At 46.8% G+C, this 248,273-nt stretch overlaps 4 protein-coding genes across 9 annotated transcripts; 2 read left to right on the top strand and 2 right to left on the bottom strand.

Moving 5' to 3' along the window:
* Positions 1-2,509: 2,509 nt before the first annotated feature.
* GALE (UDP-galactose-4-epimerase) lies at positions 2,510-18,121 on the bottom strand. Its single transcript, XM_077337579.1, has 11 exons — positions 17,972-18,121; positions 12,098-12,224; positions 10,431-10,546; positions 9,503-9,616; positions 8,300-8,476; positions 8,066-8,179; positions 7,916-7,982; positions 5,123-5,208; positions 4,674-4,751; positions 3,789-3,903; positions 2,510-3,156 (listed from the first exon to the last, which is right to left on the bottom strand). The coding sequence occupies exons 2-11, from the start codon at positions 12,216-12,218 to the stop codon at positions 3,101-3,103; spliced, it is 1,044 nt and encodes a 347-aa protein (XP_077193694.1). The 5' UTR covers positions 12,219-12,224; positions 17,972-18,121; the 3' UTR covers positions 2,510-3,100.
* A 47,100-nt stretch (positions 18,122-65,221) lies between these two features.
* On the bottom strand, positions 65,222-128,617 carry KIAA0319L (KIAA0319 like). 3 transcript variants are annotated; one of them, XM_077337575.1, is made up of 21 exons: positions 128,302-128,617; positions 121,163-121,329; positions 101,702-102,387; positions 95,968-96,259; positions 93,760-93,861; positions 93,279-93,376; positions 92,719-92,806; positions 90,055-90,147; positions 88,644-88,776; positions 84,885-85,113; positions 81,659-81,782; positions 79,063-79,195; positions 78,465-78,613; positions 77,884-78,035; positions 75,230-75,368; positions 74,351-74,510; positions 72,531-72,673; positions 70,432-70,554; positions 70,158-70,248; positions 68,397-68,488; positions 65,222-67,206 (listed from the first exon to the last, which is right to left on the bottom strand). In XM_077337575.1, the coding sequence occupies exons 2-21, from the start codon at positions 121,302-121,304 to the stop codon at positions 67,019-67,021; spliced, it is 3,357 nt and encodes a 1,118-aa protein (XP_077193690.1). In that variant the 5' UTR covers positions 121,305-121,329; positions 128,302-128,617; the 3' UTR covers positions 65,222-67,018. The 3 variants fall into 3 exon arrangements, with proteins under 3 accessions (XP_077193690.1, XP_077193689.1, XP_077193691.1); XM_077337574.1 differs by lacking the exon at positions 128,302-128,617 and adding an exon at positions 121,730-122,101; XM_077337576.1 differs by lacking the exon at positions 121,163-121,329 and having other exon boundaries at positions 128,302-128,616.
* On the top strand, positions 128,604-139,887 carry NCDN (neurochondrin). 2 transcript variants are annotated; one of them, XM_077337578.1, is made up of 7 exons: positions 128,604-128,741; positions 130,914-131,053; positions 132,014-132,991; positions 134,156-134,385; positions 135,296-135,520; positions 137,382-137,524; positions 138,323-139,887. In XM_077337578.1, the coding sequence occupies exons 2-7, from the start codon at positions 130,928-130,930 to the stop codon at positions 138,757-138,759; spliced, it is 2,139 nt and encodes a 712-aa protein (XP_077193693.1). In that variant the 5' UTR covers positions 128,604-128,741; positions 130,914-130,927; the 3' UTR covers positions 138,760-139,887. The 2 variants fall into 2 exon arrangements, with proteins under 2 accessions (XP_077193693.1, XP_077193692.1); XM_077337577.1 differs by lacking the exon at positions 128,604-128,741 and adding an exon at positions 128,771-129,158.
* A 7,878-nt stretch (positions 139,888-147,765) lies between these two features.
* Positions 147,766-235,324, top strand: TFAP2E (transcription factor AP-2 epsilon). Of its 3 annotated transcripts, XM_077337570.1 has the most exons (8): positions 155,086-155,417; positions 156,376-156,840; positions 159,630-159,681; positions 192,490-192,603; positions 222,755-222,983; positions 224,828-224,946; positions 231,857-231,998; positions 233,814-235,324. In XM_077337570.1, the coding sequence occupies exons 1-8, from the start codon at positions 155,391-155,393 to the stop codon at positions 234,100-234,102; spliced, it is 1,437 nt and encodes a 478-aa protein (XP_077193685.1). In that variant the 5' UTR covers positions 155,086-155,390; the 3' UTR covers positions 234,103-235,324. The 3 variants fall into 3 exon arrangements, with proteins under 3 accessions (XP_077193686.1, XP_077193685.1, XP_077193687.1); XM_077337571.1 differs by lacking the exons at positions 155,086-155,417; positions 192,490-192,603 and adding an exon at positions 147,766-147,985; XM_077337572.1 differs by lacking the exon at positions 192,490-192,603.
* The last annotated feature ends 12,949 nt before the right edge of the window (positions 235,325-248,273 follow it).

Raw genomic sequence — 248,273 nt, 5'->3', positions numbered from 1 at the left:
CACTCCTCCTTCACGTGCAGCCAGCTGGGTGACCTTCAGCCAGTCACTGTTTTCTTAGGGCTGTTCTCTCAGAGCTCTCTCAGCCCCTCCTACTCACAGGGTGTCTGCTGTGGGGAGAGGAAGGGAAAGGTGTTTGTAAGCCACCTCGGGACTCCTCCAGGCAGTGAAAAGTGGGGTATTCAAAACCCAGCTCTTCTGTTTCAAATTGAGGTCTTTCACATTGCAACCTGCTGCTTTTAACTGTAGCCGCCCGGGGTGGAGCTGGGGACCTTCTGTATGCCAAGCTGCGGCCGTAGCACTGAGCCACAGTTGCTGGTACAGTAAAAGCAGGTGGAATGAGAGCCTCGTCCTCATCCGTTACTCATGTCGCTTGCAGTAGGGTAGAGACAAAGGTATAACATTGCCTGCTTGAATGGCACGTTTATTCTATCTTAGAAGAATCATGGAATCATAGAAGACTTGCTGATACCTTTTGGAAAGGGCTGAAACTTTGGTTTTGGATTTGTGCAGGCAGGGGGTGGGGTTGGTGGGGTGGGGAGAAGCAGCCATGGGAGCCATTGACGACTGAGCCACTGCGCTGCACCATGCACGCCTGTTCGCTTTCTTCCCTTCCTGTCTCACCGGAAGCAGAACGAGTGCATGGCAGCTGCTGGTAGCACTGGTTTTAATCATGATTAGAGCTGAAACCAGTCTCTTCTGTCCATCCTCCCCCAAGGTGAGGCCCCTCTTAACGGGCAGCTTTTGCAAACCAGCATGGCTGCTGTGAAATCAGGTCTCAGCTTCAGGTGGGAGTTTCTTACTACCAGGCAGAGCTGTGGGCAAGGGGAGAGTCCCGGGGAGGGGGGTGCCTGCAGAAAATGTTGTAATAAAAAAGGAGTCCTAGTCCTGCATCTGCACAAACATGGCAACCTCCGAGCTGTCCGGTAGAGGCACACTATCTGGTAGCTCCTGCAAACTACTTCCAGTGCTAAGAGAGACAGGTCCAAAACAGAGTGGGAGTTTTTTGAGGAAGGACTCCTTAGCTGGTTTGAAAAGTGTTAGTGTGGCAACTGACAGGTGGCCACCCGTACTTAACTTCCTCTTCTCCAACTCCAGCTTGGAAGGGCAGCCATGGAGTTAGGAGTGGGGTCTTGGGGAGGGGGAAAGAGTCGGTGGGGATGTGATGGCCACAGCTTGGCATAGTAGTTAAGAGCAGAGGTGGGTTTGATTCCCCGCTCCTCCTGCACATGCAACCAGCTGGGTGACCTTGGGCCGCCCACAGTCCCTGCAACACTCGCGTCTCCCAGAAGGCCAGTCCGTTGAGTGGACACCCTGCGCTTGGGCTCTTTCTGCCTCCTGCCCATGCACTGCCTGTTGGGCACAGCAAGAACCAGCCAAGAGGATTGTGATGGACATGAAACCAGCCGCCAGCTGCCTGCATGGCGGAAGCTTGGGGGGCGACAATGGTGTGAATTCAAGCAGGCTGTGAGGAAGCCATAAAGAAAGAGCAGCACTTTTCTTGCGGGCAGCTCTTGGCAGAGTAGCAATATGATTCAGTTCCTCCTTGGGATTTCTGCTTTTGGAAGAATATCAGTAAAGTGGACTTTCCGTCGTGCAAGGGCTACTGGGGGGGGGGAGTCAGAGCAAGACTAGCAGCATTGCCTCCTGTATGTCTCTGAGGGCGATTTGCCTTGGGAAGGATTCTGGTAGGACTAGAGGCAAACTAAGAGGACTCCTCGGCTTGTTAGCAGGACTGCAGGACCAGGCTGTGTGCTGACAGCATTCCTCAGTCTTCTCAAGCAGCCCGGCTGGACTGTGGGGGGGCACACTGGAAACCGCTTCTGCCCAAGGCTAGAGGGAATGGCTTTCAGGCCGGACAATCCCGCATGACACACTACTTTAGAAACTCCAGGCACAAAACTCTTGGCCGTGCCTATGAGCGAACAGACATTTCAACCACCGTTTCAGCTGTTCAAGGATTCTCTGGAGAGACTGCCTTTGACAGCCTGTTTGGTGTAGCAATCAAAGAGCAGCGGACTCGAATCTGGAGAACTGGGTTTAGTCCCTCCAACGGCCAGCCGGATGACCTGGGGCCAGTCACAGTTCTCTCATAGCTCTCCCAGCCCCACCTCCCTCACAGGGTGTCTGTTGTGGGAAGAGGAACGGAAGGCAACTATAAGCCACTTTGAGACTCCAGATTGTGAAAAGTAGGGTATAAAAACCAACTTCTCTCATTTGTGTGTGTGTGTGTGTGTGTGTGTTTGTATTCATGTATTTTTGAAGCCAAAACCTTGCTGGGTCCATTGCTCTTCTTCCCGACTTATAGGCAATGGAATGAGAGCAACACCAGGGGCTGTTCTGATAACTTCATCTGAGTGGGCTGAAATAAGCCCACTCCAGCCAGTGTTCACCCCATATTCCTTAATTCAGGGCTGTGCTTTTAAATTGCCTTGTTCTTTGCAATGACCAGCGTAGAAGGCTCAGAAGGTTCCAGGTCCCAGCATGCCTCCCCTGCAGGTTTCCACAGCGGTTTTTCAGTTTAAATGTTTTAATTGGTTGCCTCTTCAGCAAATGGCAGAAATGTCAGCAAGTGCTGCCCGCAGTATTTCCCTCCGTTTTTAGCGGCAGACTTGCAGGGTGTGGCCCAGCGACCGCAAGCAGCCTGCGGCTCACAGTTGCCGCTGGGCTCTGCGTTTCAGGGGAGGTAGGGAAGAGGCCTGGCATTGCCCCCCCCCACACCCCACTTAAGCTCCCCGCAGTTAGCACTGCCCTGGCCGTGTCTCCCCCACCCCATCCAGAGCAGCAGGAGGGAGAGATCCAGAGCCGGGGAGTGTCCTCTTGCCTCTAGCTTGAGTGGGGGAAGCTCAGGCCAGAACTGGTCCAGTCAACCAAACCAACTTTGCTCCTCCTTGCAGAAAGCGTGAGATGAGCATCTTTTCCCTCCTCATGAATTTTGTGGGGGTCCTAGGAGGGCAGAGCTTCCCCTCCGTGCAGCTGAGGGAAGTTTCAGAGGGAAGGAGAGGGGCCCGCGGAATCCTTTTCTTCCCAGCGTGAGAAGTCCGTGTGACCGAGAGGCAGCAGCATCCACCAGGCAAAGGAAAGGAATGAGGCGACCGGAGCGCTAGTTCTTGCTGAAGCCAGTGGGGTTCTGGGATTGCCACCGCCACAGGTCCTCACCTGAACGGGAGAGGGAGGAAAGGGCTAGAAGGGGAGGTGCTGTAGAACCAGCCCATGGCTCAGTTACCCTCCTAACCCAACAGCCTGCCTGCTACCATGAAATAGGGAGAAGACCATTTCTTTTCCACTGACTATACCTCACAGCCCTGACCTGAAGGGCCCAGGCTAGCTGGATCTCGGAAAGAAGTCCAAATAGCCTTGACCAAGGCCAAGGCCTTTTCATCCCTGGTCCCAGCAGAACACTGCCTAATGCAATCAAGGTCCTGAAGGACTTCAGACAGGTCCGCAGGGCTTGTAAGACAGAGCTGTTCTGCTAGGCCTGTGTCTGAGGCCAAAAAACACCATCAGCTGTCTGGCTTCCGTACCAAACCATCCACAGACCAACCAGTAAAGATGCACTTTATGTCCCCCCCCACCCTTTCTAAAGAGAAGGTGGCAGCCCTTTCTGAAAGTGCCGGGTTTTAATTTTTAATTAGCTAAATCAGGTTTTGATATGGCATTTCGTCATGTATATTATGATGACCACCCTGAGCAAACAAACAGACCGACCCCTGGCCAAAGAGGGCAGGTATCAGTGAGAAGAATGGTCGGGGGGGGGGAGGGGGTTGGTCTGGAAGGCTGTGCCTACTTACACATCTTGTCCAGCCCGAAGGCAGCTTTCCAGCCCAGCTCCTGCTCCGCGAGGGCAGGGTTGGCGTAACAGGAGGCCACATCCCCTTCCCGACGCGCAACGATCTTGTACTTGAGCTAAACCAAAAAACAAGACAGGTTATCATCGAGCTGGGGGGGCAGGGCAGACTGTCCGGGGGCTGCTACTGTGGCCAACCAAAACAGGGCAGGGGCGGCTGTAACGGCAGAGTCCAAGGGAAGAAAAGTGGGTGGTCTTAATCTCAGCACGAGCCCTTGAATGGTGGGGGGGGGTCGTTACTCCAATGCAACTGACAGCCGGCGTGTACTTCCAGCAGAGCCTGCAGCAGAGGCCTCATGGGACTGGACTGTTTCACTTACACAGGAGGGAAAAACAAGCAGACCAGCTGAATCCCTCTGGAAGGAAGGGCCCCAGGGTGGTAAACCATCTCTGAGCACAGAGGTATCAGCTGAGGCCCAGGGCTGTCAAAGGCTAATGGCCTCCAGGCTCCATCCAGCTAAGCAACTTTGTGAACCTCCTATGCTTTGTTCCCCGGTGCCTGGGGGGGGAGCAAGTGGCACAGGCCTGCTGCACAATCAACTGGGGCTACGATCCAGCCACGATCCAATGCATTTTAAAGCCCCACTTATTTATACAGGACAAGGTTTAAGCGTGTGCTGAACTCTTTCGGAGTTAAAATCAAACCGTATGGAGGGTATCGGGTAAGGTATGAGTGATTCCTCCAGCAATAAGCTTTGGGAGGTGTTTTAAGTTCAGGCCGCAAGACGTGCTGGAAGGCCCTGCCGTTGGCGCCTAGAAGGTAGAGGTCTTCCATTCCTGGACCACAGCAGGAGCTAATCTCCCCACAGACCCCGGCTTGATGCTTTACCTCCCTTCCCGATGCCTCCTCCATGGCTCTAACCATCTGCAGGACAGAGTAGCCGACTCCGGTCCCCAGGTTGTATATCTATAAAGAGGACATACTTCTCTTACATTTGTGCTTGTTATTTCTATAGCACCTTAAAACAATGACTTAAGCCAAACAAAAAAAGAGCGAGCACAGGCACATCTGTGACTAGTAAGAATAAAATTATGTTCAAGATAAGTGCCCTTAGTTTGCAGAATATGTACAAACCAAAGGCGATAGCAGTCCAGACTCCCTTGCACAGAGCATGAGTCATGTGCAAACTCCACTGATGCAAGAGAACTTCCCAGATCTCAAAGATAGGAATAAGTCAGGAAGTCAGGCAACCAAAAGAGGGTCTGCCAGGCTGCACCGCTTTCTGCTTAAAGGCATCAGTTCTTCAATAACTGGGGAGGTTTTTTTTTTTTACCTACCTTGCAGCCACAGTTCTCCTTCAGCTTCTTCAGTGCTGCAATATGGCCCTTGGCCAGATCCACCACATGGATATAATCTCTAACGCCTGCCGGAGAACAAGGAAGCCCATCAGCTAGCATGGTAACCGCCCGGCCCGACATCCCTGCTTTACTGGCAACACAGAGTTTAAATACCCGTGTCTGGGGTGGGTGTTGCCATGTGCAAAGGCCTTGGACATGAGGGACAGGGGTTTAAGTCCTGCTCAGGCTCCCCACCTGGAACCACCTCCACCCTCAGTCCTCTCTCTCCTCCAGCCTAGCCCTCATACACAGCTGTGGGCAGAGAAGGTAGCCTTTGCTGTCTGGACACGTTTTGCTGCTAATTTTCATGGGCCGTTGAGCCCCCCCCCCCCCAACACTTATGGGTTGAATTCTTCCACAAGGGTGTGCCGCCCTCTGACCAGCCAACATGTTTTAATTTTTATTTTGCACCAAGTATGTACGTGGGATGCTTCCCTTGAGGCCTCCCGTCCAGCAGGCCAGGATGGAAGGAGGGAAGAGACAGCTCCCCCTTCCTACCCTCCAGGCAGTTCCAGAACCTGTTCTGCAGCTTTGGAAGGTCGGATGGAGAGGGGGAGGTGAGCCTCCAGCCCCTCTGGGAAGAAAGCTGCTCTCTTCCACACCCTAGACTTCCCCGGTGGTCTTCCCTCCCACTACTAATCAGGGCCAACCCTGCTCAGCTGCTGCAACCTGGCAAGGTCAAGGTAGCCTGGCTCAGCTATGCCCAGTTCACAGCTCTCTTGCAAGAGGGTTATTACTCAAGAGCAAGCCTTTCTCCTCAGAGCCAGCTTGGTGTGGTGGTTAAGAGTGGCGGCTTCTAATCTGGAGACCTGGGTTTGGTTCCCCACTCCTCCCCATGCATCCAGCTGGGTGACCTTGGGCCAGTCACAGTCCTGTTAAAGCTGTTCTCACAGAGCATTTTCTCTCAGAGTTCTCTCAGCTCCCCCTGCCTCGCTGGGTGTCTGTTGTGTGGAGATAGATTCAAGTGGGTAGCTGTTTTGGTCTGAAGCAGCAGAACAAATTTAGAGTCCAGTGGCACCTTTAAGACCAACCAAGTTTTATTCAAGGTATGAGCTTTCGTGTGTATGCATGCTTCTTCCGATGTTTCCATGATATTGTATCTGAAAAAGTGTGCATGTACATGAAAGCTCATATCTTGAATAAAACTTTGTTGGTCTTAAAGGTGCCACTGGACTCTAAATTTCTTCTGTTGTGGGGAGAGGAAGGGAAGGCAATTGCCAGCCGCTTTGAGACTCCTGGTAGTGAAAAGCGAGGTATAAAAAACAATGCTTTTTCAGTTCAAGCAAGGGGGGGAAACCAGGGGCCTGCACAGTGACTGCTTCCCTCACAGCTTCCCCTCCCACTCAGTCCTCCGTGCAGAAAAGCCTGCCCCCTTTCCTTTTCTCCAAGAACTGTTCCTGTTCCTGACAAAAGCCAAATTTCAAATGTCCTTCAGGACACTGGAACTTACAGAGCTAGTATAAGGCTTTGAATGTCCAAGGCAAGGCCCTCAGTTTGCTTCCACCACTAGCTCTTTAATTCCCCAACTGTTTGGGAGCTTCAGAACCCAAGTGGGAAGCTTGTGTTCCACCATGCAGGCCAACAAAATGCCCCTCCTTTCCCCCCAATAGGGCCCTAAGGCTGCTCACATTGTCCTCCTCCATTTTACCACCAATCGCCACCACCACGACCCAGTGAGGTAGGTGAGGCCCAGTGTGTGTGACTGGCCCAAGGTCACCCAGAAAGCTTTCACAAACAGAGCAGGGGCTCAAACCTGGTTGTCGGGTTTTCAAGCAACGGAAAAGAAGGGATAAATAAAAACCCTCAACCTGAAAGACAGGTGAGAATCAAAGAGACTGAGGGACAAAAAAGTCTAAAAACATATTAAAACAATTTATTAAACAGAGCTCATGGTAATTAAAAAGCCATAAAAAGGGAACTTCCTTTGCCTACAGGTCACACACACTTATCAGTCAAACGTGTACACCATCAGTACAAAAACATGGACCTAACGTGCTTCGATTGATAAGATCTTCATCAGAGGTCAGAATATAAATACAATATAAATATAAGAATTGTTTTTTCAACCAGGAGGTAAAAGATCTTAAGCAGAACGCCTTTACGTTTCCTGGGTCTGCAACTTGCTATTATTAGTAGCTGTACCCTGGGACCATTTTTCAACAGGCCTCTATCTGGAATCTCCCCGGGGTGGATCGACCTGTTATGTCTCTCTGTGCGCAAGATCAGAAGCGAGTTTCCAGATAGAGGCTTGTTGAAAAATAAACAGATGCCTGCTGAAAAAATGGCCCAGCAACCCATAATAGAAAATTGCAGACCCAGGAAAGAGAAAAGCATCCTCCTTAAGTAAAGATTTTTTTACCCCCTGGCTGAAAAAACAATTCTTACATTTATATTGTATGTATGTTTACAACTGTGTGTTATTGCACTGGCCTCTGATGAAGATCTTATCAGACCAAATGTGGTAGGTCCATGCTTCTTTGACTTACGGTGTACATGTTTGACTATATGTGTGTGACCTATAGGGAAAAGAAGTGTTCCCTTTTTATGGTTATTTAATAATCACCTTGAGCTCCGTCTTGGATCCTTGTTTGGTGCTCTAAGCCCTACTCCAAGTTTCCTCTCAAAGGCAGAGAAGTGTGTGTGTGTGAGAGAGAGAAAGAGACCGGCAGACCAGTGGACCGCTGCACTAAATCTTTAGAACCCTGAAAACCAAGCTGCTGGTCAGCAACTCACCTGTCCCATCCACTGTGTTATAATCATTCCCAAATACACTCAGGAATTCCCGGCGTCCCACGGCCACCTGGAGCAGATGGGAACGAACAGATTAAGACCATCTCAAGACAGGTGAGAGCACAGAGAAAGCTCCTCCTGCTGAGTTTGTACCTGGGCAACGTAAGGCATCAGGTTGTTTGGGATGCCCTGGGGATCCTCTCCTATCCTCCCCGACTCGTGGGCACCAATGGGGTTGAAATACCGCAGAAGAATGGCATTCCAGTCCTGGGGGAGGAAGCGTGGCAACCTTGTTAGAAGACTCTGGCCAGGACAGTCTTGGGTGTAGGTTGGGGGGGGGGGCGGGGAGAAGAGGAATTGAGCTTCAAAAGCTCTTCAGGGCCTTACCGGCTCTGCCTTGCACAGATCGCGGATCATCTCTTCGATGAAGTACTTGGACTTGCCGTAGGGATTGGTGCAGCTGCCGGCAGGGTGGTTTTCATCGATGGGGAGGTAGCTGGGGTCCCCGTAGACTGTGGCTGAGCTGCTGAAGACCACGTTCTTGACCCCGTGCGCTTTCATAGTCTGGGGAGAGAGGGAGGGGGAAATGCCGACTCACTAGATTCCCCTCCTGCCCTCATGCACCATCAGGGCACCGTATATAGTTCTACTCTTTGTTTTGTGCTCACATCACCCCTGAGAGGAGGGCTGGGCTAAGAGACACTGACTGGCCCAGAAATGTCATGGCTGAGGGGGGGAACATGAACACAGGCCTTGTTTACACTAACCACTGCACCACTCTGGTTCTCTCGAGTGGGCCGTTGCGGAAAGGGGGCCACAAGCAGTGGGTGACTGTCCTGCTGGGGCAGCTGCAACTTCCTAGACCAAGGATGGTCAAAACAACTGATGGCCAACAGGGTGGTATCTCTCCCCCACCAAGTTTTCCACCCAGGTCTCATGCCTGGGCCAGAGCAGTTGGAGACCAGCAGGTGCCTGGAGAAGACCCTGACTTTAATATCTAACATCACATGCATACAGAGTGACCAGCTGCTTGGTCCAAACCCCCAGCAGCATAACATTGTGGCTAGGGAATGTTGTGTGTGTGCACCCGTGCATGCATTGGGGAGAGGGGTACAATCAAATGCCTCACTTGGGAGAAGAACTGATTTTTGTACCCCACTTTTCACTATCCAAAAGAATCTCAAAGCAGCTAACAATCGCCTTCCCTTCCTCCCCCCACAACAGACACCCTGGGAGGCAGTTGAGGCTGAGAGAGCTCTTGGAGAACTGTGCCTGGCCCAAGGTCACCCAGCTGGTTGCATGTGGAGGAGCAGGGAATCCAACCCAGGTCTCCAGGTCAGAGGCTGTCGCTCCTACCCACTCCCACCACACTGGCTCTCGAAGCTGGCTGTCCCTGGATTAGATTCGTGCAGAGACGGTGTTTATTCTCAACTGTATTTCTCGAGAAATTTCTCAAGAAATGTCTCGAGAAATGCATGCCTTGTGCAGTTGGGATAGAGAAACCGAACATATATTCTCACCGCAGGTAGATTTTTAACTCTGGCCAGACAGATCTGTGTTTGCGGGGGCACAAGGGAGCCCCCTGCTTACCTCCAGCAAGTGGATGGTCCCAGTGAGGTTCACCTTGTAATACTCTAACGGTTTCTCTACCGACTCTCCGACTGCTTTGAGGCCTGCAAAATGCATCACGGCTGAGAAGCGATGCTGTTAAGGAAAAGCAGAGGGGAGGGGTGTGGTTAAGGACCTTTGGGCCAAGGTCACATTCGTGCATTGCTTTCTTAAGAATGGGGAATTTGAAACGCACGGGCATACACTGCACATTGTACAAGAACAAGTGGCTCCATGAACACTGTATTCTGAGAGTTCATTTCATTTAATTTATTTAATTTTATTTATTTATTTGGATTTTTATACCGCCCATTCTTTACAGCTCTGGGCGGTATTTAAAAAGTTGGCTATGGCGACCATGCTAGGAAGACTGTCCACAACGTAGCAGGGAATGTCTTTGGTGCAGCAAAGTCGTAAGATGATACTCCAGCCCCATCCGCAGTTGGACTGCTTGCGGCCAAGTCTCCTCTCCCCAGTCCTGTTGCAGCAGCAACCCCACAGGGCCAGCCCAGACTGGGTGCGCAGGGGTTTTCTTGGGGGTTATCTCCCCCTTTAAATTGTATCTGTGCCTGGGTCCTGTGTGCATCTATTTGAGGAGGGGGGAGGTACCCAACTAGGAGCTCCATTTAAGAAATACTTCACATCACATGGACCTCAAGAGATTGGAAAGGCTCTCCACCCCCACTCCAAAGCTGAGCAGAGGTAAGAGAGGAACCCTCTTCTCTGCAAAGAGATTCCAGCATGGCCCAAGCCCATTACAATCACAGAGGTGGGAAACCTCCAGCAAGGAGGCAGGTCCCTGGCACTATAACCATAGTAAGAGTAAAAACTGAGCCAGGCGGGTGAGGAAGGAAGCAAGGCCCCTGTACCCGCCATGACGGAGACAGCAGAGTGGGCCAGGCCCTCTCACCTTCTTGAAGAGCTCCTGGAGGCCAGCTTCATCGAGAACATCCAGCTCCTGGAAAAGGATCTCCTTCCCCACGATCTCCTGCACCCGCCGAATGCTCTCAGGCAAGGCCTTGCCTCCTGGGGAAGGAAGAAGAAGAAGAGTTATTTCTTATATGCCTTTTTTCCCTACCAGAAGGAGTCTCAAAGACACTCTCGGATTACCTACCTCACAGGGTTGTTGTGAGGATAAAATAGGGGGAAGACTGGAACACTTTGGAGGAAGAGCAGGATAAAGGTGAAACAAGAAAGGCAGGGACCTATCAAAACTTTGGGTATCCAGTGGTAAAACAGAGCATTCAGTAGAAGAGTGAGAGTTATTTTGAAAAGTAAAAAGAGCAGCACATAAAACTAACCCAAAGGGAATGTTAGAACTGCAATTCCAAATGTATGCTAAAAAGGATAAAGGAAGATGGACAGACAGAGTCTGGCCTAGAGCAGGGGTAGTCAACCTGTGGTCCTCCAGATGTCCATGGACTACAATTCTCATGAGCCCCTGCCAGCGTTTGCTGGCAGGGGCTCATGGGAATTGTAGTACACTGACATCTGGAGGACCACAGGTTGACTACCCCTGGCCTAGAGCACCACAGATGAGGGGCCACAATCAAAAAGGCCCTGTCCTTTGTGGCCACCTACTTCACCATAAAGAAAAACTCACACAAAGTAGAGACCTAGGTAAAACTTGATGCAGATGGGTAGCTCTGTTGGTCTGAAGCAGAATGAAATGCAAGTGAAACAAATGACTTGCGGAAACTGATTTAGAGATAATCCTTAGGTTACTTAATGCAGCAAAGGTTTGCACAACACCCAATTGGGGGAGGATCACCCATTTTCAGTTATGGCTTTATACCAGAAAATCCACACTATTGCTGAAACACTAAGAATGTGTTTAGTAAGAGAATTCATTTGCTTGTACAGAAATGGTCTCTGCTTGCAACGTTTTGGAATAGCGAATTCCATGATGGCGTTCAGTCTTATGAAAAGAATAGCATTACCAACTCTTAAGATTGGATCTAAAGATACATATGACTGTTTTGTATAAATACAGAGAAAAGCACAGGGCATTGGTAAAAGCATGTGGGAGCTGGTAAGCCTTAAGGGACTGTGGATCCAGGCTGTTCAAGGACTGAAAGGTTAAACCCATGGAAACAAAAAGTGCTTGGAGGTGAAAGTGAAAAAAAGGAAAACCTCAGACTAAAGGTAGCTCAAAATGAATTTTCCTAAGTCCTGGCCAATTTGGAAATCAGTTTGTCAGGGGTAATGTGCATTTCAAAGGCTGTGTGAGGAAGTTTAGCAACATTAAGCCAAAATTTCTCCTGTGATTATGAGACTTGAATGTTTGCCCTACTGGGATTTAGCAGGTCACTCTTGGATACTTGTTTTTCTTCTTCAAATGCCAGCATTTTGGCCAGAACAGAATAGGCAACCTCTGGAATTATGTACACATTGGCACGCTATGGGCCTTCCTCCTCCATGTTAAACACACTGAAGTTTCCATACCGTCTCCAAAGGCAGCCCCATGGAGAGCACATTGCAGTAATCTAACTTGTTGGTGATAAGAGCCTGAGGCCACTGCAGCTGGATCTTCCTAATCAAGTCCCTACAGGGTACGGTGCAACCCCCACCCCTTACCTCGGATGGCATTGTGAAAATTATCAATGACCACAGGAGTGTAGCCCGCCTCGACCAGTTCCAGCACACAATGGCTCCCGATGTAGCCGGCTCCACCCGTCACAAGGACCTTCTCGGACATCCTTACCTGGAATGGCACAAAGAAGCTTCATGAGAAGGTCCTCCTGATCCCTCTTCTCAAAGCCAAAAGAACCTTAAAGAGAACTACGCACAATTAAGTTATTTGCTGGGGTGGGTGGAATGGCATGCACTTCTTTGTACGCTACACCTCCTTTAGCTTGGTTCCCAAAAAGGGAAAGCTGAGTGAAACAATTGTTTATCAAGGTATCAATAATGGGAATGCCACTTTTGATGCTGGCCAGATGTACTTCTGGCTGAACTGACTGTGCTAGAGAACTGCTCCCCCAGTCGCCTCCACCCCATTTTATTTCAATTATGCCCAGGACAAAGAGTGTTTAAGTGAAACAGTTTTATAGAAGAGAGCCTGATGTGGCAGCTAAAGTGTCAATTAGCAGGCACTCACAGGGAATGTGAAGGTACATTAAAAGTGAAATTGTATCAAATAGAAAATCAAGATCACTATCCCTATGGTCTCCACAATTACAGGATACAGTATTGCCCTGGGTACAGTATAAGACACGGGTGGCCAAACTGTGGTTCCATGGACTATAATTCCCATGAGCCCCTGGCATTACCCCAAATTTCCTGGCCATGGGTCTGCGATCTGCCCTCCCATTCCTTCTATGCTTGAAACTGGCTGACAAGGACAATTCCAGAGGGGTGGTCTTGTTGATCTACTTGGGGGAGAGTCCGGTGGCACCTTAAAGACTGAACAGTCATTCCGACATGGGCTTTCATGAGTTCAGGATCACTTCTTCATCCCCCTCTGAGCTCGTGCAAAATGCCCTCTGCTGAAGCACTGAAACCAACTCTCACAAATCTTGGCAAGTCTGAATCCTCCGAGCTCTCAAGCTAAGCAGGGAGAAGAAAACTGGGGAGGAGGGGGTCAAGAATAGATCAGCTGCTAGAGGCCTCCCCCCCTCTCCTCCATTCAGTATTTCCTTACTGCCATGGTCCACCCACCCTTCAAACTATCTTTCATTCAAACGTATGCATAAAGTACTTCTACATTTAATCAAAATTAAAAGCACAGGGATTAAAATTAGAACGGACAATGTGAGGTAAGAGGGGCTGAGAGGGCTCTGACAGAACTGCTCTGCAAGAACAGCTCTACCAGAACTGTAACTGGCCCAAGGTCACCCAGCTGGCTGCACATGGAGGAGTGAGGAATCAAACCCAGCTCTCCAGATCAGAAACTGCTGCGCTTAACCACTACACCAATCTTACCTTCCTTTAGGTTCTGGAGCCTGCTAAAAGCGTCCAGGGGAATAGCCTCTACAAAGACTCTGACTGGCAGGGCAAGCCAAGGTGTGGCGATCTACCCATTCTGCCCAGCAGCAGCTGCCGGGACCTGAAAGGCACACTGCCCGCCTGCTGTGGCACAGCCCTTCCCCACCCTACAGGCCAACGAGCTGACTCAGCCCCTCTGGCTGCCTTTCCTGGGCAAGAAGGAGGAGGTTTCTGTCCTGCTGCTCTCCAGAGAGCCAGGCTAGGTCTCCTCCCAAAATGGGCATTTCATGAAGAACAAGCCACCTCTTCTTCTCAAACCTGCCTGGAACATGCTCCCTCCAAAGGCCAAACCAAACATTTGTGTGCAAACACACAACTAATACACACCACCTCCCCACCCCCCCAAAAAACCTTAAAACACACAGATTCAGCTTGGACCAGTACTACGATTACCAACCTCCAGGTGGAACCTGGAGAGCTTCTGTGATTACAACTGACCTCTGGATAACGGTGATTAGTTCCCCTGGAGAAAATGCCGGCTTTGGAGAGTGGACTCTGGCATCATAGCCTGCTGAGATCTGTCCCATTTGTGGAGGGAGGCACTTCCCTCTGACAACAGGACCTTTACCAGGCCCAAGACGCTCCAGCACTGGGGAAAGCTTTTTGTAACGGGGGAAAAAGCCCCACTGCTACGAAAATGTATGCTGTCCTCCATGTATTCCTCAGTCATTTGCCTCCTCCCACTTGCAATTTTTAAAATAAAAAGCAATGTGTACACTGATGGTGTTGGGGTCATTTTTACCCCAATTGCACTTTTATAGTGAGAAAGGCAAAATAGCAGGTGAAGCTGATTGTAATTTTCTTCGTCTGCGTGTTTTGCTTTTATGTTGTTCTACTGCCAAAGGGAACTAACTGTATTTAACAAGCTGATTTTTTTCTTGGCAGCAAACAGCATTTATTTATTTGATTTTATACCGTCCCTCTCTGCAATTGCCATCTCAAGGCAGTGAGCTACACGACCAGCATGGAATACAATAACATTCATAACAGTTAAGCAAAATTAATGGTTAACAATTAAAAGAGCAATTCATAATCTGAATCCGTAACTTTGCAGTAGTCTGCAGCTGGATATTATTAGCCAGAACAGGAGCCAAAGTGACTTTCAGCTACTACAAAACGTTTCCCCTCCAATTTCTCACTGTCTGGACAGGTCCCTTTGGGGACTGCCCTGGTGTAACCTCACCCCACCCTTGAATACTAAGTTTGGATCCATACCCAGAGTTTCAATTCATTTTTTGCTGACCATCGTTTATTGCTAAGATAAAGAGGGGGGAAAACCCTCTAGCAATTTTCTCCCAACAAAAATATCTCAGGCAATTACCTCCCTGTCAAAGTCAGCAACGATACTGTTTTCTCACACCTCCCCAGTAGGGATGCCAAGTTTTAATTTCCTCCATTTATGAGTGCTGCATTTCCTGGCTCATATGCATTTAGCAGACCTACTTTCCCTGGTTGCCAAACTCCAGATGGGGCCTGGAAATCTCCTGGAATTACTACTGGTCTCCAGGCAAAAGAGATCAATTTCCCAGGAGAAAATGGCTGCTTGGACTTTGGCATTATATGAGGTCTCTCCCCAAATCTTAGCCCCAGGCTCCACCTCCCAAATCTCCAAAAATTTCTCAATCTGGAGCTGGCAACCTTACTTCTGTTGGATATTGTAGCTCTGCATGCAAGAGGATCTGGGAGAGAAAGGGTTAAGAGAATTCTCTCTCTCTCCCCAGCAAGTTAACCTTTTTGTGGTTAATTTGTTCACAATAAGTTAAATGTATCTCTATGAATATATCATACAAGATGTGCTTCTATTTTTGCATAGGCACAATTTCTTCCTCTTGTAACCACTGGAGTCAGATCACCTTTGTTCTGAGCAGCATTTTCCCCTTAGTGGGGAAACATCATCATAAAGCTTCTATGTTTCCAAGGCAAATTATTATTATTATTATTATTATTATTATTATTATTATCATTTTACTTCACCACCTAATTTTGTACATCAGCCCGTTAAAAGCAAAGGAGCAAGGCCCCTCCAAATGTCGGCAACCTAATTCAAGCATGATTTGTTTGGGTTTTTTGGGAGGGGAGAACAGATGTCAGCACCAGTTCAATGAATTTCCTGCTTGACAGGTGTGTGTGAGCAGAGCCACGTCATGCAGGTATGGACAGTTACATGGCCAGAAGCCAGCAGGATGTAGAGGCTTTTGTGTTCCAATTTCTGACTGGAAACAAAACAGGGAAGCGAATGAATGAAACTTCCCTGGCAGGATGGAAACTACAATATTAACCCAATGAAATAGCCTTTCTTCTCTGCAAGTTGCAGCCTACTTATTGAAAGGACTAAGAAGGCGGCAGGGAATTGCTAAGATGACTCACTGCCACATCATGAGCACGTACCACCTCATACAGCTTTGCTGGCACTATGTACATCGCCACTCCTCTGAGACCTTGAAGTGCCAACAAATGCAGAAAAGTAATGCAAGAACTACAGCCTGTTAATGCCCTGTGGGTGAGGCAAAGTCAACAAATACAGACTGTGCCCAGCAGGAAAGGGAAAAGAGGAGAGTCCCATCTGCTGATTCAGTCCTCAATCGGTGAACTGCCTGTGGAAATCTTACTTCAGTCTTCTTCAACTCTATTAGATAGATCATTATTGCCTCCTGCCAATATTCAAAGAGCGAAGGGTCTTCCTTTGATTCTAACATCAAACATCCCCACTAAGTCACCTGGAATTTTGTACAGATGTATGTATATGTGGGAGACCACCAAGAAATATATATGGGAAAGATAGGCAGCCACGTAGAGGAGGACAGTGGCAAACTACTTTTGTTCATCTCTTGCCTTGAAAACTCCATGAGGTGGAACTATATGGGATCACCATGAGTTGGTTTTGAATCAATGGGATATTTTACAGTTTCAAAACCATTTCATTAAATGAGGATCTGCAGGGACACAGCGCACAACTTGGAGGGGTATGTGATTCCTTGGGGAAATGGCAAGCCATCAGTTCAAGGTTAGCAATTGAGAGAATAGCATTCATGCCTAAAGCTCTCTCAATAAGAGAGGCCTGCACTGTGGTCCTCATAGCCATTTTTTAAAATTTGATTTGTTCCTGTGCTTTTAAAGACAGCCTTCCAAATAAATTCATCAGAATTATTAGCTCACTGAATGTGTAAAAAATTAAAAGCCCCTTACCTTATGGATTCACCATAATCATTCTCCAGGGCCCCTCCAAAAGGGGGGGGATTCATTGTAAAACACCACAAGGGACCATATCTTCACTTAATGAATAATTAAATTGTGAAATTCAGTGCCAGTAGGGGAAGTGGGACTGATTCTATATTGTGTTTTAAATACTATATTTTATTGTTGTGAACCGCCCTAAGACCACTTGTAGGGAAGGGTGGTATAAAAATCTAATAAATAAATATCTACACAGACGCCAGATAAAATAGCAAACCCATGTCACAGATAACAGGGATGCTTTGGTTGCAGCCCTGTTCCTATGCAAGAATTTATGTCCTCTTCAGGGCTCTCATAATATAATGCCTCTACCCCTGCATCTCATCAGTTGCTTGCCTTAAAAGGACTGAATGGCAGAATTATCTAAAAGGAAATATGATCACAGCACTTCCAAAGGAACCTCCTGCTGAAACTGTAATCAGTGCAGTGAGTTACCAGGCGCTTTTAATGTTCATGCTTGTGCGCCTGAAACAAGGTGTAGTACACAGGCATCTAGACGGAGACTCAACACTTCAAAACTGGCTCTCCTGTTGAAATGGCAGGTAACGTGCAACAGAGCACCCTGAGGCTCATGCACAAGCATTTCTTTGCACCTATGCATTTGCCCCTCGTGGTCCCCTGACCTGAAAGGTCCTGGGGAAAGGGAGTGGAAACCAGGAGAAGAAGCATTACACCAGTCTCCCATTACCTTTCCGAAGAGGGCATGCCCTAAAACTACCACTGGCAGTCTTCAAGCAAAGGTTGGATACACACTTTTCTTGGATGCTTTAGGATGCTTTGGGCTGATCCTGCGTTGAGCAGGGGGTTGGACTAGATGGCCTGTGTGGTCCCTTCCAACTCTATGATTCTACCAGGGATGAATGACACAAGGGTGCAGTTTGGCACACTGGAAGGCAGCAGGGAAAGATTTACCCGGCAGGGAGAAGGGAAGCGCGGGAAAGCTTTAAATGCCCCGCTGCTATACCCGTGCCTGCTGTTAAAAGCACAGGAGCAGAGCCAGTGGAGGAAGGGGAGATTTGGCAACCCAATGATAAAGGACTAAGTGCACCTCCCCAGTCTCCACCAAAAGCATAGCGCTGCCCGCCACTTTTGCTTCCAGGGCTGGGTGCAGCCTCTCTAGTATAGCATCAGCCTTCTCAGCCACCACCTCCGCGCAAAGGGAAAAGTACAAATCTCCCCAGTCCCGGGACCACCGCCTCCCCAGAGGCACCCCGCACCGGGCACACTTACCGACCGCAAACTCCTACCAGGCAATGAAGGCGCATTCTGTGGCGCGGCCCCTTTAAGGGCTCCTCGCTCGCCCTCCTCCCTTTTCTTCTCCTGGTCCCGCCCCGTAGCATAGCGACACGCAGCCGCTTCCCCATGGTAACGTGTCTCTCCGTTCTCTTCCTGCTCCACCTCCTCGGTACGGAACGCTGCAGGGGCCAAACAAAAACGGGGCGGAGACATGTACAAGGCTGGTGTTCTCTGGGAAGTCCTAAAAACGTAGACAGAAATAACTACGAGGAAGATTCCTTGTTGAAAAGGATTTACAGTGCGATGCGGAACGGGATTACGCTGGCACTGAAGTAACTGAATTTAGAATGGTGTGACTGTTTGAGGTTGCACTGTTAAATCCGGGGAGGGTGGTATATAAATATAATAAATAATAATAAATAAATCGTATCAAAATAAAATGTAATTTTTAAGAAGTTTTATACATGTGGCAAGTTTGGGTCACCGTCTGCGGATGACCGTAAAAGAACACACTAATTTTTAAAAATAAAAGGAAATAATTTCTAGTCTATTTTATTGATATTGATTTAGATATTTGCATCTCCCCGATGCAACCCTGAGAGGTTAGTACAATTGGGTCACAGCTGTCTGGGGCAGCAGTTAGCGCTGGTCCCGAAAGGGACAAGGGCACCCCAATGTTTACACCTATGCACACTTTCAATTAGATATCCACTTTGCAATTGAAAACTTGTGTGTGCAACGGCAAGATCCACTTGCATATGATCACTAAAGCACATTGGAAGTACTTTGAAACTGCATTATTTATTGGGTTTGAAAGCTGTCTCTTCAGTTAAAAAACAAACAAAAACAAAACAGCAACCGATAGGACTGGACAGGATCAGGCCCCTCCCAAGGATCAGGACCATAGCCTGTCTCCTCCCTTTCCCCCTATTTAAGAGCACCCAAGAGTGCCCTTTCCACCGTGGGGGACCCATCTGCTCCCAATCTGTCTGCTTCCACTGCAATTATACTCTGCTAGGGCTCTGGTTCTATGGGCCACGGGAATCCTGAAACGACATCAGCACAACACAGACATTTCAGAGAGCAAAGCTAAAAAGCAGACAGACCTCCAAAAAAAGAGGATCCCTGGCCACCCTAGCCAAGTGCTTGCCTATAAGTGGCTTTGTATTTTAATTAGGGTTAAACTGGGGTTACAAATCCGACTTGCTGAGGAACAACATCCCCCCCCCCTTCATATTAATTGGAAAAGACTTCCACCTATCTCAGTGGTAATGAATGAGGTTCTTACCAATTTTAATCTCAAGGTATATAAGAGCAGGTAAAGCGGCCCTTACAGGAGACTACCCCTAGAGGCTAGTGGTGCCTGGGTCATTGATTATCTAGGAGTGCTTCTTAATGGGGAGACCCAGAGCAGCGACTCATAAAGAGGCACAGCAGTCAGCCTCCCGTGGGAAAGGATAACTCACAAACTAACAGAGTTGTAATTGAATCTTTGGGAAATTATCTTAAATCCATTATCTAGTTTAAGCAATTCATTATCCAGATGAAACTCAAATTTCACAGTCTCCTTGAAGGGCTGGAACCAAATTATTGTTTGCAGTGCACTGCCCCCCAGTGTCCTTTGGCAGGAACTACAACCTTCTAATTCAAATTGCTGTTAATCTGTTGTATATTATCAGGAATAGTGTCGTGGACAAGGCAGCTCCATAGGGTCAAGTGATGAAGAGGACTCCTCTGAGGAAGAGGCAGCCATCAGACCTGATCTAAACCCACAGCCAGAAAGAGGGACACTGCAGGAGGACGCAGTCTCTGGGGGGCCAGACATGAAGCCACAACCAGGTCCCTGTAACCCTGAGTTGCAGCCCCTGAGTTGTCAAGGGAGTCATTTGCTGGCCAGTTCACCTCCCCTGGCAGCAGAGCTTCAGGAACAACGTAGGAGGAAGAGAAGAGAGGAGCTGGACACGAGATGCAGTGCTAGATTGGTTGTACAGTGCTGGCTGCATATCAGCAACGAGGGTAAGTGCAAGAGCAGGGTTGAGATGGCCAGCAGGTGCTCAGCATGTTGTTAAAAGAAGCCAGCGAGGGAGTGGCTGTGTGGAAGCGACATGTTCATTAGTTATTGACCTTGCAGCGTGTATTGTGAACTGATTCTCATGTCTTGGACTTCACCCTGTATCTTGGAACTCTTTTGTATTTCCCCTTGGATTTGATGCTGTTAATTTGGACTAACCAGTGCTGGTTTATCTATGTAGCACATGCTATGGGCTCTGTGTTTCCAGGGGCCCCATGAAGTGACTTTCCCCCTTGGATCAGGGCCGTAACCTCTCCTCTCTCCTTTCCCCTCTTTAAGGACACTCAGAGTGACACCTCTTTCCACTGTGGGGGGCCATTGCATCCCTAGTCTGGCTGCTCCTGCTGCAATTGTACTCAGCTTGGGCCCTGCAAATCCTTGAACTGGCTCTGGTGCTAAGGGCCCCACGAATCCTTAAACAACTCATGGGACCAAGCAGTGTCTGGACTTTGGACTGGCTTCTTGACAAACTCTGCTGGCTAACTACTCCCTTTGTCTACACACTGTGCCTGTAGCGGACAAATACATTGCTTGAAACCAACCAAGAAAGCAGTGAAGCCAGGATACACAGCCATATAGTAAGGCGGATGCCAGATGAATGATTGCACCTGAGCTCTTAGGATTCCTTTTAATCATAACAGAATGCCAAGTTTCCCATGTCCTCTTTATGAAGTAGGTGTATGTTTGTCAGGGTTAGTGCTGCCAGGTCTTCCCTAGCCACTGGCTGATGAGGGGAGGGCTGCCAGATCCAGATTGGGAAACTCCAGAAAATTTGGGGGTGGAGCCTGGGGGGATCTCCACAAGGGAGCACAAAGGGGTAGTTGCAACCCTATGTGCCTGGTTCTTAAGGAAGGAGATCAGCCACTGTAAGGCTGTCCCCCAGTCCCCGTCCCAGTGAGGCTAACAACTCGTGGTCAATCACATGAAACGCAGCCAACAGATCTAGAAGCATGAGGATAGCTGAACCACCCCGATCCAGGTGGTGCCAGAGATCATCTGTCAGAGTGACCAATGCAGTCTCCACCCCGTGGCCAGCATGAAACCCAGACTAGTATGGGTCCAGTACCAAAATTTCCTCCCAAGAATGTCAAGAGCTGGTCGATGGTGGCCTTCTCAACCACCTTTTCCAGGAACACAAGATGTTTTTTTCAGAAGAGGATGAACCACTGCCTCCTTTAGCCCTTCAGGGGACTCACTCAATGTTAGGGAGAGGTTGACTATCTCCCTCAAGGGCCTTCTATCCATCAGTCGCCCGATTTGAGGAGCCAAGACAGACAGGGATCCAAGTGGCAAGTGGGCACCCTCACTGATCCCAGCAGCTTATGCACTTAGGTTAAACAGAGTCTGTCAACTCCTCTGCATATTTGCTTTGCAACTACTGGTAGGTCGGTCTTGCTTTGTAACCTCTAGGTCAGGGGTAGTCAAACTGCGGCCCTCCAGATGTCCATGGACTACAATTCCCAGGAGTCCCTGCCAGCGAATGCTGGCAGGGGCTCCTGGGAATTGTAGTCCATGGATATCTGGAGGGCCGCAGTTTGACTACCCCTGCTCTAGGTGAAGCCTAGAGCTCTAGGTGAAGCCTAGAGCTCTCCCAAAATTACAATAGATCTCCAGACTACAGAGACCGGTTCCCTTGGAGTAGTCCTTCTCAACCTGGGGGCTGGGACCCCTTTGGGGGTCGAACGACCCTTTCACAGGGGTCGCGGCAGGGTGAGCAGCTTGGCCGTGGGGGGCGCTGCCACTCTTGCCACTCCTCCTGCAGGTGTCTGCACTCGGCCGCCGGCCGCTCCAGCAGTCCCTCCAGCACAGCGCTGTCTCTCGCTAGGTGCTCCAAGTGGCAGTACAGCTTGGCGGGACAAGAGGCAGAACTGAACTGAGAAACCCTGGGGGAAAAACAACTTATATACAATCACGAACCATGGATCTTCAGAACACTTGCCTAATTTTATGGTTGGGGGTTCCCATAACATGAGGAATTGTATTAAAGGTTCATGGCATTAGGAAGGTTGAGAAAACAGCTACTTTGGAGAGTGGAGGGAGTACAAAATCCTGCTGAGCTCCTTCCCCAAGCCACACCCTCTCCAAGCTCCACCCCCAAATCTCCCAAAATTTCCCAACTAGAATTGGCCATCCTATAAGGGGGATGAATTTCCTACAGTCATACATGACATTGTCCTAAATGGCACTACATCTTGGAATCTGTCCCCACCCCACCCCACCCCACCGGTTCAGTCCAGATGCCCCAGGGGCAGGTGGGGGGGGGAATAGGGTTTGGACCGCAACTAAAGGATAACCATAGTGATGACTTGATCATTGCAACAGCAGTGACTTTTTCCCTCTTTGGTATGACACAGAGACTTCATGGGAAAACATTGTGATTTCTATGCATTTATTTGATATATATTTGCATCTTACAGGCTTTTGGCTAAACGTTTCCTGCAAAAAGAACTATCAATACCCAATTCTAGCAGTATACAATGAAATCCAACCATGTAACTGTCCACAAAAGGCAGTGTTAAAAAAAAATAGAATGCAGGTAAATACACAAATGAAAACATCAAGAGGTTAGAAAATTGGATGGCAGATTGGATGACAAATATTTGATATTTAGGCTGTTCCTTTGACTATAAAATGACCACTTTGAGAGGATGGAAACATTTTACATAAGACATAGAAAATAGCCAGATGAAGGATCATAACAAAATTGCTTAGGACTTACAAAGTCAATCATTTCTGGAGAGTTTCACCTAGGCAATCATTCCTCCTTAAAATAACTCAGCCCCTGTGGCGAGGAGCATTTCTGATGTAACGGCAATCCTGCAAAAGGCAAGAATCGCTCATATGCTGTTTTCTGTTTGCTAGCACAATTCAATTTGATGTCGGTTTGACCAACAAGCAATTCCAACGATACACCGTTCCAGATATCCATACTGATCTTCTCATAAATAGGACAAGACAAGCAGGAGGGCTCTAAATCCTTCGCTATATCACCTTCCCATGTACAAGCCACACATTAAATGGGGTGTTTCTGAAGATGAAAAGGTGATGATCAAGGATACATGGCAAAGTCATCTTTGGAAGGTGCATACTGTGCTGGTGGTACCTGCTTGGGTAGGATGCAGCAGAAGCCAGATCAGTGAGATCCAAGCAATGAGCCAGCTTGGTGTAGTGGTTAGGAGTGTGGACTTCTAATCTGGCGAGCCGGGTTTGATTCTCCACTCCTCCACATGCACCCCCCCCCCCAATGTATTTATGGTACCTTCACATTGCAGTGAAAACTCATCAACCTCTAGGTCTGGTCTTAGCATCACATTAAGTGTAAGAGTTGTGACTAAAGCTGTTCTGACCGGGCAGTGATATCAGGGCTCTCTCAGCCTCACCTGCCTCACAGGGTGTCTGCTGTGGGGAGAGGAAAGGGAAGGCGACTGTAAGCCACTTTGAGACTCCTTCGGGCAGAAAAAAACGGCATATAAGAACCATCTCTTCTTCGTCATCTTCAAGTTAGAAAAGGTGGGGATGTCAATGGATCTAGGACTTAAGCCACATCTACAACAGGCCAAAAATATCTTAAGGCAAAAAATCAAAGACATTGGCCAACAAGGGGACATAAGCAATTCCCCTGGTTTTCTAGCAACAGATAGGAACAAATATGTAACAGCTCCAGCCACCTATCTGTACACTCTTGGAAACTGTAACAAAAAAGGGCTTTCACTCTTGCCAGATGCTCAGCCTTGCCCACAGCAATACTACAGGGCCGATATTAAAAAATACCCCTCCCTCAGAGACTATGCCCCTGCCCCGGAAGTCAGGTTGAAACCAGGGAGGATTTTTTACTCCAGTGCCCCATTTATAATTTAGTTCATGATAAAACAATACAATATTAGAGAGGTATTCAGGTTTGACAAAAGGATAAAGAAATTTTCAAGTGATGAGAACCCCCGAATAACCCTATGTAATGCTAAATTCTGTACTGCCATTAAGATGCGCAAAAATTTTACAGTCATAATTTTGCAAATTTCATATAAATCACTTTATGATTCTGAGTTTTAAATGTATTCAACATTTTACTTTGCATTCATTTTTCTGGTCTAAATGACTGTTTGATGCAGCAGAATTTGTTTTTGCTAGCTGAGGGGCTTTTCTGCAATGAAAGGAGCCTCAAGAAGAGCAGCATTTTTTGGTACCCCACTTTTTACTATCTAAAGTAGTCTCAAAGTGGCTTACAATCGCTTCCCCTTCCTCTCCCCACAATAAACACCCTGTGAGGTAGGAGGGTCTAAGAAAGCTCTGAGAGACCTGACTGGCCCAAGGTTACCCAACTGGCTACATGTGGAAGAGTGGGGAATCAAATCTGGTTCTCTAAATTAGAGCCACCACTCTTAACCACTACACCAAGATGGCTTTCAAGATAGGCTGCTTCCTTAAAGGTAGGCTCCTTCCGCTGGAGAAAAGCACTTCAGCTATCAGGTGGATCCGCTGGATCCAACCCTCTCATTGTAAAATGTAAATCAATTTATTTAACTTATTTAAAACATTTATATGCCACTTTTCCACCCAAGATGGCAAACATCAAGATGCATACAAGCACAACACAACCAGGTAGGAGGACCCACAAGAGTTTATCGGGGAAACAACAAATAGAACAACAGAACTCTTCATCCACTGGCAGAACACAAGCAGAAATGGGAACAGAAAAATCTTACGAAGAAGGGCAGAGATTTGGTGCCATGACCAAGAAGGGTCTTTCTTGGTCTGTCTCCCTTCTAGCCTCAGACGGTGGGGAGACCTGAAGCAAGGCCTCTGAAGATGACTGGAGGGCTCACAGGTAGGCTCATATGGGAGCAGTCAGTCCTTAAGATATGCTGGCCCAAAGGTTTATGGAGCGTTAAGGATCAATACAAGCGCACCTTGACTTGAAGTAAATTAGGAGCCTGTGTAGATGGAAAAAGACTGAAGTGGGTCACACAAGTGCACTGTAGTGACCTAATTCAGATGTCACCAGGGCAGGAACGACAGTGATACGATCTTTAATCTTAATTGAATGCCATACATGGGACAGATCTTCATGAAGAGACGAGCACATGTGTAAGGGATGGGATGAAGGAAATGATAAGAACCGGTATATACTTGCTTCTGGCTTTTTTCTGTCGACAAGTACTCAAGGCTGGCAAAAGGACAATGGAGGGGCTTTGAAGGAAATTATACAGGCCCTCCTTCTGGTTGCAGCTGCCAGAACTTGAGTGTGGAGCTCGGTCCCTCTAGGCCAGGGTAGGTAATCTGTGGCCCTCCAGATGTCCATGGACTACCACCAAGGTTCCCTCTATTTCCCCCACATACACTGAGTGGAATGTAACTGCTGTATTCTTAAAATGGGCAATTGGCAGTACCTGTGTGGCCCAAGACTGCTGCTGTGTTAATGAGCAGCTGCTCTCACTCATGGCTTAGAGCAGGGGTAGGCAATCTGTGGCCCTCCAGATGTCCATGGACTACAATTCCCATGAGCCCCTACCAGCATTTGCTGGCAGGGGCTCATGGGAATTGTAGTCCATGGACATCTGGAGGGCCACAGGTTACCTACCCTGGCTTAGAGAGACCGAGCTCCACACTCAAGTCCAAGAAATCATCAGGGGCATCAGGCCCTCCAGTGTCCCCCCGCCCCACCAAGCATGTTACCTGGTAATGCAGCATGACTCGTGCTTGCTCTTCTCAACTCTGACACTTCCAGCAAGCGAAAAGGAGCATATAAGATCATTTGTTTTTTTGAGAATGTCCGCTGTGTGTTTTTACTTGGAAGATCTGACATCAGAAAGGCAAGGGGGTGCCAAACTCCAGATGGCACCTGGAGATCTCCTATTGTTAGGTCCAGGCAACCAAGATCATTTTCCCTGGAGAAAACAGCTGCTTTGTAGAGTGTGCTCGATAGCATTTTACCCTGCTAAGGACCCTCCCCAAACCCTGTCCTCCTCCGGCTCCACCGCCAAAACCTCCAGATATTTTCCAACCCAGAGCTGGCAACCCGAGAAAGGCAGGATGCCAGTGCTTTGAATACAGACACTTTGCAGTTGGTCAGATAAATGGGCCAAATGCAGGTTTTGCTCTGCTCTTAAATAGTAACATGCAGTAGCTTTGCAGTACTTTGGACATTCCATTTTAGCATATTTACCTAGGTTCAAGCCATACCGCAACCCTGTAAAGGAAGGTTAGTATCTTCCGTGAATTACAAGTGAGGAGACGGAGGTGGGGAGAGAACGGCTTACCGAACGCCACAGGCTGAGGAGAGAATGGAACCAGGAAATCTCGTGACTTCCAGCTCCAATCACGCAACTCAAGCTCCCCATCTGAGATTTCCTGAAGGAGCTTCACTGCTGGACCGGAGGACGCTCCACAGGGTTGCCTGTGCCACTGCAGCTGGTTGAAGGGGACCAAATCCAGTTGCCAGTCGATCTGGTTCCTTTTTACCAGCCCCAGGGACACAAATACAGACATTCACTCCCTGCCACACACACACAGCAGCATCCCTTCCTTGGGAATCCTTCAGTGCTGCTGAAGGAGCATTGAGGAGTCCATTCCAGGCAGTGATCCCAGCCCAATGATACATACTTCTTAACATTCCATAACGCCGACCGACTCCATATGGGCATATAAAGAAGTATGTACGCTCGGGGGGGAGGGAAGGAGAGAGAAGTCAGCCGGATCTCATCCTTCGTGCCCTTCGGAGAAACCCAGCAAGATTCCTGTAAAGAAAGAAGAGGCCATTAGAGAAATTCAGTGTAAAAGTGGTGCTACCCATAGCTATCTCCAAGAATGGTTCAGTGGAACATCCATGTTCAGAAGGAGTGTATCTCTGGTTTAGTGGTCAGAGTGCCTAACTAGACCTAAGAGACTCAGTTTCAAATCCCCCCTCTGCTGTGGAACTTTGCAAGGTGATCTTGGGCCACTCTCAGCCTCACCTACCTCACAGGGAGAAGACTCCATGGAGAGCACACATTCAGCCTGTCCTATACAACAGGGGTAGTCAACCTGTGGTCCTCCAGATCTGTGGTCCATGGACTACAATTCCCATGAGCCCCTGCCAGCACACGCTATACACTATAGTGGGGTAGGCAAACAGTAGCCTTTCAGATGTCTGGGGCTAATTGGAATTGTAGTCTATGGACATCTGGAGGACCACAGGTTGACTACCCCTGCTATACAAGATGTGTCACGTGTACAAATCAGCAGTATAAGAAGAGGAAGAAGAGTTGGTTTTATACTCTGCTTTTCACTACCCAAAGGAGTCTCAAAACAGCTTACAATTCCCTTCCTCTCCCCACAACAGTAAAGTAGGTGGGGCTATGAGAGCCCTGACAGCACTGTTCTGTGAGAACAGATCTATCAGATCTGTGATGAGTTTAAGGTCACCCAGCTGGCTGCATGTGGAGAAGTGCGGAATCAAACCCGGCTTGCCAGATTAGAAGCTGCCGCTCTTAACTGCTACACCAAGAAGGTGGCATCAGAGACTAGGTGTATCTAGCATAGTTAGAATAAAAACTTCCTGATGTTCTTCAAATAGTCCCCTCCTACATCCTGATTGGCTCAGCTGAAGACTTTCCGCTCCATTGAGCACACTCCCTCCCAGCTTTCCTCCAGAATAGTTTGAATGAATGTAGATGGCAGACTAAGACTCTCTCTCCTCTCTCACTCACAAAGTCGTTTCTGTTCATAATAAAACTGTTTAATTTTTTCAAGCAACCAGATATTTCAATCCTCTTTGCATAGTTAAACTCTGCTAACATTCATTATTACTGTGCACCGATTTTGTTTACAGGAAGTGTGGGGTGCACTGTATGTCATACAGGCACCTCTTTTAGCCAGCAGACCGAAGCTCCATGGGGCTCATCAGGCAGCTGGCTCTCTCATTGCTCCGGCTCACCCACCGAGATCAACCACAGAATTTGAAAAAGGTGCCCAGGGTTATGCTCAAATGTGCTCTACCAATGCTATGATTGGCTACTTGTTTTAGGCCTTCTCATTGGCTATGACAATTCGTTCAACACATGCATGGTCTACTGCTGGATTGCTGGAATGCTGGCATGCAATTAAAAAGAAGAAAAAGAAATCACCAAAACTGCAAGGTGGGTGGACCACTGTGAAATGCACAGGCAATTCTGACTGGTGAAAAAACAAAATCAAATTGTTTCAGAAAAAAAGTCTGGAGAAGCCAGGTTTCATAGAGATCGTGGGGAAAAGTAGGAAAACAGGAAGAAGGAATTGATAACAAAATTGTGTGGAAGCGGGAGGGGGGTGGAAGGTTTATTAAACTGGAACATTATGGCTACTTGGAAGACTATATGGACAAAGGAAGCCAAAGAAGTTACCTAGCGTGGAAATTTAGCCAGCAGATACACTTAAAAAATTATCTTACTGTATTTGTCATCTGCCTTTCTCACTGAGATTAAAGACAGATTATGGAGTGTAAATCAATGCAGTCAATAGGACGCAGACAGATAATATGCAATGAAATAGCAGGAACTACAGCAATCTGAAACAAAACATAGAGTAGCCGACACGATAGATCAAATGATGCAGAAAAGGGTATTGTGCAAATATAAAAACAATGCAGTCGCATAATACATTCAGCAAAAAGATAATATACACCATACCTAGTGGCATAGTTCACAATCCTAGTCCCTTTATTAAGGCATCTTCTTGGGCCATTCTGTTAGAATATAGCCCTATTATAAGTCACTAATTAATAAAAATACCCTCCTGGGCAATTCTATTTTACAAAGGTTGTGGAATGACAGAGCCATGGGAGCCTTCCTTACCACTCTCAGCAGGCCCTTCCAACCCACATGGGGGCCTTTCTGCCAATGCCAGAAGACAGAGGCAGGAAAACTGCCATATAGAACAGGGGTAGTCAACCTGTGGTCCTCCAGATGTTCATGGACTACAATTCCCATGAGCCCCTGCTAGCAAACGCTGGCAGGGGCTCATGGGAATTGTAGTCCGTGAACATCTGGAGGACCACAGGTTGACTACCCCTGATATAGAAGACTCAGGAAAGCTATACTCTAGCAGCAGTCACAGCGGCAAATGGAAGACTAACGTCCCTATACGGGAAACATCTATAGTTTTGTTCCAGTTTGGCATGGAGGTAAAAGTGTTACCATGTCTTTTTTCTCTACAGCCATGTAGCGCTAGTGAGGGTTTCTCTCAGAGAAACAATAGAAGAAGAATTGTTGGCTCTTATATGCCACTTTTCCCTACCCGAAGGAGGCTCAAAGCGGCTTACAGTCGCCTTCCCTTTCCTCTCCCCACAACTAACACCCAGTGAGCTGGGTGAAGCTGAGAGAGCCCTGATATCACTGCTCAGTCAGAACAGTTTTATCAGTGCCGTGGTGAGCCCAAGGTCACCCAGATGGCTGCATGTGGGGGAGTGGGGAATCAAACGCGGCATGCCAGATTAGTAGTCCGCACTTCTAATCACTACACCAAACTAGCTAGTGGGGAAATGGATTAAACCCAACCTCTCCACCCGTCCCTCAAGAACCTTGATCTAAATCACAGACTGGTACATAATATTAAAAAAAAAAAAAAGCTAGGTGCTGTAGTCACAACTCTTACACTTAATGTGATGCTAAGACCAGACCTAGACGTTGATGAGTTTTCACTGCAGTGTGAAGGTACCATAAATGCATGGGGGGGGGGGGGGAAAGAAACACATCTATGTGCTCCTCCCTAGCTTCCTCTCACAGCTATCCAGATTATAGATGGTGCTGAGCATCACTGCGTCATGGATCTTCTAGTCCAGGGGTAGTCAAACTGCAGCCCTCCAGATGTCCACAGACTACAATTCCCATGAGCCCCTGCCAGCATTTGCTGGCAGGGGCTCATGGGAATTGTAGTCCGTGGACATCTGCAGGACCGCAGTTTGACTACCCCTGTCCTAGTCAGTACAACCAGGACATTTGTGAGGCTAAATGTTTTTGATCCTTAAGAAGAGGATGAGATGGTTTTTATACTCAGTTGTTTACTACACAAAAGAATCTCACAGCAGCTTCCACCTGCTTCCCATTCCTCTTCCCACAACAGACATCCTGTAAGGTAGGTGGGGCTGAGAGAGTCCTGACAGAACAGTGACTGGCTCAAGGTCACCCACCTGGCTGCATGTGGCTCAAAGAGGGCCTACAATCTCCTTCCCTTCCTCTCCCCACAACAGACACCCTGTAAGGTAGGTGGGACTGACAGAGCTCTGACAGAGCTGCTCTGTGAGAACAGCTCTAGCAGGATTGTGACTGGTCCAAAGCCACTCAACTGGCTGCATGCGGAGGAGCAGTGGGGAATCAAACTCAGCTCTTCCAGTTTAGAGGCAGTTAATTTTAACGGTTATATCAACAATACTCATGCTGGGGCCAATGTGATCTGTAACAGGCCAAGATGTGCCTTCTGGGGGAGAGGTAGGCACTCGGCCAGTGATCCCTGGGGTTAGGACAGAGCTATTACAGCACCTGAAAAATGTCCCAATTATCACCTGGCAGATATTGAGTCTTTCACTAAGGAAACCCAGACTAAATTTTCTGCCAACAGAAGAAGAGGTCCAATTTCCACCTACCTCTTCCTCCCCCTCCAACCCCATATCTTACTTCATGTCATTCCTGAGGGTCCCTCATTCCCCAATTGTATTTCAGGGAGAAAGGGAGGCTGCAGCTGGAAGGGGGGAGAGGCAGGATAGATCTGTTCCACTGATGGACGTGCCTTCTGTTAGTGGAAAATTTAGTCCAGGTCCTTCCAAAGCTTGGCTGTGGGACAACTCTGGACAGCAGCATTTGCTCTTCCGTTCAGTTCCGCCGCAGCCCTCGCTTGCCTGCAGAGAAGTCTCTCTCGCCAGCTTTGCGGCCTCAAGGGGACATGGTGCAGGACAGGCCTGCATGCCATGACAAGCGTTTTGGCACTCGGGCGGGCAGGATCCTGGCTCTCTGCGGCTGCCCATTTCAGTGCAGTCTCTTTGCAATGTGACACGCTGCTAAGAAAAGGCAAGCCGGGCTGCGCAGACACACGTTCACTGCCAATACGGTCTTTCTGCAGAGGCGCCAGGTATCTTCTCCAGACCTGTGACCTATCTTTCACCCCCAGGGGGCAGTATAGGAACAGGAAGTTGCAAGCACAGGACATCATAGTCATGTGACAGGAAGAGGAAGGACAGAGGTATGGCTAACGCAATGGGGACAAGAAAGAGCCTGTGCAGGAGGTCAGACTGCATGAGTGTGAATGGCCCAAGGTCGCCCACCAAATTTCCATGGAAGAGTGAGGATTTGAACCCAGGTCCAACACTCTAACCACTAAGCCACACTGGTTCCCAAATCTACCTGCAGACCATAAGAGTGCAGTTAACTCCTGCCTTTGGGAACCAGCAAAATATACAAATCTGGTCAGCCACAAGGGCTGATGTGGCATTTCCCTGCTGGAAGTAAAGCCAGCTAATAACAACAGCAGAGGAGCTGTGAACTTTGCCACAAACACATTCGGCAGATGAACGTACCATTCGCAACAGCCGCAAACCCTCATGAGCCAAGCTTTGGATCAGGTCATTAAATCACGACTCTCTTAAGGCTGTGGGGAAATGCATCTGTCCCAAAACATGGTAAAGGTTTTCAAGTTCAAAAATCATTGGCTGGTTTGCTCACCCTTTATTTAAACAGTTGACTGCAGAGTGGTACACAGCAAGGACATGTTCCTGGGAGAGAGAAAGGACTTGCCTCAGGCCATGTGACAATAAACACGCACAAAATGCTACCCAATGCACCGCCTACTGTTTAAACAAGTGGAACGTAATCCACTAAAGAGAATAAGCGGCTCAAAAACAGCTTAACTGCTCAAAAATAATAATTTTAAAATCTCTGCTCACAACCAGTGTCAGCCAAACCCATGGGCAGCCCTAATAGGTACCAGAAGATCTAGAACAGTCCTACAGTGGTATCAGATGTTCTAGAGCAGGGATAGTCAACCCGTGGTCCTCCAGATGTTCATGGACTACAATTCCCATGAGCCCCTGCTAGCAAACGCTGGCAGGGGCTCATGGGAATTGTAGTCCATGAACATCTGGAGGACCACAGGTTGACTACCCCTGTTCTAGAGCAGACCTTACAGAGAACATTTGGATCATTCATTTATAGGCTAGACCCCTATGATCATCCCTTCCCCAGATGTCCCCTGTGTTAGCAATTCACGTATTACAGAGAACAACGGTTGGCCCAGGGTCCCTCCCCACACTGTGTGCTGGGTAACAGTTACAATCACACATGAGTTGGGGGTTCTCAAGAATTTCCACATGCACAGTGCCTGATGTTGACTGTGATCATGCCACATGTTGAGAACGTGTGTAAAACAACAGGCCATTCCAAAATGTGCTTAAAGTTTTTCAACGCTAAGGCTCATGAGCAACAAGGCTCTGCATTGTGTGACCATCTCCAATCTTAGCCACTCAACAACTCCAACATAGTAATATCACCACAGAACGTCAGAGTCCAGAGGGCCTCCACTTCAAGTAGAAGTACGGGGCGTGATTAGGGTTACCAGTCCAAGCCTGACAACTGGCAGGAGAGCTGGGGGCAGGGACAAGGGAAAAGACTGCATCACATGTGTGGTGACATCACTTCCAGGGAAACACACAGACACACTGGTGATAGAGTAATGTTGTGATTAAGAGCGACAGATTTTAATCTGGGGAACCAGGTCTGATTCCCCACTCCATACACAGCCGGCTGGGTGACCTTGGGCTAGTCACTGTTCTCATAGAGCTATTCTCCCAGAACAGTTCTGTCAGAGCTCTCTCAGCCCCAACTACCTCACAGGGTGGCTGTTGTGGGGAGAGGAAGGGAAAGGTGTTTGTAAACCACTATGGGATTCCTTTGAGTAGTGAAAAGTGGGGTATCAAAACCAGCTCCTCTTCTAGCTAAAGGAATGGCTGGAAAAAAAACTATGGCAAAACCATCGGGTTTTCTTCTTCCGGTTCATTGTTATAGGAAGCCTGTACATTACTACATCTTCTCTCATTATTTTCTGGTCTTTGCTCCTTTGCTCTATGGTGTGCGTGCTGATGGCTCAGGCGTGGGAGGTTCATTCTCAGGAGAGGAACCTTCCCTAGAATCTTTACCCAGAGACTACGCTTCAGGCTGTTTGCTGGTTACATTTGGACCCAACCTGATAGAGCCAAATTACTTCTCTCCCAAAGAGTCTTCTTGGGCCAGGGGCTTACTGAGTTTCATGATGCAATTGTAGTGAAAGTGTAGTTATTACTATTATTGATTAGGTTTATATCCTGCTGCTTTCCAATGACTTGCAGCGGCTTACAACATAAAACCCCCATAAAACCCCCACATAAAATGAGCTTCACCATTGGACCACGAGGGATACCTCTGGCCCCTAGGCTGCTTGGTGGAAACCTGATTCTTAACATTGTATACAGAGAAGGAGAAGGAGAAGATGAAGAAGAAGAGTTGGTTCTTATATGCTGCTTTTCTCTACCCGAAGGAGGCTCAAAGCGGCTTACACTCACCCTCCCTTTCCTCTCCCCACAAAAGACTCCCTGTGAAGTGGGTGAGGCTGAGAGAGCCCTGATATCACTGCTCATTCAGAACAGCTTTATCAGTGCTGTGGCGAGCCCAAGGTCACCCAGCTGGCTGCATGTGGGGGAGTGCAGAATCAAACCCGTCTTGCCAGATTAGAAGTCCGCACTCCTAACATTACACCAAACTGGATAACCTAATTGCAGAGTTCCAGAACACAGTTTTAGAGAAGGTTATCTGCCCAGTGCACAGAAACCACTAGTCTGAGCCCTGTAGGATACCCAGCTTGGCAAAACATGAAGTTACCATTTCCCCAGAAGACCTGCAAATTCCCCAGGAACCTTGCCAGCTTGGATTGGAGAACCACATTGCCCTATGACCTTGCAGAGGCTAGGAAATTCTTGGCAGCTGCAGTTCTGCAGGGAGCTGGCGGCTTTACATCAGCAGGGTCTTCCCGGGAGGGACTGAGATACTGAATGGGAGACGGCTTAGTCTCTCAAAACACTTCTTCCATCCTATCTGCAAAATCTGGAAATACTGCAGTTGGAACTCATTTGTATAATCTCCCAAGCGCATTCAATTCCATGGGCAATGCAAGACTAAACCCCAACATCTCACAGAAGGAAGCAGGGTGTACAGGTACAGGAATTCTCACACCAAACATGATTCCTCTCGTCCTCTCACAAATAATATTAAGCATTTTGAAAGCTTCCCTCACCCCAACCTGCTTTATTAATTTATTCTGCAACAGCCTGCTCTGGCTGGCTTTGAACACAAAGAACTGATTTCCTCTTTTGATTAATACACTAGGAAAACACCCTAACCCTATAAAGCATTCATTGCAATCCATTCAACATGAACCCTACCTGCTACAATGTCTGAAACAGTACATGTACATCTCCACATAGTGCTTTAGTGTTCAGTTGCATGCATACCCACTCAACCGCTCACACACACATACACATATATACTGTATCCCAGTGGTTCCCAACCTCCCTAATGCTGCAACCCTTTAATACAGGTCCTCATATTGTGGTGGTCCCCAACCAAAATTATGCAAGTGTTCTTTCACAGAAATTAAACCGAAACTGACCAATGACATGTAGATCCATTGGCCATGATTGTATATAAATTATATATATTTCCAGGGTTTCTCAGTTCAGTTCTGCCTCTTGTCCCACCATGCTGATCTCACTCTTTTCTGCTGCTCCAGACAAATGAATGCTCTATCTTGATCTACCCCACAAGGCTTTTGTGTGGATGGTGCCCCCCCCCAGGCAAGCTGCTTGCCCTGCCACGACCCCTGTGAAAAGGTCATTCGACCTCCAAAGGATCCCGACCTCCAGGTTGAGAACCACTGCTGTATCCACACTATAGCAAGGACTTTCCATATTCCTTCTGTTGCCACTGCAAAAGCAAAAGATTTTGTAGTGGTCACAGAACATCCAGATGGTAGATTTCTCCACACTTCCTTTGTAGCAGTTCCTTCAGTCACCAGGTCCTCCTCACAGACACTGTAGGGCCTTTGGGGCTTTAAAAAATTGGCAATTGATACATCAGTATAGCAATATGTCAATTACTAATTTTAAAAAATCTGGAAAACCCTCTACTGGTGGCCGTGTGTGTGTGTGTGTGTGTGTGTGTGTGTGTGTGTGTGTAAGGGGAAATGGTGCCGAGGGGAGTAAAGTGGCCTAGATGTATTCAGGATCTGCCAGAAATGCACACTGTCCCATTCGCACACGTGCTTTGACACCAGTACTTCCCAAAAGTTTGTTCCAAACCAGGTTTAAGAATGATCACGGCCATGTGGGGGGAAACTGGGAGAGTGGATGGCTAGGGGAAAAGGTTGTGTGGATGATCCAAAACGACTCGCTCCGATTTTGACATGAAACTGGAGTGAAGCCTCCATGTGGACGCAGCCAGAAAGAGAGAGCAGTTTAAATTTAAGGAGCCGAAGGGGCGTTGAAAGACCATGAACAACCACACTGCCGATTCCCAGCAGCAACACTTGTAAAAGGCGAGCTAGGGGCAGTGAGTGATCAGGGGTGGAGATCTGATGGCGGCCCACGGAGCAGAAGTCGCTTCAGTCGTGGCAGTCTGAGGTAGAAACTGGTCTCCATTAAAAAGAAGCTCCCCGTACACTCGGAGCTCACTTTCTGCATGTTTATTCATATATCCTGCTTTTCTCCCTCCGGGGGACTCTTCTCCCGTCCTCCCCTTTATCCTCACAACAAACCGGTGAGGTAATTTAGGCTGAGAAAGGCTTATGGCACCAAGGTCACTCAGTGAGCTGCTATGACAAAATGGGGCTTTGGATCATTTTCCTAGGCCCTATACCAGGGGTAGTCAAACTGCGGCCCTCCAGATGTCCATGGACTACAATTCCCAGAAGCCCCTGCCAGCAAATGCTGGCAGGGGCTTCTGGGAATTGTAGTCCATGGACATCTGGAGGGCCGCAGTTTGACTACCCCTGCCCTAGTCCAACACTCTTAACTCCTATGTCATGGCAGATCTTGTCATGCGGTAGTGCTTAGATATATAGTGCGCTAGTGTTGCTATGGCCACTGAGAGGCCACACCCTGGCCTACGCCCCCTCTTCCTAGTCAGGGATTAAATCCCCCACAGAAAGGGATGCCACTCCCATCTCAGTGGCAGGGCCTATCTTCCCAGCAGCCAGTTCACCATTGGCAGATATCTGGGACTGATAAAAACCTCCACCATGGTCTGTCCATTCTGTTGCTTGGTGTAGTAGTAAAGAACGGCGGCCTCTAATCTGGAGAACCGGATTTGGTTTCCCACTCCTCCTCCACAAGCAGACAGCTGGGTGACCTTGGGCCAGTCACAGTTCTCTCAGAGCTCTCTCAGCCTCACCTACCTCACAGAGCTATCCGTTGGGGGGAGAGGAAGGGAGGGCGATCATAAGACACTTTGAGATTCCATCAGGTAGTAAAAATCAGGGTACAAAAAGACCCAGCTCTTCTTTTTCATTTTCCTCTCTTCATGCCAGTTCAGCTGCCTGAGATGCCCTTTCCATCTTAGGCCAGGGTTGCCAACTCCCAGGTGAGACCTTGAGTCCTCCCAGAATGACAACTGATCTCCAGACTACAGAGATCAGTTCTCCTGGAGGAATGTGCAGCTTCAGAGAATGGACTGGATTTCATCACATCTATGACCTCCCCAGCCTCCATATTCAAATCTCCAGGAATTTTCCAGCTCAGAGCTGGCAACCCTACCTCAGGTACTTAGCCAGGAGTGCTTTTTCCCAGCAGAAAGAGGAAGGCCAGGGAATGGCCAGGGAATGCCAGCAGCCTTTGCAGCCTTCAGTTCACAGATATGCTACGGTCCCAAGTAGAGGGTAAAGACTTTACTGCTGGGTTCTTTTGAAAGTCCTTCTGTCACCTCCTGTGAATTGGCTGGAACTCTTCCCCCCTGGAAACCTGATTTAAATGTGAGGCTTGTGAGGCATCCAGACTCAGTGTCTCATTTAAACTATGCTGCAACATGAGTAAAATCGCTACAAGTGCACAGTTTATGCACCACTGCAATATCCAGGTTCCTGGCATGCAAGCGACAAACACATTGCTGCTTTGTCTGAATCGGAGAGGTTTAAACAAGACTCTTTGCCTGTGCAAAGTTGCACCGGACAATATGTCGCTTCACATTTAAATCAAGCCTGAAAACCATCATTTAAGGATGGGTGAGCTAGGGATCTCAAACAGAGAGTGCATACCACCCTCTCCAAACTACAGTTCCCAGAATGCTTTGGGGAAAGCCAAGTCATGCATCAGATAAATATTTAACATTTAGGTACAACTTGCAAGAAACCTTTATTGATTCAGTCGTCCCTGATACATATAAAAGAACCTTGTCTCTAAAGCCCTTTCTTTTGATGAGTTAAAGCCAAAGTCCTCCTCTTAGATTGTAGGTGAAACCCTTCCCCAAATTCTCCCCTCCACAGCATCTCCCCCAAATCTACAGGAATTTCCCAGGCTGGAGTTGGCAACTCTATCATTTTTAGGTGGGGCCTGGAGATCTCTCAGAATTACAACTGATGACAGATGACAGATAACCGTTCACAAGCAAAAATGGCAGCTTCAAATGGCAGCCTCTACAATAGAACAGAGATTCTAGGCGGAACCCCGGCCCACATTCTCTTCTCCACAGGCTCCACCCCCAAAAATCTCCAGGAATTTTTCAGCAGGAAGTTGGCAAACCGAATTCAGTTGCAACTGAAGTGGCAGGTTGAGGTGGGCAATTTCCACCAGAGGTGAGAAAGAGAGGAAACTCCTTCCCTCTCCCCACAACTCTGCCTTTCAGTCACTTTCCCATACCTGGACTTTGTCCACTGGGAACTTTACTGCCCCTGCTTGTGTGCAGGAGCACAAATAGGGGGCGCATGAGGTGCACCTGACCAAATGCTCCCCCGTGTGGGTGCAGGAAGAGGTAGGGCAACCTGCCACGACAAAAACTCCAGCCTGCAGCCCAGCACGAAACCTCCAGTGCATAAACGGTCATGAGAAGGTATACAGCAATGAGGAACAAGTCAAGAGTCATAGCTGTGCTGACCTCATCCCACTCATTCCTCTCAGCATGGATGCAAAGACAGGCAGGAGGCACGGCACCCTCAGTCTCTACGCACATGCTCGAGCAGGAGATCCTGCCAAAAAGAGCAGCGACAACAAAAAAATCCATAGGGCCTTCTAAGATTCCTACTCATAAACTGAAGACCACTGGCTTAATGCACTCTATAAACCACAAAGGAGAGATAGTGATAAGTATAAACCACCCGTTTACCTATAAGCTGATCTGTACATACAAGTAATAACTTGATTGCGACATCAAGTGATGAGTGTCATGGGTGAATGGGCTACTGTAGAGTGATTCCCACCGGTGATGCTTCCATACCACTGCAGTGCTTTTCAATGAGACCTTCAGCAGATAGTCTTCCAGGGTTGGGACACACATCCCCATCAGGTGTTGACCTGCATGTGTGAATTGGCTGTCTCTGCTTTTCAGTGGATCATTTCACGCTGTCAGGATGCAGTGTGTACTCTTTTTGCCAAGGCAATTGTACGTTGATGGCCATCTGCTGATTGATTTATATTCCATAAATAAGAGCTAATGGCTGGAAATCATTTCCCTCCTGCCTTTGGGAGGTGATAACCTGACAGCCAGTGCAAAAAAAAAAAAAAATCATCAGGGCGTCAACACTGTTGCAGTTTTGCAGTCTACACTGGGAGACCAAGAGAGTCAGAATTGGAACAGAGGGGAACCGTCTGGTGGAAGAGAACCAGGAAGATCTGAGCATTTTTGAATTTAGGGGAGGTCTGATGCCGAGTGTGTGGCTTTGATGCCTGCTGGAAGAACCCCTTCCATCACACTCTGCTCTGTTTGCGCAGTTTGCAAATCAAGGAAAGATGGAGTCTTATGTCTTGATCATCCTAGAGACACAGAACTCTGTAGCTTTATCCCCAGACTTCTCACCACTTGGGGGAAAGGACGAGCCTTTAGCAGCCACCCATCAACCACCCCGTCATCAACTGGGGTCAAACAATATGTTACAATGTACTTCGGCCTGCCATGGGCACTCACATACACTGAATGCTTGCATACGGGGTGGATAAATGCCTCCCAGGTGCTGTTTCGGCTGAGGAAAACAAGTCTAGGGCGGAGGCAGGAACCCCTCGTCCCCTGCACCATGGTCCTGATCCAAACTGGGCCCCTGCAGAGCACTTCAATGACGTTCCCACCAGGAACTCACAGCTGCATTATGGCTGGAAGTCCCCAAGGTGGACCTGCATCTGTCCTCGTGTGTAATATGGCCCCAAGTAAAAAGAGGGGACAGATGGTCAAGTGCAAACCAGCTCGGGTTGCCAACCTCCAGGCATGGCCTGGAGCACTCCTGAAATTATAACTGATCTTGGGACTACAGAGATCAGTTCCTCTGGAGAAAATGACAGCTTTGAGAGGAGAGGAAGGGGGTATAAGCGCAAAGACTCGGCTAGCTGCTGTCAGCAACTGATTATATATGTGCTTGTTACTCTCCTAATGGGGACATCTTTATTGGACCCAAGATGTTTCCCATGCAATTCAATCTCAAGAGAATACAAACAAATCCAAATGGCTGGTTTTTCCTCTTTATCTCTGGAATTTGTTAACTACTTTCATTATGCTGTGTGTTAATTTACTCTCACACTCTAGCTATAAATATGAATGATTACTTCCATTCTTTGACATTGTATCTGAGGAAGTGTGTGCATGCACATAAAAGCTCATACCTTGAACAAAATGGTGCCAGTGGACTCAAAATCAGTTCCATTTTTGGTGGGTGGTCTCCATGGCGTCCTGTCCTGGCCGAGCTCCCTCCCTCCCCCAACTTCCATCTCCTGATCTCCAGGAATTCGTCAACCCAGTGCTAGCAACCCTAAAACCAGCCCTAGATTGGCACGTTCTCATACAGAAGCCTGAGCATTAGTGTATAGGCCCTGAAATGTGTCGAGAGAGAGAGAAAGAGAGAGAGAGACATTCAGACAGACCAGTTCAGAAAGACCCTGACAAGGAACATTTTGTGCGCTTTCACACGTATTAAATCATGCAGTTTCAATGCACTCGGGCCACAATTTGCAAATGGATTTTGCCATTCTCAGAGTAAAATCCAGTTTCAAAATGCATTGGAGGTGGATTGGAAGTGTGTTCTTTAGCATGGGTAAAAACGCCCATTTGTCGACGGCCGAAGCAGCCCTTGAGCACTGCGACTGGGGTTCAGCAGCAGCGTGTGGAGCGTTGGGGAGGTCGGCTGAGCCGAGGCATTGATGAAGTTTCTTGGGGAGCATGCCAAGGGCAGATTGGACAAACACGCACACGCAGAGCCACTCGCCTTTCGCTGCTCGGCATTTGCTATAAAAGGAAGTCTCTGACTTTTTAATCCCAGAGCTTCCAGCTCCAGCCTAGGATTCCTGTAGTCACTCGCTTAACAGAGATGTTCCAAGTTTCACTGTTCGCTGCCATTGCTTGGCCGGGTTCCTGCCTCTGGCCCCTCCTCTGCCAGCTCCATCGATCCCATTGTAAAGTGACTGCATTAGCCTCTTTATCAGATGAACACATTAAAAAAAAACAACACAAAGTGCCTTCAAGAAAATAAGTCTGGAACTTCTTCAAATCCACACCTGCTCTAAATCAGCACAGTCTTGTTGATTATCAGGCAAAAGCTTTAACTCCTTCATTTTACAACTCTGCCAAAAAAAAAAAAATGCTACGTGATCACCAAGAGGGCAAAGACACTGTTCCAAAATTCAGCCCCCACCCCTGAAAATGCCACCTTCTCCTTCCCAACAGAGAGCTCTCCCATTCCACTCAAAAGAAAAACAATATTTCAAATCTTTAGGAATCAGCATGAAATGTTTACGATCCAGGCGTAAACTGAAGCCTCAATTCCCCCCTCGGGCTTAATATTAAATTTTACACCATTGAATTAGGGGAGGGAGAAACCCTCAAAAACAGCCATCTTGAAGCTGTGCTACTTTAAACAGGGCGAGATTGGGATGAATCCAGACCTCTCTTTAAAAAATAAATAAATAAATGGCTAACTAAAATAGTGTTATGGCAATATGATAAATGTACCCTTCAGGTACAGATTTTTCTGAAAACAGAGGGCACTTACAGTATGCATTTTGCAGCAACTCGAATGCAAGAGGCTTATCTCAACCGAGAGTGGACATCACCCAGGATCTAAGGCCTAGGGACTCCCCAAGAGTAAGTCTACCTACCTTTGCTAAAGCCTGGGCGATGCTGCACTTTGAATACTGGGGTGGGGAAGAAATCAGAAGGAGGTAGATCCCCCCCCTAGGTTGAGAAAGGCCTTTCTTTCCTTTCCATCTGCAGAGGAACAGGAATGCGGGCCTACAGTGTCTGCCTCTTGCTGTCTACATTGGACACGGGGCAATAAAGTATCCTAAAGTTCCAAGCCTGAATCCACTGGACACTTCATCCGTGCCTGGCCTGGCAGTGACACTTTTCCCCCTTTAAAACTCTAAAGCATAGTGCACACACGCACACACACACAGATGTATCTTTCCCAGGATCAATTTTAAGTCCCCTCCCTTTGGAAAGCATGCTGCCAATCTCTCTGCTGACCCTAATCCTTGCTCAGACCACCGCAGAGGGGGGAGTCTTTAGCCTGGACGCCCCCCCCCCGAAATAAAATCACAACTCTCTACAGCAGATGCCAACCCATCTCTCCTCCCTCCTCCTCCCAATCAGGGATACCGCTAGATTCCCTCTGCAAACCCCGAGACCCCTCCAACCACCCCAGCCCTTGCAAAGCGGTGGCAACCCATGCCAAGTCCAAAATGCGGGGGAACCTCAATCCCCCCCCCCCTGCTTGCCGAGTCCAGGGAAAGGCTCCTCTGCGATCCCCAGTCCTCCCACCACCAGCTCTGTACTGGTGAAGGTTAAACACGCCCCACACTTCTGCAGTGCCCAGCAATCCCCCACCGCGGCTTCCCCAGCAGCCTCACTCACAGTCCTGGAGGCGATTTCCCCCTCCTCGCCGGTGGGTCGCGGCGCCCCGCAGTCTGCCTGGCGCTTTTCCTCCCCCCGAGAACGGGGCGCTGGGGCGGCTCTTGACTTTGCCACCGGAAAACTCCCCGCACATCTCGCCTGCTGCATTCTGCTCCCTGGAAGTCGGCAGCGGCGGCAGCGGCGGCAGCAGCCAGAAGAGAGCCCTCGCAGTTCAGCTTGAGAAGTTCCTTCCTTGCGAAGAAGAAGGGGAGGGATTTAAAAAACCGGCACGGAAGCAGGCGAGCGGAGCTTTGCAGGGGTTTTCAGGTGCAAAGGAGGTGAGATGCCTCCCCCCCCCCCGAATACACACACACACACACACGCTGCCTTTCTGTTCACCTTTGCAATGTTCAAAGACGCTGCTTGAAATACACTGGGGAAGGGGGGGGTCCCTCTGCAGCGCCTCCGCCTGCCCTCCCCCCCGATTAAAAATACCCCAAATTATAATTGCAAGCGCCCACCTCCCCCCAACACACACATACACACCCTTTCAGCCAATGGAAGTTTGCAGGGGACCTGGGCTCATAAAATCCCCGGTGTCTTTATTAACCAGCAAACATTGTCAACCACACGCAAACTGCAGAGAGGGAGCAAGGCATCTGCAGCTTGCCTGTCTGTCCGTCCGTCCCAGGCAGACTGGAGGGATTTTGCCTCGTTACATGTTAAAACAACTTGGACATGCACATGCACGCGCGCACACACACACACACACACACACACACACACACAAGCTTATGCCAAATGCACAGCCCCCAGGCCTTGAGAGCAGCAGGGGTCAACCAAGTTGGGGGCCTAGACCTGACAGACAGAACATCAGAGGCGGCCTTTTGGCTCTCCCTTGGGGCAGGCCCAGGCTGACCTTTCAAAACACAGCAGCTCCATAGGACCTTCTGAGGTTCCCGACTCATAGGCTGAAGGCCACTGGTTTAACACCCTCTGTGTGCCACCAGATATGTACAGAGAGAGAGAAATAGAACCCGCCCAGTTACCTCTAGGCTGATTTGTACTTTCAAATAATATTCAAATCCACCTGGCTTCCACTTCCAACGTGCCTGGGCTCTGTGCCAAGGGGCAGCACTGCTCTTGTGCCACTGACTGGAGGGCTGGCTCTCTGCACAGGAGAGCCCCACACTGTTGTAGGCTCCAGGCAGGATCGGTCCAGGGTTACCCCCAACGCCTGCTGCTGTGCTAAAGAGACACCATTACCCTGGGCACCACATGCCCTGGGGATCCTGCCTCTCCTCTCCTGCTCCCTTCTGGGCCCAAGGGATGGGGAATCCTCGGTCCCCTGCAGGAAGAGCAGGCAGGAGAGGCAGGCAAATGGGTGGTGGCAGATGGCTACAGGTCCTGTTGGTTGACTTAGGGTTGCCACCTCTCTGGAAATGCGGGAGTGGATTCTGGGGGAGAGATATGTTTTAGCAGGGTATTATCTTCTTAGTCTGAAGATGTAATTCCAGGTGAGATCTCCAGACCCTATCCGGAATTTGACAACTTTACCCAAGGAAGAAGAGAAGGACAGAGAGGATTTTGGTGGTGGCTGTGAAGGGGGAAACAGAGACAAGGTCATCTACTGCGGTTGCTTAGTGTCCCTTCATATTTTGGAGGGGTATTGGAAACACGTGGGCCCTGCCAGGTCAGAGAAAGACCATCCCACAGTCTCCTGTGAGGGTGGAAGGGATTCCTGGGCCATTGGTTGGCCGTCATCCACTCCGAGAAGTGTAGCAAACAGATGACATGTTGGCCTAAAGCAGCCATCTCCGAGCGTGTTGCCCATGGTACCCATTTGCTTCATCCACAAAGCAAAGAGCCAGTTCTGGCTTCCCACTGATTCGTTGGAGCTCTTTCAAGGAGGCCTCACCTCTATGTCTCCAAGGTGCTCCCATTTGAGAACCAGCTGCCTCCAGCACAGGAGGATGCGTGGCTTGGAACCTCCTAACATTGGGAGATTTCCCAACAGTTTTGTAATTGGCCTCTATTGAGCTGTGGCAACTACAAAAATTCCAAAAGTGCCCCCCTAAAGTTCAAGGTTGTGAAGCCTTGGTCCAAAGCAGAAACCACATGTAAACGCATGTTAGAGAGACATTTGATCTACCGTTGTGTTTTACAGTTTTATATGGAGGTTGCCATTATTCCAGCTCCTTCCCCTCCTTGCCCTGCCCCCGGAAGTGACATCACCTGCATTAAGAGGCAGAGTAAAATCAGAGTCCAGTAGCACCTTTAAGACCAACAAAGATTTATTCAGGGCATGAGCTTTCAAGTGCATGCACTCTTTGTCAGACTCTGAACTTACATGACAGGGAATATATTTAAAAAAATCAATTCTGTTACATCAGTAGACTGTCATACAGCCAAATACAGCCAATGATAATTCTTTGTCAAAATAGCCAATCAATCCCCTGGAATTCAGTGTAGTTTACAAAAATATAAGGAGAAACCAAACTGCCTGTCAGGTTTGAGGAGGACAGAAGGGGGAGTGACGGGAGTGGTTTAAGGTGGGAGTAAGTGTGCAGGCTTGGACCCCTCCCAGATGCAGAAACCACAAGATAACTCACACATACTTGGGAGATGAAAGGCTGCAGACCCCTGGCTGGGAATCCCTGGGTCAGAATATCAGCTCAGGACTAGAAAGATTGAGGTTCAGATCCCTACTTTGAAGCTTAGTGGATCACCTTATGCTAGTTACACTGGTTCAGACTAGCCTACCTCACAGAGTTGTTGTAAGAATAAAATAGAGGTGGCCTGGGGCAACCCCACCACTGAGCCTAATCTACCTCACAAGGTTGTTGTGGGGGATAAAAATGAAGAGGGGAAGAAACTCGAAAACGGCCCAGTGCTTCTTGGAGGAAAAATGGGAGGCAGTTACCAGCAGAGCCATTATTCGTTTGGGAGAAGTAGCTAGGACAAATCTAGCCTCCCCCAATCCAAATCTCTCACAGAGAATTATTATACTGGCATAGTGGTTAGGAGAGCCAGTTTGATGTAGTGGTTGGGAGCACAGACTTCTAATCTGGTGAGCTGGGTTTGATTCCCCACTTCCTTACATGCTGGGTGACCTTGAGCTTGCCACAGCACTGATAAAGGTGTTCTGACCGAGCAGAAATATCAGGCCTCTCTCAGCCTCACCTACCTCACAGGGTGTCTGTTATGGGGAGAGGAAAGGAATTGTAAGCTGCTTTGAGATTCCTTCGGGTAGAGAAAAGCAGCATATAAGAACCAACTCTTCTTCCTTCTTCTTATGGTTCCACAAGAAGCTCAGGATGGCGGGTGTAGAGGTTGTCTCGTGTTAAACTGTCCTGTGGGAGACATTAGGCTGGGCCAAAGAGTCCTAGCAAGCTTCATAGACAAATCATAATTTTAAGTGTGCTATTCCAACTGGACACTCGGTTCAAGACACTACCCTGGATCCTTCCCCCTTCTCTGATAGCCCCCCCATCTCCACATTTCAAAACAGTTCTGCTGATTTTCTCTTCTCCATGTTGATCGGTCCATGCCAGTACACAGAATGCAAAGCAGTGAAGTCAGGAAGGTGACACTGTTGCAGGCAGGAGTTGGCGGCAGAGAGTGGTCACTGGGAAAGGGAGTGGTGAGTCATCCACTTGGCTGAACTCACAGACTGTTGCCAGTGTCATAACTGGACTTCCTTGCATGGAGGGGTCAATCCAGTTGCGAATGATTTTGCAACAAGAGCACTGTCTCCAACCGTGTGTAGATGCATTTGTTACTTCAGTTTTCTTTCAAGGTCTCAGAGCCTTTAATAACTGTGTAAGAGGCAGAAATTCAACAGGTCCAGCTTTTCCTAACATGAAGCGGCAGCAATAGGGACAGCTGTGACCCATTGAGTTTCAGGGTTTTGTGTTGCTCTTACAAGCCAGGAACCCTGCCAGAAACCAGGGTGGTCAATTGTCCTGATTGTGTCAAGATAACCCAGAAGAACGACAATTTTATTGTGATAAAAACCAGTCTCTGCTGGACAGAGAAATGTCCTGAATTTGTAATGTGCGTGTGGGGGGGGGGGAGAATGAATTATCAGCTGTCAGACTTCCCTGGGATGTAATAAAACCCACAAACAGTGCCCCCAAGAGACAGTCGCCATATATTTTCAAGAATAGACACCTACACTGAGGAGGCCATAAGCTATTTTGTTTAGCTAGGCTGCTGTGAGGATGGTGGCTCCAGCAGAGGCATAGCTAGTGTTACTAACTCCGGGTTGGCAATTCCTAGAAATTTGGGGGTGGAGCCCTTCCTGGGAGTAGGGTTGCCAGCTCAGGGTTGGGTAAAGACTTTGGTGGTGGAGCCAAGAGTGGGCAGAATTTGGGGCAGGGAGGGACCTTAATAATGGAGTATAAAGTTATGGAGTCCACTCTCCAAAGCAGCCATTTTCTTCAGGGGAACTGACCTTTGTTGCCTGGAGATGAGCTATAAAATTGGGGGTCCCCAGTCCCACTTGGGGACTGGCATCCTTAGTTGGTAGAGCTAGGAGAAAGCCAAGGGTAAGACTCATTGGGTGGGCTTGGGTAGGTCAGGGAACAGTGTCTAGGGGATTTTGATATGTGGGAGAGGGGGCATGGCAGATTATGAAGTGTTCCATGAGAGGGAAGAGTGCCCAGCCTCTCCTGGCTCAAAATTCCTGGCGTACTGCACCAAACTTGAGGCAACACCATACCATGACACCTCCTTTGTCTCTTCCATCAGATCCTCCTTCCAAACCCACCAGTCAGCCTGTATCCTTCAACTCTGCTTGGTAAAGTCTGAAAACATCCTTCAGCCGAAGGAGACTTCTCCCCACTTCAGCACCTGGGCTAGTGCTTAACTCTTTTCTCATGAAGCCAGAGGTACAACCCCCCCCCCCTAGTCCTCAGCCTTCCCTCAATAACCTCACTTCCATCTCACCATGTTATTTCTGTCGTCCAGTTTTAAATTGTAAGCACCTCGGAGTAGGGACCTGCCTTCTTATTGTTACTTTTTCAGATCCCATACATGCTCGTGGTGCAATACAAAATAAGAATGACGTTGACAATTTTGCTAGCAAAACAACACCCCCCTCCACCAGAACCTTTAAATCATTTTACCTCTAAACCAGGGGTAGTCAACCTGTGGTCCTCCAGATGTTCATGGACTACAATTCCCATGAGCCCCTGCCAGCGAACGCTGGCAGGGGCTCATGGGAATTGTAGTCCATGAACATCTGGAGGACCACAGGTTGACTACCCCAGCTCTAAACCACTTTTCCAAATCCCAAGAAGCCACAGAAATACCAGAATCACCAGCTCACCTAGAAGTCTTTTGAAATGGAAAATGGGCTGCCCAGTTAGCCATCTTAAGGGTTAAGAGAGTTATTCAGATTGGGAGCCATAATAGAGAAGATCCTGCTTCTTGTGGACAATAGCCAAACTTGCATCAGAATGTTGTCAGTGGCCAAAGCACATGGGACAGGGAAGCTTGCCAGTGAAAAGATGAGCAGGTATCTGTCCAGAAGTATCAGGTAAAATATCAGAGGATGGGGTGTTTGTGGATTAACTCTTGACTACAGCAGTCGGGAGTCTACAGTACTTAAAGTATCAACCCAGGTGCCAACAGAACCATCATGGATTTTACTTAGGACAGAGTCCAGTTACCTCAGAGGCCATGGCACAATCTGGCCAGGCCTAGCATCAAGGAGAAATCCCCTGTGCTAATGCAGGAATTCACACAGCATCTTCCATTCCCCTCTGCCATTGTCCTTCTGGACTTTCATTCCTTGTCTTGGATAGTTCAGCCTTTATAGGCCATATCCCTGAAAATTGTGGCAAACTAGTTCTTTTTCCTCAGGAAAGGTATTTTCTCCACCACACTCCCCCTCTTCCATTCTTTCCCCTCCCCCTCCCCCTCCCATGTCTGCGAGCAAAACTGGGCAGTCCCCTCTGAACAGGGAGGAAACCCGAGTTCAAATCCCTGGTTGTCTGTGGTTTTCCCCCAGTGGCCTCAGTGAAATCATTTATCACTGAACCACAGGACTAAATCAGATACACACTCCCAGCCGTTCTGAAAACTCAATTCTCAGGCATGCAGGGTTTGAAATACTGAACATGAAAAATTGCCGGGTGCTCTGAGCTTGGAACTCCCCACAGACATCTGGTTTGGGTTTCATACTCATGGAATTGTTTGCCTCACAGAACTGTTTCAGGGGCAGGTATTCTGTGGACAGAAAAACCTTCAGCATGCATCCCAGAAGGAGGCATTGGTCATTACAAAACCCTAATTCCTACCTCTCCGTTCCTCATCCTCGCCACCCACCACAAGAGCACCATGGGGATTGAGGTGATTCTTCCAGAAAGTCTAATGCAGGGGTGGGCAAACTGTGGCCCTCCAGATGTCCATGGACTACAATTCCCATGAGCCCCTGCCAGCATTTGCCAGCATAGTCCCATTGTATATGTCACTGGTCAGACCACACCTGGAGTACTGTGTGCAGTTCTGGAGGCCTCACTTCAAGAAGGACGTAGATAAAATTGAAAGGGTACAGAGGAGAGCGACGAGGATGATCTGGGGCCAAGGGACCAGGCCCTATGAAGATAGGTTGAGGGGAATGTTCAGATGGAGAAAAGGAGGTTGAGAGGGGACATGATAGCCCTCTTGAAGTATTTGAAAGGTTGTCATTTGGAGGAGGACATGATGCTGTTCCCATTGGCTGCAGAGGAAAGGACACACAGTAATGGGTTTAAACTACAAGTACAACGATTAAGGCTAGATATCAGGAAAAATTTTTTCGCAGTCAGAGTAGTTCAGCAGTGGAATAGGCTGCCTAAGGAGGTGGTGAGCTCCCCCTCACTGGCAGTCTTCAAGCAAAGGTCGGATACACACTTTTCTTGGATGTTTTAGGATGCTTTGGGCTGATCCTGCGTTGAGCAGCGGGTTGGACTAGATGGCCTGTATGGCACCTTCCAACTCTATGATTCTAATCTCCAAGGTCTTTGTAGAGCTGTGCTCTGGGTCAAAGAAATCGCTTTACTTAAGCAAAACAAGCCTGGGACATACCTTTCTCTTTCTGTCCACCCCCCCCCCCCCTTTCATTCTCCACACCATGCAATGTTTGCTTGCTATTTTTGGCAGGGCCCTCAAAACTCTGCTCCGCCTATGAATTGGGAGAGTGAGAAATCCTTTTGGCCTCTGCTATATAAGGAAAGGTAGAAGTCCCTCACAGCTAAATATACCAGGAGCAGGCAAGGGAGGGGAGGGAGAGAGCAAGGGGGAGGGGGCAGCCACACTTCTGGCACAGTGTGTGGAAAAGAGATTGTGTCAGGACAATGCAAAGACAAGCCCCTGTGCGCACGTACAGTGTGCTTGTGTGTGTGTGTGTGTGAGGCGAGACAATTTGTAACTCACAGCCAACACTGCATTGTTCCAGCACCTGCACAACTTGGACTACCTGCTGCTGTGGTTCCTTTAGAGCGCCATGCCCTCTAAAACGCTCCAGATGAAAACAGGCTACACCCCTGCTCTTGCTCCAAGAATCCCAGATGCACCCACTGTTACACATGACGTCGGGCTTATTTCCATGGGCCATAAAGTTGCATTCATTTGCTTTACAAGGAGTTTTACTTAAGCAAATTAGGCAAGTGGAGACCCGATTCAGAGCAGGACTGTGGTGTAAAAAGAAAAGGATTTTCAGCCTCCCCGTCTGCATTTTCCTCACTTGGGGAAACCTGCCTGTAAATAGCACATGACTTTCACCATCTAGGCAAATAGCTGCTCCTCGGGCCAGTTCAAGTCAAAGAAACTGTGCTGGGGACGGGGAGGCCTTTTCTCTTTACAACACAGTACTGAGCCTCTTTGAGCCTCTTGTGGCGCAGAGTGGTAAGGCAGCCGTCTGAAAGCTTTGCCCATAAGGCTGGGAGTTCAATCCCAGCAGCTGGCTCAAGGTTGACTCAGCCTTCCATCCTTCCGAGGTCGGTAAAATGAGTACCCAGCTTGCTGGGGGGTAAACGGTCATGACTGGGGAAGGCACTGGCAAACCACCCCGTATTGAGTCTGCCATGAAAACGCTAGAGGGCGTCACCCCAAGGGTCAGACATGACTCGGTGCTTGCACAGGGGATACCTTTACCTTTACCTTTACTGATCGGAATCAGGTCTCCACTTGCCTGGAAATCGAATTTAGAGCTGCAAAGGTGGTTTTTCTTTTAGACATGCATGGGAAACATTATTGTCCTCTAACACAGTGGTCCCCAGCCTTTTTATCACTGGGGACCAGTCAAAGCTTGACAATTTTACTGAGGCCCGGGGGAGGGGTAGTCTTTTGCTGAGGGACGCTTCCGCCTCCTGAGCCCCTGCTCCACTTGCTTTCCCGCCGGCGCCCCTGACTTCCCACCGCCCACTGGGGGGCGCTGCCAGCAGCAGCTGCACAGTGCCACGCCGAGACGGAGCCCCAGCCATGGTGGCCGCTGGAGAGCACCAAAAGTGAGCTGGCAGGAGAGTGGCAGGGCAGCCCCTGAGGAGGAGGATGAGGAGGAGCCGTGGTCCAGTACCAACTGATCTACGGACCAGTACCGGTCCCCGGACCGGGGGTTGGGGACCACTGCTCTAACACACAGTTGTCTGTTCAACCTGAGTTTGCCATGAGCAGTGTGTGAATGGTTGTGACCCTAGGCCTTCGAATGCATGCATAATGTAGGGCTGCCAACTCCATGTTGGGAAATGCTGAGATATTTGAAGGAGGGGTGGATCCTGGAGAGGGGGAATGGAGAGGAGAAGGCCCTCGTTATTTCATAAATGCCATTGGCTCCACCCGCCATCCAAAGCAGCCATTTTCTCCAGGCAAATGGATCTCTGTCATCTGGAGGTCCATTGGAATTCCAGGAGAGCTCCAGGTCTCACCTGGAGGTTGACAACCTTATCGTGCACAGACTTCATTCCATGCTGCTATTCAAAGATTTAACTTCTGGAATAGGAGGGGAGGCACTAAAGTAGAAACAGAGCAATCTAGCAATCTGCATTAATTTGTTTCCAATCATCCCCCAGGAATGCAAAAAAGAAAAATCAGTGATTTGCCAAGGAGAGGTAACAGAAAGCAAATACGGAGGCTGGTAGATACCGACTGAGACATACCAGAATTCACACCTCCCTTTTCAATCACTAACTTCAGCAGTGAAGTTCTTCCCGGATATTTGAGATGCTGCCATCTGGGAATTATTTCCAGCTGTTCCTCTGCTCTGCCTACATGCGGATGACAAATCAATATTTTACTGGTATCACCAGCAATACTGCACACAATCCACTCCTACCTTTCACCTTGAACATTTGGAAGCGAACGGAATTGCATGCCGTTTGTTTCAAGAGCAGAACCCCCACCCCCCACCTCCCGCAGTGGGACTGGGGATCAAGTAGACTTAAAACGGACACGCTTTGCGTTTTGGTTGTAGAAATTGTTGTTCTGAGAAAATAACAGATTTTCCCATACATTTATATGACAAATGGGATTGCTCCTTTTAGTGCGACAGCCTGCTTTCACAAGGAGGCGTTTCTCTACTTTGGCATCCAAACTGCAGCCTGCTTTTGGAGCTTACTTATAAATTATGCTTTAACCATAATCCTATTGTTCTTTCCCCGTCCTCTTTCCAAATCCTGCTTGGACACCATCTTTTGGGAAGGAGTGCCATCGAAGTATGTAATGCCGTCTTTATGGAAAGATCCACATTTCCCAAGGTCCTGTTCGCATTGGTGGCATTTTCCTTCCGTCAGTCCCTTGTGGCCATTTTCGCCATGATGCCAGTGGTGGTGTTGTTGTTTTTAAAGGGCTTTAAAACCAAACTGGTGACTGCCGTAATTTGCAAACGCCTTCCAGTGGTACAGTGTAGACAAAATGCAGGGAATATGGTCCTGATGGAGAAAGAACACAGAAAATTCCCATGAACTTCTTCCAGTCTATGCATTTCTTCACCAGCAATAGCAATGATAGCCAAATGGAGAATCTTGGGGCCATTCCGCACAAGGACCAATGTTGCCAAATGTTCACAGAATGCAGAAACCCTATATTAAATAGTGGAATTTCGTCATTCCTCATACCTTTATTTTTAGTGGAATATAGAAGTCCCAGTAGCGTTTCATTAATTCCCCACAGGTTTCTGATCTCACTGGAACGCAAAAAAAGGAAGCGATTTTTTTCTGCGCTTCTTCCCGCCCCTGGTCGTCAATCAAACGGAACAGCCAATGGGCTGTTGTGTTCATGCTCCCAGAAAGCCTCTTTCCCTTTAAGAACTTTATTTTTTAACCAAACACACCCGTTGCAACGAATATGCGTTCATTGGAAAGACCTTTTTGCTGGTAGAAAAAAATCCCCCCCCCCATGGGCCGAAATTACGGGCAGTGCCGAACAGGGGGCTGTGCTGTGCTTGGGAACTCAAGGAGCTTTGTTTTACTTTAAATCACTTCTGTGGAGGGACTTTAGCCAGTTAAGCCTCGCTCGTTCATTACTTTCGCAGGTCTAAGGGGAAAAAAATGGCGATCGCTTCTCCGGATGTTCGGGGCAAGAGCGGGGGAGGGACTTTCTTTCTACCGCTACATTGAGAACGCACATGTCTTTCGCTGGTTTGTTGCAGCTTGTGCGCAGAAGTGTAGTGGTTTTTTCAGGGGGAATCCACTTTTCTCGATTTCTCAAAAAGCACTACAACAAAGCGATTTTTGCAGGAATGTTGCAGGAGTGTTGCAGATCGTGTGCAATGTCATGTGGAACGTTGAATTTGTAGCGTTTACCAAAGTTAAGAATTCTGCTACATTTAAGTCATGCGGAATGGCCCTTGGACTTGAACTGCTGTTTAGTTCTCTGGGCCAAACGTAGGGAGATTCCTACATCCAGCCCCAAGGTCACACCACTGCTTGATGGAGTACTGCAGTATATTGATGCCTCCCTCCATGCAGTTTTCTACCCTGAAATAATCTCAGGAGGCTATTTGCCACATTTCTCAGCCTGTTTCAAGTCAAGAAAACTGTGTTGGGGAAGGGGAGACTGAAGACCCTTCTCTCTTTACACCATAGTCCTGATCTGAATCAGGTCTTGACTTGGGAATCTTATTCTGAGCATAGAATTAGTGACAGACAACAGATTAAAAGTCTTCATAGTGGGTGTGGGGCGTATGCAAGGAAGATGCAATATGCAGTTTGGCCCCTTGTGGGGTAGGAATCCTCAGTACTACTTAAGACTGCAGCTGCGGGGCTCGTGTGATGGAATGTTCTTCCATACTAAAAACAATTATTTCACTAAAACAATAAAGGGGAAGGTTTCTGGCCTAGTTTTCCTAACATCTAGTTTTTCTGCTTGCAGGGAAGTTCGAAATGGAAAATCTGATTTCCTTTTCATCAGCCGAAGCTTCTAGAATCAATGCGCTTTAGTGTCAGAGGTTGAATTGTTGGAAGTTTTCCAAAAGGTGACTTATTCTTACATTTCCTAGCAGTTGATCTATTAGCACCAGAATCGTATTGAATCTTCTCTCCAGATTGTTCCAGTTGCCGCTTGGGACTTTTGGACTTGGCTTGGTCCTTAGTCTTTCCAGAGAAATAGAGCTGCAGAGTAACAGAGCATTTAAAAAGTATGCTGTTATTAGTTACCTTTGTGGATGAAGCACAAATCCAGACCCAGAGTGTTTTGACATTTAGAAGAGAGAAATCTTTACTGGAAAATTTATTTACAAATACATATAATAGTAAACTGCTTCAGTCTCCTTACTGAAGCAGAGTACAAAAGCTGAGTGGTAACAAAAGCAGCAGGCAGGACTATGTCCCACACATTAGCAGATGGAGAGAGCTAAGCTTAATGGTGTCTGCTCCTTGCTTCAGCAAAACACGTGGACTGTTCCTGAAGAAAGAGGAAGTGGTCAGGAGCCTACCTTAAATAAAGGAATTCCCAGAGAACATGATGCCAGGAGGGAGCATGCAGGTACAGCTCAGCTGCTTAAACTCGGCTTTTGCAACTCGGCTTTTGCAACTAGTGTTTCTTAATGGCCTTGGGTTTCCCAAATTATTGAGGATTAATTATATATATATATTATATATATATATATATATATATATATATATATATATATATATATATATATATATATATATATATATATATATATATATATATATATATATATATATATATATATATATATATATATATATATATATATATATAATTAACCACAAGAACCAGGGGGAAAAACACCCAGGACAAATGCCACATGGAATCTAATGGCTCAAGAGAGGACATGCAAAAGCCAGTGAGTAAATTAAAGCAGCAAGGGGACAGAACCAATGCAGACTAGGGATCCCAGCCTCCAGGTGGGACCAGAGGATCTCCCCAGAATTACAGCTTACCTCCAGGCAACAGAGGTCAGTTCTCCTGGACAAAATGGCTGCTCAGAAGGAGAGTCTGGTATTATAATTTGTCAAAGTGCCTCCCCTTACCCAACCCCACCCTCTGCAGGCTCCACCCCCAAAGTCTCGAGGTTTTTCCCAATCTGCGGCTGGCAACCCCAAATAACACCCTGCAGACAACCTCTTAGAAAGATAATGCAGTAAAGGTTGCCTTTTATTCCATTATAAGTGTTGTTCCACATACACATTCTTAGGAGTTAAAGGGGACTCCCCTTGCCTCCCAGTATAGTTCAGAGAAGAAGAAGAGCTGCTTTTCTTCTGCCCCACTTTTCACTATCCAAAGGAGTCTCACAGTGGCTGACAGTCACCTTCCCTTCCTCTTCCTACAACAGACACCCTATGAGGTTGGTGGGGCTGAGAGATCTCTGAGAGAACTATGACTGGTTGTATGTGGAAAAGCAGGGAATCAAGCCTGGTTCCCCAAATTAAAGGCCGCTGCTCTTAACCACTACATTACATTGGCTCTGACAAGACACAAGAAGCTTCCATGGAGAACCTTGATGAATCTGAGCCCTATGCACTGATCCAGGTCTTCCTCTCCACGGCATCCTGGGGGCAGCACAGGGACTGATGCATATTTGTATGACTGCTGTTTAATGGGGTTACAGGCTGCTGTGGATGCTTTCTTCTTTCTTAGTGGCAGGAACTGGGGTGTGAAAATTCATCTAAGGTTTGTAGCACACAAGAATATGTGACCTCCTCCGCCATCTCCTTCTTCACAGGTAGCCTTCCAAACAATTATTCATTTTTCTTCAAAGGCATCTCCACTTGCTAATGAGAAGAGCCATTAACTCCAACAAGGTTGGGGCAAACTCATTAGCAAAACAGTCTAATTAGAGTCCAAAGCAAAAGAAAGGCAGAGCGAAGCGCAGAAGGAGCGTTGCAACCTTACAAATTGTTACGACTGGTGGGGGTTTTTTGCATAATAAAATGTAATATTTCCAGGGCACTAATAGTTCTGTGATCACCAGGCAATTTTATCATCCATACCAGGAACAGGCTGGAATGTTAAAAGCCCCTTCCTGAGCAAGCCACGTGGAGTGACCAATTGTTTCTCCCCTCTTGCATCCGCTCGTTGCTTCTGGGCAGAAGCTTCACAATCGAATGCCTTCAGGAAGGCGGGAAAAGAGGCCCATCCACAGCCAAGTTTGGGGTCCTGCATGCTCCCCAACTCTATGGAAAAACGCCAATTGTTTACGTTCATTGCCCCTACCAACCATCCCATAGTCTGATGCCCGAAAGCCGTATTGTTGTAGGAATGTTGAGAACATCAAAGAATCAGTAAAATGGAGAGGCCAGGAAGGTGTGGGAATCAGCCCACTGCCATTCCGAGGAACATGGTGTATCCCACTGCAGAGAATTTTGGGCAGGGGGGATTGGGTTGCCAATCTCCCATCATTACAACTGATGATATCCAAAGTAGAAATCTGAGTTCCCCCTAGAAAACATGGCTCTTTTAAAGGGGGGACACCATGGCCTTCTACCCCATTGAGCTCCCTCCCCTTCCCAAGCCCCACTGTCCCCAGCTCCAGCCCTTACCCCCAATCTCCAGGAACTTCCCGAGCCAGAGTCAGTAACCCTATTTATTTACTTACTTGCTATTTAAGGGTTTTTTTTTTTTTTAGTTGCCACTCACTCAAAGGGTCCCATGGCAGCTTACAACATCGAAAGTAATAAGGTGGAAAAGGACCATAAAAACAAAAATTATTGACGTTAAAATATTAGACCACAGGGCTATCACCAAACCACCAGTAAAACAGCCAAAACACATGGCTACTCTCCAAAGGTCGACCTAAAGAATTCAGCTTCGCATGGCCTGCAGAAACAAGTCCGGCAGGGCATGGGTGTCATCCGAGAGTGTGTTTCACAAGGTAGGGACCATAACTGAGAAGGCCATTCTCTTGATGACAGCTCACCTAGCCATCTTGGGGCCAGACACCTGTCGGAGGACCCTGGAGGGCCAAAGGGATCCTGGGGGACAGGTGATCCGGTATGTGTGAGGATCCCTGGTGGTAAGAGGACTAGAGCTCTCTAGCCTCTGTCCATCTGCCAAAGACAATGATGGGGATTGGCTGGGGTAGATTTTATAGTGTATGAGTTTATTTTTATGTCTGTTTTGTCTGTTTTGTTCAATTATTGTTCGCCACCCCAAGACGGCAATGTCCAAGAGGGCAGTATTGTTAGGTGGGAAGTCATATCCGACCCATCGCGACCCCATGGACAATGATCCTCCAGGCCTTCCTGTGCTCTACCATTCCCCGGAGTCCATTTAAGTTTGCACCGATTGCTTCAGTGACTCCATCCAGCCACCTCATTCTCTGTCGCCCCCTTCTTCTTTTGCCCTCGCTCCCAGCATTAGGCTCTTCTCCAGGGAGTCCTTCCTTCTCATGAGGTGGCCAAAGTATTTGAGTTTCATCTTCAGGATCTGGCCTTCTAAGGAGCAGGCAGGACTGATCTCCTCTAGGACTGACCGGTTTGTTCACCTTGCAGTCCAAGGGACTCACAAGAGTCTTCTCCAGCACCAGAGTTCAAAAGCCTCAATTCTTTGACTCTTGGCCTTCCTTATGGTCCAACAAGAGGGCAGTATACCAACCGCTTAATTAACAAACGAACAAATAAGTTGTGGTGTTGTTGTTTTGCACCCAAAACAAACTATCATGTTGGCGCCCCATTGACATGCCGTAGAGAGGAAAGTGAACCATCTGGAATGAGCATTGTATTGACTGAACGTTCAAAATGAATACGGTCAAAAATGAAAAGCCAAGTTCTTGCTCGGGTCCTCCGTGACCCATCATGGCAGCTATCGGAGACCAAGCCAACAGATATGGAGATACTAGAAGCCAGTTCATGTCATGTTTCCCTTCAAGCCAGTAAAAGGAGATTCATGCTTCTGGGCACCCCTCAGCATCTGGTGCTGTGGTCCATTGTGAGGTTTGTTGAGTGTTCAGGCTGGCCCTGAGCACAGCCCCTCAATGCTTCCCCCCACACCTTTGGGGACACAGTTGGATCTAGAACAAAACCAGGTCTCCACAAAGGCTGCCCAACAAGACACCTACAGGTAGTTCAGCTTATGTATCTGTGCCAGTTGTTAGAGAGACACAGTGTGCCCTCTACCAAGGCTTGCAGTACAGGCTTTCTCTTTTCTCACACAAACACTCTTCCCCGCCCTCTGCATACTCCGCCCATTAGAACGTTTTGCTAACAGGGATAACAAGACTGGCCTACCTTACAGGGCTGATGTAGAGAGCACCACAATGATGCATGCAAAGTGAACGCTTGAGAGTTGCGCCATACAAATTCAACATTATTGGGCAGGGGGGAACAACGCTTCTTCCCTATGAAGGTGAAAGATCTTTCCAGGAAAACCAGGTGTGTTTCCCCCATCCCAGTCCCCTGGCTGCTTCCGCACACTCTTGTTTGGGCCACCGCCGGTGTATTCACTGAACTGGCAGGTCAAGCGGCCTTCGTTAATCTTCTTCTTCAAGGACTCCGCTAATTAATCAAGGTTCTTTGGCTTTGTTGAGAGGCGGCGACATCATGTGCGCCAGTGTGGTTTGCTGAAGGTTGAGCCTTGATGTTTCAGCACTTTTTGCTTCCTCCCTGTGAAATCAATAGCCTTCATCTGCATCCCGCCCCCCCCCCTCCATCCTACGAGCAAAACCCAAGCAGACTCTGCTGCCGCGGCTGCTTCTCAGACCGAATGTCGGCTCTGAGGACTTCAGGGCTTCTGTGCTGTGAGTCTTTTTTTGCTGGCGGCTGAAGTTGCCAACTCTTGGTTGGAGAATTCCTGGAGATTTGGCGATAGAAGCTAGGGAGGGGAGAGACCTCAGTGGGGGTAGAATCATAGTTATTATTAGACTCAGTGCCATGGAGTGCATGCTCCAAAGTAGCTGTTTCCTCTGGGTGATTGATGGCCCTTGTCTGCAAATCAGTTGTAATTCTGGGAGGTCTCCAGGCTCCACCTGGAGGTTAAGGAGAAAGCGACCTGTCAGCGGGCTACTGTGTGGTGCTGAAACAGAAGTCTTTATTCCAGAGAATGTAGAGTCAGCGCCAAGACGTGGACCAGTTAATTAAGCAATTTAATGCAAGTAATTCTAATATACGCATTTTGGATGCAAACACAGCATGGGTATTTTCTAACTTCATTATATGGTAATTGATTTCAATAATTTCGCCACCGAGGAAATCTCATGGAAAGTGTGCAATTAACTGGCCCATGTTTTGGCACTGACTCTACCTTCTCTGGAATAATGAAGAATTCGGTTTCAACATCGCACAGCAGCCCGGCTTTCATTCCTTTCTGACTTTCCGCTCTCCGCCTGGCTACCCTACTGACGGCCAGGCTGGCCCAAGAGAGGACTTTGCAGTGGAGGACTTCTGAGTGGGATGGGCCTGTGCAGCTCCTATCTCTGCACAGTAGTTCACTGTCGGCACACTGGATCAGACCATGGTCTATCTAGTCCAGGGGTAGTCAAACTGCGGCCCTCCAGATGTCCATGGACTACAATTCCCATGAGCCCCTGCCAGCATTCGCTGGCAGGGGCTTATGGGAATTGTAGTCCATGGACATCTGGAGGGCCGCAGTTTGACTACCCCTGAGTCATCTGCTTCACACCGAGCCCAACCAGTTGCCCTGAAGGACCAACAAAACAGAGCAGAGAGGGCAAGGCCTTCCCTGACGCTGCCTCTTAACACCTCCGCTCAGAGGTGTTGCTGCCTCTAATGTGGAGGTTTCCCTTGACGATGAGAGACCAAAGGAAGGTCTCGACATACCAGCATCTGCTTCCTCCCTTCCCCTCCTCCTGTCATGAATCCTGAAAGTCCAGAGGTCAGCCGCATAAGGATACACCATCCAGAGCAAGGTTCACACCATATGAGAGCACAGAGCAGCATTGCCACTGTTGTCCCCCCCCCCCCCAACTCCCTTCCTCAAAGGGCTCATCCAAGGCCAAATCTGAGCAGCTAAAGAGCTGTCTGTTTTATACCCTGCTTTTCACTACCCGAAGGAATCCCAAAGCTCACAAGCACCCTTCTCCTCCTCTCCCCCCAACAGACACCATGTGAGTTAGGTGGGCCTGAGAGAGGCCAGCCGGAACTGCTCTGTGAGAACAGCTCTAATAAGACTGTGACTGGCTGCATGTGGAGGAGCAGGGAATCAAACCTGGCTCTCCAATAGGGACCCAGGCCTACTGCTGGATCAGCAGATGGCAGAGGACCTTTTATCAGCTTCATCTGGTTGGCCGGTTACAGGCTTTCCTGGATAGAAAAAATCTGACCACATTGGTTCGTGCCCCGGTTACTGCAATGAACCCTACATGGGGCTGCCCTTGTAAGTGTTCAGAAACTTCAATCTGGTGAGGAATGCTGCAGCTGGGCAGCTGACCGGGGTGAGCAGTACAGAACCCTGTGAAGGTCCTCACAAGGTCCTCCTGGAGGGTTCATAACCAGCCTGTGCTGAGGCAGCTGCAGGGGTTACCCATTAGCTTCTGGGTCAGGTTTAAGGTTTTTGTTGTTGTTGTTAGTTGCAAAGTCGTGTCCGACCCATTGCGACCCCATGGACAATGATCCTCCAGGCCTTCCTGTCCTCTACCGTTCCCCAGAGTCCATTTAAGCTCGCACTGACTGCTTCAGTGACTCCATCCAGCCACCTCATTCTCTGTCGTCCCCTTCTTCTTTTGCCCTCAATCGCTACCAGCATTAGGCTCTTTTCCGGGCAGTCCTTCAGGCAGGGTGTCTGTTGTGGGGAGAGGAAAGGGAAGGCGACTGTAAGCCGCTTTGAGACTTCTTCGGGTAGAGAAAAGTGGCATATAAGAACCAACACTGCTTATTTTTCTTCTCCTCTGTATGACATCCCTTCAAATACTTGAGAATGACTATCATATCACCTCTCAGTTGTTTCCTCTTCAGGCTAAACCAGCATTTCTCAACTTTTTTACCTTTGAGAAACCCCTTAAACATTCTTCAGGCTTCAACCCCCAAAGTGGCAGGATCGTGCAGAATATGGTTGGGAAATATAGCTGTGTCCACACCCACTTGGGGTCCCTCCCCTTCCCACCTCCTCCAGCCCCATCATTGGCCATTTTGGGAGAAGGGAGTGGGTCACCTGATGTTTGACAAATTTTAAAAATATATTACAAATTAATTAACTCCCACCCATTCAGCAAACCCTTCCAGGGCCGTCACGAAACCCCAGGGTTTCAGGAAACTCTGGTTGAGAAAGCCTGGGCTAAACATACCCAAGCTCCTTCAGCCTTTTCTCATAGGAGTCTCCAGACCCCACCCCGTTTTCATCACTCTCCTCTGGACACAACCGGTCTTCTTGACATCCTTCTAAAATTGCAGTACTCTAAACTGAGCACAAGACTCCAAGTGAGGTCTAGAATAACAGAGTTGGAAGGGACCTCCTAGGTCATCTAGTCCAACCCCCCGTACTATGCAGGACAATCACAACCCTATCGCTCATCCACTGTTACCTGCCACCCACTTGAATCTTCACAGAATCAGCCTCTCCATCAGATGGCTATCCAGCTTCTGTTTAAAAATGTCCAAAGATGGAGAACCACCCAGGAAGCCAGTTCCACTGAGAAACCGCTGTAATCAGAAATATTGAAGCATCTTAAAGAAGAACATGGCTTGATTCCTGTCCATGTATTCATGGACTAGAGGCCACTACAGTCCACAAGACCATAGGTGGGAATAAGACTGTGTTCAGTTTTAAAGTATCACAAGACCCCTCTTTATTTTTGGGGCTGCAGCAGAATGACAGGGCTCTCTCTGTGTCTATGGAAGGGTCATTAAGTCACTTCCTTATGGAGACTTTATGAATTAAGAGCCTCCAAAACATCTTATTGTTAACAGCCTTGCTCAGCTCTTGCAGACTGGGGGACGTGGCTTCCTTGACAGAGTCGATCCATTTTGTGTTGGGTCTTCGTCTTTGCCTGCTGCCTTCAACTTTTCCATTGCTTCTTGTCTTCTCGTCGTCTGACCAAAGTACAGCAGCTTCAGGGAAAGTTCAGGCCTCATTTGATCTAGAACCCACTTCTTTGTCTTTGTGTCAGTCCATGTTGTCAGTAAAACTCCCCTCCAGCTTCATTTCGAATGAATCAACTTTCTTCCTGCCTGCTTTCTTCCCTGGCCGATTTTCACCCCCCACAGTAATAGGGAATACTATAGTGTGAATTGTATTGATCTAGAATGCTACCAATACATCCTTGCTCCTTAAGGATCTTTTCTAGCGCCTTCTTGGCTGCTCTGTCCAGGTGCAATTTTCTTCTGGTTGATGATAAAGCCAAGAAAATCTGGCATGGCTACCCATCTTAAATTATTAGGGCAGATCGAAGAGAGTGTTAGAGAAGGATCAGCCAAGGAGGAAAACTCCATTCAGGTAAGGCTGAAGGGGTGGTGGTGAAGTTCTGATTTGTTGTAAGCCAGAACATAATTAACGAAGATTAGCTTGGCTGCCCCCAGAAGATAAATGGAATAAGACTTTTGACCAAGAGAAGCGTTGTTAACCAAAAGATGTCTCTGGCACTTTAGCTTTCAGGTACGGGAAAATTGTAACAATTGAGTCTCTTAATTGGGAAATCATAACACCTAGCCATGCAGAATAGTTCTCAAGGTCAAAATAGGCTTTGGGCACTTGGACAGCAAATGAATATGGATACAAAATTGTACAAGGAAGGGGAAGGAGACCACAAAAGCTCTCGCTAATGCTTTTGGTTTCTCATCAAGGTTGTGCACTTTGCACTACAAAATTGTTCAGAGTTTGTGGCTCCTTAAAGTCACCTTCCTGCTAATTTAGACTGTAAATCTGCGGCTGGGAACATATTACTATTAACAGAGTTACCAACCTCTAGGTGGTGCCCGGTGATCTCCAGACCATAGAAATCACTTTCTCTGGAGAAAATGGCTGTTTTGGAGGGTGGGCTCCCATCCCTCCCCAAACACCATCACCAAAATCTCTAGAAAGTTCCCAGACCAGAGATGGAAACTGTAATTATAAATGTTGAGAGGCTTCAAGGCATTTTTCATCACTTATGAAATGTACAGACAGAAGGGTACAACAATGGGGTTCTTATAGCATCCACAGAAATTACCAGCTTCAACTGTACCCCATCTATGGTAGCACAATCTCAGGGAGGATGCCGGACTGTGACTCAGGCTCTCCACAAGTCCATATCTCCAGGTAGGTATTATCTCCATATCTCCTAGGTATTCCTAGGAACACAGGAGCTTGAGGCAGGAAAAAGAAATTGCCCACTCTTAGAAATCACTGGGCCTCCTCCAACCAAGACTGGAGAACTGCTGTGTCAGCTTGCCAGAGGAGGTCAATGCAATTACCTCCCACTGCACAGAGCGCCAGAGATTCAAGTTCTCAACTAAAACTAAGGCACTCTTGGCAGCATGTTTTTCTTCTTAGTTTAGGGAAGCCAGTTATTGGAATCAAATTGTAGAAAATATGGTTGCACTGACCTGTAATGTTCATTGGGCATCTTCTTTTAGTTCTGCATGGGACTGCTTCGGAGCAGACCTGCTGTGGCATTTTCAAGAATCTCAGTTGCAGATGTCATACGCTACATACAGGGGTGGGCCAAACTGTGGCTCTCTGGATGTCCATGAACTAAAATTTCCATTAGCCCCTGCCAGCACGTGCTGCTGAGGCTCATGAGAACTGTAGTCCACGGACATCTGGAGAGCCACAGTTTGGCCACCCCTTAAGCATGCAATACACTATAGAGGTGGAGGGAACACTCTTCCCTCAATCTTTTTTCCATGGCTATGCAGATTGAGAAGGTGGTGTACGGCCCACAAGGGGGAAGGAGGGAGGGATGTAGGCCTGCACAGAAGACACTTGATTAACATCAGCTACAGATAAGTACAACCATGTGTACATCTTTGTATCTTCTGTACAATCTCACATGGGAGATTAGCAAGGTCACTTACGATGGAGGTGGGTGTCAGTTAATGAAACACTGCTTTTCCAAAAGGTGCCTCTCTCTTGGAATCTACATCAATGGACGAGGTGTTTGATGAACCTCAATGGAGAGGACCAAGTTCTTGCTCCGCCAATCTCCCTGATGTCTAGGTTGCATCAACACGCTGCCAAGGAAACTTGAGCCCTTGTTAAATAGACTTTTAGGTGAAACAGGCATTTCAAACATCTAGTGCAGAGGTAGTCAAACAGCGGCCCTCCAGATGTCCATGGACTACAATTCCAATGAGCCCCTGCCAGTGAACACACCCCTCTGCGAACTCTGGCAGGGGCTCATGGGAGTTGTAGTCCATGGACATCTGGAGGGCTGCAGTTTGATTTCCCCTGATCTAGTGTGTGAGACCTTAATTGCAGTCAACACACATCTAGACAGTGTTTGTGACAATACTGCTTTCCCTTGTGGCATTTTCTGGATGGAGCAGAGAGATGTATTTCTGGGTACATATACAATTAATGGGAATTGGTCTCCATGGCTTCCACTGAGGGACAGGATTTAATCATAATATATATAATTGTGTGTACTTCTGGTGAAATGTTCAACATTTCCAACGCTCCGTTTGGGCATCAGAGGGGGATATGCAGCCCACACAGAAAGGGCACTCCCTTCTCCTCTGCCCCCTCCTCCCTACGGGCCTCTGCGCTGGCACCCACTGACTACTTATCAGCCTGGCCCACTCCATGACAAGACGCTGAAGGTAAGCCAGGACAGCAAGTGGACTGCTGGCCCTAGGCTTGGCTCACCTGGCTGGGCTGTTCCAGTCCTCATGTGTCCTCCCACCTGACAGAGAGCAGGGGGAGGAGCCCCAGCCATGCTTGCTGGCACTACAGGCTGAGGGCCAGCCCCAGCAGCCCTGCTCACTCCTGGGCCACTCCGGTCCCCCTCCTGCCTGAAAGACCTCTGCTGATCCCAGATGAAAGACACCCAAGAAGGCCACAGGGTGGGCCTCTGGGCTGGCACCCATTGGGCTTCTAGTATAATAATCATTACATGTCAGCAAGTTGTGACTGACTCATGGCAATCCCAGAACTATGGGGTGTTCAAGGCAAGAGAGAAGCAGAGATGGTCTGCCATTGCCTTCCTCTGTGTAGCATTCTTGGTCTTCCTTGGTGCTCTCCCCTCTAAGCACTAACCAGGGCTGACCCTGCATATCTTTCCAAACTCTGATGAGATAGGGCTCAGCCAGTCTATCAGGCTTACTTCTCATAACAGCAACCTAAGAATAAAAAGGAGATTCCCCCACACACACTTGGTATCATTAGCAGCATACTTTCTTACAGATGTGTTTTCCTCACATGGAACGCAGGTTCTCCAGATGTGCCTAACCATGTCTCTGGGTTTCAGGAGTCCATGGGCTGTGACTCTGTAAGCACGGCCACCACACATTTTGGATACTATCAAGCTAGTGTTACTATCTACTATCAAGCTAAACCGGCCTTGCCCACAGCACTGTTACAGCAGCACCCTGATAGCCTCCTCCCTCCCCAAGGCAAACAGGCACCTCATAGGCCCAGCACCAGGCCTGCAACTGGCTTCAGGCACAGAGATGCAGGCAAGCAGTCCATCCTCACACTGAGGCAAAAATATACATGTCCTGGTAGTTTGCAGCAATCAAGTGAAATGTGAATGGTGACTAACACCCCGTCCCACTGCGCAAGGGGGGAAAAAACGACAGGAGCCTGGGCTGACAATTTATGGGGGAAAGAGCCCCCTCTCCCCTAGCTGAGCAGCATATTTAATTTGTATAATCTTCCACAACTCAGTGGTGCAGCAATGCAGACAGAACCACCAGAACCCAATGGAAACATCTGTTCAATCTTGACTGAGGACAGCCAGCTTCTGCAGACCTGGGGGCCATATAATTTTTTTTTTCAGACAATGGTTAAGGGTTACAACGACAGCACATTCTCAGCCCCCCTCTGTCCCCTTACCTTAAATCGAACTAAAATTATTATTGCAAATGCTTTCTTCCGCTTTGATCCGCCAATCTCCATGTGGAAAGATTTTTAAAAAATGCTTCCTGGGCCGGAACTGCCCTACAGGCAGCCAGTTGACCATCCCTAACCTAGAGAAGACTTAACATTTTTAAAGCAAAGCCCCTCTTGGCGTTGAAGCACAAGCAGAAGGAAGGCAATGCTTTGGGGCCAGAGGGCAGCAGAGCCGAGGGGGGAGGGAGAGAATTCCTTCAAAGTGCATTTACTCTTCAGGAGAGGCACAATGTTTGCCAAGTGTGAAGGGGGCCAAAGGTGGGGGGAATAGAGGAGGGGGGAGGAAGACAAGAGGATAAATCACACGCCATCATCACATTCTATTGGCTCAAAAAGGAGAGGGAGGGGGCTGGTGTGAACATCAGAGGTACCTCTCCTTCTACAAAAGTAGTGGTCATTCAAGTGAGGAGGCTCCACAGAAGGTACTTTGGGCCAGCTAAAGATGGGACAGTTCTCTGACTCAGATAAGAACCAGCATGTCCTATGAGAAGCACACAAGGAGTCGGGAACAGAGAAGTGCAAAACAGAGCGGGTGGGGGTGGAGGCACCGATCTACTAGGGATCAAAGCAGTCAATCCATCCAGCCATGCCTGGCTTTGACCCCACTCCCCCCCTTTCTCCTTTACAACTGTGCAAAGATTTTTTCCCCATTATCAAAGGTATTTCTCAACTAGAAGAGAAACTTGCTATCCTAAAGACTACAAAGATGAAGGTTTTGGGAGCTGCCAGGGAGTGTTCGGTGTGGGGTTCGCAGATAGGGCAGCAATGCCTCCAATTCCCAGTGTTGAGACTAACAATAATTTAAATCAAAAAGGACAAAAAAAAATCCCCCAAACCCTTTACAATCATAGACATGACCCGAAAGCGCTTCTTCCCCCATCCTGGTCCTTGAGGCCCCAACACATCGCAGTCCGCAAGCCTGAACTCCTCCTCCTGTTTGGAAAGTCTTGGAAAACTCATCAGTGACAATGAGGGGAAACCGAAATGGCTTTCCTACAGTCAGAGTGAGAATTGGAGCGGACACACAGTCCGAGGCATCTTGGCCTCCAAGGCGGGCGAGAGCAATGTTCGGTTCTTGCAGACGCAACCCAACCACCCTCTGCAAAAGGGAGACGTGGGGGGTGAAGAGGGCCATCCATCCCCATGGCAGCCAGGTTTCGGAGCTTGTAGGAAGAGATGCCTGACGCAGGCCAGCAATTGTACAGTCTTGGGAGAGGAGGTAAATTCTGTGGCATTCTGGAACGGGCGCCTGCCCTTCACAGTCTTGGCTTCACAGCTTCTTTCTGCCAAAGTTTCCCTTGAAGTCCAGATTCAAGTACAAGCAGTTAGAAAAAGATCAGCAGTAAACAAAAGGTGTTGTCACGTAATACGTTAGCAGCGTTACCCTGAACGTGGTGGGGCTGGTTCCCATTGGCTCCTCGTGCAACGGAGGAAAAAAAAAAAACAGCCTCCTACAGCCACTGGCCATAGAGCTTAGCCAAGGCCAGCCTGCGGCTATAGGATTTCTTCCCGCTGACTCTTGGGCTTGGGTGCCGCCTGCCCATTGCGCAGGACACCGTTCTGGTTGCGCAAGAGCTTTCCTTTCTCCCGGTCCGGCCATGTGAAGATCGCGTCGTCACTGTCCAGCTCTGATTCTGAATGCATCAGACTGGTGTTCTGGACCTGGGCCTTCTGTTTGCTGCCTTTTGGAACAAAGTGGCAGATGAAAAACAAATGAAAGGAACCTATTGGTTAGAGGTTCCTAGGCAAGCATATATATATATTTAATACAGCATGCAGGGAGCGGAGGGGGATAACAAAACAAGGATTAAAGGGCTGTGTGTCGCCCACCCGCCCTCTGTTTTCGCTCAAACAAACCCTCCCTCAGAGAAGTCTTGTCGTCAGGGCTGCATGAAGGATAGAAATATTTCACACATTTCCCCACACTGAACTTCTCATATGTTTGTCCCTCAGAAATGACATTATAAAAAATCTCACAAGTTCTGCAGAGGAGCCCTTTGGAGCTGCACATCCCATTCCATAATGCCTGGACTGTAAAGCATTCTCGTGGTTCGTTTGATAGGGAAAGTGACACTCCCCCCTACCCCCAAACACACAGACTGCCTGGAGCAAAGCACTCATGCCTGTGGCTGGCGACCTTTAGGATGCCCCTTTTCCTACATGCCAGTTTTTCATTCCCTGTTAAAGCAGCAACTTCTTCCATTGGGAGAAGGTAAAGAAAGAGGGAAGAGCAGGATCTTTCCATTTCTTTAAAACACGACGATTAGTGTGAAAGGCAGCTGGGCATATCTAGGACCCTTTTGCCTGTGAAGTTTCACTGCCATGTTGTTATAATACATAGGCATACCACTGGCTAGGTGTGGCAGGCAAACTCCAACCCCTGCCCTCCTGTGCACCACTGATTTAGCAGCAGAAGAAAAAACAGGGGCACACACACAGAGCAGTGTCCATGACACTCTAGGAGTTTCTTCTAATGTCCATGGTCTTAGATGAGGGCAGGCATAAGGTTGGCAACCCTAGATACCTTGGCCCAGGATGAGTACCTTAAAAAGCAAGACTGAGACATTCCTTCCACCTGCTATAACAGTTCTCCTGAATGCCTCTTGGAAATGCATCATCATTGGATTATACCCATTATAGAGGGAGGAAAAGTGACGGCCTCAGTTTTACAACCAGAATTTTCTGGCAAGCAGGCACCCTTGATAGACACATGGGAAGGAGTGGGGAGAACCAAGGTGTCCAACATATTCTAAATGGAATCACTGAAAATTCAGCTTTTCAGCCAATCCCCCAACTCAGCTGGGAGCTTCCCTCATGAATAGACCCCTGTGCCAGCACTCTGACCAGGCCAGCCTCTTGCCTTACGTTTTACCTGCTTTGGGATTTGGTTTCAACTCCAGACTCTCTTGGTCTGTGGCATCCAGGATCTTGTATCTGCTCTTTCTTTTGGGTTTTCCTTTCCGTCTTGCACAGGGGGAAAAAAAGAAAAAAAGGTCAGAAGAGACACAACGTTCTTATGGAGGATGACTACCTAAGCAAAGAGTCAAGGCAGTTAAATGAACATATGCAGCTCTTCTGAGACCGAATGGCTTGCCAAAATAACCATCCCTTGGAATCTTAAAGGCAAATTTATTGCCGCCCTGACTTCTGTAATCAATGGTGCACTTTATTCAAAGCATGAAAAGCTGGACAGAGTTTTGCACAATGTGATTTAAAAACAAACAAAACGCACAGAGAGACTTGCTTGGATCCAGGTTACAAGCTTCTGTGGTCAGAACGATTTCTGCTCACAGAGTGCGATTTTTTCCCCTCCCTCCTCCAGCAATGGCTCAAAATGCTCCCTGAAATGCTGTTCTTAGAGAGGAGCCCCCCCCCCCACACAATATTTCTTGGCATACATCTCAGACAAGAAAACTGATTTCCATAAGTGGAAATCCTTGAGCCTATCGAAACATCAAGCTGGGATTAAAGCTACAGAAATCAGAGGTATCACATGCGCACCAATCAATTCAAGTACAGTAGATTCAGTAGAAAGGGTGCCTCAAGCCCAAGGGTGGATCCTCACTCACCCAACCATTGTGGGTTGAGTCATACACACAGCTCCTGAGATGGCTGGCAAACGACACAGCTGGAACTCCCACAGCGAGGAAAGGCTTTTTCTCCACTTTCAATTTTATTCTCCTGAAGCTGGATTTGAGTGCAGCAGCACTAAGACCCACAGGATTTGGGAAGGGAATAAAGCTGTAGGGGTGTGCATTCAGATCTACCAAAGCTGAAAACATACCCTCAGCAATATTTTGGAGGTATATTCAGCTTCCCAAAATTATGCGGGATTTTGGGGGAAAAACTTGGGTGGTGGTCGAAATTCCAGAAAAATTCCCAAATGTATTTGGGAATTGTTGGAAAGATTGGTAAACCCGCCAAAACAGCTGAGAGGAGGGAGCAAATTACTACCACCTCTCAGCTGATTTTCAGACTTTCTTTTGCAGTCCCCTTAAACAGGGCACTTTAAAGGACTGCAGGAGACAGCCCAAAAAAACAGCTGACCCAGCTGGGAGTACTCTTGCTACTGGCTCAGCTGTTTTGGGTTCTCTTGTGCAGTCCTGTTTAAGGGAACTGCACAAGACAGCTCAAAACTTGAGATGGCAGGGAGACAGCTCTCTCCTGGCTCAGCTGTTTTCTGGGAGCAATCTGCTCCTGCATCTCAGCTGTTTTTTGCAGCTTTGACGCTAATGAGTTTTGGCCTTTCTTTTTTCTCAGATCTATTGTGACCCCCCAAAATTCAGAATTTCCAAACAAATCCCGGATTTGAGCACTTTGCAGGTATCAGGATCTAGAATTTTTCAAGAACCCTGACATTTTAGGGGTTGCAACAGACCGGAACAGAAAAATACAGAGAGAGAAAATGTGCACACTCCTATAACAGAGTCAAAGCTTCCTTTGTTAAACCAACACAGCCACCCTCTGAAATTATGTCCAGAAGCTGTTTTTCATTTTATAAAATGACACTTGGGGGGGGGGGTTGCTCTCACTACAAACATTAAGGCAGCATTTGAGGCTAGAGAAAACTGTCAGAAATCTGCACATGGACTTGCAAAGAGGTGCCTTTGAAGGGATTTGCATCATCACTCACTTCTTGCAGCAGCAGACCACAGCCCAGGAGAAGATCCCAAAGGAGACCACAATGACAAAGGAGGCAATGACGACGTACAGCACACTCCAATCTAGCAGAGGGATGGGAATATGATCTGAGTGTCAGGAACACCACAAGCAAAGTCTTTTCCCAACACCCTCCCGATTGTGGCTCCTTCTCCACAATGCTCCAGGAGCAAGAGATGAGGAAAGGATGCAGTTGCATGGCCGACTCTGTAGCCCTGAGAAAGGCAGACAGATGTCAGCAGACGTACCACAATTGCTCTCCCCGTCGCTGATCTGCACTTTGATGAAGTTCTCCATCCAGAAAGGGTCACAGACACAGCGCTTGGTGAAGGAGTCACAGTGCCCATGTTCGGAACAGTTCAACTGGCATGCTGGGGAAGAAGGAAGCAGAGTTGACAAGTAAGGACTGTCAGAACAAACCTGAGTGCCTGAGTGGCTCAGTGAGGCAGATGGCGTTGGGAGTTAAAGGGAAGGCTTGCCTGCTTCAGAGCCTCAAGGGAGCAGAGCTTACACCTTCCCACTGCCATGGCATACAGAAAGGACACAAATGATCATGATTTGCAGGGTGGTTCAAAAGATTATTGGTTAGTCAATCATTTAGCTGAGAAGTTTGCAGGTCAGCAGGTTTCACCTGCAAATCGAGATGTGCCATATTTCTCACTCCTATGCAAAGAACCCAACCATTCCAGCTGCTCTCTGACAATCAGGACACATGGCAGACTAGCAGTTTGCCAGGCTAGGTCTGGGAAGACACAGGCTCAAAACTTCAGTCTGTAGCCAGCCTAGCCTAGCAGTTCCTTCGTTACCACATTGGGGTTCTGTGCAATCAAACCTCAGTCTGCTATTAAGCCAAGTGAGTGACCTTAAGCCAGTTCCCGCCCTGCAATTCACCTCACAGGTTTGCTGATAAAATAAAACAAGAGGAAAAGGACCATGCACGCTATCCAGAACCTCTAGGAAGAAGGGTGGTGCAAAATACAGTAGATAGAACTGTAAGTGTGTATTGGGGAGTGCCCAGTCCCAATTTCACCACCAGCACAAACTCCCCTGGATGCCCTTTGGCAGACCTCTAATCGTTCAGCCACACTCCATAAATATGGGGATAGTAATTCTGGTCTAGCACGCAGGACAAGTATAATGATTACTGCGATAGTGGCATGTATCCAGCCATCCAAGGACTTTGCAGAATGGCATGTTTCCATTTCCCTCTCCTGCTACAGCCTTTCCTCACAATAAAAAATACCTCCTATGTTCCTGGAGCACCCTCAGGAACAGCATCAGGTGCACAGTAGAGATCTGCAAAGGGAAGGGGGAATCAGCATCTGCCCCCTCTTCCAAGAACAGAAATATCTCACTGCTAGAGGAGGTGCACTGCTGGGCACAGACCCACTGCTGTATACGAAACGCTCTGATCAGCTGAAATGATCTGGCTGCACAGGGACCATGAATGGAGCTGACGGCAAGACAAAGCCATTGTTGCCCAAGTGCCTACACACACTCAGGTCTTTGATATCAGTTTCACTGAAAAGAAGAGTTGGTTTTTACACCCCACTTTCCCACTACCTGAAGGAGTCTCAAAGCAGCCTACAATCACCTTCCCCCCCAACAGAAACTGTGAAGCAGGTGAGGCTGAGAGAGCTCCAAGGGAACTGTGACTGGCCCAAAGTCACCCAGCTGCCTGCATGTGATGGAGAAGTACGAAATAAAACCCAGTTTTCCAGATGAGAGGCCACCACTCTTAACCATTACATCAAATTAAGGTGATGAACATACACCTGTATTCCCAAGGCAGAAGGGCAGGGGTCTAAGAACATTCTTCCATGAAAAAAAATCCCCTGCCCGCAGCACACCCCAGTTTTCTCTCTGGCATCTTTGAATGGGCAGGGACTTAAGAAAAACAAACACAAAAGAATATCCCATCTTGTGAGACTCCCCTGCCCCCCTCTGAAATGGTACAGCTCAGATACAGACTGACTGCCTCGGTGAGAGCTAGGCATCTGCCTCAGTGCTCTCCCTGGTCTAATCAATGTTTGAAACACTGAAATGGGTTCAACATTGCTAACGGAGAAAAATGAGACAATTTTGTGCACGGGGGACAGCGATGCTTCTATCAACTTGGGGTGGAAAACCATCATCAGTCTGAGGGCTTTGGGTAGAAGAGCTGAGAATGGAACACACCTAAGTCAGTCTCCTGAGAACCTACCTATCCCAGGGCTGTGTGGGAGACAGCCCCTCTGCTCACCATGTGTCCATGACGGGGTAGCCACGGGAGGAGCAAAGTAAAACCTCTCATTGGAAGGAGATGCTGCTTGGTGAAGGCAGCCACCCTGGCCGTTCCCTAACTTACTGACTGTGTTGATCTCCAGTGCTCTGAAAATGAGGAAGTCCGACTGCTGCTTCCGCAATTCATTCCGGAGTGTCCACGCGACATCCCGCCCTCTGAAGATCTGACGAGGAGGCTGGTTCTTCACATAGAACACCATCTTGGAGCTGCAATGAACAAGAACACTGGCTACACGTGCGGTAGAGCAGAAGGGGGCTGGCGTGAATTTTTATTGCAGAGTGAGGGAAGGACAAAATAAAGGCTCCTGGGATACAAAATCTTCAGCCGCCTGCAAAATATTTCTTGTCCCCCGCTTCCTCATGTTTCTGCCAATAAACAAGAGGTCAAATCTGGAAGCCAAATAATAATGCAAAAACAAGGGACTGTGCGTGCACACATCTGCTCCATTTGCCCGATTTATTTACATTGCAGACTCCAGATTTTTTTTTTTCAGGGAGGAAAATGCATAGCTCTGCTTATAAGGACAATGAGTGTTAAGTCTCTCTATTTCTCTCTCGCCTTTTTTTTTTACTAGTAACCCAAACAAGCAGCCGCAAAGACAAGTTTTGAAAAACCCCATGATGTCTTCTTGGCAAGGGTGAAACTACTCAGAGAGAGAGGGAGAGGGAGAGGGAGAGAGAGCGAGACCACTGAACAGGAAAAACATGTAACTGTGATCCATTTGCTTAATGCTTTCCTCCCTGCAGCCAAGTCTATATTGATCAGAAGCAAACTTCTTCTTCCGCTTGGGGAATGATCAGTAAATGACAGGCCTTGAGGTGGGAGGAGAGAGAAGAGACAGATGACAACACTAGAAGTGGACTGAACCCCTCCATGTCTCAGCTCAAGCCTTTCAGGGAAAAGTTCATTCAGGCCACGGAAAAATGACTTTTGTGTTTGTGCAACAGAAACTACAAAATTCATGTCCAGCAGAACTTTAAAGCACAGAAAAACCCCTCAGGGTACAAGCCAGGCTTTCATGAAACCCTGGGGTTTCCTGATGGCCCTGAAAGGGTTTCCTGAATGTGTCGGAATTAATTGATTTTTACTACATTTTTAAAAATTGTTAAACATTTATTAGGGGATATGACCATATATGGTCATGTTGATCTGCCCCCCCCCCCCGCCATGACCAATGATGGGCCTGGAGGGGATGGGAAGGGGAGGGGCCCTGGGTGGGTGTGCCCACAGCTCTGCTTTCCAACCATATTCAGCAACCATCATGCCACTTCTGGGGATTCTCAAAGCCTGAAGAATGTTTCAGGGGTTTCTCAACAGTAAAAAAGTGGAGAAAGGCTTGCAGACGCTTTCATGAGTGAAAGCTCATCTTGTCATATAACAAAAAGGTCACTTTGGGGAAATCTGGATCAGACTGGCAAAAGCAGCATTAGCATCAAGGAAGGCTGGGGTGACCTCCTATCTCCAAGTTCAGACTCAGCCAATGTCTGATGAGACCGGCCTAGCTTGGGCTACCCTTTTCAAAGGGTTTATCTGCATATGAGGAGCCGAGCTTTGGAGGAGGACATTTAGCAAAATTATGACTAAGAACATCAGGATTGGTGTCCGCAGATTCAGCCCTTCATCCTGCAATTGCGATGGGCTTCCAAGTCATTCGATTGCATTGCCAGACGTATGCAGGGCCTTAAAAAACCAGTGGCTGAGAAGTTTACAGTTCAGATTTTGCCTCAAGACAAAGCTGCTGCTTTTCGGCCTCAGCCTTCCTGTCTGCAATATGGGGGAAATGATACCGACCCACCTGTTATCAGCACTTCCGGGATTGCAACTAAGTCAACAAAATTCAAAGAGAGGGCTAAAGCGTCTCCCTCTCCCCGACGTCTTCCTACCTCTGCTCTGTATAGGGCTGAATTTTCTGCACGGTGATGTCCGAATCCAAGACACCCAGCAGAACGCCTATCTGACGGATGAACATGCCCTTCTGCCGTTCTGTCAGCTGGCTGACGTTCACATCGAGGATCATCTCCACAAGGTTGTTTTTCCTTGGATCTGCAACACGCAGCAATTGGAGTAGGAAGGGTCAGAAACGAGGAGTGCCCTTTCATTGCCCATTTTTCGATGCCTCTGCCCCTACTGGTGGCTTACTGGATGTGACCTCCTTGGTTGCCCAAGAACGTATTTACTGCCTTATACCTGGACACTCAAGTTTTTGAAGTAAACTAACAGCCAATTGTGAACACATGGAGGGGCTGCCATGGTTTAGCCCATGTACTGTGTACTGGCACCTCATGAGAAGGAAGGACTCCCTGGAGAAGAGCCTAATGCTAGGAGCGATCGAGGGCAAAAGAAGAAGGGGACGACAGAGAATGAGGTGGCTGGATGGAGCCCATGAAGCACTCAGTGCAAGCTTAAATGGAACCTGGGGAATGGTAGAGGACTGGAAGGCTTGGAGGATCATTGTCCATAAGGTCGCGATGGGTCGGACACGACTTCGCACCTAACAACAACTATGTATTGGAAGTAAGCATCGGTAAACGCAGCGAGTCTCTCCCCTGAGCAAGCATGCAGCTGGTTAGGGACAGTGGCAAACAGTGGGAGTTGGGAAGTTCCTAGCCCAAATATCTCCATTAACAGGTAGCCTAAGACACACCACTGCTTCCTATTCTCGGCCTTCCTCTCTGCAACACGGGAGTCATAACTTTGGCCCTGCTGTTACACGCCTGAGAAGCAGTTGAGCCGCTGTGTTTCCCTCTGAGTGAGATCCTCACCAGGCTTCACTTCCACAGTGGCTCTGTCTGTGTCACTTTCTCCTTTGGCATCTGTCACTTTCAGATGAAACATGTAGGTCCCTTCTACCAGGTTGGAGAGGAAAAGCACCGGGTGATGATCCGAATTATTTAGCACCTCCTGTGTTTAACAAAAAGGACGCCCGAGTGTGTTAAAAGACATACAAAGGCAGCGTATTTTTCATCCCAGCACAATGTAGTTTAGAATGCATGTAATATAGGATAGAATGCCAGCCCAGGAAGTTCCCCCTTCCCTGGACTGGTACAGAGGCAATACCCAGAAGGATATGCAATGCAGCCTCTTTGGTACCCATTGAAAGTCCTTCACACATGATTTCTGGAAAGAATCTAGAAGTGGGTCTCTGGAAAACAGAGAGGATTCCCCCATAAGTAAGGTCCCAGAGAGGTCATCTAATCCAATGCCCATTCAATGCAAATATATGCAATAAAAACCTCTCCAGCAGAAGGCTAGCCAGCCATCAGTTCAACCTCTTTTTGAAGACCTCTATAACCAAAACCCTAGTAGGGCTCAAGAGTGCCACCTAGAGCATCCAGGATCTTGGACACTTGGGGTTTACAGAACAACCCATTTATTTCCATTCCACATTGAGCCATCCTGCCCAAACTAATAACGTTTAGACAAAAGACAAGTCCATTTGGACCAGACCACCTATTTATCATGGAAATCCAGATGCTTGAGGGGTGGGACTATCATTTTAAATAGTGTTCTGACTGGTAACAATAGCCTCTGCCATCAGAGATGGAGATTTTTGCAAGGGATGGGGAAAAATCAGCTCATCACTCTGAGAGAGGAGGCTGGCTTAGGTCCAGTCTCAGTGACCATATATATCTGGACATTTCAGATTTTCCTTCGTCATTGGCAGAAACCGGGATCTGTCAGAGGTTGGGTAGGGGTTAAAGACCTCCAATATTCTGTTACCGCAAAAAACTCCATACATGCTCTGGGGACCCTGCGTCAGCCTAGGTAACAGATCAACTACATTGCTTTTTAGTTGAAAGAATGGGTGCCATGATACTGTGCACCTTTTCCTTGTGTTTTTGTTTCGCCCTTTCCCACTTTTTTTTTAATGCAGCCACCATTTCTTTTTATAAAGTTATTTTGGGGGGCTTAATTTAGTCCAATCTATTTTTCTGGGATATTTTTCTTAATCTCTTTCCTACATGCTAAATCACACCAATGCTACATGATTTGTTATTAGGTCTTTGCCAAGGTTTCTATTCTGTTACTTCATTAGTGGTCTAGTACTGCAGTAGAAAGAGACCTTCTCAGTGGGTCAATCTAGATCAGGGATTTCCCGTCAGGGATCTGTGGACTCAGCCTCTAGCTAGGGAACCGGACACTTCCATTGCTCCCCTCCAGAGCATGAGTGAGTTCTCTTGTGGTTTTTGCACCTGGGAGGGCGTGGAGCCTGTATGACTACTCCCGCCTTAAGTGACCTCCTGTCTCTCCTCCCCTCAGTCCTCCTCAGCCTGCCTGTTAACGCAGGTGGTGATGTCGCTTATGGTGACATGGTACTTGGGGTGTGTGGCAGAGAGGCATGGCCAGCTGACATCACATCTGGGATTCCTTGAAGCCTGAAAAATTGTTTCGGGGGCTTCTCTATGACCAAAAGTTGGAAATGGCTGGTCTAGATGTTCTCAAGATATCTTTGAATTGTAATGGCTAGTTACCAGGGTGCTTTCCAGGGAACTCTTGGTCTAAGGGGAGTTTCCCAGCAAGGAGAGGCACCTTCTCCCCCTTTCTTCATAACAACATTCTGTGAAGGAGATTCCACCATCTCCCTAAGCAAATCTGTTCCAATGCTGAAAGACCTCATAAAATCAACATCCCTTTTTCACATATTAGTCCAAGTCTTGTCCTCCACAGTAAGAGAAAACAAGTCCAGATACTTCTTCCTGACAGTTCTTCAGATCTCTGAAGACATCGTGGCAACCCTTAATTTTCCTGTTGTCCAAACTCAACATGCCCAGCTCTTTCAACCTTTCCTCATCATGGGGCTTCAGTTTCCAGATCCTTCACCAGCTTGGTCACCCTCTCCTCTGGATATGCTTTAAGTTTGTCAGCCACCTTTTAAAAATGTGATGGTCAGAATGGGACACAGAACTCCAGATGAGGCTTGAGCAGTGCAGAATAATTCCCATGTTCTGGACAGTGCACTTCTTTTAATGCTGCCTATCTAGATGCCCTTTCTTGCAGCCCGGACTTGTAAAGATTGGCTGGCATCTCAACCTCTGGATTTGAACAAAATTCAGCATTTCATGTTGGGGGATTTAGGCAGCCTTCATTCAGAAGTTGGATTTAAAGAAATAAGTACAAAGAGACCCGATCACCTGACCCAACTGCAGATAGAGTAAAAAGATCAGGAGCACTCCAAGAGACACAGTTTTAAAGATTATATCAAACATATAAAGCAAGATACTGCCATTATGGTGCTCCCCTGTGGAACAGGCTGTAGAAAGCTTTTGCCAGGTTCTTAAGAACAATTCTAGTGCACAGGATTGTACTTTCTCTATGAGCTAAGCACAAGCACCGAGCTTCTGCTGAGCCATGATAGATCTTCTACAGATGTATCAGCACCGCAGAATAGAAAGGGACACCATTTCACATTACCCACCCCAGCTGCAGGGCTGCTTTCATCCCGAGTCCACAGATAACTGATGATCCCCTTGTCATCTGTGGACCTCGACCCATCGAGCTCAGCTGTGTTGGCCGGAAGGGTGATGACAATGTTCCCCGCAATTTTTGCAACGGGGGGCTTGTTTATCTCTGGATAAAAAGAGACAAGAATGAATATTGGAAGTTAGGACAGTAAAGCAGCAGGTGGGCGTCGCCCCAAGGTGCGATCATTAGCTTTGCCAGCTGGGAGACAGTGTGAGATGCGAGGCCTGGCTCTACCCCCTGCCACGATATCTGTAGAACGAGACCTGCCAAACTGTCTGAAAACGTCAACAGCTTTCAAGCAGGTGTTGCAAATCAAAATGCGGTCATGCTTTAAGCAATCCTTAATCAATTTACGTGATGATGAATCAATCTTGACAATGGCTGGAAGCACTCTCCCTGCCCACTGAGTTTCATTTGCAGGGGAGTTTTTGTATGCAGTGCCTGCAAAGCAGTGAAACCCAGATACAAATTGACCCTCCCCGTGAGAAGCCCAGCCTCCAACAAAGGCCACCCCCCCACTCTCCAGCAACCCACCTTCCTTGACAATGACCATCACCGAACTCTGGCTCTGCAAGTTCCGCTCGTCTTTGACCGTCAACGTGAATTGGTACGTTCCAACCTCCAGCCCAGTGACTGTGGTGATGCTGCTGTTGGCGTTCTCCAGTTTCACACCGTCTGGGCCCCTATAGTGGAAACTCAACAGGTTTAGCCTGGATTGCACATCACAGAAAGTGTAGCTTGGAGAAAAGAGGCAGTGGGATGGCCGGGGGGAGAGAATTCTCTGGGTGCTCTCACTCTCTCACTAGATGCCACACTTCCACATGCATTAATGTAAAAGGCCCACTCCCGTGTTTGGGCCATAGGGTAAATTAGGCTGTAATGCTGAAAACTGCAGGGAAAAAGAGAAACATAACTGTTCCGTTCTGACCAAGCTGTTTTCCCCAACTCAAAGGGAACCCCCTGTAATTCTGCCAGATGAGTTGCCTATTGTGTTGGGTAGGCCCTGCTTAAGGCAAACATTTCTGCAGATTGTGCAGACATGTGGTGGGGAATGGGCTGTAGGGCTCCTCTTCCTTTTTGTGTGCAAGAGAGCAGGTGTGTGCCCAGGCGTGTATGCAAGAGAAATACGTACCGTGTTTTTTCCCAAAGGTAAGAGACTATCTTCTGGTCATCTGAGCTCTTGCTGCCGTCCAGAGTGGTGCTGTCCACTGGGAGGGTCAGCTCTTTGTCTGGACCTGCATCTGCTTCAGGAGGTTTGTTGTTTTCTGGGCAAAAAGTCACAAAATGAGATGAGAGTAAAGCCAGACTAGGAGGAAACACAGGGAAGGAGCCAAACAAGGAGGATGCACATGAAGCAGCCTCGTGTTCTCAGAGCACTTTTCCTTCTAGCTTCGTTCTGGCTGACTACGCACTGCCTGTGCCTTGCCAGGATCTCAGACTGAAAGAAAATCTTTCTCATGACCCGCCACTGAGGATCTTCTAGGTACAAAATGTCTTGCTATGGGTCCTTCGTAATCAAACAAACAAATAATACAAGACTGTGCAGACCAGTTTCTTAAGCCATGATTTGGAAGTGGGGCTAGGATTGCACTCCTTCCCCAGTTCCAAAATCTGGGCAAAACAGGGATCTGTTTGGCCTTGACTGTGATGGAGGAGGAGGGTAAGGACTGTAGGAAAGCAGCCCAAGCTGAGGTTTTCTCCTGATCTCTCTATTGCCATTAAGAAATATGGTTCTCTGCAATGGACCCAAAAAGTGCAGACCCTTTGATTCTGGACCAGCCCAATATTGAGTACCTGACCCAAAAAGGGGCAGGCAACAGATGATGAAGAGAAAGCTGATGACATTTATGCAGACCGTGGGTATCCTGAATGATGAGTGTGCAATCTAAAGAACAGAGGGACACACTTCTATATGTCCAGCAGAGCTTTTGAATATTCTCTTTTTCCTGAATAGCAGTTTGTTGGTTACCATGCACAGTAAGCTTCTGAAACTGAAGGGGTTTTTTTTGGGGGGGGGTTGTTATGTTGGTAGGGAAGGACTGTCATCTGGGAGAAAATTGATTTTAATAATGATGATGATGATTCTGCAGATCTTTCTCACTGGAATCAATGGTAGAGTTAAGCAGCTGATTTTAACTTTTTTCCAGTTGAAATCATGGGACATACTTGGGCTCGTCTTTGGCTGGATCATGCCCTGGGGCAGCCTTTTCCAACCTTTTGACTATGGAGAAACCCCTGAAACATTTTTCAGGCTCCAAGGAACCTTGGAAGTGGTGACATGTCCCGTCAGGGAAATGGGCATAGATCAATCTATCATATTCCATTTCCATTATGGAGAAAGAGACTAGGCCTGTCGAGCAACAGGGGAAGTGGGGTCCAGTGATATCAGCAGCCATCTGAAGTTCTGGGAAAGGCCGCATAACCCCCAGAGAACTCTCTCATAAATTCAGATCACATTATCCCAGATCCTTGCCCTATGGTGTACCCATAACTTCGCAGACTTTGTTGAAACAGCATGTTAGGTCAAATAGTCCATGTCAAATAGTCCAACAAACTGCACTGGGATATGACATAATTGGATCTAAACATTTTGGCTTCCAGATATGCATCTGTGAGCCAGTGTGGTGTAGTGGTTCAAGTGTCAGCCTAGGATCTGGAAGACCCAGGTTAGAATCCTCACTATGCCATGGAAGTTCACAGTGGGTGACCTCAGCCTAGCCTAGCCTAGCCTGCAGGGTTGCTGTGAGGACAAATAGAGGAGAGAAGAAAGATGTAATCTACTTTGCATCCCCAATGGGGGAAAAGGTGGGAGAAAAATGAAGTTAAAAAGTGAAGTAAAACAATTGGGGATGAATGGTAGTTTTTCTGTCTCTGGCTTAGTCTGCCCATAATGGTGTAACTACTAGGAAATGGCAGGTGGGCGGCAGCAAAAAGAGAGAGATCTCTTGTAGATTCTTTCAAAATCCAGAAAGGCTTCCAAGTGTTTTTATTTTATTTACATAACTTGTGCCCCAATGAAAGCCCATTGATTGCTGTGAGGAAACAAAGGAAGAGAGGAGAATGATGTCAGCCACTTTGAGCTCCCACTGGGGAGAAAAGCAGCATAAATGAAGTTAACAAACAAATAATTTATTCATGTTCACATGGAATTCAATTGCCCTCCTCCTGCTCCCACGCACTAAAGCAAGTCTTCTCTGAAGCCAGTTTAATTTTATTCAGCGACGCTTACTTGCAGGAAGTTGGTTTGAGGATTGCACTGCCAGTCACTTTATTTCCCCCTGGCCTAGACTCTGATGATGAATGTATAGAACTGGAGAACATTCTATACAACAGACAGCAAACGACTGGGCATAGAATGCTTCGTCTTCTCACATTCTTCTTTCCTGCAGTTCTTTCCAGTCCCTAGAATGACCATTAGTGGCACTGCAGAATCTGTGCAGTGAATAGCCGTGAGTGTTGGCAGACTGGAGTGAGGAAGAACGAGGGGATGAAGCCGAGCCTTTCCTTGGCAGAGCTTTGCTTGGGGAAGGAGAAGCCATTTCGCCTCTGTCCTCATCCCTCAGTCTCCCCCCCCACCTGATTGCCCAGCTGTTCCTCTGTATACCCCCCCCCCCCCCATTTCCAGGGACGATCTCTACAGGGCATGGAAGGGGCTGCAAAAAACAAGGAGCAGCATTTAATGCACAGAGTGGTAAGATCCTGCCCCCAAGTCTCCTAGTTGAGCTTACCAGGCTGAACGATCACAGTCACCTCAGCAGTGGACTGGTGGCCAGCAGAATCTGTCACCATCAGCTGGTAGGTGTAGTCACCTTCACGCATTGCGGAGAGCTGCAAAGTCGATGTCCTCACTCCCTTGGAAACAAGTCAACAAATCCAAAAATTACGCTCTCCACTTTGCAAAGACAGAGAAGAGTAGATGGGTGGCAGATTGCCCAGTTCATTCAGATATTATCGAGCACCTCAGTCCGACATCCTAGGTCAAGGCAGACTATAAATACCATTTGATACAACAGTGAACAAAGGTTTATTCACCTATTTAGAGTGTCTGTCTTGGACATTCATGATTAACCCAAAGACCTCACTGTAAAGAAATCTGCTTTATCTTGAGCAGTGGTCCCCGGGCCGCGGCTCCCTCTCCCCGTCCCCCCGCAGTAAAAAACTTCCCAGGCCGCAAGCTTGCGGCCCGGGAAGCTTCTTACTGCGGGAGAGCGAGGAGAGGGAATCAGGGCCGGGCCACGCATGCGCACATGCGCCATGCGCGGCTGAATCGCGCATGTGCAGCACTTTTGCGCATGCAAGGCCGAAATCGCGGGCAGCGCGTGTGCGGTGTGCAGTGTGCGGGCACAGGCCGCGCGTGCGCGATGCGCGTGCGGGGCAGTTGCCCTGCTGGTCCCCAGCCTCAGAAAGGTTGGGGAACACTGATCTTGAGGACAAGGAATGTGCTTATAGGAAAGCTTAATTCTCAGGGCTCTTATTTGTGAACCTGTTTGTGACTCAGATTATATGGGGAAATCTGAGCTAGGAAATGAGAAATAGACAACAAAGTGAGAATATGGGATTTCTTAACTAGGGACACAGTGATGCAGGAGTAAGGTGGTAGGGTTAGGGAGAGGAAAAATAGCTGAAATGGAAGAAAACAACAATGTAATGGAGTCGTAACAAGCCCAATTGGTCTCAACTGGAAAAATCTTCCTTCAGATTTAGCTCAAAGGATTTGAGAATATTTTTAAGAGCTGAAAGTGGTCCAAGAAAGGTTTTGCTTCTCATGGCATGTATGCACACTCATACAAACAACCCTTCTAGCATTTGTCCCACTATTCCCAGAAGAGATCAGGGCCCTGACGGAGCTTAAACAGTTCCGCAGGGCCTGCAAAAAGGAGCTCCTCCACCAGGCATTTGGCTGAGACCAGACGTAATCAACAGCGACCAAGGGCCCCTGCTCCCCCCCACCCCCCCTCAGAATTCAATCAATAAACCACCCCCCTCAGAATGCCATCAATAAGCCCTGGACCTGTTTGTAGTACTATATTGTTATACCGTTATATTGTGCTGTTATTTTGGTTACAATTATTAGTTATCAGTTATACAAGTTACAGACTGTTTTATGTATTGTTCTCTGTTATGATGTAAACCGCCCTGAGCCTCCGGGGAGGGCGGTATATAAGTATGATAAATAAATAATAAATAAATAAATAAATTGACTTGGTTAAGCCATTATATCAATAAAAAAACAATATAAAAGCCTGCCAGTTGTTTAAAAGGTAAAGGTAAAGGTATCCCCTGTGCAAGCACTGAGTCATGTCTGACCCTTGGGGTGACGCCCTCTAGCGTTATCTTGGCAGACTCAATACGGGGTGGTTTGCCAGTGCCTTCCCCAGTCATTACCGTTTACCCCCCAGCAAGCTGGGTACTCATTTTACCGACCTCGGAAGGATGGAAGGCTGAGTCCACCTTGAGCCGGCTGCTGGGATTGAACTCCCAGCCTCATGGGCAGAGGTTCAGACTGCATGTCTGCTGCCTTACCACTCTGCGTCACAAGAGGCTCATTTGTTTACCAGAGGCTAAAAGTGGGATGAATGATTACATCAAAAACAGCAATCCCTCTTTCAAATTACTTTTAACTTGCCAGAGAATTGACTATATTGCCTTTGAACTTCCTCAAGATCCTATCTCTACCCAGTGACATTCCTACTGAGTGCTGGTAATGTTAGCAAACTTCAGCTTCCAGAGGAATGGCCATATACTTCTGCAGCAGCGGAGAACTCTGGAGTCATAAAGACCGGCAAATCAACTACAGACTGAACTTTTTAAAAAGCTTATTTGCCTCAGAAGAAGAACTGGTTCTTATATGCCACTTTTCTCTACCCGAAGGAGTCTCAAAGCGGCTTACAGTCGCCTTCCCATTCCTCTCCCCACAACAAACACCCTGTGAGGTAGGTGAGGCTGAGAGAGCCCTGATATTACCGCTTGGTTAGAAGAACTTTATTAATGCAGTGACAAGCCCAAGGTCACCAACCGGCTGCATGTGGAGGAGGAGTGGGAAATCAAACCCGGCTCGCCAGATTAGAAGTCCACACTCCTAACCACTAAACTGGCTCTCCAAGTGAGACTTTATTAAAGACCACACCAGTTGTAATGAGGTGCCTAGGCATCTGAGTGATATTTGGACTCTGCTGGACTCTATTTTTTTAACTGAGGTAGCTCTATGTTGGCTCCTTCTTCCCAGAATCCCCCCCCCCCCCGGATCACCTCTCCAGGAATTCTATTCCATAGACTTGGATGTAACCCAGGAGTATTCTGCCTTCTGGTTTCCCAGGACTACTTTGAAAGTAAAAAAAAAATTAACAATGGAAAATGCCTAAAAAATGTCAGGAATATTTCAAAATACTGGGGGAGGGGAGAAACAAAATATTTTGGAGGGTTTGGATGAATTAGAAACAGCAGAAATGAGCTGGAAAGGTAACACTGATAACCTACAGTATCAGGTGGCCCTCATTCGTATCTGAACTTTGACTCCTGAAGATTTATACCCTATAAATCTTGTTGGTCTTTATCATGCTACTGGACTTCAATCTTGCCCTTGCACTGGTAATCTGTGGCACTTGGACACACAAAGGAACATGTCCCCATATTGATAGAGTACACTATGCAATCCTATGCAGAACAACTCCAATCTGAGGATGCTGGTTTCAATGGATTTAGCATGAAGGATAACCTTAACTATCAAACCAGCCCCCAGCTCAGCCACCAAACCCATTAAAATTATCAGAAAGGAACATTTAAGCATATATCTGTATTCCAAAAGTTAAACAAGGGTGCAGTTGGAGCATAGAGGTTTTCTGGGGTTAGAACAGTGTTTTACATTAATACAGTCTAAGTGTATTGACAAATTGTTTACAGAAACATCTTGGCCCCACTCATAGTGGGCAAGATACAAATGCCCAATCCGCTCACCTGCATCTCCACCACTTTCCCTTTGCTGTTGGGGCTCAGGGACCATTCATAGCTGACAATGCCGTGGTCATCTGTGCTCTGGTTCCCATAGAGGGTGATGGAGTTTTGCGGCAAAGTAATCACTTGGTTAGGGCCGGCGTTTGCCGTAGGCGGGTAATCCACAGCTTTGTTCACAGTTAGGCTGGCAGTGGTGGAGTTGCTGGCGCCATCTGAATCCACCACCGTGAGGCTAAAGAGAGAGGAAATTTAAAAGTGGAGAATTCAAGGAGACAAACTGGCTGGATCTCAACTTGAATGGCAGAGAACTGTGTGGGAGTCAGAGTCTCTGAGGGTTCTTGGAGGGGGAAGGGGAGTCAAGGATAAAAATCAGCCTGTTATGAAATTAATAGTGGAGGGAGGAAGAGCAAAGCCTGGAAGACCCAGGTGAATGTATCCATAAGCATCAAAACACTGAAAATATACTATGTGTTTATGAAACTCTATTCACAAAAACTGTCATTATAAATGAAGATAAGTCAGATATAGTCACAGATGCTATACTTATCAATGAAACCAAATCCAACATTCTGTCATTCTTCCTGGGCCAGGAACTAATTCATGAATCGATCACTTTAACTCAGTTACACTCAGCACCACTTAATCTAACTCACTTCCCAACAAGTTGCAGACAAAGTCCTTTCAACATGGTCTTAAAAAAAAAAAACACCCTTTTTCTTTTCCCGATCAGACTGATCATGAGTTCTGGAGAATCTAAAAGTTTGCATGCTACTGTGTGACACTTTTGTTAGTTCAAACTTTAAAAAAATTAGATACTCTGGACCACCTTCACCCACACGGTGGTTTCTCTACTGAGAAACCGCTAGCAGATTGCCACTCGCTACTGCAGCACGTGCCCATGTGAACCAGTCTTCTCTGAGGAAATGGCAAGGAACTGGGAGGGGTCCCAAGATATAAATGGGACTTGGCAGTTACTCTGTGGCCAATGAGCAGCACAGTACATAGGAGTGGGGAGGGAAGATATAAATGTAGAAAGTGTTGTGAGAACTGGCCTACTTAGAGCAACATAATCCACCTGTCTGCTGTGGAAGGTCAGGTACCTTAGATCAGGGGTAGTGAACCTGTGGTCCTCCAGATGTCCATGGACTACAATTCCCATGAGCCCATGTCGGCATTTGCTGGCAGGAGCTCATGGGAATTGTAGTCCATGGACATCTGGAGGACCACAGGTTCACTACCCCTGCCTTAGATGGATTCACAAAATTAAGTAGGTCTCCTGTTATTCTCTTGTGGCACAGAGTGGTAAGGCAGCCGTCTGACAGCTTTGCCCATGAGGCTGGGAGTTCAATCCCAGCAGCCGGCTCAAGGTTGACTCAGCCTTCCATCCTTCCGAGGTCGGTAAAATGAGTACCCAGCTTGCTGGGGGGTAAACGGTAATGACTGGGGAAGGCACTGGCAAACCACCCCATATTGAGTCTGCCAAGAAAACGCTAGAGGGCGTCACCCCAAGGGTCAGACATGATTCGGTGCTTGCAAAGGGGATACCTTTACCTTTACCTGTTATTCCTGGAATCTGGCAGTTGGGAAAGTATCTGGGTCTGAAGAGACATAATAGTCTTCTGACAACTCATGGTTCCTGGCTGAGCTGCCCCATGAATTGACTGAATCAATTCATTTTCATTTTCCTTATTATTTGTGCTAGTGGTCACCAGAACATCCTGAGTCAACTGCGTATTACACACTTCCTGTTCATTGTTTTACACAAACTGACTGAGAAGCAGCAACACAACTGATTTAAAATACTTAGGAGCCATCTTCCCTCCTCGCTTCTATGTGCTGTGCTGCTCGTTGGCCACAGAGTAACTGCCAAGTCCCATTTGCTGACTGGGAGGCAAACTGGAGCCACTAGGTATAGTCCACAACAGACAGCACCTCTACATGAGGAAGCGGCCAAAAGCTCACTGGCTGAGAAGCTGACCAGCAGAGGCAGAAGGTCCTGGGTTGAATCCTCATGTTCAGCATGAAAAGGATATGAGCAGGATTTTTCTCTGACTCTTCAGCAAGCTTCAGGAAAAAGAGGGGCTTCCGGACCAAGGACCTGACTCAGGATAAGGCAGCTTTCCAAGGCTGGATGTAGTTCTCCACTACTGCCACTGAGCCCAGCAATATGCCTTTTGCATGTGGGGATGGAAGTCACAGTTCCATATGTTGCAGTAGCCCCTTGGCGTGGGCAGCTCTGCCTCATGGAATTCCAAGGGAAACTTTGCTAAATGTGTTTACCAAATTCCCTGCAAAGTGGGAGCAACAATCAGACTCTGTCCAAATGGGTAACAGCAGCTTGTAGTTATAAATAACGCATTTTGAAGCCAGCATTCATTGCTGAATGTAACGTGTTTCACATGGCTTTCAGAGTGCTAAAATCCCCTTCCTCATAAAACAACTGGCAAACTTTAACAAACATTTTAACATGAGTATCGCAGAAAACGCCTGGAGAGAGAGACAACCAAAATGCAAGCCTAAGTCCAGGGTAGACCTAGCAAATATGAGTCATGAAGTCCTTGAAACATCGATTCATATTGTTTTCCCAGATTGAAAACAAGAGACCAAGCTCAGTGTAGCAGCTAGTGTGTCAGACTAGGATCCGGGATTCTCCAGGCTCAAATCCCTGCTCTGTCATGGAAGCTCTCGCCAGTCACATGCACTCAGCCTAGCCTACCTCACAGGGCTGTTATGAGGATATGATGACAAAGATGGAGATGATGTAAGCTTCTTTGGGTTTCCACTGGGCAGAAAGGTGAAGGAATGAAGGAAATAAAAAGCTTCCAAAATGGTTGATTATTTGAAACAAACGACCCTGGAAACAGCCTTCAAATTAGGGACCAACACAGGAGCCATTTCAAAGGCACAGCAAAAACCTTGGGTCCATACAATTGGACCAGTGATGCTCTACACACAGTGCACATTGGGAAAAAATGATTTATTTAATCTTTTGTATTAGCACATCTATCAGCAATATGGATTTCCCTTTTCATGATCTGAATATATCTGCCACAAAGAAAACAGCAGATGTGCTGATAACCTTCACTCCAACTGATGCTAGCTACACTAAACTAAATACAGACAAAATTGAATTATTGCAGGGCTCAGGACAATCCTCCTCTAGCATACTTGAGCCTTTTACAAAACAAAAAAAAAAGAGTCTCAGCGCAAGCAATCCACAAATGTGCTCATACATTAGGACTTTCAGAATAATCAGTTAGCTCTTGAACCTTTTATCCCCAGCCAGTAATCCATTTATGACATCCATGGTGCAGTTTAATACACATTTTATACCAAATCTCATTTTTAAATGATGTAGCCTGAGGAAGAAAATGTTCAGAGAGAAAAATTAAGGCCAAGTTGTTACATTTTCCCACTACCCACCCGCGATCACTTGCACAGTCTACACATGCTTATTCTGTTTAACGTAAGAACTTGCTAGGTTACGGATACGGCAGCAGCTTCCCTGATCAGAGGAAACCAATGAAAGCCCCCAAAAGTTACTTAGTTTGAGAACTATTAGCCAGCACAAGTGAGCTGTTTGTGTGCTAAAGAAAAATAAGCAAAAGGACTGTCAATTGCTCCTTAATCTCCCCATTTTACACACAGTAACAAAGAACACAAATCTGATTTCATTCACTGGTTTTGGCAATCTGGAGGGGCATTGGGTTTTAGACCTGAGCATCTAGCAAACCAGAGGTGCAATCCCACACGGTATTTTACCTGAATGTGTAGTTTCCAGGTACCAAATTGGTCAATTTCAGTATAGGAGTATCTGCAGATACCTTCTCTTCCCGCAAAGGTCCCTTCAGTTCTTCCCAGTGGTAGCTGACAATCCGGTCATCGTCAGTGCTCTCTAATGCATGAAAAACAACTAATTAGGATTTCCTTTGAACAAAAGCAGTCCCAGTAAATGCAAATAAGGAAGCCAGAGGAGAGTTTAAAATCAGCTTCAGACTGATATAAGGCTGTCCTGCAGGCATGTCCACTTTTTACAAATGGCAAAAGGTAAATATTTTAAAACTGGGTATCTATGCTTAATGTCATGAATAAAGTGAGAAACGGAGACTTTTAATCTGAGTCAATGTGGCTACTGAATTCAAATGAGTAAGGTTACAGTTCAGTGGCCAAATACCAGGCTCAATTCTTGGCAAGTCTAAATAAAGGGGAATCTGAGAGCAGGACTGGGACAAAACTCTTTGCTTAAGTCCTCAGTGAAAGCAGAGAATTGTGAGCTACTCTGAGCAAGGATCTGACAGCATTAAAGCAGCTTCGTGTGGTCAGACTGATTCTGTGACTGTGTGGCTTTCCACATTTATGAATATCCACAATCTTCAAGATGCGCCTTGCCAATTTTACTAGAAAGAAGCACAGAATCCAAGCCACCTCTTTCTTCCACAAGTCCACTAAGACTAAAAATGTAAAAAGGGGGCTAACAATGTGTCCATGCATGCGCAGTTACTACAAGCATGCCAGCGATACAGCATCATGCTGCAGACCTGGGGAATTAAAAATAGTATTTATACATTGGTTGTGGAAAGCTTTATCCTCTTAAATATTAAGATTAACATGCTGCACTTGGCAGTTGAGACCTGCAGAGGCCCGAGGTAGTTAGGAAGCCACACTCCTGTCATTCAGCAAATGAAATAAAACAGAATGATTCAGGAGGGCATTTTTACAAAGGGACTAGCCTCACAGAACAGGTCAGGAAGGGGCATTTATAAAGGGCACAAGACGAGGTATGGCATTTACTGCGTGTACTCTGCACTTTATGCATCGTTTTCAACTTTGTAATTCCATTTTCTGCATCACTTGACAAGCTGGAATACTCTAATTTTTGTAATCCGACCCCTGGTATTTCACTTATTAGACCCCTCGTGCTGTTTGACTCCCTCCTTCTGCATCATATGTTCCGCCTTGAGTCTCAGTGAGAAAGGAGGGCCATAACGGGACAAATGGATTCAAGGATATGATAGAAAAGCAGCCCAGAAGTACTTTAAATGAATAAATTTCCTAACGAGCTATCAGCCAAGGGGCTTTAGACCCCCGTTCGTCGACAGCCACTCGGCCTTTCCCCATCCCTCTCCCCTCCTGCCCCACAACACAGATGATGCTGACCGAGGAGAGTACTTACGGCTGCCGTCAATTACCGTTGAGGTGGTTGGCAATGAGATCTCCAGGAACGGGGGAGACACAACAGCCATGGGGGGCTGATTTACTCGTGGCTCTAAAAGGAGGACAACAGAAGCATGACCGTCACAGCAGAATCACCATAGCACTCTGACATAGCAGCAAAGCTACAAGACTGGACGGTGGCCCAGACGTCCTCAGACTTTGGCTCGGATCTCAGGGAGAGGGGTTTCCATCAGTGAGATGGGACTTTCTTGCCCCCACCTCCCTTATGCAGCTTCAAATGCTGCTCCCAGGGTGAAATGGAAACCTCGGGAATGGCACAAGTTGGGAGTATGCGGTGGGAAGGGGAAACTTTGAAAAATATTAGTGGAAGCTTACTGTGGGCTAAAAGGCCATGCCTCTGCTACAAGCTCATCAGGCCACTCTTTCTGAATCCCTGCTTCATGTCAGCAGTCATATTAAAGTACCCTACAGCAGTGATCCCCAACTCCCAGTCCGGGGACTGGTGCCGCTCCGTGGATCAGTTGGTACCAGGCTGCGGCTCCTCCTCGTCCTCCTCCCTGGCTGCTGCTCACCTTTGATGCTCTCCAGCGGCCGCCATGGCTGAGGCGTGGCACTACGCAGCTGTTGCTGGTAAGAGCCCCCCAGTGGGCGGCGGAAAGTCAGGGGCGCCAGCAGGAAAGCCAGTGGAGCAGGGGCTCAGGTGGTAGCAGTGATGTCCCTCGGCAAAAGACTACTCCCCCGGGCCTCAGTAAAATTGTCAAGCGTTGACCGGACCCCGGTGATAAAAAGGTTGGGGACCACTGCCCTACAGGGTTCTTGTAATGGACGTGGCGTGTTTTGAACCACTACAGAAAGGGACCACTACAGAAATGATCTTACTCAGTTGTGAACCAACCATTCTTCTCAGCATCAGCTACTCCATCTGCAATGTGGGCAAAAAACTACCTACTGACATTGCTGGTGAAGCTGTTGGGAGGTCTCCAGGGAAAACAAACAGTATATGGCCTTTAAGACCAACACAGATTGATTCAAGGCATGAGCTTTCAAGTGCAAGCACTCTTCCTCAGACTGTGGAAGAGTGCATGCACTCAAAAGCTCACGCCTTGAATCAATCTGTGTTGGTCTTAAAGGTGCCACCGGACTCTATTTTTGTTGCGCTACTTCAGACAAACACAGCTACCCACTTGAGTATATGGCCTGCTCTTGGCACAGCTGTTCCCCAAAGGGCCACTAGGTGCTGCTAAAACAACATCAGTGCTATATTAAGAAAGCTGCTCTTTTCCTGGCCAGGCAAGCCTTGGTGGGTCTTTGGCTGCTCAGGGAGTGGGAATGTGCCAACAGTAATCAGCACTGGTCTTTTGAAACTGGGTGGGGTCAGGTGAGGGTCTTGCAGAGAATGCCTCCTGACGGGCCACTGGAGAGCTGACTGGCTGTACAGATTAAAATAACATGGTTTTTGCAACACCTACCACCATACCGTTGGCTTGATTCTTCCTTATTCCCCTTTCCCATTTTTAAAAAATTATCCCTCTTCTTCTGAAACTCAGCCGCCCCTGTCTCGGTGGCTCTGCCCCACAACAGCCATATTGTGGTTGTCTTCACCAGAGGCATCCACAGGCCAAAAAAAGTTGGGGAATCCCTGCCCTAACCTTTCCCTGTTCCTGGCCTTGCAAGGGGATCCGTGCCTGATGAACGGAACACGCTTTCTGATGTTAGACCTGGGTAATGCTGACCTGTCTCTGAACAAAAGAGCCATATCAAGGAAAATTGGAAATCAAAACCGCGCACAACAACTGCCCCTTCCACTAGCACAGTGTCAAGCTGGCATTTTCATCGAGGAGGACACAAGAAACCCCGCTCCCACAACTTACCACCCACACAAAAGTGTACTTTTGTCTTTGGGTCCATTTAGACTCAAGGTACTTTGGGAAACCTTCTTAATTTTTTCAGGAATTTAGCCTAAGGCACGCCCTTTCAAAGTCACGTTCCACTTTAGTCACTAACTTCTTAGGATCTGCTCCTCCACCAATGTGGTCTAGTCTAGTTGGGTTAGGAAGTGGGAGACTCATGCTTGAAAACATCCCCCCCCCCGCCCACTGCCATGAAACCAAGTGACCTTGGTCCAGAAGCACTCTCTCAGCCTAACCTACCTCACAGGGTTGTTGTGAAGATAAAAAGGGACAAAGGAGAATCACATATGCTACCTTGAACTCCTTGGAGGAAGAGTGCTAGACACACGGATGACTGATGTGGTTGCAGCCCTGCCTCACAAGATTTCATCTTCCTCTTCTCAAAAGTAACAAGCCATTTCACAGAGTGCCTCTTTCTGGGCACGCTCCAATTTCTCTACAACTTTCTTCAGTTGTGATGCCCAAAGCTGAACACAGTACTCCAAGTGAGGTCTTACCAGTGTGGAGTAAAGTGGTAAGATCACTCTGTGTGATCTCAACTTTATACTTCTTTTAATACATCCCCAAATCCCGTTTGCCTTTTTAGCCACCGAGTCACACTGCTGACTTATGTTCAGTGTTATGATCTACTAAGACCCTCCAAGATCCTTTTCACACATACTACTTCCAAGACAAGTCTTGCTCATCCTATAGTAATGGAGGTCACAACTAGCTTGTGAGACGAAGGGACGAAACACTGATGCTGGGTATACCTGGCTTCACTGTCACGTTCACTCTTCCTTCACCGTGTGCGTTTTCACCCTCAACTATGACCTTGAATTCATACAGGCCAACGGTGAGCTGAAGAAGAAAAGAAGCAGGGCTGTTCAATATAAAACCAAGTCAAAAATTACATGGCTGAAAAGAAGACATTAGCTCAGTGATTAAAGAGGGCTATGTCCCAAATCTTATGGATACAAAGAAGTATAGTAGCAGCACATGCATATGAGGAACACATGCTTAACATGCATGCTACCCGCACTGCACACACTAGAGCGCCCCCAACTCTAAAATTCCCCAGTGACCATTGCGTAGTTTGAAATTCTCTTTACAATGCCTCTTGCACTTACTTGACTATTTAACAGTAATTGCAGCTAAAGAGCTGACATGCTACTTATAAACAGGGGATTTTAATTTAATGCCCCCATTCCTCCACTATAGCACAAATAACCCTCTGCTATTTTTGCCTCCCGCAGCCCTATAGGTGCCAAGCTAGTCTCCTCTTTCACTCTCTCTCTTGCTGCCTCTTGCACTTAAGGAGTAAGACATCTACCTTGGATAACTTGAGGATCTGTGAATGCTTGCCCTCCATTTCTCCACTATAATCAGTGGGATGGGTGATCAGCCTCCAGTCATAGGAGTAGGTGTTTCCTACGATGAAGAACCATAAATACAAAAATAAAAGAGAAGATCAGGTGCTTCATTTCAAAAAGTCATGTTCTCCTCTCCCACCCCCCACCCCCCACCCCACACACAGATTGTCTGATGCCTATTCCTATAACTGTTTTCAGTCCACATGAACTTGGGGGGAAAATCATGCCATGGAGATGGCTGCAAGCCATTCAAAAGGAAGGTCCAGCACAGGGGAGGAGGCAACACGCTGTGGCTATACAACTAGATCCTGGCAGCAAAAGCAAGGCTGGTTAACAAGCCACAGCTCCATTATTCAATCCTGTATGGTTACTGAACTAGAATTGATTGGCATTTCCAGGGGCTTCCTGCTCCATAATGTGCGGCATAGATGTAAATCCTACCTTCATTTGGTGGAGGCAAGACATAGGCATTCAGTTCCACTTCATTCTTTGGAAGGGTCACCTGTACACTATCCCCAGCGGAAACTGCTAGTTTCTTAATAACTGTGAAAGACAATCAGAACCAAAAAGGTAAAGAGGGGGAACAATTCATGTTGCCTTTGTCATCCCTACACCTGGATACAGAGTGAAAGAATTGTTGTGTGAATGGGTCACTTGCTTCTCAGTTCCGCTTCACAAACGGAAATATTCTGAATCGCGCAACATATGGATTTTGATAAGAAGGAAGATGTATGTTATCCCATTAGATTGTAAAACTTGCATCTGACAACATGGGCTCTGGCTCACAAAAGCTTCTGCCAAAATCATTCTTTAAGATGTGAGAAGACTCCTTTGGTTGCATGAGATACAAGTGGCCACACCCTTGGAATGGGAATCTGTGCTATTCCATCTGACAAATGCAGATGCCTTGTTAGATTTCAACCTCAAAGTGACCCCCCAAAAATAAATCATAGAATTACTCAGATGAGAACTACTGCTGTCTTCTCAGAGGAGATGAAGCATGCCACTTTTGGCTTGTAATTGCAGGGAGGTCTGTTCAGCCAGATGCAGTAGAGATAAGAAAAGTTCAGTCAGATACATTTCAGCAGACAATCTAGCTGCTTTCTTATAGTGGTGATCAGACAATGAAGGCTGATTTAGCTCTTCTCTTACAAGCCTATTCTGCTTGCATAAACACTGCCACCCTCCTTAAACAACTGTGTCATTCCTGGTCCCCTTCACACACCCACAGAGAGTGGAGGAAAACAAAACGGCATTTCTAGCTTCAAAAAAGATAATACAGCCTTCAAAAAAGATACGTGTACCTTCGAAGGAAGTACTGACAAGAGGAAAATAGCCTCTTTGTTATGTTAGTTCTCAGAGTAAGTGTGTGATTTACAAAACTGGGGAAACCCAAAGTTCAAATGTCACCTCAGCTACAAACTAGTCTGGTGGCCTTTAGATGCAAGTCACTGTACCTCTCACCCAACCGGTGATGTACCTAGTCTATCAGGCACCTGGGGTAAGCAGAGCTTGGTGACACACAGGTGGGATGCAAGGCGCTTTTGGCTGCATGCCCCAACCAATGGGGGAGGGATGGCAGTAGGCACCTGGTTGCCATTGCTGCCGCTGCCTGGGTATGTGAAGCACTTTGAGTACTTGAAATATGCTCTATGAAGGTATGCCATCATCCCAAGTGTATGGCTATTACCATTTTTTGCTGAGTGAAAGCCATACAGTTAGACTGCCCAAACTACAACTGAAGAGATCCATTCTTGCTCTGCTCTGGAAAGCTGTTGGGTGACCCTGGGCATCAACCCCTTTTCAGTCTAATCTTCATCGCGGAGGGACTAACATGAGGCTAAAAATGAAGAGCCACACTGGGTACTTGCGGGGAGAAAAAAAAGGTAAAGATAAAGGTATCCCCTGTGCAAGCACCAGGTTATGTCTGACCCTTGGGGTGACGCCTTCTAGTGTTTTCATGGCAGACTCAATACGGGATGGTTTGCCAGTGCCTTCCCCAGTCATTACCGTTTACCCCCCAGCAAGCTGGGTACTCATTTTACCGACCTCGGAAGGATGGAAGGCTGAGTCAACCTTGAGCCGGCTGCTGGGATTGAACTCCCAGCCTCATGGGCAGAGCTTTCAGACGGCATGTCTGCTGCCTTACCACTCTGCGCCACAAGAGGCCCTACGGGAAGAAAAGAGGGGTATAAATAAATGAATAAGATAGAAAAGAAAAAACAATGAAGCACAATATGTGGGGGTGTGATGGTTGTGGTCAGAAAACATCTGAAACAAAGGAAGAGTTTAAACTAACAATCAGGTATCCTATTGAAGACTAGGGCTAAAGGCAGGTCCTGGTTGTCGAAGAGTTGATGTCTACACTGCGTTTGGAACGGTGGCAAGTATTGCTCAACTGATGCTGATAACTGGGGAAACACACAGCACCACTTTGCACAAGGACCGCTACACAACCGTTCTTCCCAATCTGGTAGTTTAATCTATGAAGTGCTTATCTTCAGCTCTCTAGCTGAGGAAACAAGATATGCTATTTCAGATACACCCCGGGAAGAGAACAATCAGATTAAGGGGGAGAAGGGGAAGTGCCCTGCCAGCATCACGGAGAGGAGGGTTTAGAGCACCTCCCCAGAAAATGACTCCTCTTACCTGGTGTTGGGGCAGCGGTGCTAGGCAAGGTGGCAGGATTCGTTGGGGCCACAGGAACGCTACCATTGGTGGGAACGCTGGTGGGAACAGAGGTCGCCTGCTGACCCGTCACAGTATCTTTCCCCTGAAGAGTGCTGGGACTTGGAATGGGCTCCTCCAAGGATGAAGACTCAATGGAAATGTTGGACAGCTTGGCTTTCTCAGAGTCTTCAACAGGCATCAATCCTGGGGCAGCAGGGCTGGAGAACGAAGCTGCAGGAGATGGTTCCGGAGTGGCAGCTCCTCCAGGGGCCTAATTGCAAAAAATCAGAGTGAGAGGGACTGTTCAGGGAAACTGCCCTGAAACAGGATTAATTGCTTCGCCCCCATCTCATCTGTGCTGGTAGTGTTAATAACAGCACCAATGTTCACATTTGTTTTTTGTTGAAACAAAAGCAATTTCTGTGCAGCTCAGTCCCTGTGGTAGCATTTCCATTTCTCCCCAAGCCGGTGACATGTGACTTTCTTTTGCCATCAGACACAAAATTCCTCCTTGTTGCTTTCAACATCCCTTCCTAGATGCTCATTCTGAACCTTTGCCTTCCTAGTATTGTCCAGACATAACCCAAGCTTTCCTCGACTTCCTGATCGCTTCTTGTGTAGTGACACTGGTCTTTTGTGCTTCCTCCCATTCTTTCTGACTAACAATGGTGACCCAACTCTGTTTTCTTTCACTGTGTGCCAGCCCTCCCAAATTCTTGCCAAGCACATGAAGTTTTTTGCTAACTCCACTGAGAGCTTTTGCAGCTCTCTGGTTGAAGTATTTTCAAAATGCTTTGGACTTCACAGTGCAGCTGCGGAACAAAACAAACGTCAAGCTTATTGGACACCAGAGTCACTATTAATCTCATACTGTTAACACGGAACATAATTTAAATTCACTTCTGCATATGGCCTCATCTTAGAAAGAGAGAAGGTGATACAAAAAAAGGAGAACAACAAGCACCTTAGCAATTGTGGAGGAGGAGGAATGGATGGCAGGTGTAACTTGCACAAGAGGAAGAAAAGCTGTATCTTGTTGAAATCTCCCTAACTAAAAAAGGTAAAGGTATCCCCTGTGCAAGGGTCATGTCTGACCTTTGGGGTGACGCCCTCTAGCGTTTTCATGGCAGACTCAATACAGGGTGGTTTGCCATTCCCTTCCCCAGTCATTACCGTTTAAACCCCCAGCAAGCTGGATACTCATTTTACCAACCTCGGAAGGATGGAAGGCTGAGTCGACCTTGAGCCGGCTGCTGGGGTTGAACTCCCAGCCTCATGGGCAAAGCTCATGCATGTCTGCTGCCTTACCACTCTGTGCCACAAGAGGCTCTCTCCCTAACTACTATAGGCATAATAGTCTTTGTCCTTTCACCATGAGGAATTCTCTGTTTCTTTCTCTGACCCTTTCAGGATTCTTTTAAAATATGAACAAGGGCCTCGCCAAATCTTTTTCTGGCCACAAGAGCCAGCGTCAAAATGTAAGAGTCATACTCATTTATCATTGACAAGTTTGTAAAGTGTGGTATGGATCTTATTATTGTTAGGTGGATCAACAACTGGCTGACAGATCGCAATCAAAGGATGCTAGTTAATGAGTTGTCATTCTCTTGGAGAGGAATGTCGAGTGGAGTGCCTCAGGGTTCTGTCCTGTGTCGTTCAACATATTTATAAAGGAATTGAAAAAAGGAATAGAGGGGGTGCTTATTACATTTCCAGATGATTCTAAACTGGAAGAGGTAGCAAACACAGCAGGAGACAGAATCAGGACACAGGATGATTTTGACAGACTGGAAAACTGAGGGCTAAAGGGAATCTCAATAGTGATAAATGTAAAGTTCTGCATTTAGGTAGGAAAAATCAGATGTATTGTTATAGGATGGGGAGACTTGTCTTGGCAGTGGTATGTGCAAAATGGATCTAGGAGACCAAACACTGAACATGAATCAGCAGTGTGACTCAGTGGCTAAAATGGCAAATGGGATTTTGGGCTGTATCAAAAGTAGTTCCAGATCACATGAGGTGATGGTACTGCTTTACTCTGCTCTGTTTAGACCTCACTTAGAGCACTGTGTTCAGTTTTGGGCACTACAATTGAAGAAGATGTAAAGAAGCTGGAGCATGTTCAGAGGAGGGCAATGAAAATGGTGAGAGGTTTGGAGAACAAGATCGATGAGGAAAGGCTGAGGGAGCCTTGTCTGTTTAGCCTGGGGAGAAGATAACTAAGAGGTGATATGATAGCCACAGTCATCTATGCAATGGTCACCTCCAGACTGGACTTCTGTAACACGTTCTACACGGGCCTATCCTTGTCCTTGACCTGAAAATTGCAGCCTTGACCCGGCCCAGGGCCTTTTTAGTCCAGGCCCCGACCTATTGGAATGAGGTGCCAAGAGAGCTGTGGGGCCTTGTCAGAACTGTCTCAGTTCCACAGGGCCTGCAAAATGGAGCTCTTCCACCAGGTCTTTGTGTGAGATTAGGGTGAGAAAGATTTGGGCCCTCCCTCCCCGAGTTCACCAGAACACCAGAACCAGCCTGTTAGGCAGCCTCCAGGGGAGTATGTATGAATGTGTGAACTGAGGAGTGGGAATATAGTTGCTGCTGGTGGGGGGGGGGGTTATGGAGTTTTAGTGGGGTGTGGGATTTTTAAGCTGGTTGCATGTGGGGGAGCGCAGAATCGAACCCGGCATGCCAGATTAGAAGTCCGCACTCCTAACCACTACACCAAACTGGAAAAGCAGGCACCAAGTCCATGCACATATATAAATATGGCAGTCTGGATAAAAGCACATCTAATATATCGGCTCTCCCATTCACATTCACTGTCGCTAGATTGCAACACTTCAGGTAAGAGGCATTTTACTGATTGAAATCCTCCAACAACGGTTATTTTCACGTGTAGTTGACCTTTATCTTCTTTATTCAGACTTTTCCTCAACCTTTTTGTTTGGGGGAGGGGTCCAGATAAGTGACAATCAGGAGCCATACCTATGATGCTGTGAGCTCCACAAATAGAATATTTAATCAAAAATCTACAAACCATGTTATCTGAGAAAATGGTGTTCCTCATGCCCATTCCTTGAAACTCTCAACCTGTATGTTCAAGATACTGATCAGGTATACAAAAATGAAGTGCTTCAGCTAAAGATCTTTGTTAATGCTGAAAAAGAGGCCATGAGAAATTTAATTTTCTTAGCCAGACAAAAGGACCTTCTTCACATAAGCAGACTCTCCCGGTGCCTGGCAGAGGAGTTAGTGGGGGAGGGGGCTGCTTCCTGCTTTTCAGTGTCGTGAGAGACAGATCAGACCAGCCCAAACAAAACCAGCAGAGCAGATGAAAATAATTTCCTTCCTTTCATCAGAAAATTCTTTTGCCAGGCCCTCCCCATTCTGGGGGGGAAGCCTGGAGCAGAAAGAACCGGACATTTCAGCTTTAACTGGGCTTATCTTTATATGCTGCATACTTTCTTGAGCCAGTCTTCTTTGTATAGCATCAGCTGAATGTTTCCACCATAGCATGCAGAAGTATCTTCTCAGCCTGTACTTGATTTTTGTGGATAAATGGAAGCACAGATAAGTGCAGCCAAGTCAGCGGTGAAATGGGAAAGGTCAAGATGAGGATGAGGAATTCATAAGTTGTCACGATATGAAATTTGGGGAGGGGGGAAAGATCACCATGTGGAGCTCTGAGTTTGAATTGTGGTCTCGGGTCTCTATCCGGCAGACTTTGGAAAGCAAGGAGGCTTGCTCAAGGATAACTGGCTTTAAAGTGCTAAGGAACACAGACCTTCTGATAAAACAAAAACAGAGTCCAGTGGCACCTTTAAGACCAACATTTATTCAAGGTGTGAGCTTTTGAGTGCAAGCACTCTTCCTCAGACTATGAGGCAAAACTCTTTTGAACTGCTGCAAACACTTCACAGACCACTCAACTCAAACATGACTAGCCTCTTGCTATGGGAGTAATTCCCTTATTTGGGATGATCAGTTTTCTTGCAAGCGTTTTAAAGTGGATGATGTTCCCATCTGCTTCTTGAATATGGACAAGGCTTTCTTTGATCTTGCACTCGTATCTGTTTTTCCGACCAGCCCCTGTAAAATCATCTAAGAACGTTCACAACACTAAGTATCCCATTGCCCGCAAATTCAAGCATAAGCAACAGGAAAGAATCACAAAGTGATTTTTAGAGGCATTCTTGCCAAGAATCCAAGAACAGTAACTGCGAAACAATCAAGAGGGCTTCACAAAGAGTCCTAACTCCATCTTTGCTCTGCTGGAGCATTAGAGGAGTTACAAAATACAGCATCTTAAGTCTGAATCTGCAGAAAATTGCTACGCATCAATCCAGGGCAGGCTGGAATGAACCTTAGGAAAGCAACCTCTGTTACACGGGATCATTTCCTAGGTGTCGAGAGGACAGAGGGTTCAGGTTTTGAGGAAGCATTATAACTGGCTATGAAAGACCAAAAAATAAAATAAAAATCAAACAAAGCAGCAGTTACTAAATAAAGCCAGCAAGCCAAGGACGGAGGGAGGGCCAGCTGAATCAGCAAAGACAGAGTTAAGCCACGTGGTTCTTTCACACACACAAACTAGGCCAGTGTCTCTTGGCTTGCAGCCATCTCCTGTTCAACAAGGCTCGCAGTTCTCAGATCACAGGTGTGGTGTGATCTGGCACTTGTAAACTCTGCACAGGTACATGGAAATATTAGTTTTCAAGGATTACAACCAATTTAACACTCTAAGCCCAACAGGGGGACTACTGAGCCATGACAGAATTCTGTCACTTGGGGTTGTGCTTATGACAAGACCCTTTGATGCATGCTTGCCAGTGAGCAAGCAACACTCAGCAGGCCCAAGTCCACTCTGGTTGAACATTTGTAAAGTATGAAGCAACCTGCCAATTCAAGACTTATGTACAAACGTTGGATAACTCAGAAACTGGGCCATACTGGCATGACACCCTTCAGCGAAGTGAGATTTGCTTCCCCATTTAGATGCCTGAGAAAATATAGCTTGCGAATGAGTAACAACATATGGGTCTGGCTTGCCAACAAAATTGGCACCTCCACAGTTCCCAAGAAGGCTCATTGTTAGGTTTTCAAGCAAATCAAGCCTCCAAGTTCACATATCCAGTAAAGATGGATCAAATATATAGGAAATATATAGGAGTCCACCATCAATGATAGTAGGGAAGCGAAAAGAGATTGTCCAACTGATTCCCTCCCCCAATATAGGCCAAAATAACTTCACAGAAAAGGCAGGGCATTCCATCCGCTTGACACACAGACAAGCCTGGGAAACACTACCATCATTCTAAGCAAGCGTCTGCCCCTCCTTTAGTAACAAAATATAGTTCAGTTTAGTCAGTGAGGATGGGACAGGAATTCAGCAATATTTAAGGTGGTATTGAAACTGCTGAATGATGCACCAACAAATTCCCAGAAGTGTGTTTTCTGCTGATAAAATCACACATACCTGACCACAGCCCACTAAATATACTTTTGGAAACAGGGTTTATACCCCAGTTGAGCCCCTGATTTACTGTGGGAATTTTGGGCATATTACTCTCCCTTACCTGGCTTATCTGTCTAACTCAGGAGACAGAAAACAAATTCTCAGAGATGTTGCAAATCACAGAAATAAGTATAGTGTACATTGGAATTAGTATTATTGTTAGCATGCACGATGCCACCACTAAGGACCGACACTTACCATCCCAGCATTGCTCCCAGCAAGGCTGTTTGGGCTGTTCACATTATTAGCCACAGGAAGAGATGGGCTCTGAGATTCTGAACCATTTAGATCTTTACTGTTGTGCAGCAGCACCCTTTCTGGAATCTCATGGTCTCTGGGAAGGTTGGTGTCTTGCCCTGAAGCTTGAGGCTCTGCTGAGTCCTTACTGTCCAAGGGCTGAGATGGAGCAGGGGGGCTCACAGGACTGCCACTGACGGAGTTTACATCCCTCTTTAAAGAGCCCCCAATATGATCTGCTATGTGCGCTCTCCGAGTCCGCTGGTCTTGGAAGGACCTCCGCATCCTTGCATCGCTTCTTGCATGGCTCTCCCTCCAGTCCAACCATTTGGGAAGCCGAGTTTTCCTCTCCACTGCAGGCTGGGAGGATAACGCATTGCCAGGCTTCTTTACAAACACTAAGATGGAGTCTGTAGCGTTGGTCTGCATTGCTTGACACCCGGGAGGACTGTTGCATTTCACCTGGATACACATTTTGCCCACAAGCCAAAAAGCATCACAGTCAGGGCTCTGACAACAAGCCACTCGACAAGAATGGGCAGAGTGAAATCCATCCAGGCGCTGGAGGTGGACTCCATCCAACGACCTCAAGTGCCCCCCCACCAGAGGCCTCCTGGGCTGGCATGCACTTTTGTTCCAGCTTGCATCTGAGCAAAGAGAATAAGACCATTAACAGTTTGTTTTCAAAGCATAATTTTGCAATTCCAACAGCTAGATGACAGCTCCTAAGGCAGAACCTACCCTCCACCTCGACTCAGGGCTAAATATACAAACTAAACAGTGAGTGTGCTGCTATTCAAGGGGATACAAAGACCTACCACTAAAAGTGGGCCCTCTGACCACAAAACTACTGGGGTGCAGCAGTTAAGAGTGTCAGATTTGTGAGGATAAAATGGCAAACAGAAGTAATTTTTGGAGAGAAATAAGGAAGTAAATACATAATACCCAGTGAAAGGTATTATTACCTTTCTGCAACAGAATCAGCTGGGTTCTGCCCCAGAAGCAAAGCCAGAGCAAGAAATTAGGAGGCTGTCCCATGGATCCTAGTCCAGTTCTAGGAAAGTAACCTGTGCATACGTGCACCTTGTCCTAATCAAAACTGGGGTGGGCTGAAGAATGTCATGAAACCACCTTCCTGCCCTCTGCAGTACTTTCAACAAGTCTCCTGCATGGAGCGACTTCAGCCTCCCCTGAAGACCACAGCAAGGATGGTGTGTTGCCATTAGCACTGCCAGGGGAGAGCTATTTTATTTCAGGTTGATGGACCATAACATTGGGGAGGAAACAAACACCAACAGCAGCCAGCTGAGCCATTCTGCTCCAGCTCTCTTTCATGCCAGTTTCACTCATGGGAGAAGCAGTTATGCATACTAGCAAAAGGAAGCCACCGTTCATTTATTTCCCAAGTGCCACGGTTTGCCAAGGGACCACATCACAAGAGGTTCAAGGAGAAAGTTACTACCTTGGGGTACTGTCATTGTTATTTATTGTACACCTTGTATAGTGTGACCAGGAGATCCAAGGATTGTCTGGCAGCCAGGTAAGGGACTTTCAGAGGTGATTTGGAAATTCTTGCCTCTGCATCATGACCCCTAGTGTTCCTTGGAGGAACTACCTCCCAAATCCTTGGAGGTCTCCCATCCAAGTACTAGCCCAGTTGGCTTTGCTTAACTTCTAAGATCTGATGGGAGCAGGCTAGCCTGGGCAATCCAGGTCAGAGCACTGGTTTATAAATATTTCAAAAGATGAATATGACAACTTAGAATCCTTGAAATGAGGTTAGACTTTCTGTTGCAGACATGGCACCATCTCTCTCCCCATTTGCACAGGCTTCTGTTCTACTTTTACTAAGCAATAGTGATGCTTCATCCTTCCCTGCTACCCAAGACACTTGAATGCTAAGCTCAAAGAATATTACTCTGTGAATATACTTCCGGCTGGAATTAATAACATCCGTAAAAACTAATGCTCCATAATGTTACAGTTCACATTTGGTTGCATTTCCAAAAGCGTCATGACAGAAATAAGATTTATCCAAACGAGTTTATGTCTCCACTATCCCTGGATACAGCTCTTGCTGAAAAAATACCCCAATTACCAGCTTCAGTTATCAAAGACAGGGGTGCCAGCAGCTTGGTACCATTCCATGGTGACTGGATCCAGACCCCAACCAAGCAGGATTTAGTATTCCATTTTAATTCGGTTTGAACTTATGATCTGGGAGACCCAGGTTCAGATCCCTACTCTGGAAAGGAAGCTTGCAGGGTAAACTTGGGCCAGTTCAACTCTGCTTAACCTATCTCAGGGGGCTGTTGTTGTAAGCACAGGATAGAAGAGTGATGCTGTAAATCATGCTGGGTCTCCACTCAGGGAGAAAAGCAGGATACAAATATCTAAATAAATAAATATAAACACTTTTGAGTGCTGTCAATGACTTCAGGAGCCCAATTTGTAAAAATAAATGAAACTGGGGGAAGGTTTGTGTGAGTGTGTATATGGATACAAACACACACACACACTAAATTTTAAAAAAGAAATAAAACAATGAGCCATGCTATCCTAGGTGTCTTTGTTGCATCTCTGATTAATGCCCTCCTTGCCCAGTCTGAGTTTCAGAGTGTGGCCTTTTCTTGGCAGGTTTGTATTCTTTTCATTTTGTTTTAATGGTGCATCGTGGGATATTCAAAGTTCGGGATATTCATTTATAACCCATTCCTAATCTATACTTCTGTGACCTGTTTGGAGTGCTCCTTGGTCTTCACATTGCTTGCTTAGTGGTGCTGCAGAGTCAGGGGCCTTTCAGAACAGACAACCTATGGCAGATCATGTTTCACTTGGATTGTGTACTGGTGGGCCCTAACTAATTATGTGACTTCTGAAGTTTAGTGGTTGGACCAGATCTTATTTAGGGGTGTCACAGCAAGTGGGACAAATACTTATACACAGTCATGATTTCTATTTTATTATTTATTGTATTTGTATCCCACCCTTCTGTAAATGCTCAGAACGGTTCATATGGAATGTAACAGAACAGTACATTAAACTCACTGATTAAATGAATGAAAGATAACAGTAATGGCAACAATAAACAGAGAAATAACGGTTAGCATAATGAACAATCTAACAGGCACATGGTTGGTCCAGTCTGTCACATGGGTCCAGTGGGGGAGGACTGGGGCCCAGTAGCCATTATTTAGTTTTGGTCGACCTGCAGAACTGTTTTAGCTACATGAGGCCCTGATCTCCTCTGGGAGCTCGTTCCACCAGGTGGGGGCCAGGACAGAAAAGGCTCTCGGGTACTGTTTGTGTCACAATAAAAATATTTCGCACCTTCAAAGTGGTAGGCATGTTGTGGGAATCAAACGATGCTAAACCACCCTCAAACCAACTTAGTTCCAGGTTGTAATGAGACAAAACAGGACGAACCCCAAAGGATGTGTGTGAATACTTTTGCAAGCCCACTGTATCCTTCTGAAGGCAAAAGCTCCACCGCTGAGGCAGATTTTCCATTCTTACTTGTCCGTTTCTATTGCTCAACAGTCTTCTCCCATCCCAACCCGGTCAGTTTCCTCTCAAGCACTATCCAGCCTTCAGTGATATTGAGGATTGAGATACTGGTCATCTCTATACGACCAGAGTCACAGTCAGACATAAATCCGAAGAACTCATCTTAAATCCGAGGAACACCCTTGCAGGATAGCCACTCAAAACTGCAAGGGAGCCCTGCTGGTACCTCTCCTTCCTTTTGCCAGAGGAAACTGAGTCTCAAGATAGGGTGGAAACTAAATGTCATAATAATAGTGGTGGCGCAGCTCCATGTATTCTTATGCCGGCAGAAATGGGGCAGGAGAAAAATTGGAAGCTACTTCACACTCCTTCCATAAACAAAGTGCTGTCTAAGGCAAGTTCTTATGACGGACAGATGTTTGAATGCAAATCCAGTTGAGCACAATATGTGTCAGGCATTATTGTGCATTTGAGTCTTGAGAAAAGCTTGTACAAGAGTTAACTGTTCAGACTGGAATTTATTTAAGGTAAGCAACTTAAGCTCAACTACCTGATGCAAGTGATCACATAAGTAAATCTCTTCAAGCAAAACAGAACAAAAACAAACAAAGAAGACTGACACATTGCAAAACTTTAATGCTTTTTGTTTCCTAGATACTTAAAAAAACCCACAATGCTTCTAGCAACTGTATATTTGGCACAGGCAAAAGAATGGGGGACATCTGGATCAAGTTGGTGAGTAGAGTAACAGAGACAAATCTTGACAGTCCAGGGAAAAGACTAAAAACATACAAAAAAAAAACCCTGCAGCTTTTTTTGGATCTGGCAATAATTACCAGGATAACTTTTAAGAGATGGAGATATATGGAAGAATAATTTCTAAATGTTCTGCCCCCCCCCCCCCACACACACACACACAAAGGCACTGGTCTCCTTAACAGGGCAGCTACTTCCTTCAGGAAAAGTTGTACCTTCTCTCTCCTGAGTTTGCAGGTTTCCATAGTGAAAAACATACAGCAGGTCCTAAAGCAAGAAGGCATCAAGTAGGGATTCAGCCATCATTGTACTCTGGCCAAAGAAGGGAGCTAAGCAGCTAAACCAGCTACATTAACCAGCTTAAACAGTATGAAAACTTCCTATATAAATCAGACCAGGACTGGCCATGCGATATCTTCCTGGTCAGGCTTGTTCTCTTGCTTGGACCTCAAGAAGGCTTCTACAGAGGTCCTTTGAAGGGGGGGGGGAGGAGAGTCTGAATCACAGCTAACTGTGAATTTATTGCTAAACATTTTAAATGTTAAATATGTTGAATACGTTTATTTATAACTTACTGTTTTCATGAAAGTTCCATTGTAAATAGCCCTGAGCCGCAAGGGAGGGTGGTATATAAATGTAAATAAATAAATAACTACCCTGAAAAGCTTAAACCAGCAAATGACTGTGACTATCAGAGGGAGAGGGCACTGCACTTTCCTTCTGGAGTTTTAACAGCTCCAAGATCAGGCAACAATCTCCAACAAGGATGTTAGAAACTTGTTTTCTACTACAGCTACCACCCACTACAAAGTCTGCTAGAGCGATCACAAGATCTATTCTTTGGGATCAAACCTCTTGGTTCATTGGGGTGTTTTGGGGGGGAGTCTTAATACCACAAGGCACCTGCCCCACAAGCTTGCTAATCAAATTTCAGCCTGAAGCACAGTTTAATGACTAAGTTTTTAAAAGGAGGCTTTTGAATGGAAACAGCAAAGAGCGAACATGTATAACCATGGGTAATGACCTGCTTGTAACACTACCATCTGTTCAGGCCTGAAGAGCCTGGAACTACACAACAGCTATTACAAAACTCCATACATTGCTCTCTTCTCCCTTGATATTGGAGTACATTATTGGCTCAGATTCAACCCTAACTTATAGTCATATAAAACGTGTAAATGTATGCCTCGTCCAAGAGATTTTGCTTAATGAAAGCCTTCTTCATAGCTCTGCAAAATCCTGAACTACCTTTTAAAAGCCAAAGTTATATGACCGAACTTCACAGATCAGAATCCACAAGCACATGAAAATTGCTTCCCTGAATGCATGGGAGGGGATACTTGAACACCGCTTGAATATCACTCAACCTTCAAGGATACAGGTTTTGAAAGGCACAAGAGCTGCCACTAAAAATTATGTCTGAAAAGCCTGCACTTCCACACAATCCAGTGAGTGGGTCCCAGGAAATTAATACACATTTAATTAGTTCATTTAAACCCTGGCTTTCTCCCCATTGAGGACCCAAAGCAGCTTACAACACTCTCTCCGGCGCTTTATCCTCGAAACAACCCGATGAGGCCTATCTATGAGGTCAGTTAGGCTGGGAGTCAGTGACAGGCACAGGTTCACTCAGCAAGCTTACAAGGGAGAGCAGCAATTCGAACTCAGTTGGCTCCAGATCCTAGCTGGCCACTCACCACTGCGTCACACAGACTCTGCCACAGACTGCGCCATTGGTTAAGCATGGTGCTCAATGTTATTAAGGACTAAAACTGGAAAGTACATTGAAAAACGTGTGCTAGGCAAGAATGCTAATGACGTCTACAAAGAGAAAACTGAGGGTCTCAGCAAGCACATAAGTAAGAGTAATCAGGTTAAACTTTATACAAGTGAAAGACTGAAGACTGTTAAAGCCCCTTCCTAAGAAAATCTAGGCATTCCCTTAAAGAACAGTAATCAGAATAAATGAATAGTAATAAGCAGTTTTCATAACAAAGGACAATATAAAAAAGACACACACACCATTCCCAGATCTTCATTGCTCTCTTTTATGCCGCTTATAGAAAAACTGACCTAGAATCAGTTTTTCTATAATTTCCAAAAGAGAGCCAGCTTGGTGTAGAGGAAGCCAGTTTAGTGTAGTGGTTAGGAGTGCGGACTTCTAAACTGGCGCGCTGGATTTGATTCTGCACTCCCCCACATGCAACCAGCTGGGTGACCTTGGGCTCCCCACGACACTGATAAGGCTGTTCTGACCGAGCAGTAATCTCAGGGCTCTCTCAGCCTCACTTACCGCACAGGGTGTCTTGTTGTGGGGAGAGGAAAGGGAAGGCGAATGTAAGCCGCTTTGAGACTCCTTTGGGTAGAGAAAAGCAGCATACAAGAACCTACTTTTCTTCTTCTAATTCCGGACGTAAAAGACCAATTGTAAGCCACTTGTAATAGTGAAAAGCAGGCTATAAAACCCAACTCTTCTTCTTCTATCTTTTTAAATATATATATATATTGATGATTGATTATTTGACTTATTGACTGCCACTAAGACATCATGGAGATCTCATATCCGGCCGGTACTCCAAGAACTCGGTTGGCTCCCAGTTGAATTCTGGATTAAGCTTAAGGTTTTGGAAATCACCTTTAAGGCCATATGCGGTCTGGGCCCTGTGCATCTGAGAGACCGCCTCCCTGCCTATACCCCCAGAACAGCTCTACGCTCCGCCACCTCCAACTGGCTGTGGATCCCTGGCCCTAAAGAGGCACATCGGACCTCAACAAGGGCCAGGGCCTTTTCAGTCCTGGCCCCCATCTGGTGGAATGAGCTCCACGAAGAGATCAGGGTCCTGGCGGAACTTCCACAATTCTGCAGGGCCTGCAAAAAGGAGCTCTTCCACCAGGCATTTGGTGGGACCGACTGACCCATAACATCTACAGGTGCCCCCCCCCCCAGACTGAGGGACAGAACCTACTGAGGGATTGTCAAAGTTATTGTTGAAGTGCCGTTCTAATTGCTCCAGTTGGTGTGTTGTTATTGTTATACTGTTATATTGATTTTCATAGTGTTCTAGGTGAATGTTCCAAAATGTTGTATGTAAACTGCCCAGAGCCGTTGGGAAGGGCTGTATAAAAATATAAATAAATAAACAAACAAACAAACTTCCAGACCAGGCTGCCTCGTGACGATTCAGAATAACCCCCCCCAATAAAACAGTGAATAAAACAAACACAAACCCAGCTACAACCCCCCCTCTCAGTTTACCAGTCCAGAATATAATAGCGCCCCTGCACCACCTGAAAGCCTTGGAAGGGCTTGCCCATCTAGCCCTTGATATTCCAGTGCATTCCAAGGAGGGACCCAAGATCTTCCACAGCCTGGCCACAACCAAATGCCTGGTGGAAGAGCTCCATCTTGCAGGCCCTGTGGAACTGTGTTAGCTCTGTCAGGGCTCTTAGCTCTTCCCAGAGCTCATTCCACCATGTCAGGACTAGGACCAAAAAGGCCCTGATACTGGCCAAGGCCAGGCATACCTCCTGTGGGCTGGGGACTAAAAACAGATTCAAACTTGCAGAGTGAAGAGCCCTGGGGGGAGCATAAGGACACAGGTGGTCCCTCAGATATGTGGGGCCCAGCGCCCAGATAACCTTGAAGGTCAACACCAAAACCTTGAACTTGATTCAGAACGCAATCAGCAACAAATGCAGCTGACTCAGTGCTGGCTGGATGTGAGCACTCCAAAATGAACTCGTAAGCACCCTAGCAGCTGCATTTTGAACAAGCTGTAACTTCGGGGATAGGAGTCTAGCCTGGAAGTGACCGTCACATGGATACCTGTGGATCACGGTGGCTAGAGCTCTAGGTACAGATAGGGCTTGGCATGGGTGGAAAAATGCCACCTGGGCTATTCTACTGATCTGTGCCCCCTTGTTCTGTTTTCTTTTAAGTTTGCCTTGAAGAGTATCGTTATAACTGCCAAGTTTTGAATGGTGATAAAAAGTCAAAAACGTGGGATCAATTGAATTGCAAGAGAGAAAACACCCCACAGTATTCTAGACCCCAAAGTTTATTGTATATTCTGTAAAGAACACAAATTCTGAAGTTTGTAGGGACCTTTAAAAAAAATAGCCCTGGAAAGCATATTACACAATTGGGCCAACAGATTTCCTTTTAACACAATCCTTACCAGACTTTGCACCAATGGATTAAATTCCAACATTGAATGCCACGAAGTTTAAGAGTGCTCTAGAACAGTGGTCCCCAACCTTTTTATCAGTGGGGACTGGTCAACGCTTGACAATTTTACTAAGGCATGGGGGGGTAGTCTTTTGCTGAGGGACGTCGCCGCTGCCTCAGCCCCTGCTCCACTTGCTTTCCCACCGGCGCCCCTGCCAGCAGCAGCTGAGCAGTGCCACGCTGAGGAGGAGCCCCAGTCATGGCGGCTACTGGAGAGCACTGAAGGTGAACCGGTGGCAGAGTGGCAGGGCAGCCCACGAGGCAGCAGCCGGGGAGGAGGACGAGGAGGAGCCGCAGCCCGGTCTGATGCAAGGACCAACTGATGCAAGGACCGGTCCCGGTCCCCGGACTAGGGGTTGGAGACCACTGCTCTAGAATACATAACCTGTCTATGGGACAGACAGAGAAGGCTACTGGGAGATTTCTATGTAAATCATGCTTCCTGAGGTTGGAACAACCTCAGGGAATGCTCCTAGACTTGCTCAGGGTGTTGAGCTCTTTTGAACAAAGTTCATTAATTCAATTATATAGGATGGAATTTAGTTGTTTAAAACAACAGGCAGAAATTAAAAGAACGTAAAACTATCTAGGCCATGGACATCTCAAAAGACTGCTGCCTCCCGTCTTTCTCTGACTGTGACATTTTCACTTATGGGGCTGTTACAGTGTGGAATTGAACCCCTTTGTTCATCTAAATCAACAGGCTTAGCATTGCATGGTTTAATAAAGCATAGGCATTTTACTCAGAATTTGATTCCTGTTAAGTTTTAATGTAACTCATAACGCTTGCTGCTACTGACCCCATTGGTTCACCAAGCGTTTGGCATCTTTGTGGAGATCTGCGGTCCCAAGGCTTGCCCAATAGAACTTGTTTCACATAGCAGGTCCCACATTGGGGCACGGCTGTTCTGCGTTCCACTGGGAAGGATAGGAACAGCACAAATGCTCCCAGCACTGGCTGCAAATACTTAGAGAAAGAGCAGGTGCCACTATAACTGCTGGGTGATGTCAGTCAAAGCCACAGTTTCCATGATACTTCCAATGTGCTATGGAAAATATTTTTCTTTAGAGCTGCCTGTACATTTAATGGTGTTTTGATGGCTCTTATGAAGCATGAATTTAACAGCTGAGACTCCCTCCTCCCAAAAAGAAAGTTCACCTAAAAGGCTGCAATAAACAGGCTTTTCAAATGAAAAGGGGCCCAGAGCCAACTTTTTTATTTCATCAGAACTCAGGAGCACCTAGACAGGTTCCTCCAGCAGATGTATTAAAAAAAAAACAAACCCATGATTTTAACTGAAAGCAAAGCACAATTTAGAATCTTACAGAGATTGGTACTGGTCTTTCAGGCTGATTAATTTGCTGAGCCTCATAAAAATGCAGTATAATTAAACAGGTGACACCATGTTCTTACCAACTTTAGGAAGGGAGAGATTTAGATTCTCGGAAACTATCTAGCAAAGTAGACAATATCATCCTTGCCAGGTGGCTTCCATCAAAATTTAAGACACCATGTATGTTTTTTGCTTAACCGCATCCCTTCCTATCACACACAGTTAAAACATGCTTAATTCCAGTTACTAAATTCCAGCACCAGATTTGAGGGGCTTTGGTGGAAGCATCAAAGTTATACCAGAGAGAACCAAATGACAACCGGGCAAGTGCAAAGTCTGACAGGTGAAAGGTTTTTCCTTGAGCAGTGCCACGTAGAAGAGCATCTTGGACATGAACTGGCACTCTCATAGTCTGTGGCTGGGACAGCTTACTGAGTTAGGATTGAGTAGTCAAGTCTCAGCCCCTTCTTAGGACACAGGAGAGACATGCAACATCAGTCCTATCAGTAAGCAATGTAATGTCTCCGGACAGGTCAGAACCAGTATCAGTACTAGGATCCTGAGCCATCTGATGAAAATAGCGGAATTAACTGCCTACTGGGCTCCAGTTACAAGAAGGGGACCAGGAAATCAGGGTCATACTTCAAACTTGAGAGTTGGGTATCACTGGTTCACAGCCCCAATCTGGCCTTGACACCAATTAACATAACGACTCATAGGTCAATACGGATGCAAGAAGCCACAGTTAAACTGCTGCTCATCTATGAACATAATGTGGTGGTCTGCTAGCTGAGAACATTGAAGGCTGCCCAATGGCAGGTAGAGAATAAAAGTCAGACACACAAGAGACACCAGCTGCCTCTTTCAGATGCTATCTGTCTTCACTTATCAATTTGTTACGGGAAATAAGCCTAAAGGGAAATGAGCAAACAGACTGAAAAGAGAAGCCAGCAGCTTCTCCTGCACTGCGGGCTTGATTCCATACAGTTTTGGCCTGGTTTTAAGATGCTGGCAAGGCAAAAACACTCGCCAGTGGGACTTTGCACTCGTACACTGTGCTGCTTTGCAGAGGTAACACCAGCTCAGATAAAATGAGGCCACCAGGCAAGTGCAAAGTCTGACAGGTGAAAGGTTTTGCCTTGAGCAGTGCCACGTAGAAGAATCAAGACTCCTTCTGGTCTGCTAGAATTCTCAAGAGGCACAGCTTGGGGGGGGGGGAAGTGTAGCTCATAGTCAGGGCTCTTGGGTCTGGTTCACACTCACAAACACAGGAGAATGAGGTGGTAGAAGGGGCAGTGCCACTGCAGATTGCAGGAGAGGGTTCATGTTGAACATTCCCTGCAAATAGAAAGTCAAGGTAAAAAACAAAAAATAACAGAACTTTCCTCTGCTGAGCAAATTTTCTGTTTACATGGTAATAATGGTTTTATTTTAATATAGTAATAATGCCAAGGGGATAGATGTGTTAATCAGTTGCAATAGAAATAAACAGGAGTCCAGCAGCTGGTTAAAGACAAACAAGAATTTGTTCAAGCTTACACTTTTGACGACTACAGCACAGTTCATCAGATTCTTCAGTTTATTTGCTACATTTGTAACTCTACCTTTCTTCAATGACCCAAGGCAGCTTACAGAAGCAGTGCAAAGTTGCAAAGAAGGAAGAAATCCTCTATCAAAAAAACGGCTCTTTGAAATATAGCACTTTTACATGGTCAGACTGTACAATTACTTACATTTAAAACTTCTGAATTGTCTTTAAGAGAAGCTTCAAATATAATGCATTATAGTAGTCTAGTCTACCGGTTACAGAGGCATGTATCAACATAGCTAGGTAAGCAGGGCCATGTACATGCCCACATGAGGCCCCTCCCTTTACCGCCTCTTTGGCCACGGGGGGGTCAACAGGACCATATAGGGTCATATCACCCGATCAATGTTTAACAAGTTTAAAAAATATATTAAAAATAACTCATCCCTACTCATTTGGGAAACCCTTCCAGGACCCTCAAGAAACCCCAGGGTTTCACAAAACCCTGGTTGAGAAAGCCTGCTGTAGTCTGACACATTAACCTCTGCACCACGCTGACTCTCCTAGACCAAAAGTGCAATCTGAAGAGGTGCTGTTCATGGGACTTCCTTAGGGCTTCATCCTCTCGTTACCAACTTAATTCTCCTGCACGTGTGAACCAGGTCTTGACCTCACAGATATACCATTGCTCTGAGTTTCTGGAAGGAAGGGTGAGGGACTCATAAGCAAGATTTTTAAAATGCCTGGACTCCAATGGATGATAACTGAATGGTCTGCACAGGCCATTTCCTTTACAGGCTTCCTGAGAGATCTGAAGAATATGATCAAATGAAGCAGACAACTCACTAGTCAAATAAAGCCAGCTGACCACTTTCCCAGACCTATACTGAAGTGTTTGTTTTGTTATCCAAATACACAGAAAACAATGGCTTCTAAATCCTTCATTTTGTGAGTACTGCAGTCACATGGCAGCTTGTAAATTGCTGAAACAACAACTGAGCAGGAAGCAAACTGTCTCTACCAAGATCCATATTACAGGACTCATGAACACCTTCTCCAGGGGTGGTGGGGAGCCAAGGTTATTTGCATCTTTCAGCTGGAGCAGCTTTAAGGAGAACGCCTTCAGTTTAGCAAGAGATCCTTGTGCAGTTAAACTTATGAGGTCATTTGGTTTTAAAGGATTCTTTAACTCAATGGAGTCAGAAAACATGGGTTTAAAAGGAGACACATTTTCAACTAAGGGAATGCATACCCATTAGAACAGTATGCGAAAAATGTGCATCAGGAATTGGGTTACTGGAAGGGAACAAAGGAAGAAAATTACGAAATCAGACTAGTCTGCTGTTGGACATTGATATATCTTGAGAGAGAGAGAAGGTCAGTCACACGTTTTGCAGGTGAGGTGGCTCAAGCAGACTCGCCTGAAACTCAACCCTTCAAAGATGGAGGTCTTGTGGTTGGGCAGGCAGGGATCAAGCGAGGAAGCACGCCTACCCAACCTGGACGGAGTGCAACTATCAGTGGCCCACTCTGCCAGGAACCTGGGTGTGATTCTCTGCCAGGCATTCGGTTGAGGTCGACCTGAATCAATCACTTCCCACTGGCCCCCAGAGCCTCCCTCCTATGGGAACTACTACCGATTCATCCAGTCCACAGGGCTGTCAGTATGTGATAGTTGATTTAATGTTCTACTGTTCTATTACACTATTGGTATCATTGTATTTTTATTGTTACAACTACTGAGTTACCTGTATTGTTCCCTGTTTTATGTAAACCACTCTGAGCCTTAGGGAAGGGCGGGATATAAATATAATAAACATAATAAACAAATATATATAGGGATAGGTAACACTTTGTAGACTTTTTAAAATTTAGATTTAAGTGCTATGGTGCACAAACATGAAAGATCTGGAAGCAAGAGAGGTTGCTGAAAAGATGCCCAGAGTCATTCTCCAACCCAAGTCCCACAATTCCAAACATATGTGTCAAAATCTTTCTGGAATGTGCCATGTTTTACTTATACTTGTGGGTAACAACTTCCAAGGAAAACAGAATCATCACACCTCATTAAAAACTTTGGGACCCTCCAAAGAAGTGCCAAGCCTCTGATTGGCTCTCACTGGGGGACATGTCCGCAATAGGGTGATGGCACTCCCCACTGAGAGTCAATCAGAGGCTCTTCCCCACTCCTACCCTTCATTTCTGTGCTACTTCCTGGAACTCGGTGTGAGGAGTAGGAACCCACAGGAGGTAAGCTGGGGAGTTGAGGATAGCCATCCAGGCATGCTTCACTATGCTGGGCTCCCCAACCCCTTCCTGGCCATAGGAGGGGCCATCCACACATTCTCCACCATGGCCTACTCTCCTTGCCCTCCCATTTGCAAGAAAGTCACTGTGCTGGTCCAGGTGGCCAGCCTAGCTGCCAGGCCCACCCTGGTCTGCAGGGGCTCTTCTGCCTTCCTGCGGCCTGTTTTTAAAACAAGCTTTACTGCTAGTTATAAAATAAAAAATTATGTTTGCAATGGTACACAGCACACAACAAGGGTGACCGTTCACCACACAGCGATTTAATCAAAGCTAATAAACACATCCGTGTACACTGAATGTGGATCTATGACAAGGTGCTCAACCAGCTCCACAAGCCTCTACCAACTTAGCAAATCTGTAATACTTGGATGGTAACGCTCGGTCTATTTTACAGGCTTATTTCCTGAATAACTAATATACAAAAAGTGCTTCAAGCCCTTAAATATTTATGTAGTACTTGCTTAAGAGTGTGGGCAAACATTTTCCTAACCTTCATTTTTCTGCCAAACAATTTCTTTTCTGAAGCTTTTGTGTTTCATAAAGTTCAGAACAATGAATGTGTATCACCGCTAACACAATTTTTAGGCAGGTTTGACAGTTTCAAACTCAGAATTAAGATAATAACCCAATTTTAAAAACCATCAAGTTCTGAATTCACCTTATTGGCTATGCAAGTCACATCAAAACCAAAGCTAAAATTCCTACGTATGTGTTTCTCCACACACTGGGGAAGTGATAATGAAATCACCAATCTGATGTGGAAACAACAGCTAAGACAAAGGGATACCAAGGAGAGCAGCAATGAAACAGAGGTGCTGCTTTCCTCCAAGGAACAGAGTTGCATTCTGATCAAGCATGAATGTACAGTGATATCCGAAGCATATCTTGCAGTTATTTGTGTTTGGCTAAGGCTCCAATTTAATCCAAGGCAGAGCTGTACCCTTCTAAAGCCATTTAAGACAATGGGCTAGGAAGGGTGTAACTGTTTAGAATGGGAATTTTAGTGTGTCTCAGTTTTCAGCGCCTTTGGTTTTTTCTTTAATTTATACTATTTAACGTGAGGCATTTGGAAATGGTTGTTTGTTAAATATAAATATGCTCTAATCGTCATCATGCTCTAAAGCAGGGGTAGTCAACCTGTGGTCCTCCAGATGTTCATGGACTACAATTCCCATGAGCCCCTGGCAGCAAACTCTGGCAGGGGCTCATGGGAATTGTAGTCCATGACCATCTGGAGGACCACAGGTTGACTACCCCTGCTCTAAAGATGGCACTGGAATATTTCTATTCTCCAGGAAAACCCACACTGCTCCAGCCCATCATGTTCTAGACAGAGCTGTGTGCACTCCATTAAATACAAGTAACTCCCAACATCGGCATCTGCTGTGGAACTCTGGTTTGAGATGCATTCCCAGAGCAATCCTGAGTGCTGAACCAGCTGTCCATCCCAGATTTCAATATTGCGTGATAGCCTTATGTGAACTCTAGTTCCCAATAAAAGCAGTTATGCGGAAAGGAAACCCAGCCAAATCAGTTTCATGAACCGCTTTCCCTACAACCAGCCACCACACAGCTGACTTTGCGAGAGGAACATAATGGGGAAAAATGCCTATTTAACAGAAACCATTTGCAACTGCATTATTGTTTCAAAACAATACAAGCTTTTAGGACTTCAGCACTGGAAGAGCTAGACAATATCTTCTTGTCCACACACCGGGCATGAACAGAAAGTTTCTCTGGGGAAGTAAGAATCTCTTCTACTTTGGACTGAATCTCTCAAACACAAAGCTGCTTTACAAGTTAAGAATAGCATCGCAATCATCCATCGAAGAAATCCTTGGGCTCCATGCATAAAACAAAACACGGCAATCTCAAATTTCTTGGGGAAAATATCTGCTTATAAAATAATTACATTCAAACAGAGTTGCACAGTGGTTACAGTACTGGACTAGGATCTAAGAGGCCCAGGTTTAAGTCCCGGTTCTATTATGCAGCTTGCTGGGGAACTGTGGGCCAGCAACTCTCCGTCTAAATCACCCCAAAGGGTTATTATTATCAGGATATAATGGAGGAGTCAGAACCCACATGCCGCTCTGACCCCCCTGGAAGAAGGCAAAAATAAAAATGCACTTAATAAAAAGAACTTAAGGGCATGACTCTGCTGACAATTTCCACAGCAGGGTCTGGAGGGGGATGGGCAGAAAGAATGTTTGCTTGCAAGCAAGCCATCTCCCCTTAAATACAAATGTAACCTACCGTATTTGCCAGCATATGGCCCATTATGCACGGCCGCCGAAAAGGCGATTTCGGGTCACATGGAAAACGCGGAGGGGGAAGATGCGAAGCACACCGGTTATGCACAGGACGGGATGCAACGGCGGCAAAACCCAGAGTAACCGATTATGCACGCGGCGATCCCGGTGCCGCTTTTGGTTGCGCCCCGGTCACCCGGAAGCTGCGTTTTCTTCCGCGTTTCGCTAACACGGCTTTTTCGGCGGCATGCACCGAAGCTGCGGCAGGTTGCAGCCGGCACCGTGCGTTATCGTGATTTTAGTCGCCGCCATTCCACCCGTGCATAATGGGTCTATAAGACGACCCCCCCAACATTTCCACTCAAAATATAGAGTTTGTTACATTACAATACAGTACTATGGGCCACTATGGGCAGCTATGTCTATCCCAACTGAAGTGCACCCAGTGTATAGGACAACCCCCCCCCCACTTGGAGGCATGTTTTTCAGGGGGGGAAAGTAGTCTTATACGCCAGCAAATACTGTATATTCCATCTAGGCTGGCCTGTCTTTAGAGCCCTCCCGAAATGCAGCTAAGGTTAAAGGGAACAATCCCCACCCCACCCAAAAAAGCTAGTGGTTTTTGAAACACAATTCTGGGAAGAACAAATCAGGAACCTAATCTCAGAAAAGCAAAACAAGCCAGCAGATAAGCAGTGATTTAACACATAATGATGACTGTGCTCTACAAACCAACCAACCGCACTTGCGGAAACATAAATCCAGGGTCTTAAATCAACTGTGTGTGTGTGAGTGTGTGTTTGTGTGCGTGCAAGCCAAGTTAGGGATTAATGACTCACTTACAGCACATCAGCTTAATCAAATTCCCCACTTGCCAACCCTCCAACTAATAGGATAATTATGGAAACTATACTAATAGCTGGGGTGGGAGAGGGGAAGGTTTCACTACCAGCTACCCCACTGATCTCCAAAGCAGCTGGCCCCGGCGGAAGTGATCAGGAAAATATCCCTTACAAAAAAGCTCATCTTAATAATTTGCCAAATGGAGGTTTGATTTTCCAAATTACATTTTGCAGTAGCAAGCAGAGGGAAGGAGTTGAGCTTTAACTGAGAAAACCTGTCTCTGAAATGACTTACTGCTGAATACTACCTCACTGCTTTTTTCAGGCTTCCAACCAAAGGGCCAGTATTCTTAATATGAATCAATTCATATATATGCCTGTTTCAAAAGTGAATTCCTCCTGACCCTTGGGGATGAAAAATCAGAGGCACGGGACAGAAATGTCAATTAACATTTCTGGTGCTTTATTTTTCTATGGAAGAATTTCTGTTTCAAAAGATTTATTGTTACATGAAATTAGTAACAATGAATGATTCTACAGCCAACACAGTATCAGGGAAGTTCAACAATTTAAAACTTGGAAATAATATTTTCCAAGTGATTATCCCTAGCAACTGTGAAATTGTACACAGCATGTTGCATTGGTTTTTAAAGGGAAAGAACAGAGCCCAAAAGATGTATAATAATTTCTAAAAGTTATATTATGAACTGAGCTGATTGATTTTTATTTGACCTAACATGTCAGCTATTTTCAATGCCTTCCATTTTTTTCCTTAAATGTATACAAGGTAAGGAAATATATACTGGGTGTCTTCATGTCATTTCTATAAAAACAATTTCCACATACACTTTTCTATTTGATTGATCGTAACATTTAAACCACACTTAACAATTTTTCCTAGCCATATGTTTCAGTTTAGGTATTTGTTCTATAAATCCAAGTAATTAATGAATCAATCAATCAATCCAGGTATTTGTTGCTACTGGGAGATAACAATTAACAGGGGTTACTTTTTAAATCCTGTTCACCAAACTCAGTAAATACAAATGCATATCTGACATTGTTTTGGCATCAGAAAATTTTCCAGTTCAATATTTCACTAAAAAGAACTGTCGAAAACTTGCAAACCAATGAAGAACTATTTGATGTAGAGTGATTTCTAATGCTAAGGCTGTGCATATATACCCAAAGTTCAAAAGGCACACAGACAACATTGAAGATGAACAGGACATGCATGTGAATTCACTACTGTTCCTTACTGATAAGGGTGAAATAATAATACAAATGTGTAGGATCCTTATATCGTTGTATTTGAAGATGTATACCTAAAAGTGCCATGAGAAACAGTAGGCTTTGCTTTTAAAAAACTTGAATGCTGCAGCCTGAAAGTTCGATGGCCAAAGTCTGATAAAAGCAGACACCTTCGTGCAGACAAAACCAGGCAAGATGGAATCCTTTACCCTTGATTAGTCAGCATTATTAGCATGGAAAATGTACACACATTCAAAAGTATATGAAAGTATACAAAAACTGACAGGAGTGATCCCCAAGTCAAAGCGTCACTTTCTGTTCAACATTTCAAAATAATCTCTTGTCTGAACATCAAAATGCAAATTACTGCAATGTCATTAAGATCTGGCATCAGACCGATAAAAATCATATTACAAATGCTACCAGATCTATAGTACAGCCAGCATTACTTATTTTATATGATACGTTTCCATACTATGAGTTGTGATATTTACAATTTATTTTTGTGTAGGGAACCCCTTTGTCACTGAATTTTTGCAGCATTAAAATTTATTCCAAGCTTTGTTCTCTCATCTTGATTTAATTATACCACACTTTCCTCCCCAGTGAGGACTCAAGCGGTTTACTACAACATTCTTCCCTTCTCCATTTTATCATCCTGCCTGGTAGATTAGGCTGAGAATTTGTGACTGGCCCAAGGTTACCTAGTATGCTTCTAAGACAAAACGGCCATTCAAACCTGGATCTCATAGGTCCTGTTTTGACACTCCAACTACTATACTGGGCTACTCTTCAATTGTAGATCCATTTATTTCTAATTTGGGGTCGCACATTAAAAAATTACAACACACGAGAATGAGAGCTGGGCAGAAATGTATTTTAAAGTGTGGGCTCCAGATCAGAATATTTTTTACATATTATGTAGATTAGTAGGAGCCTCACCATAAAGACTTTCTTAACCACCCAACAAACCCTATATTTTATTGTAATTGTGCATTTTAAAATAACTTGACCACTGAGGAAGATACTTGGGGTCAAAACACATTTGGTCTCATTTCCATGTGTTACTGAGTAATGTAATATACAGTATATTATTGTGATTTATTGAGGTTTTTAACTTTTAATATGTGAATTTTATTGTTGGAATAAATATTTGTACTTTAAATTTTCCTTCTAGCTCAACCTTTAAGTTCCTAACTAATCTTGATGGACCATCATTGACCTTTTTCGATAATTTTAGGGAGCAATCCTAAGCAGGTCTACCCCAAAATAAGTCCTGTTCAATTAAAAGGTGCTTACTCCCAGTAAAGTGTTGTTAAGATTGCAACCTTTGAATGGCTTACTGTTTGAAAACCTGAACTAAGTATTCAAACAGCATTACTAAAAATGGCTCAGAAAGACAATTGTGAACTGTCACCTGTGTAGGAACAGAAAGCGTTGAGGCAGGCACACATGTAGAGCAGGTGAAACTGGCCCAGCCACTTGGCTGCTTTTCCAAGGAAATCTCCCAAAATTTGCAGGGAGCTGATGCTGAAATTGTCTTCCAACCTCTTCTCCATGACCTTTGTGGGCAGACCCAGAGTTCTATAAATACAAGAAGACAGACAGTTCACCTTACAGAAAGCAGGAGCCCAAAGTGAACAAAAACCCAAGCAATTCAGTGACTTCTGGAAAAGAGTGCATTTTGGAAAATTTGTTTCAAAGGTCTTCAGGAGCAACCACAGCCTGCACTACCTGGGTATGCCAAACAAATTGCGTCCATTCCCCTAAACAGGTGGAACTTGCTTCTTTGCATGGCCTGGCACAGGCCAGAGAACAAAAGAGAAACAAGAGATCAACAGCCCAGATGAACTTAATTGTTTACCAGCTATTCTGCTATAAAAGTATCCCAAAATTATTAGGCAAGCTAAGAGCTTCTCGGTTCTGCCAGGAATAAGAAAACCACTGCTCAGAATGAAATTTCTGCAGCCCTGTGTAAACTTACCTCAGAGTAAGCCGTGCTGAACACAATGGCATTTCTTTCAGAGTGAACATGCATAGAATTGCCTAGCTAAAAATGCAATCCTGTAGTCTTGAAAGAACCACTGACATCTGAGCAGAACTGCCAAAAGTGCTTCTAAAATTCATCTCCAGTTTACAAAGGCTATTTTGTTTTGCCTTTTCTATTCTCTGCTTCAAAACACATGAATAGAACAAAGGCCATACAAGACTCATTATATTTTCACTTGCCAGAGATTTTCCTCTTTACTCCTTTGTCAACAGAGGGTCTGTGTAGGTAACAAATAAAAAGATCCATTATTTATTTTTAACGCACACCCCAGCTTGAATCCCACAGATTTCTATTGATGGAAGTTCTTCTGTCAACAAAAACACTTTGTGGGATCCAATCCCTTATGGCAGATTATCTTCTGATTATTTTTTAAAAATGCACATGCTCCCTTCTCCAGACCTGCTCAAAGCAGCTCAAAGTTTTAAAAAGTATAAACAATTTAGACCGACAATCATTAGGAACAAATTTTTAAAAACCCAATTAAATGACTACCTATAGAAAAAAAGTCAGAGTATTAACAAAACAACAACAACACTTAGAGCAGACTAAAATAATAAAGCAACCTGTGGGCTAGGATCAGACTCTAAGTTTTAAGTAAAACACACACAAACAAAGCAGTACAAGAAAAAGCAAGAGAACAGTCACCACCAAGACTCCACACAGGCTATGGAGACCAATTCATCAATACCACTAAGGTAGATCCATCCCCCCAATGGTTTTAGGTTGCTTCCCAGACAAAGGCTGAGAATCAACAAAGAGGTCAGGCCAGGTGTACCTACTACAGTCATATCTCCCTGGAAAATGATGACAGCCTCAGAGAAGTCTGGGCTCACTTGGCATTAGGGCTTTCAGGCTAGTCATCAAAAGAGTCTTATAATTAATCAAGGCTTCAGCACTCTTTTGCAAGCTTACCTTGGAGACTGCCAAACAATCCCCAGTTATTTCTGTTGCTATAATCCCCTCAAGCCAGGTGTAAAGTTTAAACCAGCATCTCCATTTTAAAACAGGAGGGAAGAGGCGATAGAAGGAGGAGTCTCTTCCTCAGGATTCCCAGAGTGGATTTGGATCAGTCTGTAAGGTGGCCTTATCACAGGGACATGTGTCTACTTGTCTTCCTGACTGAGTGAAAACAGGCCAGCAGCCTTAACTCAACCTCCATTTTAGCATTACAAACATATGCAGTTTAAAGCGTCATGTGAGATACTGTTTCTTGCATTGTTTCAAATTTGCATTTTTAGTCTTACTATATTGCTTATTAGATTAGATGTTCGTGCTATTACCCTGCGTTGTTTTACAGAGTGTAATGCGGCTTGAATCTCAGAAAAAACAGGCTATAAACAAAATGTACCTAATTGAGAATATAAAAACTCATCTGCAACTTCTACTCAGCAGCATTCCTGGAGAAAGCCCTGCTTCAACAAGGACTATCTGCAGGTGAGAACATGTCAGCCTTGCGGGAATTGTAGTCTGTGGACATCTGGAGGGCCGCAGTTTGACTACCATACTATCAACAGCATGACAGGAAGGGATTTCCTGAAGACCAGTTAGGGTCCTACAGTTTCATAAGGACTTTCCTGGGAATAGTTGCTACTGAACAAATTTTTGAGCAAACATGCATAGGATCAGGCTGCAAAGATTATAACCCAAAATTGTGATGTTCTATTGAAAATTATATAATGTTATAGATTGTTATAATGTTCCATGTAAATTTATGTAGTGTTCCATGTAAACCACCCAGAGCTGCAAAGAATAGGCGGTATAAAAATCCAAGTAAATAATTAAAAAAAAAATCTAAATGGCATCCAGGAACAAAAAGGCAAAGAACACTGACTGAACTATATAGGAGTAATACGCTTCCAGTGGCTTACAACCATGTATTTAGTCCCAAAGTGCTTTCTGCTGGTTTTTTTTTTTTACTCACTCTACAGCAACGTGAGTCTGGATGACAAAAAGATCTGTGTAATCAAGGCCATATCCCTCCTGCCTAGGTAGGAGTACAGTTAGGAAACCAACCAAAACTGGTTAAAGGCATATCTGGCCGAAATGGCTGCCTGGCCAACCCAGTGAATCCAGGAATGCTCCCAAGGTGTGAATCTGGGCTTCCAGGAAGAACAAAATCATGCTCAGCACCACTCACAGTTCAACCGTGTTTGCACTAGGTAGGGAGAACTCTGTCTTGTCTAAGTGGTCCCAGGACATAAGAGGAAGTCATTCTCTCCCCTCCCTTCCCCTGGTTCTGATACACTCCTCCTTCTCTGTGGTATAAGCCCAGGATTTCACAACGGTGCATAAAAATGCACAATGGACAAACTACAATGCAGCATGCAGTTCTAGGAGTGCAATTTCTGTTTGCACTGAGAGCTGCCTACGTTGGAAGCAACATGATGTCCTAGACTCTTGGGCTGCTTCCAACACAACAGCTCCCCACTGAACTGTGTCAGGCAACTGCCTTATCTGGCCATAGGTTGGGGTCAAGCTTGTTATCTTCCTACGTGTAGGATCTGTTTCCAAGTTTTTCTCTGAACACTTATGCTGGATGACGAATGCAAAGAGACTGTCACCACACTCAGCTTCTCCTAAATGTTTTCAAGCAATGGGAGCAGACCAAAGTTCAGCTATCAACGTGGAAGTCTGTTTTCAGAGAACCATGAATAGCTGTTTGATTAAGCACTTCTCAGTTGTGAAATAGGGTATTCAGCTGTGATAAGAGGCAGTAAGCAAACCCAGGTTGAGTTAAGTAGACAGCGTCAGATGTCAACTGAGAGCAAGTATTCAAAGGTCTCAGAGCACTTGGTGCAAGTCCGAATACCATCTGTGTCCTTCCCACTAAACCTGCATGACATGCAATTTGAATATTATTATTATTTCTATTTATATGCCGTTCTTCCCTGAAGGTTCAGGGCAGCTTATAGAGTTTGCAACATAGGATACATCATCATCATCATCATCATCATCATAATTAATAAAATTGTTAAAATACAATTAACATTTACATTACAGTTATTAAGATACATAACATTAGCCGCCTACTTCATTCCTGTTCCAGGGGCAGAGGAGGGGATGTGCGTGGGTTCTAATTAGTTGGGGAGGCCAGACTACCCTATTTAACAAAAAACTACAGAATCTTCCAGACAGAAACCTTTTCCAGATTTCAGCTGGAGCTGATTTTTGAGACATCTGCATGCCAGCCATGTACTCAAGCGTACTGTGCCCCCCCCCCCCGGCACTAGAAGGTGGCTTGGTGACTGACTACACGTACTACTCAAGCTGTGTCCCAAGTGCTACTTTTTTTTTTAAATCCCTGCTGGCCTTGCTCCCTACTCTGCAGTTATCAGCTTCCTTGAGAATTCTATTTCAACATGCATTCTGAAATAGTGCAAGTAAATTGTGAAGAGGTAGGGGAAATTGACCTGTCATCACACAGTGAAGAAGATGTGATGCAGCCTGTGCCAAAGGACCAGCAAACCAGGGAGAACACTATTTTAAAACCTACGCACTGAACCGTAGTGTTCCATTACACTTTTTAGAATAAAACTGTACAAGGTTCCTAACCTGGAATCTACCTGGCAGTGCAAACGAAGTAGATGAAAATGTTACAGTGTGCTCCCAATATTGTCCCTGGCAATCAACATAGTACATGCTTCAAAATCAGATGGGCTGTTCAATGAATCCAATAAAGATCATTTCAGACCGTTTACTGATAAGATCTTAATTTTTTCGAGTTAGCTTTTAGACTGTATTCATACAATATTTGCCACTCATTCACTGTATAAGAAACATTAAAATATTAACAAGTCATCGTCATCAACACGGTACTTGAAGTCTAACTAATTTAATGCACAGGGATTTTAAAAGACACCTGAGATGCATGTTTTTAAGAACTTGTACTCAATGTCTAAAGAGACTGAATTCATAGAAAATGAACCCAACATTATCCACTTTGCTCAAATGCATTCGGTTGATCATTATTGCTATACATTTACATATTATTAGCTACCTGTAGATCCTGCCTGCAAATAGCTAAATCCACAGATCAGGGCGGCACTGAGGTTAAAGTGATTTTTTTGCAGACCTGAAGGACTTCCCATGTTTGCCGGTAAAAATAATTAAAAAAAAACAAACACCATAGGGGGTTTTAAATTTCCCCCAAAGTAGGTTCCTTGGTGCTTGTGCAAAGAATGCCAAATTTTCAGCATTTCCTGCAGTCCTTGAGCTGTGCTGGGCCAGGTGGTGGCAGCCACACAGCCTGGGAACCAGGCACTTAATGCTGCTCGCATTGGCACAGCCTGGAAGCCCCACTGGGTCCAGCACTGGTGGTACAGCCTGGAAGCCACATGGAGCATGGGCACTGGCAGCAGTACAATCTGGGAGCCATAATGGGCCTGCTGCCAGCAGTGGGGCAGCCCCTGATTCACACTGGGCCCAATGCAGCAGCTTTACAGCCTGGGAGCCACCCAGAAGCACACTTGGGAGTCAGGCTGGGCACGTTGCCAGCAATGAAGCAGTTACCAAGTCTGGGCAGCCCCTTGGCCTGGCAAGAAAGGGGTGACCCCCCCCCATGAGTATTGCAGGTCCACACTAGTAATTATCCTATTTTGCATCTGGTGAGCTCTTGTTCAAACATATAATTAACTTCAATACCACTGTTACAGCTGCAGATGGATAACACACCAAAATCTTTAAGCAAAGGACTTCATGGCATTAGACATGAGTTCTAATTTCACTTGAGGCATTGAGACAAAAATCAGAAGTTGGATTTCTGTGACTAGCAAGATGTCCACAGCAAAGCCCCTCCAAGCCTTCCTAAAGAATTGAATATCTGTTTCTCGGGCTTCTTTATTTTATTTATGCAAATATTTCTTATATTTGCAGCTCAGGGCAGTTTACACGGAACATGGAAAACCATAGGCATAAGTACAATATAATTCAATAATAACATCAAATAAAAATAGTAAAAGTGGTATGAACAACAGTCTAAAAACTAATGGTAACCAAATTAACATGTTAATTGTGATCCCATAGCTTGATCAGTTCAGGATTCCCCTACGATGTGCGTGATGGGCATGTTTAACTGGGAGGAGGGGTTCTGAGGGCCCAGTAAATGTTATGGAATCAGCTGACCTCAACCAAATGCCTGGCAGAAGAGCTCCATTTTGCAAGCCCCCTGGAACTGTGTTAGCTCAGGCAGGGCCCTGATCTCTTCTGATAGTTGGTGCATGCTCTTCCTCAGGATTAAAACTGGAGTCACACTTAAACATCACAATAAATTTATTTGCAAATTTAGCGTTAGTATTAGCCACCCTTAAGTGTGTCTAAGGGCACCATTCTCCTGGACCCCATCAGAAGGTTAACAAGCCAGCACAGTAACATATGCAACGATCCAAAAGATAGTCTCCTCTGAAGGAGAATTAAAATGTGCATGCAACTTGCAAAGAAACAATACAGAGGAAAGTATTTTCACACTGAATCACCCACAACCCACATCCTACTTCAGCCAAGATCCATCAAGACTCTCAGTCTGACTGCTGATTTTATCTACATTTCTGTGGGGAGGGGGACTTCCCAAGCCCTTTTTTATTTTAGTGATGTCAGCTGGGCATAGGAAGAATACAAGATTAAACAGCTCTTAGGCTAGAGACAGACCCAGCTCTCAAGTGACTTGAGTACATAAAACCCAGCCACAAATGCACACCCTTGACAATATTCCCAAATCTTGCAAGTTGGGGATTTGCCAGTTTCCTTATTTTAGCCAGCAACTCCAGCTTCATATATAAGCCTCTGCAATGGCCAGAGAGACTCAACTCAGGATCGCTGCATCCTCACTTGACTGCTTTGATCCCATGCATGCATTTTTCAGCCAGATTTAGGATACTGCCACGAAGGGAAACTAATTAAATAGGAGTCCAATGGTCTTTTCAAAACTAAGAGTGCATATTCTACAGAAAGCTTTCATGAATCTTTAGATCATTTCACCAGATGCATAAGAGTGCCCACCGACAGCAGAAATAGGAACAAGCACACCCATCTTTCTAATGCTGATAACACTGTATCTGTAACAATAATAATTTATGTACATATACTTCAAATACCTGATACAGTGAGCGCTGATTCAGGGAAAGCATATGTTAGAATACATTCAGTTTGTCTTTAAAAGGCTCCCGGACTCTTGCTCCATTTTGCTTTGCCGAGTTGTCAAGCAGACACAAAAAGCCCACCTCCCCTCAACATCCCAGACAGGATTGCCAACCTCCAGGTGGGGCCTGGAAATCTCCCAAACCACAACAGATCGCCAGACTGCAGAGATTTAATTCCCGTGGAGAAAGCGGCAGATTCGAAGGGTGGCTTCTCTGGCACCGCATCCCAGCCGAGCTCCCTCCCCCAAATCTCCAGCAGGAGTTCCCCAGCCCGGAGTTAGCAAGCCCCCCTTCCCCACCAGGCGTCCAACTTTGGGGAAAGACAGCAGCGCGAGGAGGGGTTGCAACCCCAACGCGGCAGGCACCACTTACCAGGGGCACATGGCGAACGGAGCACCCTGGTGTGGAGAGGGTCAAGGCCGGGGCGTTTTTTCAGCCGACACCTGGGGAAGCCGGAAATGATAGCGCCGCGCAGGTAAAAAGGTGGAGAAGGGTCTGGGGGGGGGGGCGGCTCTGACAGCCTCGGTTAAAGGGGGGGGCGTCAGCCTGTCAGCACCCCCCTCAGGACCAAGTCAATCAGGCTCCCCGTCGTCATGGCAACCCTGGAGACCACAGATCCTCCTCGCCAGTCAAAGCCGCCGCTCAGCGCGCGCCACCACAGACCCCAGGCAACGGTCCCACTCCGATCCGCCCCGCCTCCATCCGGAAACAACAGACAGACTGAGAGAGACACCTGGACCAGAGCCGAACGAACCAATCAGAGCCAGCCCGCCTCTTCCGGAAGCGGAAGAATGCCGCGCATCGTTGCTACAGTGAGCCTAGAGATAAGGGAAGGGGGGGGGGGAGAGAGGCTGAGGATTTGACGTCAGTTTCTCTGACAAGCTGCCCGGGCGTAAATTGGAGGTATATTACGTAGCAGTGAGACCTCCCCAGCTCTGGGTGTCAGGAGATGTTTACGCAGAAAGCGCGAGATAATCACGCTGATCCACGTTTAGGGGGCGGGGCAATTGCCCTCAAACGACATGCCGGCGGGGTTTCCAAAGCAGTGTCGTAAAGGCGTAATGTCGTCATCGCGAATGGGAAGGGGGGGGGATTGCCCTTAGTTAACATGGCGGCAGGGGCGTCCGAAGCAAGTTTTCCCCGTTCTACGCCTCAGGGAAGCGCACGTTGATTGGCCAAAATAACAACCGCGAGCTGGTGAAGTTGGAGAACGTGCGGCATGGCGGAAGGTAAGGATGGGGTCCAATGGCCAATCCTCGTTGTCCTTTTTCCTCTAGCCGTATAAGAGCTCTGGCTCAGGGAGGGGTGGAAAGGGCTTAGGATCTTCTAAGCAAGATGAGGAGATGCACTGTGGGGACCCCCTGACACCCCCTCCCCATCATTAGTTCAGTATTGCCGCAGGTTAAGTGGCTAAGCTCCTTTTTGCAGGCCCTGCGGAATTGTGGAAGTTCCGTCAGGGCCCTGATCTCTTCGGGGAGCTCATTCCACCAGGTGGGGGCAAGGACTGAAAAGGCCCTGGCCCTTATTGAGGTCTGACGTGCCTCTTCAGGGCCAGGGATCCGCAGCCAGTTGGAGGTGGTGGAGCGTAGAGCTCTTCTGGGGGTATAGGCAGGGAGGTGGTCTCTCACATACACTGGGCCCAGACTGTGTATGGCCTTAAAAGTGATTACCAAAACCTTAAGCTTAATCCGGAATCGAAGTGGGAGCCAGCCGAGTTCTTGGAGTTACTACACTGTTCTTTCAGTTCAGGAAGTTTAAAAAGTAAAATAGAGCCAAAATAGAAAATCTTACTTCAAGATCTAAAATTTTATGTTTTAACATCCTTGCAAAATACAGAGTTCATTAATTCTTGAACTTCAGCCTCAGGCTTCTATATTCCAGCTCAATACAGGGTGGAGAATGGTTTTAGATCCCCACATAATGACAGGTAACAGGGTAGGATTTAAGTATGTACAATAACTCAGGAGGGCCCATATCCAGCCTGTGCTGAGGCAGCTGCATTGGTTGCCTGGCCTGGCCCGGATCAGGTTCAAGGTTTTTGTGCTAACCTTTAAGACCATTTGCGGCTTGGCCCCTGCCTATCTGAGGGACCACTTGTATCCTTATGCCCCCCGCAGGGCACTTTACTCTGCGGCTACTAATCTACTGGAGGTCCCTGGCCCCAAAGAAGCATGCCTGGCCTCGACCTGGGCCAGGGCCTTTTTGGTCCTGGTATCAACCTGTTGGAACGAGTTCCTGGGAGAGCTGAGGGGCCTAACGGAGCTATTGGCATTCTTCAGGGCCTACAAAATGGAGCTCGTCAGCCAGGTCTTTGGTAGCGGTCAGAGTCAGAAACAGCGGGGAACCCCCTACTCAAGTTAGGCAATAATATCAAGTGCAGCCCACCCTGGGAGGTGAACGGCTGCAGGGATGGGAAGCGGCCTTATACCTCCTATCTTGTTTTATCCTCTTTAATATCCATTTAGTTGTTTTGTTATGGGATGGGGTTTTATCATGTTTTATGGGGGGGGGGTTATATTGTACCCCGCCAGGAGTCTCCAGAGAGTGGCAGGCTAAAAATCTAAGTAATACATCAATAAATACACACATACATAAGCTGCTCTACACAGATATATGTCACATGATGTTATTCAATACGTCTTTCTCTAAGGAAATTGTCCTTTGGGTTGCAGCCAGAGTGCCTTTGTTGTAGATAAGGAACTTGTTGTCTAGTCAGTGCCTGAATGAGAAATTTCCAGTGGGTGAGTTTGTTTTTGTGGTAGAAGAAAGGCAGGATATAAAGGTAATCATTAATTTAAAACATCTGGTTTTAAAGAGTCTTGGAAACTGGGAACCTTTCCCGCTTTGCCAGCAATTAAAAAAAATCAGCCCATGTTCTTCTATGACAAACATCGCAGTCCTCTGCTATGCATAAATAGTAAATCAGGACAGGTGGCTCCAAGCCAGAGCTATTTAGTCGTAACAACAGTGCTTTTTACTTACAGAAAGAACTAATGTCATGGCCTTGGATATAGGCGCTTCCCCTGATGGCAGTGAGACCAGCAAGAACCCCATGCTGGAGAGATGCCTCAACGTGCTGAGAGATGCAAGAAATGATAGTGAACAGTTTGCTGCTCTTCTGTTGGTAAGGATCCAACTTTTTACCAGGTGCATCTCTAGAAGCAGCTGTGGAAGTAGAGAGAACCCTTCTTTCAACCCAGGCCTTTCCTAGAAGTTGATTATGTGCAGGGCCGAATTCCCAAGTCTACCTAAATAACCTGACCTGCAAGGAAGGGTGGTACATAAATACAAATACATAAATGCATGGCGAATTTCTACCTAGCGCTGATGTACTGCTTTTTGGAATAGCATCTTGGCAGACGCAAAGATTCCCACCTTGCAGATTAATATTTTCCACATTCCCACTGCCCAGGAACAGAATACTGGGGGCTTCAGGGTGTCATGGGGAGCAGGAACGAGAAATTCACATTCTGTAGGCAGAACTCCTCATGCATATAGAAATGCTGATCTGAATCCAAAGTGCTTAGGATAAAAAAAGCAAACTTCTGTAGCTTAGTGGAAGAGCCTCTGCTTGGCATCCAGAAGGTCCCAGGTTCAATCGCGAGCACCTCCAGTTAAAGAGGACCAGGCAGTAGTGATGTGGAAGCCTGGGTCCCTGAGAGCCACTGTCAGTCTGAGTAGACAATACTGACCTTGATGGTCTGACAGACTGGTTCAGTAGAAGACAGCTTCATGTGTTTATGTGTCATCTCGTGTGACTATACTCTGGCAACATTTCCTTGTGGTACACGGGGCTGAGGTTGGAGAGATCAATGTTAACAGGAAGAAAGCAAAGAGTTATTGCATGTTTGAAGGGCTGTGGAGGCTTGAAGACAAAGATCTTGTTGGTCCCTATCCCTGCCAGGCATCCTGACAAACCTTCCAGCTGAGGGGGAAGGGAACGGTCCATACGTCTCCTAAATCAGGGGTAGTCAACCTGTGGTCCTCCAGATGTTCATAGACTACAATTGTCCTGGTGTCCTAAATGAGTCATGATTAGCAGGGCACCAGATGCTCCACTGATGCCTGCCATTTTGTTTTGCAGGTAACCAAAGCGGCTAAAGCTGGAGACATAGACTCCAAAACCCGTCGGAGAATCTTTGACGCAGTTGGCTTCACATTCCCAAATCGGCTTTTGGCTTCCAAGGATCCCCCCGAGGGCTGTCCAGGGCACATGTTCCAAGCCCTCGGCGTCACCCTGATTGCTTGTTTCTGCACTGATCCTGATTTAGCTCAGCATCCTCAGGTCCTTAACAAGATTCCAGCTTTCAATGACGTGATTTCCGCTTGTGATTCCGGTGACGCTTCTTGTGGCTCCATGATCGATGAGGCTTACCAGTGTCTGGGTGCTATTCTGGCCACTCCCAAGGGACCCAGAGAGCTGGTGAACAGGGGTGCCCTGGTAACACTGTGCCAGGTCTATGTGAGGCACAGCTATGGCTATGACCAGGCCCTTCACCTACTGGTGGGGCTTCTGACGGCAGCAGAAACAAAGTGCTGGCAGAGAGCTCCTTCTGACCTCATGGGTGTACTTGGCACGCTCAGCACAGAGTTCCAGAAGGCTGAGGACATGACAAAATTCCAGCTGTGTGAAGCCCTGCGCCATTTTGTGCCTCCCCTTCTCCCACTGGGCTCTGGGTGCCTGCAGTCCCTCTACCAAGGCCTGTCAAGCATCCTCTCTAGCAAGCTGAGTGCATCCCAGAGGGATCCGGCCTTGAAGCTGGCGGCCTGCCTGACACAAGCGTGTGGCTCAGAGTGGATACCCACAGGGAGATCTGGCAGCAAGTTCTTTGCCTTGCTGGCCAACCTGGCATGTGTGGAAGTCCGTCTGTCTCTGGAAGAGCTTGACCTGGCAGAGGTCGATAAGAAGCAGGAGCTGGTGGCAGCCTGCTACATCCTGATGGAACATGCGATTCTGGAGTGCACAAGAGAGGAAGGGTCTCTGCTGCGGGAGGTGCAAAAAGTGCAGCTTGTGGGGATCCTGGAGGAAGCCTTTGCAGCTGTTGTTTACTACCTGAGGCAGGTAAAGTAAAGCTCCCCCAACCTTCCAGTGCTGGTATTTCCCACAGACCTCAAGTAGCAGTTAGTAAATGTGCCTGGCAGCTGCACCAGGCAGGAAGGGTTCACAATGCCATCAGTTTCCAGGGTGAGATTTTGTGTGAGTAGGAAGAAGCTAAAGTTGTTTAAGGAAGGCAGTTCGAATACGGAAAAAGCCAAAGGGGAGAGCCAGAAATGAAGCCAGGATAACTTGGGAGGGTCTGCCAACAGGGTAAGGAGAAATTTGTTTGAAAGGGGCTGTTGCTGGGATGGATCCATGCTAAACAGGTACCTTTTTGACTTTCTTGTGAGATAGTTCTTGCCTGATGAGGAATATAAACTTGAATCCCATGGGGTATTTCCTGTGCAGAAGGATTTCTGTATGCAGAGAATCACTTTCTTACCTCCCTCCCTAGCTAAATCCTCTCCTCAGTCATCGTTTTGAAGGTGGGGAGTGGCTGCTGCAGCAGAAAAGTCATGTTCTGTGAGCAAAACTCTTTCTGTCTTTGGAAGTTCTCCACTGGGTGGATCCAAACTGTTTTGTCTGTCTTTCTCTTTCTTTCTGTATGGCCTAGTGCCTTGAAAAGCATCCAGATGAAAGCATCCAGATTTTAAAGATATGGCTGATGTTGGACATGGCTCCACTGTACATCTGCATCCTCTACATCATCCACTGTAATAGTCCCATGGTCTAAATATTTATATTCCTGTAGGATCTTCTTTATCTTACTTTTGTGTATTTTTAAAAGGAACTGGTTCTCCCCCCCCCACCCCAACCTGGCTTATTAAAACCACATAGCAGGCAATTTCCAAAAGAGCATAAATAAATGTAGAAAAACAAATAGCTCAGATCTATGTGATACTGTGGTTTATGTGGGTCTTTTGGGTAAAAGGCAGGGCTTAGAGCTAATTGATGAATCCCTTTAGGCAGGAGGAAATGTACTTCTTGCTTTTTGGATGTCTTGTGCTAGCTGAATGGTTGCGACATCTACCTTTGGATCCACAGGGTGCTGAGTGCGGTCCTGAAGAGGCTGGGCTGCACAGGCCTTTGTGGCAGCAGAAGGCTTAATGACTCCTGCTCCTTTCGCTTGCAGTGCCTGTTTGGCTCGTTTCTTTGCAGAGCACATAGCAGTTCTTCTCTCTCCTGCAGGCAGGACGGGAGAAGCTGGGAGATCCTTTCATCTTTGCCTCCGTTCGAATCCTGGGAGCCTGGCTGGCGGAAGAGACCTCATCCCTCAAGCAGGAGATCTGTGACCTCCTTCCTTTTCTCCTGCATTACGCCAAGCTGCAGTTTGAGGCGGGGAAGAAAGGCGGAAGTAGCTTGCAGAGTGCTGGATGTCGTAGCGGCCAGGAGCCCATTTGGCACGGGGACGCTCTGAGGTGAGTCCTGTAGGCAGTTCCTGACACTTAGCGTCCTCTGGTTCCCGTTGCTGGGAATGGGGCTGGTTTGAGTTTGGTATGCATTTCGAACCCAGCAGATAAGAAATGGCTATGGGAGAGGGACAGGTGAAGCCTTTGCAAAGCCCTCCTGTTGAGTACATGTCTACTGGTGAGGCTTAAGTTCTGGCCCTTTAACTGTATCCACAGACTTAGTCTGTTGCATTGTCACGCAGAGTACAGCGTTCCTTCATGTTGGTGTAAAGACGTCATCGTGTTCCCAAGCAAATAGAATGCAAGAGGCCACCTTGGACTTATTAGCTGGTTTGGAAAGGGGCTATATTGGTATGTGGCTGTTTGAGCCTCTTCTGGAATACACTCAGTGATACGGTAGAGAGGGGGGGGGGCTCAGGCTGACTGTTTGCCTTCCTGTTCCTCTACTAATCTGACTTTATATTTAAATTTGCCTCAGATCTGCTGCCAGCTAGCAGCTTCCTCATGGGGTTTTCCAGGCTAGCCGTGGCCTTCCTCTATGCAACAGCCCTGCCTCGGTGGCCACTCATCCAAGTACTTACTAACCATGGCTAATGCTGCTTAGCTTCTGAGCGTTGTTGAGCTTCAGCTAGACTAGGCAATTCAGGCTGTAGCTGGGAATGTCTGTGTCTACGTTAAAAGTAGTGTCAGACTTTCTTGCTCCATTCCAAAGTGGCAAGAAACAGTTGGGTATTGCCAGAATATGGCAATACCATGGTGGGGAGGGTAGGAGCTCTCTGCAAGTTCCCGGAGCAGCTTTCAGAACCAACAACGTGGGCTATCTTGAGACTTCTCACTGGATCGTGTCTTCTTCACAGGCTTGAGTGTGAACTGGTCATTACATTTTCTAATTTCTCATTCTTCTGCTTCCGCATCTTAGATTTCTGTTGCCTGGCTTAAGCCACTTGACCACGGAGGATCGGCCCCGTGCAATCCTCATTTCAGAGGGCGCACCAGCACTCCTGTGCCAGTATTTCTCACACCAGTGGGAGGAGTTCGTTTCAGATTTGGAAGCCCCATCTGCATCGGATGCTGTGGAATCCACTCTACAAACAGCTTGTGCGATCTTCCTGAATTTTGTGGTGGCCGTTCCAGAGTTGATCAGGTAATGGGCTGACCAGAGGAGTTGGCACCTGCACGGTTTAATAGCCCCACCGAGAATTAGACTGGGGGAGGGGGATCTTCCTAGGCTGTGGCATAAGGAGAAGCAGTCTGTTCGTTACTGGTAAAGAGAGAAAATAGCTTTGGGATTTTGGCTAGTAGATTCACACAAGATATTAGGGCAGGGGTAGTCAAACTGCGGCCCTCCAGATGTACATGGACTACAATTACCATGAGCCCCTGCCAGCAAATGCTGGCAGGGGCTCATGGAAATTGTAGTCCATGGGCATCTGGAGGGCCGCAGTTTGACTACCCCTGTGTTAGGGCTTGAGAGGAGAGAACACATCTGCACGTGGATCGCTTCAAGAATGACGATCAGATTGTGTCACCTCCGACGGGGTGCTTTTAAAAATAGAGTTGCTCTCCACATGTTCGACTGCCACTCATCCAGTAGAAAGAAATTTCCCATAGGCACATATGCAAGAAGACATAATTCCCCTCCGAAATCATAGCCCTGGCTTCAATGAACCCCCACTCCCCAGTCATCTTTGGTAGCTTCTGCCCCACCTTCCGGCTGTGAATCCTCTACTCTCTTGCCAGTACAAAAACTTTTTCTTATATACATTCACTAACCAGCCAGTGCGACCCTGGCTATCAGCAAATCAACAAGCAGGGGAAGGCATGAGAACGAGGAAAGACCGTACTGAAGGGGAAGGGTCAGAACAGTGCTGGGGTGAGCCCAGCTGGCTGCTTGTAGGGGAGCAGGGAACCTGGAGATGCCAGGGATTGGACTTCCAGTTTTCAGCATGCCTCTGTGCTATAAGGGTATAGTGGAATAGAGGAAGAGTTGTTTTTTATACCCTGCTTTTTACTCTCCGAAGGAGTCTTAAAGCGGCTTACAATCACCTTCCCTTCCTCTCCCCACACCCCTGTGAGGTAGGTGTGGCTGAGAGAGCCCTGATATTACTGCTTGGTCAGAACAGCTTTCTCAGTGCTGTGGTGAGCCCAGCTGGCTGCTTGTGGGGGAGCAGGGAATCAAACCCGGCTCACCAGATTGGACGTCTGCACACCTGACCACTACACCAAGCTACTCTCTACTCAGAGCTCTTTCACAGCCTTTGCTCCCAAGCAAATACTCAAGCGGGTATTCACAGGCAGATGATTCCTGGAGGAGAGAGCTTATGTTTCAGTCACATGTTATATCTTCAGGAGCATGCCCTATGGTGCTTACACCCCAAAATACAATGTGTAGGATTGCGCTTGGACTGGGGGAGTCCTGGGTTCAAATTCCAATTGAGCAAACTGAATTGGTGGAATGAGCTCCCGGAAGAGCTAAGGGCCCTGTCCGAGTTAACAGCTTTCTGCAGGGCCTGCAAGATGGAGCTCTTCCACCAGGCATATGGTTGAGGCGGTCCCAACATTAGATCTGGGCTCCCTGGGTTCACCTGAATGATCTGATTGCCTTACTCCCATATTAGCAACCTGATGTCCCTCGTCTAATATGGGGCAGTTTTGGGGGGGTTAGTGGGGTTAGTTAGTGCTCACCTGTTGCCCAACATTGATAGTACAGATTGGTTTTAATGGTTTTAACTATGGGTTTTATTGTAATTTTTATCTTGTAAACCGCCGTGAGCCTAAGGGAACGGCGGTATAAAAGTTTAATAATCCTAATACTAATACTGCTACTACTACTAATAATAATAATAATAATAAAACTGAGTGGGTAGTTGTGAATCAGGCACTTTCCCGCAGCTTCACCTACTGCAGGTAAGAACAAATAAAGTTCACCTAAGCCTCTCTGGGCTCCTGAAGCAGAGCTTGTTCAAACTCCTTCCTGTTCTTTTCTTGTCCTTTCCCATCTGCAGCCGTGAAGACTGTTTCATAGCCTTGATGGACACGTTGCTGAAGTCTCTTCCTTCTTGGCGGCCGCAGGGAGAACATCTCGGCCTTGCGGCTGGCGTGACGACGCTGGGGCTCATGATGGCCAGGAAGCTGTCTGCTCACCCAGGCAAGAAGTCGCTCAGCTGTTAGAGCCAGTGGCGTTCCGTAGGGTCAAGCAGAAAGAGAGGGACCTGGCCGCAGCCTGGGGCTCCTCGAGATAATAGTTACCCAAAGTAGATGAGGGCTTGCCATATTGCCCTGTAACAGGAGTGCCAAACTGTGACTCTCCAGAGATCCATTGACTACAATTACCATGAGCCCCTGCCAGCATGTGTTCATGGTAATTGTAGTCCTTGAACATCTGGAGAGCCACTGTTTGGCCAGCCCTGCCCTATAGGTATTCAGTTGATCTGTTTCATGTCATTAGAGTAGTATTTATTGCAATTACGATCAGTCAACGCTAACCTGATGTTGTCAGATTGGAAAGCTAATCCGGGCGCACCCTGGTGAGAATTCAATGGCTGTCTAGGGTTTCATGCAGCAGTAGGCAATGGCCAACCTCCTCTGTTTTACTTTTGCCTTGAAAACCCTCGGGGGTTGCTGCAAGGGGGCTGTGGCTTGACGGTTTCCACCACCACCAAGACTTCTACCTGAGACAACCTTGGGAAGGGGGGCTGTCCCAAACTCAGAACCTGAGGAAAGTAGACAAGGGCCTAGCCATGTTGCTCCACCCAGGATCCCCAAACAAGACCAAAAGATGTGCAGCCCATCTCATTAGGACTAGGTGCAGCCCATCTCATTAGGACTAGACTGGCATAAAGCTCTGTGCAAACTTTCAGACTCGCCAGAGTTCTTCATCACAACTGAGGGAAGCAGACACTGTCGCCATATTCCTTCTCCACATGATATCATTTCCCCCTCTCAGGTCTCCAGCAGACTCCAGAAGCCAAGGGATTTTTCTCCGTCACCATCGCTTTCCTGGCCGAAGCCCACGTGGCCCAACCTGACCCTGTTGGAGACAGCGTGGTCCTCCAGCTCGCGCCAGCCTACGAGGCAACCTGGCCAACCATCAGCGAACTGTGGCTGCTGGGGATGCAGGCCTTTGCCAGCTGCGTGCCACTTTTCCCATGGCTGCCAGAGGTCGTCCTCCATTCTGTCTGGCTCCAGGACCTTTTGGGATTGCTGCGCTGTGTGGCCCCAACCTCTGTGGACTCTGAGTCGGTCACCGCTTTCCAAGGTGTCTTGGTGGAGCTGGCCAGAACCAGCCGCCCTTGCCGAGAGGTGATTCAGCAGCATCAGGGTGCTGAACTGGCTAATCTGTATGGCATGGCAGCTTTAGAGCAATGTCTAAGTCAACACTGAGCGGATTCAGGACAATCTTATTGACAGAATATTCTCCTCCCTGCCTCCATGTGACTGGACTGGGCATAAGAGTGGACCTGCCTTGCTGCCGTTATTTGGTATTATAATATTGCACAAAATTCCCAATAAAGCCTACGTTCTCCATCATCTCGTCAAAAGAAACATGCAGCAATCATCAAACCGGCATAGTAGAGTGGCTTGAGTGCCAAGCTAGGATCCATGAGACCCAGGTTCGAAATCTCTCTCTACCATGAATCCTCTGAGTGGCTTTGGGCCAGCCAGTGTCCCACTTTCAGCCTGACCTGCCTCACAGGGTGGTTGTGAAGATTCAAACAGATTGCTTTTGTTAAGTATTTGAAGCTGCTTTTGACCAACTCAGACTTTCAGTCTATAGCTCAGGACTGTGCTTTAACCAGCAGCATCTCTCAGGCAGGGAAAGTGCTTTTTCAACTTGTGGGAGAACTCTTCCATCCAGTGGTAGTGCCAGAACTTGAATTCAGGGCCACTGGCAGGGGAGATAGGTGTTTGACCCCTGTAAGTGTTGCCCGCAGGCCTTTCCCCTGTTGGAATCCATGTGATCTTGGGCAGATGGGTGGGCTGCCTGCAGAGACCTTTTGCAGCTCCCACTGTCTGCCTTTTCCTTGCTTCCGCGTGTCAATTAATTATCCCACTAACTTGAGAGAATCACCCTGCGAATTAAGTTTTCTGACGTGAGCTGCAAATCAACACAATGTTTTCCGTGAGGAGGACAGCGCTGTAAATTTGACCAAGTGGGGGTTCAAAGCAGGGGTAGGCAGGAGGATCCTTTATTTCATCGGCTTTGTTTGTCTTCTGCCTTTCCCGCAGAGATGTGAACGGTGAGGCGGTTGTGTTCCAAAGGAACAGGAGTGTGCTGGGGTTGCACATACGCACACACCCCCGCTCATATTGCACGCAGCTGCCTCCCCTGGCTCTGAAAGTATTGCTTTTTGTGGGCAATTAAAAACAAGCTGGATTTGGAGTTCACACACTGCATGCCGGCCATTGCCCGGCAGCCAAGGTTGAGGCTCCTACTCAGAACCTGAGCCTTAGGAGGGGGCGATATATAAATGTAATAAATAAACCTGCTGTCGTTTTCTCAGAAGCTGAGAGCCAGTGTTGTGTCATGGTGTCATGGGGTTAAAGAGCGGCAGCCTGCTATCTGGAAAACTGGGCTTGATTCCCCACTCCTCCACACTGCTCTTGGGTGGCCTTGGGCCAGTCACAGTTCTCTCAGAGCTCTCTCCACCTCATCTACCTCCCATCTCATCTACCTGTCTGTTGTGGAGAGTGGAAGGGGAGGCAATTGGAAGCTACTTTGAGACTCTTTTGCATAGTAAAAAGCGGTATATAAGAAACCCAGTTCCCCTTCCTCCTCCTCACTTGCACTAGATGGACCATTGCTTTTGCTCATTTGCTGCAAAGCAGAACTGCAAAGAATGGGCGGTTTAAAAATCCAAATAAATAAATGTAATTTTAAGAAATCCCTCCTGACTACAACTACTGAATGTGAGATGAGGCCTTTCTGAAGGAAGAGCAAGAAAAGGCAGTCCCACATCATTGCTTAGGCGATGTGCTGCGTTCCTGGGCATGTCATTTTTAAAGAGATGCTATTGTGTTGAACTTTTGTGGACAAGGGAGGAGAGGTTCAAAGTCTTAGCCAGGAAGGGCAGTGGGGAATCCTGAGCCAGCCAACCCTGCTAGGCTGAGGAACAGAGAGCCGTCTGTGCCACCCTGAGCTCACACAGGGTGATAAAAATGTGATAGATCGAACAATGCAAGCCAGCTTAGGACTTGTGCTTTTCCCCTTTTTATTTTAAAAGCTTTATCTCTGAGCATTCACAGAACCCTGAAATTATTAACAAGGGACTTTGGGCCAGGGGAGAAAGACAAATGATTCTTGGGGAGCATTTTTCAGGATGTGCCACTAGGGGTCACTCTTATATTAATTAAAGACTGGAGGAGGAAAAATAACTCATTTGAAGTTTTTCTATGGGCTTCTTCATATACAATTGTCCTAAAGAAACACATGGGGGTGAGGTTCTGTACACTCACAGGCACTGATGGCCTGCTGTAGATATGATAAGCTTAACAGACACTGCTCATTCTAATTGAGGAAAGAGCTGGGGGAAGAAGTATAGAAGCCCCCTCCCCAGTTCAACCCTTGGGACCCACAGTTAAAGAAACAGCGTGGGGTAGTGGTTGGAGTGTTGCACTGATAGATTTGGGAGACCTGAGCTTGAACCCTCATTCTGCTATGAAGTCCAGCTGGGCTAGATCTGCTTATGGTCATGCTGATTTCCTACATGCAAGGGAAATGCTGATTTTATATATTCAGGGGATGCTGATTTTCTACATGCAGGGGAAAATTAGGGAGCATCAACAATATAATCCCCAGTCCTTATTATTCAAGAATAAGACTGCATCCTAAATTAAAGGGGAAATGTTAGCTCTTTTTAAAAATCCTCAATGATTAGGCACGTTTTCAAAATAACTTCAGACTCTTTTCAAGGTTCCTTAGTGTTTAAAACTCATGATCCTGCAGAACTTGCTGTGAACAAAGGGGTGGTGCCATTGTGTGTCTGAAAAACAGTGTTTCCAATCGGTTCCTGGTTGAATGGAGTGGCCATTGACATGTTAGGGAACTTGGTTCAAGTCCCTGCTCTGCCAATAAACTTGCGGGGTAACCTTGGACTGATGATTCTCTCTTAGCCACCCTACCTCACCTTGTTAGGAGGGTGAAATGGACAAGGAGAGACTCATAAGTCCCCTTAAGAACGGGTAGAATTTTAAAACAATAAATACAGAACTGGAGCGTGGTAGTTATTCTGAGTGTATTACCTATTTATTTTCGATATTTATCTCTGCTCTCCGCCTGGCTTGCTGGAATCTGGGATCGCAGAGTGGGAAAAGAGGACAAGTCCAAGAGGTCAAAAGCTGGGGTGGGGCAGCAGCAGCTCTCTAAACTTCCTCCATTTTAACTGTTTTAACTTTCCTTTTTATCTGATGTTTTTAGTGTTTTAAGTGAAAACAATCTGGCCTTAAAGAATGTTGTTACTTGTTTTACTCACTCGGCCCTTGTTTTTGCATGTTTTCATTATTTCGCATGTTTTCATTATTTTGATTTTGTTACTGATAAGACAAGCCCAGGCAGATTACCAAACCAATGCTTTCTGTCTGTTTATTTTATTACATTTGTATACCGCCTTCTCGTAAAGGCTCAGGGTGGTTCACATGGAACATAAGAGAACAGTACATTAACCTCACTGATTAAGTGAGTGAAAGATAACAGTAACGGCAACAATAAACAGAGAAATAACGTTCAGCATAATGAACAATCTAACAGGCCCCTGGTTGGTCCGGTCTGCCACATGGGTCCAGTGGGGGAGGATTGGGGCCCAGCAGATGTTAGTTTTGGTTGACTTCAACCGAATGCTTGCTGGTGGGCCCTGTAGAACTGTTTTAGCTCTTTTAGGGCCTGATCTCCTCTGGGAGCTCATTCCACCAGGTGGGGACCAGGTCAGAAAAGGCTCTGGCCCTGGTTGAGGTCAAGCGGACTTACTTGTTGCCAGGGATCACTAGCCGGTTGGAGATGGTGGAGTGTACAGCTATTTGAGGGGTGTAGACAGAAAGGTGGTCCCTCAGGTGCACTGGGCCCAAGCCATGTATGGCCTTGAGGGTAATTACCAAGACCTTAAGCCTGATCTGGAATTCAGCTGATAGCCAGCACAATTGTTGGAGGATGTGCCGGATGCGGAACCTCCACAGTTTTGCTGTATGTAGCCTGGCTGCCGCATCCTGGACCAGTTGCAATTTCTGGATAAAAGTTAAGCATAGGCCTGTGTAGGGCAAGTTGCAGAAGTCTAGCCTGGAGCTGACAGTCGCGTGGATCACTGTGGCTAGGTGTTCCAGGCCCAAGTAGAACACTACTCTTGTGACCTGGGCCTCCATGGAGAGGGAAGCATCCAGGATCATGCCCAGGTTCCTGGCAGAATGAGCCACTGATAGTTGCACTCCATCCAGCTTGGGCAGATGCGATTCCTCACTTGGAAGCTGCTTAACAACCATCTACTAGCCACTCAACAATCTATCCTCACAACAACCCTACAAGGTAGGCTAGGATACCGAAGTGTAACTAGGCTTTCTAACCACGTGAACTGCTTTTTTAGTAGGCCTTCTGTTCTTGCTGGTGAAGCAGACCTACTGGTTATAAACACAGTGCAATTGTCTTCTTGTTTCCCTTCTCCCTTTCAATATAATATTAGAGTTATGACTAATTCTCATTTGCATAGTGTTTTGTAAAAATTCCAATATTTCCCCCTAAAAATGTACTGCAGCTTCCTGCTTAATCAAACTTCCAAGGATATGAGTAACGCAAGAGTATAAGCAAGTTTCCTTGTGCTTGTGACGTGAAATGTGACCAACGTGGATGGTGTGCCAGGAAATGCACCCTTGAGTGTCAAGAGGAGGAAGGGTCCCTCCCATGCTTTAAGACCCCAGGCGCTGGACCCAGGAGAGACTGGCTTTGTACAGCACTCATGATCCACCCCTGGGGGGAAAATGAGAGGTCAGATGCTGCCGGTGGAGGCTCTGAGAACTTCACTTTTTGATAGAAAACCAGCCCAGCCAAGCAACAAGAGAAACTCTCTCTTTCCTGTGCTAGTTCAGTGTGCGTGGATGTTTTCTTTCTTTTATGATTATGTTCCAGGTAGAAGCTTTTCTTTCCACTATATATTTCTGGTAAGGCCTTGGAAGAGGAGTGTGTCTCATGGCTTCAAGGTGGCTGTCCCACCCCTGAGTGCCTCCTCCTACAACTGGCTTGCCTGTCTGTCCAGCGGCCAGCCAATCGCCTTCCATCCTCCACCCCTGACCACCCCCTCCTCCTACCACTTCCCTCTGAGGCTTGGAGGCTGCAGATCCCTGCCTCGTGACATCTGCCCCCGCCAGTGAGTTTCATAAAAGCTGCCTGTAGCCATTCCAGGCCCGGGGGGGGGGGGGGGAGGCCGTCTGCAGAGTTCTTCCATTCCATCTCCCTAATCTAGCACCCGTTGTATTCCTGAACGCAATAGGCTTGGTCCCTAGTACCTTGAATAAAACTTGGTTGGTCTTAAACGTGCCTGTGGACTCAAACATTATACATCTTATTCCTCACTTTGAAGCAGATGCCCACAGCTTGTCCTCCCTCCAGGTATCCAATAATTGGATGGAGTAAAGCTGTTATTCTGACTTAGTCCTGTGCAAATGCAATGTAGCATTGACCAGTAAATGTCTCAAGCATTCAAGAACATAAGAATTGTTGGGCTGGATCATCTCATGCTTGGCTTAAATCCGCCCTTCTATGGGATGTTGGTGGCCTCTTAGTGTTTGTCAGCAGGGCATGTCAGCACTGGTTGTCTCCAACTAGCTGGAATTCAGATATACTGGCTCTGTACATGGAGGTTCCACTCCAAATGTGTGACAGATCAGGATGAGTAGGGCACGGCGTCTCAGCTTTGGGTGCCTCCACTGTCCAGATTCCTTCCCTTTGTACAGAGAAATGACCACAACTCCCATCTTCCCTACCCTGATGTCCACTGACAGCCCCCCCCCCTCCATTGATTTCCATACTGTTTTGACTCTTTCCTGATGAAAATAGAACTGGGCCATATCCTGAAAGAACAGACCAGGTCACTGTCTGCAATATCAGACAGGTCTGACACCTTTTTTTTAAAAATTGCAAATGAAACCGAGGTGATGGAAAATAAAATACAATTCCACAGAACTTCCAGGTGCTGCATCCTTGAAATACACATTGGTCTGTCTTTGTTTGGAAACTGGAGTGTGTGTGTGTGTGTAGAATAAAAGCCCATTTGAATAGTTCTCCCCCTTTTGTGCATCTGTCTTTTCTCCTTTCCCCCCCTCCCCGCCTTTTATTGCTCCTTTTAATGCCCATATTTAATAGAAATAAATTAGAATAAACAGTCAGCCCTCGACGTCTAAAGACAGGTGGCAGAGCAATATTAAAAGAAAGGAATAAAAATGCATTTAATGAGCATTGTTAATTAAACCTGGAAATCAAAGAGGCCTGAGTTGTGGGAATTCAGAGGAAAAATGAAAATGAAGGGGAACAATCGCTCGGGGCAGGAAGAATGGAATGAAATTAAATTTAATGTGGGATTGTGTTTGTTAATGTCTATCACACATCACAGTGTATTACAGTTTAAGCTAAAGTGTTTCATCCAGTTGCACACAAATGGACACCCCCCCACCCCCTGCCTTCCCCTTGAAGACGCTGCACGCAACACAGAGGACAGCCGAACATCACGTTCCACACTGCGGACCCCACACCGACACTCGGGAAACAACAGAGAGAAGGGCCCCTTCTGCCTTGGCCTTCACCCACCAGATTTTGTGCGTCCGATGGCTGAGCTCATGGGTTGCCTAGGGAAGCTTAAGGAGGGCTGGAGGAAGCTTTGCTTCTGCCCCCTTCTATTTGCTACATGTTCTAATTGAAGCCTGAGATCCTGGCCAATCTCCAGGCCCAGCATGCTCAACCGCTGTGATAATAATAATTAGTAACTGTGGAGTTAACTTATGTTGACCCCTTGTCAGCTTGATGTAGTGGTTAAGAATGGTGGCTTCTAATCTGGTGAGCCGGGTTTGACTTCCCGCTCCTCCACATGCAGCCAGCTGGGTGACCTTGGGCCAGTCACAGTCTTGTTAGATGCTGTTCTCACAGAACAGTTCTTCCAGAGCTCTCTCAGCCTCACCTACCTCACAAGGGTGTCTGTTGTGGGGAGAGGAAGGGAAGGTGATTGTAAGCTGCTTTGAGATTCCTCTGGTAGAGAAAAGCGACATGTAAGAACTAGCTTTGTCTTCTTTTTCAAGGTAAAAGATAAGAAGAGGTGGTTTGCCGTTGCTTTCCTCACATAGCAACCCTGGTCCTCCTGCTCAGCAGCCATGTTGACAAACAATACCCTGGGACCTCATCCCTCGGCTTTGGAACAAACAAAAAGGTGACCGGCAAAACCAGGCCTCATAACATCGCAAGACTTATTCCCAATGGTGAAAAGTCACCAACTGGCTTCAAATATAGGGTTGATTTTTTTTTTAATTCGAATATCAAAATCTGTCTTCGAAGTGGACTGAGAATCCCCAACCACCACCGCAGCCTCTCAGGACTGAAATCTGAAATGGCCGTCTGGTTGCCCTGCAGACTTACGGGTGATGCCAGGCGGGCATTCCTTTGTGGCTGTAAATGGGCCGACTCCTTTGCATCCCTCTCCCTTGTTTGGCCCTGGCAGGAGAACCCTTTGCTGTGGGCGAATGCTTCAGGCAGCTTCTGAACTAGATGTTTTGAGAGTGTCCCCACAACACACTACAGGAGGCCAAGAGGGTATGAAGCCAAAGAGTGCTCCTGAAGGGCCCTGTCTGACTTCACTCTCTGTCGTCCCCCCCCCCCTTGTTCTCCGCTATGAGGCACATGTCCCACCCATGAGAATGCTTTATTCCGCCAGTCTTCAAGCCATGGCTCAGAATCCTCAGGCGGGTCTTTTGCTGATGGCCTTTTTGGAAGGCGGCACTGCGCAAAAAGCAGGCCTGCCCTGCATCTCGTGTCTCTTTGCATGTGTCAGACAGTGAGGGTCGGTCACTCCTTGGCAAAGGAGATCTCTTCGTGGCTCTGACCCTCTCTGCAGTAACCCTCTTTGTGTTTGGCTTCGACTTGCAGCCCCTGCCCGGCAGTCTGCTGCCCATGGTGGTCCTGGCCTTGTCACAGGTGCAGTCTTAGGTCTCTCTGACATGGATGTTTCCTAACAAATGCATGTAGGTCAGAGGGCCCGCTGCTCAGTGGGTCCTGGGTCTGAAAATGACTGGCATTTTGGCGCCTTGGTTCGGCCCGAATGCTGACTCCACCCCTTCCTGTCACAGGACCTGGAATGGTCATGGTACGTATAAAGTCACCGTCCTCAACGTATTTATTTTGGGGCTTCTGGATTTCTAGAGCTCAATATGGCTGATGTTAATCATCATCATCTTCATCCAGAATATGGAGAACCAAGGAAAGAATAAATGGTAACAGGATATATAACAATCCTGGCAGGAAAGTTTAAAAGCCAATTATAATCATTAAATAAATGATATATTTGTTGTTGGTGGTGCATCTAGTGGAGGGTGGTGGCACCATCCATTCGGACTTTGTGACCCTCACGGGTCCCCAACTTACGTGTCTGTAGTTAAACCAGAAGGGAGGGAGAACGAGAGAGATGCCAGCATGGTGCGGTGGGGTTAAGGAGTGGCGCTCTCTAATGCAAATCATGTTTTATTCCCCGCTCCTCTACATGCAGCCAGTTGGGTGACCTTGGGCTAGTCACAGTTCTCTTAGGTCTGTTCTTGCCGAACAGTTCTCTCAGAGCTCTCTCAGACCCAAGGCTGTCTGTTGTGGGGAAAGCCTAGCATAACATAGCCTTTATTGGCATAGAATGGTGGGGAGAGGACGGGCCAGGCGTTCTAAGCCTCTTTGGGACTCCTTTAGGTAGAGAAAAGCAGGGTACAAAATACCAGCTTGTCTCTCCCCCTCCTCTGCTGGAGTTTTAGGCTGGGGGCCAGCCAGTTGTGGGGTGTAGCTTCCAGTCGTGCCTCCCCCCCCCCATCCTCAGCCCAACTTTCCTAGCCCAGAAGGGAGTCCCCAGCAGCACCTGAAGAGCCCCTCCCCAAAGCCAGCCAGCCAGCCTTTCCCCGCCTGCCCTCCCCAGCGAGGGTGCCCTTCGAGCCCTTCTCCCGCCGGGGCTGGTTTCCTTTCCAACTTGCAGAGCTTCACCGGGGGCGCGGGAGGGGGAGAGGGATCCGGCTCGGAGGATCCCGAGCCGCGAAGGAGCCGTCTCGGCCGCGCTCTGCAGCCCCCGTGGCTGAACTCGGCCCAGCCTCGCCTGGACTTGGGCGAAGGGCGGGCGGGGGGGAAGGGGGGGGCTGGCTGGCCTGACCCCCCCCCCCCCGCGCAGCATAAAGGCAGGAGGCGGCGGGATGCCGGAGCAGCTGCGGCTCCCTCGGAGGCTCCGTGGCTGCTGCTGCTGCCGCTGCTGCCGCCGCTGGAAGGGGGGCTCCTCCGCGTAGGTGGTGCGTCGTCGTCGCCGCGGCTCCGGCACGAAGGCGGGCGGAAGGGGCCCGAGCCTGCCCGGGCGGGATGCACTGGAAGCCGGGGAACATCAAGGAGGAGCGCTACGGCTTGCAGGTAAGGCGGCGATCGGGGCCGGGGGGGGGGGGGGGGGTCGCGCAGCCAGTCCTACTTCCCCCCCCGGGAGCCCCCCCCGCGTCCCCCCCCCGGCTCCGGATCTCTTTGGCCTCGGCGTTGGGAGGCGCCGCTCGCGAAGCACGCGAGTTTACTCGGGAGTAAGGGTCGCGCCAGGTCTCCTCCCGCAGGTCCCGCGCACGTGCGCGCCTCCCGGCCCTGGATTCCAATCCTGCCGCCGGGGCCGCTTGGGGAGGAAGACCCGGTGGAAGGAGGGGTTTACTCCCGAGTAAGCACGCCTCGGATCGGGTCCTCGCGCCTTTTGGGGGGGAGGCCTGTCCAACCCCTCCCACGCAGGAAGGGAGGGAGAACGGAGAGGTTTCCACGAGTGTGTGTGTGTGTGTGTGGAGGGGGGGTTTCTAACAGACACGAACGCTTGGAATTAAACATCTCCGGGGCAATGGGCTTTGCTCCGCACGCAGCAGGTTTAGGATCGGGCTGCCAACGGGCATAGGATCGCAGCCTGGTTTTAGCGGCCTATTTGTGCCTTTACTCAGGGCACCGGATTCCGCCCCCGAAAAGATCGCCTCTGCCGCCCCGAATCATTCGGATACCAATGGCGTTTCCACCCCGATAAGGCCCGTTCGACTTCGCTTGGGGTGCGCGGAGGCCCCGGACTTGATGCCTTGCCAGGAACCAAGCAGCCGCCCAACTGTGGCTTGAGAAGCCCTCTCGGGTCAGGCACCACCCCGGTCACGAGTTGGGTTTTATACCCCGCTTTCCACTCTCCCAAAGACCCACAGAGCGCCTTCCCTTTCCCTCCCGGCTCCTGGACGGCGCTCCCAGGGGCCGGCCTACCCTGAGGGTGGTCCGAAGAATTACCGAAATTGCAAAGGCGCTCGCTTGAAACGACCGACGTGCGTGCCCCCACCACCACCATCCAGTCGGGGGTGGGCGACGGCGGATCCCCCCATCAGGGCCCTCCTGCTCGGGATTCCTTCCCCACCCCCAACGGGCTGGTTTCCCGGCGGATCCTTCGCAGACGCGGGGCCCGGCCTGGCCGGCGGCAGCCACAGTGGCTCGGCCAAAGCAGCAGCGCGGCGGAATGCGAACCGATGTGCCCGCCCGTCCCGTCCCGGCCTCCCTCCCTCCTTCCCTGGGGCAAGGAGGCCCGCGGAGCGGCACGAGTTAGGCCGGGCGCCGCTCCTGCGATCCCCGCAGACCGCCTGCCCCGTCGCGCCTCTGGGAGGACGCGGGGCCCACAACGCAGAAGGCATCGCCCCAAGGGCCCCCTTCTCCCTCCTTTTGGAAACGGGGGAAGCCGCGGTGGAGACTTCCCAGCCGGAAAGCCGGCGATCGGTGGAGTGCCGGGGAGGGGGGGGGGAGCGTTATACCCCGCTTTGCACGCCCCGAAGGAGTCCATCGCTTTCCTCTCCCCACAACAAACAGACAGCCTGGGGGGGGGGGCTGAAAGAGTTCTCAGAGAACTGCTCTGCTTGAACAGCTCTGCGAGCGGCCCCGGTCACCCAGCGGGCTTCACGGGGAGGAGCGGGGACTGAACCCCGGGTTGGAGGCCGCTGTGCTTAACCACTAGACCTTGCTGAGCCAGAATATTATAATTCTGTAACAAGAGCAGCAACGTTCCTTGCGCGTGTTTCCTTGGTTTGGTTTTCTTTCGCATGGATGCGGATGGGAGTCCCACCCACTCCCGGGCTCTCGGGGAAGGACAGCGCAGACCCCCCCCCTCCCCTCCTCAAAAACCTCTCCTCGGGAGGCCTCGGCGGAGCTTCCTCCCCGGGCGGCGTCCTGAGGCCGGGACTGGACGCCGTGCTGGGCTCGCCCGGGGCGGGGCGGGGGTGTCGGCAGCCCCCCTCCCACGCGCCTCGTTTGCTGCGGGAGGCGACCTTTGTCCGGCGGTCTGGATCGAGCGCATCGGGAGCCTGGCGGGCCGGAGGCACGGGCCGCCTGAGGGCTCGGGGACCGAGGCTCAAACGACTCCGGCTCGGACGCCGTCGAGGGGGAAAAAGGGCGGGCGAGGGGTGGCCCCCACTCCTATTCACTACCGATCTAAGAATCGCGATGCAAGGAGGAGACGGGAGAAAGTCCTCCGGCAGCCCCCGGACCAGCGGAGACCCAGTCCGGTTTCGAAATGATTAAAAAAAGACAATACTCTTTGGAAAGCCGGGGGGGGGGGTGGAGGCCGCCGCTCTCCTTCTCCCCGGATCTGGCGGGTCAGTTTCTGCCCCTCCCCCCCTCTCCGCCCGCATCAAAGTCCCCAGCTGCGTCCTCGCCACGCGCCCCTCGGGTCCCCGCCGGGCCTGGTCGTGATGGATGGCGGCGCGCAGGAGGCTCCCAAGGCCCGCCGAGGGCCACGGGAGGGGCGGCCCGCGCCAGAGAGCCGGGGGGAAGAAGAGGGATCATTCCCCCCCCCCACAAGGGAGATCGGATCCCTCCAGACCCAGGCCAAAGGGAAGCCCGATCCGCGCCCCTGCCCAGTCTGGGATTTGGGTGCCCTCAGGCAGGGAGGGTGTATACCAGACACTAGAAAGGGCTTGCAGGTTTTAAGTAGCTTTTATAAAAGAGGCGAAGGAAAGAGGTTACTTCCAAGTAAAACGCGCGCAGGACCGCGGGCCTGATCATGGCGGAATCCCAAGAGAGGATCCGCCTGGCTCCTTCAGACAGAATGGGGGGGGCTTACTCCTCGGAAAGTGTTCTTAGGGTCTCGGCCTGACACTCCCCTCGGTGGGTCTCGCGAACTCGGACTGGATCTAGCCCTGGGTTTCGGGAAGATCGAGGCCAAATGGAAAAGAAAGGGGGGAGGGCGAGCAGGGGAGACAGTTGGCCCTTTTTGGCCCTTCTGGTTTCCCCCAGGCTGAGGAGGAGGATAGTAATAATAAATAATAATAATAATAAACATGTGGTCCTAAAACGCAACGAGGCTCTCCGGCTTGTCCTCCGCAGAGCTTTTGTTTGTTTGTTTTGATTTCCACTTCAGACAATTTTCGGCATTATTGCTTTGCAAATCCATTCCGAAGTCAAAACACGCCCCTGCTTTTTTTGTTTGTTTTTTTCCCCTTTCCTCTTTGAACTTTCCAAGAAACTGCGGCAATTTCCTTCCAGCCGCCGGCCTGTTAGTGGAATGATACGTTTTGGTAATGGCATGATCGTGCCGAACGTCTCGGTCCTTTTCTGCCGATCCCAGACGTGGCGGGGGGGGGGAGGGGATCGGATTCCAGAGTTTCTGTGTCTAACCCCCCTCCCCACAAAGCCAGGCCTGGGGCTTCCGGGCTCAGTCGACCCCCAAGGGACCGCACCGCCCAGTGCAAAACCATCCTAGCACCCTCCTTGGGAAGAGAGGCGAAGGCGCTGGAAGGTTTTTGAGTGGGAGGGCAATGAGAGAGAGAATGCCGCCCCCCTTCAGACCGAAACGAATCGGCCGTAAATTCAGGGCAGGTGAAATAAAATTATTCCTCCTACAAAGCGAGAATCGCTTGTGGGATTCGCCCCCCCCCCCCCGGCTCCAAAGGATGCTTTCCGAACTAACTCCACGCGCTTCGACGGCTGTTGGCTACGAGACAGAAGCAGTCAGGGAAGGGGAGGGTCCAATCCCCCCCCCCCGATAAGAAATACGAGAAAGTGACCTGGATACGTGGACAGGGAGCAGGGATCATGTCCTGGGAAGGGCCGACCCGATCGACTGATTTTCGATCAGAATCCAGATTGCCGGTTGATGGACAGATGTGCCTAAATGAGGACTCGGAACCAAAAAGGAAATCTAAGTTAGAAAGAGGGAGCTGCGAATGACGATTAATCGTGGAACCTTTCTGGTGCGTCTAACACATTCGCCAACCACGCCTCTTCCTCCCTCTCCTTTGATCCTCTCCTTTAAACGTGCCTGGCTCTCACGAGTTCAGACGTTGCTAGACGCTCACTGTTTCTCCATCTTGAGGTGTGGCAATGAGATGCGGTGCGGGTTGACTTAGCGCCCTCCCCCCAACCGCCCCCCGCCCTCACTGGGGAGTGTTATTTAATCGTGTTATTTTATCACCGGCTGTACACTAATGATCGGTCTACCATTCTCTGGCCCCATCTTTTGCATCTGATGAAGTGAGCCTCGCCTCACCTCGCCCGGCCCCCGCCGGAAAAAGAAGGGTTAAGCTTTTAAGGTGCCGCCGAAGTCTTGTGACCCCTTCCTTGCGTGCGGAGAGAGGCCTGTAGCAGCACTTGCCAGATGGCAAACGGATAGGTGCGTGCACACGTTGAAGGTGCCCAACTCGCTGGTATGGATTTTGCCAGTGTCAATGATTTCTCAGGGGCTCTGGTGGGATCAGGTCACGTCTGCGTGATCCGTATCCCTGACTCGGGCGTCAGTCCCTCTTCCATGCTTACGCGCTTGGCCAGGCTTGGTTCCGGATGTTAAACCGAATCGACCAATTACTGCACCTGCGGAGCAAGGGGTGGGGGTGCGGGTGGGGGTGGTAGAGACCCGGAGGCGACCTGCAGGTTTGATCTTACCAGATCCGAGGGGTTTCTGAGCGGCAATAAAGTGACGTGTTTTTGCATGGGACGCCATTTTTCAACAGGATTGCCGCTTTAGGGCTCTCTTGGCACTTTAAAGACCGACCATCTTTAGATGGCGGCGTCAACGTTTATAAACTGAGCTCTTGCTTGCCCCATTGTTAGTGATCCAGTCTGGTGGCACATAGCATTGGCCCAGAGCTGCTCCTCATATGGGTTTCTTCCCTAAACGGAATCACTCTTTGTTTAGGATCGCGCTGCCCGGCTCAGGAATCGACGACAGCAAAGACTGGCTCGTGTTTTCTTAACTCCGCCCTATGGAGAGATCTTCCCAGGGCTGCTTTTGGGGTCAATTGCCGTTCTCCCGGCCCTTCTCTCCCCCAGCTAGCTGGAAATGTGAGAAAACAAAACAATATTGAGAGAGAGGGGGCTCCTAGGACTGTAAGAATACAAGATTACATTTTTAAAAAATGGGCCATGGAATGCTTATGCTTTGAAGTGAGACCCATTGAAATGTTGTTGCCTTTCAAATAAATCTTTTCTTCAGAACTGTTTACTCAAAAATAATGTCTCTTGGGTTCAATTAGCTTATTTCAAACCAGTCGTGCATACTGGGAGGGCGGGATAAAAATCAAATAAATAAATACATAAGATTGCAAAAAAAGCCCTAGGAAAACCAAATAACAAACGCTGTACAATTATTTTAAATCTCGATATGTGCAGATCAGGAAATATTGCTTCCAGGTTTTGTTTTAAGCCAATAAGGGATTTGGGATCCGATCTGGCGGCTTGTTTCCTTGTAGCTTTGGGGAGGGGCGTGAGAGGGGGGGGGAGACCCGGTCCAGAAAGCATTGTCTAAAGTGGCGAGTTTTTCAAAGAGAAACTGACGTGAAGACTTTTGTCAATTTCACCCGCCGCGGAGTCGCTCTGGGCGGTCTGTTTTCCACGGTTCCTGCGTGGCCGATCGATGCTTTGCCGTCGGGGCCGGCCGGGAGGGGGCGGGGGCTTTCATCTTCTCCCTTTTTTAATGCGAAAGAAGTAAAGGAGAGGGAGGGAAGGAAATTAGCACCTCGATCGCCTTAATAAAATCCAACCTCAGAGCGAGGCGAGAGGCAGGCTGCACGTGCTGGGTAGCTTCGCTGTTCCACCCACTTAGGAGAGACCTGGAGCGAGAGCGGCCCTCTGGTCTCCCTCACAGCGCATCTCAGGGATGCTCACCCACCGCGGACGGCCCGGAGAAGTGCGGTTCATCTTCCCATCCTTTTTAAATCAGCCTCCCAACCTGAAGGTTTTTGTTTTAGATAACCTGACTTGCCCATTGAAAGCTTCCACGTGGGCTGATTTTCATTTTAAAATGTTTTCCAATTAAACAAGGCAAGAAACCAAAATGCTTCCCGGATCCTACCCAGGGAGTGTGTGTGGAAAGGCTGATGCAAACACATTTTCCCATCTAGAGCAGGGAGGCGGTTACATAAAGAAGGCAGGAGGAGAGTCGAGAGTTTCTCACATTATAGCTTTCTCAACAAAAAGGCTGGAAGTTTCTGTAAACATTTGGTGCATATGTTCACCCTTGTGATGGGCGGTGTAGAAGTTTAATAAACAAATACATTAAAATTCATTTATTTATTTGACTTCGATCATACCTCTCCTTTCTTATGTAAGACCAAAGCAGCTTACATAAATTTTATAGAATCATGGAAGGGACCTCCAGGGTCATCTAGTCCAAACCGCTGGTCAATGCAGGAATTCACAACTACCTGCCTACCGCCCTCATAACAACCCTGCGAGGTAGGTTAGGCTTAAGAGCGCCTGTGTGACTGACCCAAGCGAATTTCCACGATAGAATGGGGGATTCGAATCCGGGCCTCTCCGATTCTAGGCGAACACTCTGACCATGACACCATTGTAAGTATTACAGGCATACAAATTTGACAGGCGCGTGATTAAAGGCTAGAAATGAACGGAACACTGAGATGCTAGCAAACAATTCCTCTCCAGTTGTTGGCAGGACAGACGGACAGGAAGGTAAGCCCAGGGGCTGTGCCTCTATACCAAACCCTAAACTGAGGCTACCACTCCTCCTGCACAAGGAGGGGGGCAGCAGATCCAAAAGATCTAAAGGGTTTTTGTTTTGTTTTTAATATCACTACGTTCAATGGGATTCACTGCCCGGTGGTCCGAATGGATCCTTGAGGCCTGACCTTCTACAATTGTCCTCAGATCCCACTCCTCTCTGCTACTCAATGACTTTTACGCTGAAATCAATGCGCCTAGGATCGCAGCCGCGCAGCCCATGTTGGTTAAATCGAAGGAAATCCCTCCTCTGCTCAGTCAGCTCCGAGCATAGGATCTCCGCTGTCGTCTCGTTTCCAAATAACGCTGTGTGGGGGTGGGGGAGGCTCAAGCTGCATTGACGTCTCCTCCTCCTCCTCCTCCTCCTCCTCCTCCTCCTCCTCCCCCTCCTCCTCCTCAACCCACGTTCGGGTGAAACCGGCCAGGCAACCGGCCGGGCGCTCTGTCTCTTTAAAGCGCGGCCCCGCTTCCCCGGGCGCGCTCCCGTCTCTATAACTGGCGTCCATGGAGTTGCATCGGGCTCAGAGGGAGCGAGGAGGAGTGGGAGCCAGGCGCAGGTTTTAAAGGGAAAGCTTTGCATTTCGGGCTGCCAGCGCCGGGCCGCCCCCTCCCCCCCCCAGGAGCTCTCTGGCCGGGAGACGGGGAGGAGACGTCGATGGAAGCGCCGATCGCGGGCAGATTTTAGCGGATCCCTTTTCGGGGGGTGGGGGCTTCTTTCGTTGCTCCTCTCCTTCTCCTCGCCCACACCCCGCCCCCGGTTTCAGGCACTTTTCTTAGAAGTCTTTCTCTCTCTGCTGCTACCGCCGCTGCCGCCCAGATGTTAGTTCACACGTATTCCGCCATGGTAAGTCGGATTTCTTGTGCTCGCGTGTATTTGGGTGGAGGGGGGGGGGGCAGATGCTTCCCCCTCCGCCTCCTCCTCCTCGGGCTTCTTCTCGGCGCGAGTTAATTGAAGCAACCCAATCCCTCCAAATTAAGAAAGATTTCACCCTTTAATTTTGGCCAGATGTCAGGGCTCCGGCACGTCCCTGGCGGATGGTTTAATTTTTCCTATGGAGAATTGGAAAAAGGCGGCGGCGGCGGCCGCGGGGTGGGGGTGGGGGCTGGAAGCCAAGAGTCAGCCGAGTCGATTACAAAAGGAGTGACGGGGGGGGGGGGCATGGAGTGCAAGAAGCGACGGCGCCCACTGCCGAGGTGTTTCGGCCGGCTGGTTGGCCCAGCCGCGACCGGCGATGCAGCTGCCGCTGCGCGTCGTGGCTGCGCCGTGGGGGGAGAGAGGCCTCCTTGTTTGGGGGTCCTTAGCAGGAGGAGACCCGGCGAGGCGAGGGAGGCGAGGGTCCCGGTTCAGAGGGCGTCTGGGGAGGGTGGGTGGGTGGGTGGGGGGGGGGTTGCGCATCCAGTAAACAAAGAGGGCTTCGACGCCCCACGGGCTTGACAGCGCGGGCCCTTCGCCCTTGGCCCGGCCCCATAACCCACTCGGTGGCGGCGCGTCCCTGCGGTGGGAGATCCCCCAGCAGCCCGCGACGGGAGCGGCTCCGTGCACGCCGGCCTCCCCCCTGGCCCGTCGGGGCGCTGGAGGAGGAGGGCCACCCAGCTGGGGCTGCCTCGAGGGCGCCGGCCGCTTGTGGGGCTGCCAAGGGCTCAGGTGTGGCAAGCCGGGCGCCCTCGGGGAACCGCCAGGCGCTCCTATCCGGGGCGGCCGGGGACGGAGCCGCTGCGTGCGGCCGGCGCGGCTGTGGCTCTGGCTGATCCCCCCTTTTCCCCCCCCTTTCTTTCCTGCTCCCCCCCCCCCCCCGCTGCAGGACCGCTCGGACGGACTGAACGGCAGCTCGGCGGGCGGGCGGCTGTCGCAGCTGTCGTCGCTGAACCAGGCGGCCGCGTACTCGTCGGCCCCGCCGCTGTGCCACACGCCGGCCTCGGACTTCCAGCCGCCCTACTTCCCGCCGCCCTACCCGCAGCCGCCGCCGCTGCCCTATTCGCAGGGCCAGGAGGCCGCCTACCCGCACCTGGGCGACCCCTACGGCGCCATCAACCCCCTCCACCAGCACCAGCAGTCCGGCTGGCACTCGCAGCGGGCGCGCCAGGAGGAAGCCGCCGCCGCCGCCGGACTCCTCTCGCAGACCCACCGCGCGCTCGGCCTCGACCCGCGCAGGGACTACCCGGCCGTGCCGCGCTTGCTCCATGGCCTGGCCGACGGCGCGCACGCCTTGGGCGACGGCCCGCTCGGCCTCCACGGCTTGGGCCACCCCAGCCTCGACGACATCCAGGTAAGGGGCGCTTCTCGCTCCCGCGCACCGGGGGGGGGGAGGGGGAGGAGACGGCAGGGTGGCCGCGGGTGCCGTCGAGGCCAGGGGGAGAAAAGCGGAGAGGGCTCCCGAGGGCGTCCTCCACAGCGGAGCGGTGGGCAGCGCAGTCCAGCAAGTCCGCTCCCTGGAGGAGGCCCGCGGAGATCCAGAGCGGCAGGCCCGGCGCTTAGATCTGCAGGCCCGGAGGGATCCTTCGCTTCCCCGCGCAGCGTGGCAGGCGCGCACGCTGAAGTGGAAGACACCCCCGAAGGACTCGTTTTCCCGGGCCAGCAGGATCGGTCCCACTGGGGAGGGAAAGGCCGGCGAAGGGCATTGGCTGCCCAGAACCATACAAAGGGTTCCCGCGGTCTCCTCTGGCCCAAAGGCTTTGGCCTTAGGGCCCCGATCCTAGGCGTCCTTCTCGAGGGCGGATGGGAGAAGCTCCGCGCAATTCCACGCCGGAGAAAAAAAACGGCCCGGCGCAGTTCATTTCTCCCGACCGATTTCGGGAAGTCAAACGGTTCTGGGTTTTTTCCTCCCTGTTGTGCACGCTGGAAACGTCCCCCGGGAGAGCTTTCCTTGTTCCTCCTCAGGAGAGAGATCGTTAGCAGGCTCCGTCCTCTGCAGGGTTACTCCCGACGAAATGAATGGGTTTCCACTGGAGTCACTCTGCACGGGATCACTTTCCTTTCCCCCTGGGTAATTATTTTCGGAATCTGGAGGGAAAAGCCGATTGCCTTCGCTTGCACTCGAGACTTTGGTTTTAAGAGAGGAAGGTTATCTTCCTCATCCCCTGATGGTATCTTAAAAAAATAAATCCAAAGGCATTTTTGAGGGCCCTGGGGATTGGTCATACCCACGATTTCTTGACTGAATGGCAAAAATACTGGAAACATTTTGCCGGATAAAATAGGGGGTGGGGATGGAGAGAAAAACTGAGCCGGAATTTTTTTCCTCAATGCGCTCCACTTTGGGATTCTGGCCCAAATTTCCAGCTTCAAACCGGTCGGCCTTTCCTGCGGCATCCCCTTTCTCTGTCCCTGGAGGCGATGGATATAAAAGGGCCCCGATTCAGTGTCCCACCAAGAGCAGAAACATCACAAAACCGCAGGCGTCCTTGCAGAGGGGGTGGAATCCTGCCATCCCTTCTCCCTGCCAAACCGTGGTCATTCCGAATTAAAGATCCGTAGACTTGAGAGTGGTTTCACCACCAAAAATCGGGTTTCAGAGGAGGTGAGCTTCACCAAGCAAAGGAGGAATGCAGGGCAAAGCATTGAGCTTTGAATGGACGTGGCTTTTCATTAGGAGCCGAGTTTAAGGACCGCGGTTCGATTTCCCCTCCCCTTGAATTAGACCAGGTTTAAAAATGAGCTTTTGCTGGGATCTCATCTCTTTTGAAAATGAACGTTTAGAAATGAACTTTTGCCGGGGATCTAACTTTAAAGGAATACAATGTTGTATCCATTTTTTAAAGTCTCACTGAACTCTGTAGACATACTTTTTAGCCCTGCCCAGTGATTTGGCATTTGCCTTGCATCATCTGGCTCTTTAGTGGGGTTTTTCCACCATTCAAACACATCACATTAAGCTAAAGAGTTTTCTCTTAGCCCTTCTATAACATTCACTGATAATTGTGCTTCAGTGACTGTGGATTCTGCTTCTCTGGAGGCCTCCTTTCCAACAGAACAGAGATTTTAAAATCTGTTTTGAACTGGTCTTCCACTTGAGGATGCAGTCTACTGGGGTTTCTATGGGGCTGGGAAATGTGCCCGGTCACAGCTTTTTGTGGACATGTTTTGTGCCGTGGTGCTTGTGTCCCTCTGGGTAAAGTCACGCCTTGGGCGTCAAGAAAAATAGCGAACCCAGTTGCAAAGAATTATGCTGACTTGACCTTGTTTTAAAATGCAGCCGGGGTTGAGTCTTGAAAATGCTTAGTAAATGTGAGAAAAATCAGAAAAAGAAAAGTCTCTCTCTCTCTCTTACACACACCCAAACATTCTGTTTTCCTCCATCCAATTTAAATGTTCTTAAAGGCCGAGGCCGAAGTTTCCCCAGCAGCAAGCCCCATTTTGTTTGCCTAAACTGAAGCAGCCCTATGGCAGAATCTTTTCTTAGATTACAACCTCCTTCTCCTGTCTGGAAAAGCCTGCCTGTCCTTCTATCTTTCTTTTTGGAGGGAATCACAATTATTGGTCATTATAAGGTGCCACTTCAAACACTGTAATCGGCTTTTAAGGCTGTCTTGCTTTCAACTTGGATCAGTCAGGCTTGCTCCCAAGTGAATGAGAACTGAACTGGAGTCAAATTTCCCACGAGGTTTCAATGGCTCCTTAAATCTCTCCCTATGAAAGCAAGCTGGGCCTTAGGATGGTTTCAACTTTTAGCTCAATGACTCCGGAGTAACTTCAAAATCTTGCTGTAAAGAGCCAGCCGGGATTTTCCCCGGATGCTTTCAATTTTCCATCAGTGGTATAATTCGGTCTTGGTTCAAATGCAAACGGGAAATGCAAAATGTGATGCTGCTTTCCTCTACAAAAACACAAATCGAAGCTTTTCCCTTTGGGGAAACAGGAGTGCTGCTCTTCAGAGCAGCTCTCCAGTACCACCTGATGCAAGCCCCAAATTTAGATGAGGAGGAGAAGCAGCTCCCCCCTCCCCCATGTGGCAAAATAACGTGTATCTTAACTATTGAGGAGGGGGGTAGAACACTTTTCAGCAAGGAGTTAATCCTTGAACCAAATCTCTCTTTGCTTGTGTCCCCCCCCCCCAAGGCTGTGGATGAAACAGGCATGAACCTCTTGGACCAGTCTGTGATCAAGAAAGGTAAGAGACCTTAGCTCCTTGGGCTGGGGAGGGAAGCTGTAGCTTTTGTATTTTTTTAAATGTAACCTCCAAAGCCCATCCCCACACTGACCTCCTTTTTATTCTTCTGTTTCCTTCCTTACTCCTGAGCCCATCGGCTCACATCAATCCCCACATTTGGGTCTCAATGTAAACTCTGCTTTTGCCAGGGGATTCTGAAGGACACCCACCCCTCTCCTTTCCTCATGAAAAGCAGTTCCTCAGGGAGCAATGCCTGTTAAATCGGATTCATCCAACGATGCCTCCTAAATATTAAAAATGAACCATGTGAACGCTTGTCTCTCTCTGTGTGGGGGGATTGTAAGGGGGGGGAAAATACAAGAACAGAGTATGTGTTGAACCCCCCTCCCTTCTGATCCCTTCCCCACATTTGCAGATGGGCTAAAGCAGGGGTAGTCAAACTGTGGCTCTCCAGATGTCCATGGACTACAATTCCCATGAGCCCCTGCCAGCATTCGCTGGCAGGGGCTCATGGGGATTGTAGTCCATGGACATCTGGAGGGCCGCAGTTTGACTACCCCTGGGCTAAAGAATCAACAGCTTTGGCCCTCTCAGCAAGAGAGCCAATTCCTGATTCACTCCAGAGTGGATCAGAACCTGAGATTTACTCTGCTGTGTGAGAGATAAGAGCTTTTTGTGGCAATAGCCCCCCCCCCTTAAAAAACAGGCTTGGGTTTATGTATTTTCTCCCTGGAGGCATTTTTTGGCCGTTGTTGGCTGTTCTCTCTTTAATGTACTCAGCACTCTGGGATGTGTCCCAGTTCCAGTATGGGGGAAGGGAGCGGGTGGGTCAAAGCCAGTCAATCTTCCGCCAAGGATTCTGCACAAAAACGATCCTCACTTTCTCTAACGTTTCTGTGCTGTGTGTTGAAGATTAACATGCCCCCAAAGAATTCTTCATTTTTGCCTGCACAAACTGTTTTGTTAAACTGTGCCGCTCGCTGCAAATCTGGACTGATTTAAACAAAATTAATATATATATATATTTGGATGGATGATGGCTTAGCTTATTTACAAGACCTTTGGAAAGGGAGTGTATATTCTCATCAGCACCCACACACAGACACAGGAGGAGTCTTTTCAGAGCCTTAGGTCTGATGGATCCCTCTTGCAGATGGTGCAGGAACTAAGGTCCTCAGGGGAGCCAAACCCCTTGTCAAAGCACTTCACGTGGGATGGAGGCCTACAAATCAGATGGACCTCTTAAGAAACATCTGTAGAGTCGGGTTGTAAACTTTGTCTATGTGGGGGGGGGGGGATATGGAAGTCTGAATGTTTGTTTCCCTTGAGGAGAAATTTCCCTATGAATTCCATCTTTCATTGGCTTGGAGGCTCCCAAAAGGACTGGTTGAATGTTTTCCACCAATCTTCTCCCTGCCTCCAGCCCATAGAAAAGAACAACTCAGTGCAGTATCCCTTGTGATAGAAGCTGGAATGTTGAATATTCTAGCAAAGATGCTATAATTGCATGGAAAAGAATGTTGTTTCCAGCCTGTTCAGTTATTTGGAATGATGATGGTGGTTGTGTGTGCCTAAAGAAGGGGGGAGAGAGATCGGTTAACTTCCCTGCAATCTCATCAAAACAAACTTGAATTGGCTAGATAAAAATCTGCAACAACATAGAGAGATCTATTAAACACCCATGAGAGCAACAACAAAAGTCCCCCCCGGGGTTGGTGGGAAGATGGAATCAGAATTCTATTTTATGCATCTTGTTTCATTCATCATTAATATCTGTTGTAGTTGTAGTCCAACAACTTTCAAATGCAGGGGAAGGCAGAGCGTTGCCTCCCTTTGAATGCTGCTAATATTTAGGTTTTTTTTTTAATTGAAATAGCCATATTTGTATTCTAGAAGGCTGCTGATATAGAGGTATTAAATTAAAACAAAAAATATGGTAAAAATACAAAAGGTGAAATTGAAATGTGGACAGCACTAAACTGAAGCTTCCAGTTCCCCAAGCATTCCCAACCAGGATAAACCTTTGCTGCTTTTTAGAAATGATTGTGACTGACTGGAAATAGAACCTTAAGACTTCTAGCTCTTCTGATCTCTATGCTAGTGGCTAAGAGGCCATTTATGCTATCCTAAATTGTTTAGAGAAGAGCAGAATTTGCATTCCTGGTGGATAAAACAGCTATGCCGAGGTATGATGAACACTTTGCTGAGGGCAAAATTACGATTATTTTATTGAAGCTTTACTGTATTCGAGTACGAACATGCAAGTGCAGAATTCACACCAGATCAAATTTATTATGAAAGAAATTTGTTCTGCCACTTTGAGACAGCTAACTTCCAAGTGGTTTACTTACATACATACACACACACATTTTATAACAGAATAGGGCAAAAAATAAATTCAATATGAATTATACAAAAATGGGTTAAAGCAACACATTTGAACCAGCAGCAAACCGTGTACTTTGAAAAATGTTGTCTAAATAAAAGTCTTTTCTTTTGATCCTCGTGCTCAGACAAGTATAGGCATCTAGCAGGTTCTGGAAGGGGGCTGCTCCACAATCTGTGTGCCAATGTAGAAAAGACCCTGCCTCTAGTAGCCATTTCCCTTCCCAAGACTGAACGCTCAGAGGCTGACCTGAGATGAAGAGCTGGCTCTCATTCTGCATAGGTTGGATAATGCACTTCCAGTTCACTTTTAGAGCAGATTTTCCTGCTTTGCACCGGTAAAACCATCTGCAAAAGCGCATGGAAAGTGCATTATCCAACGTCTGTGGAATGAGCAAGCAGCCTTGCTCTGGTGGGTGGAGGCATGTCTTATGAAAACTGGCATCAATGAGCAGAGACTTTCTAGAGTACTAGAAAATAGATCCCTTTCCCAAGATGATGGCAACTGATTTTTTTTTTGCTATAAATAGTAGTGCTGAACAGGAAATTATACAGATGCTTAGTCTTAGGTTTGTAGATTTCAATTAAAAAAAAGAACTAGAAGCAGAGATCATTGGGTTGGATCTAATCAGTTATGTTGGTGAGAAAGAAAGGAGGGTCCCCACTTAATGATCCTGAAAGGTCTTGTAAGGATTATGTGACCTGCACAGACAATCATGTCGGATAGGGAGGGCAAAAGCCATGTTGGACAGGGAGATGGTGAGAATTAGTGGGGAAAAATGGCTGGATCCAGCCTGTCTGCTCTCTATTTTGTCCTTATGAGAGAATGACCAAATGCAGAATTTGACCCTTGATCTACATCTACAAAAGCCTATATTGTCTACCTGGACTGGTGGCAGCTCTTGAATATTTGAGGTAAAAGTCTGTCACATCCAGTTGCACACCTAACATTTTAAAACTGGAAAAGTCAGGGATTGAACCCAGGACCTTCAGCATGCAAAGCAGGTATTCTACCACTGAGCCACATCCCATCCCTTTAGAGCATTGTGTTGTAATGAATATGTAGCCCCTTCATGACTAACCCCAGTAACTGGGTGAGGATTGATCCTGATCATCTTCTGTGATTTGTCTGCATATCTGAAAGTAGTTAATGCTGTACAGAAGAGGTGTTTCTGTCCATTTTCACAGCTGTTAGTATCACATTTGAATCATTTCTAATCATGGCACAAGTTTTCATCATTTAACTTGACCCAAGTTAATACTTGTTCGAGTTTGGTTTCTAACACGCTCTTGTAAAGGGGGGGGGGGGCTGGAAAAACAGAATATCACCAACATTTTTTTCTGTTTCTTCAACAAGTGGTGCGCTTGTGTCAATGTGTAAATTATCTCACGTTTGTGTTTAGGTTTTGGTGATATGCAAACATATTTATAATTCATCCATCTGCTGAAAAACCAGACAGAGAATCACCTTAAAGAGTATTCAGTTGGAGGACTATCTGAGGGCCCCATTCTTGAAAATAGTTCTAGATTTTAAAAGATCTGACCTCTCCTTCCCAACATTATCGAATGGTTAAACCCCGGCACGCAGACTTTCAGCCTTAATTGGAGATAGAATAATTGGGAATGAGTGGTGGTTTTTCTATTTTCAGTTCTGCCCCACCTTTCTCTCTAATGAGGAATGTAAATCAGATGGTTCTCCTCTCCTCCATGTTACCTCTACAACAACCCTGCGAGGTAGGTTAGATTGAGATTTATATGACTGGCTCAAGGTTTAGATCCGGCTCTCTCAGAGCAAATCACGATACAACGTTTAATAGCCTCCCACTGAACTGAAACTCATTTTCCTGCCACATCCAATTCTGCCACTCTGGAGTGAACGCTTGGCCTCCCCTCAAAGGGATTTGGTAGGGTAACATAGACCTCTATGAAACTTGCATGTTCAGACCAAGGTCTGTAGAAATTGGAACAGAGGAAAGAGCTTTGGGTACCCAAAAAGTAGAGGCTACAAGCATAGCTAAAGGCCCATTTTGTTTAATTAACTTTTCAAGTGTACTGTGATATTAAAGATAAGTAACCTCAGTCTTTTAGGTGTTCAATTCAATTTTGTGGTTGTTGGGTTTTTTTGCACCCTTTGGTGCTAATGGAGAAAAGGATACCCTTGGTCAAGCATTAGGAGAGGAAGCTGTGAATGTGTTTGGCCATGAATGAATTTTCTCAGAAGTGTATCACCACCCAAAGGAATGGTGTTCAAACCCCAGGATGAGATGGGTTAATTTTGTTTTTCTCCAGGCAAAGTTTGACTCAGCTTTTGAAAGCCAGGCTCAAAGCCAACCCCCCTCCACCTTTTGCCTGTGTGTGTGTGTGTGTGTATGAAAGAGAGAAAGTAAAAAATAAATCATGCTCTTTTCTTAGCGGGGTGATTGAACCCATGATAAGAACAATCATAAGCAAAGTTCTCTGGCTAGAAAATCTGGGCTGACATTTTGTCACTGAACTATCTTCCCCCTCCTGCTGATCACTCTCTCCCCCACTTTGTGGACAGCATCCTGGACTCAAACCCTTTCATAGGCACTAGATTGCAAGCAAGTTCTGACAAGCAGGTTCTGATTTGGTTATATGGGAACTGGTGGAAGCAAGGCCTTTGTATTGGCCTGAAACCTTACTCGGGCCTCCTTCAGCTAAGCCTTCCTCACAGGGTTATTATAGGATAGACTGAAGGGGGTACATAACGTATGCCACTCTCAATTTTAAACTGAAGGCTGGGGATGAATAAATTGTGACAAAGGCATCCTGTTCATTATCAAGTCACTCCCTTTGTAATGGTTTGCTGTGTTGTCATGTCAGGTTGGCCGATCCCATTATCTGTGGGGGTTTTCAAGGCGAGAGGAGCACAGGTGATTTGCCCTTGCTTACCTATACCTAGCAACCATGGATTTCCTTGGTGGTCATCCCCTCCAAGTACTTCCTTGCCCCTGCTTAGCTTGCAGGTGCTGTTGAGGTGGAGGTATTCAACGTATTTACTGCATTGTGCAGGGGGTTGGACTAGATAACCCTGGAGGTCCCCTCCAACTCTATGATTCTAAGCTTACTTTGTCCTTGATAGAAAATGGAGAAACAGAAAATTACCCATATATCTGGCTTGTTCTGCAGACCAATCTCAGGACTCTGTTCTGATGCTACATAAAATGCCTCTCTACCTGTGGCACCTAGTCAGGCCGTTTTCGCTTTCCCCTCCCTCAGCCTAAACAAGATCCTGCTAAACAGAAGGACAAAACCCCTCACCTGCCCAAAGATCAAGCAAGCAATTCCACTGGCAGACTCAGGTGTGTGCTAAGGTTCTCCAGCTCCAGAGGAGATGGGGTTTACAAAATAATCAAAGGTGACAGGATACATTTCAGAGTCTGGAGGGGTGTGTGTGCATTTTAAAAGGCTAGCACTTTCAGATCTCTCTCAGAAAGACCAAAACTTTAAAGTTGCCCCCCCCCCCAAGAAAAGAAAATGAGGGGAAAAAATCTCTTGCTGAGCACCCTTCTAGAGCATCACATCAAAGACAACAACAAACACCTCTTTATCAAACTCCCAGCTCTATAACCTTTCAAGCCGATCTTGGGCAAGTCTTCTGGACAGCAGGTCCCCCTGCCTAAGCAGGACTGCAGCATTTTGGCAATAAGCAAAATGTCTCCGGAAGCTTTGAGTTCTTTGCCTTACTTTGTAATGAGTTTCCACGGGAGTTTTTAAAAGCAGCAGGGTTTTTTTGGGGGGGGGGGACTGTGAAAGGGGAAAGGACCCTTTGCCATTTTTTACTTTTTGAAACTAGCAAAAGAAAAGGAGGGAAAGGTTGAGGAAGGGGCGGGCGGGCATTACAGTTTTGAAGGAATCCTCCATGTTCGGCAGAGGCCTCTCACGCAGCTTTCAGAGAACTGTTGCATTTGCCACCATAGTTGTGCGTTTCTCCATGCTAAAATGGAGAAGGGAAATGAGAAGTGTGTGTGTAATTTTGAAAAAAATATCTGATCGCTGCAAAACTAGCTCATCCAGTGTCCCAAGAAAGTTATTCCACTCCTTGGAAGAGGAACAAGAACAAACATTTAAAAAAATAGTGGGAAATTCTAGCATGAAATTGACCACTTCGTAGGTTGGTGCCTCCTCAGGTTCGGACATCTGGTTGATTCCAGCAGGGCTTACTCCTAAGTAAGTGTGATGAGTGAGTCCGGCCGCGGACTGAATTCAGTGATTGTGTGTGTGTGTGTGTGTGTGGGGGGGGGTTAGCAACCAGAGATGAAAGAATTACCGTGGAAGGATTTTGAGCTCAAGGGTGAAATTGACCGACCGAATTTGTAACGCAAAGCGAAGCAGCCGCCGGATGTATTTGCGGGAGAAGTGCTGTGAACGGAGACGGCGGCGGCTTCCCCCCAGAGCTTTGCGGGTGGCTGTTGCGTCTCTGCTGCAAATCCGATCGGGGACTGACGACGAAGTCCCGGAGTGGTTTCCTTTCTCCACCCTTCTTTTTGACCAGGGAGGGGACGAACAGCCGCGCAGTTGTCTCAGATCTGTTGACGAAACCTGCTTACTCAGAAAGAAACGCCGCGAAATGCAAGAGTTATTACAAAAGGATCTATCGTTCTCCCAGATAAATTCTATCAAACCAGTTAGTACTTAAAGATGGGGGGGGGGGGGAGGGGGAGAATAAGATCGTTTCCCTTTCCCATCAAGGCTCCGGCCCCAATCCAGAAACTTCAGCCTTAATGAAATTAATTTCTTTGCACAACATGGTGTGGCACAGCGAATTTCACCCCGTTTTACTGTTTCACTCGGAAGTAAGTTTAAGGTGACCAGATTGTCCCACTTTTGGAGGGACCTGGCAAATCGTACTTAATGTTGAGATTAAACATATATATATTACAATACTATTTTTGCGTTCTATGAAACTTTTTGTTGCTCCATATTTTTAATTTTTAATCAAGAACCCCCCTCCCCCTCCCGTCAATGGTGTCTCGCTTTACCAAGGTTAAAATCTGGTCACCTTAAGTAAGTTCCACCAAATCGCCGAGTGCTTACTCAAAAGTAAATTGCACGGGAAATATTGAGGTTTATTTTGGAATAACCTAGTTGAGAGGAGGCTGCGATCCTCTTGTGGAACTTCCTTATGAGTAAACCGGCATTGGACTGGGCAGTGCAGCATGGCTTTAACTTTTTTCTTTCTGAATCAGCATTTCTCTGTAGCGCCCAGGACCCCAATCCCCGTCAGAGCTCAACTCAAATGCCATAAATAAATACAAATGTATTTTGCTGAAGTAACTACTCTTTTTGTGTTCTTTCAGTACTTAAAAAAACCCTCAATTAATGAAAAAGAGCATGTATACTCAGAAGTAAATCCCACTGAATCCTGTAGCACTTAATCCCAAGTATCTGAAGAAGTACAGTTGCACACCAAAATTTATCCCTTGAATAAAATTTTGTTGGTCTTAAAGGTGCCATTGGACTCAAACTGTGATTTTCTGCTTCAGACCAACACGGCTACACACCTGAATCTATCCCAAGTAAGTGTGTTTAGGAATGCAGCAGGAATGTGTTAAGGGTGTGTGTGTTGCAGTCTCTCTCCCCCCCTCCATTCTCCCTTCCCTTCCATACAGGGTATACTTTATAAGCATCCTAAATCAAATAGATACATTTCCTTCCCTAAAAGAAAGAAAGAAGGAAAGAAAAACACCCTGGCCCACTTGGTTGTAATACAAAATATTGGATGTATGGGAATGTGTAGAAGGAAAAACGTTTCCAGATAGATTGAACTTTCATTTTCCCCCTTGGCCCCTTGTATTAGCCTTGGAGTTAATCCTTTCCCTGAAAATCCCATTGTGGGGGAAATATTAATTGCCCCTGGTCTGCAGGGCTAAAAGCGAAGCACCCAGAAGTGGTTAACCACAAAAGGTTCACAGTTAGTAGTAGTTTGGCTCCGCTGTTGCCTGGCGGATTCTTGGAAAGGAACATACTGGGTGTGTGCATATTGGGCCGGGGCCTGTATTGGCAATATCACACACAGATTTTTTTTTTTGAAATACAGGCATGTACAATATTTATCTATTTATATCATTCTTTAAAAATAGCTTGCACGTGGGCAGTAGAATTGGTCATGTTGTCAGCTTGCCAGATTACGCAACCTGCGGAGGAATTCCTGTGCCAATGTATAGATCCTTAGCAAAGATAAGAGAACATGCCACAGCCTTGTATAACTTATACGCAGGCAATTCGCCATTTAAAAAAAAAACCTCTGGACGTCGCAGTGTGCTTTCAGATTGGCGCATAGATGATACAAATGAAAAATACTTCCTTCCTCATCCTGTCCTACAAGAATCAAATCCACACATGCCTGAGGGGCTCCTTTTAAAATTAGAAACGTGTGAAGGGAGTTGGGTTTTTTTATACCCCACTTTTCACTACTCAAAGGAGTCCCCAAGTGGCTTACAAACACCTCTCCCTACGACAGACATCTGGTGAAGTGGGCAGGAGTGAGAGAGTTCAAAGAGAACTGCTCCATGAGAACAGCCCTAAGCAAACTGTGACTGGCCTAAGGTCACCCAGACGGCTGCATGTGGTGAAGCATGTGGCGAATCAAACCCAGTTCTCCAGATTAGAGTTCACTGCTCTTAACCATGATGCCACGTCGGCTCTCTTGAGCTGGATGACATGCCTAAATGGGTTCTAGTAGTCCCTGGGTTTATTCCTGCCATCTTTCAGTGTGTTGCAGTGGTTAGAGCAGTGGTCCCCAACCTTTTTATCACCGGGGACTGGTCAACGCTTGACAATTTTACTGAGGCCTAGGGGGGGGTAGTCTTTTGCCGAGGGACACCACTGCCGCCTGAGCCCCTGATCTGCTTGCTTTCCTGCCGGCGCCCCTGTCCTTCCACCACCCGCTGGGGGGCGCTGCCAGCAGCAGATGCCATGCCAAGGAGGAGCTCCAGCCATGGTGGCCACCGGAGAGCACCAAAGGCGAGCTGGTGGCAGAGTGGCAGGGCAGCCCCCGAGGCAGCAGCTGGGAAGGAGGACCCGTGGCCAGGTACCGACTGATCTACGGACTGGTACTGGTCTGTGGACCAGGGGTTGGGGACCACTGGGTTAGAGTATCAGACAAGGATCTTGGAGACCCAGGTTTGAATCTCCTCTCTGCCATGAAGATACACTGGGTGACCTTGGGCTAGTTACACTCTCTGTAATTTTCCTCACACAATGAGAATAAAATGGAGGAAAGGAGGTAACCTGCTATAGGCCTCATTAGGGAGAAAGCTGAGATACAAATCAACACATTAAAGGAATTTCCACATGCAGAATGGGGCACTGGAGGTTTGGGTGCCAAACACACCCAGAGAACAAAGAGATAAAAGGCCAATGAACTGAAAGGTGTGTGCCTGAGTGCATGCAATAATCTTCTTTAAGAAGAAAGGTCTAAATCCTAGTGGAAGCAGAGGTGAAACAGGGTTGATAAAGCCAGGAGTGGTTTTAGAAACGGCAAAAGTGTCAAGGGATTGTATCAGAATAGGCAAGCATATCTAGCCATAGGGATGGGTGAGCAGTAGGCTTAAGTCAAGCAAAAGGAATATCACATGTTAATAGGGAATGTAGCTAATCAGGGGAACTCCTTGTCACTGGATGATGGGATACCTGTTATCTCAAAGTGCTGTTTGAAAAGACTGGTGGCTGCTTCAATGGTGTATTTGATTTTTATGGAGAGCAATTAAGCAAAGCTGTAGAGCAAGCCATTTGTATATCTCTCAGAAACGATATGTATATTTTACCTCTGATTCTGGCTCTGTTGGCAAAAACCTTCAAGTTCATTCATTTTTACAAAGGGAGTGATCCCATTTGCAAAGCAAAATACATGCCACCCCTTAATCTCTGCTTTGCTTTGTTGTGCTTACATAATATGATCACCTAACAATATAAGGTGTTTTCCTCCTATAAGTGCTAGCGCTTCCATATTGGTTTTCCTCCTATAAGTGCTAGCGCTTCCATATTGGTTTTCCTCCTATAAGTGCTAGCGCTTCCATATTGGTTTTCCTCCTATAAAGTGCTAGCGCTTTCAAATTGTCATCAGAAAGTTGAAAAGTTTCCTTCCTGGTGCTGGAATACAGACAAATCTCTTGGATTGCATTCATGCTCTATGGACAGATTCTCTCTGAGCAGCAGGCTATAATTTGCCATTTCCCAGGCTGAATTTTTGAATTTCTCTTAATCAATTTTAACTCTGCCAGAAGTTCCCTTCCTGACAGAATTAGTTATGGTTAACATACAATTGTCTCTGGGACTATAGCCAGGGATAGCACAGGAAGAGCTGTGTTGTATGGATCTCTCTTCTCCAAACCCTTTCCCAGAATTTAATTTTTGTTTTGTCCTCAGCTATTTTTTTTTGTTTAACCAGAAGATGATTCGCCCTTGTTGAGACTTTATAATTCAAAGGAGTTCATTATTTGTTTTCCATTCTGTTGGGTTTTTTTGTCCGAGAATCACGCACCATCAGTAGACACAGGCCCTGCCTTCAGGGGAAAAGACAAGACTGGCAAGAGAATGGAGGAAAAGACAGAGGTCTGTTGGAAAGGGTCAGGACAACATCAGGGCTTCCCTTCAGGTAGTGTTAGGCTGCCCACCTCAGCTGCCCTTGCTTGAACGGAGGCAGTGGGCTTTGGTGACCAGACTGAGAGGTCAACAAGCCAAAGCTATTGATGGCTTCTGCGCAGAATTATCTGCCCCAAGTTCTGTGCTTTTGGGACATTCCCCCCTCCCACTTCCTCACAGCATCAGGGTACATTTGTGCAGCTCTGGGGATTCCTCTGGCTTTTCTCTAATCTTTCTTGAATATACTTTGCTCTGAAGTTTCAGGAAAAAAACTTGGATGGGTGCTGCGTGGACGCAAAAAGCTGGATTTCTCCTGGCAACGTGTCCGTCGTTTTCCTTGATCCTGTCCCATCGCTAGGGGCTCCCCCCCATTTAGAAACAGCTGGCTATTGAATTTTGTTATAGCAACATACCATCGTGACAATGGGTGTTCTCTGAATTCTTTTTTAATTTTTTAAGAGTAAGTGTCTAGTCCCTTCTGTTACTGTTGCAATGATATATCAGTATAATGATGCTCTAGTATGGATTTTTTTTTAAGCCCCTGTCTGGGGGTTATTCCTACACAATGCTGGTGGCCCAGGGGAAGGGTGCTGGGCGGCAATGCTGGGAGACTGGGGCAGGGACACCTGCCGTGTGGAAGCCCTGCTGCTATTCCACGCTTTATCTGTAGCCAAGCCTGCAAGAGGGAAACTCTCAAATCTTGAGACATTACCACTAGAAGAGATAGAAAGATGTCAGGAGTTCACAGCTGGCTTGCTGCTTACTTCCTATGTAGGCTGAGTTTTACCTGTACAGGAACTACACCTCTGGCCTCCAGGAAAAGTTTTATCTGATTGTATCGTTCAGCTGATTGTATAGGTCGATTTACTGCCCCTTGTGATTAACGTCAAGGGGACCAGATGCAACAGTGACAGGCCTCCTATACTTTGAAAAGGCACATAGGAGAGGGGATTGGGGACAATACTGAGAATAAAAAGCTCCCTCTCCCTAGGGCCAGCCCCCCTCCCCCAAATGGTGACCCAAGGAAGGAATGTCTTTATTACCTCCCAACTCCGTTTTTTGTTGAATTTGTAGCACTTTTCCTGACTCTGTTGCTGGGGGTACTTCCAATGCACTTAGAAGTAGATTTTCCTGTTCCGCACAGGAAAACCCACCTGCCAAATGTGCCAAAGCACATTGAAAGCCATTATCCCATGTGTGCGGATTGGGCCCTAATTTTTTTTAAATGACACTGTCTCTTGCAAGGGGCTCAAAGAAGAAGGGGGGGGGGTTACCATCTTTGACTGCTTTCTCACTGGTACCCTGTACCAACCTAAAACATACTTTCACCCATGCTTTGATAGACAGTTTGAATGCATGCTATATCCCTGTTATCTAAGGCCCCTTAAACTTGGAAGCACCCTAAACAGACAATGGATCATGGTGTTGTTTTTGTTTCTTGCTGTGCTTAATGCCGTCTCGATGTTTTATGCATGTGTTAAAAGATGTCAGCCACCCTGTTTTCAAAACGAAGGGCAGGATTATAATCTTAAAACAGATGAATAAATACATGCTTTTGTTCAGTATAATCCAGAGCCTATTATAGATGCTCATACAGTGACTGAGGTCTGTAGCTGTGATATGGAACTGCAGGGGGTTTTTTTTGCGGGGGGGAATATATATTCACCCCTCTCCAAACCAGTCCTCAGAAGGAAAGTCTTTGGGGTAGGTTAGGGTCAGAGTGTGTGACTGTCGCAAAAGAGCTAAGCAAGCTTTCATGACAGAGTCTGGCTTTGAACCTGGGTCTTTTGGAGCCTGACTTTGGAGCCTGACTTTGTAACCAATATACCACTTGGGCTCTCTCAAATATCAGAGAGTGGTATCTGCTCTAGCATTTAAGGGTTCAAAGTATTAGAAACTGCTGAAATGGACAAGATGACCATTAAAGGGACAGCTTGTTCATGGCAGATTAGACTGCTGATTACTTATTAGAATTGTTGTTTTAAGAATGAATAGCTGGGCAAATTTTTTCTCATAAGTACCAATTTGATGCAATTAGAAAGCAGCATGGAATCCACTTTACAGCTTGATATCCCTCATGAACAGGAATGGGCTACCTGTCCATTTTTGCCAACATCCTGTTCCACACAATGGCCAACCAGATACCACCAGAAGGCTTAAAAGCTGGGGTGTTGACAGCAACTGAGATTCCTAGGGCTCCCACCTCAGAACACGGTGGTCCAATCAACTGCAATGGCTGTTGAGGCGCTTACCCATATAGATTTGTCTGCTCCAGCTATTAGCAATCTAAGGGAGTGGCCATCACTACATTGGTTGGTAGTGAGTTTCCCAGGTTCTTGGAGTGGAGGAGTTCTTTATCTCTCTTGAATTGACTATTTGTCAACTGAATTGGACAACACCTACAAATTCTAGTATGATGCTAGAGCAGCATTTCTCAACTTTTTTACTGTTGAGAAATTCCTGAAACATTCCTCAGGCTTCGAGAAACCTCAGAAGTGGCACGATCATGCATAATATTGTTGGGAAGCATAGCTGTGTACACACCCACCCAGGGCCTCTCCCCATTCCCATCCCTCCAGACCCATCACTGGCCATTTTGGGAAGGCGGGGGGCTCAGATTGGCATGACCACATGTGATCTTCTCACCCAATAATGTTTAACAAATTATATATCAAAAGGTTAACATCTACCCATTCAGGAAACCCTCCCAGGGCCATAAGATACCCTGGTTGAGAAATCCTGTGTTAGAGGATTAAAATTTTTCTCTTTGTCCCCTTTCCACATAGTTTTATAAGTTCTCTTTCATGTCACCACAGAGAAAAGCCTGATTGTTGAGAGTTCAAAAAGAAGGGGCATTGAGATCAGGGCCTCCTCAGCATAAGATTTGTTTTGAATTGGTAAAGTGTCCTTTCCAAATCTGTGTCTCAGAAAAGAGCAGTGTTGACACTACATCCCACCCCACCCCACCCCCCGCAATCATTTTTAATTGCGGAAAAGAATTATCCCCTTTTGGGTGCTCCATGCAAAAAAACTAAAGATTGCTTATTCATGTTGGTTGCCTTCCCTTGCCTTCAGTGGTGTCAACACATAACCTGCTGTTATTGGCTACATAACATCATGATGTTTCCCCTGATTGGGTAAGACTACCCATGTGACCAACCAGGGAACGAGAACGAAAAGGATGAAACCCTTAACAACCATGGGCAACTGTTGGGCAGAACCACGTTAGAAACAGTATGGATTATCTGTACAACCGAAACAATATCCCACAAAATTACTAATTTGACCCCCAGAATTAAAACTGGAGGCCAAGCCATGCTTGTGAGTGCTAGGAATATTCCATACATCCTTCTCTCACTACCTTTCTGCGACATTTAGGAAAACAGACAATAGTTGCCGAAACCAGCCAGGAGCGAGCCGTAAATATTTGCCACAGTGCAAGTATTTTCAGCACAGCGCATGCAAAGAGAGAAAGGTGGGTGTCTAGGGTGTCATTGCCTTTCCTAATTTACTACCAGCTCTTTGCCCCAATTCTTCCAACTGCTTCAGGCCCACCAAGCCCTGTCATTAAAATAGCTCAACTCTGCATAAAATATTGTCCCAATAAAAACTTTTATCGGAGCATTGTTGGGAGGGTAAAGGGAGGCGATCAATTTATGCAGTGGCGTGAAGATCATCCCAGGCAATGGAATATTCAAGCCCTGCGCATAAGTTCCTGTAGGAGTTTGTCAGGCAGGGAGGGGGAGGGGAAGAGAAAATGAATAGTGGTTGCTGGAGGGGATCGTAAATCATAGATCTGGATTGGGTTCCACAACTGCTCCCCCCCTCCCCATCCATGCAGGTTTCCCAACTTCATGAAACGGGAGTCTATGCAACAAAGCATGAGCAGATGTGCTGTAGCAATACACATCATGCTTGTGTGAATGACAACTTCTTCAGTTTCAGATTTTCCTTTAAAACAATGTGCAGTATAGGAGGTGACTACAGCACCCCTCTGCCGTGTCTGGATCCAGCCGAGCTAAAATTCTCCCTTGCCAAGGAATATTTTTTAAATCTAATAATGATGCTCCTTAGCATTTGTCTAGCTCTGTCACTGTTCAGCCATTACAGGTATCAGAGTCTGTTAACACAGGGTGGTATTATGACAATCATCCCATGTCGCAGGTGGGACAATTAGGGTTGAAAGAGTGATTTGCTTTAGGCTACGTAACTGCTTCTGAAGGAGAGATCAGATCTGAACTAGCAATCTCGTGCATCACAGCTTTTCTCTCATATACTGTGCATCAGCATTACTTGAGAGCCCTGCCTATTTGCCTTGGATATTCCTTGGCTGCTTTGGGAATCACCTTTGGGCTGGAAACTGAGATTAAAATATAAGGAGTTAAATAAATAGGTGGACACTTGCATACTGACTCTGCCTGGGAAAGCCTTCACACATGATGAGCTAGATTCATCTCTGTGAACTTTGGGGCAGGGGTCAGCAACCTATGGCTCCAGAGCCAAAGATGGCTTCGTTCAGAAGGAGATATGGGACTTCAAAAAAAAGAAACTGAGATATTTAAGTGAAGGTCAATTAAGGGATCCTAGAATAACTAGTAGGTGAAAATTCAAATGCGTAGCCGTGTTGGTCTGAAGCAGCACAATAAAATCAGAGTCCAGTAGCACTAAGACCAACAAAGAAGCGTGCTTGCACTTGAAAGCTCACACCTTGAATAAATCTTTGTTGGTCTTAAACGTGTTACTGGACTCTGATTTTATAGTATGTGAAGGTTATGGCAAGCAAACAGTATATAATCATAGAGATACTTTACAAAAAGGGAAATGATAGAAGCTCATGGTTGCCAGTTATCCAAGTGTTCACCATGCACAGTTTTCTTTCTTTCTTTCTTTCTTTCTTTCTTTCTTTCTTTCTTTCTTTCTTTCTTTCTTTCTTTCTTTCTTTCTTTCTTTCTTTCTTTCTTTCTTTCTTTCTTTCTTTCTTTCTTTCTTTCTTTCTTTCTTTCTTTCTTTCTTTCTTTCTTTCTTTCTTTCCAATGTGTTTTTAAAAAGATAGCCAGGGTATTCCTGTGTATATTTATTACCCATTTTGAAACCTTGTGTGTGACACTTTATTAAAAAAGAAAAGACTTGTGACACCCATTGTTTGGATTGAAGAAGCTTTATGGATTATTAAGCAACATTTCAATCATGCCTACATTTTGTATTTTCAGTTCTTTGTCAATTGCTTGCTCGGAACTTTGATATAGTTTGATTCTTTATAAAAGGATTCTGCTCTGAGAAAACAGGAAATAATTTGGATGAGGACTCCCTGGCGTGTGCCTGCTATGTGTTTATGGACATGAGCGTCTCAGTTTTTAGCGGTGTGCCTGTGGCCAAAATTTTTTGAAATTTTAAAGAATTCTGCATTATATATTCTGGGTCTGCTGAGAGGGATGGGAAATATGCAGGATGCTGAAGTCCTGCCCTCTAGATAAGTCATTCTCAACCTTTTTTTTTGACCACAGTGTTTTTAGGACCTCTTCTCAGGTTCCAGGGTCCCCTGCGGTAGGCTGGCCATTTGTGCAATGAGCTAGGCTAATAAAGGCCTAAACTAAGAGTGAAATAACTATAATCAATGTACCTTGTCTATAAAAATGTGAGACAGATTTCTAGAACATTCAACCAAGAGAAGCATGTGGTTTTGTTTCCCCCCCTTAAATGCATTAATTCAATCCCACACAAAGGAATGGGCTTTGTGTAGAATAAAACAAAACATGATTTCTTTTGCTTTCCCTTGATGAAGGTTGAACATTCTAGCAATTAATGTCATATGTGAGGAAAAAGGTATTTCATCCGTTCAGCTACCCCCCCCCATAAACCCTTTGGGCTCCCCTTCTTACATTTTTCAGTCTATGGCCCCCTTCAAATGTGCCAGAGCCCCCCCCCTGGGGTGGGGCCTACGTGATTTCCATTAAGAATGGCTGCTCTGGGCAGTGGAAATCCTGTTTGGAGGTTCATAACATCACATACATCTTTTCTTTCCACCATCAGGACTAGAAACTTAAAGAAAAAAATCACACCTGACAGGAGCCTCCAGGGTATTTAAAAAAAATCAGTTGGGAAGAGCAATGTTTGGGCTAGGCTATGGAGATCTGGGAGGATAAAACTCTTTTATACAAAATACCTGTCCTGAGGCAAGCTGGCCTTTTGTAGCAGCTGTCTGAATGCCATGTGAAATATTCCCAGGAGGCAAACAGCAGTTAAGAGGGATGATGATTGGATGATGATTGAGATCAGGGAAATGGTGCAGTGTTTTTAATGTTCTCCTTTTCCCTGTGATGTAGCCCTAATCCAGTCAGGTAGGCAGGCCTGGCCTAGCAACTCCGCAGGGGAGTGGAGGGGAACATGGGGGGGCGGTTGTCAGCCAATAGCATGACATAATTGCTGATTTCTTGGAAGGTGTCATCGAGTCCACCTTCCACAGCGGCTGTTGATTTATTTTATTTATTCATTCGTTCAGTTTATATACCGCCCCTCACTATGACGTCTCGGGGCAGTTTCTCTGTTGCTTGGAGATTGGTTATAATAGTGGAACTCTCCAGCTACTACTCAAAGGTTAGAAACCCTGGGATGAAAACATTCTGCTTCCCTAAATTACCTCAGGTTTAAGAGACCCCATAACATGACCTCCCTAATAGTAATCCAGTCCTGTTCTTGTAAATGTAGAGGCCTCTCCCAGTCTGAGGCCCTATGGCAGGGGTAGTCAAACTGCGGGCCTCCAGATGTCCATGGACTACAATCCCCACGAGCTCCTGCCAGCGTTTGCTGGCAGGGGCTCATGGGAATTGTAGTCCATGGACATCTGGAGGCCCGCAGTTTGATTACCCCTGACCTATGGTGTAGCTCATGTAGCTCGTGCATAAACCCAGCAGAGGTCCAGTGTCATATTCTCTGCATATTCTATGCTTTCGTAGAATCGTGGTATAAAGGTGGTCCTGTCTGTGAAGCCCAAGCCTCCCCAAGCCTCCCGGAAAGGCTACATTTTCCCTGGACAGCCAGTTCCATTGCTGAAATTCTTTTCCCTCATGCTTAACCCAAACACATCATTTTGTCATTTGCACCCCCGGCTTTGCATCTCACAATCCCCAGCGGACGGCTGTAAAGGATAGGTCCTCTTCTTCTCTCTGACATTCTTTTAAATATTTCAAAACTCTCAACATGCCCCCCCTTAATAGTCCCCCCCCTTCTCTCGGCTAAGACTGAGTTCCTTTGGCTTTTCCTCCTAGGACTTGCTTTCCAGACCTCTAAATCATCCCCACGCTTCTCTTTTGAGTAGCTGCCCATTTGTCAAGGCAGTTCTTCTGTCACGCCAACCCCCAAACCTAACATGCAACCTCAGACACAGCCTTGCCAAAACCTCAGAAGCGAATACAGTCATATCCGGGCTGCTGATGGTGGTTTTGTTTGTGCCAACTTGAAATGCATTGCTCTTTTAATAAGTGTAGCAAACATAAACAAGCAAGTCTAGAACACTGAGAAGGGTTCAAAGCACTTGACGTTGAGTGCTCTGTAAATGGTGATGCTCTTGGCAGATATTTTCTGGATGCCAGGGACTCTTAGGTATGAGGAAAACATCCAAAGACAGGAAGGAAACCATATAACAAAGCTGCAGGATCCAACCCATAATCCTGTCCATTAATTCTACCAAGTAAATTGTATTCTTATTCTTTAGCACTGCAGCATTACCTTGATTCTGTTCATATTCACTGAGGATTAATTTGAGCTAGGGTTTGCCAGGGTTTCACCCCTGAGAAAACAAAGCAGGATATTGCAGTAGATTTTGAATAACAATATAGATTTCATATATGTGTTCAGTTCTCAAAATAATCCAAACAGCAAGTTTCCATCAGTGTACTTTCGGTTTTGACGGATCTCAGAAATCTGAAACATTGTAAAGTTATTGAAGGGCAAAAGAGAAATGCAGAGCCAGGACTGTCCAAAACATTCAAAAGGCAGGAATGATCAAATAAAAAACTATTTAGAATGTATAAATGTCGACAGAAGGAAACATCAAAGCATAAAACAAAGCCAAATGTAATCTTATCAAATCTATTTGCAGTACAGTAATATGGAAACACGCGTAATATGAACGTTTACAATGAAATACCCAGGGTAACAAGTACAAACTCTTTTGAATATCTGTTTGATATCCTCTTTGGATTGAATGAAGATTAAGGATCATGTCCATACAAGAGGAGATTTGTGAGGGGAAAACACACACTAGGAGACATCCATCCAGTCCAGTGTAATAATAATTATGTACCATGAGGTTGCTGTCAACTCATGGCAGACCCAAGACCAGCGAGTTCTCAAGGCAAGAGAGGAGCGGGAGTGTCTGGCCATTTCTTGCCTCTGCACAGCAACTCCAGTCTTCCTTGTGGTCTACCAGATACTAACTGCGGCCAAGTTGCTTATTGCTCAAGTTCTGATATGATCAGGCTGGGCTATCAAGCTGCTAGACATCCACTGCAGACTGTGAACAGTCCGAGAAAAATTAGTCAACATAGGAGATTCCTAATAGGTTCCAAATACTGCAAACTGGATGTAATGTCATTGCATCACCAGTGACAAGGACAGTCTAGTATCTGGGCAAAAGCACTATGGTAAAAGAAGGAATCAATCTAGGGTTGCCACTTACCAGACCCCTGGTGGAGATGGAGGTCCCCTGCTGCAAGGCTTCATTCACCTGCTGTCAATCAGCTGGCCAGCAGGGGAACCTACCCTGGCCTAAAAAATAGGGAGACATGCAGGGATGTTTCCATGTTGCTGCCCATATGACCCAGAAGTGGGATGTCAGGGTGATGTGCTGGTATTTGGGCAAAAACTCAAAGGCAGAAGCCAAATTTACAATAGATGATGATGATGTCATCCGTTCAGTCGTGTCCGACCCTTGGCGATTCTATAGGAAAGTCTTTGCCATGCGCCCCTATCTCTGGCTGCTTCTTTTAGTTGGTTCATGGTCATCCCTGTATCGGCTTTGATCGTGTCGAGCCAGAGGATCCTTTGGCGACCATGTTTCCTTTTGCCGCTGACCATGCCGGGCATTAAATGATTTTTCTAGCGAGTTTAATTGCATGATGTGTCCAATTTACCATAGAGTTTTACCCAAATACCAGAGCATTGTCCTGACAGCCCAGACATGGTATCACTTCAGGTTCACATGGGCAGTAACGTGGACACATAGCTTTATGTCGGATGAGCCTCCCTATCGCTCCTGGTAAATCTCTCTCATTCCCTGCTGGTTGCCAGGAAGGATGTGACAACCTTAAATTAACTATAGAGTTTTTTGCACAAATGCCAGAGGATCCTGCATCCCATTATGACATGAGGCCTCCCCCATTGCCAATAAGTACTCTCTGTCCCTGAATGGACAAGGCAACCCCAGTTCCAATCCATCGGAGTTTTTTCAGCATTGAGAGAGTTTGGGGGAACATTTTAGCAAAATAAAGACATTTTTTTGCAGGCTGAGGGTGGTGCTGGAGACACAGAACCAGGTGGGAGAAGCAACGTTTTGAGACCTGTTGAGACTCAAAGGGAGCTGCTGTTCAGGGGAAAGATGGGGAAGGTCTGAAGCTGCTGTGGAGAATGACAGGAGAACCAGAGCTGAGGTTTGATGGACTCCAGGATCTTAGCAAAGAGAGAAAGATGAGCTTAATATTTTGGATATCTCTCCAGGCAAGCAGTGCTTTACAAGAGTGACAACTCAAGAATATTTTTCAGAAATCTGGGGAATGATGGGCAGAAGCACAAGAATTAATATGCCCCAAGGTGTTGGGGGTGAGGGGTGGGGAGACATTTAAGGGATGCTTCTCCTCAAGCACAGCAGCCTCATGCTGTCTTTCCAGTCCAGGCAGCTATATGCTGTCTTCTGGTGGACCTTAAATCAATGTGATAGCATAGGGCATACACAAGAGTCCTATCTAAATAGAACCTCCAGCATGAATAGGGTTAAATGAACTGGTCCCAGCTGCCTTGGAATTCCCTCTAGCACAATATAACCCCCACCCCAGGTGTACAAGTTATGACTCAGAGAACCTCTCCAGTCTACAAGGTTCTAGTGGAGATTTCAGGTCAGATCTTCTGATATGCTTTTTGACCAAAAAATACAACTCAGGATTGATTTGGCTCAATATCAGCCAGGGCCTTCTTGGTCCTGGCCCCTACCTGGTGGAATGAGCTCCCGGAAGAGCTGCAGGCCCTGCAGGATTTACCAGCTTTTCACAGGGCCTGCAAAACGGAGCTCTTCCACCAGGCCTATGGTGTACATTGACCTTCATGAGATCTAAGTGAGCTGCATTGGGAAAGTATGATGTCACTACACGGCATCCTCATTAATATTGTTGTGAGCCACCCTGAGCCAGACAGGGAAAAGGCAGCATTTTTCCATCTGTGCTACGATCCTACTGGTTCCTGGGAAGGATTGGGTGTGACTACCGCCACTGTTAAATGCTAACTGCATTGTTATTTTAACTGTTGCTATAGAGGTTTTGTAAAGGTATGATTTTATGGAGATTTTATTGTACGTTAGGAATGTTGGAATATTTGGACATTTTATGGGATGTTTTATCTGATGTGAACCAAATGTGAGCCAGCTTGTTGGGAGCAGAGGTATATAAATGTAATAAATGAATAAAGTTGTTTATTATTAGTAGTGATAGTATTAGTATTACCTATGAATTTCAGGGTTTGGGATTCTGGAGATCTATAAACACTTATGACTCAAACACTGGAGACGAATTTCACCATCTTGTTTCCTAAGCACAACTGGAAATTGCAGGTTCTTGCAGCCTCAGTTTGCTTCAGGTTATACAAGAAATCGGAGGTGGGGGGGCTAATAAACCTCCACTTGGTTTCACTGTTCAAAACAGGGCCTCTGCTTTGTTATTGGTATTTGAAAGGTAGACAAATGCTGTTGGCATCCCTCAGCAGCTTGCCACTCATTTCTTTTCAAAAGAGGGGCTGCTGCTGTTGTGTCGCTGGTAAGCAAGGTTGTCAGGTTTCTGCAGCGCTTCCAAAAACCCGCCAAACTTGTTTGGCGGAGGCCGCAGTGAAGCAAAGGAAATAAATATGGACATTGTACACCCTCTTTGAGAAAAGCTGTTATCTTCCTGCAGCCTGCCATCTTAGGAGAGCATCAGGGTCCCCCCTGATTTATTTTACATAATTATAGATGTGTCCTTTGTATAAAGCAGGGGTAGTCAAACTGCAGCCCTCCAGATGTCCATGGACTACAATTCCCAGGAGCTGGCAGGGGGCTCCTGGGAATTGTAGTCCATGGACATCTGGAGGGCCGCAGTTTGAGTACCCCTGGTATAAAGGCTCTAGGCTGCCAAAATGTTATCCTCCTAAATGGCCTGCCAGAACAAGAGGATATTACACTAGGGGAAACTTTGCACATCAGCTGTTAACATGCACAGCAGAGAGACTGAAGGCTCTTGCAAAGAAAAGAGCAGTTTCTCGAAGCATGAAAGTTCTTGCTACCATAGAGTCAGGCTGGATTACATGTTATGTTTGCCACAAATATAACACTGAGCAGCACGCCCATGATGAACTTCTCATATTGTTAGGTTCAATTATTGTTCGTGCAACTCACTGCATTAAAGCGTCGCAGGCATCTTGCAAAGATGCTCCTTGATGTTTCTGGAGTATGCCTTCTGCAGATCATGTGGGAAGGCTCACTCTATAAAAGGTTAGGGCTCATGAGTGTTTTCCAAGCTTGTACGAGAGCAGTGATTGTCAAGTGCTGTATTTTTAGAAAGCCCTTTCCACAGGAACATGTCTGCTGAGGAATCCCCAAAGTTATGGCAGCCTTAGGCCTTGTTCTAGCTGCACATTCAGCAACTGGCCACATGTAACACTCATGAAAGATTCCTCTTCCACAATCAGCTTCAAGTTGCTTTGACAGCGGTTTTCCACTGCATGTTTAATATAGCACTGTATTCCTCAGTTTAAAAAACCCAGCCAACCAGCAAAGTCTATCTGTATTGGCAAGATCGTGCAATTTGTAATAGGAAGCCCCACTCAGTTGACAGATTGCTTATTTTTCCCCGTTTTCCCTTTTGTTTTTCATATTAATTTTCAATTTTTAATTATAAGTTTTCACTGGAGTAGGAGTCGGGGGTGGGGGTTAAAAGTCCCTCTTTGCAGGCAAAGCCACTGTTCATTATTTTCAATTGATGTCCTATTCTTGTTTTGTAACAGTGCCGGAACAATAATAATAGTAAATGGCTTTGTTTGCATTGCGAAAAGCAGCAGTAGACCTACCAGCAAGGACAGTTTATTAGTGCGATACTAGACCAGCAATAAGATGGCAATACAAAGAGGCTGGATAGGCATCTGATGGAGAAGCTGATTCTGTGAAGGTTCAAGGGGGTGGCAGCTTAGAGTGGATGAACGATAGGGTTGTGAGTGTCCTGCATAGTGCAGGGGGTTGGACTAGATGACCCAGGAGGTCCCTTCCAATTCTATGATTCTATGATTCTAAGATACACTGTAAATTAGAATGGATATTCTAATCCAAACCCTGAGAGTCAATAACATTTCAGATTAAAATTAAAATACATTGCATCTAGTAATTAACACTAACTTTACAAAGCTTGCTCAGGATTCATCCAGGTCTTCCATATTTTAGTTGCCCTCCATGCAAATTTAGCAACGGAACAGGTAAGTTCAGTATTTTTATCCAACACCATGATTTTAGAACTGGAACTAATTTGTTGAAAAGATGAGGTCAATTCTCTTCTAATATGATTATACAGCTTGGCATTCAAGTAATACATGCTCTGAACTTTCGATATTCCCATCCTGGCAGATGCATAATCGATTGTGGATATATTTTTTTAAATAAGCCTTCCCTAAAAGCAGATGGAAGCATATTATAGCGAAGTAGCGTGAAAGCTCTCCTAAATTCAGGGATGATTAAACTAGATAGGTCAGATAATGGCCTCAGATTATTAAGTGGAGGCATTACAAAAAGTGGACTGTTTATTTCATTACGGTCGTGTTGCTGGTGAATATCCAAAATTCTTTGTTTTATTACCTCCTTTGCATGAATAAAGCCAAGAGATAATATTAGAAGAAGAATTGGTTCTTATATGCTGCTTTTCTCTACCCGAAGGAGGCTCAAAGTGGATTACAATTGCCTTCCCTTTCCTCTCCTCACAATAGACACCCTGGGAGGTGGGTGAGGCTGAGAGAGCCCTGATATCACTGCTCGGTCAGAACAGCTTTTATCAGTGTCACCGGCATGCCAGATTAGAAGTCCACACTCCTAACCACTACACCAAACTGGCTCACCAAAACTTAGCTGTTTTGATAAGACATAGGAACAAAGTTCTTTTCTCAAGAGTGGATATTCATGGAGCAACCTACAAGTCTGACATCATCAGATGAGTCAGACCCTTTGGGGAAAAAAAGCAGTTTTAACCAGTACAGACGTACATATCCATATTCTGGTCTGGACGGAGTGCATTCCTGTTTCCACCCAGATTGCAGCATTAGAAATACTGGTTGGTACCTGGAGTAAGGATCTTAAAAATTTAGACTGTCTTTTCTAAACTGGAAATATTGGTGTTAATACTTAATGGAGCCCCAGACATCATAAAAGCAGCAGTAATCAACACCAACTACATAAACAAGAGCTGATCATTGACAGGTGATCCATGACTTCTACATCTGGCCAGGGGAGAAAAGAAAGAAATCAGTTAAACTGGAAGCAAGAATGAAAAAAGAGAAAAAAATGTAAAGGGTCTGTAAAGGGTGGGCAAGTCAGACGGTCCGAGTATGACACCAACCACCATAGATTTTATTTTCTTACATGGGACACACTGGCACTCCAGTTTATTCAACCCACACTATTTCTCTGCAGAGTAGGATAACGAGAAGAGCGCTATAGGGAAAGTCGGGCCTTTGATAATAATCCCCCTCATAAGTTTGCAAGGTGTTCTCAAGTTCCCTGGAACATAATTTGACAAATCCACTGTGCTAGATAATACAGAGGATGGCGTGGGAGGATGAGAGAATAAGAACATGCAGATATGCTCGATTTGCATAACGGAAATCACAAAGAATCCTGAACAGGGGCTGAATAAAGTACAATAAATAGTAAACTAATGCAAAAAAAAAATATTCTTGTCTGTTTTTCTTTCCCCCCCTAATTTTTCCCTAATCCTCACCAAGGCGCCGTCCTGTTACAACTGCTTTCAAAATATTTTCCTCCTTGGCAAAGACTGCTCTTTAAAGTAATATATCAGCAGTAAATCCAAAGTTAAGAACTCTAAGAATACATAACACCAATGGTAATTTTGTGATGACAATTAGGATCACAGTATGGCCATCGGTGACTGTTCAGGATTCTTGGTGATTTCGGTATCGAGACTGAACAAGTGGCGTGGTTGTCTTTTGATTTGCAAAAACAGGCAAGTCACAAGATCTGGCCTTTCTTTGCGCAAAAGAAGTTGAGCAGGATTTTTATGGCATTGTTTTGTTTTGTTTTTTGTAAAGTGACAATCACACCCAAGCCCCTGCTATGAGGATCCTAAGGCCCAACTAGACAGGACAGCGTTACTGCCTCCAAAAAGGGCAATGATACCGTGTTAAAGCCTAAACACAGGCAATTTAAAAATAATACAAAGGTCAGATCCTGATCATGTCAGTAGCACGAGGGACAAGGTGCTCTTGTCTCTTCCTCCACAACTCTTTCAGGACTTGAAAAGACCTAGAAAGGGGGTCAAGAGCATCTTGTCATGCCACAGTGTGGCTGCCTAATTAGAATTGGGTAAAATACAGCAGTGTACCTGTGTTGGTCAGGAGAAATTATTTTTCTAGCTTGGTCAGGGCTGGTTTACCCATGCAGCCCATGCTACCAGCCCCGGACTTCCAGGGGCCCCACACAGTGCCTCCCCTCCTGTGGGTCCAGGTCCTAGTCTCTCTTCTCTCTCTTTAAGGGCACTTGGAGAGACAACCCTTTCCACTGTGTGTATGTGGGGTCCTCTGCCCAGTCTGGCTGTTCCTGCCACAATTGTACTTTCCTAGGGCCCCACAAATCCTTAAAAACTGGCTCTGACATTATGGGCTCTGCGAATTCTTAAACTACCCCTGAGCTTGGTCCTTACTGCAGTCTACAAATCGGGAGCTTGCTTCACATGTTTGTAGCGAGGTTTGCCAATAGGCCTCAAGGGAAACAGTATCCCATCCCTTTAATGAAAATGTACTGGGGCATAATTTACCAGATAATATTATTTACTTCCATGCTATGAAAAGCTTCAACTATCCATTTCCATACATTAAGCCTCTAATGGAACCGGATATTTCTTCCAGGCCTGTTGGCATCTTTATCTGTAAGTAGAATCACAAACTCCCTGATTCTCTGTCATATGTAAACAGGCATGTCTCCTATTTGTGTGGTTTCCAAATTTAAGAACCGCACTGCTCCGTTAGACCAAAGTCCCACAAGTTGTTTCCAATAACAGGACTGCACAAGTAGGGTTTTGAAGCTGCAGCCTCTCCCCTAATTTGCCTTTAGTCAGATGCATACTGCCTTAGTATATGGAGGTTCCATTTCTAACATGGCTGAGAGTCCTGCCTACCTCTGTGAACGTGCCTAGGACAAAAGCTGTCTAAAATATCCTGGTGAACTAAGAGGAGGATCCTTTTGGGCCAATCCTAGACTTTTCCAGTGCAGTCCTAGCAGAGTTATGCCCTTCTTAGTCCATGGAAGTCAATAAGCCGAGAGAGGTATAATTCTGTTTTGGCTTGTTCTTTTATATACCTGCAGGGGAAAAGTGAAAACACACAAAGAAACACATTATCTGGTTCAATATCAGTGCCATCCTAAGCAGAGTTAACCCTTCTAGTCTACTGAGGTCTGTTGACTCAGAAAAGTGCAAGTCTGCATAGGACTGCACTGTATAGTTATATTAAATACCATATAGTGATGATCAGAGGCACAGGTATAAAGATACGGTCCTTATGATCCTTTTATGCAGCCTTTTTTCCTTGCTCCAAGAAGCAGGCAATGTCGCGACGCGAGCTTCTCTTGCAAGGAAATGGTTTTTCTCGCAGATAAAAATGTCATTACGTTTTTTTAAAAAAAAAATCTCAACAAACAAGCTGAGCACTAACAACTGTAATGATTTTCTCTTTAATTAGAACATAACAGGCTTTTCATTAAATACCACTGAATAAGGAATGGGTTACCAGCCGGGTACACAGTGTGTGTTTTGTGCATTCATTATTTGTAACCATTTGCTTTTTGTGCGGGTGCCAAGAGAGTAAAAGATAATGTGTAAAAAATGAGCTTCGGCAAAAGATAAAAAGAAGTACGAGGCTGGAAAATTTGGTTGTAATTACAGTGTTGGAGTATTTCCCCCCCAGCTCATTTCCTTGGCAAAATTTATGATTCTGTTTAAAAAAAGAAACACCCCAAAACACACCCTTCCACCCCTTTCTGGATGTAGGTTGTGATCTGTTATCACACGTCTCTAGGGTTTTTGTTTTGTTAGAACATTTTTTTAAAGCACAAGTCTGCCAGTTTGATTTGTCTGCCATTCGCTGCCTTGAGATACTTGCTCCTTTCAGCCTCATTTCTTGTATTTTTGAGATGTCAGATAAGCAATCTGAAGGTGGATTTCTGAGAAACCCTCACATCTTCTTTCTGTGACATCTTTAGTGTTGGTTTTGAAGGATTAGACAGATCTGTCATGGGAAAAGTTTATGGATAGCTCTTGATAGCTAAATGGAACCTCCATGGCTGGAGACAGTCTACCTCAGGGCACCAGAAGCAGAGAACAGGGGATGGTCTTTTCACCTTCATGTTCTTCTTTTTCACTTCCAGAGCCATTGTTAGAAACAGGACACTGAGCCTGATGCTTGCCTTGAGCCAACAGGAAAGATGGGGTATAAATGTTGTAATTAATAAATACCTTCAAACCCTCCAAACTGGGCATTCCTACAATGCAGAAGTTCTACTTTTTAAAACTCTTGCCCTTCCACTAAGAAACTCAGGACAAAATGCATGGTCCTCCCTCCTCACAACAGTCTTCTGAGGTAGGCTGAGCTAGCCGAAGGTCACATTTTGATCTTCAAAACAGAGTAAGGATTTGAACTTTCAGATCCTTCTCTGTCATTCAGCTACTACAGCACTCCATTTTAGTGTTGCTAACATTGTGATAACGTGGAAAGTGGGATTGTTTTCACCTTTCCCATTTCCTCTTTCAAATGTCCATTTTTTTCTTAACTGGCCTTGGTGGGGAGGGGGAATAAGGATGCCCATGTTTTTAGAACATCCCTACTTCACTCCCCCCTTCCTTGTCTATACACTGGTACCTGGGTAACCTGTATGGGTTTCAAGCAAGGGTTGTCACTCTCTAAGTGGGGCCTGTACATACTCAGAATTATTACTGATTTTTGGATTACAGAACTCTGGAGAAAGTGGCTGCTTTAGTTCTTCCCTGCCGTGGACCCTACTTCCCTCTGGCTCAGTGAATCTACCCCCTGGATCTCCAGGAATCTCCTGGAGTTGGTACCTTTAGTACAAGTACTTGGGCAGTATGGAAAAAAATTATTTGCCAGCAGGTCGATCATCAAACAGTAATAGTAAACCTTTATTGGCATAAAACAATAAGAGGCAAATACAGCCAAGCAAGGCTTGCTTAGCCTTTCCTAGGCTTTAGTACAGGCTGAGCTATTTCTTGCATTGTACTTCCAGGAATCCCAGTAAATAAAAAGAAAAGATGGAGCCAGCCCTTAATTGGCAACAAGCAGAATTAATTCCCTTGCAGCCATATTTATTTTGGTGTCAGGTTGCATCATCCAGTTCTCTCTGTCTCCGCCCACCACTTGAATTGCAGCTTGGAAAAGTGGCAGCTGAAGGATTCCCTGAGGAAACCAACCATTTGTAGAGGAGGCGGATCAGTGATAACTGTGGGTATGGTCAAAATGCTAGCTTGATGGGTCAGCCATAGGAAAAATATTGTTGTCTTTTAGCAGCATGTTTTATGGCTGTTTTGCAGAAGCTTAGCAGCCCATAGCACCCTTCTTTCAGGCATTTTTTGGGCACAAAAGTAAGGTTGTGGGTGGCCCAGAGGGAAAACATCCTGTCCCTAGAGGCTAAATGGGGCAATTTACTTCTGACCTCCGTTCAAGGCAACTGGTGGGAGCATGGAGAGGGGGTTGGAGACTGATGGAAAGACTGTTGTGCAGTGCTGTGACATCACTTCCACCCAATTTCTTTTTAGTGATGTCACCATCACCTTGTGCAGTGCTCTAGGAATTTCCTTGATCTCTAAAGGGAGGTTGGGGAAATGCCTAGAGTGTCACAGAAGACAGTGACATTGCTTCCAGGTACTCACCTGATGCTGCCCCCTCCTCCCTTGCAGACTGCATGTAAGTCAAATCTTTGTTAATAATCACCAAGGGATCATGGTAGATCTGCAGTTTTCATGACTTGACTCCCTTGATCCTTAGGAATGACTGAAATACAGGGTCCCAATGGCTCCATTTTAAGGCACTAAAGGCAAATTTGATGTGGCTTAAAAAGTGAAACAAACAAAAAAATCTTAATAAAATCAGAGGCCAGTAGCAGAGTCCAGTTAAGACCAACAAAGATTTATTCAGGGCGTGAACTTATTCAGGGCGCAAGCACTCTTACTCAGACTAAGAACTGCTTACATGACCGTGGGAATATATAGGTGCGACTGGACTCTGCTTTTATTGTGCTACTTCAGACCAACATGGCTACCCATTTGAATCTAAAAAAAAATCTTGTAATTTGAAAGCACCACATCCTCGTTTTCATATATGTTGACCAAATTCGCCAGCTGGCAAGGGAAGAAAGGCCCGGGGTATCAAGGCTGTGCCTCAGGCCAAATAACCCTTGTGATTGTGAAGCGATGGAATGAGGGAGGGGCTGGTGCACCGTGGCAATTGGGCTCCCTCCCAGCCACCAACAGCAAGGGAGGCAATCTGCACCCCCTCCTGGGCCTGTACTTCCAGCCATGTTGGATTCTATGATTCTATGTGGGATTTGGCTGCTGGTGGTGGGCGGGTGGGCATACCTTATGTGGGGCAATGAAACTGGCCCTCCTTCAGTAAACAGCCTGCATCCATTTCCCATTTCCCATTGCTGTTATGATTTTAAAAAACTACAAATGTGTCTGTGATTTTTCTGATTTAAGTGCCCTGATGCCTTGTTCTGTTTCTCCTACAAGTCTATGTGTCCATACCCGTTGGAGTGTGAGGTCCACAATTTTGAAGGGGTCAGGTCCTCCAAAATTGTTGCTTTTGAAAATTCAGGGTTCTTGGTCCCCACATTTTTCTAAACTGCACCTACCCATCATGATTTCCAATTCCAGGGAGCTTTTACAACCAGAAAAGAAAAGCTATTGAGAACAGCAATTTCAAAACTAAAGTTAAAAAAATGAATGAAGAAAACTTGTTGAGTTGTTTTTGTTTCAATTCTAATTAATTTTAATAAATTTTATTTTTTTAAAAACCTGGACGAAATACAAGTCCAAAACTGAGCGGAGCAGAAGATCAAAATAAATTTTGCACCAATACTAGGCTCATTTCTCAACAGAGTGACAGAATAAAGATGTCAAAATCTGCCTCTGAAAGCAGACAAACAGAAACATTTCTTGGTGGGCGGGCATTCCTCAGAAACGTTAGCTACCAGGAAGGCCTTGTTAGTGGGTGCCAGTCTGACATCCACCAAAGATTAGTATCTGAAGCAAAGCATCATTTAGACGGCACTCTTCCACCAGGCTTATGGTTGAGGCCAACACAAACACAATATGACATCAGAAAGCACCCCCACACACACACCTTCCCTTTCCACTTCCCTCTCCTTCTTGGAATCTGAAATCTGCTTACAAGATCTGTGCCAGAATTTTTCTGACCTGGTAGTCAGATCCGGGGCACTCAAGTGTGTTTTGTATGCTTTTAGATTTACTTTGTATATTTGTTTTCCCAACGTTAGCCGCCCTGAGCCTGCCTTAGGCAGCGGCGGCCAATAAATCTAATAAATAATAAATTCATGGATTCTAGGAACTCATTGTCATCTTATCCGTCATGAGTTTTGATGAGACCCTTCAGAGCAGCATGCACTAATTACAGAGGGAGGCTTTAATAATCCATGGGTATCCTGCACCTCCCTACATTATTTTTTTAATTTCATATATTTATATACTGTCCTCCCCTTTGACTATCACACTATCATTGTGCAGTGACAATAATTCACAATTGGAGTTTGCTCCATGTACAAGCCAATTCAGTGGCAAAAAAATTGCTTTGTGCAATAGTCAACAACATGTGTGTACCACTGAAGGAAACAGAAAATCACTATCATGGCTGCTGTTACGTTCTTACAGGAGAAAGGCATGTCCTGGATACTTCAGGCCCAGAATGACTGAGATGCTTTGGATCCATATAGACTGCTCTTTTTGCTTGCCCCTGTATAATGAGGCAGCTGGGGGTGGGGTGGGGGTTGTTTCTAGCCAGTAAATGCTATCTGGCAACAGGGGGGTATATGTCTCATTCTTTCCTGCTAACTGTGCTCAGTTGTTGCATCCATATTAGGTAGCAGGCTCAAGGCCAGTGAGATATTGCATTCATGCCATTCTGCCCGGCTTTCTGCTCTCACTAAGCCTCAATTTAAATTTTTTTTTGGACAACATCTTGAAAGCCCAATTTTTACCATGACACAATAGAAGGTTAATGACCACAAATATATTAATGTAGCCCTGGAAGTGCCTTTTGTGCCCTCTGATGTGGCATGTGCAGGCTCTCCTGACACATTACTTGTCCTGCTGTTAGTGAAACAAATTGAAGGGCTAGCTTAGAAAAAAATCCCATCCACGTTAGAAGGTCAGATGTGAGTGGATGTATATGTGAAAGGATTTCTTAATACATTTCCCTGGACAATGCACTCAGGGGTGTGGGAAGGGTGCAAGACGACATTCAAACAAACCAACTTTTAGTACTAAATTTGCTTTTTATTTTTAAATCATGAACTTGGCAAGTAAAATTCAGAAATATTGTCTCTCAGAAGCAGTAGTTCCCTGGGCATAAATCTGAGGAAATAAACCACTGCAGCTGTTCCCCCACACCCACTTGATTTGACTAATGACACAGAAGCATACCTACAGCTAGTGAATTTTTGGTTGATTAAGTGCTAGCCTTTGAACTGATTAATCAATTTGTGAATGAATGCAGTGCAAAAAAAAAAAAAAAGGATATAATTGCAGTCTTAGCCCACTTTTTTTGGGATGGGTTCCCTGTTATGCCCCTTATAACAGAACTATTCAGGCATTTGGGGAAAGTTGCATGTTCTCTGGGATACAAATAGTGCTTCACTTGGGAAAGATTCCAGTCAAGAAAATGGTGCAGGGTGGGAGGCCGAAGACTCCGCTCCATGCACACTGGTCCAAGTTTGAATCAGGCATTGTGTGTATGGAAAATGTGACGATCCCACAACTCACAAATGACTGTGTCAAGTGAGACACAAGGTAGGGACCCTAGACTGTGTCTGTGTGGCAATTAAATTGTGCTATCCCTGATGATGAATATTGTCCCATGTAAAGCCAATGCTGATGCCTGACTCTCTTGGTTAAACCTGATTTTTGCCCGTTCTTGGGGTTCCTTGAAATGGTTCTTGATTTACATAGCAATGAATAAAATGCCAGGCGATGATCAATGCTTATTCTTGATTCTTAAAAAAATATATATCACAACAGACCCATGAGGTAGTTTCTTCTTGTTGTTCTTGTTCCCATTTTGCAGATGGAAAACTGATGCTCAGAGATAGTATCTTAAAGCCACCAACAGCTAAGATGAGATCTGAACTATGGTCCTTTGTACAGAGCCATCCGCTAGGCAACATCGGTTCTGTCTCAGGTTAGTTAGTATGCCTGTTAAGCCCTAATTCTGGTATGTGCAGGAATCTCAGCATTTGATTGGTTTTTTTGGCATGTGTAGGACTCTTCGCCTTTTAATTGTGTGTGTGAAGTACCATCCTGTCACTTTTAGTGACCCTATAGCAGGGGTGGCCAAACTTTGGCTCTCCAGATGTCCATGGATTACAGTTACTATACTGGTAATTAGCATATGGGCAGGGGCTCATGGGAATTGTAGTTCATGGACATTTGGAGGGCCACAGTTTAGCCACCCCTGCCCTATAGGGTTTTCAAGGTAAGAAATGAATAGAATTGGTTTGCCACTGCCTCTGTCAAGGAACCCTGGGCTTCCATGGTAGTCTCCTATCCAAGTACTAGCCAGCTGGGCCAATCCTCTTTAGCTTCTGAGGCCTGATGAGGTCAGGTTAGCCTAGCATTTAATTGATTTCATGGCAATCACCACCTTTATGTCATCTTTCAAGGCCCTCCTTGAAATTCTTCTTCTTCAGTGGGTGTTTTCACAGGTGACATTTTCCATTTGATGCTTGGTAAACATCACTGAAGCAGGGTCCAAAGCCAATAAAGGCAATTTTAAATAGAAAGTAGGTTCTACTCAAACGGGGCTGTGTCCACATGGGTATGATTTCCCATTGTGAATGGGGAGATGTTCAGTTCTTCTTCCCTAACCTCTAATGCGTGCCAGCCCCACCTTGCCCTGCCCATGATCAGAAAGCTTCTGCAGGCTTGTTACAAAAAGATAGCTGGTGGATTGCTGTAGTGTTTCAAGGGAGGAATTGGCAGGCACAAGGGGAAAGAAAAATGAAGAAGAGGTTTTATTATACCTTGCTTTTCACTACCGGAAGGAGTCTCAAAACAGCTTACAAGTGCCTCTCCTTCCTCTCCCCACAACAGACACCCTGTGAGGTAGGAGAGATTGAGAGAGCTCTGAGAGAACTGCTCTGTGAGAACAGCTCTAAAAGAACTACGACTGGCCAGTAAACCCAGCTGGTTGCATGTGGAGAAGCAGGGAATCAAATCCGACTCTCCAGGTTAGAGTCCGCCGCTCTTAACCACTACACCAAGCTGGGGCCAGATGTGTATGGGGAAGCCTTGAATTGGCACCTTCCCATCCATACTATGGAGAAATCCATTCTGACTCTGTATTTCCAAAAATATCGGAGTGAAGCAGGCGAGACAACAGAAGCAGCATGGCTGGAAGAGGGCGATGTGCCGATGCTCCAATTGAACCTTGTACTTATTTGTGAGCGGGAGCAAGCCTGAAGCAGCCTGGCTTTCAAGCTGGCCCTAGGAACTCTGGTACCGAGTGGTCCTTGCAGTGCTGGGAAAAGGACTGTGGCTTGGTTCTGCTTACAGTTGCTTGAAGTAGTCAGTCCAGAGTTTTCCCACTAAGCTCAGTAGCCAGTCTCCCCCTGCTTAGAAGCTTGTTGCACATTGCGCACATGAAGCTGTCTTCTACTGAGTCAGAACTTTGGTCTATCAAGGTCCGTGTTGTCTGTTTGCATGACAACCTGATCCTTTTAACAGGAGACTCCTAGGCACAATAGAGTCTCATGCACAGTAGCAAAGTTTTGACACACGGTGATCTGTAAACGCAGATCACTTGTAACGCTGAGCATTGGTCAACAATGATGTCGTTTTTATAGCCCGTTTTTTATTTTATGCTCTTTGTTTACTACATTGTTCAATCACCATTTTTTTATGTATAACTGTTTAGATTATATAATATTTTTGTATGCTTTAGCCAGTCTTTTGCTCACGTTTATAGAATTCAATATGTTTTTGTGTTTGCATGTTGGAAACTTGCTGGTCTATGGCCATATTAAGTTGAATTGAATATCCTGAGACAACAGGAGACTCCAGGGTTCAAACCTGGGATCTTCTGCCTGCCAAGGCCATGCTCTGACATTGAGCCAGGGGTTCCTCCTGAAAGTTCTTCAGCAAAGGGGATTAATATACAAGCTGGCTGCAGGTAGCTTATTTGCCTGCCATTGTTTGCCTTGTAATACATAAGATATCATTAGTTTGCTCAGAGGTTATGCAAGGGGACAGCTTGGCCCTCCAAGGACATACCCCCAGAATCCTCTGCAGCATGCCCAGGGGCACATCAGCTCACCCTACAAAATGTGGGAAAACATTCTGCAGGGGAGCCATTGTGGAAATCCACTGTCCTAAGCCAGTGAAGGCTCAACATTCTAACTGCAAATTTTGTAAAATGTACAGTTTTCAAGTTACTCATGACAAACAGCCCAAATATTCCCTGTTATCAACACAGCTATCTTTTTCCAGTGCTGGCAACTGTCTGATAAAATTGTCCTCCCCGCTGTTATTTGTCCTTTATCAAGGAAGCGTAATTGAAGATTTTTTTCTCTCCAAAGGGTGGATAAATACCTGTCAGGGATGGCTGCTGGGGAGATGAGACAGAAAGATAATCTCAGGAGAGCGTTCAAGCAGGGCTTTCGAAGTATATGGGGGGGAAGAAAGAGATCTCTCTGTCCTTAGGAAACAATCTTGTGATTTATGTATTTTATTTGGAATTGTGGAACCCAGGATGTTGGGTTGCAGCACGGTAGCCACTCTGATAATGGATGCATCGGAAAGGTGGGGGAGGCATTTTAATTTAGATAAAAGCAAAGCGAAGGTAGGAGGAAGGGAACTCTCCGCCTATGACCTCTGCACAAGCTTGTAAACAAGAAAATCTGCCTGGATGAAAGTCCCCCAGGGTACTTTATTCCCCGTCTCTTTAGCAGAACGCTGTAATTATAGATCTAGTTGGAGTGGATCCATATTCCCATTGCACAAATTGATACTTACACTGAGTCAGTGAGTATTTAACACAATCTGTTTAGCAAAGGAGTAATTGGACTGTGAGGCAGCCGGTGGTAGGCTGGGGAGAAGGGGTGTGAGTGAACGGCTTGATCAGAGACCCTGGAAAAGGAAAGGTGATTCCAGCCCTTGGCTGCACACCAAGGTCTGTTGTAGTTCACTGCTGTCCCAGTTTAATAGCTGTGGAACCCACTTTCTCAGTCCTGTGGCTTGATTGTGGAACATTTTCTATGACTGTGCCTGTCAGCAAGCTAAACTTAGTGCGGCAACTTTTAAAAGTCCAGAATTTCACAGTCTTCCAGTTAAGTTCTGAGAGCTTTCCAAACCTGGACCGACTTGTCATTGTCCTAGGTACAGGTTTGTTGATCCATTTTTATGCTAGTGGAGTTAAATGTTGCTTGCCAAATTCAGACTCATTGCTGGGAAGGCAATTAAAAATTAGGATAATGTATATTTTGAATTATAAATAATGAAATATTTTATCTATAGACTCTTTCCCGGTATGCTCAGGGTGGTTGATGACAAAGTTTAAAACAATCATAATTAAACATTTTTACACCAATCTCTAACTGATTGGTGAGCGGTAACATGTTTTGCTAAGGCTGTTGTGGGCAGAGAGTGGGTGGGGCCGGTCCGGGTGAGGGCCCAATCGGAAGGGAACCCGGGAGTTCTAGCCCCCCCCCCGACAGAGAGCGTCAGCCACAACCCAGTAAGCTGCGGGCTCCATGGGGGGAGGGGACCAGGGATGGCTTCCCCGGGCCCGCAGAGCACACCTGCTGCCTCCCTGGGGCGCTGATTGTGCTTGGCGCCGGAGGGGGCTTTCAAAGCCCATTCTTACAGACAGGCTTTGAAACCTAGTCTTATACATAAAATACGATTCAGACTTCTGACAACATACTTAAGGATCCAAAGACTCCTATTGGTGGAATCTCCCCTCCCCTATTAGGCAATGACTTGGCCTTGCGGACGACAACAGGAACTGCAGTTGCCAGCAGTAGGCCTCAGGCATCAGAAGGGCAGACATCACCAGCTAAGCAACAGACTGTGCTAGCCAAGGGGTTACTCTGGCCACGTGCATTTCTTTTGAAGGGGTGCATGTGAGGGGAGGAAGTAGTCAGAGACAGGGGCGCATGGCGAAGACTTTCTTATAGAATCGCCGAGGGTCGGACACGACTGAATGGATGACATCATCATGTGAGGGGAGAGAGCTTTCCCTTCAGCCTAACATCCTGGAGATGAACTGTACTTCCAGGGGATCCTCAGACCCCACTGGAGGCTGCCTTCCCTAAATCTCAGTGGGGTACAATGCTACAGAGTCACCCCTCCAAAGCAGCCATTTTTGCCTGGGGAGCTGATCTTTATACTCTGAAGATGAGCAGCAATTCCAAGAGATCTCCAGGTCCCACCTGGAGGTTGGCTGTCCCTGATCTGGAAATATACCTTGAGGGTTGGAAATGGGGCCTCAAAAGTATATAATGCCTCCGCAGCTGCCTAACAGGCCACATAGCATTTCAGGTCAAGAGAACATTGCAGCGAGAAGGTAGGGTTCCCAGATTGGTGTAGGTTCATGATCTGGAACTCCACACTACCTAGGTGTGTATAAACCTGACTAGGACTAAGAATGCTGTACACAGAGAGACCTCCTCTTAGGGTTGCCAGCTTCCAAGTGAGGCACTAAACCCACACCCAACCATGAGCTAGCACCCGTTGTATTACAGAACGCAACGGGCTTTACTACTAGTAGAATAATAAAAACTGCCTCCTTTAATAATGTGTCCCTATGAGGCTTACATAGAGCTTGGAGGGGTTGCCTAACTGCAGGTGGATTTTTGGCAGCGAGGCCCAGATGTTATTCTTTTGGCCTCCATCATAGGCCTGGCTGCGGTGACGAAATCTTTTCCAACTAAGTTTCTGGCTTTAGCTAGCATTTTCTTCTTCCTGGCTTTAAGGTGCCTTGCATATCAAAGCAGAGGTGGGGCCTGCACGGCCATGCACGCTGAACTCTGCCCCACAGCCGTGTATGGCAGGCTACCTGGGGCCTAGAAAACCTTCTGGTTTTGCTGCTTGTCTGGGCCTGCAGAAAACAGGTGTGTTGTGAAGCTATTTTAAGGTTGCCAGTGCTTGAAATAAGGATAAAAATGTAGGTACTTCTGGGCCTGGGGGCAGACAAGAGGCTTCAGCAAATGATCATCAACATGGTATCTGTGGTGTTCCCTGGCAACCATTTTCTTTTCCAAAGCAACCAGCCAGTTCCCCTTCCCTCTGCTTCAGTGGAGCAGAAGGGACTTCAGAAGTGCCCAAGAGGCATCATCTTTGGGGGCAGATTAGACGCTACGTTAAAAGCCAGGAGAGTTGGGGGGAAACCCCAATCCAATTTACATTTAACATTGACTGGCACTCAACTTCAAAATAGCAGGGGAGGGCAAATTTATGTAGAACACACAAAATCTGCTCAAGATTCCTGGCCCCAGAGAAGTTACTCTCCCAAGCGAGATAAGGGCTCTGCAAGATTTAGTTCCACAAAGCCTGCAAGATCAAGCTGTTCCATCAGGCCTACAAATACCACCAATAAGATTGGCCTTCCTATGCAAATGACAAACACCTGTGCGCCATTTGGTATCCAATAGCAAAGTATTTTACCTCCCCCTTTCTCGGTGGTGAGTCTTTTGATGGTTTTTAATGCAAATCTGATTGTTTTAAATATTTAATATATTTTAATCATTGTTTTATCCCGTGAAATGCTGTGAGCTGCCCTAAGCCTGGAGAAGGGCGGAATATAAATCTAATAATAAAAAACCCCCAAGAAGCTCCTGAATGCAACATGGCAGCAGGAGGCTCTTCGTCATTCCTCCAATTCTACTTTGAACACTTTTGCTAGTGGAAAAGAGCCATGGAAAAGAGCCTCTTGTTTTGGAGCTAGCTCTGTGTGTCTCTTGGGAAGATTTCCTCACCCCACACTATTTTGAAAGTGAGTACTGGGTCACATGTAGAGATGCCAGCCTCCAGGTATGGCCTGGGGATCTCCAGACTACAGAGATCAGTTCTCCTGGGGAGAAAAATTGATAATTTGGAGGGTGGACTCTAGCATTGTGCTCCACTAAAGTCACTGCCCTCCCCAGGCTCCATCCCAAAACATGGAGTTGGCAACCCTACCCTCCCTTTGCCAGTGGCCAGGTGGGTCTGGCAATTCTAATTAAGCTCGTAGTTAATGTACCATCTAATTGGACCCTTCACACCTGCCTGGATTATGCATTTGGAAACAGTGGCCTCCATTGTAGGAGGATAATGGGCTTCCCATGCTGCCTCACCATTCTGTGTGGGGGATGAAAACTGTGGTGGGGGATGGAGGATATCTGGCTTGCCTAGAAAGCATTGTGCGCTAGGGCATGGATGACAGGTACAGGACTCTATAGGACATCATGTGGGTGCAGTAATTTCTGTAGCAGGGATTTGGGCATGGACAAACCTATTTTGGATCAAGTTGTGGGATCTGGACTCAGATTGAAAATTGATTGGTGTGTGCGCACCTAAAATATGATGCCTGAACCCTCACCCCAATTCTTTTGCATGCATTGCCTGTAGGAAGGCTCCTGGTTTATGAGCCAAAACTTGAGCCCAGAAACAAGGGATGAGGCTATGAAGAGAGAAGGTATATGGCAAAACCATAGCATTTATGGTGATACCTAGAGAGGACTCTTCGGTGAAATCATAGAGTTTCTGAAAATCCCTAGAGAGGAATGTTGTCACTTCTGGCTTCTTCATAGAAGTGGTATCATGCCATTAGCCTGACAGGCATTTAATTTTATCTCCTACTTATCTAGGAATCTAGAGTTTTAAAATAATATTTTTGGCAAATTCTTAAGAGAGGTATGACGTTACTGCCAGGTTTTCCCAGAAGTAATGTCATGCAGTTGGACAACACCCACCCCTATGTCTCCCACCCCACCCTGGTCTCCTGCCATCCCTAGGTTCTACTTTTAGCTAGCTATGTTATGAAGAGGTGCTAAAGGTTTCCTCATGAGTTGCCCTGCCTTCATTTCAAATTGAGCATTTTGCAGAGAGGTAACTCTCCCTCCCCTCAATGCATGCTTCTTGAGCTCAGTATAAAATTACCTAATAAGCAAAACAAAGGAAACTTTAAAGTGAGGTTTCTCCCTTAGGCTAAGCCCAATATGTAAAATACCTAATTATGGTGCATCAAGGTGTGTATGTGAATGCGAGATAAAGTCCTTTGGGCGCCCTGACCATGGGCTCCCTCTCAGCTCTTGCCACGCCTCGGAGGCACCGTTATCGCCAAGTTCCACATACCTAGTTATGACTTGTTTAATTAGAGGTGTGCAAGTTTTGTGTATGTGTGTGTGTATATGAATGAATCTGTTTTAGCTGCAGGTATGATTTTTTTTAAACGTAGGTATTTTGGCATAAGTTCTTCTGGGTAGCTCTCCTTTGCAAAATAATAATCAAAACAAACCATTTGGGTCTGTTTTGAAAAATGGTATCCTCTAATGCAGTGGGGGTCGGGAACCCTTTGGGGTCGAGCAGCTTGGCCGGGGTGGGGGGGGGGCACCATCCTCACAACAGCCTTGCAGGGTTGATCAAGATAGAGCGTTCGTCTGTCTGGAGCAGCGGAAAAGAGCAAGATCGGCATGGTGGGACAAGAGGCAGAGCTGAATTGAGAAACCCTGGAAAAATACCTATTTACAGTATTTGCTGGCGTAAAAGACTACTTTCCCCCCCTGAAAAACATGCTTCCAAGTGGAGGGGTTCATCTTATACGCTGGGTGCACTTCAGTTGGGATAGACATAGCTGCCCATAGTGGCCCATAGTACTGTATTTTGAGTGGAAATGTTGGGGGGTCGTCTTATACGTCCAGTCGTCTTATACGCCGGCAAATACGGTATATACAATCATGAACAATGGATCTTCACGCCATTGGTCAGTTTCGGTTTAATTTCTGTGAAAGAACACTTGCATAATTTTATGGTTGGGGGTCACCACCACATGAGGAACTGAATTAGAGGGTCGCAGCATTCGGAAGGTTGAGAATCACTGCATGAGTTTCAAGGAATCAGCACAGCGTTTTTTGAGGGGAAAACTCCCCCTTATATCTCAACTTGCCCTTTCCTGTATTCTGTCAACTCGTGTTTGTGTGTTTGTGTGTTTGTTTGTTTGTGTGACTTTGGACCAAATTCTGTGGTTGGAGAATGAAAATTAATGCAGCAACAGACCTGTGGCCATAAGAGTTTGCATACGCGTGTGTACCTGCATGTGAAAATGAGTATTCCAGTTTCTTCCTTAACTTTCTTTTCTATCTTTCCCCTGCCTGTTCACCATAGTTAAGGAATCATGTGGTTTGATTCAAGACAAAGTGCGGCACAATGGTGAGAGAGTGCTGAACTATGAAGGAAATCCAGATTTGAATCCCCTTTCAACTTTGAATCTTACTAGGACACCATTTTCTCTCAGCCTAACCTGCCTCACACAGTTGTTGTGAGGAAAAAATGCGGGTGGGGAGAGAACCTAACCTGTTGCCCAGAGTTCCACAGGAGAAAGATGAGATAAAAATGGATGGGATAAAAATTAGATTGTAGGCTTCAAGGAGACAATTTGAAGATGGGGGAAAGTATGTTCCAGTGGTTGGAAAGAAAATATCAGAAGGAAGAAATGGGGAAAGGAGTCACAGGCCTTTTATGCACTGGTGTTTTCTTTTGTTTTTACCATACATTCCCATTAGTTCCCCCCCCCCTTGGTTTCACCATGCTCTCACTGCACACATGTGTCGAGCTTTCTTTTTCATTCTGCATGGATTTTCAGCACTTCAACACTTAGTTCACGTTCCATTTGCTATTTCTCTGCATTTTCTGAGAGTGGTGTTGTTCTGATTTCATCCCTTGCCTCACTCCCAAGGCAAAGATAATTCAAAAACATAATGAGTCCCTTGGACTCCCCCCTCTGCCCTTTTCTCTGTCTCTCAGAGGCCACTCCTTCACTGCCCATTTTGGCGGTGTGGTTTGTCTCTGACCAGTAATTGGAAATTGAGCATTTATTGTACGGTAGCCATCTTAGCAGAACGTTAGTGGTTCTCTCCTTTTCACCAGTGTACAAGCTCCAGTATTGCTTGCTTTTCCCATCTTGTCAATTTCAGGTTTTTAAATTTTTTTTTAGAAATGGAATAAGCCTAGCGATATGGCTGCTTATGTTCCAAGAAGCCTCTGCCCGAGGCAGTTTTGGATGCTTTTGCTGCGGAGCAAAGCTGCCTCGGCTGGGGGTTGGGGGCTTCTTGAAGCATAAGCAGCCTGAGCCCAGCCGTGTCTTCTTGGAAGTCAGTCCCAGGAGCCTCTTGTGGACTGGAAAATGGCTTGTTCATATGCACAAGTATGTGCACAAGCCCTTGATCTGGCTCAAGCAGCCATGTGGGCTCCCTGTCATCAGGATGGCTTCTCTGGGAGGACGCTGGTGGAGGTCAGGAGGGAAATGGTTACCAAGACCCTGGAGCCTCTCAAGGCCAGTGTGCAAGCATGTAATTTCATGCAGCTTTTAAAGTGCCCCTCCATGTTGCTGCCAAGATACTTGCTGAGGAAAGACCTCTCACCTTGCCTCCTCCCCTCCTGGAGATGGACCCTCTTGCAATAAGCATTCACAACAGAGGGCACACATCTCTTTGAACTTTAAACAGCACACATGCACAAACCATATAAAGCTTCTCCTGACAGTGGTTTTTTTCCTCCAGTGATCTGAGTCTTGCAAGACACTACCATATTGCTAGGCTCATTCTGTTTCTAAACATAAACAACAACTGAAATTGACAAGATGGGGAAAGTAACCAATAAAGGGGGAGGGGGGAGCACCACTAACATTTTACTAAGATGGCTACCAGAGAGTAAATCTTGTCTTACAATTTCCAAAAAAGTGCCCAACCCAAAACTGACCAATAAGGGGAGACCAACCATGCAGCACCAAGGGGAAAAAAGCTAATCTCAGTGCTGAGACACTATCCAGTTTTTTGAATTGGTATGCAGAAAACATACTACATGATTTCTAAGAGAAAATTGGAGAAAACACAAAAAATACAGAGTGCGGGCACAGGATTTAGATTAAAGGCATACTGGCTCCAATTCAGTAATGAAACTGCATGCAGAAAAGGCCATAGGTGACCTAATCCAGACTTTGCTCTGGTTTCTCTTCTGATACCTCTACACACATTTGCCAGTATTCACGTATTTTTGTCTAGCAAACTGCATTAAAATCTTTATTGCCCTCAAAACAAGCTTGTAAGTACGTGACTGTTGTTGCCATTTTTAAGATACCATCTGCCTGAGGCTACAAAGCAAAGCCCAATTTCAGTGTGACATGTAAAGTATGCAGTAAAAACCCTACACATATATAGTTCCATACACCTGGGTGTAAGCTGCACTGGGCTTTTATTCCAATCCCAAGATGATTCAGTCCCTGCCATCTCCACTGAATGCGATTTCCATTTTGATTTTGTCCAATTTTAATTTTCCTCTGCAACAAGCATGATTAATCGGGAGTGACCCTACCTTTATCCTGAAATATTTAGGAGTGGAAATAACCCTCAATATTTTCAGAATCGGATTGAATCCGATGAGAAATCATGCAGATCACTGGAGCTCTGTGGTAGAGAAGCCCTGATTGGCCAAGGCTGCCCAGGTGACAAGCTTGCTTTAAAGGGGAAGTCCCTAATTTCTCAGCTGAAGCCTTCTGTCAGTAGAGATCTGTGTCTTGGATTTATTTCTCCCTCCTCTGCTGTCTGCAACCCCCTCTCCCTTCAAAAAAGAAAGAAAGAGGCTCAGTCTGTACTTGGCTCCTCAAATCCTCTCCCACCTTCAAGAAAGCAAAGAAAGAGGCTCTGTGTTTGCCTCCTCCCCTCCCCTGAACCTCCCTAAGCACATGCAGAACATTTTTCTGTTTCAATGGGAGGGGGGTTGAAGTGAAAGACCTGAGTTCAAATCGATCTGAATTCAACAGGACTGACAATAGAATAAACAAAGTAAGTGCAGATTCAGCCCTGGTGTTACATCTAAACTTCCCTGGAGCGTACTCACGCCATCACCAACTGTGCAATGATATGACTCCTAGTTTAAGAATGAGGAGAGAAGGGGAAAATGCCACTTTAGATTGAACATGCTGTTTGAGACTGGAGAACAGCTGAAGGGCTCTGTTTGCCATGGAATCTTGCCTGGGTGCTTCAGCCAGTTGCAGACTCTCTACCTTCTAGCTGACAGTGGTTCTCACTAGAGCACATTGTGCCCCCCAATTTTGCTAAAAACGGTCTCTTCCTGTTGTTGCTTCTTTCAAATCTTTGGCCCGGCAACCTTAAGCACCAGGACGTGATGCTAGCTATCTGCGCCGTCACGGTAGCTACATGAAAGGTGACCTCTTCCTGGCCCCTAGCAATGTTCTCAGGAATGAGGTTCATCCAGAAACAGACTTTTATCTTGGGAAACTTCCTTTAGCTACTGGTAGCTGCGAAAGGGCAACCGTTGACTTTTCGGTTTGCTTCAGCGTCACACCGGCTGTACTGGCCAACCTTCCTCCTGCTGTTTATCTCACTCTTTACCATTTTAAATTTGCTAATCTCTGCATGGCAAGTCTCACAACAATTTCCATGGTTCCTGCATGACAGACACAGGTTTGAGGAGAGCCTGAGTCACCCAGAGCCAGTCAGGGACTCTGCCACTGCTGGGGCTTCTCCTCAGGTTCTGATCCCAGTCCAGTTGGGCCATACAGTTGCTGTAACATGAGCCAGTGAGATCTGGAAGACATGGGTTCAAATTCCTATGCTGCCTTGAGCCTCATTAGGTGATCTTTGGCCAGTCATAATCTCTTGGCCTAACCTATTTAGCTCAGTTGTGAACAGGATAAAAGGGAAAAGTTCTCATAAAAACATAACAGGAATCACACCAGTGGTCCATGAAGGCCCGCATCCTGTTTCACACAGCAGTCCTTGTCCTTGAAGGCCAACAAACCTGGCACGAAGGCCAAGGCCTTTCCCTGCTGCTAGCACTGATATTGGAAGACTAACTGCCTCTGGACATGGAGGCTGCCTTTCGTCACCATGGCTACTAGCCACTGATGGACCTCTTATCCTCCATGGATCTGTCTAATCCCCTGTTAAAGATGTCTATGCCCATGGCAGTCACAATCGCCACGGGCAGTGAATTCCCCCGCTTAATTATTCATTAAACTGCCCATCAGCTTCATTCTGTCTCCCCCCTCATTCTTTGTTCTAAACAACAATGCTCCCAGTGCTTCTTTTGTATGGAACTAGCTCCACCCCTTTGGTAGCATTAAAATATATATTTTAAATTAATATCCACTTATAATAAATGATGACCAAACCATTTACAGTAATAACTTAAAGAGCTGAGGCATTTCAATAACTCATTATAATATTTTAAATTAGTCTGAAAGGTGTTTAACTTTAATCCTGCCAGTACCAAATCAAAGTCAACAAAATTTTGATCAGCCTCAATGAGGATAAGCATATTTCGTTTAGATTAAAACCTTGGCGTTAATTGTTACATTCGGAGGAAATGAGTCAGAGCTTGCATACAAGTCCCCTATCAGTTTCTGCACAAACAAGAAAGGGGCAAACATTACTGGATCGGTCCAAACTCACAAGTCTTTCCAGGGAAGACTGTGGAGAACTGATACAGATTATATGCTGTGTTTAATGCGGGCTTAATGGAAAACCAATGATAAATTCATATATATACTGTTCCTTGTCCGTATTCATTAGACATAGTGGATATCATTTATCTATATCAATATGTAACCCTTGTCTCCTCAATGGGGATCCGAAACAATATCATTTGCCATTCTCCCATTTTATCCTCACAACAGCCCTGTGAAGAAGGCTAGGTGGAGAGAGAGCGATTGGCTCCAGGTCACCCAGCAAGCATCCAGGGTAGAGTGAGGATTTGAACCTGGCTCTCCCACATTCAGGGATGACATTGTGGCCACTGTGCCATGCTGGAGGTTAACTGCAGTACAGGAAAATGGGTATAGCATCCTGAGCTTCTTGGAGGAAGGTTGGTATATAGATGTGGAGTGTTAATGAAAGAGGTTGCTGTGTACATCAGCTGGATAGTTGCCTCCATCCACACTAGGGTTGCCAGATCTGGGCTGGGAAATACTTGGAGACTCTGGAAGTGGGCAGGATTTGGGGCAGGGAGGGACCTCAGTGGAGTAAAATGCTAAGGAGTCCACCCTCCAAAGCAGCCATTTTCTCCAGGGGAACTGATCTCTTTAATCTGGAGATGAGCTATAATTCCAAGGGATCCCTAGGTCCCACCTGGGGGCTGGCATCCCTAAATCACACAGTGACAATTTTCCATGTTCCTTCCAATGTCACTGAAATGCAGTGGCAAGTGAGTAGCCCACATAGTAGTTCCCTGCACTTTTCTAAACCCAGCCCACATACCTTCCATGCCTAGATATTCTTTTTAAGCTTAAAAAAAAAGGTATTGTTTAGCAATAGTTTAACCAAATATTTGTTTTTTAAAAGCTTGGGAAAGCCTTCCATTCGGGTGGGGGCAATGGCATCTATGGGGGCTGAGACAAGGGCCCATTCTGCATATAGCGGATAATGCACTTTCAGTGCACTTCAGAAGTAGATTATTCTGTTCCACACAGGAAAATCTTGCTGCAAAAGCACTTTGGAAGTGCATTATCCAACATGTGCGGAATGGACTAAGGAAAAGGGAGCCAGATGTGGATGGGAAGAGCAAGAATGTGCACTTTCATAGCTACAAAGTGTGCTTAGGTGCTTTGACTACCACCTTTCTAAAAATTGAACAAATCAAATTGGGGAAAGATTTGAGCAGAGAAGGGGGAAACACAAAGTGGACAATTAAGAAAAAGAAGAGTTGGTTCTTATTTGCCGCTTTTCTGTACTTATTTGCCGCTTTTCTGTACAATCCCCTTCCCTTTCCTCTCCCCCCAACAGACACCCTGCAAGATGGGTGAGGCTGGGTGAGCCCTGATATTACTGCTTGATCAGGACAGCTTTATCAGTGCTGTGGTGAGCTCAAGGTCACCCAGCTGGCTGCTTGTGGAGAAGGAGCGGGGAATCAAACCTGGCTTGCCAGATTAGAAGTCCACACTCCTAACCACTACACCAAGCTGGTGTAGGGGATGTCATTTAGATGTTTCAAAAAATCCCCAATTCAGATACAAAACTGGAGCAAAATTTCTATGTGGAAGGAGCCATAGTGGAGCATAAGCACAAAAAAAGCCTGATCAGGACATTTTGCCTATGATTCACCACTCCAAATGATGTTATGGTTATCATGTATGACTTGTCAGCATAATCAAGGGCATTTCATACATTGCGTGGTCAATATACATATTTTCCACTTTATCATTCATCAATCAATATGTGGCATCCTCCAACAGTGCTTGGGAGATTATGCACATTGACCAGGCAATATGCAAAACCATCTGTTTGTATAGTTCACTTTTCCACCCCCTTGCACAATGTATGTCAAATGTACACCAAGGGCAGCATTGATGTACCCACTTCCCACTAACTTGAGAACAACCACAGCATCAGAACTAAGGGTCGATTTCCACGAGGCAGAGTTCATTGGTGTCGAGAGCCTGAAAACCCTTTACGCAATTTGTGAACTCAGAATCATGGTCATATGTTACTTGTTTGTTGTCCTCTGTTCCTTATGTGCGCTAGTCCTGCTTGTCTGAGGTCTATGACAGTGAACAGGAGTTTAGCTCCACCCCCACATTTTTCATGAACAGAAATGCTTCACGGGGTGGGGATGGGGGAAGTACCCTGCAATGATCCTGCGTTGAGCAGGGGGTTGGACTAGATGGCCTGTGTGACCCCTTCCAACTCTATGATTCTATGATTCTAATGTGCCCAGTAGCATCTTCCCTGTAGCATTTCTATTCAGGGTAACACACCTGGGCCCATTCCGCACACATTGTATAATGCACTTTCAATGTGCTTTTGCAGGTGGATTTTCCATTGCAGAACAGGATAATCAACTTCTAAAGTGCATTGAAAGTGCATTATCTAACATGTGTAGAATGGGCCCCGGATGGGGGGGGGGAAACTAAGTTTTTCCTCCATTCTGCCACAGTCCCAACCACCGTGAAAATAACACATGCAAGGAGTAGAAGAGAGCGTGCCAGTAATGTGTGATTATGATGGTGTTCACTAGGCTTGCCATTTGCCCTCTCATGATGAGCAGTCCCCTGTCCTCGAGATATTGAGGAGCAGGAATAAAAATGGCCAGAAAATAGCCTCCATAGTGGTGCTCTAGGAATTTCCCTTTGATTCTGTGGTCTAACTGAGATTAGGAGGAATTCCTCAAGTGTCACCCTCAAGTGCTATCCAGCAGGGGTAGTCAATCTGTGGTCCTCCAGATTTTCATGGACTACAATTCCCATGAGCCCCTGCCAGCTAATGCTGGCAGGGGCTCATGGGAATTGTAGTCCACGAACATCTGGAGGACCACAGGTTGACTACCCCTGCTATCCAGGCCCGTAGCTACAATAGTCCAAAAAGGGGCCTGGCCCCATCGATCATTTATCATGCCTGTCCAATCAGCACTCGGGTGATTTCACTTGGTGTGAAATCTGTTATAAGTCTTTAAAGTGTAAATTTGCTGTGTGAAAAAGGAAGGAGTTGAGGTAAAAAGGTGTGAATCCACCTTCCAAATGTGAATTCTCTATGCAGTTGCCTTAAACAGAATTAGTAGTTAGCAGGGATCAAGAATCCCAATCAAAATTCCCTCTAATTCTTTTCCCCCTACTGAGTGGAGCAGTCATGTCTGGAGCAGACTCAAATGGGTAGCCATGTTGGTCTGAAGTAGCACAATAAAATCAGAGTCCAGTAGCACCTTTAAGACCAACAAAGACTTATTCAGGGCCTGAGCTTTAGAGTGCAAGACTGTAACTGGTGTAAGCCTTACAATGGGCAACGAGCGGTGCAAGACCCTTTGGGACTCCAGATTGCTGCTGGGTGGGGCATACTTTGTTGAGGAGTGACTGCTCACGCACTTAGCTCAGAGGGAACTCTGATCTTGCTTTTTAAGAAGCCTGCAAGGGTGTGTGCAAAATCATGTTGAAGTAAAGCAGAGAAAATGAATAATAATGGCTGATCACCCGTGTTTTCATTAGCCTCCCAAATAAAAAAATTTTGTCTATGTCCCTGGTGCCATCATATCCCTGCAAAGTCTACCCTCTCCAGGCATTGCCCCCCAAATCTCCCAGCATTTGCTGAGGCAGTGCTGGCAACTCTGGAATTCACAGATCAGGTCTTGTGGAAAGGGATTCTGGTCCGTGGCTTAAAATCCCAGGTTCAAACAAAGGCTTGAACAACCAGACTGCTTCCTTCAAAGTAATCTCCTCAAGGAGCGGGTGCAGCACATCCCTGGAAGCATAAGGTTAAGGACCGCAAACCAGATGGTTTTGCAACATTGTACTGTGACATGGGTGGAGTGGAGGCAAGTACCTTTAGCCTGGAGCCATTTTAGCCAAGAAATTCCAAAATGGCAGATGGAAAAGGCATGTTTGCATTGTGTGGTCAGCAGCTATAAGAACATCATATCAGGTGTCCTGTGGATTGGCAGCTTTCTGCACCAGGAAAAGGAGCGCCATTATGACAATTGTTTGCCAAAGATAAATCTTGCTGAAGGGTCTCTGGTCACTGGAAAATCAAAGCACATTTTAACAAATTGACAGTGACGAGGCCATGGCATAGGCTAGTTACATAGCCTTATCCAAAAGACTGCCTCTTTCAGTTTTATGTACATCCAAAGACAAGAAAATCCAGGCCTTTCTTTAGAGAACACAGGCAAAACTACTCAGGCAGATTATTTACAAAATGGATTATATTCTTCAAAACCCACCGAATCTCACCCACCAGACACCTTGCCAAGATATTAATGGAGGGCTCTCCCTCCACCCACCCCCCGCTGCCCCCAGCACTAAATAAATCAACAGAATTCTCAAGGAGAGGAAGTGGAGCACCGGAGCCAGGTGTTTTGAGGTAGTGATGGTAGGTTGGGTGGGTAGGCCACAAGGACACCCTGGAAGGCAAAGTGAAACCGCAGACACCGAAAGATGAGCGGTTGGGTAAGTTTCAATTAAAGCACTTGAGATGTATTAAAACCGTTTACATTTTGACTGCAATTAAAACTGGAACGCTTGTCAATCATCCTGTAATTTTTTTTTTGCTAATTGGATAAAACGGTGAGAGGTGGGAGAAGATTTATGTCTCACCATGCAACTGGCTGGCAGGCTGCGTGCTTCTTCTTCATTGCTGTGTAAGGGGGAAGAAAAGACTAAATAAAGAAGATGGCCCTGATCCGAGAGGCCATATCTCTATATTATATTTATCATATGACATTTGTAGTGTAGCCACGAGATCCAAGCAGCCTGGCAAGGGACGTTTTAGAAGTGGTTTGTCAATTCCTGCCTCCATGCCATGACTTCTAGTATTCCTAGGCTGAACCCCCACCCAAATCCTAGGAGGTCTCCCATCCAAATACTAGCCAGGGCTGGCCCTGCTTAGCTTTTAAAATTTGGCACAGTCAGGTTTACCTGGGCTATCCAGGTTAGGGCAAGCCCATTTCTAGCTGGATAGTGAGGCATTCACCATTGGGTATCTTCCCCAGTTAAAACACTCTGTGATCACCTGTTTTGGGGCAGGATGTGAATTGATACATCTGTCATCTCCCCACCCCGGTCTCCTCTTCACCTGATACCAGGTGGCAGTATCAGGAGTTTCTGAAGAGCCTTTCTGCTGTTATGTATGTGCAGAGCTGTAAGGAATCAAAATGGCTGCAAAGTTACAGAAGCCTTGTTGTATGGGGAGACCAAAGGAGGTGGTAGCTTTGCCTGTGTTTTTAATCACTGTAGCAGATGGCGTGAACGGCGAGTTCCCCTGCTGAACTGACAGTACAGACCCGTCATCTACCCAAAGGTTTGCATACTGATCACAACAAGATGTTACCTATAGCTGTGACTTATTGCTCAGCAGGAAACTGGGCAAGGGTTTTCCTAATTAGGTTGCCTAAAGATTTTGGGCTGTCTTCTCACTGAGGAAGTAAAGACGTATCTACTATGTGCATGGAGATCAGGGCTATAAGGGCTCACAGAATGATGGAAGCATTGCTGGCTGTGTGTGTGTGTGTGTGTGTGTGTGTGATTTGGCTGTGGATAGTTCAGGGCAGACTCCTCTCCCATCAAAAAGTATCCCAACAGTACAGAAGAAATGTTATAACTCATCTCTCAGCTGCCCGTGGAAGTACTTTTGTTGTACTGAGGAAAATATGGGTGAGTCACCTGTGGCAACCAGGCTATGGCTACAATCCGGAGGCCAGCTTTACTCCCTCAGGGAATAGACAGAATACTTGGAGTTCTGTATTCAGGAATTCTGGTGTTTTGTTTTAATTCCCATCATCGAGTGGCTGACTCCGGATTGAATAAAACCTGGAGAATTGGGAAAGGAGCCTGAGGAGAATGGAGTTTGAGGAGGGGAAGGGAGTTTGGCAGGGTATAATGCCATAAAGGCCACCCTCCAAAGCATCCATCTTATCCAATTTCAGTGGTCTGGAAATCAGTTGTAATTCTGGGAGATCTCTAGGCCTCCTGGAGGCTGATCACATAGTTATTAGGGATGCAAGGTCCTCTGATTTGCTCGGGCGAAGAGGTAAAAGCTCAAAGGCTCATCACCGTAGTGCTGAGGTTTTGAAGGATTTCTGGGGGCTTCAGGCAGAGGAGCTCCCAGCATCTTATCTTGTCTAGGGTCTCAGACCTTTATTTCACTTTATGTTGGCATTGGACAATGCACAATTTACAAATAATTCCACTAGGACTGGGTAGAAGATTTCCGCAAGTCGCTTTGTCCCGTTTCCTGAGCCGGAGACTTTTTGATCATCTCTCAGTTACATATCTGGATTTCTATCCATTTGTTTTTCTTCACCAAGCAAGGTGTAATCTATTGAAAAATTAATAAAAAATGACCCAAAAGCTGGAGGGGAAAAGCAATATTTAAGTCCCCTTTCGTCCAGTTTGACCTGAGAAAGGAGGGTGCTTGTGTGACAGTTTTGGCTCCTCATGTGTCCCAAGGCATCTGTTGAAAGATTTAGGTGCGTGCTGTTATATTAATCAGGAAGGTGTTGCAAAATTATTCTAACTGAAAGGAAACTGGGCTGAAGTTCTGTGTAACAAAACCCAGACATATTTAACCTGCAAGGCCCACAATATTCCATGGAGAAAACAACACACCAAAAACCATATCACCATTGATCTGTTCCCTTCTTGAATCCAATTCCTTGGAGGAAGGTGAGAGAGAAATAAGTAAATAAATAAATAGCCAATCTGACCTGGGGGGAAATTCCTTCTCAGGGCCCCAGATAGGATGCTCAGTTAGCACCTGAGTATGAGAGCAAACCTGTTTTTCCAGACTCCTGAAGGGGAAATTTTCCCAGCTCTTTTGCACAAATCTTTTCCATCTGATAACCCAATTGTGACTGCTGGCTCCATAGGAGGACAAGAAAACTTCTTGTGGTGTGCATGTGTGTCTCTTATCTTCACAACAATCCTGTAAAGAAACTGGCTGATCTTCTCTAATTTTTGAATATATTGGCATGCCTCTTCCAAAGAGGCCTGGGGTAAGAAACAAGAGTTGATTGAGCACAGAAATATTTGCTGATTTTAAACATTGGCAAAAAACTACAACAACATGAAAAGCAACAGAACAGCTTGGAGCACCTAAAGCAGCTGTCACCTGTATGCTTCCAAAGGAACCCCATTGAACAAAGAGGGGCTTTGGAGGGTGGGATTGCAGGGTAAGACAGGGTGGACACTGGCATCAGAGGAACCTACACACCTGGGGTGGACAGCTAATAAAGAAAACAGTGGCCTGGCCACAAGGGGTGACATTGTGGGGTTTGGGGCGGAAAGGGAGCTCAACAGGGCTGCAGTCTTCCAGACTCCACCCTTTCCATTTTCCCCAGGGAAACCAATTTCTGTCATCTGTAATTCTGGGAGAACCAAGAAAGATGGACCCCATTTTGAGGTTGGCAACCCCTGTGTGTATTTGTGTGTGTGTAATACACGTTTGGTGCCTGTAAGGGTTTCCTCAAGGAGTGGGGCTGATGCTGGATAAAAGGATTAAGTTCTCCTTCCCTCTGCCTGATCTGACCCCCTCCCTCCCCACTATTTCCACTTTGAGGCAACACAAGAAAGCTGTTCATTAATCCCTACGCAGAGGTGATTTCAGCTGAAGAAATTTATAGTTTAGACTCAGCATGGTTCTTCATATTATATCCCCCCCCCCACTCCATTAGTCATTCCCTTGAGCGATACAGGGAATCTGGGAGAGTCTTAACTGTTCCGGAAGGTTCTAAGCCATCCTTTACATTTAAAACAAACAAAACAACAACAACAACAACCCCCCCAACAACCACAGGGGTGTGTGGAAGATCTGAGGGATCTCTTTGGCACAGAGATATTGCTCAAGTTGTACACCTGAGATAAGTGAATACCTGAATCGTCCCCTCTGGGGGGGAAAATGCTAATGACAGTGGGCTGTTTGGAAATAATAGCTGAGGGCTCTGACCTCTTCTGTGGGCACAGCCATAAATACCTCCTTACTGGACAACTAGCAAGATGGGACGAGGTGAACTCTAAAACACCTTTGAAGGGAAAGGAGATGCTTGAGGAGGAGGGGGTGCCCTGTGTGTGGGGAGGAGGAAGAGCAGGCTTTTCAGTTATAGCGGCTGAAATGGTCACAATCCTGCTTCGTATCGTTCCCCTTTCCCTCAGAACCATCATTCGATAGGAAGGAGAGAATATGGAGGAGAGAGTTGGAAACAGGTGTTAACTTACGCTTTGGCCCCATAAAACGCTTAATTAACTTATGGAGCTCCTGCCACAAGGTGTTGAGATGGTTAAGTACGTAAGCGCTGTCGAGTGGCAGCCAACTTATGGCAATCCTGACAAGGGGTTTTCAAGGCAAGGGAGAGCAAAGGTGGTTTGCCATTGCCTTCCTCTGTACAGTCTTCATTGGTGGTCTCCTATCTAAGTGCCAACCCTGCTTAGTTTCTGAAATTTGAAGAGATCGGGCAATACTATGCCACCTTCCCTCCCATTAGGGTTATCACCAGTGGGGGATTTTTATTTTAGGGTTGCCATATCTAGGTTGGGAAACTCCTGGAGATTTGGGGACGGAGACTGGAGAAGTCAGAAATTCCAGTGGGAGATCATGCCACAGAGTCTACCCTCCAAAGCATCCATTTTCTTCAGGGGAACTGATCTCTGGAGTCTAGAGATGAGATGTAATTCCAGAGGACCTCCAGGCTCCACCTGGAGGCTGGCATCCCCACCTCCCATGGCTAGCATGGTATCCCCTGTGCAAGCACCAAGTCATGTCTGACCCTTCGGGTGATGCCCTCTAGCGTTTTCTTGGCAGACTCAATACGGGGTGGTTTGCCAGTGCCTTCCACAGTCATTACCGTTTTACCCCCCCAGCAAGCTGGGTACTCATTTTACCGACCTCGGAAGGATGGAAGGCTGAGCTGGCGGCTGGGATTGAACTCCCAGCCTCATGGTCAGAGCTTCAGACAGCATGTCGGCTGCCTTACCACCCTGCACCACAAGAGGCTCATTAGATAACTTTAAAAGGGAGAACTTGTGGACACTAGGTCCCTTTGTGGCTAATAGACTTAATGTAACTTCCCTGTACAGAGGAAGTGTACCTTTGAATTCCAGTTGTTGAGGGACAGGAGGATATTGAGCAGCCCATCATGGGAAACAGGATACTGGACTTGATGATGTATCATTGGTCTGATCCTACAGTGGTTTTCTGATGTCCCTGTGTTAAACTGAGCTCCCTTTGAAAGAAAGTTAGATTTGCGAAGCCTCACAGCTACCATGTGATGGTTCTACATTGACCCCCCACAATGGCTTCCCCTCCCTGCTGCATTCTAGCCACATGCTTCTCTCTTACAAACATGTAACTGAAACAACCCCACAGTGGTGGAGGGAAAGCTACCTGGAGGGGGGTAGTATTGAAACAGCAAAGGAGGGATAGGTTAGATCTGCCTCCCCACACACACACTTCTTTGCCCCAAATCCCTTTCTTTGATTTTATAAAACAGCACCTGGGTTTCCTGAAGTCTGCTTACCTTGCTTACAGTATAAGTCAGGTATTTAGACTGCCTTTAAAAAACACATCCTCAAAAAATTCTGTGTGCTTGCAAGCCGGAAGTTAAGAACAGTCCCTAGCGTTGGATCCCATGGGCCCATTCCACTTGTGAGCTGCTTTCACTATTTCTGCCTGTGGCACATGCTCCCTCTCTAGCAGAACCCTCTACTGGCCATCAGTTGGGCAAACAAGACCTTTCTAGCAGTGGTACCATTGCCGTAGAACCGTTTCCTTGGGAAGCTTATCTGGTGACTGGTCCCTTTGACAGTGCTAGATGGCACCGGAAGGCAATTATTTCAGACAGCTTTCTCTATGGACTTTTAGCTGTGGGTAGCTTTTCCTGATGCTCAGTCATCCTTGTGCTGTCGAATAATTTCTGTGGAACTTGTATTTTTGCGCCCGTTAGAGCTTTAGTGTAAACTGTCAAGGCCGGATTGTATTGTAAACCGTAGTGATAGGAAGTCTGCCAGGAGTCACCTTCTGCCTTAGTCAGCTGGGAGCTCTGCGAGAGCAAACCTGTTCGTCTATTGCACCATGATGCCCACAGGCACCCTTGACGGTGCCTTGAAGGCCAGCAACGGTGGGATAGAAGTCGTTGACTGATAAGCACTAAAAAAAGAAGAAGAAGAAGAAGAAGTGAATTAAAAGCAGGTTAAGGTTCAAGGTGAGATGGCGAAGTGGAAATGGATTTGAAAGAGTGAGGCAATTGTTTTTACTCCTGTTGCGAGTGGGGTGGAATTCGAAGCAGACACTGGCGTGAAAACAACACCTGTTTTTACAGCTTGAAGATGGCGGACATCCCTTCCTCCTCAGTGAGGACTGCTAGAAAATTCCATTGCTGCAGCATCACTCTTTCCCTATATTCCCCGGATTTGGGGGGGGGGCAGGTTAAACCCTTCTAGGGTCACCCAGATGCCTATCCCTTGCATAAACCTGTTCAGCAACATGTATTGCTCTACAGGAAATGTTTGAGTCATGACGTACATCATATGTATGTTAAGTTAGCCGGGTAAGGCACAATTACAATATTATGGTTTAATAATTGCGGTATTAAAGAGGATTGGGGAAGGAAGGAGTGCTAGGAAAACGCAAGCCAGGGCAGACTGGGCCAGCCTGGAGGCAGAAGTCAACTGTAGGCTTCCAAGGCCCGTAAACTCAAAACAGCCAAGACCGCTTTTCTCAGGCTTTGAGACAGGTTCGGTGCCACAAGCCTCTCTTGGCTGGGCTTCAGTTTCTGGTGTGCAAACCATTGTCCTTCACACCTGGGAAGTCAGGGCAGGGCAGGATGTGAGACACTCCCCCCCCCCCTTGCCTACTGAATTTTTGTGTCCTGGGTTTGAATTTTACCTCTGCTTTGGGCAGCTTGAGTGGCATCGGCCTTTTGCTCAGGGTGTCCAAAGCAAAGGTAAAATTCGAACCCGGGAAACAAACCTCTTCCTTTCCCCAAGTGCAATAGAGGAACTCACCTCAGAGGAATGACTTGCATGTGATGCTAATCTGTGGGGGGCAGTGAAGCGCTGTATAAATGCTAAGGTTTAGCAATCCCACCCCTGTGAATTTTTCCCCTTCCTTTCTCTCACCTACAGTGAGTGGAACCCCCACTCATTAGTCCACCTGCCTCCTTTTGAGGAAAGCTATGTTTTGCAGGAAGCCTGTGATACATGCAGAGTGCGTGCTGGATTGGGCCCTGGGCATAATTACAATAATGCCTGTTTTCTAGGGCCTGGCCTGTGCAAGCAGTGGAGAGAGGGCTGGTAGATGTGCCCAAGGCAGTAGAATAGCCTGCGAGATTTCTCATTTTAAAATACTTGCATATGTTAAAAGGAACTTTCTGCAGGTGGAAGACTAGCATTTGAACGGTAGGAGGTGTGTGGGCTGGAAATCCCCCCTCCTATTAGTATATATTTTGAAATAATGGGAAATATTTTCTTATGGAGAAAAGTTCAAAATACAGCATGTTCCAAAATGGGACATTTCAGCCTGTTCCACTACCACCTTCTGCTGTATCTGCAGACCAGGCCTTGCTGTGAACCTAGATTTGAATTTCCCGTTGGGAGTTCTTCTAGAGCAACTCTGTTAGCCTGTTGCACCATCACACCCACAGGCATCCTCTGGTGCCTTGAAGGCCAACATATTTCCAGGTGGTGTGAGCCTGGGGCAGGTCACAGATTAGATGACTCTCTTAGATTTCTACAGGACTACCGTTTCATTTGGGGTTCGTGCAGCAAATATGGGTCTAGGCATGTGAAACTGATACCCAGTAATCTGATATATGCCCATCATGAAGAATGCAACCCCCCCCCCTATTCTTGTGCCTTTAACACCTGTGCAACAGGTAGAAATTCAGCTGGCCAAACAATGCTCCCTATGGCGCCTTTTACAGGAAAATGACTGAAATTGCTGAACTTTTGTCTGTCCTCACGGTCAAAGACTTTGCCTTGCAGCATTCTTTTTAGGATTGCCAACTTTGAAATGGGTGGGAGGTTTGTGGGTGGAACCTGTGTTGCCACAAGCCAGATTGACTGGTGGCCTGCTTCTACAAGGCAGCCTCCTGTGTGTTTCATATGTTTCATAATTCTCATTCCCTATATCTGATGAAAACCCAGGCCTGCAGGGGCCTAATATGGATAGGGAGGCAGGAAATGATGCTTTAACACCCTGGCTGTGCCTGGGGCTACGGATATATCCTATTGGACATGGCTGGGGTTGGTGGGTGGAAGGAACAGCAGTATCTTTCAAGCCAGGCATTGAGACCCCAAGATTCCAGCCCTTTGTCCTTTGACTCTTTTTCTCCAGAGACTATGAGAAGTGGGCTAAAACCTCAGGTAAGACTTTGAGACCCGGCAATGCTAAAACCGCTGTGCTTAATATCGGTGGGTATTTCTCTTGTCAGGGATTGAGGGAAGGGAAGTTGATTTGGGAGAACCTGGATGAAGTGTTTGCAAACCCTCTTGCAAGTTACTCTATGGTAAAGTGTTGACCTACATGTCCCCTTCACTTTGAAGCTATGGGGCCCCAGGCCACAAAACACAACAAACTCCTGGTTGGCAAAGGGAGGGACATTTTCTAGGATATGGTTGCTGGTGATGAATTGGGCGGGAACCAGAAAGGTCATACTAAGGTTGTCAACCTACAGGTGGTTGCTGCAGCTCTGGTCTCCACTGATCTCCACACTAGAAAAGTCAGTTCCCTTGGAGAAAATGGCTGATTGGGAGGGTGAACTTTATGGCACGATATCCCCACTCATATCTCTTCCCTCCCCAAATCTTTGTTTCTCCGGGCCCCATTTCCCTCCAGTCTGCAGAAACTTCTGAACCCAGAGCTGGCAACCCTAAAGCATCTGGATCTTGTGAGGAGAAACCCATCTAGCTTCTAGCCCAAAAATAGCTAACAAAGAACAGTGCAAACTCCCCCCAGATATTTTAAACTTCATTGTCCCCAAATCACATTGCTGTTTCTGAATTGCCGGAACAATTAAATTACCGTTCTGATGCTAGCAGAAAATTCCAGTGTGAAATCATGAAAATTTCCCATTTTTTCCCATGGTGATCAAACAAGGACAGATTTGCAGCTATGTTAATAAAAGCAGCAGGATTCAATTTCCCCCCGCCTCATCCCTCTCTCCAGCCACTGCCCAGTCTATCTGTATTGTGGTTGATGAACTTTCACAGTTTGCAAACAGGTTGATGTTAACAGGGGTTGCTCAATAGAACTCTGACTGTACTTCCTAGTCTAAATAGTCTTGCGTTCATTATTAAACCAAAAATATTACCTGCCAGTTTAAAAAAATACTTAAAAATTACACAAGAGGACCGGGAAAGGTTTCCTTAAAAAAGGAATAAACAAAGCTTCATTCCCCACTGCAGTAAGCGGGTTCTTAATTTTAAAAATGCATTTAATGTGATGTATTTTTTAGCTTTTATGGGTAATTTTTATTGGGGATTTTATGTATTTTGTAACCTGCCACGAGCCTTTCGGGAATGGTGGGCTAGAAATTTAATAAATAATTATAATAATAAAATAATAATAATAGGACAAATGTTAGTAGGTTGCCAGTTTGGTTTGGGAAAAACCTGGAGACTTTGGGGGTGGAGCCGGGAGAAGATGGGGGAGGAACCTCAGTGGAGTACAATGCCATAGAATCCACCCTCCAAAGTAGTCATTTTCTTCAGTGATCTCTTTAGTCAAGAGATGAGTTATAATTCCAGGGGATCCCCAGGACCCACCTGGGGACTGGCCCCCCTAACTCCTACTGCTTTCCTCTCAAGATGGAAACAATTTTCTAAACATGCATAAAATTTGCATTTAGAGGGAGAATAATTTTTAAATGATTTTTTTTAAAAACCAGAGTAAAAAACAGGAGAGTTACACATTTACCATTATGACATTTTTCCTTTGTCTTGGATCGCAAATGACGTTTCCTGTATTGGATCGCAAGTTCAAATGTAAACAGCCCTGAGCTGCAAGGGCGGTCAGTATATAAATATAATAAAATAAAATGCGTTCCTTGGAAAGCTTAAAAATGTCAATTCAGATGTGCGGGGAGGAACGTGCTGCGTTGAGGGTGCAGGCTCTTATACCCATTCTGAGGACCTAAAGAATCATGGGCTAATTTACAAGATTTCTGTGAGCTTCTTTCCGAGCACCCACAGATGCTGCTTACAATTAGTGAGCTGTTTGCCATTCACCATGAGGCAGGTTTGCCCACTGTGCTATGAAAACTGTCACTGGAAGACATTTCCCCTATTTGTCCCTGTGCTCCTACTTGTTGGGTCGTGAAAATCTGCAGAAGGCTGTGGCCTTCTCTGCCTTTGATGAAGGAGCTGACCATCAAATGTGTGAATGGACTCCGCTGAAGAGCATTCTGTTGCTGGAGATAGAAAAGTTTTATCTTTTTGGTATATCCTCTCAGTAAAATTATTCACAAACCGCAAAGGCTGGCAGGGGCTCATGGGAATTGTAGTCCATGAACATCTGGAGGACCACAGGTTGGCTACTCCTGCACTATATGGTGGCTGCCAGTTAACAGCACTAGTCAGGAACCTGCTGCTCGTTCACCACTCCACACAAATTTCTGGGTTACCTAAGTTGTTTTTGCAACAGCTGATTGGTTGGCTGGGTGCCATATAGCCTCCGAAATCACTTTCCTGTCTGCTCTAAGCTGTCAGTACAGATTGCAAACTGAAGGAAGACCAAGTTCTGAAAGGATTATCCTTTATCTCCCTCACCCCCCATGTCATAGAAATGTGATGTGGAAAAGCAAACAGATTGTTTATTTATTTAGATTTTTATACCGCCCTTCCATACAGCTCTGGGCGATTTACATATAACATAATGGGGTAACTACATAAAACACTGCAACAACTATAGCAAGTATAACAGTCATAACATAACATGTCAACAAGAACAATATTTAAACAGGTCTGGATTAGGGACTGGCAGAAACAGGAATCATGAGGGACCCGAAACTAGAATCTCAGGGATGGCATGGAACCTGGGAATGCAGACCTGGGAGTTGGACACACAAAACCCATTACTGGCTGGCAGTCCTAAGCCTCTAGGGTTGCCTGGGTCTCTGCTTGGTGTTGGTTCTGATGAGCAAGTGTTCCCCAAGGGGTCATGAGGGAATTTTTCTCCTGTCCTGCTAACCTGAGAAATGCCTGAGCTCAGGGGTGGGGCAAACTGCGGCCCTCCAGATGTCCATGGACTACAATTCCCACGAGCCCCTGCCAGCATTTGCCCACCCCCTGGCAGGGGCTCATGGGAATTGTAGTCCATGGACACCTGAAGGGCCACAGTTTGCCTACCCCTGCCTTAGCTGGATGAACCAGGAGAATGAACATGGGGTCATTTTTGTCCTTTCAATGTCACATATTCAAAAGTGTTGCAAAAGCACCCCCTAGACATCATTGCAGTTCTCTGTGCCACAATCCTATGAAAGTGGGCCAGTGATATTGTTCTCTGTATTGCGAGAGGGTGTGTGTGTGTGTGTGTGAGTGAGAGAGAGAGAGAGAGAGCACTCATGCAACCTGCAGAAGGCTGCCTTTTGAGGTCGTAGTTGAGACAAGAAGCACAATGCTGCCAGCTCAAGTCCCAGCTACTACACTGCCCCCTGCTTTTTTGCAGAGCTAACCCCCCCTCTCCCCGCCCCATTTGGCACCCTCATTACATGAGATCCACTAGGGAATTGTATCTAATGGCTTTGCTTGGACCTTTGCATTTGGAAGGGGAACTTGTGGCAGGGAGCTCAGGACTTGTCCTGCCCTCCGTACCCTTTGGCGGGATCTCCTGCCGAGAGAACTCCCTGTGCCTCGGCAGATTTCCATTCATCTCTTTCAGCCCCGAAAGCGGTCTCTTTTTTATATAACATGTGCTGGCTTTTTATAGTGCTGCTAACAAGTTCGGAGAGCCCTGGGTTCACAATGTCCTGATTGTCAGGGCCCTCTTAATGGGTTCCCTCTGCTCAGCCCTTTCTGACTGCCTGGCGTGGCTTTGCTCTTTCAATTTGGGCCTGCAAGTTTCCCTTTGCATGTATTTTTTAAAAAGCACAGGTTTGTTGATCTAGCCTTTAAGCGGCAGAGACTGTCGGGACTCACTTATGAAGCAGTCGCTAGTGGGCAAACCGCAAAGAATGTCGAGGCTTAACTGATTTGGAGCATGCGAGGGCAACCTTTGAAAACCTGCATTGAAGGGGGATGTGTGTTCCCAAAGAGACCTCAGTGTAAAGCATTCCCACTGGAGATAACTATTAAATTCTATCGAAAATGGCATTCGTCTTACAACCCCCTCCCCACAAACCTCTTAAAAAGTGTGAGGGGGGGGAGGGAGAGAAGAAAATGGGTTCGTTTCTTCCCAGGTATAATGCTGCAGATAAAAGAGCTAGGCAGAATAATCAATTCAGGTGTGTGTATCCATGTTGGTCTGAAGGAGAAGAACAAACTTTGAGTCCTGTGGTGCCTTAAAGACCAACCAAGTTTTGTTCAAGGAATACGCTTTTGTGTCCATGCAATACTACCTTAAAAAGTTGTTAGCCCTCTTGGCTACGTCACGAGGAGACAAAACTCACTGGAAAAGACAACACTGCTAGGAAAAGTTGGAGGCAGTAGGAAAAGAGGAAGAGCCAACAGGGACACAATAAAGGAAGCCACAGCCCTCCATTTGAAAGGCTGCTAGCAATAGATGTTTGGGAGGTCATTAACTCATAGGGTCACCATAATTCGGGAGTGACTTAATGGCTTGTGACACAACCCTCTTGGTGGTGATCACAGGCAGATTTTCTTCTTGAGATCAATTCAGACAGATAGGTTTCCTTGTTTCCGCACTGGGAACTTCGCTGACCCAGTTCCTGTGTGGGAGCACAAAACCTGGGCACATGAGGTACACCAGGCCAAATGCTCCCCTGTGCGGGAATAGGAATTGGTGGGGCAACCTGCTCCAAGTCAAACTCCAGCCTGCAGCCCAGCACAAAGACTCCAGTGCAGAAACGGTCCACTCTATGTAGGTGTTAGCACAAAACCGACTCTTAAATTGTTGTAGATCAGCATTGTACATGTATGTGTTTTATCACATCAGTGTGTGTGCCTGGGGAGTATATGGGAAGCTTGTCTGCTATTGAGGTACTACTAATGATACCTTTGATAACATAATAGGGATTGTGGCATTAACACTTCAGAAATTAACTCTGCCACATCTGCAAGAGCACTTTGGCACCTTAGAGCCATTGATGTTCAAGCTATGGGTCACAGTCCAACCTTGTATAGCTGTTATTCTTTTGTGGCTTCACCAAAGGACCTGTCGCTAGTGCAAAGGGAACAAGGGCTCCATGCTTTCTGTCTGTATGCATGCATGCTGAGACAAGCAGCCAGTCAGTAGGACAAGGTCAGTTAGGAAAATGGTGGAGAAGATCTCACTTTAGCACAGGCAGGGATCAGAGACTTTGACTCTTCTACGCCCTTTCACGTGGCTATGGTGTCCTATGACCTCTTGCCACGTACTTCCAGCTGAGTAAGTCACAGGCTGTTGCCTGTGGTTAAAAGGAAAGATCAAAAACTCTGCCTTAGAGAATACCCTCTTTGTTCTATTTCATGAATTTTGTTTCCTTTTTAGTGCCTATTCCCTCAAAAGCCAATGGCACCACCATCTCTGCCCTGACGATGAACAAGGACACCCTGATCGGAGGGGTGACCAATCCCAACGAGGTCTTCTGCTCTGTGCCAGGCCGCCTCTCCCTCCTCAGCTCCACCTCAAAGTACAAAGTGACTGTTGGTGAGGTCCAGAGGCGGCTGTCGCCCCCCGAGTGTCTCAATGCCTCCCTCCTGGGTGGAGTTCTCCGGAGGTGAGTAATTTCCCCCCTCCCATCTGAACTTTTACTTGGTGGTGATGGTAGAATGGGATGTAGTACTCGGTCCCCTCATCTTGGTGCGCCAATGGATGTTTTTGGAATTTTGAGAATGGGGATTGGGCACCATCACAAAAATGGCTGACATTGGGGCAGGGTCCAATCCAGCCTTTTTCTACCTTCGACTTTGGAGGAGCCCCAGAAATAATTTTTCAGACTTCAAGGAGCCCTGGAAGTGATGTCAGATGGCCACACCCCGTGACACGCCCCCAGAAGTGACATCAAAACCCACACCCTTAGCCCTCCTTTTGTTCCCTCCCCTCTACTACTACTATGGTGGCACTGAGAAGACAGCCCAGACTGCCCGCCCATACCATGACGCTTCAGAGCTCTCATGAGCAGGAGGTCTCCCTTCAGACCTCCTGCTGACTCCCAGGGGTCCATGGACCCTTGGTTGGGAAACCCTGGGCCGATTGCTAAATGGATGTAATGAAGTGCTGGGATAATGATACAAGCTTGGTGTAGTGGTTAGGAGTGTCAACTTCTAATCTGGCGAGCCAGGTTTGAATCTGCACTCCCCCACATGCAGCCAGCTGGGTGACCTTGGGCTTGCCACAGCACTGATAAAGCTGTTCTGACCAAGCAGTAATGTCAGGCTCTCTCAGCCTCACCTATCTCACAGGGTGTCTGTTGTGGGGAGAGGAAAGGAAAGGGGATTGTAAGCCACTTGGAGACCCGTGGTTGGGAAAAGTGCCATATAAGGACCAACTCCTCCTCCTACTTCTCCTCCTCCTCCTTCTTCCTCTTCCCCCAATAGATCAAGCTGTGACATTTCAACTTTTTCATTTCTAAAATATTGTTCTAAAGTATCCATGAGAAGTCCACCTTTTCCATTTCCAAAACATGGTTCTCAAGTGTCTGCAATGCATCCCCCCCCCTTTATTTTGCAGTACTGTTGTTTGTTTTTTTGGGCTGTTAATGTCTTTTACCCTGTCTCATTGAGCTTGCTTATTCAAGTCCTAAAGACAGCTGGTGCCTGGGAAATTTCCAGCATATCTCTATCATAGCCCATGTTTACAGCCTGCTGTCTAGTCTTCTCAACTGATAGGTGAGTTAGGTTGCCAGCTCTGGGTTTGGAAATGCCTGGAGACACTGGGAGTTGGGTGGGATCTGGGGCAGGGAAGGACCTCAGTGGAGTATAATGCTATGAAGTCCTCCCTGCAAAGCAGCCATTTTCTGCTCATCTCCATTAACTGGAGATGAGCTGTAATTGCAGGGGATCCCCAGGTTCTACCTTGGGACTAGCATCCCCAGGTTCTACCTTGGGACTAGGTGAGTCATGTTCTTGAGATGTTTGAGGTCATAAAAGGGAGTACCCCCAAATTGCCACATCATCTCCACATAGGAATGCCAGTCCACAGGTGAGACTTGGGGATCCACCAGAATTATAGATCATCTCCAGGTGATAGAGATCAGTTCCTCTGGAGAAAATTGCTGCTTTGGAAGGTAGACTCCATAGCATTTTATGCCACTGAGGTCTCTCCCTGCCCCAAATCCAGCCCACTCCCAGCCCTATCCCCAAAATCTTCAGATATTTTCCAACCCAGATCTGACAACCCTATCTCCAAAGGGTCTTATGAACCTGTTCACTGAACAACAAACCCGCACAACTGAACGCTTTACTATATTCTTGGCTTCCCTTTTAGCATGTGATGGCTCACCGTTTATGACTTTTGTCGTGGAAACACCCATTATGGAGAAGATGCCTTACTAAGTTCTCTTCTTTTTATTTCCGTTTCCATCCACTGAAGCGGCTCCATCTCCCTTCTTTCCTCTTTCAGGGCAAAATCGAAAAACGGAGGAAGATGTTTAAGGGAAAGATTGGAGAAGATTGGGTTAAACCTACCTGCTGGCAGACGCAAAGCAGCAAACGTGACCTTGTTAACGTCCCTGGTAGAAGGTACGTCTTCTTCTGACCACCATCACCGAGGATCCCTCAGAGGGAGAGGGAATATTTAGCCCTTAAAGCTCTTCACTGTCTGGCTAGAAACAAAGAGTGTTGTGTCTCTTCTTACATGTAAAGGCACAAACAGCTGCGAGGAAGATCATGGTGGCCTGTTCATTAAACATGCCGCTCCAATTCACATTAGAGCCAGGCAGGAAGATGAGAAGAGATTTAACCCTTCAGCCTCTGCTGTCTTTCGCTAACTGAAACCAATGCCCTTGTGTTTTTCTTATAAGTTACAGGAGATGGGGGAGAAGACCCTTCTTCCTGCTAAATCATTGCTAACTACTCAGCAAGACTCATTTGGGTTAGGTGGGCTGGAAAGAAAAGGCTGGCAGGTTAAATCCCTTCTCCTTACTCTGTGTGGCCCGGATCCGTATTTTGCTTTTACAGATGGGCAATGATCTTTGGCAAATTTGTTTTGGCCCTCAGTGCTGTGTGTCTATAGATGGGAGAGGTTGATTTCCCTTTTTCTTTTTGTAACTGAGCTTTTTAAAAACAAAAACAAAACAGGATCCGGTGTTAGGTGATGTGAAAGACCTCTGGAGAGCTACTGCAGTCAGAATAGACAAGACGGCCCTTGACAAACTTGATATGAGACTAGAAGGGGTGGTGGCTTAGAGGCAGAGCACCTGATTAGCATATACAATATCCCGGGATAAGTCTTAGGAACATTTCCAGTTAAAAGGACCAGGAAGTAAGTGATGTGAAAGACGTCAGCCAAAGATTCTGCAGAACTGCTGCCAGTGAGAGCAGCTAAGAACCACTTTGCTAGATCAGTTGTCTGAGTCAATATAAATTGGCTTCTTATGGGGAGGGGCTGGAACTCAGAAGAGAGTCTGCTTCGCTTTCAGAGGGGTCCCGGGCTCCGTCCCCAGCATTTCAAGTTAAAAGGGTCCAATAGTAATTGGCGGGATCCTGGAGAGTTGCTGCCAGTCTGAGTAGACAGTATGAAACTTATTAGACTAATGAGTCTGACTCAGGATATGGCAGCTTTGTATACTTAAGGTCTCCAGTTCAAGTTCCCTAACATCTACATTTAAAAGGGTCAGGTGGGAGGTAGAAGAAGAAGAAGAAGAGTTGGGTTGTATACCCCACTTATCACTTCATTGCAGAGACTGAGAGAGCTCTGACAGGATTGCTCTGTAAGAACAGTTCTATCAGGACTGTAAATAGACTAATTAGGTACAAGTTAGGAGGTGACCTTGGCCTGAGCCTCTGGGTAGCTACTGCCAGAGAGACTCTCTGTAAAAGATAGCTTTGTGTCTATGACCTTGGATGACTCTTGGGGCTGATGGGGACTTGATCACAGCATGATGGGTGCAAGCTTGAAGGCCTTTATTTCCTGGAACCCCCCAAAGACCTGGGCCGTGAATGCTTTGACCTAGAAGCTTGAAGTAGGGTGTGTGCCTCCCAGAGTGAGTGGGACTCCCTTGGCTGGACTGCCCAGTTTTCACACTCCTTAGAAGTAAAGGAGGGCAGCAGTGAAGAGGGACCAGGGCGAAGAAGAAGAGCATTTTTTTTGTACCTTGCTTTTTACTACCCAAAGGAGTCTTAAATCGTTTTACATTCATCTACTCTTCCCTCTTCCCACAACAGACACCCTGTGAGGTAGGTGAGAGAATTCTGAGAGAACTGTGCCTGGCCCAAGGTCACCCAGTTGGCTGCATGCAGAGAAGAGAGGGATCAAATTCGGCTCCAGATTAGAGGCAGCTGCTCTTAACCACTACACCATGCTGGCTCTGAAGCTTAAATGCCCTTCAATGTTTACTGCTCTATCTGCCACCCCTGTGGACAAGCGATCCCTTTATTGTGAGTTGGAGGCAAAATGTACATTACCAAAGGTGTATTTTCTGCATTCCACTACAGTCATGTGCCTTTGCGCTCACTTTGCTTTGGCTTCATGACACATGACAGCGAGTCTCAGCTACACAACAAACTCTGAAGGTAAAATCGAGAAGAAACTGATCCAATTGGCGTTCCAGAAATAATTTTAAAAAATTGATCTGATCAAAAAAAGAGCAATCAGTCTGTTTAATGTTCCAAACAGTCTTAGGTCTGTAATTCAAAATGTCTTAATCCGAATTCCTGTTCAGGATCCTCGCCGCAGGGAAGAGCCTATGGCCAGAGTATACGCAAAGATTATTGATGAAGACATTTTGAAATATAGAAGAATATAAGAGGTTACGTTCCATAGAAATATTCAGAGGGACAATCCACTGAGGAGAAGCATTTGGCTTTGAAAACAGGGAGATTATCTAGATCCCATTCTGGCTTGACCTATGGAACAATAAACAGACTTTGATACACTTTGATCAGAATGAAAAACGTCTTTATTATCCCTGTAACACCAATTAGGTCAGTTTCTTCTTGTTTTGGACTTTGTGTCCCGACCTGCCCTCACTTCTTAAACTCCGAAGGTAAAACCACATGATGGCGTTGCTTTCTTCCCTTGCTTGGAAGTTTTTGCTAACAAAAGCAGGGGGGAAATTGCCCCTGGCAACACTGGAAAGCAAGAACATCACATAAAAAATGCTGTGTACGGCAGGAGTAGTCAACCTGTGGTCCTCCAGATGTTCATGGACTACAATTCCCATGAGCCCCTGCCAGCATTTGTAGTCCATGAACATCTGGAGGACCACAGGTTGACTACCCCTGGTGTACGGCATACCCTGTGGGATACTGCCTACAGTTCCGGTTGCTGCAAGTCAAAAATGACATTGCAGAGGAGCAGCAGAGGGCCACTGAGATGACTGAGGGGTTGGGGCCCCTTTCCTATGAAGAAAGACTGAAGAGTCTTGGTATTTTCAGTGTAGAAAACAGGAGACTCTGGTAGGACATGACATAAGTTTATAAAATTATGCCGGGGGTGGAGACAGGAGATAGAATCCCTCTCCTTCATAATACTAGAACTTGGAAGCACCCAGTGAAGTTGATGGGCAAAGCGGTGAGCCTGACAGAAGAAAGTGCTTCTTCATTCAACGAATAATGGATGTAGTGAGGGCCATAAGTATGGATGGTTTTAAAAGGGGCAGATTCATGGAGGAGAGGCCCATCTATTCGTCAAGATGGAGCTCTTTCGCCAGCATATGGTTGAGGCCAGAGCAGTTCCCGGCGCTGTCAGCTGTGGATCTCTAGCTGAAATCAACCAAGTCCCTCCTTCCCAGATAGAGAGTAATACATCCTTGCTGAACGGGGGGAGGGGAATGGGTTACATATTTATTATCCGCCATCTTGATATTGTGTTTTGATGGGTTTTGATGGGATTTTATTGTATTCACGGATTTTTGTAAACTGCCGCGAGACATTTGAGAGCAGTGGTATATAAATATAAATAAATTAATTAAATAAAGGAGAACCTCCGTATCCAAAGGTAGCAAACCTCTAAATACCAGCAGTAGGATGCAACAGGGGAAGGCCTCAGCCTCTATAGCAGCCTTTCTCAATTTCTTTTTACTGTCGAGAAACCCCTGAAACATTCTTCAAGCTTTGAGGAACCCCAGAAGTGGTGCGATTGTGCAGAATATGGCTGGGAAGCACAGCTGTGTACATGCCCACCTGGGGCCCCTCCCCTTCCCACCCCCTCCAGGCCCGTCATTGGCCATTTTGAAGGGGAGTAGGAGGTAAATGTTTAGCAAATTTAAAAAATATATTTAAAATTAATGAACTCCCATCCATTTGGGAAACCTTTCGCGGGCCTTCAAGAAGCCCCAGGGTTTTACGAAACCCTGGTTGAGAAAGCCTGCCTGCCATTTGTTGGCCCTCCAGGACAACTGGTTGGCTGCTGTGTGAAACAGGACGCTGGATTAGATGGACCACTGATCTGACGCAGGAAGGCTCCTTGCGTGTTAACAAGATGAGCACAAGGCCACGGGGATGTGTGTGGGTGAAACTTTCCACCGGCAAGACTTAAGCCTCTGTGCTGACCTTGTCATTGGCCTGGCAAAAGATCCTGGAAGCCAAGCCCACATGTTATTAACTTGGGAGGGAGGGGAACACCAGTTAATTATTTGACATCCGAATCAACCCAGAGAGGATTTCCACCCATTGCTCACTTCTGCCCTAATGCAAATGAAGGCGGTTTTCAGTCGGTGTCCTTGACCTGAGACGCCTGCATTGTAGATGGGAGCCCTCCAATGCGTGATGCTGGAAATCTATTGTGGTGGAAAAGCAGCTGCCTGAGAGGGAAAGAGGAGCACCGTCTCCTTTGTTGGCAGCAAATGAAACGAGCAGGTTTGCAAGGCAGCGGTTGTTCCCGAAGGCACTTGGGCCAGGCTCCTGTGAATGGATGATTTCCATGAGAAGAAAAGGAAAGGAGGACTGGGGAAAACACTCGCCCATACTTTTGACTTTGTCCAGACAGCTGGGACCTGTCACGAGTTACTGTTGGGAGAGGGGGGGGGGCGGGGTAGGGCCGTCAAAGTTAATTACAAGCCCTCGTGGGTTGAAGTCCCTTAGTCTGAGTCAAGACTTTCTTGTCCACATACCTGTTTTCATGACAGTGGATCATGATAACCGGACTGCCCCTGAGCAAGTGCAGAGTGCATTCCGTCAAGCGCTGTACCTCTTGGATTCCGCAATCCAGGCTGGCTCGAGGTCTGACACTCCTCTTTTTAACAAATGAATCTACAGGCCCAGCTTTTACTCAGCCTCTGGATAGGGATATCAGTCCCTGGGGAGACCCTGGTTTTACAACCTTCCTCCAGGTGATGGAGGTCAATTCCCCTGGAGAAAATGGCTGCTTTGGAGGGTGGACTCCTTAGCATTATACTCCACTGAGGTCCCACCCATGCCCGGCTCCACCCCCAAAGTCTCTGGGTATTTCCCAGCCCAGAGCTCGCAACCCTACCTGTGGGGCAGTTGAGTCTAGGCTCCTTTCTTTCCTGTCTATGCGTCTCAAGGATTCCCCCCCCCTCCCTGATGTAAAGGGCACCAGATATGCCTCGTCTGTGTTCATTTAAAGGGTTCATGTGCGTCCATTTCACAAAGTTTGAGAGTCACTGTCCTAGATGATTTCCGCATTGCTGAAATACCTGCCAGTGTAATCTCTCCCAGAAGAGGCTGCCCATTATGTCTCTGCAAGAATCAGTTTGGACTGGCCTCTTTCGAGTTGGCAGATGTTCCTGCTGCATCCTTAGATCGTAAGTCACACTCCCCAGGTCAACATGCAGAAGAATTACGTGTGTCCAGAAGCTTCCTGTTGTGTCTCTGCATGAATTGTGTGTCCATGTGTGTGTCCTAGCTACTCACTTTCTAATGAGGACTCATGTCCAGAACTGATTGATATAAAACTCTAGGTTGGGCCTCACAGAGTAATTCTCATTCTTGGGCTCAACAATCCTTTAAACGGGGCGCAATACTAAGGTTGTAAAGGGAGGGAAGGGAGATGCTGTTGCTCTGGCAGAGGACACGTGAAAGCCACACTAGGTTTCCTTTTTTGAAGGGAGCTTAGAGAAGCCCAGGCAGATCAGTGCTCTGTGCCTTGTTTTGAGCACAGGGTAGGAGGGCGCCTGTGTGATCCCTTTTTCCAAAGGACCCAGGGAGGATTAAGACAAAGATCTGTTCCTGTCTGTGTTGTCTCTGCTCAAAGTTCGGAGGCCTCCTCGGGGCAAGAGCACCAAGGCTGGGCATCCATCATTTCCGGGGAAGGCCCTCTCATCGGTGAAATTGATCCATCTTCAGGCATCCCTGCGGAAGTAATCAGAGCTGATGGCCATTGATCACGGCCGGCCCCTGAAACCCTGCTCAGACAGACAGAGAGCTAATTCATTTCAAGCCCCCCTGCTGCTGGCCGGATGGGGCCATCCATCCACAGTGTATTAACCTAGTTGCCAATGTCGCTTCTTGCCCTCCTTCCGTTGGTCTTTGGTACTTCTGAAAAGAGTGGTATTGGGGGCCGGAGGTTTTTGTCTGCCTTGGCTATTAAAAGGCTGCGGGTTTTTAAAAAGGAGGATCTGCCAAATGCTGCCCTCTAAGTAGAGGCTTTCCCCATCCTTAGTATGGCGCATTTCTGCATTAATAAGCCAAGGGGATGGGAAGGTACCCGTCACCAAGGGCTCAACACACACCAGCCTCTCATGACCACAATTTTCTCTGCTGTGCCACTGGACAGCTTTCTTCCCGGCATAACAATCAAATGAAACTGGTAACTGAAATGATGTTGTAAGAGTGTGTTGAAACCATCTACTGGTTCCTCTGAATCCCCAGCTTTTCTTTTCAAGAGATGCAAGTATCTAGCCCTTTGCATTGCAAAGATATACCTTTTCCTGACACCTCTGTAGTGGAAAAGTCTTTTTTAAAAGTCTTTAAAAAAGAGAAAGGCGTTAGTAGATCATAACCATAGATCAGGCTTTCTCAGCCAGGGTTTTGTGAAACCCTGGAAGGGATTCTTGAATGGGTGGGAAGGCCAGTGATGGGCCTGGAGAGGATGGGAAGAGGGGCCCAGATGAGCATGTACACAGCTATCCTTCCCAACAATATTCTGTACAATTGCGCCACTTCTGGGGTTTCTCAAAGCCTAAAGAATGTTTCAGGGGTTTCTCTACGGTAAAAAAGTGGAGAAAGGCTGCCATAGATTGTTACCATATCCTAGAGATGTTTGCTTTACTAAGTGGTGATTTAACATCTGTTTTCTTCAGTATCTCCCCTAAGCACCCGATTTGGGGATTTGATAATATGCAGATTTTTTTAAACAGATGAAAGACAGGTGACTGCTGATTAACCAAATCCTATTTCTTAATGTCATTTGGAGACCAGAGGCCACACGCCCACCAATTACATGCACCATCAAACTATCTAGGATTATAGCAGAACAGGGATTTCCTTCCTCATGAGTTTCCCTCCTCCCCCCTCCCCATTTCTACAGGAGAAGCTGTTCATCTCGCCCGGGATTTCGGATATGTGTGTGAAACAGAATTCCCAGCCAAGGCAGCAGCAGAGTACCTCTGCCGCCAGCACTCAGATCCCGGTGAACTCCACGCCCGGAAGAACATGCTGTTAGCAACCAAGTAAGCTTGGGGAGGGGTCCACAATGCAATCCTTGCCCTTTTGCTAAAAAAAAAGGGGGGGGGGAATCCCTGTCTAAGAACGGTGGAAATGACATGTTGCCCTGTCTGGTGAATTTTCAGAAAGTCACATTTAATATTTTTGTGCGTGCAGATTGTCAGTTGCCTTGCTGATGAATTTTAAGGTTATTGTGCTAAGGATCCAAAGTTTTACACCTAAGGAACTCCACAACAGAGGGCATGGTAGGGAGGGGGAGGGGAGAAGACAACTGAGGAGAATTTTGGCGCAACATTTGTTTCCAGTCTTATATATAAAAAATAACACAATAAAATCAGAGTCCAGTGGCTCCTTTAAGACCAACAAAGATTTATTCAAGGCGTGAGCTTTCAAGTGCAAGCACTCTTCCTCAGACTAAGAACTCCCTACATGACAGTGGGAATATAAAGCAAAAATTAATTATGTTAAATTAGTAAATTAGTAAACTGCTACTGGACTCTGATTTTATTATGCTACTTCAGAACAACACGGCTACCCATTTGAATAAAAAATGACAGTTTCCTGTGCTTAAACCTTATACTGCTGTCCTGTTCATGGAAGAATGGAGTGCCCCCTTCTCCTCTAGTGGAAGGTCAGCAAGGGGCTTGGGAGAGTGCCTCTCCTTTTGTTTTAATGCTACCCTGTGATTTGGAGACATCTTGCAGCTTTCCAGTAGGACTTTTGAGTAAACGTTCACAGTGGCCTGTACATATCTGCAAGCAAAATTCCCAAGTACCGCTCCCATTCCACTGACAGGAAAACGAAAAGGCCCTGAGAACAGAGAAACTGGTTATTCTTGGCAAAGCTGAATAAATTGGTTATTTTTTAAAAAAAGTTTGATCAATCTGTAACTTCCAGTGAATTGGGGGAAAAAGGGGCTCTTAGTTTCTGTCTCAGTCCATGTCAAATGTTGGTGGATATCTACAAAACCCTAAATGATCTGGGACCAGGATATAGAAAAGACCCCCCCACACACACACACACACACATACATACAAACTGGCCTGATAGCAAAGATCTGCTGCAGAGGTGTGTGCCTTACTCGTTGAGGAGAGGTGGGTGAGCACTGAAGACAAGGCCTTCTCCATGGTGGCACCTGTGGAAATCTTTACCACATCAGGTTGCCTGTCACATAGTGAGTTCTAGGGACTAAACAAAACATCGCTTTTCATCTAGGCCTTTTTGTGTGCTGCCTTTTAATGCCGGTCTGGGGCTGCTCCTTTGTGTGATTTTCTTGTTGGTTTGTTTGAAGAAAGATCTGGGAGACCCAGGTGTGAATGGCCATTCTGCCGAGAAAACTTCCTGGGGGGCCTTGGGCCAGGCACTGTCTCAACCTAACCCACCTCACAGGAGCGTTGTTATTAGGATAACATGGAGAAGGGGTAAACAGCAATGTAAAAATTGCTTTAGGTCCCCATTGAGGAGCTGTAGATATCTTCTATCTAGTAAATAAATACCGCTTTTAAATGCACATTATCATCCTCTACCTCCCTGTGGATTTGATCCCGAATTTCCTTTGTGAAAGGTCTTTAAAAGTGTTTTAAGAATTTTGAACAGATAGGGGTAATGGTTTTAACTGTGGTTTGGCTATTTACTGCAATTTTACACTGTCCAAATGGATCATTGAGTTAAAATAATTATGCAGCTTTTCCCCAGCAACTGAGCAAAATATAATGAATAACCATCTATAATGCCACCAAGTATGCAGGGTTAAAAATGCAGAAATAAATGGTATCTTTTCTTTCTGGATGTCACCTCTCTCCTCCCCCCTCTTGTTCCAGGCAAATCTGCAAAGAATTTGCTGATTTGATGGCTCAAGATCGCTCCCCACTTGGAAACAGCCGCCCGTCGCTCATCTTGGATCCCGGAGTTCAGAGTTGTTTGACCCACTTCAGCTTAATAACTCACGGTTTTGGGGGGCCAGCCATCTGTGCGGCTCTGACGGCGTTCCAGAACTACTTGGTAGAGTCGCTCAAAGGGCTGGATAAAATGTTCATGAACAGCACAGGGAATGGCCACTCAGTCGGTGACTCCAAAACCTCAGAAAAAGAAGTGAAACATCGGAAATAACCTCCAGAGTTTCTCAGCCAGCCCCTGTAAGAGTTGTTCCGTTCCCTGGATCATTAAATAGGAGGCCTAGTCTTATCAATGTGTGGAGGGAAAGAAGCCAATTAAGAACCCCCTCCCTCCTCACATGTTTCCTCAGACTATGACACATGCCTCTTGGAAATCAAGTAAACAGAAAGTGAAGACAGATGAAAAACATCTAAGGGGACTTCACTGTGACGGATGCCAGTCCAGATGCATCGATAAGTTTCTATCGACGTTTTTGTTTTGCGGTAGTGGATATCGGAAGCCAGCTCATGTGTGCAATTACTTTCCCCCCACATTTTTCTTTTCAAAAACCACAATCATAAAACTATTGAGGTGTTTCTAACGGCCTGGCCAAACCACCCCGAGGCAAACAGGTCCTGGTGGAATCAAGAGCTACTGAGAGTCAATGGATTTTGAGTTGTCTCATGGGACAGATCTGGAGGAGTCACGGAGAGAGAGCGAATGCTCACCGAAGTCCACTTTGGTTGTATCCTCTGGCCAAGGAAAAACTAACTTAACCAGCAGCGCTCCTCTTGAGCAGTCTTGGGACTTTGTTTACAGATTCTAACCCATTGGCAGTCACTGTGGCTTTTCTCTTGGTTTCATGTCAGAGGGAGCATTACCTATGTTTTGGTCGTGTTTCCTGCAAGGGGGCTCAAATCCTTGTGCCTCCGCTGTGCTCCAGTTCCATTTGGCTGGCCAGGGGTCCAGGAGATGTGATACTTTACAACTCACTGCCTCTCCTCCCGTTTTTTTCAAAACGTTACCAATAATATTAAATGACAAATAATAATAAATTAATACATGATTAAAGCACAAGGAGCAGAACTTGAAGGAGGCCAAACCCAAACTGTTTTGAAATCTGTATATATTTATTTATGTGTAATTAAATCAAAAAAAAGTTTTAAAAAGTCCATTGATCATTATTTATATTCAATTAAGTTGGAAATTCTCACCTTTCACCCCACCCCTCCAAAGATAAGCCGGTCCTCGGAACTTTCTGGAATGAAGTTTTGAATAGCATGGACAATAGCCTGTGATGCTAAGAACTAGAGAAATTTAGCCCAAGTTTGGGGTTTGTTTTTCCTCTTTTGTACGTGCTGTTGTTTCATTTTAAAAACTACAATAGATGTACAGTGCCACGACCACACAAATGTCAGTCATGATCTTAATAAAACCTCTTTTTATTTGCAAACAACCTTCCCCCCCATCCCTGTCTCTGTGATACTGAGAATGGAATACTCCCAATTTTGTGAGGTTTGACACAGGCAAAAAAAAAAAAGAAATCACAACATACAGGAAACTTGGGAGGGAAAGTAAAAGCAGTTCTTTTTGAGGGTGCACTTGTGTAGTGTTCACTTGAACAGGAACTGTGATTCAGCCTATATCAATGACCTCCGACAGGGAGCCCGTTGCTGTGTTTCTTGTGATCTTCCTCCTTCCTCGCCAAGGCAAAGAGGCTATCCCAGGTGTTCGCCACGTCACTGGAAGATCAGGTGCTTCCCAAGAGCCCAGGAGGCCTCACCTTTGTGTTGGGAGGGAATAGTGTTGCCCAGTCCCTTATGGCTACCGGTGAGGGGTGGGGGAGTAGGGCTGCCAGATCCAGGTTGGGGATCACTGGGAAATTTGGGGATGGAGCCTGGGGAAGACAGGTGCCTCAGTGAAGATCAGTGCCAGAGTCCACCTTCCAAAATGGCCATTTGCTTCACTGTGGTCTGGAGGTGAGCTGTATTCCAGGGGATCCCCAGGTCCCACCTGGGGACTGACATCCCTAGTAGGGAATGACCATTCAGAGACAGTTCTTCCATCATAGGAGCATACTATACCTGGAAACTCCCCCAAATTCTGTGATTGACGCCAGCAGGGTTGGTTCTTTGTTTTGGGGGACCCTGTGAACACTGTATCCAGAGGTCCTAATCTGCTCACTACCAGCCCCCCTACTCCTAATCCTTTCCATCTTCCACCTGAATGGGTATCCTTCTCCTTCTTGCCTGCCCTCCCACTGCACATTGGCAGTTGCCTGTACCACCTGTACACCCTTTCCTTGTCAGCATTGTCTAATGTGCACAGCATTGGAGTCCCACCGCAGTGAGCAGTCGGAGGCATAGCTGACAAACCGGTGGGGAAAGGCATGCATACAAGTGGCAGGAAATGTGAGTGAGTGTCAGTGACAGTGACCCCACCCCCCACTCACACACACCAAAATCCCTGGGGACTGGCAAATGCTCCACTCCAGGGTATGCTGATGCCAGCCCTGGACCCTAATCCTCTCTGGTAGCCGTTTGGTGGTTGACCTCAGCTAAATTCTCAAAATTCCCCTCCCCCCTCAAAAAAGGCCACGAGTTCAACAAGGATGAGGAGCCCTGGCCAACATCTATTAGACATTGGGCCAACCTACATTTTCTACTGGGGAGTCCATGACTGGATTGTTTCATGTGTCTTGTAGCTTCAATGCATGGCTTGGGGTGGGGCACTGGATTTAATGAGAGATCAGTGCTAAAGCCGGGTGCTTAGCTCTCCCCTCCAATTCCATGCCATCTCCCAGACAAATATTAACCACTCCTCCTGCCATATGATCGAGTAGGGAATTAAAAATCACCAGGCATGCTTAGTATACTTGGCTTTTTTTCCTACCAGGGTGACATTTTCTGTTGCCTCATCCAACCCCAAAGTGGATGTCCCTGTAACAGCTTATCCCAATCTAAGAACCCACCCCTCCACTATAGTGAAATCTGGCCCTCAAAAATCTCTGAAACCATGCCCCTGATGTCTACAAATAAGTAAATAAATCACCTCATCTCTTCCTCAGCCATTTTGGTGGTGCACACAGGAAAGGGCTAACCAGAAAATAAAGAGATGTTAAGAACAGGTGACTTTACACTTGGAAGACTGATGAAAATGCCTGAGGAATAGGGTTGCCAAAACAAATTTTGGGAACTACTGGAGATTATAGGGGGCTAATGCCTGAGGAGGGAAGGGAGACGAGCAGAGATGTGATGCCACTCTATAATTTCCATTTCTCCTAAACTCTATGGTTTACCACCGAAGCAACTATAGAGTTTACCATAGCATCAACCCTCCCAATATGCCATTTCTCTGTAGTCTGGGGATTAGTTTCATTCCAGGGTAACTCTGGGCCCCACCCTGAGGTTGGTAGCATAGCTTAGGAACAGCATTAAGGAAGAGGCTCTCTCAAGGCAGCACAAAGACTGCCTGTATTCTCTCCAGTGCATCAGTCCGAGGCCACAGCTGAACATTTGAAAGCCCTGAGCTCACAATGGCACGGAGAATGCAAATATTCGCATTTGGCGTGCAGCTTGCTTATGTGACCTCTGACTTGCCCAAAGCCCCAATAGCCAATTCCAGAGAAACAAATGGGAACATTAACAATCATCATTGTTCCTTCATGGTGAGCAAAAAATATAACAGAACAGTTTCATTCCCATGTTGATAGGTCAACGTGCAAAAATAATGTGAGGAAAGCCCATTTCGTCCTATACGTTTTTAGTATTTCCTTGTCAACCACCTCAGGCGTTGTCCCTGGAGGGAAACAAGGATTCCTCTGGCATGGCCTGCTGTCATCTTCTGCCTAGAGCAGAACATCTTCAAGATGGCATGGAGCTGTTCCCCAGAAGTGGGAATTATAAAATGCCAGGAGGTGGACAATGGCCTGGATCCTGACCCTCTGCTCTGCAAGGTTTGGAGCTTTCTTCCAAACTTTGGACACTTCTATCAACTTCAGATCTCCTATTCTGGAAGTGACTTCAGCTAGAAGTCCTACCTTGAGCCCTACCTTTCGGAGGGACCACTTGTGTCCTTATGCCCCTGGCAGGGCTCTTCGCTATGCGGGTATCAATCTGTTACAGGTCCCTGGCCCCAGAGAAATACACCTGACCTCGACCCAGGCCAGGGCCTTTTTGGCCCTGGCTCCATCCTGGTGGAATGAGCTTGCTGGAGGGCTGAGGGCCCCAATGGAACTATCAGAGTTCTGCAGAGCCTGTAAAATGGAGCTCTTCTGTCAGCTTTTGGGTTGAGGCCAAGTTCTTAAGATCACTGGGCCCAGCTGAGGCTACACTAGATCACCAAGCAGACCCACGGGGGTTGTCTGTAGAGGGGAGAAGGGAATTTCACTATCTTCATGCTTTATTGGGGTGTTGATTTTAGGGGAGGGGTTTTATATTGGGGGTATGACTTTTTTGTAACCCGCCTTGAGCTTCGGAGTAAGGCGAGCTATAAATTGAATAAATAAAAAATAAAAGTAGACTTCTACGATTCTGTGAAAACAGAGGAAAACTCCAGGTTCTGTGGAGCACAGCTGTGGCACAGACCCCAAGACCTTTCAAGCAGCGATTATGTCGGGATCTGTTTGCTTGCCTATCTTTTTCCTAGGTAGGAGAGGAAGGGAGGGCGATTGTAAGTGGCCTTGGGTAGTAAAAAGCAGGATGCAACAAACAAACATCACAGCTCTTCTTCTCCTAATTGTTCCCTGGTGCAATGGCACCTGTCTGGAAAACACACAGTCTGCCTTCCTGTGCCTGATTACAGTGTGGGGGGAACAGTGAAATCCCACACTTGCTTTGCACAGACCAAACCAGCCCAGATTTTTTATTTGGGAGGTCAGTTACAAGGGGGAATGAGCCAGGCTGGGCCTCTAGGCACAGAAAATGCAACGAAATAGAAGTATTCACTGCCTGTGTAATTTTTCTTCTTCCAGGAGCTTTCCCCACCTCTTCTTTTGAAATTGGATGAGCCACTGGCTGTGCCAAGTGTCATCAAATCACAACTTGCTTATGGTGACGCCAGTAGAGGTTTCAAGGGAAGAGACAAACAGAGGTGGCTTGCCATTGCCTACCTCTGTGTAGCAAATCTGGATTTCCTTATGGAAGTTGTGATTTCCCATCCCTGCTTAGAATAGAATAGGATTTTTAAAAAACGGTTTTAGACCAGAGCAATAATAAAACACAAAACAGAAACAAATAAAATAAAACAGGAGGGAGGAAATAATCCCTTATTCAGAAAAATAGAATAAAATAGGACATTCCCAATATACAAATTTCACAGAAGAGTCACTCTACCATGAGGTGACGGATTGTACAGGGGTTGGCATAAAACTTTGCTGCAACAGCTGACAACTCAGGGTTTTCTTCCTTCAAAAACATTTTTACCAGCACGGAGTCAGAATTTCCAGGGAACCCTTTTAACACAGGAGTTAGTTTAAAACACATTTCATTGTAAAAAGAACAGCTCTATGGTTTCAAGCTCTCTACTTCCCCACGGACTCCCAGCCTCCAAGCTCTCCTGAGCTCTCCTGTTTAGCTTCCAAGCTCTCATGAGCTTGAATGAGCCTGGTTCACCTAGACCAGGGCAGGAACAGCCACTACCTTCCCCTTTTCAAATTATGCTCAACCACCTTAAGCAGGAAGTTACTTTGCATAATTGAACGCTGATTGGCAGCTAAATATATCGACCACGGAACCACTCCTTTTCAGTTCAAGGCGGGAACATTTTGAGGTGGAAAACGGCCAGCAGCATTTCCAACTGCAAGCGCCCTACAAGTCCTTGCCCTACAATTAAAACAAACAAAAAATCTAATTCACATAGGGGCAGATTCTAGAGTCACTTTGGACTCTTGTGCTTTATGTGAATGCTCAGCCAAAACTGGGCAATCATACAAAATGCAATTCTCCACCCTCTGACTTAGTACAGTCTATTCTACCACTGTAGATCTATAGTGCCCCATTCCACCACAGCGCCAGTCCCTGTTTCGTAAGACTGCCATTAGAGTAACCCAGCTTGCTGTTAACCATTAAAACAAATGTAGCCATCTTGAAAATGGGAAGTGACATTTTAAGCCATTTGGTTTGGCGCTAATGCACCATTAGGTAGTTATCCAATAAGGGTATTCATGTAGCTTAATTCAAGCCAGCTGGCAGAGGAAACTCTCAAATGCCAATGCAGGAGGGTTTTGTTTTGTTTTGTTTTTAAAACTTGCTTCAAAATGAAACGACCCATTCTGGAATTACAAGCATTTGCTACTTCCTGAGAAGCTAATTCTGTTAACAAAGACTGGAACAAGGCAGGCCTTCAGTTTGCGCTGCGGCAAAAGGTTTCTTGGCATGCGCAATCCTCCGGTCATGTCTCACCATCTTTGGGAAGTAACCTTTTCTTATTTACCACTGAGGGAGTAGATAGAAGCTGATAACCGCCACATTTAATGAATGGCTAAATCCGTTCCACGAACGGCCGTTCCCTCCTTCCACTAATGGATCTGCAGGATGCAGCCCAAAAACTGTTTACATGTTTTAGTAATATGCATTAAATACATTGCTTCATAGAACTGGGTTCCAACCCTGAGGCTGGCTCTACAGATGTTCTTCCGCTCGCAAACTATTCCCATTCAGAGAGGGTAACCACGGAGCAAGGATGCTTTGCTACACAGACAGAAGGGCACCTTTGGGGCCCTGCTGATAGCTTGGATCCAACCCACCGTCGAAATATTCCCTTACGTGGTTTTAGGGATAGCTCAGCACCTTTTGTATCCTGATGCACTCAGACAGGCTGGCCCAGGTTGTAAATGCAATGCAATAAACATGCTGGATTCAGTCTTAATGCCTCTTTAACACAACATATGCAAACAGGCTTCCTTTGCATGCATTTGAATGCTGGTTCCATCCCAGAAATCTTTAAACATTATCCATTACTGTTGACTCATAACATAACAACACAGAGACTCTTCAATTATGACAGAGGCAGAACTTGAGATATCTGGGGACAAGAAACTGACGCAAGCGAAGTTCCCATAACTCAAATATGAGAGGTTAGAAAGAATGCAAATTATGTTCTTCTAGACCAGGGGTAGTCAAACTGCGGTCCTCCAGATGTCCATGGACTTCAATTCCCATGAGCCCCTGCCAGCATTCGCAGGGAATTGTAGCCCATGGACATCTGGACAACCCTTCTCTGTTGCCTCCCTACCCCCATCTGCACAATAAGGGTGATGCTATTTTACAAATCCAAATGATGTATGCGAAGCGTTCCAACAACTCTCTCATGTCAATGCTCAGTGGTATCACATTTGAAGCTGGAGAAGGTTTTAATGGTTTAAAAGAACCAGAAACACTCCCATAACACTGGCTAAGCCAGATGTGCACTGGGGGTTCCGTGACCAGAGCTCTCCCAATGATATACATTTTTTCAGGTGTGCAGCCTTTCCCATTACATTCAGAACTGCTGCATGCAGGGAAAGGGTAAGTAATCCTTCCTCTGCACCCTTTCCTCAAATGTCAAGGGCTCCAGGGGGCTAGTGTCTTCCCATTAGGGAAATTTGTATGTTGTGGGTTGGGCAAAGGAGGTATGTGTGTGTAGGCTTAAACCCCTTCTACAGTCTCCACCTCCCCAAGCCGGTGAATTAATTTTTAGAAACTCCCGGGATCACCAGAATGGAATGTCCTACCCACTCCTGGTTTGGCCCTCAGTCTGAAAACCTCAGGACAGTTGGGCACCTCAGGCAGATGGACAAGACTGTTTATCCCAGACGCTTCTGGAACACCGCGTATAACTAATGAAGCCAGTGGGTCGGGCTGAACTCGGTATGCATATTATGCAAATTGCAGACTTCCTCCTTTGGCATGATTTATCCTGCTCCAGTTATCCTTGAGGAGGCAGATTAGAAGAGAGATGTGGAGCAAGAGCCCTGGAACATCGTCATGCCCTTTGGAGTCTAATTGCAGAAGCTGGAAGAAGAGTGGGTTTTTATACCCTCCTTTTCATTGCCCGAACGAGTCTCAAAGCGGCTTACCATCGCCTTCCCTTCTCCTCCTCCTTACAACAGACACCCTGTGAGGTAGGTGAGGCTGAGAGAGCTCTGAGAGAAACTACTCCGTGAGAACAGTTTTGACATGTCCTCCCCTGATTCTCTCTGCTATTAGCTTTACACTACCACCTTATTACAAACCCCACAACAGCTTTATAAGGTAGATAAGAGGCGTTACCTCCCCTATAATGCTGAGTGGGGGAGGGAGGGAGGGCCAAAAAGGAGTGGCTTGTTTCCTGCCACTTTGCAAATGTATAGCAGAGATTAATTAGATTTCTTGACAGTTCAGATGAACTTTATTCACTCGGAAGTGTTTACCACAACATCTCTTACCGTTTCCCCCCTCCAATACCAATTGGTTTAGCCTTTAAAGCCATTTTTTAAAAAAAGGTTAAGTGCAAAAGAAAAACCATGCCAAGAGAAAAGGAGAGAGAGAGAGAGAGAGACTCCAAGAAGAACAAAGCCCTTCTTGATGGCTGTGTTTTGGGAGCCTTGGCTAAAATTCTTTTGTCCTATGGATTAATGCTGGGCCACTGGGCCATTGATTTCGAGAGGCTGCCGCTCTGCCTGTTCCTCTTACAACCTCTCCTATCTTCAGAGTCAATGGGGGATCCAGTTCTCAGGCTCTTGCCTCCAGGCAGAACATATGCTTCATTCTAACTCAACAAACCGGCCTGTTTGGGGTGGAATCGTTAATAGACATAAAGCCGTCACCTGCCTCTAGATAACTCGGGTGGGGGGAGACCCAAAGACATTTAGCTGGTGATTATTCCGGGCACACATTATGCAGTCTAATTTTGAAAGGAGTCTAATTAAATACACTTTAGCCACACTCCGACCGGAACCAAAAGAGCCATAATTATGGCTATGACCCTCAAACCTCACTGCAGATTCTGCAATTGGGCCAAAGTGGTCAAAACCAACAGAGCAATGATTTAGAAGTCTCCTGAATCAGTGACAAACTGGAGATGTGAAGACATTTGAAATGGGCTCACCTCACTCTATTATCAGAGGAAGGTCCGGATAAGATGCACGAGGCCATGGAACAAAGGCACTCTCAAAATTTAATTTAGGGAAGCCCCACGATGTTGATCCAAGGGATCGGGTCTAATTTGGCAAGCGTTTCACGTGCCAGAGCCTTAGAAACATCTGATAGCAGGAGCACTTTTTCTGAATTAAAATTAGACAACCAATTAGGAGGCTTCAGGAGTAAGAACCATCCATCTTCAGAGAAGCCTGGCCACACTTCCATCCTAATTTGCTGGCCCAAGGAAATGAATATATGTAGCATTGCAACACTCCGCCTCCTCCCTGTTTGGGTAATTTATTCTAATCTGGGGATGATTCAATCCTATCCTATGCAGAAACAGGGTGGAAAGAGGCAGGGCCAGAAGAGACCATCGCAGTTTACATTTCCTTTCAAATTATTTTAGGTTTTCTGCTCCTGCATTCCTGGCAGGTTCTCATTCTATGGGCTTTTTTAACCCTGGGATTTCTTTAACATTCTGGTTTCCTGTCACTTTCACTACGCACTTCAATCTGGTCCTATTTTGCTTTCTGTGTTGATTTTCCTCCCTTCAGCATTCAGTCTGCTTTTCCACTGCTTTATCTCTGGGTTATTTGAGAGTGCATTTTTCCCGCTCGCTTCAACGGAAAGCCAAAGTTAACTCAAAGCAGTAAGACTATGATGGATTTATTCCCCTTGCCATCCTTTTGCCACTCCTCCACCACCCACACTGGAGATGTAGCTCGCACTCTATGCCCTCCACCCCCCCCCCCCCCGTCCCTCCACCATCAGTTTACAAATCTCCATGTTACAGGTTTATTTTCTCCCTTTTTTGGAGGCCTGGTGAACTTTGCTTGGGGACACATACCTGAGAAACCGCTTGCCTCCTTATGCTCCCTGCAGGCTCTGCGGGTATACATTTGTTGGAAATCCCCAGCCTGAGTCAAGTTCACCTGGCCTTGACTTGGGCCAGGGCCTTTTGGGTCCTGGCCCCAACCTGGTGGAATGAGCTCCTGGGAGAACTGCGGGCCCTGGTAGAGCTATCACCGTTCTGCAGGGCCTGTAAAGCGTAGCTCTCCTGCCAGGTCTTTGGTTGAGGCCAGGGTGGGAAGATCTTGGGGGCCCTCAAGTGGAGCCAGGTCATTGGCCTTATCCCCACCCCTGAAGTGGGAATCACCGTCTGGAGGGTGGGATAGGGGTTTTTAGCCACTGGGCAAATGGTTTTTGGGACTGTTAGGGGTTTTTCTGGGGGGGTTATGGGGGAATAATTATTCATAACCCACCTCAAGCTGTTTTTCAGGAGTGGTGGGCAAAAAGTAAAAAATGAATAAACAAATAAGCGAGCATTGATCTCCCTACATATGCTCTCATTTTCTGGGGAGCATTTTTACGAAGCATAAAACTGGACAGGGGAAGAGGGAATGGGGAGGTCAAAGCTGGCATCGTGAGCATTGGAAACAGTCCCCAGATCCATGCCATAAAGAGGTTTCAGCCGGTAAGCAGCTGCATATCAGGCTGTTAAAGGCGTAGCTGCAGGGCCATTAACTTTTAGCAACCTTAATTATAAGATTTTGAGGCAATAAAGGCCTGGTATGGAAATAAAACATTGAGAAAAATTTCACCCACTATATTGTGCGTGTGTGAATTTTATTTACTTTCCTTCTTCCATAGAGCTCAATGTGCCTCATACAGTCATTTTTCTGGCATTGAGCAGAGCCAGGAGGTCTATCTGTAAGGTGTTTGATCCTAGGTTTCAGCAAGTGGAATTTTTTTCCCCTTCAGAGTTCTACATTTGCACAATAAGAGTGTATCAAAAGGGCGAACAGGGCAACTTCTTCCTCCATGGGTCCCACAGAAACCTTTCATAGAATAATAGAGTTGGAAGGGACCTCATGGGTCATCTAGTCCAACCCCCTGCACTATGCAGGACACTCACAACCCTATTGCTTATCTACTGTAACCTGCCACCCCTTTGCCTTCACAGAATCATCCTCTCCATCAGATGGCTATCCAGCCTCTGTTTAAAAATTTCCAAAGATGGAGAACCCACCACCTCCCGAGGAAGCCTTTGCTCTCCTCCCCCCTCTTCTATTCTCGTTTGCATCCAAAGGGTTAGGGAGGAAGCTGAAGATTTTGTATGAGCTTTTCCCTCCCCAGTTAAATCAGGCTGTGGGAACAAAGGGAGTGCCCTGCCCCCCCCCCCCCCCGCAGGCCCTTTCTTTGCAACCCAGTCCCCAATATTAAATTTTTTTAATAATGATTTTACATTGAGGAAGGGGGCGCTAAAGTCAAGATGGCTAACCAGGAGTAGATTTAAGACTGAAGACTTTATTTCCTATTTTAAAAAACACACCTATCAAGAAACTGGCCAATCAGGATGTTAATGTGCTTCCCCCCCCCCCCGCACCCACAATTTGGCAATGCAACACAACCTAGGTTTTCTCTGTATCAGAATATGTGTGTGATTCCCAGGAGAAAGATCAGAGAAAGAAAGGGTGTGTGTGCAGAGTACAAGCACAGCATTTGAATCAAGACATACCAGCTTCAGTACAGTGAAAACGGAAAGGAAGTTGGGCCTGCAGAAAAGACCCATGATGCAACACACACACACCAACTGAAGGGAGGGGGGAGAATTAGAAGATTAACAACCATCCAGAGTTGCCAACTCTTATATAATATACTGGTTATATGACCAGTTGACATAGGTACTGAGACACATTCAGAGACAAGGAGCGGCTAAAAGACCATTCACCTCGGGAGAGCCCATGAGATGAATGGGTGGGCTTGAGGTCTAGCTTTGCTACATCAGAATGATCCAAGGACAGACAAAGCAGACAGGGCAGAATCAATCAGCCATAGGAGATGCTGATTGGAAGGTGAGATGACTGATGTCATACAGAGACAGAGCAGGCAGCGCCCCCTTCAGGACAGGCATTTCTCCTGTGTGCCTGCACTGCAGCATTCCTTGACTTCTGATGCACAGAGGAGACAGGTCGCCCACACACAGAAGTCTGCCACAACAAAGAAACCCAGAGAGAAAAAATAGCAATCTCTCCAAGTGAGAATTCTGAGTTTTAGGAAGATGAATTTAGTTGACTGCAGCACACTAAAGATGTGGATTCAATTCGGCTCAGCAGCAACAGCTCTAAGAGCTCAGGTAGAGCAGACCTTCCTCCTGTCTCCCCAAAGACTCCTTTGCTCCAGACAGAGACAAAACACACACTCTGTCACTAAGGCAAAGGGTAAGCCTTTTCCTCCGCAGTGTGGACTCAAACAGAAATGGAACCTAGCACTTGTGTCCTTAGGCAAACAAGACTTGCTCTTTAGGGCACAGATCTACATATGGAGGATCAGGGCCTTATCCGGCACATATCCCACAGCACACCCATCCCTCCTGGGCCACCCTATCAAAATCCACTTGCTGGCTAGCATTAGAATCATAGAGTTGGGACCTCCAGGGTCATCTAGTCCAACCCCCTGCAGAATGCAGGAAATTCACAACTGCCAACCCACAGTGACCCCAATTCCAGGTCCAGATGATACCCCCCCAACACCCCCCCCCCTAGCCTGGTCTGGAAGAAATTCACCTTCTGACCCCAAAATGGCAATAGGCATTTCCCTGGGCATGCAAGAAAGGGACACAAGAGTCAAGCACTGACACAATCCCTTCTGTCCACCGACTTAGAATGTGCTTAAATTCACAGAACTTCAGCTGCTATAAGGGCATGTTAAAGCAGAGCCTTAAAAAAACCATTATGATGCCTAGAATTTTTGTAGTGGCAATAATTAGAAAACATTAGAGATTAGAAATATGTAAGCCTGAATGCTGAAATATGATTCACTAATTTCTAAGATAGTTTATAGAGCAAAGAAAATATATCAGGGCCCATGTTATAGCAACAAACCAGAAAGCAAAACAGATGTCCAGTGATCTGCAAACCTTACCTGTGCTCCCATCCAAATTGAAGAACCAATATTCTTGGTTAGATGGAGATCTTGGCTGTATCGGCCACATGCCCTGTAATCCTTCCTCCCTTAGGTAGTGCCTTCTGCTGGTGGCCAAATCTAGTCCCATAAAAGTAATTATCTGGCAACTGATATATAGAAATACAGGCTATAAATGGGCCTGTAAAGGAGCAAGGCATTTTGGGGCTTCAGCAACAAAGCCTCCTTTAGTAGAAGAAGAAGAGTTGGTTCTTATATGCCGTTTTTCCCTACCCGAAGGAGGCTCAAAGCGGCTTACAGTCACCTTCCCATTCCTCTCCCTGGGATACCTGTGCATGGGGATACCTGGGATACCTGTGCATAGCGGTCACTGGGAGTCAGGTAGGTCTGAACAGACAGGAAACCATAGTCAGATTGGTCTGTCTTTTTGATACCCTCTCCTATGTGACTTTTGGCTTCATTTGGCCCCACGCAGGGTTGCTAGACAGTGGGGGGGTAGCCTGCACCAAGATGTTGTTTCTGAGGCCAAACCAGAAGCGACGCCGGACCACGCTAGGATTTAGAGAGTTTCCACTGAATCCCACAGCAGAGTGATGGCACTTTTGTGTTCGCCTTGGAAATAATTTCCTGATATCAACGCAACATTTTGTTTTATTCTCCCACCCTTTTGGCCTACTGGGGAGTTGTAGGTACGGAGGCTGCTGATGGGGCCTCTCACTATAAAAGGAAAAGGAGACAGCATTAGCTGCACCAGCTTTGGCCATGTGACTGGCATGATCCTGCCCTTTTCTGTTACCCGTGCTGGTCCTTCCACCCACTGTATGGCACAGAAAGGAACTGCAATGCTGGATTCTGCTGGCATGCTTTTGAGGTAACAGGCAGTGCTCTCAGGTACCATATATACCAACCCAATGGCAAGGACTGCAGCAGGCCCAGATCCCTACACCAACAGAGGTAAAGACCATACCTGTACTTGGTCCCTAGACAGGTTAGAAATTTACCCGGGCATCTTCCAAAGCTCATTCCCTAGCAGGCCTGCAGGGGGCACCACTCCATTCAACTGCAAAGGGAACACCAACTTCCCCATGGAAAAAGGGAAAAGTCACTTCCAGGACATGGTTGGGAACTGTGAAACTGCCTTCTCCCATACAACCCTACCCACTCACTCGTTTTGCTTCAATTGCCCTGGCCTGGATGGGGGGGGGAACCTGAGAAAGAGTCATCTGTCATGGCACCAAAGCTTCGAAATTCACTCTTCAGGAAGATTTGTTTGTTTCGACCGGTGTCTTCCACCAGCAGGTGAAGATCTAGTTGCATCTGGCATGCCCCTAATAGTGGTTATTGGCGCTCCTTCCAGTGTTTGTTGCTGTGTTAATGGAATTA

The sequence above is a fragment of the Paroedura picta genome, chromosome 5, assembly GCF_049243985.1.
Source record: "Paroedura picta isolate Pp20150507F chromosome 5, Ppicta_v3.0, whole genome shotgun sequence".
NCBI lineage: Eukaryota > Metazoa > Chordata > Lepidosauria > Squamata > Gekkonidae > Paroedura > Paroedura picta.
The sequence above is the reverse complement of the archived record's forward strand: the minus strand, read 5'-3'. Positions and strand labels throughout refer to the sequence as shown.

What these genes read in the sequence shown, in the direction of transcription:
- KIAA0319L (XM_077337574.1), bottom strand. Translation starts at nt 121,779, where the DNA reads ATGTTCACTCTGAAAGAAATGCCATTGTGTTCAGCACGGCTTACTCTG. An exon ending in GAACGTGACAGTGAAGCCAG is followed by an intron (nt 90,148 to 92,718) that starts GTATACCCAGCA and finishes TCCTCCTTTTAG; the next exon opens with AGCCACGAGTAAATCAGCCC. An exon ending in CACTGTGGAAGTGAAGCCTG is followed by an intron (nt 74,511 to 75,229) that starts GTGAGGATCTCA and finishes TGCGTGTTGCAG; the next exon opens with ATCCAAGGAAAAACAACCTT.
- GALE (XM_077337579.1), bottom strand. Translation starts at nt 12,218, where the DNA reads ATGTCCGAGAAGGTCCTTGTGACGGGTGGAGCCGGCTACATCGGGAGC. An exon ending in ATCTGTGCAAGGCAGAGCCG is followed by an intron (nt 8,180 to 8,299) that starts GTAAGGCCCTGA and finishes TTCCTCCCCCAG; the next exon opens with GACTGGAATGCCATTCTTCT. An exon ending in AGGAGAACTGTGGCTGCAAG is followed by an intron (nt 4,752 to 5,122) that starts GTAGGTAAAAAA and finishes TCCTCTTTATAG; the next exon opens with ATATACAACCTGGGGACCGG.
- TFAP2E (XM_077337570.1), top strand. Translation starts at nt 155,391, where the DNA reads ATGTTAGTTCACACGTATTCCGCCATG. An exon ending in CCAGTCTGTGATCAAGAAAG is followed by an intron (nt 159,682 to 192,489) that starts GTAAGAGACCTT and finishes CCCATTTTGCAG; the next exon opens with ATGGAAAACTGATGCTCAGA. An exon ending in CTGGGTGGAGTTCTCCGGAG is followed by an intron (nt 222,984 to 224,827) that starts GTGAGTAATTTC and finishes TTCCTCTTTCAG; the next exon opens with GGCAAAATCGAAAAACGGAG.
- NCDN (XM_077337577.1), top strand. An exon ending in TTGTTTACTACCTGAGGCAG is followed by an intron (nt 132,992 to 134,155) that starts GTAAAGTAAAGC and finishes TCTCTCCTGCAG; the next exon opens with GCAGGACGGGAGAAGCTGGG. An exon ending in GAAGCTGTCTGCTCACCCAG is followed by an intron (nt 137,525 to 138,322) that starts GCAAGAAGTCGC and finishes TCCCCCTCTCAG; the next exon opens with GTCTCCAGCAGACTCCAGAA.